The sequence below is a fragment of the Sus scrofa genome, chromosome 10, assembly GCF_054392235.1.
Source record: "Sus scrofa isolate SSC_HxYL_T2T_F1_AM1 chromosome 10, Sscrofa_HxYL_maternal_Yorkshire_Landrace_v2.0, whole genome shotgun sequence".
In the NCBI taxonomy this organism is placed as follows: domain Eukaryota; kingdom Metazoa; phylum Chordata; class Mammalia; order Artiodactyla; family Suidae; genus Sus; species Sus scrofa.
The window spans coordinates 55,968,254-56,256,611 of NC_139392.1; the positions used below are offsets into that span (position 1 = coordinate 55,968,254).

Consider the following 288,358-nt stretch of genomic DNA (forward strand, 5'->3'; position numbering starts at 1 on the left):
CCAGGGATCAAACCCTCGTCCTCATGGATACTAGTCAGGTTTGTTAGCAATGAGCCACAATGGGAACTCCCATTGCTGAGTTCTTAACAGACAAAAATAGAGTGGAAGTAAAATCTGAAACATGCTGAATGTGTAGTCAAACTTTTTTCAACAGGTTCCGCTGATTTAGAATATGTGATAGTCCTAGAAAGTCTGGAATGATGGTTATTTATCTGAAAGATGCCCTAAAGTTCTTTCCAACATCAAGATCATCCATCTCTCCTCCTAATGAACACATATTGAGGAGCCAATATACAAAATCGGATTGTTCTAAGAATTAAGGTTGAAAAGATCATAGCCCCTGCTTCGAGGAAATTAGGAAGAGATACATAACATTAATTATGCAGAGGGAAATATTGGGAGCAGACGATAGACTATAGGCTAACTCATCAGTGATGGGGGAGAGAATAGACAAGCTTGTTATCCTAATACAAAGAATGTTATGCATATACTAGTAAGACTATTGCTCGCATATATTTTTCAAATTATATGTATTGTACTGTTTGACAATTCTTATCTGTTAGTGAAAAGCAATTCCTTTATTAGTCAATGAGAACTCTATCAATCAGTGCAAACTTGAACATTAACTTCCTAAACTCTACATATATGAAAGCAATGAAACTTTTAAAAATAATATCTTATTCAGAGTTTTTCTTATTTTATGTTTGTCTTCCAAATGGGTAAGATTTTTTTTGCTAATGCAAGACAATGGCATGGAGAAGACAATCAGATGCTCAAAGATAGCACCTGGATTCTCTTACCTAAAAGAGTAAGGCTGTCAGCGAAATGCTTTTCTTTTCTAGAATATCTTTAAAAGTAATATCCTCAAACTAAATACAGTCTTACCATATGACCCAGCAATCATACTAGTAGGTATTTAAGTTGAAGACCTATGAGCACACAAAAACAACTGTATTATATCCGTACCAAAAATGCTATTTCTCAACAAAAAGAAATGAACTGAGTTAGCCCAACAAGATTTGGAGGAATCTTTTTTTCTTCTTCTTCTTCTTCTTTTTTTTTTTTTTTGGCTTTTTAGGGCCGCACCCTCGGCATATGGCGGTTCCCAGGCTAGCGGTCAAATCAGAGTTACAGCTGCCAGCCTACACCAGAGCCACAGCCATGCAGGGTCCGAGCCACATCTGCAACCTATACCACAGCTCACAGCAATGCTGGATCCTTAACCCACTGAGCAAGGCCAGGGATCAAACCCACAACCTTATAGTTCCTAGTCGGATTTGTTTCCACTGTGCCACAACGGGAACTCCTGGAGGAATCTTAAACGCATTGCTAAGTGGAAGAAGCTAGTCTGAAAAGGTTAATATACTGTAGGATTCTAACTGTATGACATTCTGGAAAAGTCAAAACTATAGAGACAGGAGTAAAAAGATCAGCAGTTTCCAGGGGTTTGGGAGGGGTGGGGATAAATAGCACAGGGGAGTTTTAGAGCAATGAAAACTATTCTCATGATACGATAATGGTGCATGCGTGACACTGTGTATTTGTCAAAACCTACAGAACCTTACAACCTAAAGAGTGAAGAGTAGAGTTTCTGTTGTGGAGCGATGGCTTAAGAATACTTCTGCAGTGGCTTGGGTCACTGTGGAGGAGCAGGTCCAATCCCTGGCCAGATGCAGTGGGTTAAAGGATCCAGCATTGCTGTAGCTGCAGCTTGGATGCAGTCCCTGGCCTGGGAACTTCTATATTCCATAAATAGGGCCACTAAAAAAAAAAAAAAGAAAAAAAAAAAAAAAGAGGAGTTCCTATTGTGGCTCAGTGGTAATGAATCTGATTAGGAGGATGCAGGTTCGATCCCTGGCCTCACTCAGCAAGTTAAGGATCCGGCATTGCTGTGAGCTGTGGTATAAGTTGCAGATGTGGCTTGGATCTCCTGTTGCTATAGTTGTGGTATAGGCTGGCAGCTGCAGCTCTGATTTGATGCCTAGCCTGGGAACTTTCATATGACACAGATGCGGCCCTGAAAAAAAAGAGTGAACAGTAATGTATGCACATTGTTTTTGAATTTGGGGAGGTCAGGGGATATCAGGAAAAAATAGAGACTCAAATGCAGCTTTAAGAGAATCTAACAGTATTACAAATATGTGAAGCAACCTCACTGAAGGAATTAGGGGGGACGTTGCTGATGTAGTAACTTTGGAAATGAATGGAATCTGTAAGACAAGGGCAAAAGGAACTGCACATGGTACTGTACTCCTGTTTGATAAAACTGTTTCCTTTGGGAGGGTGGGAATTCTGAGACTGCCATATATGTATATATATTGGACTTGAACTGTGAAATGAATGGATGACAGATGCAGGAGCCAGGTTTCTTACTGCTGACATGGGAATTTTTAAATTAACAAGAGTAGGAGGCTGGAATGACCCATGTAATGGATTAGAGTTGGAGACATCAGCAAGAAGTCATGTCAGTCTGCTGGGGCTATGTAAAAAATGACCACAGTTGGGTTGCTTAAAACAAGCAAGAATTCTGAAGGCCTGAAGTCTAAAATCAAGATATCAGCAGGGCTGCACTCTCTCTGGAGGCTCCAGGGGAGAGTCTGTTCCTTGCTTCTTCCAGCCTCTGGTGGCTCCAGGCCCTCCTTGGCTTGTGGCTGAATATCACTCCAGTCTCACTTCCATGATCACATTGCCTCCTCTTCTTTATTCGTCCCTCCTCTTTGTGCCTCTTTTATATACGATGACATTTAGGGCTCACGCAGATAATCCAGGATTATTTCCACTCTGCCAGACCCTTAACTTAATCACAAGTGCAAAGATCATTTTCCCAAATAATGCACGTTCATAGATTCTAGGGATTTAAGGGAGATATCTTTGGTGGGGGGGGTGCATTTTCAGCCTACCACTTACAGAGGAGTATACACACAGATTTCTTTGCTTTGTCTGCAGAGAGGGTCCAAGAAAACAATTACATCCATTGCCCAGACTTTGGTTTCTAACACTATTATCCATAGAAGGAACCAGGGCTTCTTGGAACAGTGGCTGATTCTGGGCCTAGGGTAGGATGTAGACAAGGCTGGAACATCTTGTAGGGCCAGAAAGTAAGGACATTCTCAACCACCACCACAACAACATATTTATGGGAGCATTTCAGAGTGGCAAAGAAGCCAACTGAAAGAGTTCTCAAGGGCCAAATCTAAAAAACCTGGAGCAAGAAAATAAAGTAAGAGTGAATTATGACCCAAAGTGTAAAATAACTATCCCTGAGTCCAAACTGATATAAATAAGTGGTTGAGTAAATGAATAGGCAGGGACAAATCTCCTGTGAAGAAGAATTCCGCTCTAAAGGAGGAGAACATGGTGACTCAGCCCTTAAGCATGGGCTGTGTCTAGTGACTTCCTTCCAAAGTAGAGGGTGGGAAGGGGGAAAAAGAGGATACATTCACAATGGAGAAACCTGACAAGCATGGCTTCAGCTAGATGAGGAAGGCTAACATCCACGGTTACAATTCATGCTGAGAGTCTAAACGGTTCCCATGATGTAATGACAATGACACCACCTCTGTGGTTTTCCTCTAGAACCCATAACCCCAGTTAACACGATGAAAACGTCAGGCAGGGAGTTCCCTGATGGTCTTGTGTTTAGGACTCAGCACCTTCACTGCTGCGGCCCCAGTTCAATCCATGGTTGGGAACTACTGAGACCCCACCTCAAGCTGCTTCACACTGTAGTAAAGTTAATAATAATTGTCTTTGTTTTAATGATTTTAATTCTTTTCCACTATAGCTGGTTTACTATGTTCTGTCATTTTTTTTACTATGCATCAAGGTGACCTAGTCCAACATACATCTATGCATTCTTTTTTCTCACATTATCATGCTCCATCGTAAGTGCCTTGATATAGTTCCAGTGCTATACAGCAGGATCTCATTGCTTATCCATTCCAAAGGCAATAGTTTGCATCTATTAACCCCAGATTCCCAGTCCATCCCACTCCCTCCCCCGCCTCCGGCAACCACAAGTCTGTTTTCCATGTGCATGATTTTCTTTTCTGTGGAAAAGTTCATTTGTGCCATATATTAGATTCCAGATATAAGTGATATCATATGGTATTTGTCTTTCTCTTTCTGACTGACTTCACTTAGTATGAGAGTCTCTAGTTCTGCAAATGGCATTATTGCTGCAAATGGCATTATTTTGCTGCAAATGGCATTATTTTGTCCTTTTTTATGGCCGAGTAGTATTCCATTGTGTATACCACAACTTCTTAATCCATTCATTTGTCGATGGACATTAAATAAATAAATAACCATGAAAATTCAAATGTAGGGACACTCTGCAAGATACTTCACTATTACTCGTAAAACATCAAGGTCTTTGAAAGCAAGGAAAGTCTGAGGAAGCATAACAAATTAGATGTAACGCCTTAGATGAGATCCGGGAACAGAAAATGGACATTAGGGGAAAACTGAAGAACTCTGAATAGAGTAGGGGCTTAAGTTAATAGTAACATATCAATATTGGCTCATTAATTGTCACAAATGTACCACACTAATGTAAAATGTCTCTAACAGAAGCAATGTGTGCAGAAGTGGGGGCAGTAATGAATCAGTACTCTCTGTACTGTGTGCTTAATTTTTTCTGTAAATCTAAAACTGTCCAAAAATCAACTCTACTGATAAAAAAAAAATTCCTTCATTGCTATTTTACTGTCTTCATAGTCAGAGTTCTTTCTTTCTTTCTTTTTTTTCAATTTAAAAATCTTAGCTTCCTAAGCAGCCCACTCCAATGAGCAGAAGTACATGTAGGTGAGGTCTGGAGTGAGCTGAAGATCCCACCTCCTTTCAGGGTCTCTTGCTTTTTTTGTTTTTTTTCTTTTCTTTTCTTTTTTTTTTTTTTTTTTTTTTTTGTTGGTCATTTTTGTTTTTGTGGGGTTTTTTTGTTTGTTTGTTTTGTTTTTGTTTTTGGACCACTGTGACAAGATTCCCTCCAGTTGCCTTGTAGGCATAATAACAACAGGCTTCATGATTTCATGGAGATAATAAATAATATTGTACTTTCATCTCCAGAATTGTTGTGAGATTTAAATAAGATTGTATCTTGGTGGTTAAATTCCATCAGGCAAGGGATTTTGTTGTTATGACACATCACTGTATCTTTCATCCCTACTGTGCCTGGTATAGTGATTGGTAAATTTTCTATAAAGAGCCAGAGAGAAAACATCTTCAGCTTTGAAACTCATATGGTCTCTGTTGCAATAACTCAACACTTCTATTGCAGCATGAAAGCAGACTTGGGCAATACGTAAATGAATGGGCGTGATAAAGTTCCAATTAAACTTTATTTATGGATGCTGAAATTTAAATTACATATGTAATTTTCACACGCCAGGAAATATTACTCTTTCTTTGATTCTCCCTCCTGCCCCCAATCATTTCAAAATGTAAAACCCTTTTTAGGCAGGATCAGAAGCTCACTCCAGACCCCAAGCACACCTACCCTACACACTGAAGTCAGCTAGCCCGAAAGTTAAGCTCTTTAAACTGCAAAAAAGAAAAAGAAATTAAAAGAAAATGAAGAAACTGAAATAGTAATGAAGATAGTATTTTTTAAAGTTCTAAATCCGGACAGTCAGCTGGACTTAGCCTACAGGCCATGGTCTAGATTAGTATAAGATTGATCTAGATCGGTATGAGATCAGTATTCACTAAATTCAAAAACTATTCAGGAGCACAGAAGCAGCATCAGTTTTATCATCTGTTTCTTTTGTGTCTGGTGCATCTAAAAAGTGAATGTTTATAAGATCATGCAATCTGGATTGATAATTTCAATTGTATATTTGCAGTGACTTCCATTTATTTATTTTATTTTATTTTTATTTTATGGATCTAACTCAAGCCACAGCGGCAATCCAAGTCACAGCAGTGACAATGCTGTCTGTGTCCTCAACTGCTAGGCTACCAAAGAACTCCCAGTAATTACCTCTTTTTTTTTTGTCTTTTTTGCCATTTTTTTGGGCCGCTCTCACAGCATATGGAGGTTCCCAGGCTAGGGGTCTAATCAGAGCTGTAGCTGCTGCCCTACGCCAGAGCCACAGCAATGCGGGATCCAAGCCACATCTGCGACCTACACCATAGCTCATGGCAACGCTGGATCCTTAACCCACTGAGCAGGGCCAGGGATCGAGCCCTCAACCTCGAGGTTCCTAGGCAGATTCGTTAACCACTGAGCCACGACGGGAACTCCAGTAATTACCTCCTTTTTAAAAACACCATAACAATAGCTTCTTATCTACAGACCCTAGCAATAATATATCTTTGCACCCTTAACTTTCTGAAGGGTTGACAATACGGAAAATAAAATAAACTCAGTTGGACTTTTCATAAGTTTCTTTCATAATCATGAAGGAATAATACATGAAATAAAAAAAATATTTAGTGAGTTCATTTTTAAAATAGATCTTTTGTGAAACTGTTTCAACCAGCTTTGTTTTAGAGAAGATTCTGGAGATTCTGGTGTAAAACCTCAGAGAGAAAGCAGTTGCTGCTATGTGGAAATGTTACATAAGTCTTTTTGACAGCATGTTTAGGTCGCTTCTTCCTAGGCTCTGTTCACAACGGGAACATCCTCTTTTGGAGGGAGCCTCTGTGACACCTTATTGCAGGGTGACACCTTATTGCCATCACCCTGCACAGAAATGTTGAAATCCCATGGGTATAGTTTTGCAGAACCGTGGATATGATCCTAAAGTCAGAAGGCCATTTTTCACAATCTGGAGAAAAATGAAGTAGGAGTAACATTTAAAAATATTCTCAAACTCTGGTTCCAAATCCTACCTTTGATGAAGCTTCCTAGAAAATATCAATTCTCTGTCAAGTAGGACTACGTTCAATGAATACACATTCTGGGAGGTTGTTGGAATGGCTTTGTAAAAGCCTACTTGATTCGTAGCTTCTGGAGTCAGGGACTGGGCTTTCTTTGTCTTTTGTTGTATCTCCACAGTTCCTAGCAACCACTTTCCGAATCATACGTGCTGCATTGTGGAAGTGACTTGCCATGTCGCATTCATTTAATTTAGCTATTGGAGTGGAACCAAGAAAGCACAGAGGGGCCTGAGCCAAATAAAACTTGGAAAGAAGGTTTGTTACCCTATGGTCCTTCATTTCTCAGAAGGCTCACTCTGATGCATGGGCATGCCTAACACCGAGGTGCTGACTTAAACCCAAAAAGCACAAATTGCCTAAGTCTTTATAATTTTTTTTTTGTCTTTTTAGATAGCTGCCTGCAGCATATGGAGGTTCCCAGGCTAGGGGTCCAATTGGAGCTACAGCCGTTGGCCCACATCACAGCCACTGAAACCCCAGATCCAAGCCATGTCTGCGACCTACACCACAGCTCACGGCAAAGCCAGATCCTTAACCCACTAAGCGAGGCCAGGGATTGAAACCTGCCTCCTCAAGAATACTAGTCAGATTCATTTCTGCTGAGCCACGATGGGAACTTCATATAATTTTTAAAAGAGTAGAATGTGTGTCTTTTAGAAGCACATCACACTTGGGAATAGGTCCATGAAGAGACATGAGGGCACATTTTCTTCTGGAAGCCCTTTACACAATGCAATCATAGACCATAGAAGACTTCTATAAATGGTGAAGTTCTAGGCAAATGTAAATAAGAAAATTACTCTAATTACCAAGTGAAATGATTTATTTAAAATTGCTTAGTGAAGTGATTTAAAATTATCAATGAAATGACAGGACAAATCATTAAATTAAAAAAAATTTGGAGTTCTTGTTGTGGCTCAGCTTGTTAAGAACCCAACTAGTATCCATGAAGATGTGGGTTTGATCCCTGGCCTCACTCAGTGGGTTAAGGATCAGGCATTGCTGTGAGCTGTGGGGCAGGTTGCAGATGCAGCTTGGATCTGCTGTCATCATGACTGTGGCACAGGCCACGGTTGCAGCTTTGCTTTGACCCCTAGCCTGGGAACTTCCATGTGCCACAGATGTGGCCCTAAAAAGAAAAGAAAAAAAAAAAGAACCTGAAATAGTGTCTGTAAGGATGTGGGTTCAATCCCTGGCCTCACTCACTGGGTTAAGGATCCAGCATTGTCACAAGCTGCAGTGTAGTTCGCAGATGCAGCTCGGATCTGGTGTTGCTGTGGCTATGGTATAGGCTGGTAGCTGCAGCTCCAATTGGATCCCTAGCCTGGGAACTTCCATATGCTGCAGGTGTGGCCCTAAAAAAAAAAAGAGAGAGATCCAATTGTTAACATTAACTATAGATAGAGACATTATTCCAGGTAATTTGATGGCATATACCTAGAGGTATATACTCTAGGGACAAAAAGACAATAATCCTAAACTGTTTTCAAGTAATCCTCTTGTTGGAAGTTGTGACAGACGTGGAGAAGTGTGGCTCAGGTCTCCCTTGAGGGAAGGGAGTATGGTCAGTTTAGAGTTTTAGGCTATCAACTCCTTCAGGGTTAATCTCAAATTCAGAGCTACCTCGCCTGGTGTGCATCCCTCCACCTTCCCCCCACCACCCATGCCCCCGCCACAGACCACAAGTAGTAACCAAGTAGAACAGGAATACGAAAGCCTGGCCAGTTCAGTCCCACATGAGACATCTGTGATGGGTGTTATCTATCCCATATTTCCTATGGATTAGCCAAGGTTTGGAGGGGCCTGATCACGTCACATCACATTGATCTGGCTTCTGCCCTGTTCTGGTTCCTCCCCCTTCCTTCCTCATGTTGTATCCTGAACTCCATCTCAGTATCTGCTTCCAGAAAACCCAACCTGTGACAGAGGTAGTAATAGTACAGTGGCCCTCAGTATCTACAGGCTTTGTATCCGTGAATTCAACGGCAATTAGTTAAATCTGCAAATGCGAAACTTGAAGCTATGGAGGACCAACTGTATTCATTTTACTATGCCATTTTATATAAGGGACAGAAGCATCTGTGGCTTTTGGTATCCTTGGGGGTTCCTAGAACCAATTCCCCATGGATACTGAGGGATGCCTGTACCATTGTTCTGAGACCTTTCGATATGTGGTTTGGGATAAAACAAATAACTAATCGTGTTCTCTTTGTCTAAAGCAAAGAAATTTTTAGAGTAGAAGAAGTTTCAGGGAGTTCCCATTGTGGCTCAGTGGTTAACAAATCCGACTAGGAACCATGAGGTTGCAGGTTCGATCCCTGCCCTTGCTCAGTGGGTTAAGGATCCGGCGTTGCCGTGAGCTGTGGTGTAGGTTGCAGACGCAGCTCGGGTCCCGCGTTGCTGTTGCTCTAGCTTAGGCCGGTGGCTACAGCTCCGATTAGACCCCTAGCCTGGGAACTTCCCTTGTGCCGCGGGAACGGCCAAAGAATGGCAAAAAGAAAAAAAAAAAAAGTTTCAGTGAAAGAGCAAAATTTAAGTAAAAGCTCTGTCAAATTCAATTTTAGTATTAATGGGAAAACATGATATACACTAGCTTTAAAATATACAGTTTTGTATTAGTTGGCTCTTCCTGCTTGACAAACCATTCTAAAGCTTAAGGGATTAAAACAACAAACATTTTTATTGGTTATGATTCTGTTGGTTAGCTGGCATCTGGTTCTGCTGGTTTGGGCAGGCTAGTTTGGGGAGGGATTGCGTAGGGTATCCTAATTCGCATATCTGGGTCTCAGCTGGGACAGCCAGGGGGGTGGGTGCTTCTGTCCATGTGGTCTTTTATCCTTAAGGAAGCAGATCCAGGCTTGTTCCCAGCAGTACCTGATCAAGCTCCCATTGCACACATGCTTTTCAAGTCTACATTTTTGTCACCTCTGCTGTTATCCATTACCCAAGGCTAGTATCTTGGGCAAGCCCAGATTCTAGAGTTAGAGAAACAGAGCCACATCTCAATGGGAGGAGTATCAAAGTCAGCGACATGTTGCACATAGGAAGGGGAGGGAGTTATGTCCATGCTTGCAATTTAGCATAAGTTCTTATCATTACTTAAAAGACCTGGAAACAGTGATCTACTGAAAAGTGCTATTTTGAGGCCACAATCCTCTTTGCTTCCAGTTGGTTATTGTTTTTAGGTATTTTCAGCTGAGTAGGAAAGAGCACCTGGATTCCTTGGAGAAATGGCTGCTTCCAGGTTTGGGACAGGAGAAGTAAAAGATGAGGCTAGAATATTTTATAATACAAGACAAAGGAAAACTACCAAAAACTACCAGGCTAGTAGTTGCTCAAGTTCAAATGCATTCTAAAAGCACTACATTTAATTCCCTTCCACATTTAAAAATGTGTCAACTTAAAATAGAGTGCTTTATATAAAGATTGCATACATGAACCTCATCGTAGCCACAAACAAGAAACCTATCTATTAGATACACAAAAAATGAAAAGAAAGGAACCCAAATGTAACACTAAAGAAAAATCATCAAACCACAAAGGAGGAGACTAAAGGAAGGAAAAAAGAACAGAGAAGAATTATGAAAAACAACCAGAAAACAGTTAACAAAATGGCAGTAATATCTATCAATAATTACTTTATGTGCAAACGACTAAAGTCTGCAATCAAAGACAGAGTGGCTGAATGAATAAGAAAAAAATAACAAGACCCATCTACAGGTTGCCTCTTAGAACTCATTTCAAATTCAAAAATTTCAAGGCTGTAAGTGAAGGGACAGAAAAAGGTATTCTATGAAAACGGAAATCAAAAGAAAGTTGGGTAGCAATACTTATATCAGATAAAATTGACCTTAAAAAAAACTATAACAAAATACAAAGAAAGCCATTACATAACGATAAAAGGGTTAATTCAACGAGAAGATATAATATTCATGAATATTCATGTCCTCAACATGGGAACACATAAAAATATAAAGCAGATATTAAGAGACATAAATGAAGAAATTGACAGTAATACAATTATACTAGGGACTTTAATATCCAATTTACACCACTGGATAGATCATCCAGACAGAAAGTCAACAAAGAAACATCATTAAACAACACATTAGATCAGATACCTTAGTAGATATACATAGAACATTCCATTCAAAAATTGCAGAATAACAAAACAAAAATGCAAGATGAGCCAGCTTATCAGGTAAATTCTATCAAACATTTAAAGATGAGTTAATATGTATCCTCAGATTCTGAAGTATTGAAGAGGAAGAAATGCATCCAGATTCATTTTATGAGGCCAGCCATATTCTGAAACCAAATCAGACAAAGACAACACACACACACACACTACAGGCCAAGATCCCTGATTAACATGGGCACAAAAATCTTCAACAAAATATTATTAAACCAAATTCAGTAATATATTCAAAGGCTCATAGGCGTTCCCATTGTGGCTCAGCAGATTCATGAACCCATGAGGATGTGGGTTCAATCCCTCGCCTCACTCAGTGGGTTAAGGATCTGGCATTGCTGCAAGCTGTGGAATAGGTCACAGATGCTGTTCAGATCCCATGTTGCTGTGGCTGTGGCATAGGCCAGCAGCTGCAACTCCAATTTGACCCCTCACCCAGGAATCTCCACATGCCTCAGGTGCTGTCTTCAAAAAAAAAAAAAAAAGGGGGGGGGCGGGGGGAGAGTTCCCATCATGCTGCAGCAGAAACGAATCTGACTAGAAACCATAAGGTTGCAGGTTCAATCCCTGGCCTTGCTCAGTGGGTTAAAGATCTGGCATTGTCGTGAGCTGTGGTGTAGGTTGCAGATGTGGCTCGGATCCTGTATGGCTGTGGCCATGGTGTAGGTCGGCAGCTATAGCTCCAATTAGACCCCTAGGCTGGGAACCTCCATGTGCCATGAGTACAGCCATTAAAAAAAAAAAAAACAAAAAAAACCCAGAAGGATCATTGACCATAATTAACATGATTAAGTTGTTTTTATTCCAGGATGCAGGGATGGTTCAACATCAGCAAGTCAATCAATATAATATACAACATTAACCAAATGAAAAATAAAAACCATATGATCATCTCAATAGATACAGAAAAAGCATTGACAAAACTTAACATCCACTTATGATAAAAATTTTCAATAGAGAGAAAGTGTGCCTCTCATAATAAAAGCCATATATGACAAAACCACAACTAACAGCATAGTCAATAGTAAAAAGTTGAAAGTTTTTCTTCAAAGATCAGAAACAAGATAAAAATGCTATTATCATCACTTTTATTCAACATAGTGTTTGAAGTCCTAGCCATAGCAATTAGGCAAAAACCAAAACCAAAACCAAAAAAACCCCATAAAGGCACCCAAATTAAAAAGAAGTAAAAACGTCAGTGTTTGTGGATGACATGAAAAAATATATATATAACCCTAAAGATTCTACCATAAAATTATTAGAAGTAATAAATGATTTCAATAAGGTTGCATGATACAAAATTAATACGCTGAAATTGGTTGCATTTCCATACAAATAATGAGCTATCGGAAAGATATGTTAAGAACACAATCCCATTTACAAATGCATCAGGAAGAATAAAATACTTAGGAATGAATTTAATCAAGGAGGTAAAAAATACTCTGAAAATGTGACATTGATGAAAAAGTCAAAGAAATGGTAACATTTATTGTGCTAATGGATTTGAAGAATTAATATTGTTAAAATGTTTACATTACTCAAAACAATCTATAGAGTCAATGCAATCTCTATCAAAATACCAGAGGCATTTTTCTACAGACTCAGAACAAAGAATCTTAAATTTTTATGGAACCACACCCCCCGCAAATAACCAAAACAATCTTGAGAAAAAAGAACAAAGCTGGAGGTATCATGCTCCCTGGTTTCAAAATATTCTGCAAAGCTAGAGTAATCAAAACAGTATGGTACTGGCATGAAAACAGACACAGATCAATGGAACATCTTTTCAGTAAATGATATTGGGAAAACTGGACAAACACATCAAAAGAATGAAACTGGACCACTATCTTACACTATAAATTTAAGAATGGATTAAAAACACGACTGTAAGACCTGAAACCATAAAACTCCTAAAAGAAAACATAGGCAGTAAGCTCTTTGGCACCAGGCTTAGCAATATTTCTTTTGATCTGTCTCCTTTGGCAGGGGCAACAAAAAAATAGACAAATTAGAACACATCAAACCAAAAAGCTTTTGCATAGCTAAGGAAACCATCAACAACAATGAAAAAGCAGCCTACTGAATGGGAGAAGATATATGTAATCATATATTCAATAAGAGCTTTATATCTAAAATATATGACTATATATAATTTTATTTATTTATTTATTTATTGGCTGTGCCCTCAGCATGTGGAAGTTCCTGACCCAACCCACTGCAGTGACAATGACAGATTCTTTAATTGCTAGGCCACCAGGAAACTTCAAGACTATAAATAATTTAATATCAAAAATAAATAACCTGATTAAAAAATGGGCAGAGGACCTGAATAGACGTTTTTCAAAAGAAGATATCTGCCAACAGGCACATGAAAAGATGCACAACATCACTAATTAGCAGGGAAATGCAAATTAAAACCACAATGGGATATCACCTCACAACTGCCAGAATGGCTATTATCAAAAAGATAAAAAATAGCAAGTTTTGGCAAGGATGTGGAGGAAAGGGAACTTGTTGTGTGTACTGTTTGTGAGACTGTAAATTGATGCAGCCACTATGAAAAATAGTATGAAGTCTTTTTCAAAAAATTAAAAAATAGAACTACCATATGAACCAGCATTTCCACGTGTGGGTATTTATTTGAAGATAATAAAAATACTGACAAAAAATACATGCAACCCTACGCATATCCTTTGCAGCATTATCTACCATAGCCATGATATGGAAACCTAAATGTCTGTTGATAGATAAATGGATAAAGAAGATGTAACACACACACACACACACACACACACAATGGAATATTATTTAGCCATAAGAAGAATGAAATCTTGCCATCTGCAACAACATGGATTGACCTAGAGAGTATTGCACTAAGTGAAATAAGTCAAAGATAATTACAATATAATTTCACATATATGTGGAATCTAAAAAAAAGACAAATCAAACAGAAACAGATTCATAGATACAGAGAACAAGCTGGTGGCTGCCAAAGGGTAGGAGTGTTGGTGGGCAGGTGAAATAGGAGAAAAGGATTAAGAGGTACAAACTTCCAGTTATTAAAATTTAAGTCGCAAGGATGTAATATGCCAAGACCAGCTCAGCACTTGAGGGCCGAAGAACGGGTGCTGTGAAACTTAAGGGAAAATGTTAACATAAAACAAGACACAGAGGAGTTCCTGTTGTGGCGCAGTGGTTAACGAATCCGACTAGGAACCATGAGGTTGCAGGTTCGATCCCTGCCCTTGCTCAGTGTGTTAAGGATCGGGCATTGCTGTGAGCTGTGGTGTGGGTTGCAGACGCGGCTTGGATCCCGCGTTGCTGTGGCTCTGGTGTAGGCCGGTGGCTTCAGCTCTGACCCCTAGCCTGGGAACCTCCATATGCCGCGGGAGCGGCCCAAGAAATAGCAAAAAGACAAAAACAAAAACAAAAAAAAGACACAGAGACATTTATCTTAATTAAAGGTGGGAACCGGGGTACTCAAGGTCTCAGGGACCAAGAGCACTGCCTCAAGAAACCACACTGCTTTTATTGTGCTCTTTAGGATGACACCAAGTGAGAAGGGGCTATAGGTGCAGGATATAGTTCTTTTATTGTTATTTTAAAAGTCACATAGCTGGTGGCTGGTTAAGCTTTTATTCTGATCTTTAGGCATTTAACAATCAATTAGCATTGAGGAAGCTTGGCATCAGCTATCTATGCATAGCATCTAGAGAATCACCATCTGCAGCAAGCCTGTGTGCCTAGGTTTGCACCTTGGTTCTCCTTGCTAATGCACATCCTGCTAAGGACCCCTCAAAAACCCCTTGGGGCCATGAGGCTCCTCTTCCTCTTGTTCTTTAGAGGACATATCATGCTGTGCAAAGGGTGTGCCTATCTGCACAGGTCCTGCATGCCTAGACCAACGCATTATGTCTTCATTCAGCTGACCCTATGAATAACTTATACCTTTAGGTCTTTGTTCTTAAGCTTAAGACTGTTTTTCAAGCAGGAATATGGGGTCAAGTAAAGCAGGACAAAACGGAGTTTTCAACATAGAAAATAGATGCAAAGAGGCTAAGAAAATATTGTAGAAACACGTCTCGCGACATCTCCCCCTTTGTGTTTTTGTAGGAGAACAAAAGTAGATCTTGCAACTTCTTTTTTTCACTACTTCTTGGCTAATATACAGCACAGGCAATATAATCAATAATACTAGAATAACTTTGTATGGTGACATGGTAACTAGACGTTGTGACCATTTCAAAAATGTATAAAAATATCAAATCATTATGATGTACATCTGAAACTAATATGATATTGTAGGTCAATTACACTTCAGTAAAAAAAAAAAAAACAACCTCATACTTAAAGAAAATATTAGGAAGATGAGGGCAATAGTAAGCCTCAACTGGGGGGGGGGGAGGAGGAGAATTAAAAACCTAAGAAGGAAGTGCAGCAGCACTGACGCTTGGTTTGAAGACTTCTGTCATATTTGACTTCCTCTTTTCTGTGGTCTATTTTCTTTACTCCCTCATGAGAATTTTATTTGTGCTAGTTGCTCTCCATTCCATTCAACTGCACAAGATCCATTCTCTTACCTTTCTCCATGCTCTTGGAGGCTACCTCCAGGGACAGTGCCACCCACGCTGCTCCACAAACTGAATTCTGGTTAGGTTTTTGCCAGGATTAACCCCATCATTTCTTCCCTCCTGGGGCACTGGGGTTTTGGCACTGGCAGCACCCTTCTGAGGCTCTAGCTCTTGCATGACAGCCCCTGGTCTCCAGCTCTGCTCTCCTTAAGCTCTGATGACCTTATTTCCTCCCCTTGTCCCTTCAGGCCCAGGCATGGGTAGTGGATTCCCGCCATGGCAAGCTCTAGATGCCCCAGCTTCTCTTGCTTGGCCTTTTCATGAAGGAACTCTTTAAATAGCCCCTTCATTAAAAGCTCAGTTAAAACAGCTGAATCTAATTTCTTTCCAGGACCAGGACCAACATAGCTCACCTTAATGATGTAGTATTTTTGACACTAGACTTTTTTTTTCTTTTTTGGTAGTTTGATTTACACCACTTACTCAAAGTTGGAGCCAAATAAATTAAGTCAACGAATAATTATTGAGCAATTACTATGTGCCAAAATCAGCTTTTACAATGGTGACTGAGACAGCTATTCTCTCTGCCCTCCTGGGACAGTCTACTGGGGGAGGAAGACGATAGAGCAAGATCCTTTGAGTCACAAATGATGGAAAAGCTGAGCCCAACCTGATTCACGCCAAAAGGGGAATTTATTGACTCATTAAAAAAAAAAAAATCTAGAAGTCAGGCTTGCTTCCTATGAAGATTTTTTTTTTTTTTTTTTTTTTTATGGTCTTTTCCAGGGCTGTACCCGTGGTATATGGAGGTTCCCAGGCTAGGGGTCTAATCAGAGCTGTAGCCGCCGGCCTATGCCACAGCCACAGCCACAGCCACAGCAATGCCAGATCCGAGCCACATCTGCAACCTACACCACAGCTCACGGCAACGCCAGATCCATAACCCACTGAGCAAGGCCAGGGATCAAACCCGCAACCTCATGGTTCATAGTCGGATTCATTAACCACTGAGCCATGACAGGAACTCCTCCTACGAAGTTTTATCTAGGATCTCAAGCAATGTCCACCAAACCCTATTTCTCTTATGCTCTTGGTTCTGCTTTCCATGTGTGGGCTCAGTCCTTAAACGAGGTTTTCCCTTGGTGAAGCAAATGTGCTACAACTGAGAGTCCTAGAATATAATTCTGTTGCTTCTCATTGGCAGATTGGGAATGAGATGCTGTATTGGCTCAGCTGGAGATATCTAGCCTATTTTATTTTCTTTTATATTTAATACGTATTACTATTATTACTACTAAATGCAAAAAGCTTTGTTGTTTCCATCTGGTCTATGGTTTGGGAGGGAGAGGGCTTCAGGTGGTTAAAAAGGTGCTTAGCAGCTGCAGAGAAGAGCCTCAGGCAGAAGCCCTGACACCAGAGGAGCGGCTCAAAAGCTTCTGGGCTCCAGAGCCTCCTAGTCATGCCGAAGGGTGAGCCTTTTGAAGAGATACCCGCGCAGCCTGCTGGTGGAGGCTAGTCACGTGGTCGCCTATCTTCTTGATGAGTTTCACCGGCTCATCTAGCAGGAGGCTGTCCAGGAAGTCACAGAGATGGGGGGGTCTCTGCCGGCAGAACCCAGGGCATTCAGATCCAAAAGGGCCTGGTTCAGGTTTTTTTCTCTCTGAGCACAGGGGCTTCCATCGCACCCTGAGTTTTACCCTACTCACCTTGGGATGGCTCCTGCAGTCCTGGAGGAGGGCGGCGCTGTAGCGGCTGGGTTTGCGTTTTCAAGAGCTGCTCAGGGCCCTTGCTCTTCCCCACCAATTCACTGAAAAAGTGGCCCACGGCCCCCTAGAGCCACAGTGTTGTGGAGGTCAAAATAGAAGCTGAGATAGATAAGTGCAGGGGGCCTGAGATGCGGGTTGACCAGGTGGTTAACTGAGGCTTCCACCTCCATGGAATAGTTCTGATGAATCTGGGAGCTCATGGTTGGTTGGCAATAAAGAATTAGGCTCAAATATGGTGTTAGCTCATTCCTGAGGCTGAGGATAGCTGAGTGGTTGGTTCCACAAGGTGGAGATGGGATAAAAAGTTGGAGGGTGGAGAAGGGGGGAGTTCCTGAGTCTTTGCATCCAAATGCCAATGAGGCAAGAGATAGAGCCGCAGGCGGGACCAAGCAGGCGCCCTGCTTCGGAACCATTATTGGAACCTGGAGTGGACTCTAATTTTGAAGCCCAATGCTGTCAGTAGAGAAGTGCTTTTCCTAGAGGAAAACTGCAGTACTGTTTCCAGAAGAAAGAAGCCCCTAAAACAGCAATGTAGTCCTGTTTTATAGCACAGGGAACTATGTCCAATCTCTCATGATAGAACATGATGGAAGATAATATGAGAAAAAGAATATATGTGTGTGTGTGTATATATATATATATACATGGCTGGGTCACTGCTGTATAGTAGAAATTGACACACTGTAAATCAACTACACTTTAATAAAAAAATTTTTAAAAAGAAACCCCCAAGACATTAGATATTCACGGATAAAGATAAACAATGATATATCCTGGTAAATAAATTAAAGCCGATCAATATAAAAAAAAATCAAAATTGCTTTTTGCTTTTTTTTTTTTAAGCAATGCCTCTTTCTGGATTAACCCATATCTGATTTTATTGCACCTGTAGGGGCTCAGTCCCCCCATATGTGGACAACATTCCACCTCTAATTCTTTTTTTTTTCTTTTTAGGGCCGCACCTGCAACATATGGAAGTTTCCGGGCTAGAGGTCACACTGGAGCTGCAGCTCACGGCAATGCCAGATCCCTAACCCACTGAGTGAGGCCAAGAATCGAACCTGCATCTTCATGGATGCTAGTCAGGTTTGTTACCTCGGAGCCACTGTGGGAACTCCTCCCACCTCTAATTCTGCCTCCAGGCTTTCTTGGCACAATTTCTTTGGGAGTTTGCTCTGCCAGGTACAGGACAAACCACAAGTATGCACCAGAAGCAGCCCTTAACCAATACAGAAGTAGAAGTTGGTGGATAAAGGCCCCAGGCTCCAACCCTTCGGAGAAGAATTCCGAAGCACATTCTATATGGTGCACCACAGGGCTCTTAGGGGGAGGGAGCCCGGGTTGCCCATAACCGTGCCTAACCAATAAGTGGGTCCTTTATTGGATTTTCCTCCTTCCCTATCTCATTCTTCTCCACTCCCTCATTCATGCTGCCAGGAATCCCTTCCTAAGTCCTTGGCTCAGTCTCTGCCCAGAAGACATCGGCGTGAACCCAGCTGAGACCTGAAAGCTGGGGAGAGTAAGCCCTGCAGAAAGCCAGGGGGGAAACTGTGGGTTTCAAAAGAATAAGAACGCTCCCATCAAATAGGAAAAACATGTCAATTTTAGGCCACAGGGGAGAGCAATGAAAGGTAAAAATGAAATCAGATTTAAAGAAAGTAACACTGTATTTTTCCTATAGTTTTATATTAATAAGCATTCCTACAATTATTTGCATGTTTATAAACATAATTTGTCTTGCAAATAAATGTAACGTGTATAATTACTAAAGTTGGTGAGCTTTGTTTCTTCCCATGCCCTGCAAATCTTTTGAAGCTGATATTGTTAAATTAAATTAAACTCAGCAAATTGACATTGAGTATGTGCTATATCCAAAGCACTTTGCTAAATGCTGTAAGACAAATTATCCTTGCTCAAGGGGCCCTCAGAGCCCAGTAGAGGCAACAAATATACATATATGGCAAGCTTGAGATTTATCGAGGGAACTGCAGGATTACAGGTATCATCCTAGTACCTGTGGCCTCTTAATAAAGGTCATCTATGCATCTTTTACTGAGCATATACCTTAGATCTGCATGAGGGGCTGTTTTTATTATTATTGTTGTTATTATTCATGTGCAAAAATTATTAATGTGTCTCCAAAGTCTAACTCTACTTTTTTTGGTCTTTTGTCTCTTTAGGGCCACACCCATGACATATGGAAGTTCCCAGGTTAGGGGTCAAATTGGAGCTACAGCCACAGCAACTTGGGATCCGAGCTGCATCTGCCACCTACACCACAGTTCATATCAATGCCGTATCCTTAACCCAGTGAGTGAGGCCAGGAATCAAACCTTTATCCTCACGGATACTAGTCGCGATGGCTTACTGCTGAGCCACAATGGGAACTCCAAAGGCCAACTCTTCTTAACTCCCTACAAATTCTCTACCTTTGCTTGTAAGCATCTTTAAAGTATTTCCGAGACTCCCCAAAGAAAACCCTCATCTGCTGTTTTTCATGGGCTCCCACGCATATTGCCTGAGGGTTTTGGAAGCTCTCCCTCTGGGAAATGCAAATGCTAGTCACAGAATGTGAGCTCTGGAAGGAAACAATGTTTTCTAGTGTTTTCCAGAGAAATTGATATATATACCATATACCAAGAAAAATGGATGGAGAGGTTTGCATCTGGAAGTGACAGACTCAGACTCAGGGGCTCCAGCCACCCTAGAGGCCTTAGGGTTCAACACCTCTGCATGCTAGTGTGGCTAGGCGGGGCCAGCCAGATGACTGTCAGCTTGCCTGTAAGCTGTTCTGGTCACGTTGGTTTGGAAATACTACTTCAGAGATTGTTTAGCTCCATTTGCTTTTTTTTCAAGCCCTTCAGTTTTACTTTTTTATTTTTATTTTGCTTTTTAGGGCCACCTGTGGCATATGGAAGTTCCCAGGCTAGGGGTCAAATCAGAGCTGCAGCTGCCAGCCTACACTACAGCCACAGCAATGCCAGATCTGAGTATCTGTGACCTACACCACAGCTCATGGCAATGCCGGATCCTTAACCCACTGAGCCAGGCCAGGGATCGAACCTGCATCCTTATGGATACTAGTCAGGTTCGTAACCTGCTGAGCCACTATGGGAACTCGCCTTCAGTTTTAGAAAAGAGAGAACCAAGGAGAGGTTGGCATGGCTTATCCAAGGGCACACACTGAACTGGAGTTTCTCCCGCTGACCCTGTTTAGAGATGGCTCCTTTTTCACACTTAAGGTCCTTTCACAGTGCTTGTAGCCAGTTCAGGGAGAGGAGAGCATACAGTGGGGAGCCCAGCAGAGCTGGGGATAGGAAGCAGTAACCAAGTTCCTGGCAAGTGACATGCAGAGACACAGGATGTGGGACAGAGCGTCCCTTGAGTTTCTGGGAGCATATCCTGGATGGGTTTGAGTGCTGAACAAGTGAATTTTGATGATTCTCCCAAAATAACTTTCCTTTAGAGCTAAAGATATCCAGGCAGGCTCAAGGTTACACAAGCCTTTTTCCCACAGCAGTCTGCTAATTGAATTAAGCCCTTCTTGGCACCAAAGGAGTCTCCCAAACCCTGACCGGAAGGATCGATTTTGCACATATAATGACTCGACTTGCCAGTTGCTTTCGGCTGCCTGCCTCAGCTCAGATTTCTCCTTTAGCCACTGTCTCTGTTCATCTTCCTGTAATCGTACTCATACCTGATCTCATTACACGCTGGTGACTACCGTTCATGCTTGCCACCCATTCAGAGAGCAAAGGGCTCTGCATGGGGCTGGAACATCTCCGTGGTATTCTCATCCACGTTTCAGTTTCAGCTGCAATGCTGATGGAACTGAAGGGACTTCACTTAGGAAAGGCAAGGCTGCGTTTTGTGTTTCAGAATCATGCATGTGCTAGAATCAAAGCCAAGAAGAAAAGGAAAATCTTAGAATTATGGTCTGTCTTTGAGTAATTCACCTCCCATTAATGTGGGCTTTGACTCCCTTTCAAAGCTCCCTCTGCTTCACTCTGCCCAGAGCCTACACATGGCATTCGTCCAAGCTTTGAAATTTTCTCCCATTCCTTTATGGTGATCTGGCCTGTTTTCTTCTCATTAAATTCATCAATACCTAAAAATTGTATTTCTAACTGCTAAGACCTCTCCCTCATAAGTTAAATATTTCATAGCTCTGAGTTCCTCTGGAGGCTTAGAATTTACCTCAAAGGAGTGACCTCCCCAGGCTGAGAATTTCAGGTAATTTGATGAACCTGCAGGTGGAGATATTTGGGGTAGGCAGTTACTTTGTTTTCTTTACTTGACATCAGCCAGCCACTTACGCACACTAATGCTGCCTAAAAGGTGAAGAGAAATATTTTACAGTGTTTGCTATTCTGCATAGGATGGTGAGATTACACGATTGTGCAAAAAACTAAACCAGGAGTTATTTATCCTGGAAAACCAAACTGGTCAAGCAGGTCCTCAGCATGAAAGCAGAACATATGGATAATAACCAGTAAGGGGGACTAACTCAATCATCTGGTCAGGTCCAATTCTTCTGTGGCCACGTGAATATAGGATTTATTAAAAAATTGCCCATCTTGGAGTTCCCATCGTGGCTTAGCAGGTTAAGAACCTGACATAGTGAGGATGTGGCTTCAATCCCTGGCCTTGCTCAGTGGGTTAAGGATCTGGTGTTGCTGTTAAAAAACAAAAAATTGTCCAGCTTGGAGCTCTTTCTGTGGTGCAATGGCTTAAGAGCCCTACTGCAGAAGCTCAGGTAGCTGCAGAGACATGGGTTTGACCCCCGGCCTGGCTCAGTGTGTTAAAACAATCCGGTGCTGCTGCAGCTGCAGAGTGGGTTGCAGCTGTGGCTCAGATTTAATCCCTAGCCCAGGAACTTTCATATGCTGTGGGTGCAGCCATAAAAAAAAAAAAAATTGTCCATCTCACTTCCAGGAATAAAGTATAGCATGAGTCATAAGGGAGGAAAAAGTTCTATAAATATGAAAACATCACCAGGCCAAAGTTTTGGCTATAATTTGTCAGAATCACTGCTGTCAATAAATAGTGAAACTTTCAGAATTTGGTTGTCATCTGAATAAAGCCAGTAAGAATGAACACATGGCAAGTAGATTTACTTTTTGACAAAACAATCCAAAAATGGTTTGTTGATGTGTGATTGTTTAGAGATTCAGGAAAGCCCTAAATTTTATAAAGCAGATCTACACCTATCATCAAGACAGGAACATCATCAAAGAAAGCTATCACCTACTAAACTCTCTCACAGCCCAGATGTGTGAACAAAAAGAGAAGAAACAGCAGGTGGTGTTTTGCGTGGAGCACACATACAGCCATGTTCTGTCAGAGCTGGCAATACAGATTTTACAGAACTGATGGTTAAATATTGAGGGAAATTCTGTTGGTCACTTGAAATCAGTCACAGTGGGGGTATTTACACCACAGAAATTGGCAGTTGCTAAAGACCAGGGATTTTTGTTTGCTGATTTTGTTTAGTTTTCAGAGAGTGGGCTTACCTGTCCGTTGCTATCTACTGGAGGCAGAAAGAGTCTATGTCTAGAAAACATATATTTCCATCTCTCAGAGAGGTGTGTGTTGTGTGGAACTGGTAAAGCTCTTCAGATGTTTCCCAGAACCTGGAGGGCAGATTCCTCCAAGTCTCTTTCCTTCAGGTCTATGCTCACTAAGCAACCCTCTGTTCATTTATTTGGTACCAGAAGATAAATTGGTGTTAGATGGTACTCCTTCAAGTCCTGGGGGTTCTGAGGAACTGTCTTAAGGGACAGCTGAGGAAGGGAGGAGAAAGATCACATGAGGCTGAGCAGTCCTTTCCTTTGTCTTCAACCAGAACATTCATCTTCTCTGTTTTACATATTGGTCATATGCACGAAAGCACACACACCAACCCAAAATAAAACACTTGCTTGGAGAAAGCATGCCACTGCTAAAAAAAAAAAAAAAAAAAAATTGAAAATAGTGGGCCAGAGCTCTTTGTTCACCAGAAAAACATACCCCTTATTAAAGTTAACTCATTTTTCTAGGTATAATTTGGCCACTTGCAAGTTTAGTGAAACTCAGTCTCCCTTATTTTTCTTTTTAGAGCTGCACCTGCAGCACATGGAGGTTCCCAGACTAGGGGTAGAATCGGAGCTGCAGCTGCTGGCCTACACCACAGCCACACCCACACCAGATCCAGGCTGGATTTGTGACTTATGCCACAGCTCAGAATAATGCCAGATCCTTAACCCACTAAGCGAGGCCTGGGGTGGGGCCCGCATCCTCATGGACACTAGTGGGTCTTGCTACTGCTAAGCCACACTGGGAACTTCCTCAATTAGTCTCCTATTCACTGATCACATTGGGATGTACTGACTGAAAGTTCCAATTTCTTGACTAGATGTGTTAAAGACCAGACTCATCCATGAGGAACTGATCTGTGATTTCCATCAGGTGGTCAGCATGCTCTCTTCTGCTAGCCCTCTTTTACATGGAGTGACTGGGAAACTTTATCTTTGCTACAGGGAAATTGGAAAATGAGTCCATGGGGTGAGCTGAGTTCAAGTCAAGGGCAGTTCTGGTCTCTTAAAATGGCCCCTTGGAGCTCCCTGGTGGTGCAGTGTGTTAAGGATCTGGTATTGTTATGACTGTGGTGTGAATTTGATCCCTGGCCCAGGAACTTCTGCATGCCATAGGTGCAGCCAAAAAAGATAAACAAATAAATAAAATGACTTCTCTTCTAATTACAGTGTGACTTAATGTCCCTTAAAATTTTTAGAAAATTACAAAAGCAAAAAGAAGAAAATGAAAATCACTTTATTCACCACCCAAAGATGGTCACTATTCCTTACAGTGGGTATTCTAGCTGTTTGTACAAACATACATGTTCACTCACATACACATGACTTTTTATTATTATTATTATATTATTATTATTTTGCTTTTTAGGGCCACACCTGCAGCATATGGAGGTTCCCAGGCTAGGGGTCCAATAGGAGCTACGGCTGCCAGCCTACACCGAAGCCACAGCAATGCCAAATCCTTAACCCACTGAGCAAGGCCAGGGATTGAACCTGCAACCTCATGGCTCCTAGTCTGATTAGTTTCCGCTGCACCACGACGGGAACTACCATGACTTTTTTTTAAAGAGGAGTTTTTATTTTTATTTTTTTTCGAGTTTCTTTTTTCTTTTTTTTTTTTTTTTTTGTCTTTTTGTCTTTTGTCTTTTGTTGTTGTTGTTGCTGTTTCTTGGGCCGCTCCTGCGGCATATGGAGGTTCCCAGGCCAGGGGTTGAATCGGAGCTGTAGCCACTGGCCTACGCCAGAGCCACAGCAACGCGGGATCCGAGCCACATCTGCAACCTACACCACAGCTCATGGCAACGCCGGATCGTTAACCCACTGAGCAAGGGCAGGGACCGAACCCGCAACCTCATGGTTCCTAGTCGGATTCGTTAACCACTGCGCCACGACGGGAACTCCTCTTTTTTCATTTTTTTAAATTACTCAAATGAATTTATCACATCTGTAGTTGTATGATGATCATAACAATCTGATTTCACAGGATTTCCATCCCACAGCCCAAGCACATCCCCCCACCCCCCAAACTGTCTCCTCCATAGACCATAAGTTTTTCTTTTTTTTTTTTGTCTTTTTGCTATTTCTTTGGGCCACTCCCGCGGCATATGGATGTTCCCAGGCTAGGGGTCTAATTGGAGCTGTAGCCACTGGCCTACGCCAGAGCCACAGCAACGCGGGATCGGAGCCGTGTCTGCAACCTACACCACAGCTCACGGCAATGCTGGATCCTTAACCCACTGAGCAAGGGCAGGGACCGAACCTGCAACCTCATGGTTCCTAGTTGGATTTGTTAACCACTGCGCCACGACGGGAACTCACCATAAGTTTTTCAATGTCTGTGAGTCAGCATCTGTTCTGCAAAGAAGTTCTGTCTGTCCTTTTTTCAGATTCCACATGTCAGTAAAAGCATTTGATGTTGGTGTCTCATTGTATGGCTGACTTCACTTAGCATGATAGTTTCTAGGTCCATCCATGTTGCAAAAAATGCTGGTATTTCGTTCTTTTTAATGGCTGAGTAATATTCCATTGTGTATATGTACCACATCTTCTGGATCCTAAAGAGGAGTTTTTAAACTTCATGCTTGTCACTTGATTGGTTCTCATCACTGCTTCTGCAACTGTAATACATGTGTACAGCTTGATCTATGAAAGGCCTCCTCTCTATAAAATTCTAAGTAAAATGTAGGAGTTCCTCAGTGGCCTAGTCATTAAGGATCTGCCACTGTTACAGCTATGGTGAGGTTTCAGTCCCTGGTCGGGAAACTTCCACATGCCGTGGGCATGGCCCCTCAAGAAAGTAATATAAAAGCTTCAAGTTGAAAAAAATCAAGCAGTGGTTTTAGTAGATACTATATGTATGAAGTATAATCTCAAAGCATAATATGATGTTCAATAAATAAACCTGTCTTCCTTCCAAAGTCTACCAGTTCTCCCCAGAGGCAAGCACTGTTATCAGTTTCTTGCTTGTTTTAGAGATACTCTGAGCCCAGGCCAGTGTATCTGTAAAGTGTAACAGCTAATTTAAGGTTATTGCTTTACACATGGAAGTAGAGCTCAAACATTTCCAATCTATTAAAATCTTTTTTAAAAAGTGTTTTGTTTCATGTTTATGCATTATTTTCCTTTACGGCTAGAGAACACCTCTCATCTATGGTTACTACTATTGTCATCATCTTCAGCAAACATGATTAAGCCTCCATTGTATGCAGATTAGTGTAAGAGTACCTTCATTTAGAGAATGAATTATCCTGACTTTGGGGGTTGTTAAGATGATACTTGCATAATAATGGCTTAACTCCAATTCAGAAGTAAAAAAACAAAAAACAAAAAACAAACCAAAAAAAACCCCACATCAACATTTTCTGTCTCAAAAGCCCAAAAGAAAAAAAAAAAATCCCCAGCACAATCGCATTTAGAGTTAAGGTTATGCGAGTTTAGGAAGAACGGTGTAGATACAGCAGTTCCCATTACTTATGTATAGTCAATGTGGAGGTGGTATTAGTTTTCTTTTGCTGCTGTCACAACCTACCACAACCATAATGGCTTAGAATAACACACACATTATATCACAGTTCTGTAGATTAGATGTCAGACATAGGTCTTACTGGGCTAAAATGAAAACTTTGACCAGGCTGCATTTCCTTCTAAAGGCTCCAGGGGGATTTTCTTGCCTTGCCTTTTTCAACCTCTTGGAGGCCACTCCATTTCTTGGCTTATGGCCTCCTTTTTCCACCGTCAAAGCCAGAAGTGTTGCATTGAAAGGCCAGTCGAATGAAAATCCCTCTCGTCCTGACTCGGAAGAGGCGACACCCCAAATCACTCACGAGAAGTGGTCTTGATGCAAACAGCAAGAGGATTTTTATTCCGAGCGCGCTGGGGCCCACAGTCGTACGCCACGCAGGGGTAGAGGACTGCGGCCCCGAGTGTGGAGTCGGGACAGCTTTTATGGGGTTCACAACAAAGCCCGCGCTTTTACGAACTAATCATTTTAAAATATCGCAAACCAGTCAATTCAAAACTTCGAGAGCCCGCGCTTTGTGGACCAATTAATTTTAAGTTGTTCTGGAGTTACATGTTTGTGCCTGTCTCTGGGTGGGGGAGACATATTGTCACCAAGATATATTTATCAGGATTTTCAACATTTTGTGGCACGCCCGATCTTACTGGGGTCGGTTAGGCGATTGACTTCTCCTCTTTTTATCTTATGCAAGCAGGTTTACAGAAGCCAAACAAGCAGTTAGGAGCAGTTTCAAGAAGTTTCAAGCATAGAGGCACATTCTCAGGGGCCTGTTTTTCCCCTTCCACAAAGTTTTGTACAGAGCAGAAAGCAAGCCCTAAAACAGCAAAAAGTATGATCTTTTACCTATAGGGAACAGGGTCTGGAATTCGAGGGCATTTAGAGCTTCTTATTAACTTCCTGGGTTCTGGGAGAGTCAGGTTGCATTTTCATCCTTTCAGCATCTCCCTGATCTTTCTTCTGTATTCATTTCTTCTGACCACAGCCGGAAAGACTCTCTGCTTTTAAGGTCTCCTGTGATTAAACTGGGCCCAGATAATTCAGAATAATCCAGATAATCCAGAATAATTTTCCTATTTCAAGGTCCTTGAGTTAACAAAATCTGCAAAGTCTCTTTGCCAAATAAGGCAATATGTTCACAGGTTCTGGGGATTAGGATGTGGGTATCTTTGGGGAGGGGGCATTATTCTGCCTACCATGGGGATGAAGAGAAATGAATTCCCAAAGGAAAGAAGCACTCCTACTATACTGTTCTGTGTTATGCGGGGTTCTTGGGAAAATCCCCAAATGTAGCCTGAATTGGCTGGTTCTAGCCAAGTAGCAAATTTTCATTTCTTATAGAAACAATATACTAGCATATCATGACCACTGTTCATAAGCAAGACAGGCCAGAGTCACTGATATTTATAGGCAGCCTGTAAGATATTTTCATGACTCATTGAGTGATATCCACTAATCCTTTGGTTAAAAATTTGTCTTATTTATGAATCGTGTTTCCTTACTTTTTCAACATCCATTTCTCAATACACAGTCAAGGTAGGTAAGCTTGTCACTTTGAATCTTTTTTTTGCTTTTTAGGGCTGCACCCTGCAGCATATGGAAGTTCCCAGGCTAGGGGTTGAATCGGAGCTACAGCTGCTAGCCTACATCATAGCCATAGCAATGCCAGATCTGAGCCGCGTCTGCAACCTACACCACAGTTCATGGCAATGCCGGGTCCTTAATCCACTGAGCAAGGCCCAGGATTGAACCACATCCTCATGGATACTAGTCAGATTCGTTCCCACTGTACCACAACAGGAACTCCCAATGTCACTTTGAATCTTAACGTAAAAAGAAATTGTAAAAATATTTTTACCCGTGTCCTAGAATTAAACCTCGTTGTCGCAATTTCTCAGGGAGGAATCACAAGTTCTTTGGCAATGGAAGATTCCTATCTATAAGAGGAAGACCAAAAGCACTACAGATGATACTTAGATATTTTGGGTACCTTGTATATAAGACCAGTTGAGGAAGAACAAAAAATCAAACTTGGTTTACAGATGGGCAATATGTACAATATGCTGGCACCATTCGAAAATGAGACAGCTGCAGTATTGCAGCCCATGCAGGGGGCGCCCTGCAGGACAAAGGTAAAGGAAAAGCCTTCCCACGGGCAGAATTTTGACTGATAGATTTGGTTGTCTGTGTCTAGAGTGAGGGGTGGACCGAAGTATGGATCTATCCTGTTTTGGGGCAGTTGCCGATTGTTGGGCTGGTGAATTTGGAGACTTGGAAGAAATAGGACTGAGAGATTGGTGACAAGCAGGTTTAGAGAGGAGGTGATGTGGAAGGACCTCCATGAATAGGCACAAACTGTGAAGGTATTTGTGTTCCACATGAAAGCCCACCTGAGCGCATCTACTGCAATGAGGGTTAATCATCGGATGGACACAATGATGCTCTGAGATGTCAGTCACTTTCCCTAGTGGACCCCTGAGCAAAGTGGCTGCCGTGACTGGGATGGAGGCTACACGTGGGCTCAGTACCATGGACTTCTGCTAATGAAGCCCGACTTGGCTAACACTCCTTCTGAGTGCCTAACCTACAGATGGCAAAGGCCACCATCACGTCCCATTGGGTGGCTTCTCCAACACATGACACCCAGCAGCCAGCAGTTGGCACCCCTTCACACAGTGAGCTACCTTCCCATAAACAGCTTTATCCAGCACCCTAGATGATGGATTTCCAGCACTTTCCAAAGGACAGGTTTTCAGTAAGTTCGGCCAGCACAGTGCCACACAGACCTCCATCATCTCTGTGAGTCACTGCTGTGTTCTCTCCAAGATCCAGATCTTGAACCTGGGGACTGATACACATAGAGAATAAATAAACCCTTTTATTAACTTGATTGATTTTTGTCCTGAAATTTTCATCTCATTGTGATCAGAGGAATCAAAGGCTAGTCTAGCCCTGCGATTATAAAGATATACTCACATTTCAAATACCTTAAAATAGGAACTAAGGTTTCTTCAGTAATTCATAAAAATTTTCTTATTTTTACACCTAAGATAATTCTGCATGACTTTATTTTGAAATTTAAAAATCCAAATCTTTCATATTTGCATTAATTTGTTTTCTTTTATGATTTTTATGTTTTCCATTAGAGTTGATTTATCATGTTCTGTCAATTTCTACCATACAGCAAAGGGACCCATACATATACATATATATATTCTTCTTCTCACATTATCCTCCATCATGTTCCCTCACAAGTGACTAGATATAGTTCCCAGTGCTACACATCACGATCTCATTGCTTATCCATTCCAAGTGCAAGAGTTTGCATCTATTAACCCCAGACTCCCAGTCCATCCCACTCCCCTCTTCTCCCCCTTGACAACCACAAGTCTGTTCTCCAAGTCCATGAGTCTCTTTTCTGTAGAAAGGTTCATTTGTGCCATATATTAGATTCCAGACAGAAGTGATATCATATGGTATTTACCTTTCTCTTTCGGATTGACTTCATTTCGTATGAGGGTCTCTAGTTCCATCCACGTTGCTACAGATGGCACTATTTTGTTCTTTTTTATGGCCGAATAGTATTCCATTGTGTATATATACCCCATCTTCTTAATCCATTCATCTGTTGATGGACATTTAGGTTGTTTCCATATCTTGGCTATTGTGAAGAGTGCTGCAATGAACATGCGGTTGTGTGACCTATCTTTTTCAAGGAAAGTTTTATCAGGATATATGCCCAAGAGTGGAACTCTTGTTTTAAAAGGTGTTGTCTACAAAGTCAATTGTGACAGAAGAGAGTAATGTATGAATGAGACTTTCCAACGCTTGCCTTTGGTTTCAGGCAAAGGCTCTTGGTGTTTGTGTTCTGTGGCTGCTTTAAAGCTCAAAAAACAATAATTCCCTTTGTAGGGGCCTTATGATTTATAACCTGCCTTTATACACGTACTATAACTGTGAATCTAATCAGCAACTTCCAAAATTAGTTGTGACAATTTAAATAATGTAATCTCTGTTAGAATATCATATTTTTATTGTAGAAAGTTTAACAACCACTGAGGGAAAAAAAGAATAAATTTTAAATAATCTATGATTCCATGATCAAGGGATAACTTGTGAAAAACTCTAATGTTTCAGTCTTACTTTTATACATATAAAGATAGACCGGTTTTTTATAAAAATGGAATTATGTTGCACATAATCTGCTAATTTATATAACAATGTATCATGAATAGGTGTTTATGTTATTAAGTGTACTCCTCTTTTTTTTTTTTTTTTTTTTTTGGTCTTTTTGCCTTTTCTAGGGCAGCTCCCTAGCAGGTTCCCAGGCTAGGGGTCGATTGGAGCTGTGGTTGCCAGCCTACGCCAGAGCCACAGCAACACGGCATCCGAGATGTGTCTGCAACCTACACCACAGCTCACGGCAACGCCAGATCCTTAACCCACTGAACAAGGGCAGGGATCGAACCTGCAACCTCATGGTTCCTAGTCGGATTCGTTAACCACTGAGCCATGATAGGAACTCCTAAATGTACTCCTCTTAAACCATGATCTTTTTTTTTTTTTTTTTGTCTTTTGTTGTTGCTATTTCTTTGGGCCGCTCCCGCGGCATATGGAGATTCCCAGGCTAGGGGTTGAATCGGAGCTGTAGCCACCGGCCTACGCCAGAGCCACAGCAACGCGGGATCCGAGCCGCGTCTGCGACCTACACCACAGCTCACGGCAACGCCGGATCGTTAACCCACTGAGCAAGGGCAGGGACTGAACCCGCAATCTCATGGTTCCTAGTCGGATTCGTTAACCACTGCGCCACGACGGGAACTCCTTAAACCATGATCTTAATCCTTTTGTAACTGGACCTCTTGAAGAATCCAATGAAAGTTATACTCCCTAAGCCCTGGAAGAAGCAGCTATGCAAATACACAAAGAAAATTTATCACTTAATGAATAGAACAGGAGCTAGGATTTGTGGGATTTTAAGTTTATAACATTTTGTAGACCCTCTCTTTTTATGTTTGTTTATTTTCAATTTTATTTTTTCTTAGATCCCATGCTTACTTTTAAAACATTTAAACAGTGCAGAATATATAAAGTTGCAGTGCCTACCCAAACCTTGCCCCAAGTAATTCTAGCAACTAGAATAGTATTTTCTCTTGTAGAACCCTGTTTATGAGACTATAAATGCATAATAATTTCTATAGTGTTGATTTTTAAAAAATACAAATTACATCATGCAATCCATACAGTTCAACAACTTGCCTTTCTCCTTTCATGTCAGAAATTGAAGGATTTCTTAAATATGAGAGAGTGAATTTAATTTTGACTCCACATTTCATGGAATAGGTTTTTTTTGGGGGGGGGTGTTTGTTTGCTTGCTTTTTTTTTTTTTTTTTTTTTGCTTTTTAGGTCTGCACCTGAGGCACATGGAAGTTCCTAGGCTAGGGGCTGAATCAGAGCTACAGCTGCCAGCCTCCGCCACAGACACAGCAACTTGGGATCCAAGCCACGTCTGCAACCTACACCACAGCTTATGGCAATGCTGGATCCCTGACTCATTTAGTGAGGCCAGGGATCAAACCTGCATCCTCACGGATACTAGTCAAATTCATTTCCACTGAGCCACAATGGGAACTTCTCATTTCTAAATTTCAATCTAATCAATGATTAGCTGTTACAAAAACTATTTCTTAAATGTTTTCAAATCAGGTAATTATCAGTTTTTTGAAAATGCTAAACAGTGTTATCAAATAGAAAAAAAGAGTCCTTTTAGTGTTTGTGATTTCTGTTAAAAAATTTATTAGTTTGGTTATTAAGAAAAAAAAGGAAACAAAACACTTGTCTACATTGTAAGATTGAGAAACTGCCCTGAAAACGATGGGAAATTCCCTTTTTTACACTGCAGGGAGACCTCTAAAAGGAAAAACATGAAATTATATATAAATGTGAATATTTATTTAGAAGGATAAATCACAATTATCTTGCTGGAGAGATGGAGATTCAGGTCCTTTTTATTTTTTATTTTATTTATTTTTTGCATTTTAGGGCCGCATGAGCAGCATACAGGCTAGGGGTTGATCAGAGCTACAACTGCCAGCCTATACCACAGCGACAGCAACGAGGGATCTGACCTATGTCTGCAAATTATGCCACAGCTCATGGCAATGCTGGATGCTTAACCTGCTGAGTGAGGCCAGGGATCAAACCCGCATCCTCATGGATACTAGTTGGGTTTGTTACCAATTAGCCACAAGGGGAACTCCAGGTCTTTTTATTTTTTTGTTGAACCTGGGCCATAGCAGCAACCTGAGCCACCGTAGTGACAATGTTGGATCCTTAACCCACTGAGCCACCAGGGAACTCCTTCAAGTCTTTTTTCTTTTTTCTTTTTTTTTAATGGCTGCACCTGAGGCATATGGCAGTTTCCAGGTTAGGAAACCAAATGGAGCTACAGCTGCTGGCCTAGGCCACAGCCTCGGCAGCACTGGATCTGAGCCGCATCTGCAACTTACACTGCAGGTAACAGCAATGCCAGATCCTGAGCGAGGCCAGGGACTGAACCTGTATCTTCACAGAGTCTACATCCAGTTCTTAACCCCCTGAGCCACTACAGGAACTCCTTCAAGTCCTCTTTAAATGAGTCTGTTCAGGAAATACACAAGACATGATCCTTAGAAATGCTTCCTGATTGCAACCTGGCTTCCCCTTCATATCTAGAAAATTCTTTAACTCTTAGCAACTCAGCACTCATAGGATCCTGCACAAGTGAAGGGCTGAGGGAGCCCTCTTCACTGCTCACTCCATTAGCCTCAAGGTGAATCCACAGCAGTTCATGAATTACACCTGTTGGGCTGCAGGTTAAAAACTCCTGCTCCATCACATCATTTTAAATGGCTTGCTTGTGATCTCCTGCATGGATGTACAGTAATGTGTTTAACCAAGTGCCCTCTCTGGAATACTTACGATTGTTCATAACACCACTCTGGGATAAACATGCTTACAGCTAAATTGCTGCCATGTCCCTAGTTATTTCCTTAACTAGGAAATATTTAAACTACTAAATATTAAATATCCTAGTTAACTATTTCCTTAGGATAAATCCCTGTTACATGTCAAATTTCAAATGTTAGGGGTATGCCAAATTTTCAAATGTTAGATTTGGCAGGACTATTTAAGGTCTATGTCACAAGTGAAGAGATTGCAGTGGTTTAATGGTTTACAGATGTGGATTTTTTTTTTTAACCTGTGTCTGTAGCAGGCAGAAGGTCCCAGGCCAGGGATCGAACCTGTGCCATAGTAGTAACAGCCACAGCAGTGACAATACTGGATCCTTATCCTGCTGAGCTACCAGGGAACTCTATGAATTTTTAAACTCAGCTTTTCTGGCCCTCATTCATATATCACTGAGTCTACCACATGACTACTGAAAGCCATTTGTCACTGTAAAACGTTCTGCCCCTAGAACCACTGCATTGGGTGAAATGTTGAGTTTTCTTCCTGCCATTTCCCAGCCTTGTCACCTTTGTTTAGGTGCAGCTCAGGTTTTCTTACTGCCCTCTGCTCCATGGTAAACTTTTTAGTTCAACACATAACAGCTGTTAGGTGTTTTGTTGAGCATTATCAGGTGTTTAACCCCTTAGCCAATTTTAGGAGGATTTTATCTGGCACATAAGGGATGCCTAATATACTGATGAGTGTTGAATGGGGTTGAGTAGTTACAACAATCCCACGGAGGTTACAACTCCAGAGGACTGGTTGTGTTTCAGAAACTTCATGATCAAGCTTGTGTATCTAACATTTATGGTTCCAGAGGGGAGTGGCCCTAGACTTTTGAGGTCCACCATTATTCCAAAACTTTTAGCTATACAGTTTTGTAATAAAGTTTGCTACATTTTTGTATGCTTCTCTACTAAAGGTATGGAGGTAAGGAAATCAGTAAAAGAGGAGAAAGAGATAGTTGGGCTCCAGTGCTCACTGTTCTTTCCCAAATTAGTACAAAGTTAAAATAAGCAAACATTTATTGAGTGCCTGCAAGGCACGGGCTAGACTGATTTGAAGAATTTCAGTTCAATGAATATCATTTTATGGTCAGACTCTGATCTATATCACACAATTAATTACGTTGAGTTTTATATACCATAATAAGGCATGTTGAGAAAGCTGAGGAACCAACAGGGATTGGTTCTGCTTTTTACTTAGTTGTGTGGTTTAATTTACTGGGTCTGTGTCCTGGCCATCAAATCACACTAACAATACTTTATTAAAGTGAAATGCAAATTCTACACATTCACATTTATATCTATACCTTTCTGTATTACAGGTTAATATACTTAAGAAGATGCTTTATTTATTTATTTGTCTTTTTGGGGTAGCACCTGGGGCATATAGAGATTCCCAGGCTAGGGGTCAAATCGGAGCTGTAGCTGCTGGCCTACGCCACAGCTCATGGCAATGACGGATCCTTAACCCCTTGAGCAAGATCAGGGATCAAACCCGCAACCTCATGGTTCCTAGTCGGATTCATTTCCCCTGCGCCACGATAGGAACTCCCAGGAAGATGCTTTTTGATTAAAGTTTCATATGTGTCACATATATTTAAATTCTATAAAATGTTAAATGTTTTTAGATAATTAAGTGTTCTCAGACAATGCTTTCTAGACTGGATGGCTTGGGGTGGTAATTGTTCTAAAATTATTTAAAATGCTATAACCTACCTTTTGGTGCTCCTAATCAGGGAAACTATGGCATTTATAAAATGGCAGTTTCTTGTTCATCGTAGTAAAGACATCTGCCAAGGGCAAACTGCAGGCAGCACAGATGCTGCACCTTGGATTACCTTTGAAATGACCTTCGCACCTGCATAAGTTCTTTTAAATATGATGATAAGAAAATGAAACAAAAACCTCACAGCTCTCAATTTATTTCCCTATCCAGCTGTAATAATTTTACATTTCTTACCAGCTACTATAAACAGCAGCAAACGTGACCTATGCTCTGGAAAAAAAAAAGTAAATGTCAGTGTTTATTAAGAATACGTTATAATGTGTTCACATGCAGTCGAAACAGAAGAGAGTGAGTGTATCGGTATTTTATCTCTCTGACACATTATTTTGGCTCAGAGAAAACATTCCATCTTTGTCTTTAGTGGCTCATTCAGCATTACCATTTTTTTGTGACTATATGTACGCACGTTACAAAAAAAGCAAAAATTAAATCAGCATGAAATTTTGTTCCTTGCAGCACTAGGTATCTGATTTATTGAGGTATGACCACAAGGTAGAATTTCATTGTGTTCTGGGAGCCTGGCTGTGAGAGCTGATAGTCTTCACCCTATTAAGGACTCTCCCTGAGGTCAGTAAAAGGCTCTGTTCTACTGCGGTCCCCAAGGTCCAATGCCACCCCGGTACCACGTGCGTCGGAGAGTTAACAGCCACTGGTGTGGTGCTGCCAAAAGCCTCATAAGACTGTCGGGGTGGCTCCAGCTTAGTTCTAGGAAAAGGCGGAGGCTCTAATTGAGAGAGCAGAGCAAGGTGACTTACAGGACGCGGGCAGCCGCCGGGAGACCCATTTGGTCGGGTAGGGCGGCAGCTGCAGTGGACGACAGCCAGCGCCGCGAACAGCCGGGCTCCAGGATCCCGACCGCGTTTTCCCGGCTTCCAAACAACCGCGTTCGCCCCGCCCTCTCCTTTGCGCGCGCTCCCAGCTTCCCCACGCGCGCTCCCCGGGCCCCCGCCGCTTCTGCCCGCGCGTGACCCGCCCTCCCCGCCGGCGCGCGCCCATCTTGCACGCGCGCCCCGCGCTCCCTCCTGCCCGGCGCGCGCGAGCCGGCTGGCCTAGCAGTGCGGTGGGCGGGGCGCCGCGCTGACGTTGCCCGGGATGCGGGCAGGTTCCGCCGCCGCCGCCGCCGCCGCCGCCGCCACTGCTGCAGCCGCCTCCTCCTCGCCTGCCACCGGGGTTTGTATGAAAACACCCGGCGGCGGGCGGCGAGGAATCCGTCGTGAGCCGGGAGAGCAGCCGCAAGTGCTGCTGACGCCGAACTGGGTGCTGCGGCTCTGCCTGGTCCCTGCCAGCGCCCCATCCTGAGCCGGTGAGCGCCGCTCCGCTGTCCGCGCGTCCGGGCCAGCAGCCCCTCGCCCGCGACTTGCCCGGCTGCCCGCCACCCCTCTGCTCTCTCCGGCCGCGGCATCCTGGGGGCGGGAGAAGCCAGGGAGGAGCGGCCCTGAGCCCGCCGTGGTCTGTGCCCTGCCACCCCTCCGCCCCTTACCTGACAGGTTGTGTAACCCGTGTCTTTCGGGGGTGGACCCGGTCTTGAAGGGAAACGCCTGATGGATGGGGGCTTTGGCCGGTGTCTGGAAAACGTCCCACCCCGCCCCCACCCACGGACACTGGGAAGCCCCCGCCCCGGTCGCCCCCTTCCCGGTCGCCGCGGAGGATTCCTGGCGCGGTCTCCGAGCACAGGCGGCCACCCGTCCTGCCACCCCTTTCTCTCGGGCCCCAAGCGCCGGTGGCCTCGGTACAGCGCGGAGCAGAGCGGAGGGGCGGCGGGCCGGGGCCGGGCGCGCGCCCAGCCTCCCCACCCACCCCAGCACCCACCCTAGCTCTCACCCTCTAGGTGCGCTAGGCTTTCAGGTGGGATGTGGCGTTGGCGAGGCTTACTTCCTCTCAATGGGTGGCTTGACCTGAAGTGTCTTCTCTGCTTACAACTTGTCGCCTTGTGGGTTTGATTTGAACCTGAATCATCGCCCTAGATGACAGTGCAGTGTTTCCCTCCAGCCTTCCTTCCTGAGTTGCGGGTTCTTTATTGCAAGTATTCAGGGCCTCTTGCAACCCAGCGCAAAGGCTTGCGGAGCCCTATGGTGTGGTTTCCCTCCTGTACCTTTAAGTTTCTTAAAGTGCCAGTACGGTTTTGAATCGGTTAGTTTCCTTTCCTGGGCATTTTACTCATTATAGAATGGAGTTATAAAACATTGATGCAGAATGGCTTTTATACTTAAAGCCCATTTCTCGTTTTAAGATAGAGTCCTCAAGAGCCTGCAGGTGCACTGTTGATGACCTAATATGTTGTAAGATCCGGTAGAAATTTTCTTTGGCGGTATTACTTCTTTGTGGGTGTTTTTTTTTTTTTCCCCCCAGGTATTCACAATTATGGCAGAGTTTATGATGCACGACAGTTTATAGTTAGCAAGGACTTTAGCAGTCTTCTGGATCACTTATTTTCCTTTACCATTTATGTCCTCATTGGAATCTTTATATAAATGGAGTTATGTCTTTCTTTGTTAACCTCTGAATTCGTCTTATAAGTTGTCTTTTTTTCTTAATTCCCTGAGAAAGTCAGAAAGTTATTTTTGTAATGTATTGTGGAATGTTTTCAGTTCAGTAGGCCAAAAAAGTAGTAGTTTATTTAAGGCACCTTAAATGGTACATATTTTAAAACATGTGCCAAGTGTTCATCGAAACCAAGCAGAACCCTGAAAGCTCTATCAGCATTTTCTTGTGTAGTTACTGTGAGATAGTCAGCAGTGCCTTATCCACTTTTTCTCATTCTTAAGGCGGAGTTGTAACACGACTTGTTCTGTTTCCCATTAACGCTTTGGTTGAGCTAATTTCTACAATGAAGTTATAGGTTTATTTTTAATGAGCTCAAAGCTCTGCCTTGAATTGCTTCAACACATGTTCAGAATTGCAGTCTCACTCTGAACCCTGAAATGAAGGACATAGATGTGGAGCTAACCTTGCAATTAGCCACATCGCAAAACATTTTAAACATGTCGTGTAATTTAAACCTTTGTAAAAGCAGTTTTTATAAAGCATTTTCAATGGGCTTGAATTGAGACGTTATTCTCTTAGGAATAGTCTGGCTAGACTCTTACATAATCATGGTTTTATCTTCAGTAGCAGAAGGAAAAGGGGTCCAGGATTTGTGGAATTATTTAATTTTATTATAGTCTATGTTTTGAACTTAAAATCCCCTCCACAGTTTCACCTTCCAATATCTACTTTTCTTGCTTGAAGTCCCCTAATACTTGAAAGTTGAGCAGCGCATGGGTAGTAATGGATGAACCCTCCAGAGGGCTCTCTGCAAATTGGGAGCTTCTCTTGGGCAGTAGGTCTTAGTAAGAACAACAGAAATTGTCTAGAGTGCACATGGGACTTAAACTTTATGTATTATTGTTGATTATTGTGCCTATGTGTACTTTAGCACAGTGGCTAAGGAGTTGGTTCTCAGAACCAGGCAGGCTGGATTTCAATCCTGGTTTTGCTTTGGGCGATTATTTATCTTTGTGCTTCAGTTTCCTCCATTCCAAAATTGGGGGTAATGGTGTATCCTCTTAAGATGATCTTCAATAGTGAACGAGTTAATACATGTGGAGTGTTTAGCCCACAGTGCCTGGCACATAGTAAGTGCTCAGTAAATATCATTACTGTTAGTGTTTTTCCTCAGTGCAAGGGATCCAGTAAGCTGAAAAGGGGCTTTGGGCTGATTGAGCACTGCTTCCAGATTAATTCCACTCTGACCTGTTTGCTCTTTTGGGGCTAAGTGAGAGCTTACTTTCACTGTCCTGCCTTGGAAGCATGTAATTTAGTTTAAAATAGAACAGCTAGACCCTGAGCTGGGTGCCCTGAGATGCTGCCGAAGAGTGGCTGAAGTATCCCCGTTTGTCCCCTTCTGACAGAACCTTGGATTGGCTCCCTCATGGTGGTGGTGGCTGCTATTTTAATCATCTGTTTTTGAGTTTATGATTGCCTGTTTCTTTGGCTGTCATGTGCAGCTATCAAAAATGTCATCTACCAGACTATTAATGAGTATATTTATATGTTTCTGATCAAGATACTGCATGAAATTTCCAGGATATACAAAATCATTTTCATTTAAGCATTATTTTTTTTCTGTACTGATGTCATATAGAATGAGGTTAATTTTGATTTGCCATTGTGTTCCTCTTCAGTTTTGATGTAATTTTCCTAGGAAAATTAAAAAAAAATTTAATGTACTTTTGTCCATTTTGGTTTGCAGGGATCTTCTGTTAATTACTCTGTTCATTAAATCAGATATTTCCAAATGTTTGGTCTCAGGACCTTTTTATAATCTTAAAAAAATTATTGAGTACCACAAAGAGCTTTTGTGGATTATATCTATATTATATTATAAATTAAAACAAAAATTTTTATTAATTCACTTAAAATAGTCATTATAAACCCATTACATATTAATATAAACATTTTTAGTGGAAGATGACTGTTTTTCAAGAACAAAAAAAAAATAGAAGATGCATTGTTTTAGATATTTTTAAATCTCTAGTGTCTGGTTTAATAGAAACAGCAGTGGAGTTCCCATCGTGGCTCAGCAGAAAAGAATCTGATTAGCATCCACGAGGATGCAGGTTCAATCCCTGGCCTCACTCAGTGGGTTAAGGATCCAGCGTTGCTGTGGCTGTGGCATAGGCCCGTGGCTACAGCTCTGACTGGACCCCTAGCCTGGGAACCTCTATATGCCAAGGGTGCTGCCCTCAAAAGACAAGGAAAAAAAAAAAAGGAAAAGAAAGGAGGAGTTCCCATCATGGCTCAGTGGTTAACGAATCGGACTAGGAACCATGAGGTTGCGGGTTCGATCCCTGGCCTTGCTCAGTGGGTTAAGGATCTGGCGTTGCCGTGAGCTGTGGTGTAGGCCAGCAGCTACAGCTCTGATTAGACCCCTAGCCTGGGAACCTCCGTGTGCTGCGGGCGTGGCCCTAAAAAGACAAAAAAAAAGAAGAAAAAAAAGAAAGGAAATGGCGGGATTCTCACATTTGCTTCTGCATTCAGTCTATAGCAGTATGTTGTTTGGGTTGAAGTATATATATTCAGAGAGAAACCCAGCCTCACACAGTTAATGGCTAGAAAAGGGAGGGCTATTTTGATAGCCTCCAGATAATTATGGATATTCTTATCTGGTGCTCCATCAAAACTCGGCATAAGATAGTCTTCAGTTATATAGGGGTTTGGAATGAGTTTCCACCAAATGTGAGGATTATTTTGAGCTAAAAGCAGTTGAGACACTGTGAGTTCAAGAAAAACTACTACTCCTCTCTTAAGTACCGAGAAGAATTTGAATTGGGGATTTTTTTCTTAGATAAAGAGTTATAATGCGAGATAAATTTTATCCTGTTGTCCCCACCCATATAGCAGGGCAGGTATCTAATTGCCAAACATGTGCTCTTCTTGATTGTCCTGTGAAGGACTCTTCTGCTCTCCAAAGCCTTGGGCCCCTGCCTCATTCCTTAACTCGGGGTGGCTTTTTCCACCTCATTTTACCTTTCTTATGTATGTGGGGTCTCTGACCCCTCATGGGTATGCGATTCCCATCTATCAAATTAAATTTGATTTTCTCATGTCAACTATCTCATGTCAACTTAATTTTTAGACCAACCAGAAGAACCTAGAAAGGTAGAAGAAAGTTTTCTTCCTCTCCGACAGTTGCAGTATGGAATCTGAAATCATACCAACGAACTTTTTAAAGATAATATTATATTAAAATCCATTGGTATGAACTTCCAATGGATCTTATGCCCAGGCCTGAATTTGTAAATATTGGCTCAGTGAGTTATGCAAATCTTCGAAAATGTTTACACTTTTCATTATACAGTTTCAGAAAATCACATTTGTTGATACACCACCCATGCCATCAGAAGCAAGCTAGTGGGAAGCTGTCCTGGTTGTGACATGATAGTGGATATGAGTTTTCCAGAAATATGATTTTTTTGCTTGAAAGCTCAAATTTTATCATTGGCAGCAAATATGACTGCCAGTTGATTTCTATAAATGGCAGGTAGACTTCATTTCTGAGCAAAATTTTGCCAAAATACCCAAGTCATTCTTTTAAGTAAAGCTGGTGTTTACTGAAAAAGGCTAGTTCAAGCTCTCAATTCAGTTACACAGCACTTTTCCTCAAGACAGCATCAAGCATTGTAATTCAGTATATAGCAAGAAGTGCCTCATACACATACCATTCTTTGACACAGAACATTAAAAGAACATGTATGCAAGCGCTAAGATTTAACGAAGTTAATATATATATATTTTTTTTACTATTTCAGGGACATTCTTAAGTGAAACTCTTTTTTTATAATTGCTGGTGCTCGATGGTGAAAACACAGTGAATAATAACAGTACATTTTGGCACCAGCATAATTTGTTCCAAGATGCCCCAGATTTAACACACTGCTTTTGCACTATTAGTGTAAATGCTAATATAGTTTAAAAAGCTAATAATGTTTTAGTATTATTATGAAAATAGTTTTGACCTTGTGGAAGGAGTTTATGCCTTTGTATCTAAAGTAAGTCCCTTGTAGAGAGCTTATAGTTAGTCATGTTTTTAAAACCCATTTTTGTCAGTCTCTGCATTTTGATTGGAGAGTTTAATCCATTTACATTTAAAGTAATTATTCATAAGGAGGGACATCTGTCATTTTGCTCTTTTTTAAAAATATGCTTTCTAGCTTTTTGAGTCCCTCATGTCCTGGGTATTTTGATTCTTACTGTGATATTAGTGGGAGGTGACTTAGAGCTGTGATATTTTTCTTAAAACAAAGAAACAAACAAAAAAAACCCCCCAAATTTAAATCATTTGAATGGGTCAGAGTCATAGGTTAGAGGCAAGGAAAATGTGTCAAGGCAAGAATATTAATCTCATCTATCACCTATATGGACTTAGGAATTTTGGCGTTTGCTTAAATCTAAAAATAGTCAGTTGGAATCAGTGTTGGGGGAAGAGTTATTTTAAATAAACCATTTAATTACACTGAAGTGTAGTGAGATTCTGCTCTTCCAACAATAAGACCCTGTTATTTGTAGTGTAATGAAAACATCCCATAGCAGAACAATTAGACCTTTGTTAGTGCCAGAGCACCTTTTGTGGAGTGTGTGTACTATCCAAATTCTTGCGTTTTTAATGAGGATGCATAATGAGGAAATGTAAAAGATGTAACTTTTTAAAAATAGGTTTACTGTTATCTACAGTTTTTGCTAAAATTAATGACAGTAGTGTAGGGGAAACTTGCCTTTTTCAGATGAGTTAAAACATTAATAAATCAATCATCAAATGTCATGTTTAAGGTAACTAGATGAAAATGTATACATTAACATTGTAATTCAGAGTAGTTTTATATACACAGTCCATGTCCAGTGTATATATTTCTCTCTTTATTTTTTTCATTTTTAAAAATTTTATTGAAGTATGGTTGATTTACAATGTTGTACCACTTTCTGCTGTGCAACAAAGCGATTCAGGTATACATGTACACACATCTGTTCTCTTTCAGATTCTTTTCCCACATAGATTATCATAGAATAGTAGATAGAGTTCTCTGTGCTATACAGCAGGTCCCCATTGGCCAATCATTCCATATCCCTCAGTGTGCATATGCCAGTCCCAAACCCCCACTACATCCCTACCCACCCCTCACCTGTTCCCTTTGGTAACCATACCCTTGTTTTCAAAGTCTGTGAGTCTGTTTCTGTTCTGCAAATAAGGTCATTTGTACTCTTTTTCTAGAGTCCACATGTAAGTGTCTTTTCCCTGTCTGACTAACTTTATTGGTGTTATCATCTCTAGGTTCATCCATGTTGCTGCAAATGGCATTATTTCATTCCTTTTTATCACTGAGTAATATTTCATTGCATAAAGAATCACATATTCTTGGAGTTCCCATTGTGGCGCAGTGGTTAATGAATCTGACTAGGAACCATGAGGTTGCGGGTTCGATCCCTGGCCTTGCTCAGTGGGTTAAGGATCCAGCGTTGCCGTGAGCTGTGGTGTAGGTTACAGATGTGGCTCAGATCCCTCATTGTTGTGGCTCTGGTGTAGGCTGGCGGCTACAGCTCTGATTAGAGCCCTAGCCTGGGAACCTCCATATGCCGTGGGTGCTGCCCTAGAAAAGGCAAGAAGACAAAAAAAAAGAATCACATCTTCTTTATCCATTTCTCTGTCGGTGGACATTCAGATTGCTTCCATGTCTTGGCTGCAGTGAACATTGTACTGCAGTGAACATTGGGGTGTATTTTTTTGAATTACGGTTTTCTCTGGATAGATAACCAGGAGTGGGATTGCTGGATCATATGGTAATTCTGCTTTTAGTTTTTTTGAAATTTCCATCCTGTTTTCCATAGTGGTTTTATCAGTTTACATTCCCACCAATAGTGTAAGAAGGTTTCCTTTTCTCCATACCCTCTCCAGCATTTATTGTTTGTAGACTTTTACAGATTCAATACAGTCCTTAGCACATTACTGAGGACAATTTTCACAGAGATAGAACAAAAAAAATTTTAAATTTGTATGGAAACACAAGAGACCCAGAATAGCCAAAGCTATTCTTGAGAAGGAAAAATGGAGCCGCAGGAATCAGGCTCCCTGACTTAAGACTATACTATAGAGCTATAGTCACCAAAACAGTATGATACTGGCACAAAAACAGGAATATAGATCAATGGAACAGGATAGAAAGCATAGAGGTAAACCCACTTACTTATGGGCAGCTAATCTACAACAAAGGAGGCAAGAATGTGGAGAAAAGACAGTCTCTTAAATAAGAGGTGCTGGGAAAACTGGACGGCTATGTGTAAAAGAATGAAATGAGAGCATTCTCTAACGCCATACACAAAAATAAACTCAAAATGCTTTAAAGACCTAAATGTAAGACTGCATACTATAAAACTCTTAGAGGAAATCAAAGGCAGAACACTCTGACATAAATTATAGCAATATCTTCTCAGATCCACCTCCTAGAGTAATGAAAATAAAAACAAAAATAAACAAATGGGACCTAATTAAACTTAAAAGTTGTTCCATGGCAAAGAAAACTATAAACAAAATGAAAAGACAGCCCACAGAATGGGAGAAAATATTTGCAAATGAAGTGACTGACAAGGGATTAATCTCCAAAATATACAAACACCTCATGCAGCTCAATATCCAAAAAACAATTGATAAAAAAAAGCAGAATATCTAAATAGATATTTCTCCAAAGAAGACATACAGGTGGCCAAAAAACATATGAAAAAATGCTTAACATCTCTAATCATTAGAGAAATGGAGGTCAAAACTGCTGTGAGATACCATCTTTTGCCAGCCAGAATGTCCTTCGTCAAAAAATTTGCTCTTCATTTAAATGGTGATGATCTTTATCTGCCCATTGCTGGGAATGTTACTCCTCTTTCCTGTAGACACCAGATATTATTTACCTTCTTCCTTCAGAGTTTCTTTTTCCTTTAATTATGTTGCCAAGGGTATAAACACATTCTTTGAGATCTTCCTTATGAAATAATCAGGATTTGCAAATTTTCCATCATATTGACATAGTTGGTATGAGGGAATAGTCCTCCCTGATGTTCTCAAAAGTGATTTCTTCCTTTCAGATGATGAAACAATTAGAGAGCCCTGAAAAAAAGATGACGGCTTTTCCAGCATACTTGTTTTCCCATTCGCCATGGTTAGAACCCGCTCCTCAGATCTTTTTTAACTGCAGTCTCTTCCTAGTTGCCCACAACCATTCCAGCAAGAACAATTATCTGGTGCTTAACAGCAAAGGTTATAGTTATTGATTAGAGCAGTGCTTCCCAAATGTTTTTTAAACAGTGGAAGCTTTGTGGCTAATGATAGCCAGTGGGGAGACCCATTAGTAAAGAGATGTGAGCAAAAGCGCGAAGTCTTTCTAGTTGAATGGGAACTGGACCAAGTTGTTTAAGCCAGACAAGTCAAAGGGAATCATATTTCCTCAGCTTGTTTTTAAAAGATTTCGATGGGGCTTTGGAGTGTGAACAGTGAATGCTTCTTGACATTTTTTTTCTTGTTTTAGCAGTTTGACTTAAATTTAAAACAATGTGTATTTGGAGTATTGATATATTTAGAATATACAACTTTACCTTTGCCGTGTGTTGAATTTCTTCTGTGGCATGTTTGTGGAATGAAAATTAGGACAGTTCACATGTATGAAATCTTGATGCCTCGAGTGTGGGTGCTAGTTATTGACTTGGCTGATGAGCCTGATTCTAGGATTAAGCCAGTGAAAACTGAGGGTTTCAGTTTTTAGATTCTCTAGGCTCTGGAACTAATTCTACTTGAGAGCAAAAGATTAGAAAAATCTCAAGTATTCAGGAGATCCAAAACTTTGTACTTTTTGTGAACTAGACTATACAAAATTGTTTACTTTTCCTTGTTGTGTGGGCTATCTTGAGCAAGTTTATCTTGTTTGTATGATTTCTCTTAAGACCAGAGTCTCACATTTAATTCTAGTATAAGTCACCTTTAAACATATAAAAGGCAACTCATACAGACTCTTCTCCCAATTTAGGGAAGTGTATACTGTAGATTTTTATGTGGCAGCATGATTTTTAGTGTAGCTCCCCCCCCCAAACCTCTTTTGGGTAAATAACTCAGAATATATCCCTGCAAGAGCCAGGTGATTCAGTAGTTTTGCTTTCGTGTAAAAGATACTGTATTCCATCATGGAAAGCAGGCTTGGAGGTACAGAAGGTCTGAGTCCATTACCATAATTTTGAAATTGTTGAATTATGAAGCTATCTGCAGAGACTAAAATTTTTTTTAAAAAAAGTTTTATTGAGGTATAACTCACATATCAGACAATGTCACCAGTTAAAGTATGCAATTCAGTGCATTTTAGTACATTTACAGAGTTGTGCAGCCATCAGCCCAATCAATTTTAGGAACCTTTTCATTACTACCCAAAGAAGCCCCACATCCTTTTAAGCCTCTTCCTGCTCACCCATTCTCATCTCTCCTTGTCCCAGGTAACTGCTAATCAGCTTCCTCTCTATATTTCATATAGATGGAATTATATAATTATGTGCTTTTTTCTTGACTGGCTTCTTCCACTGAGCATAATATTGTCAAGCTTCATCCAGATAGCACATCTAAGTACCTTGTCTCTTTTTGTCACCGCATAATATTGCTCTGAATGGATATACTGCATTTTATTTATCCATTCGTCAGTTGATGGGCATTTAGGTGGTTTCCACTTTTTGGTTATTATGATAAATGCTGTTATGAATATTTATGTATAGGTTTTTGTATGGATATAAGTTTTCACTTCTTTGAGTATGTCCCAAGAAATGAACTAGTGGAGTCATTATGGCCACTTTAGCCTTTTGAGGAACTGCTAGGCTGTTTTCAAAGCAGCTGTACCGTTTTACATTCCCATCAACAATGTATGAGGATTCTAGTTTCTCCATGTCCACAGATTCTTTTCATTATCTGTATTTTTAATTATAGATATTCTAGTAGGTATGAAGTGGTATCTCATTGTAGACTACTTTTTTAAAAATAGCAGTTAGGCATTAGAGGAATGATAATACTCTTAGGTAAAGTTAATATTACAATTAAAGTGTATATGGGTTGACCTAGGAGTATCCACAGCCCTTCTCTTTTTTTTTTAACTCAGTTTTTTTTTTTTTTTTTTTTTGGGTCTTTTTATCTTTTTGAGGGCTGCACCTGCGGCATATGGAGGTTCCCAGGCTAGGGGTCTAATTGGAGCCGCAGCTGCTGGCCTACACCACAGCCCCAGCAACACCCGATCTGAGCCGCGTCTGTGACCTACACCACACGTCTGGGCAACGTTGGATCCTTAACCCACTGAACGAGGCCAGGGATCGAACCCGCACCCTCATGGTTCCTAGTCAGATTTGTTAACCACCAAGCCATGCCAGGAACTCTGAGGGTGTTTTTTGTTTTGTTTTTTTTGCTGGGCCTGCAGCTTACAGAGTTTCCCAGGCCAGGGATCAAACCCAGGCTACAGCAGTGACCAGAATCACAGCATTGATAACACTGGATCATTAATTGCTAGGCCACCAGCAAACTCCTGTTATAGATATTTTATATAAGTGGGAGCATAGAATATTTGTTGTTTTGTTTCTGGCTTATCTCACTCAGTATATTTTCAACATTCATTCATATTGTCACGTGTGTTGGAACTTTATTCCTTTGACTGGCTAAATAACATTCCATCATGTATATACACAGTCTGCTCACTCAGCTCTCGGTGGACACTTAGGTTGTTTCTGCGTCTTGGTGTTGGGAATAATCCCACTATGCACGTGGACATACAATTGTCTGTTCAAGTCTCCCGTTTTCAATTCTTGTGCATATGTACCTAGGAGTAGAATTGCTGGGTCACTTGGTAGGTCTATATGTAGCTTTTGAGGAACCACTGAACTGTTTTCCGTAGTAGTTGCACCATTTTACATTGCCACCAGCATTGTGTGAAGAGTTTCGATGTATTCACATTCCTTTTTTTTTTTTTTTTTTTTTGTCTTTTTGCCTTTTCTAGGGCTGCTTCCTGAGGCACATGGAGGTTCCCAAGCTAGGGGTCCAATCGGAGCCGTAGCTACCTGCCTACGCCAGAACCACAGCAACGTGGGATCCGAGCCGCGTCTGCAACCTACACCCCAACTCACGGCAACGCTGGATCCTTAACCCACTGAGCAAGGGCAGGGATCAAACCCACAACCTCATGGTTTCTAGTCAGATTCGTTAACCACTGCACCACAACGGGAACTCCCTTTATTCACATTCTTGACCACACTTGTTATTTACTGTTTTTTTTTTATTTTTATTTTTTATTATAGCCATCCTGGGGTGAAGTAATATTGGGATTCTAATTTGCATTTACCTAATGACTAATGGTGTTGAGCATCTCTTCGTGTGCTGATTGGCCATTTGTATATCTTCTTTGGGAAAATGTCTATTCAAACCCTTTGCCTGTTTTTCAATCAGACTGTCTTTTTATTGTGAGTTGTAGGTGTTCTGTGTATATTCTGGATATTAAATCCTGATCAGATGTATGATTTGTGGATATTTTCTTCTACTCTGTATATTATCTTTACACTTTCTTAATAATGTCCTTTGGTGCACAAAAGTTGTTAATTTTGAAGTCCAATTTATGTATTTTTTCTTTTGTTCCTTGTGCTTTTGTTGCCATAACTAAGAGTCCATTGCCAAATTCAGTGTCATATAGACTTACCTCCATTTTTTCTTCTAAGAGTTTTAGAGTTTTAGATCATTGATTTGTTTTGAGTTAATTTTTACATACAGTGTGAGTAGAAGTGCAGCGTCATTCTTTTGCATGTGGAAATCCAGTTGTCCTAGCAAGAGAAGAGACTATTCTTTTATTATGGAATGGATTTGGCATCCTTATCAATAATCAGTTGGCCATAGATGTATGTATTTATTTCTAGACTTTCAGTTTTATTCCATTGATCTCTTTTTCTGTCTTTTTGCCAGTACCATTGTAAATTGATTTTTAACCAGCATTAACTACAAACGTGAAAATTATTGACATTGTAAATAGCAAAGCTACTAAAACCCATAAGACAAAAAGTAATATTAATAAAATACAGCCTGTTATAATTTATATACCAGAATTCAAAAAAACCTTTTTTTTTCCTGACATGATGAGGCTCAAATATAGGTCCAAAAGTTACAAATGATTTTATATATATATATATATATATATATATATATATATATATGCATACACACACACACACACACACACGCATATATAGGCTTCTTGATCTTTTATGGAAAAGCTTTATACAGTAAAGATGTTTCGAAAACCAAAGAGTGAAGTTTATCTCTTTCATATGAAACTTGTTTTTGTTTTCTTTTGTTGAAATAACCATTCACAGATTTCATTTTAACTGACAGGAGATGGTTTCCTCCTTGCTCTTGATGCTTATTAAATAAAAAAGTTCACATAAAAAGTTGAAAACCAGAGTTCCCATCATAGCTCAGTGGAACCGAATCTGACTAGCATCCATGAGGACACCGGTTCAATCCCTGACCTCACTCAGTGGGTTAAGGATCTGGCATTGCTGTGGGCTATGGTGTAGGTCGCAGACACAGCTGGGATGCCACATTGCTATGGCTGTGGTGTAGGCCGGCAGCTGCAGCTCCAATTTGACCCCTAGCCTGGGAACTTCCAGATGCCATGGATGCCACCCTAAAAAAAAGCAAAACAAAACAAAACAAAACAAAAAACCTGTTCACTCAAAAATGTTTACAGAACTATGTGAAAACCTGGACAAAGAGCACAAGCACATAAATCTCCCGCTACCTGCAGAAACCCAGGAGCTTAGCAGCTGAAGAGTTCCCAGAGGGCGACTGAGCTGAATGGTGAACCACAGAGGGACTTTCACAAACCCAGCAGGCCAGACTCTGCTAAGTGCTTAAAGGATGAAGAATGGCTACGGAAACTAGCCAACTTAACAAACGTGTGTTATCACATGAGGCAAATGAACCACTCTCTGCGAGACCTCAGAGGAACCATTCTGACTTCACGTGACAGCATTTGGCAGTGGAGGGGGCGGGGAATCAAGGGACAAAAGGCTATCAAAAGATGCTCCTATTGCTGCTTGGGTTTGAAAGAGAAAAAAGCTGCAGATCTCAAGTCTCGCTGACCTAGAAGAAGAACATTTAGAAATAAAATTGAACAGTATTTTCCCTTTCTTTTCAAACAAGTATAAGACTGAATGATGGACCCTTTATCCGAATCTTCCGCACAGGCCGAGAACTTGACTTTGAAGAAGATGAATTTTGTATGCTTTGTGCAGTCTGATTATAAACTCAAGATGAGGTTGACTGATTTGTCCCTCATAAGTGCTGGATTTCTATCAGAGTAGTGTCCTGCAAAATCGCAGGAGGATAATAAACCAAATTGAAACATTTGGTTTTCAACTTGTTTTTTAGGGCCACACCCTCAGCATATGGATAGAACCTGTGTCCTCATGGATACTGGTTGGGGTCACTACCGCTGAGCCACAACGGGAACTCCAGTGTGAACAGGTTTTTGTTTAATAAAGTTAATCATTTTATGTGGCTTCAAATAGAACTTCTTCATTTCATCTCCCAGAGCTTTTGGACACAAGCAGTTCTCTGTGAAGAAAACACTGTGTTGTAAAGTCAGATTCTTTCTTTATTTCTTTTTTAAACAAGAGTGGCACATCTTCATGTGGAGTCAGCTGTCGATGGGACCTTTTCAGCACAGAGGCCAACGTAGTGTCTCCAAGACAGACCTTTTGTTTCTAGACAGGAGGACAAAACATTAACTATCCTGTCATTTGCTGGCTTGGGGCCGTACTCTGTATCAAAAAATGTTTTCTTGATTTCACCATTTTCAAATCTTATAAGCACATAATGTATCTATCATATAATCTTACAGATATCACAGATAATGAACTCTGTTGGCTCATCCATCTAGATAATCTAGATAAACTTGTTTTTCTATTTAACACATGAAGTCTTTAACATCACGTGTCATGTCAGTACATTGACTTATTTAAGCAAAAGCTTCATCATGTTTGTTTTGAGAATCCACTAACTTGTCAGATGAGTGTAATTCGCAGCTGTGTGTTTTGAACATTGCTGGAGCCACTTGCTGCACTTGAAATGTTCTCTACAGACAGCGCAAAATGCAATAGGATATCCCATTGTATAAACCCATTGATATAGTAGTGTTCATTGTGTGCGTCTCTTTTTGCGCTAATTTATTGAAATGATCACAAGATACAGTTCTTCGTTACTAATCTTACCAGACTTGTCCCCCCGGACCTTCTGTCATACCTCCGCCTCAAAAATTGCCACATTGGATTATCAGGCGTATTTGTAAATTACAGATGTTACTATGTAAGACAGAAGGGCATACCAAACAACTCATTGAGAACATCACTGAAAGTCCAAAAAATTCACAATATAGGTTCTTTGTCATTTATTCAGTCCAGTTTTGGAGTATTCACACCGATAGCAAAGCGTTAGGAATGAGGGCAACAGGATGTACTGTTTTTTCATTAAAATTAAAAATTTCCCTCCAGTTTTTCATTACACTCGTAGAGCTAGTTTGCTCCTGTAAGGCAGTTGGCAGTGCAGAGGGGGAATTAGGGGAGGTCATTTGAGAGGCAGAGGCTAATACTCTTTGGCCTGTTATTACCTCACTGTGCCACACAGCCTCCAGTTATCAAGGCCACTTCTCACCAAATGAACGTGGCCCTACTGTGCGCACGCACACACACGGCCGATTTGTAACCAAATTGTTTGTTATGCTGCCATTGCTTGGTGCGCAAAAGTAGAAGAGAGAGAACCCCCCACCCCCATTCATGAGCTTTCAAAGCCTTCTAGCAACAGCTTGTGGACCCCACATTGAGAAACCTTGGGCTGGACTTTGGGACCTCTGCCTGCACTGCCGTCGGAGAACTAAGTATGCCTAAGTTGGTTCTTCCCTGTGGAATCAGGTGGCCTATGTCTGAGTTTCAGTCTCATAAATCTCATGAATGATGTAATTGAGATTGGCGGATTTAAACACATCTGGATCCCTAGCTGTAGAGAGTCTGGGAAGTACTTTTTTTTTTTTTTTTTTTTTTTTTAAAGCTTTCACATTCCTTGTTCCCATAGTGTAGAAAGGCACACTGGAGAGAAATGGGGGTAGATGATATTGTGCCAGTATGCCACATCCACTGTATTATTAGGTTTTTTAAAAATGAAGACTCCTTGCTCATTGTGTCGTAAAATAGTCTCCAAACCAGTCTTTGTTTGCTCATTCAGAAATTTATTTAGCACCTGCAGTGTGCTGACACTGTTCTTAGGAAAACATTAGTGAGCAAAACAAAGATTTCTGCCCTTATGGAGCTTTAACAATAGTGGTAAGAAATAGAAAATACACAGTACACATAGTTCAATAAATTGTCTAGTTTACAAGGTGCTTGTTGAAAAGTCGAACAAGCGACCACTGAGATACTAGGTACTAAACCATATGATTTCTTTAAATTCTTTTTTTTTTTTTTTTTTTTTTTTGTCTTTTTGCCATTTCTTGGGCCACTCCTGTGGCATATGGAGGTTCCCAGGCTAGGGGTCGAATTGGAGCTGTAGCTGCCAGCCTACGCCAGAGCCATAGCAACGCAGGATCCTAGCCGCGTCTGCGACCTACACCACAGCTCACGGCAACGCCAGAACCTTGACCCACTGAGCAAGGGCAGGGATCGAACCCGCAACCTCATGGTTCCTAGTCGGATTCTTTAACCACTGCGCTACGACGGGATCTCCATTTTTTTAAAAATTATTATTATTATTATTTTTTGTCTTTTTGCCATTTCTTGATTTCTTATTGTGGTTGTATCAGGAATCTTGGGTTGCTGCTTTTTCCTCAAAACCTTGAGGAAATGAAGGAACCCATTGTGGTTGCTTTTGTAGTCACCAGTGGTGGTAAGCTGCTCAGGTCTGGGATGAATTAGACTGTACGATTGATGTATGTGGTGTGACAGGGGCATATATTGTAAGCATATAGGAATAAACTGGTCCCTTAACCATTGGTTTTGACACCTGGTCCTATATAATCACTTATTGACTAGTACAGGTTTCTGTTACTTTTTTTTTTTTTTTTTTTTTTGGTCTTTTTAGCTATTTCTTGGGCTCTTCCCACGGCATATGGAGGTTCCCAGGCTAGGGGTCTAATCGGAGCTGTAGCCACCGGCCTACGCCAGAGCCACAGCAACGCGGGAGCCGCGTCTGCAACCTACACCACAGCTCACGGCGGCCACGCCGGATCGTTAACCCACTGAGCAAGGGCAAGGACCGAACCCGCAACCTCATGGTTCCTAGTCGGATTCATTAACTACTGCGCCACGACGGGACTCCCGGTTCTGTTACTTTTGAACCATTCTGTACATAATTCTGAATACATGTTTCCTCATTTATAATTGAGGTGTAAGAAAAATGAAAAAAAAAGTTTATTTTGTTAACATCCTTTGTTATTGATGAAAGATATCCAGAATACTCTCCCTAGGCTTCCCCTTTTGCTTGTTAGCTTTGCAACACCTGTGTCACCCATTCCTGTATTAAATAACTACTATTGAAAAAAGGAGTTCCTGTCGTGGCTTAGCGGTTAGTGAACCCGACTAGCATCCATGACGATGCGGGTTCGATCCTTGGCCTTGCTCAGGGGGTTAAGGGTCCAGCGTTGCCGGGAACTGTGGTGTAGGTCGAAGATGCTGTGTGGATCCTGGATCCTGTGTGGCTGTGGCGTAGGCCAGCGGCTACAGCTCTGATTTGACCCCTAGCCTGGGAACCTCCGTTTGCTGCAGGTGTGGCCCTAAAAAGACAAAACAAACAAACCAAAAAATTAAGGTTTTAAAATGTGTAATGTGTACTTTCTAAAGATGAAATGTATATTGATTGAAGGAATATATGCATAAGTATATTAAATGAGATGATGTTTTCACAGGTTTTTGCTCTGTCTGAACAATTTTTTGTGCACTAAAAAGCATTTTCAATCCCTGGCCTTGCTCAGTGGGTTGAGGACCTGGTGTTGCCCTGAGCTGTGGTGTAGGTCGCAGATGTGGCTCGGATCTGACGTTGCTGTGGCTGTGGTGTAGGCTGGCAGCTGCTCCAATTTGACCCCTCGCCTGGAAACCTCCATATGCCGCAGGTGCGGCCCTAAAAAGACAAAAAGACGAAAAAAATAGTGTTTTCATATAGAAATAGTCATATGTATTTACTAGTATTTGACTGCCATGTGAATAGTGGACAATACACTAGTCACAGGATGCTGTGGTGTTTTCGAATATTTTAAGGTGGACTATTAGATCAGGAAGGACAGTTTGAATTGTTGCCAAAGGAATCTTGGCACTTTATCATAAACTATGTAATGTTTGTGCATTTTGGTAGCACCAGGATTTTTTTTTTTTTAATCCCTTGGTGCTTCATTTCTTGAGTCAGTACCCCCATCTCTGTCCCCCTCTTTGTCTGCTCTTAAGAATAACATTGCTTGTTCTTCTTCTGTGACTCTCTGGCTGCTTCTCCTTCTCCTCACTCTTCCTGGAGCTCCTCCTCCAGATGCTTTTCTCATGTCTTACAATTTATCCTTTTTTTTTCAAGTTCCTTTGCTGTTTTGGGTATATGATTTTGAAAAGACCCCCCCCCTTTTTTTTTGTCTTTTTTGTCTTTTTCCAGGGCCGCACCCATGGCATATGGAGGTTCCCAGGCTAGGGGTCTAATCATAGCTGTAGCCACCGGCCTACACCACAGCCACAGCAACGCCAGATCAGAGCTGAGTCTGCGACCTACACCACAGCTCACGCCGGATCCTTAACCCACTAAGCAAGACCCAGGGACTGAACCTGCAACCTCATGGTTCCTAGTCGGATTCGTTAACCACTGAGCCACGATGGGAACTCCAGCCCCAGGATTTTTAATAACATTCTACTGGCTGATTTTAGATAATTTAATAGTCACAAATTGCACACTGACGTGACCTGCCAGAGGCACATAAAAATCAAACATTCTCCTGTGGTTTCCAGTCTTATCTTGTGTTGTTCATAATAAAAACTTTCAGTTGTATGACTTTTATGACATCTAATATATAGAAAACAAAATTGTGTTTAATATCATTGAATTTTTTTTTTTTCAGATTATCTGCAATGGTGAAATGAAGTAACTCAAGATGAGCAAGTTAAAAGTGGTACCAGAGAAAAGGTACTGTCATTTTAAATACCAGTATATGTAAATTACAGGAACAATACATGAAGTTGCTATTTGAAACTTTTTACTTAAAAGTTATTTGTTTTAATATAGCATGTTATATTTATGTTATTTTATTATTATTTATTAGTGTTTAACTTTTCAGTTAAAGCAGGAATCAGCAAACTCTGACCTGTGGGCCAAACCCCGGCTATCTCTTGTTTTTGTATGGCTTGTGAGCCAAGAATGGTGCTGCATTTCTAAATGTTGGGGGGAAAAAAAAATAAGAATACTTTATGACACATGAAGATTATATGAAGTTCAAATTTCAGTGTACATAAACTTTTACTAGAATACAGCTGGGCTCATTCATTTATATACTGTCTGGCCACTGAATTTCTTTTTTTCTTACATTAGACTTGCTCAAAGCACATCAATTTCTACAAAAAATTTACTATACACTTTCCATCTTTAGAGGCTTCTGTCGGTGCTCTCTTTAGTTTATTGATTTTTGTCACTTTTAGATTTATTTCTCAACTGCGAGGTATCTGTTAAACCCTTTGATGTACCTAAGTCAACACTGACTCTGTGAAGGGAGAAAAGAAGCATAAATAGAACACAAAATATAGTGTTTTGCAGAAAATGGGTATTGAGTATGTCCTAAAGAAATGAGCCCTGTTCTCTTTTTTTACATGACGCTTATAATCTGATGAGAAAACCCTGCACAAATGCGATTTCGTGGTTTAACCAGGGTATAGTGAAATGTTAAATTGTGAGGCCCATAGAGTTAGAAAACCAGGACCTCATACATAGGTGTTTATTGTGTAATATGGACTTGAAGAGGCAGGGCTGGCTTGAGGATTTCTTACTTTTTAGCACATCTGGAGGGGTGGGTGGAATATTGATTCTTGCCGCATTTCGACACAGATTATAGTTGGACGAGTTAGATTGGCATGTGAGTGGGTGACCAGTCACATCAAGTAATCAGGTTTTATGAGATACTTGCAGCAGAATTTTTCTGTGCTCCCCACTGTCCAGCATCGTGGTCATGCCCTACATGTTATCATCAGCAAAACTCTCACATCAAAGTGCTTATTCAGACTTTTCCTTCTCCAACAATCATCTTTGATTTTTCGAGTTCACTTGCTCAAATCTCGCTACTGCAAGAGCTCTCCCTTCCCCAGAGTTCTCACCTGCTGATTTTGATTTTCTCTTATTCATCTCTTCCTCTCTTAGCCGGCACAGAGTCCATGGTTCATCTTTGCCCTCTTCCAAATACCTGGAATGGTTTTCCTCACTTTGTCTTTTTTTCATCATGCATACCGGACCAAGTCCTTTCCCTGGGTAGACCTTTACCGAGCAGCCGAATGATGTTGGAGGATGAACTTAACTTGGAAGATAAGGCTGAAAATTACTTATCATCGACCTGAACAGAGCCCAGCAATCTTACTCCTGTGGTTCCTATAAAGCTCATTTTCTCAATTTATGTAATGACTCTTTTACACTTTATACCTTCCAAACCCTCAGATGTATCATATACATACCCTTGGCAATTGACTTTCTCTCATGACAGCACAGAGATATATACAGTTTATCATCCTCATACATCTCACCCGAAGTTTACACATCCCCCTCTTTCTGATTCTGTCCTCTGCCTACCCTCCTGTTATTTACTACAACAGAGGATGTGTCACCTTTCACCTTTCTTGTCAGAGACTAATAGTGTCACCTGTGTTGTAGATTTCACTTCCTGTCTTCCTTTTCAGGGTCTTTTATTTTTTTATTTTTATTTTAATTTTTTTTGTCTTTTTAGGGCCGCATATGGAGGTTCCCAGGCTAGGGGTCTAATCGGAGCTGAAGCCGCCTGCCGACGCCAGAGCCACAGCAACGCGGGATCCAAGCCGGATCTGTGATCTACACCACAGCTCACGGCAACGCCGGATCCTTGACCCACTGAGCAAGGCCAGGGATTGAACCCTCAACCTCATGAATACTAGTCGGATTTGTTAACCACTGAGCCACGACGGGAACTCCCTCAGGGTCTTTTAATCATTAGTATTCTTCTATCTTGAATCTTCAGTTCCTCCATTCCTGACCATTTAAATGTGATCTGGGCTTTCTGATATTTAGACTTGGCTCTTCCATTACTACTCACTTTATCTGATTTCATTAAAAGCCACACATTTTGAAATAGCCAATAAATGCAATCTGTGTCTCATTTCACACTCTCCAACTACTCCTGTTTGGTCCTGCTTTATCTACTACACCAACTGTACTTGTTAAGGTCACCTGTACATTTTTAAGCAGCTTTATTGAGATATAATAATCATACTTCAAGCTATACATAAAGAGTACTGTTTGGTAAGTATGCATATAATTATGAAATCATCCTCTCAATCAAAATAACGCACATCTTTATCATGCTCAAATGCCTCCTGATGCCCCGCCCATTTTTTGTCTTTTTAGGGCCACACCTGCAGCATATAGAGGTCAAATATGGTCCCAGGCTAGGGGCTGAATCAGAGCTGTAGCTGCCAGCCTACACCACAGCCACAGCTACAGCCACGCCAAATCTCAGCCGCATCTGCGACCTATACCACAGCTCACGGCAATGCCGGATCCTTAACCCGCTGAGTGAGGCCAGGGATTGAACCTGTGTCCTCAAGGCTGCTAGTCAGACTCATTTCCCCTGAGCCATGACAGGAACTCCCTTTGCCCTTTGGTAATCTTTCTCTCCCACCCCATCCGTCACTCCAGGCAACCACTGATCTTCTCTCTGACACTACAGATTTGTTTAATTTTTTAGAACTTTGTATAAATGGAACCATACAATAAGTCTTTTGAGGGGGTTGGAGTAGAAATTAAGGGTGTGGGTATGCCTTCTTTAATTCAGCACAATTATTTTTGAGAGTCATCTGTTATAATCATACCTTTTTTTTGATTAATAAGTAATGTTCCATTGTACTGATATACCAGTTTGTTTATCCATTTCACTTTTAGACATTTGGGATGCTTCCAGTCTTTGATTGTTACAAACAAAGCTGTTATGAGTGTTTGTATGAGTATACTAATTTTTACTTGGACTTATGCTTGCTTTTCTATTTGCTAAATAGCTCCTCAATTTATATCTTAAGATAAAAAGATAATAAAATTTATTTGTAATGTGAAGATAGGTTCTTTAGTCCTTACATTTGCTTGGGAAATTATTTGTTGCAAGATAATATTTATACACTATTGTACATTGAAAAAATTTATGTTTTTAGGCGAATAGCTCTAAGGCCGAGTATAAACTCAAAGAGTCAAAAGCAGTCGGAGACCACTACAGTGAAACAAACATCTGAGTGGTGATGTCTTGAAAATGTATATTGGAAGGTTATTTGATATATTTCACATCGATCATATTTTCCATTCCATGATTGTCTCATTGAAAGTAATTGACATTTGGGAGGTCCCCTCGTGGCTCAGCGGAAATGAATCCTACTAGGAACCATGAGGTTGCGGGTTCCATCCCTGGCCTCGCTCAGTGGGTTAAGGATCCGACGTTGCCGTGAGCTGTGGTGTAGGTCACAGATGAAGCTCAGATCTCGTGTTGCTGTGGCTGTGGTGTAGGCTGGCAGCTACAGCTCCGATTAGACCCCTAGCTTGGAAACCTCCATATGCCGCAGGTGCTGCCCTAAAAGGACAAAAATAAAAAAAAATAATAAAAAAATAATTGACATTAACAGTTATAAATGGAACCTCCCGAGGTTGGTCTAGGTTTTGTTTTGATTCATCTAAAAAGAGAGTAAGAGAGGGACGGCACAAGGTTTTCTGAGTCTCCTTATTTAAAAATTTCCTGCTTTGCAGGGTAGCTCAAATTGCCCATTGCACAGCTGTAGAGCACCCCCCCACCCCCTTCACCCTTGTGTTTTCCAAAGTGTGAAAATCATTCAAGAGGTAGAGCCGCCCTCTGCTGTTCACCCTATAGTTCTCTCAGCATTAGTATCAACAGGCTTAAACATTTTAGAGCTGAGTTGGGGACAGCTTAGAATATTTCATTCAGTTTTTATTCTATCAATGAGAAAAGCAGAAAAAGAAAGGGGAATCCTCTTGCCTGCATTCTAAATTTCCATTTATTTGTCTGCCTTCAAAAAATTTATGCATCCCTCTACCTGTTATTTATAAGACCATGACCCTCAGAACTTAACTGCGAGTTGTGTTTTGATAGTGGTGTAATTTAATTAAAACTTTGAAGAGTTACTGGTAGGCCTTCCCGTTGTGGCTCAGTGGGTTAAGAACCCGACACAGTCTCCGTGAAGATGCAGCTTAGATCCCTGGCCTTGCTCAGTGGGTTATGGATCCCGTGTGGCCCTAAGGTGCAGTGTAGGTTGCAGACGTGGCTTGGATCTGGTGTTGCTGTGGCTGTGGTGTAGGCTGGCAGCTGCAGCTTCAATCTGACCCCTAACCCAGGAATATCCATATGCTGCACATTTGGCTGTAAAAAGAAAAAAAAGTTACTGACAAAACAAATTCTGAATTTGGGATGGAATAGAACTTGTTATGCTCAGTGTGTTTTGTATGTTTGTGACTATTTTGTATAGTAGATGTCTTATTAGCTACTGAAAAATGCTGACAGATGACCTTTGAGAGAAAAATAATTGGAGAAAACCAAAAAACTCCCACTCAGTTGTTATATTTCAGAATTCTGGTTTCCATAATGCAGATTCTTCTAAAATCCAGGTTACAGAATTGTTTTTAAAGCTGTATTTCTTCTCTAGCATGCAGACTGTGATGTCTTAATACTGTTTCTTATCCCAAAGAACCAGGGTTCTTTGGAGAAGGGCTGATTCCAGATCACAGCACAGAATGTACCAGATAAGTTTAGAATCACAGTTCTCAAACTTTCTGGCTAAGGACCCCGTTGTGCTCTTAAATTAATGAGGACTCCAGAAAGCTTTTGTTGATGTGGGTTATTTTATGTGTTGATTATTTACCATATTATAAATTAAAGCTGAGAAATAAAACAGTGTTTAGTCATTAAAAAATGATAAACTAGTTACATAGTAACATAGTGACATTTTACATTAAAATAACAAAATGGTCAAAAATGTTAGGGGAGTTCCTGTCATGGCTCAGCAGAAACAAATCTGACTAGTATCCATGAGGACACAGGTTCGATCCCTGCCCTCGCTCAGTGGGTTAAGGATCCAGCGTTGCTGTGAGCTGTGGTATAGGTCACAAATATGGCTCAGATCTGGTGTTGGTGGGTGTGGCTGTGGTGTAGGGCAGCAGCTACAGCTCCGATTTGACCCCTAGCCTGGGAACTTCCACATGCTGTGGGTGTGGCCCTAAAAAGACAAAAAACAATTTAGTTAGAAGGTGGCTTTTTTTTTTTTTTTTTTTTTTTTTTTTGGTCTTTTGTCTTTTTTTGTTGTTGTTGTTGTTGCTATTTCTTGGGCCGCTCCCGCGGCATATGGAGGTTCCCAGGCTAGGGGTTGAATCGGAGCTGTAGCCACCAGCCTACGCCAGAGCCACAGCAACGCGGGATCCGAGCCGCGTCTGCAACCTACACCACAGCTCACGGCAACGCCGGATCGTTAACCCACTGAGCAAGGGCAGGGACTGAACCCGCAACCTCATGGTTCCTAGTCGGATTCGTTAACCACTGCACCACGACGGGAACTCCGGCATGTTTTATTAAATCTCTTTAATGTTTGGCTTTATAGAAGACAACTATATTCTCTTATCTGCTTCTGAGTTAATCTGCCATATATATACACACACACACACATTATATATAATATAAACATATGCTATGCATACATATATATTGATAATGTATTATATATAATGCACATATACTATATAAACACATCAGTATACATATTATATTAATATACACATATGCTATTCATATATGTTGATATATGTATTATATATAATACACATGCTATACATGCACATCAATATACATATTCTACATAACACACACACATGCTATACATTCGTATATCTGTATGTATATATAATACACACGTTATACATACACATATTAATTACGTTATATATAATACACATGTTAATGTATATATTAATATATAATGCACAATATTTTATATATACTTATATGTTAATATACATGTTATATATAATAAGTAATATATATACATATATATTTTTGTGTGTGTGTTCTTGTTATGAAAGTATATGACTACAATCCAGGCTCACATAGATGTATATTTAGAAAAGGAAGGAATACTTGTATAAAAGGCCTTTTCAGATAATTGTGGCTAATTGTCTTTCCATTTATGATGGAGGAAAATAAAGTTCTGTGTTCAGTATTTAAAGCAAATGTAATAGGAGCTCCCTTGTGGCTCAGTGGGTTAAGGACCTGACCTTATCTCTGTGAGGAAGTGGGTTCGAGCCCTGGGCTCATCCAGAGGGTTAAGGATCTGGAATTGCCGCAATCTGTAAGGTAGATTGCAGATGTGGCTCAGATCTGGTGTCGCTGTGGCCATGATGTAGGCCACAGCTTCCGCTCTGATTCACCCTCTGGCCAGGGAACTTCCATGTGCCATAAAAAGAAAGAAAGAAAAAAAGAGTAATGATTATAAAGAGGAATAAACATTTCTAAATGATAATAGTATACTTTGGAAGTAAAGCCATATAGTTTGAAGTTCAGATTGAAGTGGATATTACACAAAAACTTGATAAGTGATAGTTTCTTAAAGATGAGTTGCACAGTAGAATCAGAAACCATACATGTGAACTTTGTTTTCCTCTACATTGAAATCTGTTGGTCTCTCTTGCACCTTGAATGGTTCTTTTTACTCATGTCTGAACTTGTAACATCACGCAGTGGTCAATATTTGGAACATAGTGATTCGCTGAGTTATGCAGATCTTCTAAATAGTGATACTTCACAACACAGTTTTTTAAAACTTATATTTATTAATATGACCATTGGTTTTGTCAGAAAATTCTTTAAGTTGGGGAAGCCTCTCAAGGTCATGATATTTTCCAAAATTCTAATTTTTGCTTGAAATTTCAAATTTAATAATTGGCAACAAATCTATCAGTTGTTTCTTTTCAATGAAAGACTCTATTTCCAAGAAAACGTATGCCAAAATACCCTAGTGTAAATCATCATTGTCAGATTTTTTTTTTTTCAAGTTGAAATAAATGATGTTCCATGAAAAAAGTGGCTGGTTCAGCTTGAAGTTTAAACAGTCACACAGTGTTTTACCTCAGCATAACCTTATTTTTCATGATGCTGCTGAAATATTTTATGTGCACCCAGAATATTGAAAAACTGTCCTTACAGGTGAAACTGGCACTTTTGTTTTTAACTGCAAAGAACCCAATGACCACTAGTGATTACGCTGTGACTGCAGTTTGGTGTCACTGCCTTGATTGCATCATGGTGCCAGCACTTTGCCTATCATTGCCTTCAGAACAACAGTGGGAATATCAATACTCTGTCAAAAGTGAATAGTGTCTTAGTATCTTTATGAGAATATTTTTGGACCCTGCAGATGTTCTGAAAGGATCTCAAGGACTCAGAGTTTCATAGAGCACACTGAGAACTGCTGGCTGATAATGATCTTGTCATATCAGAAATCCAGGAAGCTATAAAAGACTAGGATTAAACAGAAGGACTTGGGAGCCCACATGAAGAGGCTCCCATTGATCAAAGATGGGGCAGTTTTGAAATTAAGCACTACAGTGGATAAAATGTATCAAACGCATTTAAATCTATGAGTACATATTGACACATGAAACCAAAATACTTCATTGTTACCTGGGAAGGATTTTTGGAAATGAAATCATTCTTCTGAAAACCGGGAAATATAGGTAAATTAAAAATCTAGCACTTGTTTTGCATTTATTTGATGCACTGTACCTCTGGATAATCAAATAAGGGATTTTTCTTTTTATGGCATTGTCCGAGTTAACAAAGAGGATTGGGAGTGTTAGAGGATCACTCATTTCCACCCCTAATAAAGTAATGGATCTAGGCAGCGGTAAGCAGCAACTGCTTATGTTACAAAAGTAAGATAACTAGATACTGCCTCCTTATGGAAGATTACAGTACCATTTATAAAGAATTCATGTTCACCAGATCAGGCCTTAATCAGATCAGGCCTTCCTTTATGACTGCCTGTTTACAGAAAATAAAGATAGACAAATGTGTTAATAATACCATTGTTGGGGTGGGGGAGAATACACACACACACACACACACACACACACTAAAGCATATGTTGTATTGGGTTTATATATTTTAAAACTTCATGTTAATGATAATATACTGTACATATTCTTAATGTTTTTTGAGTTTTTTTTTCATTTAGAGACTTTGAGCATATTGATACGTATTTCTTCATTTGTATACTACTGTGCCAGCCTTTTGCAAAATCGGGAAATAGTGTTTTATTTTAAATGGTATATTATTTGTATTTTAAATAGCATGTTCATTATGTTTTTTCAGCATCCAGATATCTTTTCAGACACCTCCATATTTAAAGCATCAAATCCAATCGTTAAACAAACAAAAAAAATTATAAATACCCTGTTTTCCACATGCTTCCATATTTTTTTGTTCATTCTGAACATAGCTGGTATTGCCTGTTTTGTGCTAGCCACTGTCTGACGTACTGGGTATATAGAATAATGTATGCAAGGTCTCTACATTCGTGGAGCGTACAGCATTTCAAATAGTGAAAAATTCTTTGGGCACATTTTCACATTGGAAGCAGAGGAGCTGAGGACATCCTTAGGGTGTAACCCAAAATGAGAAGGAGCCAGCTATATGAGGAACTGGAAGAAATTATCTTCTAGGTTGAGAGGACAGCAAATATAAAGACCTTGAGGTTGGATCAAACTTGCTATATTCAAGGAACGGATAGAAGGCCAGTGTGTCTGGATCCCAGTGTATGCTGGCAGCAAGAACGAGAGCAGATTATTTAGGATGCTGCAGTTGCCAAGGGAGAAATGATGATTGCTTGGACTTGGGTACTAATATTAATAATATATGGAGCAAAGTGAATGCATTTGAGATGCTTTAGAGATGGAGCTGATACTGGGTTAGGTGTGGGAAACCAAGTCTAGATTTTCGTCTTGAGCAACTGATGGGTTCATGTGAGTTTGGGAAGGTTAAGACTGGAAGAGGAGTAGGTTGAATGAAGCTAGACTTGGAGCCAGGCAGCATATGGATTCTGATTACAGCTGTGGGGGTAAATGAGATTGTTTGGGGCAATCGAGTGGGGAGATAGAGGTAGAGCTGGGGGGGGGGGCTGTCTTCAGATCTAGAGGTTTGCTGGAGGAGGAGGAGCTATTAGAAGAAATCTGAAAGAAGTGGTGATAGCAAGAAAATCAGGAGAGTGTGGAACCACTGAAAGCCAAAGAAGAAAGTGAAGAAAGAGCTGATTTGGATAGTGCTGAGATTCTGAGTGTGACAGGGCAAGAAGTGACCACAGGAGGTTTTGGGGAGACCTCAGTGCAGAAGCCAAACTAGTAGTTTGAAAAAGTGAACAGCACGTGAGGAAGAGGAGAGAACAATGACAGACCTTTCTTTTGAAGGAGTAGGAGAGAAACAGAGTTGGGAGGTGGGCAGCTAGCGAGCTTCTGGATCACTCGTGTGCTGATGGGTGTGTGCAGTTGAAAGGGAGCACTAAATGATGACTCAGAGGAAGATCACCTGAGGGAGCAAGTACATTGGGAATGCAGGCAAAGCTGGAGTCAGGCACACAGGTGGAGGGATTGTTCCAAAGAGAGCTGTTTAAAAGCAAGTCAGAGCTCAGCACCCTTCTGCCCAAAACCTTCCTGTCCCACTTAGTTTAAAAAAAGTCAGTTTCTTTACAGTAGCATACAAAGATCTAAATGATCAAGTTCTCCCCCCGCCAACCCCAGACCTCAGCTCTTACCGTTATTCTCCTTTAAGTTGGCTGCAGCCACACTGGCATCTCTTTTATTTTTTTTGGTCTTTTTGTCTTTTCTAGGGCCACACCCGCGGCATATGGGGGTTCCCAGGCTAGGGGTCTAATCGGAGCTGTAGCTGCCAGCCTACACCAGGGCCACAGCAATACAGGATCCGAGCCGCGTCTGTGAGCTACGCTACAGCTCACAGCAGCGCCAGATCCTTAACCCACTGAGCAAGGCCAGGGATCAAACCCGCAACCTCATGGTTCCTAGTTGGATTCGTTAACCCCTGAACCACGATGGGAACTCTGCATCTCATTTTTAATTGGCTACATCTGGCACGCTCCTTCCTGCCCTGGCATCCTGATGGTTATGACTCCACCTTTTGGACAGCGCTTTCTCTGGGTATCTGCACTGTAATTTCCTGCTTCTTTCAGGCATTTCCCTAAACAGTACCCTCTCAAGATTTTTCCTGACCACTCTATCTCAAATTGCAACCTTCTGCCCCCCTGGTGCCTTTTATTCCCAGAACCTGCTTTTCTCCATGGCGCCTCCCACTGGCCTTAATACTATATACTTATTTACATATTGAATTTGCCCCATTAGAATGTTCACTCTGAGGGGCACGGATCTTTGTCCATTTTGTTTACTTTTGGCAACACCTCGAGTAGTACCGAATGCACATATGTATAATGTAATGGGAACACGGAGGAAAGAAGGTGGGTAGAGAATTGGGGTAGGTTTAAGGAGCTGGCATTGGGAAGATGAATGTATTTTTTGTTGATTTTTATGTTCTGAAGCAGGGTGCTAACCGAGAATGGAGTGGGGGAGAAGGGATGGTTAGAATTTTGAGGATGTGTGAAAAGTCTGCTTTGGAGACTGGAGAGGTGAACTTTCAGGACGTATATGTAAGATTGCCGGGCAGGGTTGAATACACATTTGTGATTTTCTGAAATAGAATGTTTCTCATTTAAATAAATCAATAGAGTATTAATTAGCAATGTGAAGCTCTAAAACAGAGTAAGGAAATATGTCATGTATAAGTGCTTAACGTTTTTAGAAGGATAGAGCTTTATTTTATTTTTAACAGCGATCTTTGTAGTATTGAATTTGCCATTGATGTAGAATGTACCGTAATTTAAAGTAACTTTTTTTTTTTTTTTTTTTTTTTTAGCCTTACCAATAATTCTCGGATTGTGGGACTCCTGGCTCAGCTGGAGAAGATCAATACTGAATCTACAGAATCAGATACTGCCAGATATGTTACATCAAAAATTCTTCATCTGGCTCAAAGTCAAGGTAAGGTTTGAGCTAAGGCATTCTTTAAAAGCAGATGCTAAGAATTGTTCAAGTTTTTGATAAATAGATGATTTTATGTAAAAATCAAACTTTCTCCTATAGAGTCAGGAAGTAGAAAGCTGAATAACTTCGGAGGAAACTGATCTTCAAGCCTTGTTTCTAAAATGATTATGCATTTACTTATGTATGGTTTGCCTCCTCTCCAGCCCAATTTTCAAACAGCCCTTAAGTGCATTGCTGCTCATTTTAGAATGTTGTCAAAAAGATGTCAGATATTGTAGGAGTTCCTGTTGTGGTTCAGCATAAACAAACCTGACTAGTGTCCATGAAGATGCAGGTTCAATCCCTGGCCTTGCTCAGTGGGTTAAGGATCTGGCATTGCTGTGAGCTGTGGTGTAGGATGCAGATGCAGCTCTGACCTGGCCTGGTAGTGGCTGTGGCTGTGGCTGTTGTCAGCAGCTGTAGCTAGCTCCAATTCGACCCCCAGCCTGGGAACTTCCATATGCCACCGGTGTGGCCCCGACAAAGCCAAAAAAAAAAAAAAAAAAAGGTGTCAGATATTATAGAGCATTGGTTATTTGTGTTGTCCCCACTGTCATTCAATAGTTGGGTGACCTTAGGAAAGCTTTGAATCTCTAGGACTTGGTTGCACTGTCTGTGAAGTAGGGAAAAGAGATATCGTGTGGGTATCATGAAATTTACATGACAAACATGTAAAAAGAATATTATAAGTGTTCAATAATGATATCCACAATTAGGTATAATTTACCTATTTTATGAAGCTGGTACTGCTGAGTTGGTATTGAAGACTTGACAGGGTACAAGAGAAAAAAGTATTTAACTTTGTACTTAGGAACATCAATTAGAAAACCCCCAAATACAACATTAGTGAATTGTCTAATTATAATATCAGGAAATGTATCAGTGTAATGTTTTTTTGGACAAATCAAGTAAAACCCATGTGACTATCTCAACAGAAGCTAAAAAGGAAATTTAAGTTTTTAAAACCTGTGCTTGATTTTAAAAACCCCCCACAAAAACCTCAATTTTTCTTTTTTTTTTTTAATAAAGCCAAGTCAGCAGCTACCTTAGTATTTAATAGTGATGCATTGAAGGCATTCACTTAAAATTAGAATCCAGACAATTCACAGTTAATTACTTTAATGTGTTTAGTTTCTTTAATTCTTTATCCTGGAGGTTCAGGTCATTGAAGTAAGATGCTTAGCTAATGTTTCCTATGTTCAGGAGCTCAGTATTTATTAACCCTTCTTCGTGGTCATAGGCCCTTAATTTATTTTGATAACTTCCTCCTGTGCAGCCCACTTAAGGGGTATTTGACAGCACCTCAAACCCACCAGAGGTCTCTAAATAGTTGCATTCGTCCTTAGAAAAATCTAAAATATCCGTAACCCTTTAATTCGGAAAGTTGCTATACTGGATTTTAGCCTTTGATAATTTATGCTTTTAAAATTATTAGTATCCCATCATTATTGATAGGATAATCCAATTGTCTATCCATTTGAGAGAGAAAGATTAGGAATGTACAGTTTAAGAAGAAGAAGTGCCAATAACCAGTAAACTTATGAAAAGGTTCTTTATGTCTTTAAAAGTCAGGAATTACTAATGAAACAATGAAGATATTTCTCAGTAGTTAGGTTGGCAGAAATTAGAGAATGACAATATCCAGTGCTGTTGAAGGCATGGAAAATAGGGTGGTCTCATAAACTGTAGGTGGTACAATAATTATTATAAACTTTGGGAAAAAGAATCTGGCAATAGTTATAAGAATTTAAAGAGCACCTGCTATCTTACTTAACATTTTTACTTTTAGAAATCTATGTGACTGATGCAAAAATCGGTGTGACATATATAAAAGAATGTTTGGGAGGTCCTGTTGTGGCACAGTGGAAATGAATCTGACTAGTGTTCATGAGGATGCAGGTTTGATCCCTGGCCTTGCTCAGCGGGCTGGGGATCTGGCATTGCCATGAGCTGTGGCGTAGGTTGCCGACACAACTTGGATCCCGAGTTGCTGTGGCTGTGGTGTAGGCTGGCAGCTGTAGGTCCAATTGGATCCCTAACCTGGGAACTTCCATAAGCCGAGAGTGTGGCCCTAAAAAAAAAAAAAAAGGATGCACTTGTGAAAAAAAAAAAAAAAAAAAAAATGACAAAGAATGTTTGGGGATGTTTATTTCAGTGTTGTTTGTAAAATCAAAGATCAAGAAACAACCTTAAATATCCCTCATTGAGACAATGGTTAATTCTGATGTAGCCAAATTGTGGAATTTTATAAGTGTATTATAAAACCATTATCAATAATAAGTTATTTATGATATATGGGATAGTTCATATGTGGAACTACAGGCGTGCCTTGGAGCTACTGCCTTTTGATTCCAGACTACTGCAGCAAAGTGCATGTTACAGAAAGATGAGTCCCATGAATATTTTGGTTTCCCAGTGCATATAAAGTTATGTTAACCTTGTACTATAGTGTGCAATAGCCTATGTCTCAAAAATGTACATACCTTTATTAAAAAATACTTTATTGCTAAACAAGGTGAGCCTTGAGTGAGTCATAATCTTTTTGCTGTTAGAGTGTCTTGCCTCAATATTTATGGCTGCTGATTGATTGGGGGTGGTTACTGAAGGTTAGGGTGGCTGTGGCAGTTTCTTCAAATAAGACAGTGAAGTTTGCCCCACATCACTCATCACTCTGCTGCATGCAGTGCTATTTGATAGCATTTTATCTACAGAAGACCTTCTTTTAAAATTGGAATTAATCCACTTAAACCCTGCCACTGCTTTATCAACTGAGTTTTTGGAACCTTCTGTATCCTCTGTTACCATTTCAGCAGTCTTCATCAGGAGTAGATTCCATCTCAAGAAACCACTTTCTTTGCTTATCATAAGAAATCACTCTTCATCTGTTACCATTTTATCACGAGATTGCAGCAATTCAGTCATATCTTCAGGCTCCACTTCTAATTCTAGTTCTCCTGCTCTTGCTGCCACATCTGCACTTACTTTCTAGTTACTTTCTCCACTGAAGTCTTGAACCCCTCGAAGTTGTCCATGAAGGTTGGAATCAATTTCCAACAAACTTCTGTTAATGTTGACATTTTGACCTCTTCCCATGAATCAAAAATGTTCTTTTTTAAAAATTTTTATTTATCATTATTATTTTTTTTTTTTAGGGCCGCATCCGTGGCACATGGAGGTTCCCAGGCTTGGGGTCCAATCAGAGCTACAGCTGCTGGCCTACACCACAGCCACAGCAACTCGGGATCCAAGCTGCATCTGTGACTTACATCATAACTCACGGCAATGCCGGATCCTTAACCTGCTGAGCTAGGCCAGGGATCGAACCCACAACCTCATCGTTCCTATTCGGATTTGTTTCCACTGTGCCACTACAGAAACTCCCTTGAAAATGTTCTTATGCCATCTAGAATGGTGAATTCTTTCCAGAAAGTTTTCAATTGACTTTGCCCAGGTCCATCAGAGGAATCACTATCTATGACAACAATAGCCTTATGAAATATATTTCTTAAATAAGACTTGAAAGTCAGAATTACTCTTCAATCCATGGGCTGCAGAGTGGATTTTGTGTTAGGAGGCATGAGAACAACATCAATTTTGTATAACCCCATCAGAGCTCTGGAGTGTCCAGGTGCATTGCCAATGAATGGTCCCTTTTTGAAAGGATTTTTTTTTTTTTCCTGATCAGTAGGTCTCAACAGTGAGCTTTAAAATATTCAGTGAACCATGTTGCAAACAGATGTTATCATCTAGGCTTTGTTGTTCCACTGATACAATCTAGGCAGAGTAGTTTGAGCATAATTCTTAAGGGTCTTAGGATTTTTGGAGTGGTAAATGAGCATTGTTTTCATTTCAAGTCACCAGATGCACCAGAGCCTAACAAGAAAAGCTTTGAAGCCTGGCATTGACTTCTTTTCTCTAGTTATGAAAATCCTAGGTAGCATCTTCTTCCAATGTAAGGCTGTTTTGCATACATTGGAAAATCTGTTGTTTTGTGTAGCCACCTTCATTAATTATCTTAGCTAGATCTGGATACCTTGCACATGTATGTTATAGTTATGGCTTCTTTCTTAAAGCCCCATGAATTAACCTCTGATATCTTCATACATTTCTTCTACAGCATCATTACCTCTCATCCTTTATAGAATTGATGAGAGTTAGGGCTTTTCTCTGGATTAGGCTTTAGCTTTAGGGAATGTTATGGCTGATTTGAACTTCTATGCAGACCACTAAAACTTTCTCCATATCAGCAGTAAGGCTGTTTCACTTTCTCATCATTCATGTGTTTACTGGAACAGCACTTTTAATTTCCTTCAAGAATTTTTCTTTTTCATTTACGACTTGGCTAAGTGTTTGAGGCGCAAGAGGCCTAGCTTTTTGCCTGTCTCAGCTTTTGATATGTCTTCCTCACCAAACTTAATCATTTCCTGCTCTTGACCTAAAGTGAGAGACAGAAAATGATTAGATGTAAAATATGATATAAAAAACAGTAAAGCAGGAGTTCCCATCGTGATGCAGTGGTTAACGAATCTGACTAGGAACCATGAGGTTGCAGGTTCGATCCCTGGCCTTGCTGAGTGGGTTAAGGATCCGACGTTGCCGTGAGCTGTGGTGTAGGTTGTAGACGTGGCTCGGATCCCACGTTGCTGTGGCTCTGGCATAGGTTGGTGGCTACGTCTCTGATTGGACCCCTAGCCTGGGAACATCCATATGCCATGGGAGCAGCCCTAGAAAAGGCAAAAAGACAAAAAAAAAAAAACAAAAAAAAAACAAAAAAAAAAAACGGTAAAGTAAGAGAAGGAGAGTACAGATGCAGGGTTGTTAAAAATGCGTTTTAAATTATGAGATCAGCAACTTAAACCAATCACATATACACTTATTTAGATAGTATAGAAAGACCTCATGGTAACTATAAACCAAACATCTATAATAGATATACACACAAAAAAGAGAAAGGAATCCAAACATAGCACTCAAGATAGTCATCAAATCACGAAGAAGAAAACAAACAAACAAACAAACAAACAAAAAGACCTACAAAATATCCCCAAAAGAGCAAAACGGCAATAGGAACATACATATCAGTAATTACTTTAAATGTAAATGGGCTAAATGCTTCAGTCAAAGAACATAGTGTGGCTAAATGAATACAAAAATAGGATGCATATAAAAGTTGCCTGCAAGAGATTAACTTCAGATATAAAGACACACAGACTGAAAGTGAGGAAATGGAAAAAGGAATTCCATGCAAATAGAAATCAGAAGAAAACCAGGGCAGCATGATTTATATCAGATGAAACATACTTTAAAATAAAGACTGTTACAAGAGACAAAGAAGGACTTAACATAGTGATCAAAGGATCAATCCAAGAAGATCACAACAATTGTAAAATATCCAGCCAACATAGGAGTACCTAAATACATACAGAAAATATTGAGACATAAAGGGGCGAAATGACAGACACACAATATCAATAGGAGGCTTTAACAGCCCACTTACATCAGTGGACAGATCAATGGGAGAGAAAATCAATAAGGAAACACTGGCCTTAAAGGACACATTAAATTAAATGGACTTAATAGATATATATATAGAACATTCCATCTGAAAACAGCAAAATACACTTTCTTTTCAAGTGCACATGGAACAGTCTCTTGGATAGATTACATGCTAGCCTCAGAAATTTAAGGAAATGAAATTATATCAAGTATCTTTCTCAATTACGATGCTATGAGACTAGAAATCAACTATAAGGAGAAACTGCAGAAAACACAAATATGTGGAGGCCAAACAATATGCTACTGAAGAACAAATGTATTGCTGAAGAAATCAAAGAGGAAATCAAAAACATATTTGGTGACAAATGAAACAAAAATAATGACCCAGAATCTATAGGGGGCAGCAAAAGCATTTCAAAGAGGGAAATTTATAGTGATACAAGCCTACCTCAGAAAATAAGAAGAATTTTAAATAAACAGTCTAATCTTACACCTAAAGGAACTAGAAAATAAAGAACGACCACCTTCCAAAGTTAATAGAAGGAACAAAATCATAAGGATCAGAGCAGAAATAAATGAAGTCGAGACTAAAAAAAAAAAGAAGCAATAAAAAAGATTGATGAAATTAAGAACTGGTTGTTTAAAAAGATAAAATTGATAAGCCTATAGCCAGTTACATCAAGAAAAAAAGAGAGTGTTCAAATCAGTAAAATCAGAAATGAAAAAGAAATTACGACTGACTCTACAGAAATGTAAAAGATCATAAGAGACTACTATGTCAGCTGTGTGCCAATAAAATGGACAGTTTAGAAGATATAGGGACAATTTTGGAAATGTACAGTCTCCCAAAACCGAACCAGGAAGAAACAGAAAATATGAACAAATTACCAGTACGAAAATTGAATCAGTAATTTTTATTTTTTTAAACGGCCGTACTTGTGGCATATGGAAGTTCCCAAGCCAGGGATTGAATCCAAGCCACAGCTGTGACCTAGGCTGCAGCTCCAGCAATGCCAGATCCTTTAATCCACTGTGCCAGGCCAGGGATCAAACCACACCTGTGCAGTGACCTGCACCACTGCAGCTGGATTCTTAACCTACTGTGCCACAGTAGTAATTCTCTCGAATCAGTAATTTAAAAACTTCCCAACACATAAGAGTCTAGGACTAGATGACTTCACAGGTGAATTCTGCCAAACATTTCAAGAAAGAAGAATTAACACCTATTTTTCTCAAACTGTTCTAAAAAATTGTAGAGGAAGGAATGCTTCTGAACTCATTCTAAAAGGCCAGCATCATCCTGATACCAAAACAAGACAAAGTTATCACAAAAAAGGGGAATTACAGGCCAGTCTCACTATGAACATAGATGCAAAAATACTCAACAAAATATTATCAAATTGAAACCAACACTGTGTTAAAAGGATCATACACCATGATCAAGTGGGATTTATTCCAGAGAGGCAAAGATTTTTTCAATATCCATAAAACAATGTGAAATAGCACATTAACATAGTGAAGAATAAAAACCATATATGATCATCTCACTAGAGGCAGGAAAAGCTTTGACGAAATTCAGTATCTCTTTATGTTGTTGAATATTATGTTGTTATCCAATAAGTGGGCATAGAGGGGACATACCTCATCATTATAAAAGCCATTTATGACACACCCTCAGTTAATATCATACTCAGTAGTGAAAAGTATTTTCTCTAAAATAAGGAGCAAGGCAAGGATGCCCATTCTCCACGTTTATGCAACATAGTTTTGGAAGTCCTAGCCACAGCAATCCCAGAAGAAAAGGAAATATAAGGAATCTAGATTGTTTCATTGTTTCAGATGATATGACACTACCTGTAGAAAATCCTAAAGACGCTGTGAGCAAACTACTAGATCTCTTCAATGAATTAGGTGAAGTTGCAGGATATAAAATTAACATACAGAAAGCTGTGGCATTTCTATAAGCTAACAGTAAAGTGTCAAAAAGAGAAATTAAGGAAACATCCCATTTACCATCACATCACAAAGAATAAAATACCTGGGAGTAAACCTACCTAAGGAGGCAAAAGACCTGTACTCCAAAAACTATAAGATGGTGATGAAGGAAATTGAAGATGACACAAACCTGTGTTATGCTATACCATGTTTATGGTTTGAAAGAACTAGTATTGTCAAAAATACCTATATTACCCAAGGCAGTCTACAGATTAAGTGCAGTCCCTATTGAAATACCAGTGGCAAATTTAGGACTAGAACAAATCATTTTAAAATTTATATAGAAACACAGGAGTTCCCATCATGGTTCAGTGGATAATGAACCTGACTAATAACCATGAGGTTGAGGGTTCAATCCCTGGACTCGCTCAGTGGGTTAAGGATCCAGCATTGCCATGAGCTGTGGTGTAGGTCACAGACATGGCTCGAACCCTCGTTACTGTGGCTGTGGCATAGGCCAGCAGCTGTAGCTCTGATTTGACCCCTAGCCTGGGAACCTCCATATGCAGTGGGTGCAGCCCTAAAAAAAAGGCAAAAAACAAAAAAGAAAGAAAGACAGACAGACAGACAGACTGACTAAATACCTTGACTAGCCAGAACAATCTTGAGAAAGAACAGAGCATGAGGAATCACACTTCCTGACTTCAGACTATGCTATAAAGCTACAGTCATCAAAACAGTATGTTACTGGCAAACAAAATAACAAAAAATGACACATAAATTGATGGAACAAGAGAGAAAGCCCAGAAATAAACCCACATGCTTATGGTCAATTAATCTATGATAAAAGGGGCAAGAATATACAATGGACAGAAAAGTGGTGTTGGGAAAACTGGACAGCTACATCTAAAAGAATGAAATTAGAACATTCTCTAACACTCTATAAAAAAATTCAAAATGAATTAAAGACCCAAATGTAAGGCCAGAAACTATAAAACTCCTAGAGGAAAGCATAGGCAGGACACTCTTTGACATAAATCACAGCAATATTTTTTGGATCTGTCTCCTAAAGCAAAGGAAATAAAAATAAACAAAAGTACCTAACTAAATGTAAAAGAGTTTTCATTGCAAAGGAAACCATAAACATGAAAAGACAACCTACAGAATGGGAGAAAATATTTGCAAATGATATAACTGATAAAGGATTGATATTCTAACACATAAATAGCTCATATAACTCAGCATCAAAAAAATCAGACAACTTGATTAAAAAATAGACGAACTGAATAGACATTTTTCCAGAAAGGAACTACATATGGCCACCAGGCACATGAAACAATGCTCAACATTGCTGATCTTCAGGGAAATGGAGCTCAAAGCCACATGAGATATCATCTCCCCCATGTTAGAATGGCTGTCATCAAAAAGGACACAAATAACAAATGTTGGCGAGGATGTGGTGAAAAGGGAACCCTCCCACTGTTGGTGGGAATGTAAATTGGTGCAGCTGCTGTGGAAAACAGTATGGAGGTTTCTTAAATTAACTAAAAATGGAACTACCATATGGTCCAGCAGCTCCACTCCTTGGGTATATGCCCCCAAGAAACAAAAATACTCATTTGGAAAGATGCATGCACCCCATTGTTCATAGCAGCATTATTTACAATTGCCAACTTAAGTGTCCATCAAAAGATGAATGGATAAAGAACGTGTGGAATATATGTATACACACACACACACATATGTACACACACACACACACACACACACACACATATACACACACTGGAATACTACTCAGCCATAAAAAAGAATCAGATTTCACCTTTGCAGCAACATCCATGGACTTGGAGGGCATTATGCTAAGTGAAATAAATCAGACAAAGAAAGTGATACTGTATTTATATGTGGAATCTAAATATAAGAAACTAGTGAATATAACAAAAAAATAAGCAAACTCAGATATAGAGAACAAACTAATAGTTACCACTGGGGAGTAGGGGGAGGGCAACATAGGGGTGAAGGAGTAGGAGGTACAAACTATTGGATGTAAGATAGGCTACAGGTTATAAGATAGGCTACATTCCTAAATGTTGGCCTATGATCTATGTTTTTGCTTTTGTTAATTAAAGGAGAATTGTGGAGAAGCTTTAGAAACCTTAAACAGAAATAATTTGTACTTTTTTTTTTTTGAGATGAAAAGGATCATTTGGGTTATCTGGTTTCCAGATTCTCAGAAATAGCTCTTCATTTGTTTTGTTTATTTCTGTGTGCATCAGAATTTTAAAATAGTATTAATTTAATCAAACCATTTGAAATTGGTGGTATTCTGTTTTCACCAATTTTGATTAATATTTTCTAGTTTTTGTCATAAAGATAATAAAGAGGCCTTCCTTATCATTTTTACCTTGCCTCCAGTTCTGGTACCTATATTAAGTTAGTGATTTTAACATTTTAGATAGATTAACAGGGATTCACTTCATCCATGTTAGAAGCTGTGACAAAATGCAAGAAAGATTTTGTAATCTGAAATCTAGAAGTCCCCACAGAGTAGTGTTAGCAAATTCAAAGGGAGAAACATCTAAAAACCCAATTTAGAGTGTTTACTGGGCCAATGGGGACTTGTTGAATGAATGTTATATATGTTATCTAATGTTGTTATGTGTTAATTATATGATAAAACTATGTGAATTTTTTTTCCTTTAATGTCTCAAAAGATAACTTTTTTTTTTCTACTTTTCAGAAAAAACAAGGAGAGAAATGACAGCCAAAGGTTCTACAGGAGTGGAAGTTCTGCTGTCAACATTAGAGGTTAAGTCACTGACAGATTTTAATTATGTAGCTATTAATACCAGCCTGTATTGAGGGAAAAAAAATATGAAGTATAAAATTTTATCTTAGAGGTAGAGCCAGCGAATAAGTCTGTTTTAGTTTTTAAATTTATCATTTATAATGGTGGTATAAACCTTTTAATATTTACTAGGTAAACCTCTAAGCCTATTTCCCTGATGATAATGATAATCACATTTTAAATCTTTTTTTTTTTTTTTTTTTTTTTGTCTTTTTTTTTGTCTTTTTGCTATTTCTTGGGCCGCTCCTGCAGCATATGGAGGTTCCCAGGCTAGAGGTCCAATCGGAGCTGTAGCCACCGGCCTACGCCAGGGCCACAGCAACGCAGGATCCGAGCCGCGTCTGCAACCTACACCACAGCTCACGGCAACGCCGGATCGTTAACCCACTGAGCAAGGGCAGGGACCGAACCCGCAACCTCATGGTTCCTAGTCGGATTCGTTAACCACTGTGCCACGACGGGAACTCCCACATTTTAAATCTTAACATGCCATTCTAATTGGTAATAGAAAATAAAGCATCAGTTAGAAATAAATCTTTAGCCTAAAATAAATGATTGATATTGGAAATTCTCCTTTATTTTGTTGTGTGAATTGATACATATTCATGATTAAATTACTTTATACATTTGCTGAATAACTATATGATATTGGTAATAATGAAATTTCTATGCTAGTATAAAAGTTTTGGGTGGATCAGCAGGACATATTCAGAATCCGGGTTTTATATTATTTTCAATGCAATGTTAAGAATAAGGAGTGAATGAGTACATTGTATACCTTAAACAATGTTTTATATCAATCTGTATCTCAGTAGAGCTGAACAGAAAAAGATCAAGGAGTGAGTTCATTTTTTTTCTAAAAAAATTGAAGTATAGTTGATTTGCAATATTAGATTCAGGTATATAACATAGTGATTCAATATTTTTATCGTTTATACTCCATTAAAAGTATTGTAAGAGAATGGCTATAATTCCCTGTGCTATACAATATATTCTTGTTGCCTATCTATTTTATACATAGTAGTTTGTAACTCTTAATTCCATACTTCTAATTTTCCCCTCCCCACTTCCCTTTCCCCACTGGTAACCACTATTTTGTTTTCTGTATCTGTGTGACTGTTTCTATTTTGCTACATACATTCATTTGTATTATTTTTTAGATTTCACATATAAGTGATACCATACAATATTTGTCTTTGTCTGCCTTACTTTGCTAAGCTTAAAATTCTCTAGATCCGTTCACATTGCTTCAAATGGCTGATGGACACTTCACTTGGTTCCATAGTCCTGCTGTGAACATTGGTGTAATGTATCTTTTTGAATTAGTGTTTTTATTTTTTCCTGGATATATACCCAGAAATGGGATTGCTGAGTCATATGGTGGTTCTGTTTTTAGTTTGGAAAAACCTCCATGCTGTTTTCCACAGTAGCTGCACCAATTTATAATCCCACCAACAGTGTACAAGTGTTCCCTTGTTTCTACCTCCTTGCCAACATGTATTACTTGTAGATTTTTTGATAACAGCCATTCTGACAGGTGTGAGATGATACCTTGTTTTGATTTGCATTTTTATAATAATTAGCCATATTGAATATCTTTTCATGTACCTCTTAATTTGCTGAGACTAATTTTATGGCCTAGCATGTGATCTATCCCAGAGGCTGTTCCATGTGCACTTGAAAAAAATGTGTATTCTGGAGTTCCCGTCGTGGCGCAGTGGTTAACGAATCCGACTAGGAACCATGAGGTTGCGGGTTCGGTCCCTGCCCTTGCTCAGTGGGTTAACGATCCGGTGTTGCCGTGAGCTGTGGTGTAGGTTGCAGACGTGGCTCGGATCCCGCGTTGCTGTGGCTCTGGCGTAGGCCGGTGGCTGCAGCTCCGATTCAACCCCTAGCCTGGGAACCTCCATATGCCGCGGGAGCGGCCCAAGAAATAGCAACAACAACAACAACAACAAAAAGACAAAAGACAAAAAAAAAAAAAAAAAAAATGAGGGAGGAGATAATTCAACATTACTGGATGCCTACTCACATAAAGTGCAGTTTTTCCTGGTGAGCAGACAGGCTTCTTGAGGGGAAGTAGGTAGCACAATGGTGAGCAGCAGAGCAGGAGGCTCAATCAGGATATGCTTAATGCTATGAGGGAATGACGGTCTTCTGGTAAAAAAAAAAAAAAAAAAAAAAAAAAAAAAAAAAAAAAAGAAAAAAATGTGTATTCTGCTATTTTAGATGTGATGTCCCGTAAATATGTTATTAAGTCCCACTGACCTCTTGTGTCATTTAAGACCACTGTTACCTTTCTGGTTTTCTCCCTGGATGATTTGTCCATTGATGCATGTGGGATGTTAAAAGCCCCTTATTATTGTGTGTTATTATTAAGTTTTCTTTTTATGTCTGTAGTGTTTGTTTTATTTATTTAGGTCTTCTGTATTGAGTGTGTACACGCTAATGAGTGTAATATCTTCTTTTTGTATTGATCCTTTTATCATTATATAATGCCAGTTTTGTCTTTTGTTATAGAGTTTGTTTTTGTCTGATATAAGTATTGCTACCCCTGCTTTTTTCCACGTGCTCATGTCACAATTTGTTGAGGTCAGTAGAGATGAGAGGTGGTGAATTACATATGAGAGATTTGTCTGGATAAGGTCTAGAGATAACAGTGCAACTTCCATTCAGGTTCCAGTGACCTGAAATCAGTCACATGGCTCAAATCTAATTACAAAGGAGCTGGAGAATGTGGTTTGGCTGTGTACCCAGGAAGAAGATGAAATCATTTTGCTGAGCACATAGCAATATTGCTCCTGCCACAGTTCATTCTTTTCTTTAACAAATGTCTGTCTCTCTCATTTTTCCAAATCCTTCCCCAGTGAGTCAGAGGTCCAGTTAATACTTCCACAGCTAATAAGAAAAGGTTCTGATCTGGATTTGGCTTTTGGTTCTATTAGCCTCTGAGCTAAAATGGTAAATCAGAGACAACATTCATTCCCTTTTGGAAAGGGGAAGAATACGAGTCCCATTCTGGTCGCTGATAACACTGCAATTCTGAAATTTCCCTGTATAAATGCTATAAAATCTTTATACTAGGGGGATGAGACAGTTCCTTGAATAGGCCACAGTTCCATTCTTTGTGTGGTTTCCTTCATCCAGGCATTGCTTTTAGTTAGAGAAGTGTAATCAAAATATAATGTTAAAACATTTCTCTTATTTGGTTGGTTGTTCAGACTTTGGGAAAGAGTTATTCCTCTATATTGCTGGTAAGAATGTAAATTGCTCCATGAAGATCAAGTTAGTAATATACATCAAAATAAATGTACACATCAGTGACCTCAAATTTCCGGAAATTTATCCCATGTACAGTTTTTCTTGCTCCCATGTGAGTATATATATTTATGGTTTTTTTTGTGCAATTTTTTAAGAGCAAAAGATTAAAAATTTTCAGTATCCCATGGGTAGGTGACTGGTAAGATAAATAATGGAAAAGCTATATAACAATATATCCTGTAGTCCTTAAAAAGGATGAAGAAACTATTTATTGACATGTAAAAATATCAGTGTATAAAATATTTATCTATAGAGCAATAATACTGTTTGGAGAACTAAATCTGTATATACATGTATATTTATATGTATTTTTTTTTATATGTGCACTTTGGCTGGATACATAAGAAACTGAGAGCTTTTTGAGAGGGGACCTAGGTGACTGGATAGGCATCATATATTCATTGTAGTGCCTTTTATATTTTGAGTCATTTATTTGTGTTACCTGTTTGGGAGAAGTTGATGAATTCAAATGACAAATTAATTCCTGTTGGTCATAAGAAAATAATGGCTCAGATGAATTGCAAAAAATTCTTAAGGGCAATAAAGAGAGGCTGTAGTGATATGGGAGAATAGTGAAGACTGGAATACATTTGTTTTTAGAGGAAACAGAAAGGTCATCTGTAAGATATAGGTAGTTCTTGACAAGCAGAAAAAGTTTGAGAATCACAGATTTAAAATGACTTATTAAATCAGTTAACTATTTATTTCAGAACACGAAAGATCTTCAGACTACACTGAATATCTTAAGCATTCTTGTTGAGCTGGTGTCAGCTGGTAAGTTTTTGTTTCCTTTGGTCTAATTTCTCTTTGTGAACAATGATCAATAATCCATCCTGTGTACTTTGGAGTTTTCTGATACTCATGTAGAGGCTATTCTAAGTATTAGAATTTCAAAACTGAAATGTCATTTCTTTGTTGTTGCTTTGTCTTGAGGTATTTTGCAGTGTCTCCCAAACCCATGTGTTTCAGAGCCTTGAGTGTAGAGTTTTGTATCATTTTAAATTACTCTCTGTGCTTTTCTCCTAATATAAATAAAATCAAGGAAAATTTTAGTTTGATGGTATTTGTTTGCTTTTGGAAGTCATCACTTTTAATAGTTCTTGAAATCTAATAAGTTGTAGTATCATGTTATAGGAGGGTTTGTGGTTTCAACAGATTTCTTTTAAAAAACTTTTTAGGTGGAGGTCGGAGAGCGAGTTTCTTAGTCTCCAAAGGTGGTTCACAAATATTATTACAGTTACTTATGAATGCCAGCAAAGAATCTCCCCTGAATGAGGAGTTAATGGTGCAGATTCATTCTATTCTTGCAAAGATTGGGCCAAAAGGTAAGGGTTTCACTTGCATGATTATCAAGTATGGAACCATTTCTGTGACATTGAGTCTCTGTGTATTGAGGCTGGTAAATTTTAAAATATGAAATGCTACAGCTTTTTCTTGGTCTTAGTCATGAAATGCTTTTTTTATAGTCAACTAGTGACCTGCAAGCATAGAGGATCCTAAATTCATGAATAATTCTATTGCATATGGTGGAAAAAGGAAGAAAAAAAATGTGTCAAAATGAGCTGTGTGTCTGGGTATCTCTGTGTCCCTGGCTTGTGTGTGTTATAAAGGATACACATAACATGGATGCGGTTGGGGCGCGAAGGAGGAAGCATGGATAGGAATTCTTTGAGGAGCATGGGGGTGAAATGTGCTTGCTTTTTATTAATAGTCATCTTATAGTCAGGTCTCAGTGCCTTAAAAACTTACAATCTAGTAAAGAGGACCAAAAGAGGTATTAAAAAATCGTAAGATCAGTTGTTACAACAAGACGTACAAAATATTTAAAAACATACAAATTGAGAAAACAGGTTATAAAACAAAGGAAGAAGCTGATTTAGGTCAGGTTAACAAGAGAAAGACATTCTTTGAATAGAAGCTAAATTCAGTTCATAATTGTCTATTTGCACAAAGATTACAATGATTCCCTAAACTCTTAGAGTAGTGATGTGCCGTGTGGTATGCATATGAGTTTTAAACTTTAAAGTATTTGGTTAAAATGCTTTTTAAAGGAAGTGTTTTTGTATGTGTATACAATTTACATATTTATGTGTGTTTCATGCATATATTTACTTATTGTAGAGATATTTAAATAATACTCTTAATAAGCATTGTCTTAAAGAAAGTATCCCTGAGATGACTAATTTTCCAGATCTCTTAGGGGCCTTAAATACTTAAACATGTATTTAGTTTATTTAAGAAATATGTTAGCTCTTTCTTACTTTTCTTCAACTCTTATATTTGATGTTTAAGGGTTCCCTTCTGAGATTTTTGTTGAAAATAAAATGAGAAAACCTTATTTATTGGTTAATATTGTTCCGCTATGCATCCTCTTCTGTTTAGAATTGGATTATCTTTCTTGTGTTTTTCATAAAGTGAAGACATTGATGTATTTAATTCGTATTTTTATCTCTTTAGTGCCCCTTTTAAATTGTAGCCCCTTTAATTTTATTTTCCTCTATACTTCTAAATTTATGATAGTTCCTTTATTATTTGTCCTAGTTTTCCATTTTTATATTATTCAAGGACGTTATGCAGTAATTTCTTAAGTGGTTTTCTGTGTCTTTTTTTTTTTTTTTTCTTTGTGAGCCGAGAGTAATTTTCCCTCAGGAATATTAGGTCCTTTTGACTTGAACTTTTTTTGTTGTTTATTTTTTATTATTATTATTAAATTTTATTTTTTGTCTTTTTTTTTTTTTTTTTTTGCCTTTTCTACGGCCACACTTGCGGCATATGGAGGTTCCCAGGCTAGGGGTCTAATTGGAGCTGCAGCCGCCGACCTACACCATAGCCACAGCAACTTGGGATCTAAGCCGTGTCTGCGACCTACACCACAGCTCACGGCAACGCCGGATCCCTGAGCAAGTCCAGGGATTGAACCTGCAACCTCATGGTTCCTAGTCAGATTCTTTAACCACTGTGCCACGATGGGAACTCTTATTTTATTTTTTTAAATTGTTATTTCCCCAATATAATTTTTTTTTCTACTGTACAGCATGTTGACCCAGTTTCACATGCATGTATGCATTCTTTTTTCTCACATTATCATGCTCCATCATAAGTGACTAGACATAGTTCCCAGTGCTGCACAGGAGGATCTCATTGCTAATCCATTCCAAAGGCAATAGTCTGCATCTATTAACCCCAAGCACCCCATCCATCCCACTCCCTCCTCCTCCCCCTTGGCAACCACAAGTCTAGTCTCCGATTGACTTGAACTTTTTGTTGTTGATGAAATAACTCTGCTTGCTGTTCCTGCTTACTTTCCTTTGTTTAAAATCATAATATTCTTAAACTCTTGTTATCCAGATTTTTTTTTTTACCGTTTTAATCTCTTTGTAAGAATAAAAATCAGGGATTTCTTTCTTTCTCCTCCTTTTCTATGTTAAGAATTAGATCCTTCTAGAAATGTATTTGATAATATTTTTAGATTATTTCAATATAAGATGTTCATTTTTTCCCTATATTCTAAGTTTGAAATGAATATGGTTACTACGAAGTAAATAATGTTTGTAATGGACATTTAGATTCTTTACAAGTCTCCTTAACCATGTGATGGTGTTGCTCTGACCTTGTTGAACTGAGAACAGACCTAGTGTGTAGAGTGAATCAGTTCAGTTATTCTTTTCAAAATAGGCTAAACTTTGGATTACGCCAGCCTCACTCCCTCCCCTGTCACCCTGCCTGTCCCTTCATACTTCTTTCTAGCTATGTTTTGAAAGTATAAGGAGTATTAAAATCATAAGAAAATGATTATAGCTTTAGTTATTTCAGATCATATTTATAGTTGATAATATGAACTCATAGGTTGTTTCTAAAATTTCATTGTTTCATGACCTTTTCATTTTATTCAGAAGTTACGTATGCGTACATTGTGTTTGTTCATTTTTTTTTTTTTTAACAGACAAAAAATTTGGAGCGAAAGCTAGAATTAATGGCGCTCTAAATATAACCTTGAATTTGGTCAAACAGAATTTGCAGAATCATCGCTTGGTTTTGCCTTGCCTTCAGCTTTTACGAGTATATTCCGCCAACTGTGAGTATTTCAGAACAGCTTTTTAGTTAACTCCATGTTGTGAAGTGACACGAAATCAAAATTTTAAAGTACGTTAGCTCCGTAACTCTCTGAAATCTCTAGACAAGGAAAGAGAATATTTAATATGGCTCTTTGTAATCCTAACCCACCTCATTCCCACCCCGACCCCCCCCAAAAATGATGTAGGGTAAGAGAGTGAGCTGACAAAGTCTTGAGAATTCTCATTAATTTCCCTAGTGAGGGGGATGAGTAAGCAGACTGGAAAAGAGAACGCTCTTTCTGTCTCTCACTAATATAATATTAGGTCCCAACCCCCGAAGATGTGGATTTTTCTTTCTATTCCCTGACGCTGCGGTTTGGATGGTTAACAAAACACCTGAAATGGAAATTGTAGAGTCTGTGTTATTGCAGAATATCATTGCAAAATAATGCTAATCATGTGTGTGTATTTTATTCATCTGTCTGTGTATATACTTTGACAGTATGGCTAGAGGTGTGCTCACCAGAAAATAGTTTTGAACATTTAAATAATTAACACTTAAATAATTGAAGAGAGTATAAGGAAGTGACTGAATAGCTATATAGATATAAAAAAAATCAGGAACAGAGCAATAAACACAGCGAAAGCAGAGGAATGAAATAGTAGAAAAAAATACATTATAAAATTTAAAACCTGGATGTTTTAAATTTTAAAAGAAACAATTGGATTAAAAATAAAACAGAGAAACCCATGAATATTCCAATGAAGGAAAAAGGAGAAAAAAAAACAGACTAAAATTAGAAGGGATGATGGGGTAACAAACAGTTCTAGAGGAAATTAAAAGTGTTATACAGACCTTTAGGAACTGCATTTTTGGTGGCATTTTATTGAATTAAGCACCAGAAGGCTAGTAAATGGTTTAATCTATATTTAAATTATAATACACGTTCAGGATTGAAAATGCTAGGCACAATTTTCTGGTTAGGTAATGCTTTGCGTGTTCTGTCTAAAGCTGTTCCCTCTGCAGTTGTTTTAATGAAGGCCCTCACTTCCTCTCACCTAGGCCCCAGCCTCCTAATGTACCTCTCCCATCCATCTTTTGTAGAGGTGCTGTGAGATCTGACCTGTATTGAAAGTGCAGATCTGACTTGTTGTTCCTTTTGGGCAGTGAAAGCATCGACAACTTCTAGGACCTTTCATAATTGGTTTACCTTCTCTTCCCACCTCATCTTCCCTTTGGCACGCCTTTGATATTATGTTTTAACAACATGCACTGCAGTTTCCCAGAAACCTCCCTTAAAAAAATTAAGCAAAGAAAAACAAAATCTTCCTTTGAAGTCTTGCCTAGGGTGGACTTTACGAGGGACTTGAGTTCACATTTACTAAACAATTTGTGGATGTTTTGGCTGTGTATCAAAGATGAACCTTTCCACTTACTGAGAAATGTATGTATCTTTACATCTTCTTTCCCCATCCCAGCTGTGAATTCTGTATCTTTAGGGAAAAATGGAGTTGTGGAACTGATGTTTAAAATCATCGGACCATTTAGTAAGAAGAATTCGGGTCTTATGAAGTGAGTAAATGTTTTAAGTGTCAATAGAGGTATATCCTTCATTATTTGGGGCCTTATCATCTTGATCTGTGCGATAAGCAGGTTGAGTTAAATGTTACCTAGGGTCCTTTCTGAGTTCTTAAATAGTGATTTTATTATGATGGATTTTCTTTACTATTAAGTTTAATCTTCAAAAATATGTCAAAATTAGGAAACTTTAAATTAATAGAATGTAATATTATAGGAATTTAGACTTTGAACATTCCTAGATACTATAATAGGAAAAAAAGACCATTTACAGAGTATCATTCATTCAGAAACATTTATTGAGTGCCTACTATATTTCCTACCCAATTTTGCAATCTTTTAATGACAATTTCCTTCATACTCAAAAATATCTGGACCTATTTAAAATTTACACATTTCTTTTCTGTCAAAATAATGTCATTCTTTTTCTTATTTAGATATGTGTATATACATCTCAAAATATATGTCATTATGTGTGTGTGTTTGTGTGTATGTATACACACCCACAAATATGTATACATATATATATATGTATTCATTTCTAGGTCTTTCAATCTCAGAAAATGAAAGCAATTTCCAGTTATTAATTATATTTAGTATTTTCTTAAGTCATATTAATGGTCATTCTTTAAAAAAATTTTATTATGGAAGTTTTCAAGTAAATATAGCATTTATTTTAAATGAGTTAATTATCTTGAAATATTTATGTTAATTACTTATTATATTCAACAGCTTTCAATATTCTGCCATTTTTGTTTCCTTTATTCCCCCTCCAGGCTTTTATTTTTCTGGGGTATTTTTAAGCAAATCCCAGATGTTATTCACATATATATAAATTTCTGTACTAGAAAATACTAGATATTTTCTCATTTCCCTGCTAAATACTTCAGTATGTAATTGTGCTAAATAGGTACCAAAAAATAACCATGATACTATAATCATTCTTAACAAAATCATTAATTCCTTAACACAATCTAAAATCCAGGGTGTTTAGTTTTTTCCAGTTGTTTCAAAATGCCCTTTTTTCAGTTGATTTGTTTGAGTCAGAATCCTAACCAGATACATACATTATCCCTCATTATGTTTATGAAATTTCCAAACCTACACAACATAGAATAATGAACCCTGATGTACCAGTCGGCCAGTTTTAACAATAATCACCCTTCTTATGTTTTAATTTTGTCTTTCTCTTCCCTGTCCTCCCTCCTCACTCCCCCCACCCCAGGAGTATTTTTTAAAGCAGATATCAGCCATTACATTTGTTCTGTAATTTCTTTAATATGATCACTCTCAGACACACAGCTTTTTTTTTTTACTGTTACCAAAATATCATTTCTTTGTCCAACAATATTAGTAAATTCTTTAAGATCATCTAATGTCTGATTGTCTAAGAAATGTCTTTTTTTTTTCTAAGTTGGCTTGCTCAAATCAGGATTGAAATGAAGTTTCTACATTCTATTTGATTGCCATGTCTTTAATCTTTGCAATCAGTAACAGTCTATTTTTTTTTTTTTTTTTTTTTGGTTCTGTTTCCTGGGGTCGTTTAACTTGTAGGTATGTCTTCCAATTTTCTATAGACCGATGAGGCTAGAGGCTTGATTAGATTTGTTTGTTTTTTAAATTGTTTTTACCATGTTTCATAGGTGGTGCTGGGTCTCTGTTTTGCACTGCTTAAGATCATTGAGTTAAAGTGGTTTTTTTCCCTTTCATCTAGTAACTTAGCGATACTTAATGGCATTGCCTAGAACCATTATTTCTTAAAGGGCTGCAAGATAGTGACTTTTCTAATTTTCTCATACTTTCTGCTTTTATTAGGAGTGATTCTTTTGTAAGGAAGAACTTGTCCTTGGGTTAAATTTTACAAAGTTCAGAATGTGTCCAGTCTTTTCCCGCTTTCTTAATAAAGGTCAAGTGTTTTAGCTTGCACTCGTCTTAAAAATGGGAGCTTACTTGCCCATGTAATTATTTATTAAATATTATTTGGTGGGCTGACAGAGTATTTAAAAGATCATGCACACAATCCTAGAGCATCTGATGAAATGTGGCAAGATAAAGAATACATTTTGTATCACAGTTAGTAAAACCAGCTTGCGGGACTGGTGCAGTGAGTGAAATGGGTGGGCTTCTGGAGGCAGGCAGAACTGGATTTGCAGGTTTGCTCTGTCACTTACTGGCTCTGTGATATGAATTAAGAAGTAAGTTATCTAACTCTTTTGTGCCCCAGTTTCCTATCTATAAAATGGTAGTATTTGTGCCTACATCATAAGGTTGTTGCGAGGATTTAATGCTGTCATTAGCGCAGTGCCTCTCTTAATGCAGTGTCATTAGTTTAGGTCAGTAATGCAGTACTGTGGATCTCAATGGAATCTAGTTAACACAAAAATATATTCTTTATTTTAAAATTTTTTATGCCTTTTCTCTCCGTGATCTTTGAAGTACTTTATAATTAATCTTTATCTAATGGTTATGATCTCCGACTTAAGGATCTCCAATACTCTATTGTAACCAAGTTACCAAATCTAATGTAAACAATTCCTAGGAGAAACAGAACATTTTACAAGTATCTTTTTAATATACAACATGGGATAGATCCAAAACCATGTAGAAATCAGCGGGTCTAAACTTCTGAGAAAGGAATGTAGTTATCTAAATTATCCCTTCATTCTTTACAGTTTAAAGAGAAAAAGCGTTTTTATTTTTTACTTGAAAAGGGATAAACTATTCATTGGCCAAATATCTGAATCATGATTCCTTTATCATTTTGAATAATCATAGGGTCTCTCCTTTAATGAAACAATCTTGACAGCTAAAGCATTTGCATCGGGTTTCTTCCTCCCCTTAAAACAATGCCTTGTGTTTGGTTAAAGAAGATTAAGGGTTATTATTTATGTTTGCAGGGTGATGCTTCCCTTTAGAATTTCCGTTCCTTTCCTATTTTAGGATTTGGATTTAGACACTGTTAATCTGAAAGGAAGCAACTCTGAAAGTTGTTGGAACCCTGTCTTTTTGAGTTTCCCCGCAGGTTTGGAGGTCATTGCGAAAGACTGACCCCCAACTTAAAGTAACTTCATAAATACGTGGGGCTTAAACTTTTCTTCCTTCACTGTGCCTAAATGAACAAGCTGCAGGCTGCATTTTAAGCCATTGTTAGTTGTATTATCTTCCATATGAAGACTGGAAAAATATATGAGGCAGTATAAAATATCGGTGCTGAGAAATTCTAATCAATTAACATAATACAAACTGTGTATTTCTATAAATCTGATATGCTGTAATTTGGGGGTAACTTTTATAAATTCATACTGGCTTATAAGTGACACAGAATTTCAGAAGTTCCTTGTTACTGAAGTTTTAAAAAATACATTTTAAATAACATTTTGGTAAAAATATTATCAAGACAACTTTGCACCAAACTTCATAATTTCTTTTAATCTACTGGAGCCATGGAACAAGCAGAAAGAATTGGGTACATATCCCAGTTTTGTTGGTGTTGAAGAATAAACATCAATAAAAAGAAAACCATGTAATTTAAGGATTAGAAATGGTTATAGCACTTTTATTTGGTTCGGATGTGTTATAATGGCTAGCTGGGAGAAAGACTGTTTCTGAAAGTACTATTAAGATTTAAAATTTTTTGAATGAAGACGGAGCTATCAATGGGAAAATCCTATGAGTTCACTGCTTGTGATTGCATCCAAGTGATTACATTTGTTTCCTAGGGCTTTTCTAATAAAGTACCTGGTACGAAGTTGGTAGCTTAACAGAAATTTGTGGTCTCTTGAGGCTGGAGGTTCAGAATCAACTTGTCAGCAGGGCCAGTGTTTCCCCTGTAACCTGCAGGGGAGAATCCAGCCACACCGATTCCTAGCTTTTGGTGGTTTGCTGACAACCTGTAGTGTTTCCTGGGCTGGTAGTTGCAACATTTCAAACTCTGCCTCCATCATCATATGATATTCTCTCCTGGTGTGTCTGTTGTCAACTAGTCTTCCCTCTTTTTATGAGAGCATCAGTTTTGATGGATTAAGGGCGGTCTGCTCCAGGGTAGCCTCCTCTTAACAATTACATCCTAATTGACCTTGTTTCAGATAAGGTCACATTCTGAGATACTGGGGGTTAAGACTTCAGCCTATCTTTTTTGGAGGAGACTGGCATTTCTGATTTCATAATTTTCTTTTTCAATAAGAAGCTTATAGTATTCATTTTTCATATCACTTAGTTTTTATGTGACCTGAGGCATGTTACATTCTGAAGTCTTTGGTTTCCCTATCTATAAAATATGCCAATTCTATGGACCAGGATTTTTTTTTTTTTAAGAATTAAACTAAAAACCAAGGCACCACTAGCAATTTTTGGCATTTATTAGGTCTTGGTGAATGAAGTCTTTTCTTTTTTTTCAAAATTGCCACGTTACTTAGAAGATCCCTTTAGTTCTGTGTTTAATTTTTGTCAATTAAAAAGTCTTCCTTGGAGTTCCTGTCATGGTGCAGCGGAAATGAATCTGATTAGGAACCATCAGGTTGCGGGTTCAATCCCTGACCTCACTCAGTGGGTTAAGGATCCAGCATTGGCATGAGCTGTGGTGTAGGTTGTGGACGTGGCTGGGATCCTGCCTTGCTGTGGCTGTGGCGTAGGCTAGCGGCTGTATGTAGCTTTGATTAGACCCCTAGCCTGGGATCCTCCATATGCCGTGGGTGTGGCCCTAAAAAGCCAAAAAAAAAAAAAAAAAAAAAAAAAGAGTCATCCTTATTCTGATAGTTTTATAATCTTAAGGACATTTTATTGTGTAATTTTAACCTTATGGAAAAACTTTTGCTGATGATTCAGTGCTATTAAAATTCTGGGTATAATTTTATAATCTTCATTTACTTTTAGCTCACTATGACTGAAAGTTCACATTGTTTTGAGAAAGTTACAGGCCTGAATTTATATTTTTTCAAGCATATGCCTCTGTTTTTATTGTGTAAACTTTGTTTTAAATAAAGGTTCCTATGGTTGCTTTATTTGGGTCAATAAACCAAAGTGGAACTGTTAACAACTTGGATGGTAGCAGTCATGAGCATTTATTATAAATGAGCACTTACTCTAAGCTTAGTCCTGGGTGATTGTTTCAGGCTTTACTGTGAACCAATAAGCATCTTAAATCCTCTCCTAGATTATACTCTTTACCCACCTCTGGTTACACACACATCTGGGGGTTCCATTAATGTGTCTGCCGCTTTATTGACTTGATTACCTTCTTTTCAGTTTTCATTTCTTAAGTAGTTTTTTCAGAAATGTATACATTTTTATTACATCATCTGGATTGTAAAATTATCTGTGCAAGAGATAAGTGTGTTTGCTAATTTTATCCCCTCAAAGAGCCTGCTGCTGTGGGGATCTAGTAGGCATTCAACAAATGATTGGTGATGAGTGACATGCTTAAATTTGACAGGGTACATGTTTTTATGCAAATTATCCTTCTTAAGTCTTCCTACATCATATGTAGCTTTGTAATTTTAAAGTTACTGGACGTAAGTACCATTTCTTCAAAAACTCATTTTTTAAAAAAAGAATTTGAATTACAGGTTTTCCCAGTGATGTTATATATACCTTTTAAAGCTGGTCAGTGGCCATTGATTTCACTGTGGGTAACTGCATGTTTATATTCAAATAACACATAAGTGCTTTCAATTTTTTTGGCTATTCCTTTGTCCTAGAATGGGCAGTAAGGATTTTTGAGTTGTTAATTAGGTCATTATTCTCTTTGGTGCTAATGGCTGAGAAATGTTAAGGGCTCATACATCCTCTCCCCAAACCTTCTAGTTTTAGAATATTTTGCAGTTGTTATCACTTTAAACCTTAGGATTATTGCTGGATAGAGCCAAAACACTTTAAAGTCAGAAAGCTACAAATATCTATAGAATTTTTTAATTACTAACTTTATTTGGGTTAAAACTTTTTTTTTTTTTTTTTAATGAATCAGAATCTGTAATTCTTAGTAGTGTTCCTTTGTCAGCTCCGTCAGGGTCAGATACATGTACACAATTGTTTCCATTCATCTCATCTCTGGTATAAAGACTTAGACATTGTGAATTTTCTTCTTTTTCTTTCTTAAATGTTTTTTGGTGCTTTTTTTGTTGCTATTTCAATCTTCCTCATATCCAATTTTAACCTGAAGAAAGCGATCTGTACAGAGAAACACCATATGTTATTGAATATAACAGGAATGACATTTGAAGTAGATACTAATTACTTATCTGCAAAGATTGTTTGCCTTTACTGTTGTAGATTAATTTTACTAGTTTTGTTGTTGTTTGTGTTTTCTCATGTTGACAGGGTTGCTTTAGACACTCTTGCTGCATTGCTAAAATCAAGTAAGTTTTTAAATACTAGAAATACTAGATACTGTTTTTCTGAGTATTCTATCTGCTATGTTAAAGAAACTGGAAATACAGATTTTAGTTTATGGCTATAAAGCTTATAATAATTTAATGTCAAAGTTGATCTTATCTTTTAGTACAGTTGAGTTATATGCATCATAGCTAATGTCATTTATGTTTATTGAGCTGTAATTTATCAGTACATTTACATAATGATTGAAGTACCTTGACTTTTTCTAAGTTACTCATATAAACATAAAGCCTTGTTAGTAGAGGGAAGCTAACATGGCACTGAGAACCCTTATCATGAAAGAGTACCTTGGAAATACTGTCTCTAACATACGATGTTTGTCTAGAACCCTCTTACTAGAAATGTTCTTTCTACCAGAAATTCAAATTTGTGACATTAAAAGGCGAAGGTGACTTTTAATGTAAATTTACAGATTACTAAATACATTTACAAACTAAAGCACTGCTTTCTTTATCTTCAGAATTGCAGCGTTAGAAGAATGTATCTTTTCATGCCATAAAGCCTTTGGAGACTAATTACACATTATATACCCATTATATTGCATTATATGCTTCCTCTCTCCATGATACTCAGTATCTATATTTTAAATATTAATTTTTGTGAGCACTCCCATGCCCATTGGTTGATTAAGTCAACATCTTATTTAACCACAATGATGTTTAGTCCCAAAGATCTGTGTTAATGGCTTTCAATGTTATTTTTTCCCCCAGACTGTCTATCAAAGGTGAGACGAACTTCCCCTTAAGTTTGAATGACCAGAATTGTTTACTTGAATAGTAGCAAATTATTAATTGATTGAAAATCTGATATTTGGTAATGATGCATTGAATTGAAAAAAATCACCTTAGGTATTAGTATCATACACTGGAGTATATAAAATTCAGTTAACAGTTTTATCCTTGAAACGAAATACCAATTAGACTACCCACATAGCTTTATTTCCACATATGATGTGGTAAACTTTAGACCAAGATTAAAATACTTGGATTCATTTCTAAAGATATTTGTAGCCTTGCTTTGATGTGCCCGTCCTGCCTTTGCGGTTCAGATGGTTTAAAGATTATTTTTCTAAATTAATATAGGTATGTATTTTTGATTCGGAATAGATTAAAATAGCCATTAAAACTAAACTATTACAGCTTACTACTTTTCAGAATCACTGATTACAACGTCACTAATTCTAAGTAAAAACTAAAACTCCTAAGTTTCAAGTATTTTATGGAAACTAATTGACCTAGAATGACTGAAATCCTGATAGCTTTCTTCAGTTTTATATAGTAACCTTCCTTTTACTACCCCCCTTCTTCAGAGGAGGGTGGTGGGTAAGCATATCTATTTACTCCATCAGGTAACAAAGTAACTGATAAGTAGCATGAGCCTAGATTGCAGACAGCATTCTGGTCATTTCTGCTAAGAGTCACTCAGCACCTGTGTTTGAGTTATGGGCAAGTTTCTTACTTGATCTCTTAAGAATTTAAACATTTCTCCTAAATACCTTCTAGGCTATTGGGAATTCCATTGGAAAGACACAGTTTGTAATAGGAGTTACAGTGATTGTAATGTCTTTTAAGAGTACCACAGTCTCAAATGACTTTATAATAATAATTTCTTTTAAGTTTTTTACTAGTAATCCTAGAAAGCCAGTAAGCCAAAGGCTTATATATTCCAGTTGGTATAAACCAATTGTATATCTTCATTTAAAATACTTGAAACTGGTGTTAGTCAAAACTATTGAACCGATTTGTTTGTTTTTTTGTTTGCTTTTTAGGGCCACACCCTCAGCATGTGGAGGTTCCCAGGCTAGGGGTCAAATTGGAGCTACAGCTGCCAGCCTACACCACGGCCACAGCAATGCAGGATCCAAACCACATCTGCGACCTACACCGCAGCTCAAGGCAACGCCAGATCCTTAAACCGCTGAGCGAGGCCGGGGATTGAACCTGTCGTCTCATGGTTACCAGTCAGATTCGCTTCTGCCGCGCCACATTGGGAACTCAACTGAACTGATTTTGTAGTAGATAGGCACAGCCTTAGCAAGCTAGCTCTTCCAGACACAGTAGAGGTGTTAAACAGAATACCTCCATACATAAGAGCCCCCCCCCACCCCATTTCTTCCAGTTGTTTAATATCAGAGAGGGCATTACTACGTTTGTTGATCTCAGTGTCTTCTTTTATGTTTTAGGTATGTATAAGCACATTTAGAAACTTCAGTAATTCTTTCAGGCAACTAAAAGCAGCACAGCCTTCCTGTAGCATTATCTTAGTGTCCATGCCATGAGCCGGTGGTGGGGGCACTTTATAGGTGACCTTAGAGGAGGATGAGACTGGTGCTTCTCTGTAACTAAACAACCTCAGGTGACTTGGTGTTCCACTGTTTTAACTGGCCCACCCATGTGGTGCTAGGTGGCCCAGGATGTTGCCATGATAAGATAGCCTTGCTTCCATCTTAGTGAAATGCATTCTTTCGGTTAAAAGTCTTAAATGTTAACATGTAAAAAATAATAAAAAAGATCAACTTCGTGAATTTATTCCTCTTAAAATTCACTCAGTAAAATTGAGTGCTTATAAAAAAAGTTGATGTAGTTTTCATACACTAGAAAATTCGTGACCCCGAAGCACCATCTTCTAATCATATAGCGCTTCTTACATTTCACTCACTATAACATTAAGTATTTCTAACTTAGCTTTGTTATAGAACAGAAATATTTATGTAATTGTGAGGGTAATTAAAATTGAAAATAATTCATCAATGGAAACACGTAAGATCTGTACTAGGAGCTGCGATCCAGTGGGGTTAATTTCAGTGGAAACACACAAAGTTTGTAAATGGAAGTTGTAATAATGATAATGGTCTCTAACAAAATCATACTCACAGCTTATAAATTAAAGGCTTATATATTCCATTTGGTGTAATCAAAGTCAGTATATTCGTAAGTTGTAAAATATATGAAAGTTTTGTTAGTCTCAGCATTTAGAAAGATATAGCCTTAGTTGTAGTAATGATACTTTGATATTTATTAACCACACAACAGTATATGGGCAGGTTTCTGGAAAATTATAACTTGCTGTCTGGAACTTGTTATATTAATTTTGTTAAATAAAAAAATATTTAAATATGTGGATGCCATATTTTTGGGAAAAAAGAATTATAAGAATTCATTACAGTATTGTGGTTTTTATGTTTAATTTGCTTTATTCTGTCTCTTATTTAAAAAATATTCTTTCTCAATTTTCTTTTGTTAAAGAAACAAATGCCAGGAGAGCTGTAGACAGAGGCTATGTCCAAGTCCTTTTAACAATTTATGTAGATTGGCACCGCCATGATAATCGGCACAGGAATATGCTCATTCGGAAAGGAATTTTACAGAGTTTAAAAAGTGTTACAAACATCAAGTTGGGAAGAAAAGCATTTATTGATGCCAATGGAATGAAAATTCTTTATAACACTTCACAAGTGAGTTTTCAATTTTCTTCCTGTTATTATGATTACCTATTAATGATAGAATTTGATTCTTAAGACAACTTAGTATTTCTAAAAATGCTCAGAAAGTAAGATAAATTAAAAAAAAAATCACAAACTGAAAGAAACTGTTGTTTCTCACATGTGACTTCAGACTGAGTTGGAGAAAAAAATGCTCTGGGCATATCTCTGCAATGAAACTTCTTCCCATAGGTCAAAGGCAGATGTAGAAATCTCTCCACTGGGCAGGAAAGGATCCCATATCGCTGTGTTTTCTGAGGTGGGAAGCTGTTCATACTCAGTTTTGTCTATTCCCTTCATAAGTGCTCATGCATCCTTTATGCATGGTAAGCCTTATCCTGGTGAGGCAGTTGTGTTGTTTGTGAATATTTTCAGAATATTCTCTGGAGAGAATATTTTTAAATAGCAGTGGTGCTTAAGTGAAACCTGGGGTTAGGAATCCTAATTTTGCCAGCCATTTTACACATTAACCTTCTTCTTCCTCTTTTTTTTTTTTTTTTTTTTTTTTTCTTTGCCTCTTTTGGGGGCTGCACCGACAGCATACAGAAGTTCCCAGGCTAGGGGTTGAATCAGAGCTGTAGCCTCCGGCCTAAACCACAGCCACAGCAACGCCATATCCGAACTGCATCTGCAAACGACACCCCAGCCCATGGCAACCCCAGATCCATAACCCATTGAGCAAGGCCAGGGGTCGACTCCACATCCTCATGGATCCTAGTCAGGTTCATTACCGCTGAGCCATGATGGGAACTCCCACATTAACCTTCCTGACCATGTCTTCAGGAAGATTCTTTTTAGCATCTGTAGAACACTGCCAGTTTTGAGGACTGGGCATGTTGTAATATAACCCTGTTGTTTTCACAAGGCCGGACTTATTAGAAATTTGTCTCTGTGGAAATTCCAGCCAGTGATCTTGGCTGTATCTTCCTGGTCTTACACACAACAGGTAATCTCTTTTCTACACCACAGTGGCTTCAGATATATAAACACACATTTTATGTTTATTCTTGGTTTTTCCTCTTCTAGATCAATCATATGCACTTGTTTTTACTATTCCTAATCTAGGTAGTGATGGATCTTTAATATATGAAGAAGAATAAGGTGACTTTTTTATGCCCCTTCACATTTTTCTGAGCCTTAATTTCTCACCTGTTTTGGCAGGTGAGATGTGAAGATTTGTATGGAAAATTTCCCGGGGTATCAAAGTGCCATCTAAATGTTAATTGTTTTTTTTTTTTTTTGGCCTTTTTGCTATTTCTTGGGCCATTCCCGTGGCATATGGAGGTTCCCAGGCTAGGGGTCGAATCAGAGCCATAGCCACCGGCCTATGCCAGAGCCACAGCAATGCGGGATCCAAGCCGTGTCTGCAACCTACACCACAGCTCACGGCAACGCCGGATCCTTAACCCACTGAGCAAGGCCAGGGATCGAACCCGCAACCTCATAGTTCCTAGTCGGACTCGTTAACCACTGCGCCACAACGGGAACTCCTTAGTGATCTTTTTTTTTTTTTTTTTTTTGTCTTTTTGCCATTTCTTGGGCCACTCCCATGGCATGTGGAGGTGCCCAGGCTAGGAGTCTAATCGGAGCTACAGCTGCCGGCCTACACCACAGCCACAGCAACGCCGGATCGTTAACCCACTGAGCAAGGGCAGGGATCGAACCCACAACCTCATGGTTCCTAGTCAGATTCGTTAGCCACTGCACCACAACGGGAACTCCCTAAATGTTAATTGTTAATAATAACTGTTATGTGAAATAGTTTCTGATCCCCTATTTGTTAGTTTAGATACAAGGATAGCAAATTAAACGTAAAATCATGATATTCATGTTCTTCTGTAAGTTGAACAGCCAGCTTATTAGAGGTGCTATTGCATGATAATTGATAGAAATCTGAGAAAAGCTTAGCCAAATGCACATTCCTTTTTATTGTTATACCTTCTTAATTTCTTCCTGTCATTTTTTCTTCTTCCCTTAAATTTTCTTTTTTAATTTTATGCCCTAGGCTTGCTAAATGCTCCCCAAGTCACTCGTGGATATTATTTAGTACTTCGGTGACTTCTGGTACCAAAGATGGTCCCCATTGCTGCTTAATTAGAATGTTTAAGGAAAATTACTGCTGAATTTGCCCTATGAGGTTCTTACTTACAAAGAGATACTTCTAATTAGTCAAAGCTATTTTGTAATTATGTTAAAATGTTGTTCTTTGTGATATTTGTCTCTTGAAAATTATTAATGTATTACTTTCTGGAGTAATGTAAAATTCAAGTATTCACCAAAGGCACATTATCTTTTTTTTTTTCTTTTCTTTTCTTAAAAAACAGGAATGTTTGGCAGTCAGGACCCTTGATCCTCTTGTCAACACCTCCAGTCTGATAATGAGGAAGTGTTTCCCTAAAAATCGCCTGCCACTCCCCACGATTAAAAGTTCTTTCCATTTCCAGTTACCGGTTGTTCCTGTGACTGGACCCGTGGCCCAGCTTTACAGTTTACCCCCAGAAGGTAGGACCACATGCTTACTGCTGGCTTATTGCTGGCTGGTTAATTATTGAAGCTGTGTGACTCCATCTATTTTATTTTTGCTTGTGTTCAATTGCTTGCTTAATATAAGCTTTTCACATTTTAAACTAAAATACATTTTAGTTATGCATATTTCTTTACATATAAGAAATCAAGGTTGAGTAATGAAGGGGAAGTAATGTGAGATGTGCTTATATGTGTACATGTGAATTGTGAAAATCTTTGAATACTATGTAGGATCATTATTTGATAGTTTATATAAATTTTCACAATAAAAGAATGTAAATATTAAATGTTCAGGTATTTATGTTTGAGCTATGTTTGAGTTAGCTTTTTATTTTTATTTCTTTTTGTGCTTTTTAGGGCCGTAACTTCGGCATATGGAGGTTCCCAGGCTAGGGGTCTAAACGCAGCTATAGCCACTCACCTACACCACAGCTCACAGCAGTGCCGGATCCTTAACCCACTGAGTGAGGCCGGGGTTCAAACCTGTGTCCTCCTGGTTGCTGGTCAGATTTCGTTTCCACTGAGCCATGACGGGAATGCCTGAGTTAGCTTTTTAATGACATTCATTTTTTTAAAGTTAAATATACCTAACCACCCAACATGTTAATGGCTTATCTTTAACAAAACTTGCAGTTATTTTCCTGATTGAAAATATGAAATTATCATAAGTTGGCTGTTTGCTACCTTTAGTACAATACTGTGTACATAGCAAAGGAAGGAAGAGTTTAAATTCTTTTTTTAAAATGTTTTAAATTAATTAATTTTTTTTTTTTTTTTTGTCTTTTTGCCTTTTCTAGGGCCACTCCTGCAGCATATGGAGGTTCCTAGGCTAGGGGTCTAATTGGAGCTGTAGTGGCTGGCTTACACCACAACCATAGATAGCAACGCAGGATCTGAGCCGCATCTGCGACCTACATCACAGCTCACGGCAATGCTGGATCCTTAACCCACTGAGCAAGGTCAGGGATTGAACCTGAAACCACATGGTTCCTAGTTGGATTCGTTAACCACTGCGCCACGACGGGAACTCCAAGAGTTTAAATTCTTAATGTGGGGAAAAAGCACATTTTTGATGAGATCTGGCGTAATGAAAAAGAGGAAGTAATCTAGGCCATTAATAGAATTTCTTAACTACTTTCTTGTTGATCACTTTGGTGAAAAATAAAGTCTTATTAATATTTAAAAGCTGTTATTTGAAGTAAGTGATTTAAAAGAATTTTCAAGTAATTATATTTAATTTATTATCCTTGATAAAGATTTGTCTATGGTATTTATTGCTGATTACACTGTTAGGACTTCATTTCTAAAGTATTTGATTATTAAAGTACAAGTTTAGTCTACACAAAAATCAAAGTAGATTATTTAGAAACTTCCTTTAAAAGGTTTAAAAGTGTTAAGACTAAGTCTGGGACTTCATTAAGATAGTGAAGTGAAAATAGTCATCTAATTCCTTCTTCTTATTCCATTTTAAATTATCAACAGACTTTAAAAATAGGGGAAAATCTGTACTGAATGTGAAAACTAGATAGCAGGAACATTCTGGTGGAATAAACATGGGACATGCAAATAACATGATGAGATGAATAGATTAAGGAAGAGTGTCAGTTCTTCTTACCCTGCTATGAAATGTACTCCCTCCAGGGTGAGGGCTGCGAGGACCTAATTTGGAGGGACAGTCGAGGAGCTGTTGGCATTTCTCTCTCTCTCTCAGTGTAGGATTTTAACTGGTGGTCTAACTGGTAGAAAACTGGTGAGACTTCTCTATATGGCAGGTAGTAACCCTGGGAGGGAGAGAGGCTATACCCGAGAGTGTTCTATGTTCAGTGTCAAGAATAATCACATGGATAGAGAAAGCTGACTTGTAGTACAGTGAATATATCAAAACATGGAGGAAAATTGACAGCTAGTGTTTTTCTGAGGGCTCCTCTTCTGCCGCATTTCAGACTGATGGATCCCTGAACTAGAAAAGGAGACTTTCATTGACTAACAAGCAGTCATGATTGAGATTCAAGAGGAGGGAGTTCCCATGGTGGCTCAGTCGTAATGAACCTAATTAGCATCCATGAGGGTGCAGGTTTGATCCCTGGCCTCATTCAGTGGTTAAGGATCCTGCATTGCTGTGGCTGTGGTGTAGGCTGGCAGCTGCAGCTCCAATTTGACCCCTAGCCTGGGAACTTCCATATGCCCTGGGTGCAGCCCTAAAACAAAAAAAGACTGAATAAATAAATAAATAATGTATTTGGTCTCCAGAGCCCAATTTGCTACATTGTTATGAGATAGATTTTTTTTTTCTCACATATTCATCTGGAAGGATAGTAGGTGATCTTGGGGAGTAGGCCCCTGTCTACCAGGCGATCAAAGGAAAAACGTTCTTTGTGTTTTCTTCATCTCCTGTGGTGGTTTCCTCATGTGCATGCACATGTGGAAAATGATAATGAAAGAAAATGGAGAGGGCAGTTTTCTTTTTAAGGACTGTGGCCTGGAGTTTGTATTTACCACTTTTTCTCCATACTGTTGGCCTAAAATTAGTCATATGGCTGTAACTGCTGTGAGGGAGGCTGGAATCTATAACTTCTAGCTGAAACTTAGAGGTTCCGTTACTAAAATGAAGGAGAAGAGAACAGATATTTGGGGGCTGGGGAGGAATTTATAGTCTTTGCTATAATAAGTCACATTGGAAATGGAAGTAAAAAAAGAGTTTAAAGAAGATGACATGTGCAAGATGGAGGGTTACCCTGGCCAGAGAAGATCCCTACCATCAATGCTGATGTTGACCTCAGCTGATGGAGCTGTATGAAAACACTGCTACTGTACCTTCCCAGGAGGCAAAGATGCTGCATTATACCCAGCCAGGGTTCTCACAGTCACCCTCAGGTAAGACTTTCTTGACCCAAGCCAGTCCAAAAAAGCTGAAACAGTTGATTGCATTCTCACATGTTCTGCAGACATCAGTGCAAAACCATCAGACATCTGGAAAAGCAAGGAAACATGGTATTATCAAAGGAATAGTATAACTTTTCAGTAATTGAACTCGAAGAAAGAGAGATCTGTAAGTTATCTGAAAAAGAATTCAAGATAATTATTTTAAGAAAGCTCAGATAATTTGGGAGTTTTCTGGTGGCCTGGTGGTTAGAATTCAGTGCATTCACTCTTACAGCCTGGGTTCAATGCTTGGATTGGAAACTAAGATCCCACATCAAGCTGCTACATACCGTGGCCAAAAAGAGTTAAATGAAAAAAAGAAAGCTCTGAAAATTCAAGCCACGACAGGCAAATAAGTCAGTGAACTTAGGAAAACAATACATGAACAAAATGAGAAGTTCAGTGAAGAGAAAGAAATCATAAAATACAAACAAAATCCGGACCTAAATAATACAATGAGTGAAATGAAAATTGTGGTAGAAGACTTCATTATTAAGCTCAATCAAGCACAAGAAGGAATCTATGAACTTGAAGACAGATCTCATGGATTTCTTGTCAGTGGAAAAAAAAATTAGAATCAAAGAGTGAAGAAGGCCTGTGTGAATACTGGGACACCATTAAGTGAAACAATGTGTGTATAATGGGAGTACCAGAAGGCAAAGAGAGAGAAAAGGAAAGAAAACTGACAGTGGTTGAGGGATTTCTATTGTGGCTCAGCAGGTTAAGAACCTGACTCAGTGTTCATGAAGATGTGGGTTTGATCCCTGGCCACACTCAATGTGTTAAGGATCTTGTGTTGCCGTACGCTGTGGTGTAGGTCACAGATGTGGTTCGGATCTGGCATTGCTGTGGCTGTGGCATAGGCCAACAGCTGCAACTCCAATTTGACCCCTAGCCCCGGACTTCCATATACTGTAAGTGTGGCCATAAAAAGAAAAAAAAAAATGGTTGAAAGCTGACCAAATCTGGGAGTAAGATCTTACCTAGCTACATAAGATCAAAGATACCTAAATAGATTTGTCTCTAAGAGATCTTTGACCAAGACGCTTCATCAAGCTCTTAAAAAAAGATCAAAGGCAAAGGGAGGATTTTGAAAGCTGCCAGAGAAAAAAAGACTCATTACCTGTGAGGTAATCCTGATAAGCCTACTAGCAGATTTCTTAACAGAAACTTGGCAGGCCAGGAGAGAAGGATGATATATTCAAATTGCTCTAAGAAAAAAAAAATGTCAATCAAGAATACTTTACTCATCAAAATTGTCTTTCAGAAATAAGAGATAGGAGTTCCCGTCGTGGCGCAGTGGTTAACGAATCCGACTAGGAACCATGAGGTTTCGGGTTCGGTCCCTGCCCTTGCTCAGTGGGTTAACGATCCGGCGTTGCCGTGAGCTGTGGTGTAGGTTGCAGACGCGGCTCGGATCCCGCGTTGCTGTGGCTCTGTCATAGGCCAGTGGCTACAGCTCCGATTAGACCCCCAGCCTGGGAGCCTCCATATGCCGCGGGAGCGGCCCAAGAAATAGCAACAACAACAACAACAACAACAAAAGACAAAAAAAAAAAAAAAAAAAAAAGAAATAAGAGATAAAGACATCTCCAGAAGACAAAAATTGAATGTCCACTCTCGCTGTTTCTATCCAGCATATTCCTGGGTATCCTAGCTGGAGCTAGGCCAGAAAAAGAAGGAAATGACATCCAAGTCAGAAAGGAAGAAGTGAAATGATCTCTCTAAAAAAAGAAGAAAGAAGTGAGATTATCTTTGTTTGCAAATGACATGATTTTATGTATAGGAAGCTGTAATATCTCCACCAAAAAGATGTTAGAACTAATAGATGAATTTAGTAAAACTACGGGAACAAAATCGGTATACAGTTTTTTTTTTTTTTTTTTTTTTTTTTTTTGCTGTTTAGGGCCTCACCCGGGGCATATGGAAGTTCCCAGGCTAGGGTTCTTATTGGAGCTACAGCTGCCAGCCTATGCCAGAGCCACAGCAATGCCAGATCTGAACTGCATCTTGGACCTACACCACAGCTCACAGCAATGCCAGATCCTTAACCCACTGAGCGAGGCCAGGGATCGAACCTGCAACCTCATGGTTCCTCGTTGGGTTTGTTTGCACTGTGCCACAACAGGAATTCCATCAATTGTATTTCTACACACTAATAGTGAACTTTATGAAAGAAGAATTAAGAAAGCAATCCCATTTACTATTCTGTAGCATCAAATATCATCAAAAATAAAGTACTTATGAATAAGTTTACTGAGGAGGTGAAAGACCTGTATATACACTATCAATAAGACATTGATGAAAGAAATTGAAGATGACACACACATAAATAGAAAGATATTCTGTGTTCTTTTTTGTCTTTTTAGGGCTATACCCGTGGCAAATGGAGGTTCCCAGCCAGGGGTCGAATCAGAGCTGTGGCCAATGGCCACAGGCACAGCAATGCCAGATCCAAGCCACTTCTGAAACCTACTCTACAGCTCATGGCAATGCTGGATCCTTAACCCCCTGAGCAAGGCCAGGGATTGAACCTGCATCCTTAAGGACACTAGTCAGATTCATTACTGCTGAGTCACAATGGGAACTCCATTAGCCACAATGGGAACTCCCCTGTGTTCTTGAGTTGGAAGAATTAGTATGAAAATGTTCATGCTACCCAAAGTGATCTACAGAATCAGTGTAATCCTTACCAAAATGCCAATGGCATTTTTCACAGAAATACAAACAACTATCCTAAAATTTCTGTGGAACTGCAGAAGATCCCTAATAGCCAACACGATCTTGAGAAAGTAGGACAATGCTGGAGACATCACACTTCCTGATTTCAAACTGTTATGAAGCTATGGTAATCAAAACAGTATGGTACTCAAAGCACACACTTATTGTAATTTCCTCTTCTGATTGATTCTCCATGTATATGCTCCCTTTGTCACACCTGTCAGAGTGATCTTTGAAAAATGTGAACCACTCTCCTCTTAAAAATCCCCAGTCCTTATCTTCCATCAGTTAAAATCTAAACCACTTACCTATCATACCCTTCATTTTCTTATTCTTATTTGCTTCTTTTAATTCTTTCTCAAGCCCAGAGGTTATTATTAACTTTATTTTCCAAAGATAATAACCCAGAGGTTATTATTAACTTTATTATTAATTTTATTTAAAAATAAATTCTTTATTTTTGCATCATCCTTTTTTCTTCTTAAAAGCTGTACTCACACACACTTACGTTAAAGCTGCTGTATTTTTCTCCACGATACTGCTTATTATGTTTTATGAAGTGATCACTAAAAACCTTGGCTCCAAGCTGTTTGCAATTAGTTATTCTATCCCATTTTCAATATATGTCTTCAATAGTGTATATCTTTTGTATTATAATTATTTGTTTGCTCTTTTCTCTCTTTAATTTCATGAGCCCTCTCAAGAGCAGGAACGATATTGACACATCTTTTAAAAAATTCCCAGTACACAGCTCAGCGCATAGCACACAGTCGTCATTGAAAGAATTAAATGGGAAGTGAATTGTAAAGAGGTGAAAGGCATTATTGAAATTTATCATAAGACTTTTCATTCAGGAAGTTGCAGTGTAAGTCATGACTACTGTTTTTGAACTTGAGAACATTAGTAAAAAGGCTCATAAATTTTTAGAGTGCTCTTCCAAATTTTGAGGTACTTTCCCTTCATCTTCAAGCTGTTGTTTTTTTTTTTTTAAACACCTGGGACAGCCTTAGAGACATTTTTTAAATTAGGATATTTCATTTACTTTTCCTTTGGCGATTGAAATACCAACGTTACATATTTAATGTTCTACCTTTGGATGTGCATGTTTTCGAATTCTTACCTCTGACCTACTTATAGCACGTTTTGTGTCACAGTGGATGACGTTGTAGATGAAAGTGATGACAACGATGATATTGATTTAGAAGCTGAAAATGAAACCGAAAATGAAGATGACCTAGATCAAAATTTTAAGGTTGGTATACATTTCTGTCATTAGTCAACTTTAAGATTGGGTAAATGGATAGAACTAATGGGAGATTAATTCGTCCACATCTTTTCATCAAGGATGACTGTGGACATTAAGTTATTGAAAGGAAAATAATGCTGCTTTAACTGCATTGATCTAGAAAGGGCCTTAAAGTTACCGTATTTTCTCTCTCTCTGACTAGAAAGATGTTCTCTAACCTTTCTGACTTAGATTTTAAAGTCTAGGGAAATCTTAATTTTGAAGGAAAGTGTTTGGAGACTCTTAAGTGGTAACCTGTTATGCTTTTTTAATTGGTGGAGTAGATTTAATTAGTATCTGTAGAAAAACATCTTAATTCCTTCATTTTTCAGCTGTTTAGTTTAGTGCCTTTTGGGGGTGGAAGGGATTCATTTGACTCTTATCTGCTTGGGCCTTTTTAGCTTGACACACAACTGGGGCACACTGAGTATTTGACTCTCTGGAGATAGAATCTAAGATACCAGAAGGAGATTTCCATTCCAACAGCAGATAGAGAACCAGTTTTATTATCACCAGTTGTGATCACCAGGGCAGCTTTGGCAAAACTGTCAAGGTCGCCAGTCTAGAAGGCTGGATGGGAGGCATCCTGGCCTCAGCAGAGAAGAAAAACAGTGCAGGTGGTGATGTTCCAGGCAAAAAAAAAAATCTGGGTGACTGTGTGGTGGTGGTTCTGGACTTGATACAGGTAAAAGAATTGGTGGGATCCAAGTTAGGAAAATTTATATTTTGTGTGTAAAGTATTAGATAACAGGAGGTATATTAAAATCAACTTGTTTGGATTTTTCAAGAAGTAAGTGTTTGGAGTGTGGTAAAATTTCCTAGATTAATTTTGAGTTTATAATATAAGGTATTGTATTTCAGTAGAAACCTTTCTTTTATGTATGTAATAGGCATGGACTCTATTAAAAACTGTGTGTTGAATAGAATTTATTCTTCATGACTCAGGGTCCTCATTAAAAATAGCTGTTGTGATCACTACGTGTATAAAGATGGAGATTGGTAGGGATGTAGAACTCAATAGGAATTTATAACAAAGATGCTCATTTTGCTGCTTGGAAATTGTCAGTGTGTGAATACATAAAACTTTTTCAAAAATCATTTGAGGATAAGTTACATATGTTATGTATCATGGTCCTTTATGCCTAGATGCATTAGTGTACCACTAAGAGCAGTGATACTGTCATCTCTCAGTGTCCCAGGGGGAAATTGGTTCCAGGACGCACCTTGGGTACCAAAATCCATAGGCACTTAGGTTCCTTCTATAAAACAACCTAGTATTTGAATATAACCTATGCACATCCTCCCATATGTTTTGTCTTCCCTAGATTATGTATAATACCTAACATTATGTAAATACTTGTAAATACAACAGAAATGCTGTGCAAAAAGTTGTTGGCATGCTGCAAATTCCAGTTTTGGTTTGGGGAACCTTTTCGTTTTTTTTTTTGTTTTTTGTTTTTTTGTTTTTTGAAATATTTTCAATCCATGGTTGGTTGAATCTGAGGATGTGGACCCTGCAGATACAGAGGACTGATTGTACTCTCTTCGGTAACAACAATGCAGTTATCATCTTAATACACTTAGAGTGAGATACTATCTAATCTGCCATCTACATTCCATTTTGTCACTTGATCTGATAATGCCCTCTTCAGTATAGGATATTTTTTTCCCACTTTCCAGTGTAGGAGCATCAGATATTGCATTTAATTAACTTGTCTCTTAAGTTCCCTTAATTTAGAATGTTTCCAGCCTTGTTTGTCATTTTTGACATCCACATCTATAAAAAGAACGGTTGTTGGTCGGATTATTCACTGGGGTATTTGAGATTGCTCATGTTTCCCCCATCTTACCTAAATACAGCAGTTAGAATAATAAGAAACAAAGAGTAGATTGAATTTATTGAACACTCAATCCCATGCAAGTCCATGTGATTTACATAGACCGGCCTACCTCGTTTCATGGCATTCGCTTTATTGCACTTTGCAGGTACTGCATTGTTGACACATTGAAGGTTTGTGGCAACTCTGTGTAGAGCAAGTACATTGATGCCATTTTTCCAACAGCATTTAGTCATTTCATGTCTCTGTCATATTTTGGTAATTCTCAATATTTCAAACTTTCATTATTAATATATTTGTTGTGATCTGTGACCTTTGATTTATTATTGTAATTGTTTAGCAATAAAGTAGTTTTTAATTAAGGCATTTACATTGTTCTTTTTAGACATAATTACTGAACACTTACTAGACCACAGTATAGCGTAAACATAACTTTTATTAGAGGCACTGGGAAACCAAAACAACCATTTGACTCGCTTTTTTGGCGACATTTGCTTTATTACTGTAGTCTGGAACTAAACTCAAGATATTTCTGAGATATGCCTGTAGTAAGCATTAAATCCTGATAGTACTCCTACAAGGTATGTAATATTATTACCTCTGCTTTACAGGTCTACTAATGAGAAAACAGAGGCCCAGAAAGTGTAGCTTATAAGAGGTGGGGCCAAGACTCAGAATCAAGTAGACGGGTGTGAATGTTTGCTTTCTTTACCACCATGCTATACTATCGTTTTTCTTCAAGGGCTCCAGAACTGTTGGCTTTTTGAGACTGCTGAGCTGTATTATCTTATTTTTCTTCCTTACCACTGTCTGCCTCTTACATTGGCTATGACATCTGAATTTTCCTTTTTATCTAAATGTTACCACTTCTTCCTGCTTTATGTGAACCTACTACCTTGTAGTAGGTATGATATTTGTGTTCTAATGTGATAGCAGTTGTAGAGACTGTTTTCTCCTCGCCATAGTGATTCCATTCTCTTTGCCCCAGATTTTTCAGAGTTTGGAGTGTTTGTAGAAACCTGGAGGTTCCAGAAAGCTCATCTCCAGGTTGTCAGGACTTGTCGATATCATAAGCTTCCATGCATTCTTTTTCCCCTCCTCACCCTTGGGAGGACTTTAAGGAGTGGTGGAAGGTTTATTGCCTCTAAGTGTGTCAGTAGCTCTTTACCTTTGTTTTTCCCCAAACCAAAACAAAATTTCTTCCTATTGCCATCTCAAAATAGAATTTTCTTTTCCTCAGTATGCCTGTTTTATGGGTAGATTTTATTTTTTAAGTAGCCACTATATAAAGCTATATTTTCATAAAATTATATGGAATACTGAACTACTGCTATATTTAGAGAGAGGAATACTTTTGTAAATTTGTTGTGACTTTGGAAGCATTATCTACTTTAATGGATGCTAATAAAGTTACGTATTTTTGGTTCATCAGTGCAGTGAAATTATGTATTCATTAGTACTGATGATACAGTAATGAATATGATACTCCAAAATAATACCAGTCTTCATTATTTATGGCAATGGGGAAATATTTTTATTGGTTAAAGGAACAATAACTAAATTCCTGAATATGAAATATGAGAAATACATCGTATGTTTTTCCTATTTATTTATTTATTTATTTATTTATTTCGGGGGGTGTTGTCTTTTTGCCTTTTGTAGGGCTGCTCCTGCAGCATATGGAGGTTCCCAGGCTAGGGGTAAAATCGGAGCTGGAGCTGCCAGCCTACACCACAGTCACAGCAACTTGGGATCTGAGCCGCATCTTTGACCTATACCACAGCTCACGGCAACGCCAGATCCTTAACCCACTGAGCAAGGCCAGGGATCAAACCTGTAACCTCATGGTTCCTAGTCAGATTCGTTAACCACTGCGCCACAATGGGATCTCCTTTCCTTTTTAAATTACTTGTTAATATGACCATATGTCCATATGAACAGATAAATGTATATAAAGTATCCTAAGGAGTGGAATATATAGAAAACAGAATAATTTAAGTCTGAAAAATAAGTACTGTACTGTGGTAGCAAGATAAATGTAAAATGAAAAATAAATACCCATTGAAAATTCATAGGTGGCCTTATTATCTCTCTTTAGCCGTCAACGAAGGAAGTGATGGATTTGTATTTGTGTAAGGCCATAGTTGTTGAGGGTGCTGGAGGCAGCTTGGACAGTAGGTTCCTGACTCCTGTCTTTTCATCACAGTGTACATTAGCTCTTTGTACAGATGCAGATCATTTTGATCCTGGATAGATATCCTGTTTCCCTGAGGTCGTATTTCTTTAAATATATCCTCTTTTTTTCCCCAGACGGGCATGGAAATAATTTCTGACTCCTGTTCCACTCCTCAGTGTGTGTTTGTTTGTTTTCCCTGAAAAACAGAGTGAATAGTGACACTGAGGTTTCCTAAGGGAACTTTACTGACCATGGAATCTAAGAGCGTGTGTGACAACCATTAGTCTCTCTTGAGGGAGTGCATTTTATATGCAGACTAACAGTGTATGCTTCCATCACTGATCAGTTTTACATTCTGGCCACCCCCCCACCCCCCCCTTTGGAAGCCACTTAACCTCTCCATACCTCTTCAATTAAATGGAGGTACTTGTACTATCGCCTTCATATATTCTCACACAGATGAAATAAGGTAATGCATGTGAAATCCCTAGCTTAACATGTCACATATGTTCATTGCTCCATAAAAGTTATTTTGATTCTCACCACCACCATAATATACTTAAGTCTTTCAATTTAGTTTTACTGCCCTTTAATATAAGCAAAATGATGGCAGAGAGATTGGGGGAGAGAATACCTTAGTTTTGATCTCAATGTTGGAATTTCTGTCTTGAGGAGCCCAAATACTGTGTTCTGCTGGAATCATCTTTGATACTCGCAAAACCCAGCAGAACCAAAAATAGCAATAACACAACAATCAAATTTTAATTTACAATAAAATTAATACAACCTTTATGCAGTGATTATTCTCGGTGTCCATGTAATTAATAATTCAGGAAACTTTAAATCTGAAATGTATTTTGTAATTTCATGTTTTACTTAATTGGTACCATTTTTATTATTTCAGAATGATGACATTGAAACAGATATTAACAAACTGAAACCCCAGCAAGAACCAGGACGAACCATTGAGGAACTTAAAATGTATGAACACCTTTTCCCTGAGCTTGTTGATGATTTTCAGGTATAAATATAGAAAATTTAGCATCTTAACTCATTTTTAAGAAAAAGTCTTTTTGTCTTAGACCTATAATCACTGTTTTCATTCTGCTTTTTATTTCTAAAAACACGAAAGTCATGTTGCTTTACTTAGTGACATTGGACAGTTGAACATTCTGAGCTGGAAATTGCTATTTGTAAAATGAGACTAGGCCATTTAATTTTTGGACCTTTAAATTTTTTTTTTATAATTTTCATTTATCAATGTAATTGACATAGTTTTTTACTCTTTTTAAAAAATAATCTTTAAAATGGCATTTCAGAATCTTACGTTAAAGCCTTCTTTTTACCAGTTGTGTTCAGGTAAGGGGAGTTAGGACCTGAGAAAGTGCTTAATTAAAAATTTAGTCTATGGGAGTTCGCATCGAGGCTTAGTGGTAATGAACCTGACTAGTATCCATGAGGATGTGGGATCGATCCCTGGCCTTGCTCAGTGGGTTAAGGATCCGGTGTTGCCAAGAGCTGTTGTGTAAGTCAAAAATTCGTCTTGGATCCCCAGTTGCTGTGACTGTGGTGTAGACTGGCAGCTGTAGCTCTGATTCAACCCCTAGCCTGGCAGCTGTATCTGATTCAACCCCAGGCCTGGGTACTTCCATATGCCACAGATGCAGCCCTAAAAAGACCAATATATATATATATAGTCTCTGCACGTTGAATTTTTCCCCTGACAGTCACTGTATAATCATGGAATGTTGGGGAAAGAGGAGGACAACTGGAAGTCTTTAAATCTCAGTTGCTTCATAAAGAGAGTGACTTCTTATTAACATTTCTTACCCTCATTTATTTACTAGAACATAATTATTCAGCTTGGATTGCATAGCAAGTAAAGCTGATTGAATTGATGGCAAGTAGTAGGTCTCGTTTCTTACTCTCACTTTGCTGCTCACTTGTGGTGGCATCCTTGAATAAGTCCCTGAAACTTCCCAGGATATTAAATTGTAAAATAAAGGGACTGAACCAAGTAATCTAAGATTTATTTAGCACTTGCTGCAAACCCCCACTCCCCCTCCCCAAATTCCACACACGTAATTCTTAGTTGCTTAAAGAAAAAGACTAAGGCAAAGCTATATGTGAGGAATAAAAATAGAGGAATACTTGCTAGCTAATGTTTACATTTCACAGTTCTAATTATTCAGGTGTCTCTTTGGGAGCTAGTGAGCTGTGGATGCAGGAGAAGAAGCAGCAAGTTGCTCCCTTTCCCCCTCCCCCAGTCTCTTGGTACCCCCCATAGATTTGGGGTATGTTGGAAGGTACATTGATTTCAGGGGTAGTAGAAAGAGGGCAGGAAGGAAGGAGAGGGTATTTGTCAAAAAGAAGGAGACAGGAAGAGGCTTTTGGGAATCACACAGGGTGATTTTCTTTCATGCAACCTGCAGGAACTGTTTGGCTGCTCTTGTGATATTTTTGGGCCCAGTTAAGAACCACGTAAAAATGAAGCTCCAGAGATAACAAATACTGCTCTTTCAGAGCAGAAAAAATATCGTGGAAGGGATTTGGGCAAGGAATTGATTTTGGTGTGAAGAAATTGCCTGTTGTCCTCTCCATTTATAGGTACATACAGAAATTACATAATATGAATACAAATGTAAGGGTTTTGACATGGGAATACAGAGAAGAGTAGTTTTTTACTAGGTATCAAGGCTAGGATTTTGAGGCTCCTTGTTTCACCAGCCAGTCCTTCTGTCTGATGGTGGTGATGAGTTCTTGTCTATCTCCTTCTTAGTTCAGTACCCAGAATAGGCCACCCTTGATGCTTTCCTGCTTGGTACCTTCGAACAACTGGCCGACCTGTCCTTTGGTTTGACTCCTCCTCCCTAGAGCTGGCTCCTACTGCCAGCCTGACTTGGCGTGGCTAGGGTCAGAGGGTAAAGGCAAGTGTGTCAGAGTTCTGAGACGTCTTCCGTGTGAGTCAACCTTTTTATTGTGTTTAAGCAGAAGAGGTTACTCCAAGTATTTCAGATAGTACAAATTTATTGATGCAGTCTCTGTTTTGCCATAAAGTTTGCAGTAGCATAGTTAGCTCTATTCGTATAGCAGATGTTGTGGGAAAGAGCACATTGTCTTCTGCGTATGGAATCGGAAATTTATTTCTAAAGTAATTGTGTTGGCACGCTCTCATCTTTCAGTAAAAAAAGGAATCCACTGTTCAGATACTTTAGTCTCTAATTTTTGAAGTGTGTGTTGGAACTATATCTAGGCAGCGATATTTAAGTGATATACTTTTGAGAATTAAAAAGATTGGCTCTAAGTAATAAGTGTTTGAAAGAATTTTTTTCAGCTATCACCATATTACATGCTGGCAGATCATGAGCTATTAAAACAGAAATGAAATTACTTTTTTTTTTTTTTTTTTGTCTTTTTGCCATTTCTTGGGCCGTTCCCATGGCATATGGAGGTTCCCAGGCTAGGGGTCTAATTGGAGCTGTAGCTGCCGGCCTACACCAGAGCCACAGCAACGTGGGATCTGAGCTGTGTCTGTGACCTACACCACAGCTCACGGCAACGCCGGATCCTTCACCCACTGAGCAAGGCCAGGGAGCGAACCCGCAACCTCATGGTTCCTAGTCAGATTTGTTAACCACTGCGCCACGACGGGAACTCCAGAAAAGTTCTTTTCTATCCGTATGGATTTTATTCCTATGATATCAGTTACTGAGAAAAGTGTTAAAAAATTCTCACTATGATTGCAAATATGTTTCTTTTGCAGGTCTGTCAGTTTTTGTTATACATTTTTGGAGGATTATTATTTATTGTGTATAAGCATAAATTGATTTCTCTTCCTTTTGAATTGAAACTTTCTGTGTAAGTTAGTTTTTATCTCTAAGACTTTGAGGGAAAAGTTTTTTAAAAAATGTTAATTTGGGAGTTCCTGTTGTGGCACGTTGGAAATGAATCTGACTAGGAACCATGAGGTTGCAGGTTCAATCCCTGGCCTCGCTCAGTGGGTTAAGGATCCGACGTTGCCGTGAGGATCTACATGTGGTGTAGGTCGCAGACGCGGCTCAGATACTGCATTGCTGTGGCTGTGGTGGTAGGCTGGCAGCTACAGCTCGGATTCGACCCCTAGCCTGGAACTCTCCATATGCCACAGGTGCGGCCCTAAAAAAAAAAAAAATGTTAATGTGGTTACATAAATTTTAATTATTTGCCTCTGGTATCTTTTTAAATCTTATTACCAACTTTTTGGTATCCTTAGATGTTTATCTTTTAAAAAGCATATAGTTGGATTTTTAAAACTCAAATCTGAGTCTTTGCTGTTTAGATTACTTACATATAGTTATTCATATGTTTGGATTTATATTTATGCGATTTAATTTTATATTTTCATTTGTTTCATCTCTGGTCTTTGTGTCTTTTCCTTACCTGTGTTTGGATCATTTTTTCACCTTTATTAGAAAACTATCCAGTCTTGTTATTTTTTATTTTAATCCACTTTCTTGAGATTTAATTTACATACAAGTTGAATTCATTTAAAGTGTAAGTTTGAGTATTGACATATATGCCAAAATTCTACTTGTTTTTGATAAAATAGTAAATATATGTATTTACTAAATTCTAAAGTAAATAAGGACCTTTATTTCCTCTTGCTCTTAATTATAAAAGGAAACTTAGGATACTTTAATCATCTTCTAAGTTAGCTTACATGCTTCGAATTTATATTGTAACTCTTAGGCTTAAAAAAAAAAAAAAATCGGGGAGTTCCCATTGTGGCGCAGTATCCATGAGGAAACAAATCCAGCTGGTGTCCATGAGGATGCGGGTTCGATCCCTGGCCTTGTTCAGTGGATCAGGGATCCGTATTGCTGTGAGCTATGGTGTAGGTTGCAGATGAGGCTCGGATCCTATGTTGCTGTGGCTGTGGTGTAGGCTGGCAGCTGTAGCTTTGATTCAGCCCCTAGCCTGGGAACTTATATGTGCCATTAAGTGCAGCCCAAAAAAGAAAAAAAAAAAAATTCGTATAATAGTACTGCTCTAAAGAATTAAACTGGTTAATAGATATATGGAAAATTGTTTGCTTTTCTAGTAATCAAAGAAATGCAAATTAAATGATGGTAAGACAAGTCTTATCTGTACCATTTAGGAGAAAGTTTTTAAAAACTATGATACCTAATGTTGGCAAGGAAGAGAGCAGTTGAAATTTGATACTCTCAAATGTAGATACTGGGAATAGATGGTAATATAAGTATTTCTGGAAAGCATTTGAATCATATGTGTTAAACCTTAAGGAGTTCCCTTTGTGGCACAGCAGAAACAAATCCAACTACTATTCATGAGAATACAGGTTTGATCCCTGGCCTTGCTCAGTGGGTCGGTGATCCAGTGTTGCTGTGAACTGTGGTATAGTTTGCAGATGTGGCTTGGATCTCATGTTGCTGTGGCTGTGGTGTAGGCCAGCATCTGTAGCGCCAATTTGACCCCTAGCCTTGGAACTTCTGTATGCCTCAGGTATGGCCCTAAAAAAGCAAACAAAGAAACAAACAAACAAAAACCTTAAAATTCAGTGCCTAGGAAATTAGGAAATGAAAATTGTATGCAAAAAGATGTTCACTGCAGATTAATTTATAATAACAAAATTTTGGAAATGGCTTAAATATACATTTTATCTATGAGTTTGTTTAAATCCTTCCCTATTCTCTAAAAGCTTTAATGCCCCCAGATAGAATAAAGGTTAAGTCATCTGCAGTGTATTTCCTCAATAACTTCTTATAAAGACCAAAAAAAAATGTCTAAAAGTATAAAAAGAGAAGAGGCTGTTTGCTATGTCAGCAGCAACCTTTTTTCACTTGTCTTCCAGGACACTTTTCTGGTTTTCCTCTTTCCAGCCCAGCTTTTCCTTCTCCATCTCCTGTTGTTTCTTTTTCATCTCCTCAGCCTCTTATGATTGTAGTACCCCAAAGTACAGTCTTTTGGTCCTTTTCTCCATCTGTGTCTTTCCACTGATGATTGCCAGTCTCACGGCTTGGAATAGTATCTGTCTGTGAATGACTCTCAGATTTACATCTTCTGCAAAGGCGACTTCTGAATTTTTGACTGTTTTACATCCATGTCTATGTGTGGATAGTTCACATTGCACATTCCAGAGCTAAAGTCCTGATGCTTTTCCATTGTTCAGGCAAACACTTGGGTACCATCTGGGACCTCTCTGTGCTTTCTATCCTGTATCAGGTTGATCAGGATATCATGCCTGTTCTGCCTCACAGTGTATTTAGAATCCAGCCACTTCTTACCAGCTTCCATAGGTTACTGCCAAAGGAGAGACCTTGCCTCTCCTCTCCCCTCCTTCTTCTATTCTCAGAAGCACTCTGGAGAAGTGGTTCCCGGAGGGATGGTTTTGCTGCCAGGGTACATTTGACTGTGTCTGGAGACATGTGTGTCTATCACAAGTAAGGGAGCGGTGCTACTGGTACCCACTGTGTGCAGAGGCCTAGGATACTTCTAAGACAGTGCTTCCCTTTCGTCCCCTTCCCCAGAAATAAAGAACCAAACTAAACAAAAAAGAGTGATCTAGCCCCAAATGTCTAACTAGCAGTTAGACACCTAATGGTGGTTAGGAAACCCTGTTCTACAGTTTTGGTCTGTTGCCCCACCCCCACCCCCCTACCAAATACAGGTCATGTCATGGCTCTTCTTCTCAGCACCCTCCATCAGCTCCCAGTCTCATTCAGAATAAAAACCAGAATTCTTTTCTTTTTCTTTTTTGTCATTTTAGGGCTGCACCTGTGGTATATGGAGGTTCCCAGGCTAAGGATTGAATCAGAGCTGCAGCTGCCAGCCTACACCACAGCCACAGCAACACATGATCAGAGCCGCATCTGAGACCTACACCACGGCTCATGGCCATGCGGGATCCTTGACCCACTGAGCGAGGCCAGGGGTAGAACCTGCCTCCTCATGGATACTAGTCAGGTTCCTAACCCGCTGAGCCACAACGGGAACTCCCCGAACCAGAATTCTTATAATAGCCTGCAAGGCCCTTCAGCATCTGGCCCTTTTGCCTCTTAGAACTCATCTTGCTCCTTCAGAAGTTCCATCCATCCTAACCTCCTTGCTGTTCTCTGACCACAACGGACCTTCTCCTACTCAGAGGCCTGTGCACTGCAGTCCATCCTTGCTTATATCTCATCCTGATCAATGGTGTCAGCATTGCCCCCACCCAGCACGCCCAATCCTCATTACCTGCTTCTCCCCTTCCTTTGCTGTAACACTTTACCCTCCTAATGTTCCCTAAAATATATTTATATTATGTTTATTACTTCTTGTTTATTACTCCTCTCCTTCTGTACAAGAATGTAAGCCTCAAAAGGGAAGAATTCTTTTGTTTTGTTTTTAACTGATGAGTCCTAAGTGTCTGAAACACTGCTTGGCACAAAACAGACACTCTAAATATTTGTTGTGTTAATAACAATTTAGCTGTTTTATTTCCTTTAATGGGGTTTCTGTTTTTTGTTTTTGGCTGTGTTCACAGCACCTTGAGGTTCTAGGGCCAGAGATCAAACCCACACCAGAGCTGTGACCCAAGCCACAGCAGTGACAATGCCAGATCCTTAACTTGCTCACCACCTGGGAACTCTGGGTTTTAGATGATTTTAACATCTTTATACTTTTCTACAATTTCCCGTATCTCTGTTATGTATAGGCATTATTTTTCTAACAGAAAAAGTAAGATAAGTGTAATGAATTTAGTTGTAGTTAAACATTTTGTTTTTCATGAGCAAAATTAAAACATACCCAGTTTTACCCATCTTTAAAATGTTCAAATGTTAGTTTTCCGAGTCGTCATATACAGTGACTATCATCTCAATTTTGGTAATACATATTAATATCAACATATAAAAGTCTAAACTTTTGTTTTTACTTTTCAAAGGACTATGATTTAATCTCCAAAGAGCCGAAGCCTTTTGTATTTGAGGGGAAAGTACGCGGTCCCATTGTTGTTCCCACGGCAGGAGAGGAAACATCTGGGAATTCAGGCAGTTTAAGAAAAGGCGTTGGAAAGAAGGCAACTGTGTCTTCTAAAGGAGATGAAGATAATAGGAACCCTGCCTGTGTGGACCTGGCCAAAGAAGACATCAAAGACAACGACAGGATGTTACAGCAGCAGCTAGGTGATCAAAGCAGAACTATTTCATCAGCCCATGGCTTAAGCAATGATATTGTGAAGGCCTTGGACCGAATCACGTTGCAGAATATTCCTTCTCACATGGCCCCAGGTTGTACTGCAGGAGCGAAGAAGGATTACAGTCTTCCGGTCACTCTCCTTCCATGCACTAATGCGTGTCCACACGTGGCTGCTTGTGGGAATGTTCTGTTTGAGGGAAGAACAGTTCAGCTAGGCAAGCTGTGCTGCACCGGAGTCGAAACCGAGGATGATGAAGACACGGAGTCTACTTCATCCGTGGAACAAGCATCCGTGGACATCTCGGATGGACCAACACTCCACGACTCAGATCTTTATATAGAGATCGTGAAAAGCACCAAGTCTGTCCCAGAATATTCAGAGGTGGCTTATCCTGATTATTTTGGTCACATTCCCCCTCCATTCAAAGAGCCTATTTTAGAAAGGCCTTATGGTGTGCAAAGGTGAGTTGCAGAGTTCCTCTTCTGTGTAAACCAGAAATATGTTCAGCCTCATTCTGAATAAGAGCAATGCACATTAAAGTGTACAGAGATGGCGTTTTCTGCATATCAGATTGGCCAAAATGTGTAAGTTTGGGAGTTCCCGTTGTGGCTCAGCGGATTAAGAACCCAACTAGTGTCCATGAGGACGTGGGTTCAATCTCTAGCCTCACTTGGTAGGTTAAGGATCTGGTGTTGCTGCAAGCTGAGGCATAGGTCACATATGTGGCTCAGAGCTGGCATTGCTGTGGCTGTGGTATAGGCTGCAGCCCCAATTCAACCCCTAGCCTGGGAACTTCCCTATATATTATAGTGTATATATTAATATATGTATGTAGTATATAAAAATTATATATATATATATATATATATATATATATATATATACATATATACATAAATTTTTTTCTTTTTCAGGGCAAATATGGCCCTGAAAAAGAAAAAACTGTGGAAGTTTGACAGTACCTTCTGTTGATGAAGCTTTGGAGAAACAGGCTTTCACATACATTAATGCTGGGATTGTCAATTGATGATATCTCTTGCAGAGGGCCATCTAACAGAGACTATCAAAATTAAATTCCCTTGACACACCAGTCCCACATGTGAGAATTTATTATAAATATCTGATGTATATGTACACATATGTAGTTCACACATCTGTGTATATTTGTACATATATTTAGTTCACACGTCTATGTTCAGAGTTTTTCATTACAGCATTGTTTTGAGATCGGAAGCAACTGAAATGCCCATTGATCAGAGACTAGTTAAATAAATTGTGGTATATCCCTTCTATGAATACTTTGCAGTGATTAAAAAAACAAAAAGATCTCCGTACACTGATGGAAAGAGCTATAAGATGTATTATTAAATAAAATAATCAAGGTACTATGGAGGGTAAGTAATGAAATAGTTAACCAGACAAATGGGGATGTGAGTTGTGTTGAAAGTGAGAGTCTTCATTTTTACACTTTTATGTAGTGTTTGATTTTTGTGCTATGTTGATACATTACCTATTCAGAAATTTAAAATGAAAAAGTAGGTGAAGGAACTGTGGCAAAAACAAAATAAGGAAAGCAAAGCCTTGGACTTCTTTATGTCGTATTTAGAGTGGCTCAGCTTCTTCTGAAAGTAGTATTAGTAATAATAGTAATTATTAATATATAAGCTACACTAAAGTATTATCTAGTATATAGCTTCTATATTATTACATAGTTTAATTATATATTATTGCATAACATACATGTATTATTACATAATTTTTAAGTATTATATATATTCTCTCCTATAGTATTAATAGGAGCAAGAGTAGTAGATAACCTGTATTGAGTGTTTTTTGTTTGTTTTCTTTTTAGGGCTGCACCTGCGGCATATGGAAGTAACCAGGCTAGGGGTCAAATTGGAGCTACAGCTTCTGGCCTACACCATGGCCACAGCAACGCAGGATCCTTAGGCCTCTAAGTGAGGCCAGAAATCAAACCTGCATCCTTATAGATACTGGTCGGGTCCTTAACCCACTGAGCCACAACGGGAGGAGCTCCAACATCGAGTGTTTTTTATGGGCCAGGCACAGAAATAAGTAAAAAGCACTTGGTATGCTGTTTCATGATGTAACAGCTCTGTGAGGCCATTGCTGTTATTTCTCTTATTTCACGGAAGAGTATGCTGCAACTTAGGATTCTTGAGTTAACTTATCCAAGGTTACACTGGTGGTAAATGGCAGAGCCAGGAATCACCCTGGTCAAGGTCATGAGCCTGTCCTGTTAATCATGCATACGTAGTGATCATACATACGTGGTTATAGCACGCTCAAGAAGCATCTCTTCGGAGTTCCCGTCGTGGCTCAGTGGTTAACGAATCCAACTAGGAACCATGAGGTTGCGGGTTCGATCCCTGGCCCTGCTCAGTGGGTTAAGGATCTGGTGTTGCCGTGAGCTGTGGTGTAGGTTGCAGACGCGGCTCAGATCCCGCGTTGCTGTGGCTCTGGCATAGGCTGGTGGCTACAGCTCCAATTGGACCCCTAGCTTGGGAACCTCCATATGCCGAGGGAGCGGCCCAAGAAATGGCAAAAAGACCAAAAGAAAAAAGCAGCAGCAGCATCTCTTCTCTGAATTCGCAGAGGATACCTACATCATGACCAGCGTCTTCCATAATATCCTCATAGTAAAGTATACACAGCAGTGAGGTGTACTGAACTCTTTCTCATGATGTCATTCTGTATTTTTTGAAACCTAACGGGAAAGTACAGTTGCTTTTGGCCATACATCATGTGACCTTTTGGGGATTTAGTGGGCTGAAGGGGCTGCACGTTTTTCAGACTGCCTTGCACGCATTACTTTCCTCTTTGCCAAGCTTCTTATGACAAATGTCAGTAAGTTTATCTTACGTGGAAGATAATTATTGTTTTGTTTCGACTGGAGAGTCATGCCGTTTAATAGGCACCTGAGGTCAAGGAAAGAAGGGTTGATATCCTTTTGTGAAAGTTGCGCTGCTCAACACAAATGCATGGAGGAGTGAAGGACTGGTTTTCTTTCCTCTTTCTTAATGACGGCTGAGGGCAGGGCAGAATTTCCCTCCAGTATGAGTTTTAGGTTTAATCGAAGCCTAATATAAATGGGGAGTTATATCCCCCAAAATAACCAGTGGCCTATAGGCCATATTCCACTTGGATTTTGGCCTCACTCGTAGAGGTTTGCTTTTGTTTTTTAATTGATTGCCAACGTTTAACACTTGACACATTCCACCTAGAATCCAGGTTTCTGGTGTTTCTTGAAAAACCGGTATGACAGCCTTCACCTCCACTTTCTCCTCTGCAGAATTCAGTTGACTTTACACAGCCTGTGTTCCCCAATTTTCCACCGCACCACCCAGCCAGCCCCTCAGTTGTATCACCTACTGGCCCTGTGGGTTTCTGTGCTTTTTTTCTTTTTAACTTTTTAACTTATTTTATTTTTTAAATGATTTTCATTTTTTCCATGATAGCTGGTTTACAATGTTCTGTTAATTTTCTACTGTACAGCAAAGTGACCCAGTCATACATACAAAGTGACCCATAATATTGTTCTTTTTCTCACATCATGCTCTATCACAAGTGGCTAGATATGGTTGCCAGTACTATACAGCAGAATCTCATTGCTTATCCATTCCAAAAGCAATAGTTTGCATCTATTAACCTGTGTTTTTGTTTTGTTTTGTTTTGTTTTGTTTTTTGTCTTTTTAGGGCTGTACCCGTGGCATATGGAGGTTCCCAGGCTAGGGGGTCTAATCAGAGCTGTAGCCGCCTACAGCACAGCCATAGCAATGCCAGATCTGAGCCACTCTGTGACCTATACCACAGCTCACGGCAACACCGGATCCTTAACCCACTGATCGAGGCCAGGGATCGAACCTGCAACCTCATGATTCGTAGTCAGATTCATTTCCACTGGGCCACGATGGGAACTCCAAGCTATGCTTTTTTTTTTTAAACCCTGTTTCAATTTCCAAACACTGCTGTAGAACTGAGCTACTGTATCAGCCCTTTAATACTAATTTTCTTAAAAAAATACTCCAAACTTTTAAAGTATTAATCTTTTGCACATTTGTGATATATGTCAACCTTAATATTTAATAAATTATTTTGACCAATGGATGTATTTAGTCATTCACCATGCTCGAACACTTGTATTTTTTGGTATAATACATCTTCCATTGTTGAAGCTCTGGGTGATACAAATTTTGGGTTTGTTTATTGTTATAATTAATAGCTTTTTACAATCTGTAGAAAATGATCCCTGAAAGTATAGTCTTATTAATAGCTTTTTAAAAGTTTGTTTCATTTATTTTTATTTTAATTTTTTTTGTCTTTTTGTCTATTTAGGGCCACACTCATGGCATGTGTTCCCAGGCTAGGGGTCGAATCAGAGCTACAGCTGCCAGCCTATACCACAGCCACAGCAATGCCAGATCCAAGCCATGTCTGTGATCTATGCCACAGCTCACGGCATCGCCGGATCCTTAGCTCACTGAGTGAGGCCAGGGATCGAACCCGCAACCTCATGGTTCCTAGTTAGATTTATTTCTGCTTCATCACGACGGGAACTCCAAGAAGTCAGATTTTTAAAATACTGATTTTTTGCCTTGGTATTTATGGACATTTTTTGTATACAAAATCCCTAACGGAATGATAACTTTTAGGAAGTTTTATCATTTTATACTTTTTTAATCTGAAACTTATTTTGGAGAAAGTCGTGCCTTGGCATATGATAGTGAATTTTGGTCAAACTTCTCTTTTATGATTTCAGGACAAAAATTGCCCAAGATATCGAGAGGCTAATACATCAGAGTGATATCATTGATCGTGTGGTATATGACTTAGATAACCCAAAGTAAGTCTGTCTTTTTTGTTCGTTTTACTTTTATGGGTTTTATTTTTACCGTAAAATTTCAGGATTACTTTTAAAAGACAGAAATACTTAGTTAACTTCCACCTCACTATGTTTTCATCTTTTAGCAGTGATGTAATGGTAATGTCAGTCATGTTTATTTACTTAAACTGAATAGATCAGAAGCTTTTATTTATTCTTAGGTGAACTTCTAATGGGCTTTATAAGGTAAATATCACAAACTGATGCTTTGATTTTTAAAAACTGAAATTACCTCCACTTAAGAGAGTGGGGATTTCTTTTCTTTTTTTCCTAAGAGAGTGGAGATTTGTTTTCTTTTCTTTTCTTTTCCTTTTTGGCTGTGCCCATGACATGCAGAGGTTCCCGGGCCAGGGATTGAACCCACACCATAGCAGTGACCTGAGCTACAGCAGTGACAATGTCAGGTCCTTAATCTACTGAGATACCAGGGAACTTTCACATGAATGCTGCAATTTTGTCCTGTAATATTGAGCCTTCAGGAGTTCCCGCCATGGTGCAACGGAATTGGTGGCGTCTTTCAAGTGCTGGGACTCAGATTCCATCCCCAGCTGGGCAGAGTGGATTAAGGATCCTGTGTTGCTGCCGCTGCAGCTTGGGTAGCAACTGCAGCTGGGATCTGATCATTCCTGGCCTGGGAACTCCATATGCCAAGGGATGGCCAAAAAAGGAAAAAAATAATTTTGAGCCTCATTTCCTCAGGACAACAAATTACCATCTCCTTTAGAAGGAACATGTATTTGCTGATTTTCCATAGTCCACCCTTTCTCTCTTGTCTCTTACTGCTTGCGAACTGCTTCAGTCCTTTACGTTACTTGCCTGACCTTTGGAGCCATTTGTTTGTGACCGGTCATGTTTTAGTGTCATTTCCAATTTAGGATTATCACTAAATGATACCATGGCATTTTGTGATTTAAATATAAGTAAATAAATGAAAGTTACAAATGATGAATGTGACTACTGTGTAGTCATTTGTCTCCTCAAAGAAGAAATTTAATCAGCCCTCAGATAGGTTTCCCCTCTCCCTCACACTCTAATTTTTTTGGGGTAAATTTCACATTTTACTGGTCTTATTTGGAGGAAAGAAACCATTTTGGAAAGATTTTTGTTAATGAGTTAAGGGTAAAGCTATGTCAGAGCTAATGACTGAATTTGAAATAATGTCAAATGAAAAACAAATCTACCTTATTCATAATTTCTTACCTGTCCGTGAATATTAGCCAAAGTTTATGTTTTGCGTGTGTCGCTTTTGTTCTTTTGTTTAACAGTAATGAGGAGGGTGAGGTCGTAATAATGGTGTATTTTTAATCTCTAGTGTAGTTTTATTTGTTAATTTTTTTGCTCACCTGTTTAAATGCATTGTATTTTATTTTTTCGTATTTTAAAATTTGATTTAGCTATCCCATTCCAGAAGAAGGAGACATTTTAAAATTTAACTCCAAATTTGAATCTGGGAATCTGCGCAAAGTAATTCAAATTAGAAAGTAAGTGATTAAAAACTTTCCCATTTTGTACATACACAGATATTTTCTTACTTTTCACCAGATTTCTCTATTTTCTGTTTTCAGAAATGAATACGACCTTATTCTGAACTCAGATATAAATAGCAATCACTATCATCAGTGGTTTTACTTTGAAGTCAGTGGAATGCGACCAGGCGTTGCTTATAGGTTTAACATCATTAACTGCGAAAAGTCCAACAGTCAATTTAATTACGGTAAGACCACTTTCTTTCTCAGTGTAGAGGGCATGCAGGTATCGTGACTATAGGATAGAAGTAAGTTTCTTGTTTATTTATTTATATCTGTGCGGATACACCTTTTTTGTTATTTGATTTTTATTTTATAGTGAAGTATAGTTGACTTACAATGTTGTGTTAGCCTCAGGTGTACAGCAAAGTGATTCAGTGATACATATACATATATCCATTCTTTTTCCGATTCCTTTCCCATGTAGGTTAATACAGAATGTTGAGTAGAGTTCCCTATGTTATATAGTAGGTCTTTGTTGATTATTGTATATGTAGTACTGTGTATATGGTTTTTTTTTTTGTTTTGTTTTTTGTTTTTTTCTTTTCAGGGCTGCATCTGTGGCATATGGAAGTTCCCAGGCTAGGGGTTGAATTGGAGCTACAGCTGCCGGCCTATGCCACAGCCACAGCAATGCCAGATCCGAGCCACATCTGCAACCTATACTGCAGCCCATGGCAAAGCCGGATCCTTAACCCAATGGGTGAGGCCAGGGATCGAACCTATAACTAACCTCATGGATCCTAGTCAGGTTCATTAACCACTGAGCCACGAAGGGAATTCCCAGTACTGTGTATATGTGAATCCTAAATTCCTAATTTATCCCTCCTGCCAGTAGGGTAGAAATTTTTAAAATTACTAATGTTTTCAAACACTTTCAGTGTTCTTTTCGTTTTTCTTATTCCTGAGATTCAGATACATATGCAAGATTTGAAATAAACCAAGTTTTGCTTTGTTGGTGAACAAAATTATCCTTGTAAAAGCAAGCCCTTTACAATATAATAAATAAGCTTGATTTCATCCACATTGAATACTACTGAAGATTTATTATGTATGCTGCTTAAAATCATGTTTTTAATAAAGTCAGTTCATCCAGAAGAGAAATACGTAAAGCAGTCTCTTTTTAACTTTTATTTTGATTAGATTCCTAAAAAGTTAAAGCATTATAGAAGGTGCAGAAAGGTTCAATGTTCTCTTCACCAAGTTTCCTCTAATGGTTGTATCTTACATCACTGCACTAGAATATCAAAGCCAGGGTTTGACATTGGCACAATGTGGATACATAATTCTGTGCCATTTTATTACATTTGTAGATTCTTGTAAATGTCCCCACAACCAAGATGCAGAATTCTTCCATCACCAAGCCTTGTGATACTCCTTTATAGTTCACCATGCAGTATGATGTTAGTTGTAGTTTTCTAAAAATTTTTCTTTTTGGTCTTTTTTGCCTTTTCTAGGGCTGCTCCCGCGGCATATGGAGGTTCCCAGGCTAGGGGTCTAATCGGACCTGTAGCCGCTGGCCTACACCACAGCCACAGCAACATGGGATCCGAGCCGCGTCTGCGACCTACACCACAGCTCATGGCAACACCAGATCCTTAACCCACTGAGCAGGGCCAGGGATCGAACCCGCAACCTCATGGTTCCTGGTCGGATTCGTTAACCACTGAGCCTTGATAGGAACTCCAGTTTTCTATAAATTTTTAAATCTAGCTGAAGTTTTCTTTTTTTGCTAGTTTGCCCAGAGTTTTTGTTCTGACTGGTATTAAATTTTGATGCATGCTCTTTCTGTATCAGTTGATCCGATCATGTGATTTTTCTTCTTTAGCCTGTCAATATGGCCCATTATTTTATATTGATCAGTTTTTGAATATTGAACCAGTCTTTTTTAATCAATGAAAGAAACTCCACTCGGTCATTGTGTATAAATGCTCATATTTTGTTAAGAATTTTTGTATTTATATTCAGGAGGTATATTGAGCTATAGTTTTCTTTTTTGTTTGTACTATATCTGGCTCTGTCATATCATAGTAATACTGACCTCATAAAATGAGTTAAAAATAGTCCCTCCTCTTATTTTCTGGAAGAACTTATGTAGATTTGTTTTCGTTCTTAAATTATGGTAAAATCCTCTAAGGAAGTTATCTGGGCCTGGAGATTTCTCATTTGGTAGTCTTCTAAATTAGAAATTAAATTTCTTTAATAGTTTCAGGGCTATTCAAATGATCTATTTCACCTTGAGTGAGTTACAATAGTTTGTGCTTTTTCAGAATTGATGCATTTCTTCTAAATTTTCAAATATGAGTGTAAAGTTGTTCATTGTATTCCCTTACTATCCTTTTGATGTCTGCAAGGTCTGTAGTAATCTCTCCTATTTCATTCCTGATAATCATCATTTATATCTTATCTTTATTTTTGTGGGTCCTATTAGAGGTTTGTCAGTTTTGTTGATGTTTTTAAAGAACCAGCTTTTTGTTTCATTGTTTTTCTCTATTTTTCTCATGAGACAGGTTTTTTTTTAAACTCTGGTGTCATACCAGCAAAAATATTAGGTTTATAGTCTCATTTATAGGCTTTGCACTTAGTACTTAAATAAATATACAACTTAGGGTTACTATGTCTTAGGGGTCATATAGTCAAATATTATTTCAGTGGATAATAATATAATTGTATAAACTTAATATTGGTCATTTAAAATGGAAATATAAAGTTAAGTATTTTATCTAATGATAGTAATTTTTTTGTGAAAGAAAATAGGTTTTTTTTTTTTTCTGGCATATGAAAATCCCCACTTACATTGGGGGTCGAGGAGAGGAGATATATAGGAAAACAGATATATTGCATATTGCAAGTTAGAGTTTCTCTGAGGTCTCAATCATTGATGTTAAAGATTGAAAAGCTATTAACAGCTAAGGCATGAGATACTATAATTATCTGTTTCAAATAAATGTTCTCACTTGTTATAAAGTATGAATATGGTGGTACTCTATCAGACGTTATTTCTGAAAACTGAAGCTTTGAAGACTTGAAGATGTTCCCAATTGCTATTATTTATATGGAAAATAGGAAACTGTATACTCTAGATAATTACATCACATACATCGCATAAAGCTTTAGTCAGATTCACTAATAATATAATAACTATAGGAAGATTAGGTTGCATAGTATCTAGTTTAGTTGTAAACATTTTTTGAAACTTTGAAAATGTTTTAGCTAATCTAATTTAAATGATCTGTTCTTATATATATGTGCATATCTGTTCATATATATATTTGCTGAAGGATTCAATGGTTATATTGCTTTGTATGAATAGTGATAGGAACATTCTTGATAAAATCTATTTCACATTTTTTGTGACTTTTGTGTATGGCTACTAATCATTGAATGTCATATTTCTTTTTCTTTTTTTTTTTTTTTTGTTGTTGTTGTTGCTATTTCTTGGGCCGCTCCCGTGGCATATGGAGGTTCCCAGGCTAGGGGTTGAATCGGAGCTGTAGCCACCGGCCTACGCCAGAGCCACAGCAACGCGGGATCCGAGTCTCGTCTGCAACCTACACCACAGCTCACGGCAACGCCGGATCGTTTAACCCACTGAGCAAGGGCAGGGACCGAACCTGCAACCTCATGGTTCCTAGTCGGATTCGTTAACCACTGCGCCACGACGGGAACTCCCTGAATGTCATATTTCTAAGAAACTTTTATTGATCTTAAAGCTTCGTATAACTTTAAAAATTACCGTAGTTGAAAATCATTCAAAATAATACCCAAATAAGTAAAGAATCTTGTATTTTCCCTATTTAACTTGTAAGCATAATGCTAACATAATATTTTAGAGGCATAAAGGACAATTAATTAAGTGTAATTGTATTTGTATTTTGGGTACTCCTTATAAGTAAAATATAAAGGCATATTTATTCCTGAGAAGATAGTGAATATAGTTTTCAAATTCTACTACTCAAGGAAGATGGCATTTTTACTAACTATATTTATTTATTCACTTTTATAAAATAATGCTACTTTAAACTTAAGTGATTTTAACTTTTACAGTTAAAAGCATACATTTTGGAGCAATGTTTTTCTACTTTAAAAAAAATCCATACTTCTGTGCGATAAATAATTTCTACCTTTAGTATAATTTTAAATTTAAAATGATAAAAAAAAAAAAATGAAAGTGCTGACTTGCCACCTACTGGTTGGTGGAGTTAGGTCTTAGGTTCTTTGCGTGCAGGGCCCTGGGAGTCCTGGGTTTAATGCCTGCACACTGGTATGTGGGGCCACACTCTGGGCCTTCAGGTTGGCATGACCATGTCTGGGTTGAGTGTCAGTTCAGGGGATCTTAGGACAGCCTGCCTATTGGTGGTTGGGACCGTGTTAGTTGCTTGGCCTCAGGCATCCCAGAACTGATGCTTCAGGCTGTTGGGTGGGGGTAGGGTTGTGTCCTGGGGCTAAGAAGCTAGAGGAAGGATTCGCCATGGCACTTGCCAGCACCAGTGTCCTCATGGTAGAATGAGCTCCCCAAATGGCTGGCCCCAGTTATGTCCCCAGGGTGATCTCCTTTGCCTCCTGTCTCTCTGGGAAACTCTCCAAGATCAGCAGTTAGGTCTGCGCCAGGCTGCCTTCAGATGACCCCTTCTGGCCTGGGTCTTGGAGCATGTGAGATTTTGTGAGCACCCTTTAAGAGTGGAGTTGCTATGTCCCACAGCCCTCTGTGTCTCCTGACAGCAAGTCCTGCTGACTTTCAAAGTCAAATATTTTAGAAGCTTGTTTCCTGGCGCAGGAGCCCTGGGCTGGAGAGCCTGGTGTGGTGCTCAGACCCCTTGTTTCTTGGAGAGAACTTCTGCAATTGTAATTATTCTCCTGTTTGTACATTGCCCTCCCTCCTGGGGTCGGGGTGGTATTGGTCTTGACTGCACCATAAATCTGCCCCTCTACCTGTCTTGTTGCAGTTCTTATATGTTTAGTTGTAGAAGACCTTTTCTGGTAGGTTCTGCATCTTTTTCATCAGTGGTTATTCTGCAAATAGTTGGGATTTTGGTGTGTATGTGTGAGAGGAAATGAACTCTGTGTCTTTCTACTTACCCTTTCGGGCACTCTCCTGCAACCATTTTGGTTTTGAATTTACTCTTGACTAAAACTTAATTCTGGACCCCCCCTCCTCCAGATTTTGATATTAAGATGTCCGTGTTATTTTCTAGATTGCTTCTAATTGTGTGTGGTTTTGGTATTCTTTTTGACCCAAGAATTATTTAAGAAAGGGTTTGTCATATTTTTAGTTGGCTAAATTATTTGTTATAATTTTTCTCATTAAATTTAAGTCAGTTTTGTTTAAAGATGTGAAATACAAGATTTGGGATAATTTTTTATGGCTTAATATCTGGTCAGTTTTTATGTTCATGGGCTCTTGGAATATAGTATGCATTCTTCACTGGCAACATAATTTAATATACATTGTTAAGTTTATTGGGTTTTTTTTACTTTTTAAAAATCTATTATTATTAAAATATAGTTAATTTACAGTGTTTCATCAAGGTCTGTCCTACAACAAAGTGACCCAATCACACCCATTTCCCTGGGCTGTACAGTAGGATCCCATTGCCCATGCATTCCAAATATAACAGTTTACATCCAAAAAAACCCCCAAAGTACCCATCCATCCCACTTCCTCCCCTTTCCCCCTTGGGGACCCCAGGTCTGCTCTTCTTGGTCATGATCTGTTTCTGGTTTTTGTTTGTTTGTTTGTTGTTTTTAGGTAGGATCATCTGTTCCATATTTTAGACTCCACAAATAAGTGATATCATACGGTATTTGTCTTTTTCTTTCTGGCTTACTTCACTTAGTGTGAGAGTCTCTAGATCCATCTATGCTGCTGCAGATGGCATTAGTTTGTCTTTTTTTATTGGAAATACAATATTCCATTGTATTTATGTACCACATCTTCTTAATCCATTCATCTGTCAATGGACATTTAGGTTGTTTCCATGCCTGGGTATTGTGGATAGTGCTGCTATGAACATAGGGGTGCATGTTTCTTTTTCATTGAAAGTATTGTCCGTGTACATGTCCAGCGATGGAATTGCCGGATCACATGCAGCTCTATATTTAGTTTCCTGAGGTACCTCTATACTGTTTTCCATAGGGGTTGTACCAATTTACATTCCCACCAACAGGGGAGGAGGGTACCTTTTTCTCCACATCTTCTCCAGCATTTGTTATTCGTGAACTTACTAATGATGGCCATTCTGACTGGTGTGAGGTGGTGCCTCATTGTAGTTTTGATTTGCATTTCTCTAATAATGAGTGACAGTGAGTATTTTTTCATATGCCTGTTGGCCATCCAATGTCTTCTTTGGAGAAATGTCTATTTAGGTCTTCTGCCCATTTTTCAATTGGATTGTTTGTTTTTTTGTTGTTGAGTTGCATAAGTTGTTTGTACATTTTGGAGATTAGGCCCTTGTCTGTTGCCTAGTTGGCAAAAATTTTCTCCCATTCTGTGTGTTGGCTTTTCATTTTTTAAATGGTTTCTTTTGCCGTGCAAAAGCTTTTGAATTTGATTAGGTCCCACTGGTTTATTTGTATCTTTATTATCATTATTGGAGCAAAAAAGATGCTACTGTGATTTATGTCAAAGAGCGTTCGGCCTATGTTTTCTTTTCCTCTAGGAGTGACAGGTCTTTAGGTCTTTAATCCATTTTGAGTTTATTTTTGTATATGATATTAGATAGTGTTTATTATTTATGAATCCATTCGGATTTCTGTATCCTTCTTTATTTTTTGTCTTCTCTGTTTGCCCAAGACTTAAAAAAACCTGTCTTTTTAAAAGGAATTTTTTTAACTGAAATATAGTTGATTTACAAAATTTTAGGTGTACAGCAAAGTGATTCTGTTATACATACACATATATTTAAAATTTTATACATATAAATATATTCTTTTACACATATACATATATATTCTTTTTCAGGTTCTTTTCCGTTATAGGTTATTACAGGATATTGAATATAGTTCCCTGTGCTATACAGTAGGTCCTTGTTGTTTGTCTCTTTTATGTATAGTAGTGTTTATCTGTTAATCTCAAATTCCAAATTTATCCCTCCTTCCCCCTTTCCCCTTTGGTAACTACAAGTTTGTTTTCTATGTCTCAGTCTGTTTCTGTTTTGTAAATAAGTTCATTTGTATCATTTTTCAAGTCTTTTATGTCTGTTATATTTCTCTCAATACCTCATTTAAAAATACGTGTGTGTGTATATATATATATATATATATATTTCTATTTTAATGCAGTATCGTTTGGCACATAGAAGTTTATAACTTTTCCATGTTACCCATTAACAGTATAAAACAATTATATTTATTGCATTCAGTATCTTTTGCTCAGAATTCTATTTTTATATTATCTTGGTTTGAATTTGTTTGATACATCTTTGCTAATTGTTTTTGTAAATAGAGGTTGCATTTTATTTTTTGACCTTTGTCTCTTAATGTGATCTTAACCTGTTTAAAATTTTTAAAAAATTGATGTATTTGGCTTTCTTTTGTTTTCTATTTTTGTTGTTCTTTATTTTCATTGTATGTTGTTCTTTAAGGGCCTTCAGTGGGTAGTACAACACTTCTTTAGCTGCAGGGATCCAACATAGGTTTATATAAAAAATAGATTGCAAGGCCTGTTATGCACTGGAATTTTCTCTATTCTGCGCCATCTGCCTTAAGTTTAGTAGAGATTCCTCCCAGGTTCTGACAAGAATTTGTCTGTTGTGAGTCGTCTTTTTATTTTTGCAGTACTTACAAGTGTTTAACTAGGAAGTTGGTAGCAGCTGCAGAAGGAATTGTTAGGTAGATGTAATTTGTTGTTGTTTGTTTGTTTGCTTTTTCTAGGATCACACCTACGTCATTTGGAAATAATTTGAGAATTTATGTCACTGTATGTAATAAGTACTATTACCTCTTAATCCATCACTCCCACTCCCCTCCCCATTACTTGAAAGAGGTTTGCTCAAATTACCACTAGATGGCAGTCTTGTGTTTTAGTAATTTGGGGGTTTAGTTACAAGATCCCTCTTTCTCTTCCTGCCCTTCCTCCCCGCCCCATGTCTCCCAGCTATAGGAAGATTTTTAAACCACCGTCTTACATAAATTGAACATATGTGGAACTAGGCAACAAAATAGAATTTTGGAATCAATTTTGTAGCATTCCTGTCTTGCTCACATTAGTTAATCCCATACTTAAAAGAGTTGAACTGAGTTATCTCTTGACTAAAGATGTCATCTCTGACTCCTGGGACTGGATTAGCTCCCTGGATAAATGACCCTTGTCATTTTCTCCTTTTAGGAGGTTCCTTACAGTTTTATATTGTTTCCATATGTGACTGATTAATTTCTTTCCTCCCTGTGGCTCTCCCACCCACCTTCAACTTGTTTGTGTATTTCACAAGATTAGAGACCTTATCTTTGTTGCTGACCATTGTATTTATAGCAAGGCATTTAGTAGCTGTTCAGTAAATATGTGTTAAATAAATGAGGCAGTGGATGGATGAACTATGCAGATCCCGTTAGGAACATAAACAACATGCACAAAATAAACATCAAGTAGATGCTAGTTCAATTAATGATCAAATTTTTGAATATTTTATTTTGATATAATTTCAAATTTCAAAGACAAGTTGTACTCTTTTTCCCCATGTTCGGCATCAGAAATGTTGCCCCATCACCCTAGAACACTTTTCAGTGTAATTTGTGCAAACATGGCATTTTTCTACGTAACTGCCCGGTAGCTATCAGCATCAGAAAATTATCCTCGACACGTGAATCCCACCTAATCCTCAGACCCCCATTTAAGTTTCATCTGTTTTCTCAGTAGGGGCCTTAGTACCATTAGGATTCAGCTCAAACCACATATTGTTCTTAGTTTTCAACTCTCTAGGCTATTTGAGTCAGGAGGAGGTTTGCCGTCTTTAACATTGGTTCATGACCTTGCCACTTGAAAATTTTGGCACTTGTTTTGTAGAATGGCTCTCAATTTGGAGTTGTCTCACACTCTTTGGCCAGAGGATCATAGAAGTGATGTCCTGCTCTGCTGACATAGGATTTTGTTTGTTCTGTTACTGCTGCTAATCATTTAACCTCTGGACTGAGTTGGTGTTGGCCAGGCTTTGTCATTGTAAAGTTACCTTTTTTCTCTGTGTAATTAGTAAGTATTTTACATGTGAATATCAGTATAGAGTCAGTTTCCCGTTTTACTCATCGGATTGTAATTTGTTGCCATCCTTATTTTGATGTTTAAATTGTCCAAGATTTGGCCTTTGGGAGCTCTTCTTGGGGGTTTGTGTGTTCCTTTGACATGTCCTCATCATTCTGTGTGGGTGTCCTTGCTTTTTTGGCATAAAATGCTCAGGACTCACCTTGCCTTTCTTTGCCCCAGCCTAGAAACAGTCATTTCTTCAAAGATCCCTAGTTTGTTTTCGTGGAGAAAGGTATTAAAAAAAAAAGATCTGTCTGCAGAGTGTGTTCATTGTTATTGGACCTCTCCTTGGAAAGAGCTAAGGAATATATGTCTGTATATACAAATATTTATACAGAAATTTCATTCGTTGTAACCTGTATGTGTGTGTGTGTGTGTGTGTGTGTGTATAAACATACATATGTATATTTATTTTGTGTGTGTGTATGTTATACCTTCCCTTCCACAGGGTTTATTCTAGTTTTCTCTCCGTATTTACAATGTCCTTCTCCAGCGTGGAGAATTTGGACTTCTCTTATTCTTAATACATTTACTTATTTGATCAATTCCAGTGTACGTAACAGTCTCTCCTCTGCACTTTTGGGCAGATGCCTTCCTCACCCCACTCAAGGTCTGACACTCAAGTTGGCCTTTCTCTCCTTCCTCTTCATGGGTGTCCTCCCTTTTTTGTTTTTATTTTTCATTTTATTTTTCATTTTTTTCTTTTTAGGTCCACAGCCGCAGTGTATGGAAGTTCCTGGGCTAAGGGTCAAATCGGAGCTGCTGCTGCCAGGCTACACCTCAGCCACAGCAACACGAGATCTGAGCCGCGTCTGCAACCTGTGCCACAGCTCATGGCAACGCCAGATCCTTAACCCACTGAGTGAGGCCGGGGATTGAATCCTCATGGACATTATGTTGGGCTCTTAACCCATTGAGCCATAATGGGAACTCCTTCACTTTAATTTCTACTTTTATTGCTTGGTGATCAGAGGGTTTTATTTAGAATATTTCTCTTTTATGGGACTCACTGACATTTCCATTTAATCTAATATATGATCAAGTTTTGTGTCTATTCCATGTACTTTTTGAAGGAAATATATTCTCTGTTAGCAGGATACAGTGTTCAGCATATGTATGTAAGATATGCCTTATTAATTGTTATTTAGATCTATATAAATATTCTTAATTTTTGTTCAATTGGTCTGTCTTGTACTGAGAATGGAATGTTAGAATCCACTATCAATATGATGTTTCTATTTTACTTCTCCTTTATTTCCTGTAATTTCTGCTTTATATGGGAGGTTGGTCTTATCTGGTGCATAGATACTGTGTCTGGTGCATTTTCACTGTGAATTGGGGCTTTATCAAATTCCTTCTTTGTCTCACTTAGTATTTTTTGGCTTGGAAGCTACTTTGATCTCAGGATTTCAACCTCTATTTTTTTTATTTTTTATTTTTTTGCTAACCATCCTTTGTTTAACCATTTACCTGTTGTGGGACATGTAAGCTTTCCAGTTTTTTGTTTGTTTGTTTGTTTGCTATTTTTCAACCTCTGCTTTATTGTTACCATTTCCCTAATGTATCCTTGCCTATTTTTCTACTTAAAGGTAGCTTGAAATTTGTTATATTCCACCTTCCACTACGGCTGAAGGCCTGGGACATGTGTGGTTTATTCTGTGCCTCTTGTTGAATTTCTTTATTTGTTCTTGGTAAAGGATATGTGGCGTGATTCTGATTCAAGTGGCTACCATTATTCTCACAACAATTTCATTTTCCTGTTTTTCGTGTGGCTCTCTGCTGTAATACTGGTCATAGACAAAGCATGTATTTTTTTTTTTTTTCCTCTGTAGAGATACAGAGTCTAGATAACATGTACAGATGAGAGGTGCCTTTAGGTTATTCAAGCTCCACTTTAACCTTTCCTTGTCCCCCTCACCTGTTAAATGAGGGTGTTAGCTTCACCTTGAAAATTTTATAAGCCAGTGGTTCACAGTACATTGGATCATTAGGTAAGGCCTAAGACACCTGTCTTTCTCTGTATCTGCACTTGCTGTTGAGCATGCACTTAATACAAGTTTGGCCTTTGCACGGATATTATTACAGGCTAGTGCCGTTGGGTTTGGACTTATTACGTGGTCTGTATTCAAGTGACAGGATTGACAACTTAATATGTGGTCTGTATTCAAATGACAGGATTGACCGTTCTTAGCCTATTTATTTTATGCACATAAGGGTTGGTCCTTTGGCTAAAATGACTAAGGAATTACTCAAATATGGCCTTTCTAGATCCACTTCTGTAACTTGTGGTTTATTCAATCCAAGTTACCTCATTCGATTGATTCTCATGTGGGGCAAGCTGTTTTGTTCAAATGATTTTTATTATTGTCAGAATTTCTAAATGTGGCTTCCTCCACTGTGACCGGAAATAACCACCTTTTTTTTTTTTTTGTCTTTTGTCCTTTTAGGGCCGTACCCATGGCATATGGAGGTTCCCAGGCTAGGGGTCTAATCAGAGCTGATGCTGCTGACCTACTCCAGAGCCACAGCAACACAGGATCCGAGCCGTGTCTGCCACCTACACCACAGCTCATGGCAACACTGGATCCTTAACCCACTGAGTGAGGCCAGGGATCGAACCCACAACTTCATGATTCCTAATCGGATTAATTTCCTCTGTGCCACAACGGGAACTCCAACCACCACTTAAAAAGTAATATGAGAATATGTTGTCTTTTATAAAATTAGACTACTTTTGGTAAATCTAATGTGCCCTTTGACCCCAGCCTGAACCTTGTTCCACGTTACTGTGATTAACCATTGTTATGAGTTTTGCGTGCCTGGAAGAGGTGAACGTTTCAGATTGAAATGGTTCCTAGGAAGAAATAAGGAGATAGGAATCTTGTCTATGTACCAGTGAAGTACCTGAGTTTCAGCTATAAAGAGAAAAGCTTAATATACTTCCACTTTATAGGAACTGGCTACTTAAATGATAATAATAATAACCGCAGCTAACACCTACTGAACACTGATGTGTGCCAGGCCTTCTTTAAATGCTAACATACGTGGTATTCTTAGTTCGCGCAGGGAACACCTCAGCAAGGTTGTTACCCATAGAAGAGAAAAAGGGTGCCTACATGGTTTAGTAATCTGTCTAGGATCATGCATCTGGCCTGTGGTGAAGTTGGAATTCAAACCCAGGTAGTCTGGCTACAGAATGCATGTCTTTAATCCCTGTGTCAGTCTCTGTGTGAAAAAGTTATTTCTCATTGGCCTTCTCGTCTGTGGCATTGGAAACTGCAGGACAGCCAAGTGTCTTTTGCAAGATCTGTCATTTTTTTTTTTTTCAATCACTACCAACAAACCAGGTCTTTGTGTGTATAGAATTGAGAAAATCTGCTACCCTGAACCTTCTCTGAGAGAGGACATGAGGAAAAAGATCTCAAGATAGAAGACTTAGAACTTATAAAATGTGAAAAAGATCTCAAGATAGAAGACTTAGAGTTTATAAAATGTGTTAAGTAAAAGCACTCTCAAAGGGATGATAGGGGAGAAGTGAAAGTTAACTTGTCCTGGTGGGATTGCTTAGTTTTTTTTTACTAAGAGTATTAGAGATGTATCAGTTAATCGTAACTATTCAGATGGGAAATGGAATTGAAGAGCTTGATAGAAAGCTTCCAAATGACAGAAAAAGAAAAGGAAATAGGGAAAAATGCTGCCAAACAAGTAAAGTAAGAAAGTTAAAGAAGGAGAAAAAATGTTTAATGCGTAGAAGAAGGAAAATAAAATGAAAGAAATGAAGTGAAATATATGTCATTATTATGAATAATTGAACTGTCTTCAAAAATCAAATACTGAAAGTTATACACTTTATAGGGTGGGGAGAATATGTGTGTGTATTAATTAAAGGATAAAGTTGAAATAAATGATTGGGTAGAGATAAACTAGGTAAGTGCAAATGAAATAAAGGAAAAGTAGTATTAATGTCAGGCAAAGAATAATTTACGGTCAAAAGCACTGACTAGATAATTGTGTTTTTATAAGTTGCAATTCTTAAAGATGCTCTAAGAATTGCAAGCTTTTTTCATTGAGATGTAATTGACATTGTATTAGTTTCAGGTGTACAACCTGTTGATTTGATGTTTGTAAATTGTGAAATGATCACCACAGTAAGTCAAGTAAACACTCATCACCACACATAGTTACAACCTTTTTCTTCTCGTGATGAGAATGCTTAAGATCTATTCTCCTAGCAACTTACAAATACACACTATAGTATTATTAACTATCGTCACCATGCTGTACATTGTATCTCATTATTTTATAACTAGACATTTGTCCTTTTTTTTTTTTTTTTCTTTTCAGGACCGCACCTGCAGCATATGGAAGTTCCCAGGCTAGGGGTCGAATCAGAGCTGCACACCTACGCCAAAGCCACAGCAACGCCGGATTCGAGCTGCATCTGTGACCTATACCACAGCTTGCGGCCACACCAGATGCTTAACCCACTGGGTGAAGCCAGGGATCAAGCCCACATCCTCATGGATACTAGTTTGGTTCTTAAGCCATAGAGCCACAACAGAAACTCTGGAAGCTCGTACCTATTGCTCACTTTCACTAACCCTTTCACCTCCTGCCTCTGGCAGCCACCATTCTGTTCTCTGTATCTATGAGTTTAGGGTTTTTGGTTTTTTTTCCCCAGATTCCACACATAAGCGAGATTGTACAGTATTTGTCTTTCTCTGTCATTTCACTTAATTAGCATAGTGCCCTCATGTTTCATCCATGTTATTGCAAATAGAAAGATTTCCTTCTTTTTTATGTCTAAATAATTTTATACATACACACACACACACTCATGCATACATTATATACATACCACATTTTTATTGATTATTTGATGGACACTTAAGTTGTTTCCATGGTTATTGTTAGCTAATGCTGCAGTGAACATGGGGAATGTTTATGTCTTTTTGAGTTATTTTTTAGGATAAATGCTCAGGAATGGAACTGCTGGGTCATATGGTAGTTCTATTTTTGATTGTTTGAGGAACCTCCATACTGTTTTCCACAGTAGTTGCACCAGTTTACATTCCCACCAATAGTGCACAAGGTTTTATTTTCTCCATATCCTCACCAACACTTGTTATTTCTTGTCTTTTTGATAGTAGCCATCGTGGCAGGTGTGAGGGGATGTCTTGTGGTTTTGATTTGTTTTCCTGATGACTAGTGAGGTTGAGCACCTTTTCGTGTACCTGTTGGCCATCTCTGTGTCTTCTTTGGAAAATGTCCATTCATGTCCTCTGCCCACCTTTCAATGAGATTGTTTTTTTTTTTTGCTGTTGCGTTGTATGAATTCTTTATATATTTGGGGTATTAACCTCTTATCATATATATGATTTACAAATATTTTCTCCCATTTGTTAGGTTGCTGTTTCATTTTATGGATGGTTTCCTTTGCTGTATAGAACACTAACCTTTATATAACACAACACCTATACCCACATGGTACCCACATAGGTAGAGCACAAGCTTCAAGACATACAACCTGATTAGAAAACGGTTATTGTGAGAATTTAAAATTCAGTTCTTTAGTGGTGCTAAGCTCATTTCCTGTGCTTAATAGCCCAGGAACAGAGTGGTTATGGAACATTTCCATTCTGGCAGAAAGCTCAGTTGGATGGCTGTAATCTAGAAAGTACTGCAATGGTGAATACTTTATATAGACTTATGGGACATAGGTAAATCAGTATTTGGAGGAACACTGAATGCTTTAATAACTGCATTATTTAAAATAAAAAAGAGGAGTTCCCATTGTGGCTCAGCAGAAACAAATCTGTCTAGCATCCATGAGGACGCAGGTTCGATCCCTGGTCTCGCTCAGTGGGTTGAGGATTCAGCGTTGCTGTGAGCTGTGGTGTAGGTCGCAGACACGACTCGGATCCTGCATTGCTGTGGCTCTGGCGTAGGCCGGCAGCTGCAGCTCCGATTCGACCCCTAGCCTGGGAACCTCCATATGCCATGGGTGCAGCCCTTTTAAAAAAAAAAAGAAAAGAAAGATTAAAAATAAAGAAGTTAAATAAAAAGGTATTCAGCTTAGGTATTCCATTTTAAGTGCTCGGAGTTCCCGTCGTGGTGCAGTGGTTAACGAATCCGACTAGGAACCATGAGGTTGCGGGTTTGGTCCCTGCCCTTGCTCAGTGGGTTAAGGATCTGGCGTTGCCGTGAGCTGTGGTGTAGGTTGCAGACACGGCTCAGATCCCTCGTTGCTGTGGCTCTGGCGTAGGCCAGTGGCTACAGCTCCAATTCGACCCCTAGCCTGGGAAGCTCCATATGCCGCAGGAGCGGCCCAAAGAAATAGCAAAAAGACAAAAAAAAAAAAAAAAAAAATTTAAGTGCTCAAAAGATAAGTTCTCAACTTAACATATTAGAAAAGCAAAAAATAAACCAAAAAGAAGTTAAGATAATTTGTAAATGCTGAAAATGTTCTAGGTAGAAATAGAACAAAACTGAAATACTGAAATTGATTGAAAAAAGTAGAGATTCTGAATAAACTGTAACTCTTGAAAAAGAAATAAAAAGTTTGTTGGTCACTGTATAAAGGAGGTATTCTAGCTGAATTATATTTACTTAAAAAATAGATGGTGCTTTTTTCTCAATTAATGATGAATAGTTTTAATACATTTTTCCGGAAGCTATTGTAATCTTATACCAACACTCAGTAAAGGTTTTTTTTTTTCTTTCCCTAAAAAGACCAAGTTTTAGATGCAGAAATTCAAAATGAAATTTAGCTAATTCAATCATACACATGTAAAAGAATAGCATTTTCTTGGAATACAAGGATAGTTCACAATAGGAAACCTAAAAACATAATTTATTGCATCAGCAGGTTATTGTGATTCTTTACTGGGTGCTGAAAAGACATTTGATAAAATAATTAAAATAAGTGTAATACGAATTATGGGAGAAACTACTTTAGTTATGGGAATAAACACTGCACCTATCACAGAGGGTGGTTGTGAGAATTTATTGACTTAACATATGTAAAAATACTTAGAGCAGTGTCTGGCACATAGAAATTCTTCAGTGTTTGCTCTTTTTATTGTTTAAGTATGATAAAATTGATTTGGAAAAAAACCCCACATATTACAGAATGGCAGAATATTTGATTAAAATTATAAACAAGACAGAGGCTTATTTTTGCCACAATATTCAGAATCGTTTTTGAGATTGCTTCATTGCTTTAAATACAATAAAAGTAGAAAATAAAGTAACGGGTATAAATACTAACAGAGAAAGAGGAGATAAAATATTTTAAGTTAGAAATGATATGAGTTACATACCTAGAAAACCCAAGAGACTATTAAAGACTAAGAAAAATACTCAAGAGATAAGTTTAACATAACAGTTCTATAGCCAAGAAAATGATTATATATATATATATATTTTTTTTTTTTTCTGGTCTTTTTAGGGCTGCACCCACGACATATAGAGGTTCCCAGACTAGCGGTTGAATCAGGGCTATAGCTGCCCGCCTACACCACAGCCATAGCAACGGAGGATCTAAGCCGCATCTGCGACCTACACTGCAGCTCACAGCAATGCCAGGTCCTTAACCCACTGAAAAAGGCCAGGGATCGAACCTGGGTCCTCATGGATGCTAGTCAGATTTGTTTCCACTGAACCATGATGGGAACTCCCAAAAGTGATTATATCTTTAAATTAGAATTTAGGGAAAGTCAGACGAGAGCTCAGTAAAAATCGTCAACCTTTCTGAGAATTAATGTATGAATTTCATTAATTCCAGTTAGAAACCTAGTACATTATTTTGTGAAATTGAATAAGATGAAAATTTTTAAATTTCATGTGGAAAGTGTATGTGTAAAACTATGCAAGAAACAATACACTCTCTTTAACCCTAATTTTGGTAACAGTCCCTTCTCCTCCTTCCCTTCCTCCTCCTCCAGGCTGTAAGCCTCTTTGTATGGAGAAGGTTGAGGAAGAAACCAGTGATGCCTTTTTTTTTTTTTTGGTCTTTTTAGGGCTGTTCCTGCAGCACATGCAGGTTCCCAGGCTAGGGGTCTAATCGGTGCTGTAGCTCTCGGTCTACACCACAGCCACAGCAACACAGGATCCGAGCCACATCTGCGACCTACACCACAGCTCATGGCAACGCCAGATCCTTAACCCACTGAGCAAGGCCAGGGATCGAACCCGCAATTTCATGGTTCCTAGTCAGATTTGTTTCTGCTGTGCCACGACGGGAACTCCAGTGATGCCATTTAGATGATTGTTTTCCTTACTTCTGTGTCGATGGGAATATATGGAGAGTTAGAGGGGTGAACATACTTATTTTTTTAATATAATTTTGTCTCTTTCACTTGCTGCAAGTAAGTATTTTTACATATGTGAAGTCATTAAATCCTCAAAACCACCCTCTCTGGTAGGTGTAGTGATTATTCTCATAACTGAAGTAGTTTCTTCCATAATTCCTATTACACTTGTGTTTTAATTACTTTATCAAATGCCTTTTCAGCACCCACTAAGGAATCACATAGCTTTTCTCTTTTACACTGCTGATGCAATAGATTGTTTTTTATATGTATTATATATAATACATTCTTTGTTATTTTTAATTAATCTAATATAGAAAAGGTAATAGAAGAAAGTTTAATGACTTTTCACTCACTGACGTCGTACTCCCATTTTAGTTAAACTGGAAGTAAAAGTGTATCATTGATTAGGAGATTTTAAAGAAAGATCGCAGATTTTTAAAATACCTGATAAACTGAAATGTATTTTCTTTTAGCTTTCCTGAATGTTTAGTGGCAAGATTAATTTTTTAAGTCAAAAATTCTGAACAGAATTTTCTTTCTCTCTCTCTCTCTAAGGTATGCAGCCACTTATGTATTCTGTTCAGGAAGCATTAAATGCCAGACCATGGTGGATTCGTGTGGGGACTGACATTTGTTACTATAAGTAAGTATTCTGAGGATAATAGGATGTCCGTTTACAGAAGGAAATATTAACTTCATCCTATTTCAATTTAAAGGTAATAAGCAGTTATTGCGTCCTTTGAATTGCCGCGATATGCTTTAGTGTTGCTTTTAACAGAGTTTTTAAAAATTTGAGACCCTGGAGGTCCCACTGTGGCTCAGCAGAAATGAATCTGGTTGGCATCCATGAGGACACAGGTTCAATCCCTGGCTTCGCTCAGTGGGTTAAGGATCCGGCATTGCTGTGAGCTGTGGTGTAGGCTGGCAGCTTCAGCTCTGCTTCAGCCCCTAGCCCGGGAACTTCCATATGCCCCAGGTGCGGCCCTAAAATAAATAAATAAATTAATTAAATAAAATTTGAGACCCATTTAGGGGGTATAGTTACTGGAAATAAAGTATGTTTTATAGACAGATAGAGGTTGGTCCAAATCACGTCTTCCCCCACTTAGTTGTATTGTCAACTTTTTTTAGTCTTAGAACTCTGGAAACTTCACTGAATAAGACTGAAATTAGAAATTCAAAGAAATGATTTACGGTGGTTTTTTTTTTTTTTTTCTTGTTCTGATGACATGAAGTATAATTCTTTTATGGTTGGTTTTTTATTTTTGCTTTTGGCCACTTCCAGATCTGAAATTGGGAATTCAGGTCAATTCAACAGATATTTGTTAACCACTTTCTATGTAATAAGCACTGTTCTAATTCCTTGCCTCAACCCTGAAATTCAGGTGGTGGGAATTAAAATCTACTGTTTTGGCCCTGTGTCTTAACTTCATGTCAGCCAAGTCCTCTGACACGTGTTTGCCTCATCTGTAAAATGAGAATAAAATTACTTTCCCTGAGCATGTGAGAGAATATAGCCTATAGACAGCCATGTCCATATAATGTGGTGGCATAAATACCCCCTCGGGTACAAGATGTTAAGTTTTTTGGGGGGAAAGAGTTGACAGGATCTACTTCTGGACCTTATTTTGCATTTTCCTCAACCCTTATTATCAGCTTGTTGTTGAGATCTATTCAAAATACAGTAGCTAAGTTAGGATTATACCACTTTTTAGGTCAATGTTCTTTTATTTTCATTAATAATAAGCTTGGTTTTTACAAGATTATTTTAGAACGCCTGATCCCAGGGTAGTTCTAAGGATGTGATCTACCTTGAATGTCTATGTGCATGAATAAATCATTTATCGGCCACGGCTTTTCTTCAGTTCATGGCTTAAATAATAAGAGGTGATTTTTTAGGTTGATAGACAAAAGCATCTTTAGGTCTTCACATTATCAGTGATATTTAGAGTCTGGGAAGTGGTATGTAGTTTTAAAAACTCCTTATTGTGGAGATCTCTAAACATTTATGAAAGCAGATAACAGGATAATGGAGCCCCATGTATTCACCACCTGGTTTCAACAATTATCAACTCATGGCTTTGTTGTAGCTATACCTTCACCCCTGCCTGTGTACTGAATTTTTAAGGCATTGCCAGATATACTTTATCCATAAATACTTCAGAGGTCTTTATCTTTCAGAGATACCTGTTTAAGACAGTCTAGTCACAATGCCATTATCACACCTAAGAAAATTCCTTAATGTGATAAAATATCCAGTCACTGTTCAGACTTCCTCAGTCTTCTCATAAATGTTACTTTGTAGTTGGTTTGTTTCAATCAGACTGACCAAGAGACCGCATGTTCTGTTTGATTTTCATTGATTTGTCCCTTAAGTCTCTTAATTTATAGGCTTCCTTTTTCTCTCTTTTCAAATTTCTCTTTTATTTATTGAAGAAACTAGATCATTTGTCAGGCAAGAGTTTCCACATTGTGGATTTTGCTGATGGCATTCCTGTGGTGTTAATGAATTCTTGCATCTCACCCATTCGCTATAAACTAGTAGTTAGATCTGGGAACTTGATCAATTCCAGTTTGATTTTTGACAAGAATACCTCGTGATGGTGCAGGGGATTCCTCTTGTATTGCATCAGGAAACAAATCATCTCTGATATTTCTTTTTTGTTTATTTTATAATGATTTTCATTTTTTTCCATTATAGCTGGTTCACAGTGTTCTGTCAATTTTCTACTGTACAGAAAGGTGACCCAATTACACATACATGTATACATTCTGTTTTCTCACATTATCATGCTCCATCATAAGCGACTAGACCTAGTTCCCAGTGCCACACAGCAGGATCTCATTGCTAATCCATTCCAAAGGCAATAGTTTGCTCTATGAACCCCAAATTCCCAATCCACCCCACTCCCTCCCCCTCCCCCTTGGCAACCACAAGTCTGTTCTCCATGTCCATGATTTTCTTTTCTGTAGAAAAGTTCATTTGTGCCATATATTAGATTCCAGATATGTGATATCATATGGTATTTGTCTTTCTCTTTCTGACTTACTTCACTTAGAATGAGAGTCTCTAGTTCCATCCATGTTGCTGCAAATGGCATTATTTTGTTATTTTTTATGGCTGAGTAGCATTCCATTATGTATATATACCCCATCTTCTTAATCCATTCATCTGGCAATGAACATTTAGGTGGTTTCCGTGTCTTGGCTATTGTGAATACTGCTGTTATGAACATGTGGGTGCATGTGTCTTTAAAGTTTTTTTTTTGGATATATGCCCAAGAGTGGGATTGCTGGGTCATATAGTAGTTCTGTGTATAGTTTTCTAAGGTACCTCCATACTGTTTTCCATAGTAGTTGTACCAATTTACATTCCCACCAACAGTGCAGGAGGGTTCCCTTTCCTCCACACCCTCTCCAGCATTTGTTATTTATGGACTTATTAATGATGGCCATTCTGACTGGTGTGAGGTCGATATTTCTTTTTCATAATCTTAAAATTGATTAGTAAATTCAGGTATTATTGTCTGATCCGTAAGCCTTTCATCTAATGGATGGAGAGGCCATTGGTGATCACTGCCTGGATCCACTGAGGTGTATGGCTGTCAGAGAATAGGGGTCTACAGCTTTTACTGATGTGTAGAGTAGTAGCTCTATTTAATTTCCAGAAATGGAAGTAATGGTGGCTGATAGCAATTACCTGCTTTATTAGTACCAAGTCTGTTCTTAAGAGTATTTAAGTTAAATTTTTTATAAACCATGATCCCCCCCCCATAATTTCTATTTAATAAAATAGTAAGAAAAATCATAATTTTGCTGTGAATGAAATAAACATGTTTTATGCTTGTCTGTTGCAGAAATCACTTCTCAAGAAGTTCAGTTGCTGCAGGTGGGCAAAAGGGAAAATCCTACTATACAATTACATTCACTGTCAATTTCCCACATAAAGATGATGTGTGCTATTTTGCTTATCACTATCCATATACGTATTCCACTTTACAGGTGAGAACTCATTAAGTTGTATTATGACCATTATTGTGTTATGTGTGAAGAAAAATTGCTTTAATTTAAATGTCTTAATAAGTTAAGAAAAAGATCTCGTATGGATGAGTTTAGAAAATAATAGTTTTGTTGAAATCCTTATAGTAAAATGGGAATGTGGTCTTTATTTTTATTTAATAGAAATCCAACAGAACTTTGACATGATTTTTACTTTCCATGTTTTGGGAAGAAATCTACAAATCACAGTTTACAGATTTTAGGGAGGTGAGATTTCCACTTGTTTAATCAGAAGCATTGAATCGCATAGAAAATCTAACAGTAGAAAAATGTGGGTGCAATTTAAGTTTTTCTGTAGGGAATTCATTTCTTCTGATGGTTTCATGTGGAGTCCTAGATCCAGATTGCTTAGAATATGGGCTATAAGAGTTGTTTTGAGATTTTTAATTATTTTGCATTGTAAAACAAGCAAGTTGTTACTGTGGCATATTTAATCTCAGAACAGAGCATCTGTCCTGATAATCAAGGATCATGAAGTTTCGTATGGTCAGTTTACCCGGAAAGAAATTAGAGCATTAGGATTAGACTCAAGCTTCCAAATTTTTAGAGAGGAGAAAATGAGAGAAAAACAGTCCCTGGAGCAGAAGTGGGTATCAAGGCTGAGAACATTAAATGAGGCTCACTTTATTTTATGAAGGTTACAACCTACAATGAAAGTATGATCAGGTGTCATTCTGTGCTAAGTAACCTAGCATCAGAAATACAGTGATGTTATTTACGGGGTTATATGTCACTGTCCTTGGAATTCCTGTCATGGCTCAGTGGTAGGCCAACTCAACTAGCATCCATGGGGACGTGGGTTCAATCCCTGGCCTCGCTCAGTGGGCTAAGGATCTGGCGTTGCCGTGAGCTGTGGTGTAGGTTGCAGCTGTGGCTTGGATCTGGCTTTGCTGTGGCTCTGCCATAGGCCTGCAGCTACAGCTCCGATTGGACCCCTAGTCTGAGAACCTCCATATACCACGGGTGCAGCCCTAAAAAGACAAAGTGACCAAAAAAAAAAAAAAAAGTTACCATCCTTTACCGACGTTATCTCTTAAAATTCCCCTTTCTTCTGATCCCACTGCCATGACCTTTTCCAGGCACTGCTGTTGTTTCTCACCTGGATTTCTGGCAACATCTTCCCAGCTGGAGTTCTAGAATTCACTTTGATCCCGTTGGCTCTCCCTCAGTGTTTTTCCACACTGTAGCAACAAGGCTCCTTCATGGTCTGTTTGAGCCTATAAATCCCCTGATTCAAACTCCTTAGTGATTTCTCTTGCCAATTGTATGAAGTACAAAAATCTTACCATGGCTTGTTCAATCATTACTATTTTGCACGGTTTTTGCCATTTTCTCATGTTGTTAGAACTGTTATTTACCTAATATTTATCTTTAAATAGACTTTAAAATAATTCAGTCTTTAAAGTGTATCCTCAGGTTAATACCTGTGGAATTACAAGTTTAATGTGCTAGACCTTTAAAAAAATTTTAGAGTCAAATACATATCTATTACATTTTTTTTAAAGTTATCCACATTATCACTGAATTATTTCATTTAGCAGTAGTACAAATACTGTGTTTTGGAAAGTACTGGTCTCCCAGGCCTTTCATTATGTGTTAAATTCTAGATTTGTTACACCCTTTCTTTCTGGTCTAGCTATAATGGTTCTTTTCCAGTACTCTTTTTTTTTTTTTTTTTTTTTGCTTTTTGCTTTTTGCTTTTTAGGGCTGCACCCATGGCATATGGAGGTTCCCAGGCTAGGGGTCAAATTGGAGCTGTAGCTGCTGGCCTACACCACAGCTCATGGCAACGCCAGATCCTCAACCTACTGAGCGAGGCCAAGGATCGAACCTGCGCCCTCATGGCTGCTAGTCAGATTTGTTAACCACTGAGCCACGATGGGAGCACCTCCAGTTCTTTGAAATGCCCTTCTTATTTTCTGGCCTTCCTGAATATGTTTCCTGACTATCGCACACTTTCCCCTTCACACAAACTTTGGATCTCACTTTAAATGTAATTCTTTTCCAGAAGACCTTGCCTCACTGCCCAGACTTGGCGGTGCTCCCCTACTTTGTTACAAGCTCTCATCGCACTATTTTTTCTCAGTTGGAGTCCATTTATTCATTATTGTGTCTCCAGTGCCTGGCACAATTTCTAGCCCAGAAATAGTGACCACACAGTAAATCATGATTATGTAAATGAATACAAGCAAAAATTTGGCAACCAGTTTTGGAGACCATCTTTAAAATAAGGGATCAAGCAATTTATTCTTGGTGTTACCATATACTAAAACCATTGAAACTTGTGTTTTCAGAAGACATCTATTCAGCCCGTTTAATGATGTGGTATAGTACTTATAATTATGAATATATAATTAAGTGATTAAATTAGATTATAAAAAGCTGTGTGTGTATGTGTGTGCATGTGCGTGCGTGAGCTTTTTAGGGCCACACCCATGGCATATGGAAGTTCCCAGGCTAGGGATTGACTTGGAGCTGCAGCTGCTGGCCTACACCACAGCCACAGCAACACAGGATCCCCCACTGAGTGAGGCCAAGAATCGAACCCACGTCCTCATGGATATGGATACTAGTCGGATTCATTTCCGCTGTACCGCAGTGGGAGCTCCTATAAAAAGTCTTAACATGTAGTTACAGTTTTGTTTATATATATTGGCATTTATTAATAGTAATATAGGTGATGCAGTTATGGGTGTTTTAAATTTTTTCTTGTGCTTTCTGTGTCTTCCAGACATTTTTACAGTGAGCCTGTATTAAGCTTGAAATCAGGAAAAAGTGCTTAAAAAATTCGTGCTACCTAATTTTCATTCTCCATATATATTAGGTTGCTGTTGCAAATCTACAGTCAGAAAATTTCAAAATTCAGAAGGCTTTGAAAACCAAAAGCATTTTCATAACCCATTTGGCAGCAAAGCCTGGCCTGAATTGATGTGCGCTTATTTAGAATGTTAATTCCACTTAGAGTGACTCTTTGTATGTTTTGCTACAGAAATAATCATCTGCTTATTACAAGCTTCTGCCAGTGACCTCACTGGCAGTATTGCACCGTTAATGGTCTACAGACTGTACTTGTCTCTCAAGTTCCCAAAATTCTGATGTTTAACTGCATCTGGACCCTGGGGGGTTTCCGAGGAGGTATTAGGAATGGATTCACTTTTCGTTCTGTGGAGATCTGGATGCTTGTATTTCTGTTTATCATAGGGGGTTCTAAAATGACTGTCTACTTTGCTTTAAGATGCATCTTCAAAAGCTGGAATCAGCACACAATCCCCAGCAAATCTATTTTAGAAAAGACGTGTTATGCGAAACCCTGTCTGGAAACATCTGTCCCTTGGTGACTATAACAGCAATGCCAGAGTCTAATTATTATGAACATATCTGTCAATTCAGTAAGTTTCTCTTCTTCACTCGAAATACCAATCTTTTTTTTTTTTTTTCTTATATTTCTTTGCTTCCTACATATTGGCTGAGGGCAGTAGTACTAGGAATAGGCATCAGAAAGAAGTCCACCCAAAGTCTTGGGTGCTAGTCTTGGTCCTATTACTGCCTGGCCCTGGGCCCATTTCTGGGCCTCAAGGTCCTCATCTTGAAAATGAGGGGGGGCTGCCTGAGATGATCTCTGAGGTTTCTTTTGATAGTAGTATTCTGAGGTCTCTTTTGATACTAATATTCTACAATGCTTACCCTTGGAAGTTACGCTCAAAGTGTAACCGATAACTTTAAGAGTTCATGTAATAATGCCATCAGTTTAAACATTTACTGTGTATAAATAAAAGTGCTAGAAACCTATCGTGTTTTGAGGCTAGTGTTGCCTAGCTACTTGTTTTTCCCTGACATTTATATTTTAAAAGTTGCCTCACATGTACAGCTGTGGTTAAAAAAAAGTAAGAAAAAACTGTTTTAATTTTGATAAGAAGATGAAATATTTTCAGGAAAGAGAAAAGCTTGCTATTCATGAAAAAGTGCGCAGATGAACTGAGTGGTTATTCTATAGACTTGTATATCTAAATATGGAGTGAAAAATGTTTTTTCTTTGTAAATCTCTGAGCAGATCTACCTTTTGTTTCATGCTTATCTTAGCGACCACAAAACAGGAGTAAGGTTACATGTTCCTTCTTTTCCCCATGACTTTACAAAAAATAAATTTATGTTTCATTTGTATTTTCCTAGCTACTTGTTCTTTATGAAGCCAAGATAATGTAAAAACTAATTTCCTATGTTAGATTAATCGTTGGGAAATCAATAAGTGATTTAAATACTATTTAATCTGTGTGTGTATATGTATATATATATTACATATATGTATAAGACCTGGCTTATATAGGTTTTATATTTTTGGCGTATGTCTGTGTATATATATGACCTGGCTTATATGGGTTTTATATTTTTCTCCATAGGACCTAATGCGGTCCTATGCAGTTGTATAGAGTAGATGCACAGTGATTTGTACTGTGATTTTATATCAGTATTCACAGTTGAGCAGGAATATTCCTGAAGCCCTAGAGTCATGCATCATACAGACTTTCGGTAGCTGCTCATTCTAATGTGAGGTTTTCTGTGTACTTTAGGAAACCGCCCGTACGTTTTCCTATCCGCTCGGGTCCATCCTGGAGAAACTAACGCAAGCTGGGTCATGAAAGGCACCCTGGAGTATCTCATGAGTAATAACCCTACCGCTCAGAGCTTACGAGAATCTTATATTTTTAAAATTGTCCCTATGCTAAATCCAGATGGTGTCATCAATGGAAAGTAAGTTAAGCAATAGTGAGAGAAATATTATAGACTATTGTGGCTGTCCCGTGTAAACTTGAAATCATAGCCTCCAGGTTAATGTGGAAAACAAATGCTGTGATTTTTCTGGAACAAACAAAAAATTGGTAGGCAGTTAATCTAGGATAAATTGTAAATGAAAATATAATTTGCATGATCATAATAATCTATTTTGAGGAATTGTGTACCTGTTCATGAGAATATTATGATTTCATAAAATGTCTTTCTCCTGATTGTTTTAGGAAAAAAAATCACAGTATTAGGATTTGAGAAAGATTTTTAACACATCAACCTTATAGTCCTTTCTTTTTTAATTTGTCCATGGAATGATCTTAGGTTGTTCTAAAATTTTTTTTTTTTTTTTTTAGGGCCGCACCTGCGGCACATGGAGGTTTCGAGGCCAGGGATAGATAGAATCAGAGCTATAGCTGCTGGCCTTCACCACAGCCTCAGCAACTCGGGATCCAAGCCCTATCTGCAGCCTATACCACAGCTCACGACAATGCTGGATCCTTAACCCACTGAGGGAGGCCAGGAATCGAACCTGCGTCCTCATGGATGCTAGTCAGATTCGTTTCTGCTGAGCCACACGGGAACTCCTGTTCTAAGATTTAGAATATTCTGGAACCTCTTTCCGCTGTTATAGAATATTGGCTCCATCTGCTAACCTTGCCCTGATGACGTGAATTCTTTATAGTGGGAATACTGGAAGATTACTTTTTTAGTGGAGCTATCGTATAGTTAGTAAAGTTTATTTATTATGTCAATTAGACAAAAGTCTCTTTAGTGCTTTTGACAGGTGGGATTTAGTCTAGCTGTCATGACCATCTCCAAAGTTGAAGATACTATACTTCATTTATTCCATAATGGTACCATGTATATTTCTCATATTTTAGGAAATTTTTGAATTAGAAAAGAAATGGAATAGTTTCTTTTTAGGTAGTATGATTATGGGACTAAAGTGAGATTTTATATCTAGTTTTAATTCAGAAACAGGTTGACCAGTTAGAATTCTGTTTATATTTGTGTTATCTTCTGATTGCTTAAATTTTTGCTCAGTGATCTTAATACTTAATGCTTACGATTAAATGAAAATGTATTTGATTTTTTTTTACATGAATGTATACTTCTAATGTATTTATCTTTCTTAAAAGGAGGGACCAGATAGTACTTTTAACAATAAGTAAGACAATCAAAATACAGACTGTTAGCATAAGAAATGATTATTATGTAGTCAGAATGGAAATAAGACCATGAATAAATACCATGGAGTATGGAACAAAACCCCTGAGTGGAGAGTTTTTCCTCTAGCTTGAAAATTTTGTCCTATGAAACTGAAAGCTTACCACAGTTATGTAACACATAGTAAATGCTTTATAAATGTTTATTTAATGGTTATAATATACATTCTCATGAGCCCCCCATTTATACATATTTGAAATATTTAGTTGAATAGAATCATAAAATTAAATCTACTGTGTGTAAGAGTTTCTTGGCACCAATGTTTGTCTGTTGTTGTGTTTACATGTGTGTAGTCACCGCTGTTCTTTAAGTGGAGAGGATTTGAATAGGCAGTGGCAAAGTCCAAATCCAGATTTACATCCTACAATTTATCATGCCAAGGGTCTGCTACAATACCTGGCTGCAGTCAAGCGTTTACCACTCGTAAGTGGCAATATTTGTGTATATAGTCAAAGAGGTAGTTTTGTTGATTAATAACTCAATATCTTTTATGTTATTTTCTGGTTATAAAAGCTATGTATTAATTTCAAAAGCAATTTCTTTAAAATATCTTTGTTATCAATCACTTGTATATTTATTATCGTGTCAAATTAATACAGTATATCCATATTCTTATTTCATCAGGTTTAATTTTTATAATTCTCTCGAGCCCCTTTTCTTTTTTGATTATGAATATTGGTAACACCTGATTATCAGTTTTAAGTATTTAACTTCTCTGAACAACACCAAGGTAAAAGTATGTATCTTCCAAATTCTTAAATAAGTAGAAGCTTATTTCTGAGCTCTTTAGCCAGTTTTAAAGCAGGCAGGTCTCAAGTATACCCATGGGAAAGGTAATATAGGCATGGTGGGAGTCTCTTGTGAACTCTGTATATATATTTCTTCTGTTTCCAACAACTTTGGTTTAGAATGTTTCTATTATGTTAGTCTCTAAATGAGTTAATCTTCCTTTGGGAAAGATCTAACACTGCAGAGGGTTAAAGATGACATTCTATTTTTCACTGTTAAAATGATGCTCTTAAAAATTAAATTGAGGGGTTCCCATTGTGGTGCATCAGAAACGAATCTGACTAGGAACCATGAGGGTTGCAGGTTCGATTCCTGGCCTCTCTCAGTGGGTTAAGAATCTGGCATTGCCTTGAGCTGTGGTGTAGGTCGCAGACACAGCTCAGATCCTGCATTGCTGTGGCTGTGGTGTAGGCCGGCAGCTGTAGCCCCAGTTCGACCCCTAGCCTGGGAACCTCCATATGCCACGAGTGCGGCCCTAAAAAACAAAAATAATAATAATAATGATAATAATATTGAAATCATACCCCCTTTTAAAGTGTTTTTCATGAGAGTATTTTTATGTTCACTTACATTTCTTGTTAAATGGTGGCTCAGTTAAAAAAAAAAAGGACCAAGGAACCAAGACCTATTTATTAGCTTGATATTAACTAGCTTTACTTGGCAATATATGAATTTGAAGGATTTTAATTTTTAATATGTATTATCTTTTCAAGGTTTATTGTGATTATCACGGCCACTCCCGAAAGAAGAATGTATTTATGTATGGTTGCAGCATAAAAGAGACAGTGTGGCACACCAGTGACAATGCAGCTTCATGTGACGTCGTGGAAGATGTGGGATACAGGGTAATTATTACAAATCAGGCGGGAATGTTTGAATTTCAAACATGCATAAAACCATAGAAAATAATTTAATATATATGAAGTACTCAGATCAGTACATGTTAATCATTTTGACATTTATGTTTCAAATTTTTCATTTTAAATTTTTGTTGTTGTTTTTGTCTTTTTGCTGCGGCATATGGAGGTTCCCAGGCTAGGGGTCCGATCAGAGCTGTAGCTACCGGCCTATGCCGCAGCCACAGCAATGCAGGATCCGAGCCGCGTCTGCGACCTACACCACAGCTCACGGCAATGCCAGATCCTTCACCCACTGAGCAAGGTTGGGGATCGAACCTACAACCTCATGGTTCCTAGTTGGATTTGTTAGCCACTGAGCCACAATGGGAACTCCCTAAATGTTTTTGTTTTTTTTTTTTAACATTTTGCATTTCACGTTTTTTAAATTACAGTTGATTTACAGTATTATGTTAGTTTTTTGGTATACAACATAGTGATTCCATATTTTGTAGATTATATTCCATTTAAGGTTACTATAAAGTGATGGTTATATTCCCTGTGTTGTACAATATATCCTTGTGTTGTGTATGTATTATTTATTTATTTTATACATAATAGTTCATACCTCTTAAACCCCTACCTTTGTCTTGCCACTACCCCCATCCATCTTACTGGTAATGATTGGTTTGTTCTTTATACCTGTGAGTCTGCTTTTGTTTCATTATGTACATTCGTTTGTTTTGTCTTTTAGATTCCACATATAAATATGCTATTGCTTATATGTGGAATCTAAAAATCATTTATTTTTGTCTGACTTATTTCACTAAGCATAATACCCTCCAGGTCCTTCCATGTGTTGCATATAGCAAACTTTTGTTCTTTTTTATGGCTAAACGAATATTCCATTATATGTACATATATCATATATATTAACAATAAAAAAATATATACCACATCCTCTTATCCATTCATCTGCTGATGGACACTTAGTTTGCTACCGTATCCTAGCTATTGTAAATAATGCTGCTATGAACATTGGGGTGCATGTATCTTTCTAAATGAATGTTTTTGTTTTCTTGGGACATATGCCCAGGGGTAGAATTACTGGATCATATGGCAGTTCTTTTTTAATTTTTTGGGAAGCCTCCATAACTGTTTTTCATGGTGGCTGTACCAATTTACATTCCCATTAACAGTGTAGGAGGGTTCCCTTTTCCCCTCATCGCCACCAGCATTTGTTATTTGTGATCTTGCTGTTGATTCTGATAGTGTGATGTGATGTCTCATTGTGGTTTTGATTTGCATTTACCTGATGAGTAGCAATGCTGAGCATCTTTTCATGTGCTTATTTGCCATCTTCCTTTCCTCTTTGGAAAAATATATATTTGGGTCTTTTGCTCATTTTTTAATTGGGTTGTTTGGTTTTTTTGTTTTGTTTTCTTTTTGATGTTACAACTCACGAGCTGTTCGTGTATTGTGGATATTAGCCCCTTTCAGTCATATCATTTGCAAATATTTCCTCTCATTCAATAGGTTATCTTTTCCTTTTGCTATACAGAAGCTTTTGAATTTAATTAGGTCCCACTTATTTATTTTTGTTCTTATTTCTTTTCCCTGAAGAGGCAGATTCAAAAAATTGCTACAACTTACGTTAAAGAATATTCTGCCTGTCTTACATTTAGATCTTTATTCCATTTTTCAATTTACTTTTGCATATTGTGTGAGAAAATACTCTAATTTCATTCTTTTACATGTAGCTGTCCAGTTATTGGACACTTACTGAAGCACTCATTTATTGAAGAGACTGTCTTTTTCCTTTTGTATATTTTTACTGCTTTTGTCACAGCCTGTGACTGTAGTTTACCATAGGTATGTAGGTTTATTTCTGGACTCTCTGTTCTGTTCCATTGATCTTTGTGTCTGTTTTTGTGCTGGCACCATACTGTTTTGATTACTATAGCTTTGCAGTATAGTCTGAAGCCAAGAAGTATAATACCTCCAGCTTTGTTGGTTTTTTTCCCCCACTTCTCAAGATTTCTTTGGCAAAATTGGATCTTTTGTGGTCCCACATAATTTGGGGGATTATTTGTTGCATTTCTGTGGAAAATGTTCTGGGTATTTTGATCAGGATTGCATTAAATCAATTGATTGCTTTTGGTAATGTGAATATTTTAACAATATTAATTATTTCAATTCATGAACCAGGGATATCTGTCTGTTTCTTTGTATCATCTTTAGTTTCCTTCATCAGTGTTATGCAGAACTCCTCAATAAAGTATTAGCAAACCAAATCCAATAATATTTGAAAGGGATCATATACCGTGATCAAGTGGGATTTATTCTAGGTATGCAAGAATGGTTCAGTACCCACAAATCAATCATTGTAATACATCACATCCACAAAAGGAAGGATATAAATCACATGACTATCTCAGTAGATGCAGAAAAAGCACTTGACAAAATTCAACATCCATTCATGTTAAAAACTCTCATCAAAGTTGGTATAGAGGGAACATATCTCAACATAATAAAGATTGTTTATGACAAACCCACACTTAATGTCATACTTAGTGTGGAAAAGCTGAAAGCTTTTCCTCTAAAAATGCTTTTCAGATTTCAATTTTTAATCTTTTGTTGAGTTGTGGGGTCTAATTTTAGTTTCCCCATGTATAACCAGTTGGCTCAGCACCATTTGTTAAACAGTATCTTCTTCCTCTGCAGATTGTATAAAGCCCTCTGTTACTTACTCTATTTCCACATGTATGGATGTGTTTGAGGTATTCCTGGGACTGAAGTGCAATCTGTTACTTTATATCCTGTGTGTTTTTCATTCTGTCATAGTGTCTCTCCTATACTTACCTCTAATTGAGCACTGCAGGTCATTTTCTTTTTTTAAAAAATAATTTTTATTTTTTGCATTATAGCTGATTTATAGTGTTCTGTCAATTTTCTACTGCACAGCAAGGTGACCCAGTTACACATACATGTATACATTCTGTTTTCTCATATCATGCTCCATTAAAGTGACCAGACATAGTTCCCAGTGCTATACAGCAGGATCCCATTGCTTATCCATTTCCAAAGGCAGTAGTTTGCATCTATTAACCCCAAATTCCCAGCCCCTTCCATTCCCTCCTCCTCCCCCTTGGCAACCACAAGTCTGTTCTCCATGTCCATGATTTTCTTTTCTGTGGAAAGGTTCATTTGTGCCATATATTAGATTCCAGATAAGTTTCAGTAGCATACCACTGCCTTTAGCAGAACTTCAAGGCACATTTTCTTTCTGGTGTCCTCTCTCTTCTTCCCCTTTTCCAAATAAATAAAATGATTAGAGTTACATAAAAAATGGAAGCACTCCAGAAATATAAAATAGTGAGTGAAAGTCATCTCCTCTCAATCATCACCAAAGAATCACTTTCACCATGTGCACTGTGAGACTTGCCTCTAAACACATTCCTTTATAGATGTATATACTCATAGTGCATGAAGTTTTTGTTGTTGTTGCTGTTGTTGTTTTTTCACTTCACAGCAGCTTTTTTTTTCACATCATATCTCATATCTGGATCCTCATATCTGGATCTGCCTCCTTCTTTTTGACAATGACACAAGATTTCCACTGCGTATTTTTGTAATGACTGTACAGTTTTGCCAAAGTTTATTTATTCAGTGTCCCTTGTTGATCATTACTATTTATTGCCAAATTGTCTTTCATAAAGATTGTACAAATCAATACTTGCCAGTGAATGATACTGCTGTTTCTCCACACATCTTACTCTCATCTTTTTTTTTTTTTTTAATTTTATGGATGCACCCACAGAATATGGAAGTTCCTGGGCCAGGGATTGAATCCAGGCTGCCGCTGCAACAATACCCAAGCCTTTAATCCACTGTGTCAGGCTGCGAATCAAACCTGTGCCTCTAAAGCAACCTGAGCCACTGCGGTCAGATTCTTAGCTCTCTGTACCACAGAGGGAACTCCTTATTGTCATCTTTGCCAGGTGAAAAAAAAAATCTGATGGTTTTAATTTGTATATCTGTAATTATAAGTATATGAGTTCGAGTATCTTTTCATATGTTTAACCAGTTATCTCTCTTTTAAAAATAACCTTTTTCATATTCCCTGCTTATGTTTGTACAGGTCATCTAATTATAAGAACTCTTGGAGGTCTCTTGTAGCTCATTGGGTTAAGGATCTGGTGTTGTCATTACAGTGGCACAAGTCCAATCCCTGGCCCAGGAACTTCCATATGCTGTGGGCATGGCCAAAAAAATAGAAATATAAGGACTCTTTATGTGTATTATAAATGTATTTAAAATTTTGTTTATGATGAATAATGATCTAAAATTTTTTTCGTATTTGTTGATTTTTTTTAAAAAAAATGGCTTCTGGGTTTTGAGGCTTATAGAAAGGCCTTTCTCCTTCCAACACTTTAAAAGTATAATTCCATGTTTACTGTTTTTAGTTTCATTTAAAACATTTTACTTACTTACTAAATTTATTATTTATTTAGCTTTTAGGGCCATACCTATGGCATATGGAGGTTCCCAGGCTAGGGGTCAAATCAGAGCTAGCCACTGGCCTACCCCACAGCCTCAGCAACGCCAGATCCGAGCAACAAGTGCGACCTACACCACAGCTCCTGGCAACACCGGATCCATAATCCACTGAGTGAGGCCAGGGATCAAACCTGTGTCCTCTTGGATCCTAGTCAGATTCGTTTCCACTGCGCCGCGACGACGGGAACTCCCTTTACTTATTACTTTTAAATTCTCAATCTATTTAGAGTTTAATTTAAGGAAGAGTGACTTCAGCTGATTTTTCTCAGTGGCTGACTGGTGTGTTAGGTTTCATGAATGATCAGTCTTCTTCACTAATAATAATAATACTAACTTTAACAAATACCTTTGATTCTCATTATGAACTCTCTTTCTGAAGATGTATTTATTCGTACATCAGAATCACCATTTAAATTACCTTAGATATTTAATTTATCTGTTGGATTATTTCTCTAGTCAGGCTTCTCTCTGAGAATTCCCCACGTACATTTCTATATTTCATTTTTAAGTGAACTTGAGAATAATTTTCAGTTTTAGAAATGTCGTGGCCATTTATATCATAATTGTTTTACCTTCATTGATTAATTTACAGTGTTAAATCTCTTAGTCAAGCCATCTTTTGTGACTAATATCTTCGTTTTATAAAATATATTTTTCTTCATATGTTATTATTATTTTTTTTTGTCTTTTTGTCTTTTTAGGGCCACACCCATGACATATGGAGGTTCCCAGGCTAGGGGTCAAATTGGAGCTATAGCCACCAGCCTACAGCATAGCCATAGCAATGTGAGATCTGAGCCATGTCTGCAACCTACACCACAGCTCACAGCAATGCGAGATCCTTAACCCACTGAGCGAGGCCAGGGATCGAACCCACGTCCTCATGGATGCTATTCGGGTTCGTTAACCTCTGAGCCATGACGGGAACTCCTCTTCATATTTTAAGACATGTTTTTCTTACATAGTTTTATCCCCCTTATTGGTTGCTATCATGAATTATCCTTTTATTCTCTGATTACTGTTTGTCTAGGAAAGCAGAAAAGTATGAATTAGTAAGAGGATCATTTTAATGTTTTGAATAGCAAGGGGATGGCAAGAGGATCCACATGACTCTGCTCTAATGACCGTGCTGTCATAACCATTTTTCAAAATTCAAACAAAAAGTCTAAATGACAAAAAACCCTTAAAACATCTTATTTTATCATTCTTATCTTTGCAGACATTGCCTAAGATTCTGAGCCATATTGCCCCAGCATTTTGCATGAGCAGCTGTAGCTTCGTAGTAGAAAAATCTAAAGAATCTACGGCACGTGTTGTCGTTTGGAGAGAGATAGGAGTGCAAAGAAGCTACACCATGGAGAGCACTTTGTGTGGCTGTGATCAGGGAAAATATAAGGTAAAACATCTCAGGACTTTCGTATATATTCTAATAGTTATCAAATATAAATTAATAAATATAAATTAATATAATATAAATTAAATGATATGTTTGTTGTCCTGAGTTATATGTAATTTGCAATAGTGAAATTGAATCATATGAATTTTTTGTTTTTTTGCTTGTTACGGCCACACCCAAGACGGCAAATGGAAGTTCCCAGGCTAGGGGTCAAATCAGAGCTGCAGCTGCTGGCCTACACCACAGCCACGGCAACATGGGCTCTGCACCACATCTGCAACCTGTACCACAGCTCACGGCAACGCCAGATACTTAACCCACTGAGGGACTGAACCCACGTCCTCATGGATACTAGTCAGGTTTGTCACTGCTGAGCCACCATGAGAACTCCCTGAATCATATGAAATCTTAAGAACAAATTTTTTTTTTTTTTTTTTTTTTTTTTTTTTAGTTTTCTGAACTAAATAGCTTGATTTGAGTCCTTATGAAATCTTGGTTGAGTCTGTTTACAGTCATAATTTTTAAGAAATTGTACACTTTTAAATAATGATTAGTGATTTATAATGAGCTATGCAAGTAGTAGATTATTAATAAAATGTTCTGTCATCTTAATTGTTGCATATAAGTGTATTTGTGTGCATTTAGAAATAAACACGTTACACTTGTTTATAAAGTATTTTTATATTTAGATTTGGTGTGTGTGTGACATATGCATAGCCCTTTGCTAATTTTTTTCTTTCCTAAGACTCCTCTTTGGTGCCATAGGTTTTTATTGGAAACAGTGAGTTCAAACTTTACTTTTGAAATTATAGAGTAATTAAACGTTAGGTGACTTCGAGTTTTCTAATTTTAAAAATTGAGAACTTAATGGGCAATGAACTGGACCTTAGGTAAGCAACTGCAAACCCAATTATTTATTTTTCTTGCCTTGCCACAGAAAGGTTTTCAGGTGTCATGCTAATTATTCCACCCATTCTGCTTTGTTGACATGAAGCAAGAGGAAACTGAATCTCAGTGATTTTCATATCTCACATAAAAATGGTTATAATTTTATGTTTTAAAGAGTTAAAAATCTTCCAATTGGTTAGTATTAAAAATGTAAACATATTATAATTCATGCCCAAATGTTTAAGGGGAGAGCTTAAATAATGGTTTTGCCCGTCTATAACAAAGTGGAAGAAAATCATATAGATTTTCCTATTGACATTCAAACTTTGGGGACCTAGATGGGAGACCTTGATGAAATTCCAGTAGTTTCTGTAGAGTGACTCTGAGTTTCAGTTTAAGCACAGTATACTATTCTTCCAAAATGGACTGTCTTTTGAAATCTCTCCAAATATTGTAAAATAATGACTTCTCTTCTACCAAGGGCATGATCGCGGTGAGCGAGGCGCATGAGCCCTCTGCCCACCAACCCTTTCTCCTCATCCCTGTTTTAGGGAACTGTAAGGGTGTGGGGTGGGAGAAAAGCTAGAGAATCACTTTTGTAAAGGACCATAGGTAGCTTCTAGGAAATAAAAAAAAAAAACAAAAAAAAAACCCTTGGGCTATGTGATGTAGGGAAACAGATTGTAAGTTATTTTTTCGTAAAGAGTTGCTTTATGCACTGAGGCTGGAGAAGGCAACTTAGAGCATCAGTGTCTGTGAGACTAGTCTCAGGGGGTAGGGAGAGAGGTAGTCAGGGAAGCTGTAACCTGCATGTGCCTGGAAATCACCTGTAGTGTAAGGGCAGTATTACTGTATTTGGATTCTCCTGGTAGACTTTCATTGGATTTTTAAAAATTTTTCTGTTTGTGTTTTGATAAATTTATTTGGTCATTGAAAGAAACTACATTAAAAAATAGCTAAAATAGGAGTTCCCATTGTGGCACAGCAGAAGCAAATCTGACTAGTATCCATGAGGATGTGGGTTCGATCCCTGGCCTCACTCAGTGGGTCGGGGATCTGGTGTTGCCGTGAGCTGCGGTGTAGATTGCAGAAGTGGCTCAGATCTCCTGTGGCTGTGGCTGTGGTTGTAGGCCTGCAGCTGTAGCTCCGATATGACCCCTAGCCTGGAAACTTCCATGTACCTCGGGTGTGGCCCTAAAAAGGAAAAAAAAAAAAGGGTCATGGTAAAATTTTGTTTTTGCTTCAGTAGACAAAATTTGAAACGGGCATTCTTTTGTGTGTGTGTGTGTGTGTGTGTGTGTGTGTGCTTTTGCCTTTTCTAGGGCTACTCCCACGGCATATGGTGGTTCCCAGGCTAGGGGTCGAATCAGAGCCGTAGCTGCCAGCCTACGCCACAGCCATAGCAACGCCAGATCCGAGCCGAGTCTGCGACCCACACCACAGCTCATGGCAATGCTGGATCCTTAACCCACTGAGAAAGGCCAGGGATCGAACCCACAACCTCGTGGTTCCTAGTTGGATTTGTTAACCACTGAGCCACCACGGGAACTCTGAAAGGGACATTCTTGAATGACATGGAGCATAAGAACTTATTTTACCTTCTATCTTACTGGCTTAGATTTTAATCCTTTTTTTTTTTTTTTTACATAATTACTTTCCTTTTGTTTGTTTTTTACTTACTTATTTCTTTTTATCATACAGGAAAATTATCTATAAAGTAATCTTTGAGTATACGATTTGGATCCTTGATTGTAACACAATAATTTTAACATCAGCATCCAAAGTAGTGGATTACAAGAAGTACTAGCAAGATCTTACAAAAATATAATTTCACACATGAACTCCAAGAATAACTTAACCACAGGATGATTATCTATTTTTTTCCCTCACCAGCGTGTTGGTGAAAATAGCTTGTGTGCAGTGAATGAGAATAGACGTTTTAGAAATGGTTTTTTAAGACAGTTTCCTTTGTGACTTAAAATAACCTTATGTTGTTAAGACACTGCTTGTCGAGTCCTAGGTTCACACAACGTACCAGCCTTTTATTTTATTAATATAGTTATAAATTCCTCTTATGTAATTTTAACGAGCTACAGCCAGAGGATAGCCAATGTCCTAGTTACATATATAATATTGCTTTATTTCTAGGGTTTACAAATTGGTACTCGAGAACTGGAAGAGATGGGAGCAAAATTTTGTGTTGGCCTTTTGCGTTTGAAAAGACTGACATCCCCATTGGAGTATAATCTGCCTTCCAGCTTGCTTGACTTTGAAAATGACTTGATCGAATCAAGCTGCAAAGTAACTAGGTAAGACACACACTCTTCTTTGTTATGCAGTAGTATAGCGTTAGACTTGATTAAATTAGGTAAGCAAAGGAAATGCACAGAGATTTTGACAGCCAAGAGCATTTCTAGAATTAAGTTCGCACACGTAATATTTGTTCCAAAATGTAATAATATTGTTGATTCCTTTAACATTGGTATTTAGATGAAATTTTAATGGAACATCCTTATTTTGGAATGCCATTTTATTGGTCTTAATGGTTTCCTTTTAACCCCAAAATAAGCAATGTGGAAAGCAGTTACTTATATCAGATTATATGTACATTAAGAGGGTTTGGGAGTTCCCATCATGATGCAGTGGTTAACGAATCCGAATCTGACTAGGAACCATGAGGTTGTGGGTTCGTTCCCTGGCCTTGCTCAGGGGGTTAAGGATCCAGCGTTGCTGTGAGCTGTGGTGTGGGTCGCAGACGCAGCTCAGATCCTGCGTTGCTGTGGCTCTGGCGTAGGCCGGTGGCTACAGCTCCAATTCGACCCCTAGCCTGGGAACCTCCATATGCCGCGGGAGCAGCTCAAGAAAAGGCAAAAAGACAAAAAAAAAAAAAAAAAAAAAAAAAAAAAAGGGTTTGAAGACAAGATTCACACCTCACGAGAAATTTTATTTTGTTGATAATGTACACACGTCTGATGACTTTCCCATCATAACCTGCTGGTTACATCTCCTAGAGACTTAATGTAGTGTCCCTCTGAAAATCTAACCACGTTTGCCAAATACTTCTCTAAATAGGCAAAATTTTGTTCCCAAAATTCAGTGTGTACAGATCTGGTCAGTTATAAGCTCAGAGATAATGTCCGTATCATAATTCTTAATCATAATACCAGAGTCGAGTACTTTAGAGGTTAATTCACATGGGTAAAGAATTGTCCCATTTATAGAACCTTCATGATTTCTGTTGTTAAACAGCGACATAAGATTTGTTAATTTGCCCAGCTCTGGTAGATATCTCACTTGAGCCGTTTTTAAGCGTAGTAAAACATTAACTAGAACTCTCTTCTTTATAACACAGTAATTGAGACAGTGACAACTTGAATTCTCTACACTTCAAAACACTTGCTAAACAATAATGAAAATAAATATAAAGATTGTCAGTTGTTCTCATTGATGTTTGGAAGCCTCTATTTAAGTTTTTTCTTGTATTCTTTCCCACCCAACTTTATTGAGGTAAAATTCAAAAATAAAATTGTAAAATACTTAAGGTATACAACAAGTGGAGTTTTATTTTCCAATTTGCTATGGATGGATAATTGAATAAGAATACCGTAAGAATGAAGTTCTGTGCAAATGGAAGAGGGCACCCCAAAGTTCAAATATAAGCTCTGATTTTTATTATTCCAGTCACCAGACATATAATTTTATGTCGTAAAGGTTTCTGGACACTTCATTCGAGTTCCTGGGCTTCTGTCACCACAGATCAGAAATAAAGAACTTGTGGGCCATGCAAATCTTGTTTTCATCCCAGGGTCTTTGCATTTGCTTTTTCCTCTCCCAGAATGTCTGTGCTTCCACTGGTTTAAGGTTTTTGTCCTTATCCTCAGTGCCATTCAGTCTCAGTGCATTGTGTTTAGGAGTGATGTGTTAATAATACATCTTGCGTGACACTTAATATATACTTTTAGTATGAGGATTCTTGTCTTCAACTTTGAAAAGTTCTCAGCCTTTTTTTTTTTTTTAATTGCTTCTTTGTCAATTCCTTTATTCTGTTCTTCCAGAACATTGGAGCTTCTCAGTCTGTTCTCCACACATGTCTCTTAACTATTTTTTCATATTTTTTAAATCTCTGCTTCAGTCAAGGTAAATTCTTCACTTGCATTATATAATTCACTAACTGTCTAGATCTTTCCAGTCTAGAGTTCAATCTAATGGGAGGTTTTTATTTTAAAGACCTTATATTTCATAACTAATTGGTTCTTTTTTGTTTCAGCATGTTTTAATTTCATGATTTCTTATTTATTCTTTTGGCTGCCATTCTTTCCTTCTTTGAAGACCCTAAACACTTTCCAAGTCCTTTATAGATTATGCCATTATTTTTGTGTTGGTAAATTCATCCATGGTTTCTCATGAATTTTGTAGTTTGCAAGCTCATTTTGAGTGAGAGTTCCTCACAGCCCTTTCAAGTCTCTCCCCTTACTGCCTTAATGGTTTGTGATGGCTTCTGCCTGGCCCCCTCAAGCCTCAAGTCTAAGCTTATATTAGCTTACAAGAGCATTATATTAGACTTATTTTTCCTACTTCTCATCTTCTGTGATACTGGGGATTTTGCTGGACAAGTAACTGCATTCACGAGGGTTTGAGTTTGTTGCTCTTTCTCCTTCTTTCTGACTTAGTAGTTGCAACTTTATAAAATCTTGGCCTTCGGCAGAATCTCGGCCTTATTTTGTCAGTCTTCTTTCTAAAGGGGGAAGCCTCACCCCAGCTGCTCCATTCCCATGAGTTGGGGTTTAATTCCTTGTCTCTAGGACAGTTAAGCCTCCCTGTTACCACTTAAGCTATTGCTGCCTGCTCTTGGACCTGGAATTCAGGACCCACAGCCCATTTTTGTGCTTCTCTTGTTTTTGTGCTCCGTGGAGACGTTTGTCTTGTTTTCTGTGTGCATCTGTGTCTTTTTTGTCTTCCTCTTTTATCTGTTGTTGGCTCTGTGGGTAGAGCAGGGATGACAAGTATCTCAAAGCAGGTACTTTTCTAAACTAACTTCTGAGAGACATCTGTCCCTCACAGCTCCCTACCCAACTCATCATTAACCCCCGGGACCTTATTTGTGCCATGCAACACTGTCTGACGTACCCCACTGAGTGAGGTATGTGAAGTGGTGGTTTTTTGCCCCAGGGGGAAAAAAGATATGATTGAAGCTGGGAAGCTAGAGGCAAGAAAATCTTTGAGGAAACTACTTGGAATAATTTGTACTTGAGAAGATAAGAGCTCAAATAAGAAGGTAACATGGCAGCGATTGTTTGAGGGGACAGTGTTTGGTGACAATGCAGATGTCTTGACGATTGAGTATAGAATTGGAAGCAGGTGAAGCCACATGTCCATATTTGAGTGAAAAGGGCAAATGATAGAATTAGAAATGCAACTAAGAAGCCGCTTACTTATATTAAGATTACCTCCCTGTCCTTTTCTTTACTGTCTGTACTCATCTGGATCCCTTCTTTGCCCGTGGTAATTTTCTGTTTCCTGTTTTTATTATTATTATTATTATAGTGTAGTTGATTTACAAGGTTTCTTCCATTTCTGTTGTAGAGCAAATTGACCCAGTCACACACAGTTCCCTGTGCTGTACAGTAGGACCCCATTGCCCAGGCCATTCCAAATGTGTCGGTTTCCTGGTTTTAATGTGAAACCGAGGTCTTTATTTATTTATTTGCTTTTTAGGACTGCACCTGCAGCAGATGGAAGTCCCCAAGCTAGGAGTCAAATTGGAGCTTCAGCTGCTGGCCTGTGCCACAGCCACAGCAATGCAAGATCTGAACCACATCTGTGACCTACACCAAAGCTCTTGGCAATGCCGGATCCTTAACCCACTGAGTGAGGCCAGGGATTCAACCTGCATCCTCATGGATTCTAGCCAGGTTTGTTACTGCTGAGCTACAACAGGAAATACCTGAGGTATCAGTTGAATAAATAGAAGTTCTCCCAATAAGTGTGTGTGTGTGTGTGTGTGTATTTTAGTGTGTTGACCCTTAAAAAGTCTTTCAAACCCATCTTCCCCTGTGAAATTTTTGCATTTGTTTCTGTGTTCATTGTGGATGGTTTTATTCCACACAGCAGCCCCTCAGGCTGCCTTTTTTTTTTTTCTTTTTTTTTTTTTTTTTTGTTCCTCAGCCTTAACTGTTTCCCAAGGTAGAGTGTCTATTTGTTGTGAACTAATTTTTTCACTTAAGGCAGTTTATGTCAGGTAAGTTGGAATAATTGCAGCAACAAGAATAGTAGATGTTAAATGCCTTTGTCAAGGTAATCAGTGACTCACTTATAGACGTCAAATAACTAGTTGTTTTCATGACACTATAAACCCAGGGATATTTGGCACGCAGCATTTGAATTTGTTTAAATAAACTAAGAACAAAGTAAGAAGACTTATTCAAAGCGAATCTATGATTATTACGAAAAATAAGTTCCCAGTCATTTATACCATTGCTTTATTTACTGAAAGATAGTTGTATAAATAACCATGGAAATCTAAAAATCTAAATCAATTCGAAGCTTAAAAACTACAGATCTGTAAAATTATTTTACTTGCAACACTTAAAACTTCTGAATGTAAGACTTTCTATTAAAAAGCTGGCAAGATACTTTAACTGTGTTACATGTATAGAAGCTAAAACTAACTTTCCCTTTATTTGGTGGGTTTCTTTTTTTTTTCTTTTTTCTTTTTTTGTCTTTTTGCCTTTTCTAGGGCTGTTCCCATGGCATATGGAGGTTCCCAGGCTAGGGGTCTAATCGGAGCTGTAGCCGCCGGCCGCAGCAACATGGGCTCCGAGCCAGCCACGTCTGCGACCTACACTACAGCTCACGGCCATGCCGGATCCTTAACCCACTGAGCAAGGCCAGGGATAGAACCCACAACCTCATGGTTCCTAGTCAGATTCGTTAACCACCGCGCCACTACGGGAACTCCTAGTGTTTGTTTTTAAACTTTCTGTCACTTTATATATGAATATCTAATAAGCAGAATATAGTTGTTTTTATAAAAATTCAGTCTGACAGTTATCTTTTAATTGGAAACTTCATTCATTTACATTTATTGAAATTATTGACATATTTACATTTAAATCTACCAGTCTATTATTTGCTATTTGTACCACTTGCTTTATTTTTTTAAAGGTTTTTATTTGATTTATTTAAGCTAAATTTTTTTTACATTTATGTTAATAAAATGTAATCAATTTTTTTGCATTTCTGTCACATTTTCTGATAAAGGCTAAGCAAGGGGATCTAGTGGTCTGATTGCTCTTTATAAAAGCTTTCAACCAATTCTGTTTTCAGTTCCCCCTGATAGCCATTATCTTCAATATAAATATATTTATAGTCAAACTCAATATAAATTTGTACTTTTGTGTCTTTGGGAACAATATGGAATCCTTAGTATGTCAGCTCCATTTAAACCCCTCTTACTATATGTACTGCTGCTGTCAAATACAATATATTTCAAGTATTCTACATTTTGCAGATGCCATTACTGCTTTATGCAGTCATTGGATTTCACCACACGTTTTCTGACCAACCCCCCCCCCCCCGCCCCTTTTCTCATTCCTTTCTGCATTTCAGGTTTTGTTTGTTTGTTTTTTGCTTTTTATGGCTGCACTCGAGGCATACGGAGGTTCCCAGGCTAGGGGTCGAATCGGAGCTGCAGCCGCTGGCCTACACCACAGCCACAGCAACTCGGGATCCAAACCCCATCTGCGACCTACACCACAGCTCATGGCATCACCGGATCTTTAACCCACTGAGTGAGGCCAGGGATCAAATCTGCGTCCTCATGGATGCTAGTCAGATTTGTTTCTGCTGTGCCACAACGGGAACGCCCTACATTTCAGTTTTTATCCGAGGTCATTTTTCTTCTCAAAGAGTGTTAAGTCATCACCTTCATTTTTGAGGGGTATCTTTGCTGGATAGAGAATGTTTTTTTTTCAGCGTGTTGTTGTCTTCAATCTTCAACCGCTGAGTCATGTCAGCTGGTTGTCTTATTGTTGCCACTTTGAAAGTGATCTGTCTTTTAAGGTGAAGTTGCTTTTATGAATTTCCCTTATTCTTTAGCATTGAGGGGTTTAACCTAGGTGTGATTTTACTTATTTTGCATAGAATTCACCAGGTTTCTTAGGTTTGCGATTTGACGTCTTCTCAGTTTGGGGAAATTCTTTGCCATTTTTCTCTTCGAACATCGATTCTGCTTCATTTTTATCTCCTTCTTTCTGGGACTCCATTTACTTTTAAGTTTGACCTTTTAACTATCTCCTCTGTGCCTTTTACTCTCATGAATAAGTTTCCATTCTTTTGTCTCTCTGTGCTTTTTTCTGCATGTTTTTTCTAACCAACTGTTCACTCCCGCTCTCTTTGGCTGGGTCTAATCTGATGTGAAATTTACATTTATAGTTTAAATTCTCAATTGTAATTCATTAATAGGGCATGGGGGTGGGGGAACTCTTTAAAAAACTCTTAGAGGATGACTTAAAAATTGAGAGACATTGTGCAGAAGCATAAGGCCAGTAGCCAGCACTCAGGGATCCCTGTGGGAGTTATTTTGAACAGACTTTCACTTACTCTCCTCACTTCACCCCATTTCTGCCTTTTGGCCCTGAGTGAATAGCCTCTCTGATAAAAGCCAAGCAAGGGGCTCTAGAGGTCTGATTGCTCTTTATAAAACCTTTCAACCAGTTCTGTTTTCAGTTCCCCATGATAGCCATTATCTTCAATTCCTGAACTTTTCTAGGGCTTTATAATACAAATCAGCATTTTTTTTTTTCTTGTCTCACCCTGCTTGTAGATGCTTAGCAAAGTGGAGGAAATTGGAACTCAAGCCCATTAATTTCACGCATCTTCTGACATTTTGTTGATATTTCTTCTTTGCTATTATTATCTCCTCTCCAGTTTTCTTTTTAATGGCTTCATCCATCTTTTAAAAAAATTATTTTTTTTCTGTCATCTTAGTGGCTTTTGAGATCCACTGTGTTTACCATAAATTAGAGAAGCCTGTGGTTGAAAATTAATTATTTTGTATATTCTTAGGGCATTCGTTGGCAATTACCACAGGTAAATCATTATAATTTTACCCAATTGTATTTGTTGTATAATAAAATTTCCATTTCACATAACACTAAGTCTGCCTTATGTCTTTCCTAGGGGTGCATGTTTCTTTTAGGTCAAAGCTGCAAAAGTAGGTAGAACTCATTTAAAAACTTTTAGCTTGTTGGACTGCAGTCCTACCAGCCTGCAAGCCTTGTCACTGCCCAGTCTCAGGACCAAAAAGAGCCCAGAGACCAGCATCGGTGGTTTATTGGGTAGCAAATTGTACACGTCCAATACAAGGTCTTGGAGAGCAGACAGCAGGCAGGACATGGCAGCAGTCTTCGCAATGGAATAGGGAGAGGTGTCGCTGGTTATACAGGGAATTGGCATCAGATTGGCTTATCAGTTGCCAGGGACACCGGCACAGGGGCAGGTCCCTCATAGCCTCTTTGATAAACTAAGCAGGTGGAGCCATTCTGATCTAAAGAGTAGAAGAACAGTCACTAGCTGGGGAAGGCTTGGGGGGCAAGGAACTGATGAGGCACTGTGATTAAGAGGGAAAGACAGTCTTTGTGAGTAAGGTGGTTTTTTTTTTGACGTTTTATTGGATTCTAGTTGATTTACAATGTTGTGATCATTTCTGCTGTACAACAGAGTGACTCCGTTATACACATACATGTATCCATTTTTTTTAGATTCTTTTCCCATATAGGTTATCAAAGAACATGGGGCAGAGTCCCTTGTGCTATAGAGCAGGTCCCTGTTGACCATCCATTCCGTATACAACAATGTGCATATGAAGCAGGGACTCCTTGGGTGGGGGATGTACAGAGAGCAAGAGAGCAGCTCTCTAGAGCAGCCTGACCACACACAGCCCTACGGTGCTTTTGAACTTAGCAAAGGTGCTTTATTTTTACTTATTTATTTAGTCTTTCTAGGGCGACACACACAGCATATGGAAATTCCCAGGCTAGGGGTGGAATCAGAGCTGGAAACTGCTAGCCTACACCACAGCCGCAGCCACGCCAGATCTGCACTGTGTCTGTGACCTGCACCACAGCCCACGGCAACACCGGATCCTTAACCCACTGAGCGAGACCAGGGATGGAGCCTGCCTCCTCATGGATATTAGCTGGGTTCTTTACCACTGAGCCTCGACGGGAACCCCCTCATTTATTTATTTACTTTTTTACTATTTATTTATTTAAGTTGTGTTGAAGGAGAGTTGATTTACAAGATGTTATCATTTCTGCTGTACAACATTACGTGATTCAGTTATATATATATATATATATATATATATATGTCCATTTTTTTCTCAGGTTCTTTTCCCATATAGATCATCAGAGAATATTGGGTAGAGTTCCCTGTGCTGTACAGCAAAAAGTGTTTTTATTTTACACATTACCTGGACTATTAAACAGTCTTCTCAGTGATCCTCATTTAGAGGATCTGAGAACTGATGAAACATTTAAGAATAGGCTTCTCATTAGGATATTGTGTTGGTGACTAAATTTCAGAATATTAAGCATGTGGTTTTAAGTTTGTATGTTTATACTGTGGGGAAGCAAAGTTGAAAATTACCAAACATGGAGTTCCCGTCATGGCTCAGTGGTTAACGAATCTGACTAGGAACCATGAGGTTGCGGGTTCGATCCCTGCCCTTGCTCAGTGGGTTAAGGATCCGGCGTTGCCATGAGCTGTGGTGTAGGTTGCAGACGCAGCTCGGATATGGAATTTCTGTGGCTGTGGTGTAGGCCGGCGGCTACAGCTCCGATTAGACCCCTAGGCTGGGAACCTCCATATGCCACGGGAGCAGCCCTAGAAAAGGCAAAAAGACAAAAAAAAAAAAAAAAAAAAAAAAGGAAAGAAAGAAAGAAAATTACCAAACTCTATACAATGTTTTATTATAATAAATATACTCCTGTGTTTAAATGGAGCGTACTTACTGTCTTATAATCAAACAGTATTTGGACCTTTGTTTTTAGTTGAAAAGAAATTCACACAACATAAAATTAACTAATTTACCTTTTTTTTTTTTTAGGGCCACACCCACAGCATAAGGAAGTTCCTAGGCTAGGGATCCCATGGGTATTCTAGCTGGCAGCCTACATCCCAGCCACAGTTATGTCAGATCCAAGGCGTGTCTTTGACCTACACCACCGCTCAAGGCACCGCCAGATCCTTTAACCCACTTAGCAAGCCTAGGGATCCAACCTGCATGCTCATGGATACTAGTTGGGTTCATTCCTGCTGAACAACCGTGGGAACTCCTATTCATAACTTTCTTTATGTGAAGCTGGTGTTTGTTTATAAATATGTAAGAACTTTTTCTTCCGATAAAATTTAATTAATGATGTTTAAGAAAAAATTATTCATGACACTTGTTAAAGAACAGTAAGGCAGCCTTGATTCAGGAGGACAGCTGGAGCAGGTTTTTGCAATAGGGCAGAGGAGAGCTCCAGTCTGGATATAATAAGGAAAAGGGGTGATTTATAGCCGAGGAGTAGAGTTGGGGGGTTGGACCGAAAATTGCTAAGAGGAAACATCAGGGGTTAAGAGAGACTCTAGCTAAACCGACTTGACAGAATTTTTGCTGAAAGCAGGCTGGGGCCATCAGATCCTGAGAGTGGGAGTTAACTGACCTAGCAGGAGTCTTGCTTACCCTGGAGTAAGCAGACAGAGACCTGGGTTAGGGCCTCTCTATCAGGAGGATTTAGAGGACCCTGACCCAGTTTGGGTCAACGAGAGAGTCCCTGTTGATATAGATCATTTGTGGCCAGCAGTATCTCATCCCTAGCCGTGTAGTAAAGCTTGCTGGTATTAAAGTGCTTTATTTTTATTTTTTTGTTTGCTTTTTAGGGCCACACCCATGGCATATGGAAGTTCCCAGGCTAGGGGTCTAATCGGAGCTGTAGCCGCTAGCCTATTCCAGAGCCACAGCAACACGAGATCCGAGCCACATCTGCAACCTACACCACAGCTCATGGCAATGCCAGATCCTTAACCCACTGAGCAAGGCCAGGGATCAAACCCGCAACCTCATGGTTCCTATTTGGATTCATTAACCACGGAGCCATGATGGGAATTCCATGTGCTTCATTTTTAATGTAGAATTTACGATTTAACCAAACTAATCTTAAAAAAGCTCTTCCTTTTTTAATGGCTGCAACGCACATAGTGGAGCCTGGTTTGCATTTCCCAGAGTCCTTTATTACTACCCCGTAGAAAATTCTTATAGCTCTGGTTGCTGTTGAAATATTTTCTGGGCATATCAGTTATGTCATGGGATTGACGATAATAGCACAACTTGTAGTCCACTGGAAATCATAGTTGCCTATAACTAAAAGTGAACCATGGGTGTGTTTGTACTAAGTCAGTGAAATGCTGACTTACACATACCGAGGAGATTGAAATCATCTAGAAAAGTGACGTTTGGGACTTAGGTGAGCACCTTCGGACCCCAGACCAGATCTGATTGTAATGAAAGCTTCGAGGCTTGTCCTGAGAGAAGGAAGTGATCCTCATCCTTGAGATGCAGGTAGGTGCCCAGCCAGGAATGGTTAGTCTCTGAGACGTAGCTGCACAAGACTTTTGATGACCACGAACAAGTATGTATAATGTTTGTGTGTCAAACTCATGGTGGCCTCCTGGAAGAATTAAGTTATTCTTCCCACATTAGGTGTCTTTTGAGTCTTCCGAATAAGCATATAACATATCAGGAAGTTCCCGTTGTGGCTCACTGGTAACAAACCTGGCCAGTATTCATAAGGACTCTGGTTTAACCCCTGGCCTCGATCAGACTCAAGACGACTTGAATTTTTTTATGAATAGTTTTGTTTACTTTGTGACTTATAGAAGATGCTCTGTATCTCCTCTAAGATAGGAATCAAGTTGTATACATATAATCTTCCCCAATATTTGTGCAAACAGAGACTTTCTTTCACTTTAGACCTAACGTTTTGGCGCAAGAGAGACCCAGTCAGCAAATCTCAAATTTCTGATGATGTGGGCAGTGGAGTATTTTTCTGTGTGTGCAGTAGGTTTCAGAGATTCTCCCCCAGGGTGTCTTTATTGTGCTGCTTTAAAACAGGGAGCTTGGTCTCAGAACTGCAGAGGATTGCAGGGGTAGGAGGGTTCTGAATCACAAAGGTAAGGCAGTGTTTTTCGTCCCCTTAGCTTGGGGCAGCCCACCATCAGGACTCTGTAGGGATTGAGAAAGACCAATTGACTTTTTCTTTAACAAGGCAGGTTTTATTACCATGGCAATAACATTTCCTATGGGTACTGCTTAAGTGGTTAAAATGCTTTCACATCTCCTGTCTAATTTGAGCCAGATAACTTTGTGAGGTCAGGCGGCTGCTTTATTTACACTTGAGAAAAACAGGTGCTGGGAGAGAGTCAGTGACTTGCTCAAGGTCATACGGCTTGTTGGTAGAAGAATAGAGGCTCAAACCCAGACTTTCTGACTCCAGGCACAGGGTTTCATTTCCTCTGAGCTGGGAGAGATCTCTCCATCCTGGTGTCTCAGATGTCAGAATAGCTCACATTGCAGTTGATGGGTGTGCCATTTAAAGGAGAGGGGTCAATGTTTCAGGTGTAATTTTGTGCAGTGCTTAATAGGTTAGCATCAAGATAGCCCGAAAACCTTCTGAATTTGAATAAAGCAGAATTATAAGGAGTTCCCGTCGTGGCGCAGTGGTTAACGAATCTGACTGGGAACCATGGGATTTCGGGTTCGATCCCTGGCCTTGCTCAGTGGGTTGGGGATCCGGCGTTGCCATGGGCTGTGGTGTGGGTTGCAGATGTGGCTTGGATCCCACGTTGCTGTGGCTGTGGTGTAGGCCGGCGGCTACGGCTCCGATTGGACCCCTAGCCTGGGAACCTCCATATGCCACAGGAGTGGCTCTAGAAAAGGCAAAAAGACCAAAAAAAAAAAAAAAAAGGCAGAATTATAAGCCTTTCCTGCATCATGACGATTCCAAACAACAGAGAATTTCAGTGATTTGTCCTGTGAGAGCATGCATTGGGTGAACAGGTTTTGATATTTTTCTTGAAGGAGCATGAGAAGGATTTGTTTTTAAACTAAAATGCTCTTCTTGTGTAGAATTGTTTCTTGTTGAAATCTTTCTTGTTGAATTGTTTTAGCTTAGTTACCTTAATCCTTAGAAGTTAAATCTAGGACTGGAAGATATTAAGGCAGGTGTATATGGAATAACTATTAGAATGAAACAAAGACAGAGTAAAAAGAGTGAACATGTGTGAGGAAAATGAGGGGAAGAAAGAAGTAGTGGTGAGAAAACAAAGTAATATGATGAGAAATAATTAAATATTGACCATACCTTCTTTTTTATGATTGAAATATTTGAATTCCAATCTGCTGATGAAAAGGGATTATATTACAACCCTCGGGCAAATTACCTTCAACTCTTTCTCTTGAGTGAAGGTCGTTGTCAGATAATGTGTGTGAAGGCACTTCCTAAATTGTAAAGTGTTCAAACCATATGTTGGAATTATTGATAAAAGGAAAGCTGAATTATTATGATTGGTCTTGTGCCTGAAGTTTTTTCACTAAAGTAAAATCAGTGGGATTGGATAATGTAAAAATCGATGATCTTGTCAACCTTGTGGCTACTCATAAAGGCTTCAGCAAACATTTGCTTAGGGCTGCAGTGTATCAGACAAATCTGGGAGCTGACAGAAGGCTCTAAGGTGGGCAAGTCTCAGTTCCTGACTTAAGGTGCTTATGATTTAGTACTAGAAAAACCAGCCCATAAATAGAAGGTTTCAGCTGCATATGAGAAGCAATCAGGAGTTCCCATCGTGGCACAGTGGTTAACAGATCCAACTAGGAACCATGAGGTTGTGGGTTCTATCCCTGGCCTTGCTCAGTGGGTTAAGGATCCGGCGTTGCCATGATCTGTGGTGTAGGTTGCAGACGCAGCTCCGATCCTGCATTGCTGTGGCTCTGGCGTAGGCCGGTGGCTGCAGCTCCGATTGGACCCCTAGCCTGGGAACCTCCATGTGTCGTGGGAGCGGCCCTAGAAAAGGCAAAAAGACGAAAAAAAAGAAAAAAAAAAAGAAGCGATCAGATAGGAGGTCCCGTTGTGGCTCAGGGAGCTATGAACCCGACTAGTATCCATGAGGACGCAGGTTCCATCCCTGGCCTTGCTCACTGGGTTAAGGATCCGGCATTGCTGTGAGCTGTGGTGTAGGTCACAGATGTAGCTCAGATTCTGAATTGCTGTGGTTGTGGCGTAGGCCAGCAGCTGCAGCTCCAATTGGACCCCAAGCCTGGGAACCTCCATATGCCAAAAGAGAGGCCCTAATAAGCAAAAAAGAATAAGAAGCAAGCAGATGGAATGTGCAGAGCACAGATGGCATTTAGAGAAAGGGCACTTCCCCCAACATGGGCTTTAATAAAGGAAGATCATCTGAAGAACCAGTGGGAAGGCTGCTTCCAGTGGAGTGCTGGCAGTTGTAATCTTCCTTCTCTCTCCCTATCTCAGTCTTCTCCTGGCTCCTGAAACTGAAATCTGATCTCTCCTCTCCTCCCTGCCCTGCTCCCCACCCTCTATTAGGACTGTCGGCCTGTTACCATTGCGGGAAGATACTGGACTATTTCAGCTACAGTGCAGGCCTTGAGGAAGCTGGGCAAAGAACATGATTTTCTTAGGATCTGCAGACACAGTGGTCAAGTATGAGGACCTGTATGGGTTGTAGGCATGAAATGAGACTATGAAACCAGATGGGTGATGCCAGAACGTGAATGGAATTCATATCAAAGTTTGCATCTGAAGGAGCCAAGGCCAGGAACGGACAGTATCAAATACCTCCTGTGTCCAGAGCCCTGCGCATTCTTTTTTTTTTTTTTTTTTTTTGTCTTTTTGCCATTTCTTGGGCCGCTCCTGCAGCATATGGAGGTTCCCAGGCTAGGAGTTGAATTGGAGCTGTAGCTGCCGGCCTACACCAGAGCCATAGCAACACGGGATCCGAACCACGTCTTTGACCTACACCACAGCTCACGGCAACGCCAGATCCTTAACCCACTGAGCAAGGCCAGGGATCGAACCTGCAACCTCATGGTTCCTAGTCGGATTCATTAACCACTGAGCCACAACGGGAACTCCGTGTGCATTCTTTCTTATGATATTTCTTCTAAAGTTCCAGGAGCTTACTTTCCAGGTGGTGGTCCTCTGTCTTGAAAGCGCTTACCAGCATCTGATACCAGCTCTACTCCGAGTTGCTGCTGTCTGGGAGCTTTTATGCCTGATCTTGTGCATATTTGTTGCCTCTAAATCAACTTCTCTTCTGCAGTTTCCTTATTGACTTACAGCTTCTAAGATTAGGCTTTTTTTTTTTTTTTAAACTCTTGCCCTGACTTCAAAGTGATTAATTTTTTAGTATTCATCGTCCCATGTAGAACTGGGTCTTTGTGCTGCCCCCAGTGAGTATGGCTGAGCTTCCCAAAACCAGTTCATTTTGTGCCAGTCTGTTCTCCTGGTGGTTGTGGTGATAGGGTGGAGTTGGAATTGTGCTGTCTGTAGCTCTCCTGAATCATACTTGCTTCCCCACTAACCCACCGCATGGGAATTTTGTGCTCTTCCTGCCTATTAGGAGACTCCATGATGCTGCTGGGTATTTGCACTGCAGTGGCCCCTGTGCTTCATCACTGAGGAGCCAGCCTCTGTAGTTCTGGTTGGTTTCTCTAGCCCCTGGGGTCGTACATGGGTACCTGGCCCTGGAGCAGAGGTATCTCATCTTTGCATTTCCATGATCATTCCTTTTTTCTTTCTTTTTTTTTTTTTTTGTCTTTTGATTTTTTTAGGGCTGCACCTGTGGCATATGGAGGTTCCCAGGCTAGGGGTCTAATCGGAGCTATAGCTGTCAGCCTACGCCAGAGCCACAGCAACCCCAGATCTGAGCCGAGTCTGCCACCTACACCACAGCTCACGGCAACACTGGATCCTTAACCCACTGAGCGAGGCCAGGGATCAAACCCGCAACCTCATGGTTCCTAGTTGGATTCGTTTCTACTGCGCCACGACGGGAACTCCCGATAATTACTTCTTGTGATAGTCTCCAGGAATAAAATAAGCAAACTTGGCAAGAGATTTTTCTTGCCTTCTCTCTTTACTGTTCCTCCCCGCCTTTGCTTCAGCTAGCCTTCCATCTCCTCTAAGAATCAGCTGCGCTACCCTGAGAATTAGAAACACCAAAGTGAAGGTGGAATGAATGGTAATTTTTCAAAGGAAAGAAAGAGAACAATTGTTTAAAATACAAATAATTTTGTAATGCAACTTTCTTTTTCTAAAAACCTAAGTAAGCATCATGATATTTTAGTTGCATACCTGTGAAATTGATCTTGTGAATATTAGATGTGTTTTAAAGTTTTATACAATCCTCCAAGCCCCTCAGCTTGATGTATCCAGACCAGTCTATCAAACTGCAAGCTCTGAATGTTTAAGAGGATCTTACTATATAAGATCAAGGTCATTTGGCAATGTATTTTTCTCTTCTCTTTAATGAGCAAGATTAAAACAGTTCTAGGGAAAAAAAGATCCTCTCACCAGATGAGTTTTACCTTCCCTTCTCAAAAAATTAGAACCATATAATCCATTAACTTGTCTTTCCCGCCTAAACTTCCAGATGTCTGAACTGAGTTTAATATTCAGTTGCAGGAATTCTTCCGTTTTAGGTGCCTGATAACATCTGCTTCTCTGCTCATTTGAAAAGATTATTGTTCTCTTTTTATTGTCTGTTTTTATAGCTTTTACTTGCATCAGCTATGGGACATCTTTTTTTTGGAACTAGGTGGGATATAAGCAAACATAACATCTATATGAAACTAAGGTCATTTTGGTCATAAAATGGGGGCATTAAAATGTTTCTATAGTGTTTCTTTGTATGGGGTGTGTGTGTGTGTGTGTGTATGTATAAAATCTCCCAAATGGGGACAAATCAGAATACAGTGATTTTTTTTGAAGAGGAAAGAGTATCTTACACTAGTGGACGAGTTGTCTTAATCCCAAACAGCCTACCTAATGAAATATTTAGAAGCACTTAGTGCTTTTAAGCAAATATCTTCTGTGTCCCAAGGGGAAGTAATTAATCTGGGTAAGGAGTGTCCATTTGTTTCTCATTTTTATTCTCGATCAGTGGAAACTATGAGGATGGGTATATGGGCTGTTTTTATGGCAAATAATTACTTTATAGACTTAAAATAAGTGGTTTCAGGGCATGACTGGAAGAACCAATTAGATACCACAGTTTCTTATAAAGCCTATTGAAATGATCTGTTACTTGATTTATAGTGCTCACACTGAACATTTAAGCCTGGACACTGATGAAATCTTTCAAGGAAGTAACCTAAAGAGAGAGTCCCTTGTTTTCTGTAGCTAATTGTAGGATATATATTGACCCTCTGGTCAGGCAATTAAAAATGAGCATTTCACCCTTTATTATCAGTGCAGTAGATGTCAGCTATTATAAATCTATTAATTTGTTTATTTGGATAACATTTCAAATATCAACGCCAATTATTGACCTTATATGGAAATCACAGTTCATCCAGGATGGTCAAATAATCTTGTCCTAGAACCTTAGAATCTAACAGAGTCTCTTTTGTGTTCTGTGTGCTTTGGCTCCAGCCCCACCACCTATGTTTTGGATGAAGACGAACCTCGATTCCTTGAGGAAGTTGACTACAGCGCAGAAAGTAACGATGAGTTAGATATTGAAGTGGCCGAAAACGCAGGAGACTATGAACCTTCTGCGCAAGAAGAAGTACTTTCTGACTCTGAATTATCGCGAACATACCTGCCTTGAGCCCTTTGCGATCTCTTGTTAACTTGCAAAGAAGAAATTAACTATCTTGGGTTTTATTATACAGGAAGTTTGAGAGACCTGAGTGTCCAGAGAGCCAACTCAGAAAGACAGAAAGCACCTCGGGCCTGTTTTGGTTTCAAGACAATAAATGTGTTTATTAATTCATGATGAAATTGGCACTTGTTTTATTTTAGATCTTCAGTGCACTTTACGTAGCATTGAAGTATCAACTATTGGATTTACTTTTTTTTTTTTTTTTTTTTAAAACCAAAACCCCTGAGTATCACTGCATGAATTTTTATCTCCTTATGGCTATATACTGCATCAAATGGATAATTCTGAAGTGTGTGAGACTATCAAATCTAAATTCTAGAGTTGTTGAGAATCCTGAGTTGTTGAAAACTTAATATATATGTACATGGATTCCTGTAGATGTGTCTGTGTGTGGGGGGGGGTGGGTAAATATTGAAAAGAAGATTGTTCTTCAGAATCATGTTCACTGTTGAGTTGTGACTGAAATAATCCAGAGTTTGCCTTGAAAACATGACATTCTTCATTTACCAAATTAAATAAAAATATATTAAACGTTGCATTCATTTCGTCATCCTTTTTAACCAGCTCAGATTATTTGGTGTATAAAATCTTTGGGACAATATTATAAAAGCTAACATCCGAACCCGTTGATCAGCATTTATTTTAAAAATGCTTCATTTATCAGTGTTCAGTTTTTTATGATATGGGTATACAAGTATCTATCCAAAAAGATGTATTTTAATAGCTCTCTTCTCCTACATTGTGTCTCATGGGTGCACCTCAAGTCTGTGATTGCAGTCAGTTTGTCAGGAAGTTTTACAAATGCCATGAGGATACGAGCCAGTATTAAATGTGCATTTGTGGATGAAGCTTATTTAGCATTTCCTGAGCTGTGCCGTAATGAGATGCACCAACGCGAATTCATCAGGGCGTGCTGGCACTGGTAACTGAGTCCTAGAACGTGACAGTAGTGAGTTTCAGCCTTTTCTGGTAGTGACATCTTCCCCCATTTAAGCTGTCCTGCTGCAGGAAAGACTTTGTCATCAGGCAAAGTCAAACGAGCCCAGTGACTTTGGATAAGTGCTTTAAGAAGCAAGTTTCTGTTGTAGCAAGATAAATCCAAAAAGATAACTCATGCACGATGCCCACCGAGACTCAGGTGCTTCAGTTTTGGCATGTTATCTTCACTTGTTCCTGAAAGAATTCCTAAAAAGCTTTTTTTAAAAAATATGTAATAATGGAAAAGAGACCATAAAAGAGTATGTCAGTGTTTTGCATTTTCCAAACCAGTGCTTTTCATTGTTTTATAACGTGACACATTTCATCCTTGGTGTAGCTTCTTTTTAGTGTCAGGGGAGCCATATTTAACGTATTTAATGATAATGAGATTTTTTTTTCCCCTCTAAATAACCTAATTCTTATTAATCTCAGAAAATAAAGACTAAATAGATCGTGAATTTGAACCAGCCCTCTTAGTGTGCGATGCTCTGATTTAGGAGTGATCAGGATGTCTTAGCAAGGTAAAGTATTATTTATTTAATAATTATCTAATGATTCATAAACTTGTTTATTATGTATTTTATATATAAAATAGTTACATACATAATTAAAGTTTTTTCAGAGGGTGGATTACGGAGTCCTTCTGTCTGTATGTAAACTTTTCTTGGCTCTCATAAAACTAGAAATTAAAAACCAAGGTATTCACATATGAAAGGCAACTGCAGTTACTGTAACATGCAGAATAACTCAGGATGTGTTTCTTATGTTAGCAGTGTTAGGGTTAGGGTTAGGGTACTGCCAAATTAAATACTGGGTACTGCTGTAATATTTTATATTGATGAAGCACCTCTTTTAGCAGATGTTACACATGTGAATATGCCTTTTATTAAATAATTATTCACAGGATTGAAGAGGAAGTTTTTATAGTTAGGAAATGCCTTTTTTCTTCAATAGCCTTAGAAAACTAAGAAATAATTTAAAATCCAAACTTTCCTAATTAGGGGTAAAACTAAGCTTCATTGACCATTAGTAGCTAAAAATGCCCCAAATTTTAACCTCTGCGGCTCTGTCTTTTTAGGGTTTTCAAAGAATAACTGAGATGCCTTCAGTGCCATAATCCTGAAAATTAGTGTGTACCTAATAAACTGAGTCTAAGGGTAGAATTTAGATTTATTTAATTTACATTGCATTTGGAACTGTGAATTTTTGTTTTTGTTTTTTGTTTTGTGTTTTTGCTTTTTAGGGCCCTACCTACGGCATATGGAGGTTCCCAGGCTAGGGGTCAAATAGGAGCTACAGCTGCCAGCCTACACCACAGCCACAGATCCAAGCTGCATCTGTGACCTACACCACAGCTTACAGCAATGCCGGATCCTTAACCCATTGAGCAAAGCCAGGGATCGAACCCGCAACCTCATGGTTCCTAGTCAGATTCCTTTCCACTGTGCCACAATGGGAACTCTAGAACTCTGAATATCTCAACTATAGTTTTGATCTCATCCAATGTTTCTCAACTTGTATATGTAGTGTGCATTACAATCACCTGGGGGGCTTGCTTCTGAAAATGCAGATTATGGATTCAGCAGATCTGGGGTGGGGCCCCCACATCTGCATTTCCTAAAAATTTTCAGGTGGCGATGCTTCAGGAACCACACCATGAGAACCGCTGATACGAGCTGTTGCTCTTTCAGCAACACTATTTCCTGAGAGTCACAGGCCCTCTGAATTGGAAATTGGCATCAAGCAGATCAAGCTAATTTAAAGGTCAAGAAGATAGGCAGAGATCAAGAACACAGGGTCACTGAAAGACAGAGCCAGGGTTTTAGCTCAGGTCTTGTGACAGCTGCTGTTCTTTGCCTTCCCCTGCAAAGTGAGGAATGTTAAAAGCTTGAGGCTTGGTCTTTTTGAATTCGCAAAATTAATCAGGTTGGAGTTCACATCGGCTTATCCTTTTTGCAGTCATAGTGCTGTCTGAATCAGGATTTTGTTCTGCATTAAGTATTATTTGTAATCAATCCCTGCCACTTTTGCCAGTTTTTGTGTGGTGTTTAGAAACATGGACATTTGTCTGAATCCATTAATTACAAGTTAAGTAATGGCAATTCCCGTTGTGGCTCGGTGGTTAACAAACATGACTAGTATCCAGGAGGACTCGGGTTTGATCCCTGCCCTTGCTCAGTGGGTTAAGGATCCGGTGTTGCCGTGAGCTGTGGTGTAGGTTGCAGATGTGGCTTGGATCCCGTGTTGCTGTGGCTGTGGCATAGTCTGGCAGCTGCAGCTCCAATTCAACTCCTAGTCTGGGAACCTCCATGTGCTGCAGGTGTGGCCCTAAAAAGAAAAACAAAAAAACAAAACAAAACAAAACAGGGGAGTTCCCGTCATGGCGCAGTGGTTAACGAATCCGACTAGGATCATGAGGTTGCGGGTTCGGTCCCTGCCCTTGCTCAGTGGGTTAACGATCCGGTGTTGCTGTGAGCTGTGGTGTAGGTTGCAGACGCGGCTCGGATCCGGATCCCGCATTGCTGTGGCTCTGGCGTAGGCCGGTGGCTACAGCTCCGATTAGACCCCTAGCCTGGGAACCTCCATATGCTTCGGGAGCGGCCCAAGAAATAGCAAAAAAAAAAAAAAAAAAGAAAAGAAAAAAGACAAAAAAACAAAACAGGTAAGCTGGAGTTCCAATTGAGACAGCCCTTAACCACAATGCATATGACACCTCTTAAATGTCAGGTATCTAAAATAAAGATGGTCATATTATTATAAGCACTGAATGTGTAATATAATCAATGTACTAATGGAATTGTTTTTGTGCATGATCCAGAAGTAAATTACAGTAGTGAAACTATAAATGTATCTTTATAAATCTTTTTGTTTTCCTCTGTATTTTAATCATTACAAAATATCCATTGAAAATCAATGAATATTTCTCTGATTTTGGTGAAGATTTAGTAGCTGTACGTGAACACTAGTCCTCCCCCTTAGGAAAAAAAAAATAAAACATATTGAAGCAATATTTTAATGGAAAGGATGTTATATGATTTAGTAAGTAAATTTTTCTCTGGTTAAAGCATATTTAAATTCCTGCATAGAAAAAAGGGAACTCAGAAGAAAGTCTCATTTTCCTTTTTCTTTTCTGGGCCGTACCTGTGACATAGGGATGTTCCCAGGCTAAGGGTTGATGGCAATGCCTCAGTAAGGAAGGATCTACCCCTGGCGACCATCACGCAGCCCTGAGAGGAGAATGCTCTCTCAAGACAACCAGCATTGAAGGAACAGAGCCAAGAGAAACCGGTTCCTCCTATCACCTGGGCCCCGCATCAAGCTGGTGGTGAAGCCTCAATTGCCTCTGTTATCTGGGCCCATAACGCACCTGCAGAGTTGAATCTATTTAAATGGAATTTTCTCTCACTAGAAAAGATGTGTCCATTGCCCAGGTATGTATGTCTGAATCCGCTCTGAAAATTCACCAACCTTCATTAGGTGTCCTTTACCGAAGGAGTGGCCCTACCCAAAGCACGTCCCGTCCTAAGAGAAGTTAAAAGGAAGGGACACTAAGGGATATTCTTGGGAGGCAGAAACAGCAGATAAACACTGAAACATGGCAGAAATGCACTTTCATTTTGCATCTACCCGAAAAGCTTACTGTGCCCAAAATGAGCCATAGTTCCATCAGTGCCTCCTGGAAACTCCAGAATTCTCTCCTCCAGTGAGGAGACCTGTTACTGGTTTGTTCAGAAAGAATATTATCCCAAGAGATGACTTTGCAGTATCTTTAAAGTTCTCTGCAGTAGTAATGGAGAACACCGATGTTGTGAAATATTAATATGGGAAGCCATGCAGCTCTTTGGTAGTGCATCAAATTAACAAGAGGGACCCAGGGAGCAAGCGGACAGGGAACCGAGATCCTTTTGTTGAGTGATGTCAATTAGACCAAAGAGCAAATGTAATGGGATGAAGGCTTAATATTACTCAGTTTCCAATTCCAAAGCCATTTCCATCCACCCACTGCTCGAAACTCCAGATCCCTGCCTTTCATCCACACGAGATGCTTCGATAAAGAGCATTTCAAAGGCTCTTTAAAATTTGAGAAGTGCTTTCTTAAAAGTTTTCTCATTTGGGGAGTTCCTGTCACGCTCAGCAGAAGCAAATCTGACTGGTATCCATGAAGATGCAGGTACGATCCCTGGCCTCACTCAGTGGGTTAAGGACCTGGCATTGTTGTGAGCTGCGGTGTAGGTCACAGATGCAGGTTGGACCTGTGTTGCCTTGGCATGGGCCAGCAGCTACAGCTCCGATTCGACCCCTAGTCTGAGAACCTCCCTATGCTGCAGGTGCAGCCCTAAAAAGCAAAAAATAAAATAAAGTGTTCTCCTTTGAGCATCAGGAAAACACTATTAGCAAACAGATACATTTGCATTATCATTTAATATGTGAGGAAGGTGGCCCCTTAGGCCAGATGACTAACCTGGACTTGTGAGTGGCAGATCTGAGGCTCAGACCCCACCCGTGGGCTCCTTTGCCCACTGCCCTGTGCTTCTTCCAGCAGGCAGTAACCTGCAACATGCACCGTCTGCGAGCGAGCCAGCCCCATCTGCCCCGTGTAAATAGTTTGACAATATTGGGAAAATGTGCAATTGTTTTATCACTGTGTGCCCCAGGGTCCCTAAGATGGGTGGGCAGAGCTAAATGCCAGTATCAGGATTGGGAAGTCTTGCTCCTGGGTGCTTCATGAAAACAAACATGATGGAAACACTTTCTCTTTTAGCCCATGGAATGATTCGTGTATTTTGCACATCAGTGTTTTTCTGAGTAGTTGGGAGGAAGGCAGTCCATCCAGTTTTTGTTTCTAAACATTTTATTTTTTAAAAGGAAAGGGTCTCTGGAGTCTTTTTTTATTTTATGTTTAAAAATAGGTAATGGTTTAGTACAAGCCTTTCTCTGTCTTTTTTGCTTTCTCTTGAGGCTGCTTTAAAATGATCTTAAGATGATGAGGGAAAGAATTTTGTCTAGCACACTTACCTAAAGTGCATTTTGTCTCATAGGCTTAACCTAAAGCACATTTTTGTTTCCTTTTCTTTAAAGAATTTGTTTATTCTATAGTTTGATCATTACCTAACTGACAGGGCCAACAAATAAGCTCATAATTACCTGTTTTTCTAGATTGGATTTTAGTTACAGGAATATAGTCTTTTTATAATACAAAACAAGAGTAAGATGATCTAAACACTCTTTGTATTGTTATTAATTTATGATTGTGTTATTGGCAAATATTTTATAAGGGCTTTTAGTCCTTGACTGATTAAATTTGGCTTTGGCTTACATCATTCTTGAGGTTCAGTCATTCTTTTTTTTCTTTTTTTCTTTTTAGGGCCACTCCTGCGGCATATGGAGGTTCCCAGGCTAGGAGTCGAATAGGGGCTACAGCTGCCGGCCTACACCACAGCCATAGCAACACAGGATCTGAGCCATGTCTGCGACCTACACCACAGCTCACAGCAATGCCAGATCCTTAATCCACTGTGCCATGCCACAGATCGAACCCACAACTTCACGGTTCCTAGTCGGATTCGTTTCTGCTACGCCACAATGGGAACTCCCCAAAGTTTGGTCATTCTAAGCTTATGCATCAGTAGTTGTCAACTGGACAGCTGAGTAACTGCCTCTGTAACCATCTACAGGGTGCACCCTGCCTGCCATGTAGATGACAACCATTGTGGGTCATTCTCAGGGTCTGTCCCACACTCAAAAGCGTAAGCATCCTGAACAAGGAGGAGAGCTCCAGGACTCCACCTGGCTTTACTTCTAGTTAATGTGATTCGGGGAGTCTTTTGGTAAAACCACTCCGAAGCACATCAATCTGTCCTGTACTTGGAGTGAATAAATTAATGATGCTTTGCTTCGATGATAATAAAAGCTAGCATTTGCAGAGTACCTACTATGCTACAGGCACAGATCTATGTCCTAAGTCTATGCCTATTCAATCTTCATAACAACCCTGTGACAGGTACTACTATTCTCCCCATTTGACAGATGCAGAAACTAACTTGCTAAAAATCATACTATTAATAACTGCTGGAGAATAGTTTCTTATTCAAGTCAAGCAGGAAAGTGACGAAAAACTTCTATCAGGGGTTTTTACAAAGTTGCTATCCCAGACTCCACTGTATCTCACCAGGGAGTACTTTTCCTGGCCAGTGAGGTTCAAGTGTGGCTTGTTTACATGGTTTAAATGGACCTGCCATTTTACTTATACCCCCAAGGGACAGGTACTGGAACAGTGGAGCCCTTTTAAGTCCAATCTCAGCACCCTCGCTGACTCAGAAGCTGTAGCAGGATGGCCATCACATTTCACTTCTCAGGAGTAGCTCTGTTTATAGGCTGTCTCCCATCACCTGACTCCTTTTGGGAAAGCCGTGATGGAATTCAGATAGCAATTCAGCCACTGCACGGTCCCGATCCCCAGTTATACCATCATAAACCTTTTGTTGTTATTAAAAGGAGAGTAAGAAGCAGGTTCATAGACTGAGAAAAATAACATACAGGTCTAACATAAAGATCTTTGGGAGTTACCGCTGTGGCGCAGTGGGTTAAGGATCTGGCATTGCTGTAGCTGTGGTATAGGTCACAATAGCAGCTTTAATTCAGTCCCTGGCCTGGGAACTTCCATATGCCTCAGGTGTAGCCAAGAAAGAAAGAAAGAAGAAAGAAAGAAAAGAAGGAAGGAAGGAAGGAAGGAAGGAAGGAAGATCCTTTATCTGGAGGATCTGTATGATGAGAAAATCACTGATTAATAAAGTTGGATTGTGAGTGTTCCCTCTTGAAGGAAGTGCCACACTTTACAGCACGTCTCATTCTCCACTAGGCACCTGCTTGGGATCCACTGAACAGGTAGTGCCAGGGGGTGCTGTGTGTGGAAACCAGCCACGGACTCTAATGAGTAAAACCAATGGACCGAAACACACAGAATCACGGGCAGTGACAGGGTTGTGACTCATGGAGCTGTTTCGTGCTGTATGCAAGCATCAACTTCTGCAGGAACAAAGAAACTTCTTTTTGCAGGCCTAGAGAAGTGGAAAGCTGTTTCAAAAATTGAGTTTGAGGAAGACAACTGGGTAGAAGGTAGACATAGCACAGCAAAATTTTTCCTTTTGGTTTTTAGTATGTTAATATTCAAATAGCTCCCATTCCGAGCCAAAGCCACCTGCCTAGGAACTTCCTGGGGACAGATGTAATAACCCCCAAGGTGTGTGTGCTCCACAGATCTTTGGAATGATCCTTTGCATCTTTATCCTCTCTGCTCGTCAGCACCACCCGTGTCCTTGCCAGCCTCCCACAGCACATTTGTTTTTTGTGGGCCCAGCTTCTGAGCCCTGAGATCTTATTCATTGTGGATACTTTCAAATGATCCAATTTGATTCAAAGGGACCAAAGATGCTCTATAGGGCCCTAGTTTTCTAATTCGGGATTCCTTTGCACCGGGTAGACAATTTAATGTCCCTTTAGTTAATTCACCAATTCGTTAATGTCACTGCTATCACAGGCTGGTGAGGTTATAGAGACCCAAAGTAATAGCAGCAACCTACCGGCTGAAGGAAAATGATGCGACTCGGGAGTTTTGTCTGCTCTGTTCCCACGAGAGAGTAATGCACATGCAGAACAGAGGGAAGAAAAGCAAGAGATAGTCTATCATCTTTATATCTTGCTTAAAAACTGTCTAGAAATTGCCTCTTCATTGGGGATCAAAAATGTCACTCAACTTCATGGAAATTGGAGACACTTTAATCCGTGAACCGCTAGAAGGGCAAACCCAACAGATCTCAGTACCTAAGTCAGCCTTTGCCTCTTTGTCAGACCCATGTCCCTATTTTTCGTCTTTATTGATGAACCTGGGAAAATGAGTGTTTCCCTTTACCGGGATCTTTACCAGGACCTAGAGTGGACCTGAGTCACTCACATTGTTGTGTAAATAGAATCTAATTTAAATAACCCACGGGGCTGAGAATGCCCTTTCGTAGGTCTGCTGTACTAATTCGGAATAAGTTACATTGGGTGAAGGATTTACTGTCTATTTCATTAATTCACCAAACATTGTTCCAGCTTGTGAGGTCACAGAAGCCCAAATTTGTAGGGTGTCAGGTAAAAAGCTTCACACAAAATAACAGCTCAATAAATGGTCTAACTCTGGGTGGTGGCCCTTGTAACTCTTGTATCTTTCTTTCTTCTCCTTAGTAGGTCAGAAAATATCTGGCCTTCCATAAAATCTTAAGTGCTGAAAAGGCCCCCGGGGTCACTGAGTCCCACTCTTTTTAGGTGAATTCAGTCCAGGAGAGGTTAAGTGATTTGCCCGAGGCCAGCCAGCTTTCCGACTCTGCTCCCTGAACCCCCTCATGGGATCCTTTCTGCTGTGTACACTTGGCTGGCACATCATATGGGGCAGAGCAGAAGTGACTCTGATTTCAGACTTGCTTCATATGCTGTTGACATATGCCAATGACACTGCCCATCTTGCCATTTACAGCTTTGACTTTACAGCTTTGGGAAGCACCTGGAAACATAATTGCAAATACCTCTCCCATCCAAACATTCACTCCCCGTGCCTAATAACGAGGCTTTGAGGTGGTGGCGCAGGAGAGCGACAGGATGATAAAACTCTTGTGAAATGAGAAATCTGGGCAAATGGGGTTTGGTAATGGACTTTGCAGGGACATGAGTTGTCTGACCACCGGTCCATGATTAGGTTGGTACATTTTGTATTTTGAAAGGCGCACAATGTCAAGTCATTGCCCAAATACGCGGTAAGATTTTGATTATTTTGCAGAATTGTAGCAAAGCACCTCCAGGCTGATTTTTTTTTTCCCTTTTTCAGCACTTTATGTTTAATGTTCCTATCCTTTGTTTAGAAGTTGTACTTTCTATTGTTTGTAAACAGGGCTATCAATAAACAGTTTGCTTCAGTGATTTAATTGTTCTATTCTTGGAGGAGAAATTCCAGCTGCCTTTGGATTTGAGACACACAGAAAAATCTGCCTATGCATGGCAGCTCTTAATTGAGAGCATTCGTTCACACTTTGGTCAAACCCTTACTACGTACTGGTGTGCACAGGACCGTGGCAGTTGAGAGGAATGTGAAAGTGAGTAAGATGTGGTCCTTATCTGCAAGGAACTTGGAGTCCCGTGGAAGAGATAGGGATGGTTTCAATAAACGACAACAATGCAAGATAGAACATGATGCCAGGAAAAGGGACATTACTGAGGTGCCACACGAGAATGAATGATCCTGAGTGACCTTTGAGGGAGGGGCAGGGATGTCAGACTCTGCTGGGTCTTTTTTTTTTTTTTTTGTCTTTTTGTCTTTTTGCCATTTCTTGGGCCACTCCCTCGACATATGGAGGTTCCCAGGCTAGGGGTCGAATCGGAGCTGTAGCCCCCGGCCTACATACACCAGAGCCACAGCAATGCGGGATCCGAGCCTCGTCTGCGACTACACCACAGCTCATGACAATGCCGGATCCCTAACCCACTGAACAAGGCCAGGGATCGAACCGGCAACCTCATGATTCCTAATTGGATTCGTTAACCGCTGAGCCACAATGGGAACTCCTCTGCTGGGTCTTAAAGAATGCTAAGGATTGAAAAGTCGAGAAGGGAGCCAGCAGCAGAGGAGTGCAAGCAGAGGGAAGGGCTTTGGGGATAGGTATTCCAGCCAGAGGGAGCAAGGTACACAGAGGCTGGAGTTCCTGTCGTGGCTCGGCAGTAACAAACCTGACTAGTATCCTTGAGGACGCAGGTTTGATCCCTTGGCTTTGCTCAGTGGGTTAAAAATCTGGCGTTGCTGTGGCTGTGGTGTAGACCGGCAGTTGCAGCTCTGATTCGACCCCTAGGGTCAGTCATGGGTTGGGCAGGAGGTGTAGCTTAGGGGGTCTGCCCACCCCCTTGGTGGTGCTGAGTGCAGGGGTCATGCACAGTCCCCTGCTTCTGCCTTGAGCAACTCAGAAGTGGCAGCCGGATTCTGGCTTTTGTATCTCGCTTGTAATTTGCCGCAACTGCGCATGCCTGCATGCTGTTATTTTTAGTCCTTTATTGTTTCTTTGAATTCTGTTGCTCCAGGAGATTTTTTTTTTGTTGTTCGTTTTTTGTTTTATTTTTCCAGAGCTGTACGCAGTGGCACATGGAGGTTCCCAGGCTAGGGGTCCAGTCAGTCGGAAATCCAACTGCCGGCCCACGCCACAGCCACAGCCACAGCCACAGCAATGCCAGATCTGAGCTGCATCTGTGACCTACACCACAGCTCACAGCAACACCGGATCCTTAACTCACTGAGCAACACCAGGGCTCGAACCTGCATCCTCATGGATCCTAGTCATGTTTGTTAACCGCTGAGCCACAAAGGGAACTCCACTCCAGATGTTTGTCCAGGGGCAAGCACTGCAGCAAAGGGTCCCGGGTCCCAGCCTGTCTCACTGTCCCTGCAGCCTAGGCTCCAAGCTGATGCCCATGGAGCCTGACCCAGCTGTGGGCAGCCCGAGCAGACCCCCAGATGAGCCCAGGCTCCATCAGTTGAACCAGAGATGCCCTACAGACCGTGAACGAGTGCTCATGGTTGAAGGCCACCGAGTTTTGGCACGGTTTGTTATGCAGCATTGCGGTGGGGATGGCTGCTAGGACTCACCCTGGCAAAGACAGGAGTGCCCCCCTTCTCACTTTCAGTTGGAATAATTGAGAAACTGTATATCAAGTGTTCTAAGTAGTCCTTTGGCCTGCTATTGCTGTTACTGTTAATCTCATGTTGAACTTGACCCACTATCTCTCAGAAGCCAAACACTAGAAGCCATCTTCACAGGGCTGGGAAAGGACACCTTGTCGTTGGAGTTCCCGTTGTGGCTCAGTGATTAATGAATCTGACTAGGAACAGTGAGGTTTCGGGTTCGATCCCTGGTCTTGCTCAGTGGGTTAAGGATCCGGCGTTGCCGTGAGCTGTGGTGTAGGTTGCAGACACGGCTCAGATCCCACGTTGCTGTGGCTCTGGCATAAGCCAGTGGCTACAGCTCTGATTAGACCCCTAGCCTGGGAACCTACATATGCTGCGAGTGCGGCCCCAGAAAAGGCAAAAAGACAAAAAAAAAAAAAAAAAAAAGTGCAAGGTGTAACATCCATGGATTAAGTGGGACCGATGGAAAGAAAGAAAAGGAGGTGATGGGGGCAGGGAGGGCGGGGGTGAGGGAGGCCACGAGGGAGGGGGAGGGGGAAGACAGCCAGGTCCTAGGGGCTCCTGTCGCCCCTGCCTTCCCCTCTGCCTTGTTTGAGGCTGGGGTCCACGTCTCGTTCCCCTCCGGGACATCTATGAGGCAGGCCACCTCCTTTCCGTCCCCCTGGGAGGACAGTGGAGAACTTGAGCCCAGTCCCCTCCAGTGGACTTGGCTCCTCAGGTTCCAGTGAGAACACACCTTAGGTCTGCTGAGGCTTCAGAAAGTGTGCTAGAATTTCCCGCTGTGGCTCAGTGGGTTAGGAACCCAGCTAGTATCGATGAAGATGCAGGTTTGATCCCTGGCCCTGCTCAGTGGGTTAAGGATCTGGCGTTGCCGTGAGCTGTGGTGTAGGTCACAGATGTGGCTCGGATCCGTCGTGGCTGTGACTGGCGTAGGCTAGCAGTTGGAGCTCTGATTCGACCCCTAGCCTGGGAACTTGCATATGCCACAGGAGTGGCCCTAAAAAGAAAAAAAGACAAGAAAAGTGTGCTAATGGTCTGAAATGCAGATCAGAAGGAAAACAGGATTTGGGCCCTGGTTCTCCTCCTCCTCCTCCTGGGGCTGCACAGGGGCCAGGGCTTTCCTGCATGGGCCTCCCAAGGGCCTCGGGGCCTGTGGGCTGCCACTCGCCCTGTCCTCCTGGGCCCGCAGTCCTTCCCCGGAGTCCCCACCCTGTCTGTCCCCTGCTCCTCACCTACAGTGAGGACACTGGCTCCAGACTCTGGTACCTCTTCACTTCATTGTGGCGTTGGCTGAGTACCTCATGGAGCAGGAGAAAGTTCTGGTTCTGAGAGTGGGGACCAGGCTGGGGAAAGGCAGAGACCACAGCTCTGGGTGGGGACCTCTACACCCCTGAGTCCAAGAGACCCACAGACACGCACAGGTGTCACCACAGGACAAGCTCCTCACTGGATGCTCTGCCATGGGGCCCGGCCAGGCACGTGTAATGTAAATATACCTGCCTTTATGAAGAATGTCCTTAGTAACCAAGTTATTTGAACAAATGGTACCATTTGTTAGGAGGTACGTGTGAATGATGTGGGGTGTGATGTCTGTGTGTCTGTGTATCTGCATGTGCATGTGTGTGTGTGTGTGTGTATGGTAAGATGTGTATGTAGCATGTCTGGTGTGTTGTGTGATTGCTCTGTGTGTGTGTGGTATGGTATGATCTGTATGTATGTGTGGTGTGTGGTGTGAAGTCTGTGTATACAGTACGTGTGTGTGTTCGGATGTGATGTGTGTATGTGGAGAGTGTATATGGCGTGTGTGCTGTGGGACCAGTGTATGGTATATATGTGTTATGTAGTACGTATATGGTGTTATTGTGTGGTGTGTGTGTGTGTGTGTGTGTGTGTATGGTGTGGGGCCTGTGTGTGTGTGGTGTAGATACGTATGCAGTATGTATAGGTGTGATGTGTGATTGTGTGGTGTATGTGTGTGTGATTGTGGTATGATGTGTGTGTGTGATATGGGATGTGTGTGGTGTGTAGTGCTGTGATGTGCGATTGCGTCTAGGATATGTGCTGTGGTGTGTGATGGTGTGGTGTCTGGTTGTAGGTGGTATGTGCTGTGTGGTATGGTGTGTGTGTGTGTGATATGGGTTGTGTGTGGTGTGTAGTGCTGTGGTGTGTGGTTGTGTATGGTACGTGTGCTGTGGGGTGTAGTGGGGTGTGTGATGTCGTTAAAGTTGCTAACCAGCTGATTTCACGAGAGGGACATTATCCTGGATGATCTGGATGAGCCCTGAAATGCAGAAGAGGAAGCCAGAGGACTTGGAGAAGGGACACAGAAAGATCTACAGAGATCTGAGGCACCCGTGCTGACTCTGGAGATGGAGGAGGAGGCCCTGAGCCAAGGACTGCCCATGGTCCTGGAAGCTGAGTGTGACACGAGCCCCAAGCCTGGGGTCCAGTTCTCCAGGGAGCAGAATTCTGCCAACAAGGGCCTTGGAAGAGGGCTGGTGCCCAGAGCCTGCGGCTTCATGTGGGTTCAGTCCAGGCATCCTTGCTCAGCCCAACCCCATCCTCTGGTTCATGGGACGTAGGCTGAGGGCTGCATTAATAGCATGGGGAAAAAAAGAGACCCAGGGCAGATGCGGCAGTGAGGCTAGGGCTGCCAGACTTAGCAAACGAAAAAGAGGATGCCTAGTTGAATTTCAGAAAAACAGCAGTGCAATATTTGGGGCATTCTTTTTTTCTTTCTTTCTTTCTTTTTTTTTTTTTTTTTTTTTTTGTTGTCTTTTTGCCATTTCTTGGGCCACTCCCGCAGCATATGGAGGTTCCCAGGCTAGGGGTCGAATCAGAGCCATAGCTGCTGGCCTACGCCAGAGCCACAGCAACTCGGGATCCGAGCTGCGTCTGCTCACAGCAACGCCAGATCCTTAACCCACCGAACAAGGCCAGGGATCGAACCCACAACCTCATGGTTTCTAGTCGGATTCATTTACCACTGCACCACGATGGGAACTCCCATGGGCATTCTTGCACTGAGAACATATTCATTATTTATCTGAAGCTCCAGTTTGACTAGGCATCCTGTGTGCTGACGGGGGTTCTGCAGTCTACACCCCTTTCCCCATAAAAAGGCCAGGCCTTCATCTCTGGAGTGGAAACAGATCCAGCTGGGGACTCCCAGTCTTCACTATGGGCTGAATGGGAGGCATGGGGTATGATTTGAAGGACCTGCCAGCTTGGGGCACAGACCCAGGGGTGGCGGGATGGGCATGATATCTACCTGTAACATTCACTGTGAGCCCCAACCCACTTGCCCACCTTACGGGACGTCCAGAACCCCCTTTTCTCGGGGTCTCCCGACCACCTAGGGTTGATTCAGTTTAAAGGGATAAGTCCTGCTTCCAAACATCAGGCTTACCTTTCTCTCCAAGCTTCCCCACTCCCATCCCCGACCCCAGCCCTTCTCTCAGATCCCTGGCAGCCTCCCTCATTCTCTGAGGGAAGCTGCTTACACACTTGTGGAAGGTTCTACCAGTTTTATTCGGGGCAGTTGGTTGAGGAGGGCCGCCCATTTTCTGAGAAGCTCTTGCTCCTGTCCTGCCAGCTGACCATGGCCAGAATGTTCCAGTCCAACCAAGAGGCTCTAGGATTGTGAACCTCAAAAACTCAGGCCAATTCCCCATCCCTGTGCTCCCAGGGAGGCGTTCTGGCTCCACAGCAAAGGTTCTCAGGTCCTGCCAGCAGCCACCTCTGCATGGAGAGTGGTTCTAGAAGGAGAGGCCTTTCTTAAGGCCCAGGGCCTTTAAAGAGAGAAGGTTACCTAGTGATTCTTTCTTGAACAAAAATCTGCTGGGACCAGAAAGGCAGTTAGAAATTTTAAGATGGCCACTTCTTAAAATTCTTCCCAGATTTCCTGTTGTGGCGCAATGGGATGGGCAGTGTCTTGGGAGTGCTGGGGTGAGAGTTCGATCCCCGGTCCAGCACAGTGGGTTAAGGATCTGACATTGCTGAAGCTGTGGCTTAGGTTGCAACTGCAGCTCGGATCTTATCCCTGGCCTGGGAACTTGATATGCCGCAGGGTGGCCAAAAAAAAAAAAAAAAAAGAGAGAGAGAGAGAGAGAGAGAGAGAGAGAGAGAGAGAGAGAGAGAAAATCTTCCTGATCACGCGTTTTGCTGATCTATTGGAGGGAGGAAGACAATGGGGCTTCCTGCTGAGTTTTGGTCAATTGGATCACCCCACAGGGTTGTTACAGTCTTAGCAGCCGCTTGGGAATGGTTGTACCAGGCAGGAGCAGCCTGGGTGCGTGGGAACAGGTGTGTGTATGTATTTAGTGTAAATTCAACAAGTCCGTGGACACCCTCCTCCACCCTTAGCCTGAAACACCCTGTCAGCATGTCTTGTGTCACAAAGCGTTTCTTCCAAGTGGTAAACACACATACAATCCATATTGTGTTTGAAAGAGACAATAGTTCAAAGGGTTTGCCAGGCTATTTTTAACCTTGAAGTCTGGACGGAAGAGGATGTCACATGCTGGGAAAAGTGTCCAGATATTCAGACAGACCGCAGCCAGAGAATTCTGGTTTGTATTTGTTTCTCCCAGAGTTGGGAGCTGGGATTATTCCAAAAAAAGGTAGGTTTTAAACCCCTTGTTCCAAAAAGCTCTGCAGCTTGACCTATGCCTTGAGCTGCTTTCTCTCCTGCGGTTTGTAAACAGACATGGACAGCCCTGCAAGCCAGGGTCCTGGATGGGTGTGGGTGAGCTGGTGGCAGAGGAGGAGGGGTCTTCTGACAGTGGATGGACTTGGCATTGCAGAGGAGCCGAAGCTCAGCTACCTGAAAATAAGGAGAAAAAAGAAGGGGAAAAAAAGTGATCATTTCAGGATTTCCTGCCTCTGCTGTGTGATCTTGGACAAATGACTGAACCTCTCTGATTTTTCAGTCATCTCCTTTGTCACATGGTAACTCCAACTGCTGAAGACTGGGGTGGGTATGAAGATGATGAATGAGACCAGTCATTATTAGGTCAATCGAGTATTCATTACCGTCTCTCCTTTCCTTAGATGCGTTTTTTCCCATAATCGTGTTTTCCTTTCCCCCATTTGTTGACTAGGGCACATGGTACGGGGTCTCCCCAAACTACTCTGACCCACAGCCTTTGAGTGAGGAAGAGCATCCCGAAAAAATAAAGTCCTAAGAGGTGTGTGAAGGAGGCGGAGCGTGATTGTGGTTTGTTCTGTTCTCTTGGGAGTGGGGGGCTTCCTGTTTCATCAAGAAATAGTGGTTTTATTTGCAGGTGAGTGAGGGCCTGACATGGTCCATGAACTGACTATAGAGAGAGAGGAAGGTCACCCTCTATCTAGGCCAGAGGGAACAGGAGGCCACCACTGACTGTCGCCATTGGAATAAACAACATGGGCCTTTTGTTCTTGCGGAATGGTGGGGACGTGACCAGATAAGGGTGTCCTCCCATTGGCACGTCCACAAACAGCCTCCCCACACATTCCCCCCCGCGCCCCCCCGGCAGCCCCAGGCATGTGCTGGGTCCCACTGGTCCTCACCTGCCTGGCGTCTGCGGCCCCGGTTGCGCAAGGGCTTCTGGTCGGCAGCATTGTTTTCTCCATCAGGACTCGGTTGTTAACCACACATGCTATTTATTTTTCTTCAGGAAAAGATGCAAGCTGTGTGCCTCCAAATGCTGGAAGCTCAGAATATTCCATTTGTTTGCGGAGAGACAGACGGGATGGCACACTTTCAATCAAACTATGAAACGCAGCCTGGCAGCCTGGGGGCAGGAGGGAAGAACGAGGCCCCGCCCTCTTCTGTCTGAGGAGCCTCGGAGCTGGGAAGCTGGATCCGGAGCTGGGACGCTGGATCCGCTCTCTCCAGGCCCTGGCAGCGGTCCTGGTGCGAGTACTGTCCGGGGACCGGGGACCAAGAAACCGTCCAGAATGGTCCTTCCTCTCTGGGGACGCGCAGGGCAGTGAGCCACGTGCTGTGCCCCATTGATTTGCTCAGGGTCCCCAGGCCTGGGTCCTTGGGGTTCCCATATGGAAATGGCTTTTTCTCCCCACTAATTTACAAAGATAATAAGTAAGCATTTATTTATTTATTTATTTATTTATTTATTTATTTATTTATTTGCTTTTTGTAGCTGCATCCGCGGGATATGGAGGGAGGTTCCCAGGCGAGGGTTCGAAGGGGAGCTGTGCCGCCGGCCTATGCCACAGCCACAGCAACGCGGGATCTGAGCCCCCTCTGTGACTTACACCACAGCTCATGGCAACACAGGGTCCTTAACCCACTGAGAGAGGCCAGGGATTGAACCAGCATCCTCATGGCTACTAGTCGGGTTCATTACTGCTGAGCCACGATGGGAACTCTAGAAAACAATTTTTTTTTTTAAATTGAAGTATAATTGATGTGTAATGTTCTATATGTTTCAGAACAACAAAGACTGAAGACAGACAAATAAAAGTGTAATGGCTCCCTGTCTGTGTCTGTCTGTCTGTGTGCATCTAACCTGCCTTTTTCAGCTATGGACATCTGAACGTCTCCCCACCAGGTTAACACATAGAGGTCTGTATCCTAAATTGTGATGGTGGAGTCTTATTACACTGTGTGGCTGTGGCAGCCCCCAGCGAGGCATGGTGGCTTGGTTGCCAGTTGTTTTTGCTTTTATGAACTTTGCTGAGTTGAACATCCTTATACAATATGTCTTAGCCTCCTTGGTGTTCTTACATGCATAGGCTAAACTCTTATCCGCAGAAGTGCTGAGAAGATGCTTTTGATGAATATTTCTGAACTGCCTGTCCCAAAGTCTGTGCCAAGGACACCCAACCTCATAGAGTAAGAACCTTGGAGTTCCCATCATGACTTAGTGGAAACAAATCTGACCAGCATCTGTGAGGACACAGGCTCGATCCCTGGCCTCGCTTCAGTGGGTTAAGGATCCAGCATTGCTGAGAGCTGTGGTGTAGGTTGTAGACGTGGCTCAGATCCTGCGTTGCTGTGGCTGTGGGATTGTCCGGCAGCTGTAGCTCTGATTGGACCTCTAGCCTGAGAACCTCCATATGCTACGGGTGCAGCCCTAAAAAGACAAAAACAAACAAACAAAAAGGAATCTCATACCTCACCATCACACCAGAGCACACTACTTTTTTTTTTTTTTTTTCAGGGCCGAGTGTTCACCATACAGAAGTTCCCAGGCTAGGGGTTGAATCGGAGCTGCAGCTGCCAGCCTCCACCACAGCCACAGCAACACCAGATCCCAGCCATCTCTATGATCTATACCTGTAGCTCATGGCAACGCCAGATCCTTAACCCCTGAGTGGGGCCAGGGATCAAACCCTCATCCTCATGGGTACTAATTGGGTTCATTACCACTGAGCCACAAAGGGAACTCTCAGAGCACAATTTTTTTTTTTTTTGTCAGTTTCTGGGGTCATCTTCTCTTAGATTTCATAAGGATTAGCATATCTTGACCTGGGAAATCTTTAAGTAATAAAGATTTAAAGGTTTTCTTCTTATTGTAGTTATAACAAGCTTTTTATAATAATAATGTCTTTGACTTTTTCCTATTTCAGTTTTTTTCTCATGAAAATGTTCAGTGTGTGAGCCCAGTTGAAATAACAGGAAAAAGAATACCTACAAGGGCTCCATCTAGATGCAATGATCTACATTTTGTTATGTGTGATTTCTCTCTCTTTATGAGTGTGTATTTAAATCTTCCTGACAACCACACTGCTGTGATCACACCAAAGAAAATTACCAATAATTTCAGAATATCCTCTAACTTCTAGTCCATATGCAAACTAACCCGGCATGTGCAAAGTATTATTTCAGTATAACATCTGTCATATAATTCTAATGCCATATAATAGGTAGAGCTCTCAATCCTGGCTCATGCACCATAATCACCTAGGGCTCTATTTTTCATAGGGCCTGAGTCTGGAAGTCGAAATTCTACAAGGAATGTTGAGGGGCGGGCATGGGGGTAATTTTTTTTAATTGAAAGATTTCCTGCATGTTAGCAAATTTATCTGAGACCAGATACCTAGGTACGTCCTGGTGCAGGGGCACTGGCAGGTCAGAAAGGCTTAACTTGGTCACCCAGGCGGTGACAGCGACTACCCCCGCGGGGCTGCTGCAGTTAACCCCAAAAGACAGAGCAGAGAAAACAGCAGTAAGCTGATGGAGATGTGACTTTGGTGTTGGAGGCTGGAGAGTCCCCTCAGGCCCCTGACGAGGCCTAATTGTGCAGGGCTAATCTGCGTCCTGAACTGAGGGGCTGGGCATGCGGACTGCCCGAGTATCTGCTCTCTGTGCCCTGTCGTCCTCTGGGGGAAAAAAAGTCTAAAGAGATTCTGGAGTTCCTATTGTGGCTCAGCGGTAATGAACCCAACTAGGAACCATGAGGATGCAGGTTCAATTCCTGGTCTTGCTCAGTGGGTGAAGGACCCAGCGTTGCCATGAGCTGTGGTATATAGGTCGAAGACACAGCTTGGATCTAGCGTGGCTGTGTCTGTGGTGTAGCCCAGCAGCTGTAGCTCCGATTTGACCCCTAGCCTGAAAACCTCCATATGCTGCAGGTGTGGCCCTAAAGAGAAAAAAAAAAAAAAATCATCTGAACAGAATTCAGTCTGCAGCACCAGAATCTCTCATCGCCAGGAGAGTCCACTTCATTTAGAACTTAGAAGCACCAAGGTTTTTAACAGTGATGCTTCATGCCTGAAATACTAGTCACTAGATTTTCTTTTCTTTCCTTTTTTTCCTTTCTATGGCTGCACCTGCAGCATATGGAAGTTCCCGGGCTAGGGGTTGAATTGGAAGAGCAGCTGCCGGCCTACAACACAGCTTGCAGCAAAGCCAGATCCTTAACCTGCTGAGTGAGGCCAGGGATTGAACCCACATCTTCATGAATACTAGTCAGGTTCTTAACCTGCTGAGCCAAAATGGGACCTCCAGGCAAGAAACTTTCTGGTCTGCTTAACCAGAGACTGTCTCTCTTGTCCTAACTGCAATAATGTGTTTTAATTCCTCATTTTTTATTAGCGCCCAGTGGAAGGCCATGCTATACAAGTCCTGGTGGGCTTCTTTTTTGGGTTCAGTGGGAATCTCAGCTTCACATTTACCTCTGAGCATCTCAGATGTCCTCCCATACTATTCCGAGGGTAGACCAAAACCATCAAAATGAGAATCAGTCATGACGATGGTTTGCCATCTTCCATCTGATAAATACCATCTCTCTTTCTTTGTATTTGTTGGATTTATATTAACTTGGATTATGTAAGCTGGCTTGCCAATGTGAAACAGTTAAAATCCCCTTTTAACCACATGAAACAGATTCAAGTGGGGGATGCAAGGCAGGGGTAATTCTGGGAGGTGTCTGAGAGTTGGATTTCGGGCTCTGTTTCCAGAGTGTGAGTTCTTTTTTTTTTTTTTTTTTTTTTTTTTTTTTTTTTTTTTTTTTTGTCTTTTTGCCTTTTCTTGGGCTGCTCCCGCGGCATATAGAGGTTCCCAGGCTAGGGGTCCAATCGGAGCTGTAGCCACCGGCCTACGCCAGAGCCACAGCAATGAGGGATCCAAGCCATGTCTTTGACCCACACTACAGCTCACGGCAATGCCGGATCCTCAACCCACTAAGCAAGGCCAGGGATCGAACCCGCAACCTTGTGGTTACTAGTCAGATTCGTTAACTGCTGTGCCATGACAGGAACTCCAGAGTGTGGCTTCTTTTTGAAACATCCTTGCACTAGGTTTGGAATCATCAGTCATTTGTTAATTGCTGGCAAACATGTCTTTTTGCAGCTGCAGAGAGACAGAGAGGGGACATGGGAGTCAGTCTCCATGTAGTCATTTCTGATCCCACCGAACTGTTCTGAAGCTCAGTTTCCTAAAATCCTCTTCATCTCTGACTTTGACCCTCCCACTCCTGGTCTGGGTCTCTATCAGCACCAATGAGGTCTTCAACAACGGGATGTTGCAGTTTTATTGTATTTACTGGGATGATGAATATAGATTCCATAGTTCCCTCCTTCCTGCCCCCTGCCCCAACTTAGAATTACAATGAGTTTTATGTATAAACAGAATTAGGAGGGAAAAATTGTGAATGAATGACATATGTAAAATACATGTACCATAGCCAGGCTCTGAAGGAAAACTCTTGTTTTTTCTGAAGTTTTTCTGAAAGCGGTTTTACAGACAAATCTTAATTCCCCTATATTTGAATTATGCAAAAAAACCCTAAAGGATGGAAAATCAAAATGCTCCAGTGATCTCTTTAGACTACCTGAACTACTAGCATATGAGCCATCTATCCATCTATCCATCCGTCCACCCACCCATCTGTCCGTCCACCCATTCACCCATCTATCCACCCACACACCCAAGCAACCACCCACTTATCCATCCAACCACCCACCCACTCACTCATTCACCCACTCCCAATCCATCAATCCATCCATCCATCCATCCACACCCATCCACCCATTTGCCCAACTATGTTTTTTCCATCTTGTAAACTTAATGCTTTAACATCTGCCCTGAATGTATTTGTCACATCTACTTTGTTCTGGACAAACAAATGATATTACTGAATCACCTTGCCTTGGTGTCCCATCTCCCTTGTTAGCTCCCACATCCTGGGGAGGAGTCCTTCTCCCAGGGGTGCCTTTCCAATTCCAGAGCAATTAATCCAGAGTTTACCCCCCACCTACTTCTCTTACTGGATTTTCACAGTTGAGGCAACTATCCATTTACCACATCACCCAAGGGCCAGATGCCAGGCAACTAGGAAGAGTCCTGACACAACAGAGTGCTCTGAGATTATTCAAATGGGCCAACGTTGAGACTGTTTATGCTGCCTTCCCCCTTTCTTTCTGTGGCAACCACAATAAAGGCTCCTGTCCACGTTTTCCCCTCATTCCCTCTGCCTCTGGACTGATTCTGGTGCTTCTCCATATGGCCCTGGAGCCACGGAGTGCCCTCTCCCCTTAGGGATGGTGAGTAACCAACTATTTTTCAATGACCGTCCTCTCCTGATACATTAGCTTTACCACAACTGAAAATAGCAAAACCTATTAAAATGCCTACTGTGTGCCAGACATTGCATGAGGCACTGCAAAAGGAAGGAAAGCGAATCAGAGTCCCTCCTTTAAGGATCCTTATAGTTTGGATGGAGATACAGACAAGCAAAGACATATTGATGGAGATAGGGAGGCTCAGGGTAGTGATTTTAGAAGGTCACCAATGCCATGCTGAGATTGTGGACAGTAATCCCAGAATGGCGAGGAGCCAGGGAAGGTGTATGAGCAGGTGTTGTGATCAAATGTGACCTAGAGGTGAGGAGGGAGTTGGCGCGATCTGGAGTCAGCTCTCTAACCTTGCCTGTTGGGGACTTGGAGGGACAAGAAAGTGGCAGGAGAGAAGGACTCAAGAATCCGTTTGGAGGCTCAGCAACGGGGCCAAGGTGCCTGACAGAAGGTGGGGCCCCTGAGCCGTCAGTGTATGGCCCACAGGTAGGTGGCCAGATGGGCATGGAAGGGCAGACCGATGGACAGGGCAGGAGGGAAGGATACATTTTACGTGCATGTAGGACCTTCCAGGGTAGATAATGACAGGAATAGCCTGTGGATGGTGCAGCTCCTAACGGGAACTTAGGGAGGGATGGAATCCCCTGGAAAGAAGGCTGACTTAGGAAACCTGGGACAGCCAATATGTCGTGGGGTTCCTGCCAATGTCCACTCCTGGCTCCTCCCTCTTTGGTTTCCTCTTCTTACCCCCTCCCCCTTATTACTGAGTATCATATGCCACGTGTGTGCCCATGTGTGCGAGAGTGTGTGTGTTGGGGGTGGAGTGTCAAGGGTGGAGCTGACTGGTGTTTGGTGAGAAGTAAAGGAGGGAGGGGTCGATGCATCAGAGAGATGGCGGCGCTGTGATGAACGAGGAAACGGAAAAGGATGGAAGGGGAGGCGTGGCTTTGAAGAGGACGGAGCCCGTCTCCTCCTGTCATGTCGAGGACGTAGGTGCAAAGCAGCTCACAAAATTTAGAGGTTAAGGGACTATCAGGTCTGAATGCGTCTCTTTTCTGTGAACCTAGAGCGGGGCTGGGGGCTGGATGCCTAAGCCGTGGGGCGTGTTGGGGGCACTTCCAATAGGAGAAGAGCCAGTGGTGTGTGTTTGAATGACACACGCTGGCCACTGGGACACCCTGGGCCATCAGAAGGTCATAGAGGTGAGTGACACTGCCTTAACCCCAATGCAGCATATGGTCCGGTGGTGGAGTCAGCAGCCTCGCCCCTGGTTATAGAACAAAGCCGCAGGAAGTGCTCCAACAGCTGTGAGCTGAGCCCCAGGGGATCAGGACCCGCTTCCCAGAGGACACAGATGTCTTAAAGGAGGCATAAGAGGCCAACAGGCTGAGAAAGAAGGGGACCGAGACTCTGATTGCCAATATGGCAAGCAGAAATGTCAGCCCCTCAGGAAAACAAACAAAAAAACAAACAAACAAACAAAAAACCCCCAACCGGACAGGGGTAGGGAGTGAGGACAGTTTTAAAACAGCGGCTGCAGCTTTTTCTTCATCTTTAGAGTGGACATCCTTAGCGGCAACTGAACAGCCATGAACATGTTTCTAATTATCACACTGAGTCTTTGATCTGTTTTAATGATTTGTTTCCCCTTGCAAACACACATTTGACTCATTGCTGCTGTGTTTAGCCAGCTGCTCCTCTTGGAGGTGCTGGGGTGCTGGGCCATGTTTCCCAAAGGAAGTGCAAATGTGCTGCCTTTCTATTCAGTTCATAAATATGGAGCTCCTACTATGTGCGAGGTGAAGGGGAGCGCTGGAAGGAATAGGGTCCCTATCTGAGGTTGCTTCAAATGCTTCTGACTCTGTCTCTCATTCCCTGGGAGGAGATTCTAGAGGAAGAGAGAAGAAAATATAAAAATCCGAATCAATTAGAACCTACTCTATAGAATTATGAACACCTTGCAGGTGGATCAAAGCTGGAGACATTAATTTTTTTTTTAAAAAAAAAAAAGCTTTCTGAATAGGTCTGGTGGTAGTCACAGTGTATTCCACAAGATAGAGTTTGTTTTTTTTTTTTTTTTTTCAAATCTTGTATTTGAAGCTTCTGCATTTTTAGTGTAAAACCTTTGGCAATAATCAGGTGAAAACACGGTATGGTTCACCCTACTGATTTAATGAGGCTGGAAAGCAGAGTCATGCAAAAAGGATTTTATTTTATTTTATTTGTCTTTTTGCTATTTCTTTGGGCCGCTCCCGCGGCATATGGAGGTTCCCAGGCTAGGGGTCTAATCGGAGCTGTAGCCACTGGCCTACGCCAGAGCCACAGCAACGCCAGCAACTCGGGATCCGAGCCGCGTCTGCAACCTACACCACAGCTCACGGCAACGCCAGATCGTTAACCCACTGAGCAAGGGCAGGGACCGAACCTGCAACCTCATGGTTCCTAGTCGGATTCGTTAACCACTGCGCCACGACGGGAACTCCGCAAAAAGGATTTTAAAATACAAGCTTGGGAGTTCCCATTATGGCTCAGTGGTCATGAACCTGACTAGTATTCATGAGTCCACACGTTGGATCCCTGGCCTCGTTCAGTGGGCTAAGAATCTGGCATTGCCCTGAGCTGTGGTGTAGGTCGAAGACACGGCTCAGATCTGGCATTGCTGTGGCTACAGCTTCGATTCGACCCCTAGCCTGGGAAATTCCTTATGGCACAGGGGCAGCCCTAAAAATACATAAACAAAGATAAAATACAAGCTTGTGAGTTTTAGAATTAAAACAAAATATTTTATTGAACTATATCTTGCATCTCACATAATCCATCCATTTCAAGCGTTCAATGTGATGTTGCAGTTCCTTTGTTACTGTTTTTGGGTAATCTTACCATGGTGTGTAACTATTACCATAGATCATGTTTAGAATAAACATGATCCCTTTCCCTAATAATTTCTCTCATGTACATTTACTGTTAGTCTCTGTTCCTCCCAATTCCCCTGTTCTGCACCCCAGGCAGCCACGAATCTACTTTGTCTCTGTGTATTTGCCTTTTATGGGCCTTTCCAATGGAACCATGCAATGTGCAGTCTCCTGAGTCTGGTTTCATTCATTGAATGAAATGTTCTTGAGGTTCATCCATGTCTCATCATCTTTCTGTTGTCTATTTCCTTTCATCATGGAATATTATTCCATTGCATGGACATGCTACATTTGTTACCCATGCACCAGTTGATGGACATTTGAATTGCTTCCAGTTTTGGTCTATTGTGAACGATGCTGCTGTGACCATTCTTGTCCAAGTTTTCGTATGGGAAAAATATTTAAAATTTGGAATTAAAAGGTCTGTCACTATGGATAGAATGTTTGTGCCCTTCCAAAATTCATAGCTTTTTTTTTTCTTCTTTTGCTTTTTAGGGCCACACCTGTAGCATATGGAAGTTCCCAGGCTAGGAGTTGAATGGGAGCTATAGCTGCTGGCCTGCACCACAGCCACAGTCACAGCAACAGCAGCTTGGGATCCAAGCCGAGTCTGTGACTTATATACACCATAGCTCAGGGTAATGTCAGATCCTTAACCCAATGAGCAAGGCTAGGGATTCAACCCACATCCTCTGGTTACTAGTCAGGTTCATTACCTCTGAGCCACAAGGGGAACTCCCAAAATTCATATCTTGAAGCCTTAATTCCCAACTTGATGGTAGATGGAGGTGATCAGGTAGAGTCCCTATGAAGGATTAGTGCCCTTATACAGAGAGGAAGAAGCCCGAGCTCACTCTGTGTCATGCGAGGGTCTAGCCAGAAGGTGGCCATCTGCAAACCAGGAAGAGAGCCCTCACCAGATGCTCAATCTGCTGGTACTTTGAGTGTACCCCGCCCAGTCATCACAACTGTGAGAAATAAATGTTTGTTTAAAAAAAAAGAAACAGCTTCAGTTACCCAGAATGCTATATCAGCTCAAGAAAAAGGTTTAATGTGCAAGCCAGGATATTATGTGCAGAACACAATGGTAGTTTCCATGAGGTGAGTACAAAAGAAAAAAGACTGAGCCTTAGTCTGTAGAGACATTCAGCTCAGTCCTTGATGCAGAGTCGAGCCCTTATGAAGTTAAGTTGACAAGCACTTCTGGATATTTAGGCACTTGATTCCTGGGTATCTGAATTAGTCTGGACCTTCAGCTGACAAGTGATAAAAACCCAAATCAGGACTTCCCGTCATGGTACAGCAGAAATGAATCCCACTAGGAACTATGAGGTTTCGGGTTTGATCCCTGGCCTCGCTCAGTGGGTTAAAGATCTGGCATTGCTGTGAGCTGTGGTGTAGGTTGCAGATGCGGCTCGGATCTGGTGTTGCAGTGGCTGTGGTGTAGGCCGGTAGCTGTAGCTGCCTGGGAACCTCCATATGCCACGGGTACGGCCCTAAAAAGACAAAAGACAAAAAAACTCAAAAAACCAAAAAAAGCTCAGATCAACTAGGTTTCAACAAAACAATAACAGAGGGAATTTATTAGTTCATGACTATGGTGTAGGGCTAGCTTCAGGTGTGGCTTGATCTAGAGGCCGAGATAATATGGTCAGTTCTTGATTTCTTCCCAGTATGTATATAGTTCATTACCTCACATGATGATGAGATGCTGTCAGCCCCTCTTCTTCTCAGGTTTAAGTTCATATGAGAAATATGTACTTCTAACATGTTCAGAAAAGTACCATTATGTTTTATTGATTTTGACTGAGTCACATTCCCACACCTAAATCAATCTCATGGCCAGAGGAAAATGATCTTCTGATTGCTGGTGTTAGCCCCATGCTGCCACCTTGACATTGGAAGGTGCAGCACAAAGATGGAGAGTGGAGGGAGCTCCTTAGGGAAGTTGGGTGCTGTAATCAGCAGGAAGGTTAAATTGATACTGAGAGACAAAATCCACAGCCATTCCCTAGATAACCTCTAGGCTCCAAAACTGGGTATCAAGTTCAAGTCTTTTGGCATTCTACTTCCTCTGTCTATCCAGGATCCTGGATCTAGTGCAAAAGATAGAGGACTAAAGGCTGTTGAATTGTTGCATCTGCACTTTCTCACAGCATCTGCCTTTTCTTGGGCAGGAGGAAATCTCTGGAGGAGGGGATGACAGGGTTGCACTTTCTTAGCTTCTCAGTTGGATACTTTGAAAGTATCAAAGAGGGTTTTTTGTTTTTTTGGGGGGGGCGGTTTGTGTGTGTGTCTTTTTTTGTTTTTTAGGGCTGTACCCAGGGCATATGGCGGTTCCCAGGCTAGGGGTCAATCGGAGCTGCAGCTGCCAGCCTAGACCACAGCCACAGCAATGCCGGATCCGAGCAGCATCTGTATACCAGAGTTCACGGCAATGCCGGATCCTTAAGTGAGGCCAGGGATCAAACTCACATCCTCATGAATACTAGCTGGGTTCATTACCACTGAGAAGATTCTATCTGAAGCAAGATTGCAAAGCTACAAATAGCAATACATTGATATGATCAAAACCCCTGTAATTTGGAAGAGCCAGGTATATGCCAACTACACACATAATTTAATACCCTCAAAATAAAAGGATTAGGGAGGGAGAGCCACACGAGTGGGTCTTTCACATGAGAGCTGTCACCCAGATGGAAAAGATGTCTCAGATTAACCGAGGACTTCACAGGCGCTTAGAATTTGTACAGCCACTGGAGTTCGCCTCATGGCTCAGTGGAAATGAATCCGACTAGTAACCATGAAGATGCAGGTTTGATCCCTGACCTTACATAGTGGGCTAAGGATCCAGCGGTGCCGTGAGCTGTGGTGTGGGTCACAGATGTGGCTTGGATCCCACATTGCTATGGCTATAGTGTAGGCCAGCAGCTACAGCTCCAATTCAACCCCTAGCCTGAGAATCTACATATGCCCTGGGTGAGGCTCTAAAAAAATTAAAAAAAAAAAAGAAAAAAAAGAATTTGTACAGCCAAGAGCTTTGTGTACCAGCCTGCCCCGTGCAACCTTGGAGGCGGTGTCTGGTTAGTGCTGGCAAACCTTGATTCAGATCCTCATATGAAAGGAGCCTGGAGAGTATAAGTGACAATGTCCAGCTTGTCCAGCTTGTTCTCCAGAGCTTGCCAGCTGGGGCTGGGCCAGGGCTGGGCTGCCTTCAAAGGCTGTTAAACTTTCCAGAGACATAGTTCGTCCACAGACACATGCCCAGCACACAATGTTTCCATCCCGCTGGCGCCCTTGCTGTGCGCTCTTGGAAAACTCTTGGTGTTTGTATCTGCTGTGGGTCAGAGCAGTTTTCAGAAGGGCCTAGGGAGGCTGGGGCAGGAACCAGGGCAGGGAAGAAGAGGGTAAACACGGAGAAGAACAGCTCTACATGGGCACTGCTGAGGAGGAAGAGTGTGTCTTTGGCAGGACTGCTGGCTTCCTGGAGGAGGCAGCGTCTGATGGACTTTGAAGGATGGGCCAGATTTGGACAGGTGGGGATAAAGGACAAGGCATGGGAGAGTGTGGGCAGGCTTGGTCAACAGCCAGTACTTTCATTTGGCTTTGAGGTAGGGCCTGGGACCTATTTTCCAAAGATGATCCCAATAGCATCTCTTCTGTCCCTTGCTCTTCTCCCATCAAGTGGTGGAATCCAATTCCCTTCCCTTTGAATCAAATGACCAGTGCCCCATAGGCAGTTACCAGAAGGCAGTCAAAGTGATGCCCCAGAACTTCCGAAGCTCAGAGGAGTTGCAGTTCCTGCCCTGTGGCGGAGACCACTCACCGATGATGTGGGAGCCCCTGTGTATGAAGCCCCACCCTGCTGAGGCTCCCCTGGCAGGAGACAATAGCTGTAAAGACAGTGGCCACACGGGGGCGCCCTAGTGAGCAGTCTTGTTCCTCCAGCCCAGGCGGGGGCATTCAGATAACTCCAATCTCCTGACCCTGGGTCTCTCCAGCTTCCCAGTCTTCCCAGGTGAGGCCCCAGAAGCAGCACAGCAGAGGTAAGCTGTCCCTCTGTGCTCTTTCTGATTCCTGATCCACACAATCCATGGGCACGTTAAAAGGTTGTTGTTTTACCTGTGAGGTGACTGGTTCCTTGGACGCTGAAACTGGAAGCAGAGTGTAGGAAAACTGCATGGCACTGGTTGTTTTATGACCTCGAAGCCATGTTCAGTGCTTGGAACTTCTGAATAGGCAGCAGGAACCCACTGGAGGGGCAGCTGGTGGGCGTGTCTTACTTCAAGCTGTACTTTCTGAAAGAAAGCCTGCAGCAAAATCCAGGACAGTGATGGGTGGTGGCCAGAATCAGGGTGGAGGAATTGGCCAAGGGTTTGGGGAGATTGAGATGAGACACAATCTCAGCTGAGTCCTGGCTGTGGGATCCGTAAGGAGCTGCTGTGGAAGATTAGACAGGAGTTCTTCCTCACCTTTCTGAAACTCCAGCCCTAGTCTGAGATAACTGAGAGCACATGCACGGGCATCTTTGGAACCTGGCTGGCACTGTCTTGTCCTTGGCACAAGGATTTCTGTTTAAAGTAGGCCTGAGGTTTCTCAACATTCCACGGATTAATAAAATGCAGAGCTGGTTTCTGATGAGGATGTTACGTGTGGGTAGGACACGAAGGAGGAGTCTAGTTGATAAGCTAGGTGCTCCTCAGACTGTGATATGTGAGGGACACAAAACCCAATAGCTGTGACCACGCGGGGAAAACAGGTAAGAAGCAATCTCCCTAAAAGCACTAATGTAAGATTAGCTTGCTTTACTAGCCTACCCCTGAGGGGCTGTTACCACGCGGTTGTTTCAGGGCAAAATCTCCGATTTGTGGATGTGTCTTTCATGGAAATTCTGCCTTTTCTTCCACAGTCAAGATGAAGCTCACTGTTCAGATGCTTTGGTCTCTTAAATTCATACTATAGTGTAAATGACTGATACATGAGCCTTCCCTGAGTGAGAATTCTGAAGCAAAGAGCACTGGACCCCATGAAGGTATGGGGCTGCTGAAAGAGAAAGGTGGGAAGGAGAGAAAGGATACAGAAAGTGGAGGTTGGGAACTAGCAGTCAGAGCTCACTGACCTTGAGCTTGTATTTGTGTCTGGGTTTCCCAACAGCCGGAACTGTTCTACTGATGCAACCCATTGTTAATGGCCATTGTGGGTTATGACTGGTTGAATGCCAGATCTTAACTTGTTGGACATCTATTCTGATTGGTTGAGTGTCCTTTCAGATTGGTTGGGCATCTGTTCTGATTGGCAGTTGTGAAGTCTGTCCTAGGAGGCTAAAGCCCAGTGACAGGAGTAATTCCTTGGTCCCAAGTGTGGAAGACCAACATGGGATGGCCAGTCCAGTCCTGTCGCCTTTCTGGGGTCCATAAGCTTAGGTCTTGACCAATCTATGTGTTAAACCTGTCCGTCTTTGTGACTCCTTCATTCCTAGGAACTCCTTCTTCCTCTCGTGGTCCTCAAAGGCACTCACCTCTTTCTCTCTTCCCTTAACATAAGCCCTTAGAAGACACTGTGGAGTCCCACCCAAGTCCCCGCAGCCCTCACCACTCCCAAGCCCACTGGAAGCCCCCTTCCAACTACAAGTGTGTTTGCACTCTACCTTCCTCTGGCCTCTGCAGCCCCCTGGTCTGCTCACAGGGCCAGCTCAAGTGCTGGGCTGTTAACGAGCAGCCCTCAACCAATGGTGGATGGGATTTGTGGATAAAGACCCCTCTCCACGGAGATATCTCAGAGGCACATTGACACCGTCTTCCAGGGCTTCCTCAAAGGCATGAGCTCCAGGTGCCTGCGTCGAAAACGTGCCCATTCGTCCCCTTTTTCACTTCCCCTCACCCCTACATCCCCTTCCAAACAGCCGTGGGCACTGATGTCCTTGCCTTGTCTCAAGGTGTGTTTTGGGGGTTCCCACCCGCAGATACCCTCCCAAGGGCGCCATGTTTCAGGAAAACCAAAGGTGATGGGGGTATAGGCACCTTTTTTCCCTGTGACACAACCCTCTCTAAAGTCAGGGCACAAGAAGACATGGCTGCTTTCCTGGTTCTCGGAGGGGAAAACCACCGTGAAAGCCAAACACAAACTAATAACATGATTATTACTGTGTTATTAGTCCTGGCCCTGTCCAAGGTTCAGCCATGCCAGAAGCCAGCCGCTCCTCAGCTTCCTCACTAGGGGAGTCAATACACTCTTTGGGGGTTTGGGTGCCTGTGACTCAGTTGGCTTTCTAAGACCTGCAGCCACGGGAATCTGCTTCATTGAGGATCTCAGCTCAAACACCTCACGGGAGCCTTCCCTGTCACCTTGGGCTATGATCTGTGTGTCTCCCTATCCCAAATTCATGTGTTGAAATCCTAACACACACACACACCCCCCACCCCCCGCCCCGCCACCACAGTGTGTTGGTATTAGGAGGTGGGCCTTTGGGAGGTGACTAGGTCATGAGGGTGGAGCCCTCAGGACTGGGACTAGTGCTCTTGGAAAGGAGACCTAGAGAGCTCCCTCACCCCTTCTTCATGCAAGGACACAGTGAGAAGTTAGCCACCCCCTACCCCCCCAAAAGGGTTCTTCCCAGAACCTGACCCCCTGATCTTGGACTTCTGGCCTTAGAATAAATTTCTGTTGTTTATAAGCCAAAACAAAACAAAACAAAAAACTGTGGAGTTCCTGTTGTGGCTCAGCAGTAATGAACCCGACTAGCATCCCATGAGGATGTGGATTCGATCTGTGGGTTAAGGATCCAGCACTGCTGTGAGCTGTGGTGTAGGTTGTAGGTGTAGCTCAGATCCTGAGTTGCTATGGCTGTGGTGTAAGCTGGCAGCTACAGTTCTGATTTTTTTTTTTTCTTTTGGTCTTTTCTCTTTTGTCCTTTTAGGGCTGCACCCAAGGCATATGGAAGTTCCCAGGCTAGGGATCTAATCGGAACTATATGCCAGAGCCACAGCAACGCCAGATCCGAGCCTCGTCTATGACCTACACCATAGCTCACTGCAATGCCTGATCCTTAACCCACTGAGCAAGGCCAGGGATTGAACCTGAACCTCATGGTTCCTCGTTGGATTCGTTTCTGCTGCGCCATAACAGGAGCTCCAGCTCTGATTTGACCCCTAGTCTGGGGTCAATTCCATATGCCATGACTGTGGCTCTAAAAAGAAAAACAACAACAACAAAAAAGAAAACAAAAAAGCAAAGACACTGTCCTATATATTTTCTCAGAGTTGCTAATGCAAAGAAAAAAAAATCCTTCTTTCCTCAGCACTAGCAACATTTCCCTGTGGTCACGAATTTGTCACATTTTTGAAGATGCTGCTTTCTCAGCCGCTAGCGTGTGATGCTCAGCCCGTTGCATCCTCGGACAGAATCTCTTTCAGGCTCTGCTTCTTCTGATGATTAGATGACATTAAAGCAAGATTGAAGCATCTGCAGTGAACACACCTTGGCAGGTGCCTGGGCACCCCCCCCCAACTCCCACCCCTGGGGTGCACCCCCCCACCCCAGGGTAGACCCCTCCCCAGCTGGCGCTCTGCTCACCATGGACACAGAGCAATTGACACGCTCTCTGTGGAGGTGCTGCTGCTGCTTTGTGGAATCCACTTTTGATGGAGACAAAAAGCTATGTGTCTTCAATCTGCTTCTATAAGCCTTCCTGGACCTTTGAAGTCAAAACCGGAAGCGGTGAGAGCCGGTGAAAGACAGGGCTCCAAGTTAGGAAAAAACACGCAGATCTGAACCATCCCTCCCTGGGACACTTGCAAACTCTTTTGAAACGAAGAATCTGACTGGAGTTGCCATTGTGGCTCAGTGGTAACAAACCCGACTAGTATCCATGGGGATGCAGGTTCCCATCCCTGGCCTGGCTCAGTGGGTTAAGGATCCGGTGTTGCCTTGAGCTGTGGTGTAGCTTGCTGATGTGGCTTGGATCCTGTGTGGCTGTGGCTGTGGCGAAGGCCAGTTGCTGCAGCTCTGATTTGACCCCTAGCCTGGAAACTTCCATATGCTGCAGGTGTGGCCCTAAAAAGCCAAAAAAAAAAAAAAAGACTCTGACTGTTGAGTTGGAATTTGGCACAATTTCCTCTGGAGAGCCCTCTTTTGAGGGTGTCGTGTCATGTCGCGTGCAGGGTGTGGGAAAGCCAGGGCCATCTCTCATGGGGGTCAGCCTGAGCTCAGGCACAACGTGGTGGGGGCGGGGGGTTGCTGCATGTGGTGAGATCATGTCCATGTGCAGCTCATTCTAGAAGCATCTTTGGGGTTTTCTCCAAGTTTTGTTCACTGCTCTCACACTGATTCATGATATGCAAGCACCTTCCCTGAATTGCAAGTACAGCCAAGAAGGAATATTTTCTCCTGATTTGTTCTGTGTCCCTTTGTTCTTTCCTTCCCCGCTTCCTCCCCTCCCCCACTTCCTTCCTCCCTCCTTCCCCCCTCCCTTCTTTCCTTCCCTCCTTTTTTTCTTTCTCTCTCTCTTTTTTTTTTTGGTTCAGGCTTTATTCATTCAAACATGCATTGTCTATTAAATGCTATGCGTTGAGTTACGCAATGTGTAACAGAAACAGAAAACAGAATTTCTGAACTTTTTTGTTAAGATTAGAAGAACAGGATTGTGAGATCATGGAATTTATTACATTTCGAAGTAAAGAGTATAGTTTGGAATATAACCTTAAGTTAGAGACATCTCAATTTGTTTTCGTATGTGTCTCTCATTGATTGCTTGCATTGAAACTTGATGCTTGGCCATTTTTAGAACTTACTCTTGATCTCATACCATAAACATTTTATTTATCACAAATAATGTATCCAAATAATACTTTTTATTATAAAATAATTATTATTAAGTATTACTACATAATATTTTAAATTATTAAATAATACTAAGTAATAGTTTCAATTATAATTTTTAGTATATGAAGCATAGATTGCTTCATCATACTGAACTTATAACAGGCCATTTTTCTTATTAAAGTGTAGTTGATTTACAGTGTTGTGTCAGTTTCTGCTGTACAGCAGAGTGACTCAGTCTTACATATCTACCCATTCCATTCCTTTTCTTTTTCTTTTTCTTTTTTTTTGTCTTTTTTCCTTTTCTAGGGCCACACCCGTGGCACATGGAGGTTCCCAGGCTAGGGGTCCAATCGGAGCTGTAGCCGCTGGCCTGTGCCAGAGCCACAGCAACGCGGGATCCGAGCTGCGTCTGCAACCTACACCACAGCTGACGTCAACGCCGGATCCTTAACCCACTGAGCAAGGCCAGGGATCGAACCCGCAACCTCATGGTTCCTAGTCGGATTCGTTAACCACTGAGCCACAATGGGAACTCCCCCATTCCTTTTCTCATACTATCTTCCATCATGTTCTATCCCAAGAGATTGCCTAGAGTTTCCTGTGCTGTACAGTAGGACCTCATGGCTTATCCATTCTAAGTTTAATAGTCACTTCTCTTTCTTTTATTTTTCCCTTCCTTTCTCTTCTTCCACTCTTGTCCCTTTTTGCTCTGTATTCGTCTGCTAAGGCTGTGATAACAAAATACCACAGACTGGCTGTTTTAAACAACAAATATTTATTTTCTCACATCTCTGGAAGCTGTAAGCCCAAGATCAAGGTGCCTTGGCTTTGGTTTCTCCTGAGGCCTCAGTCCTTGCCTGTGGACAGCCGTCTTCTCTCCGGGACCTCACATGGGCCTTCCGCTGTTCTGTCCCTTCCTCTTCCTATGGGGACACCAGTCCTGTTGGATTTGGGCCCCACCTTTGGGACCTCATTTATCCTTAATTACTTTTTTTTTTTTTTTTTTGTCTTTTTAGGGCTGCACCCGTGGCACATGAGGGTTCCTAGGCTACAGGTCCAAATGGAGCTGTAGCTGCTGGCCTGTGCCACAGCAACGCCAGATCTGAGCTTCGTCTGCGACCTACACCACAGCTCATGGCAATGCCAGATCCCTAACCCACTAAGCGAGGCCAGAGATCGTACCTGCTCCCTCATGGATACTACTCAGAATCATTCCCGCTGAGCCACGGTGGAAACTTCGACATCTTCCCTTCTTGACACTCTCAGTTATCTGCACCTATTTCATTAATTCAGTCAATTGCAAACCTTAATTAATATGTAGGCATTTAGGGAGTTCCAATTGTGGCTCAGTGGGTTAACAACCCAACTAGTATCCATGAGGATGCAGGTTCGATCCCTGGCCTCACTCAGTGCATTAAGGATCCAGCATAGCCACGAGCTGTGGTTTAGATTGCAGATGTGGCTTGGATCTGGCATTGCTGTGCCTGTGGTGTAGGCTGGCAGCTGAAGTGCCGATTAACCCCTAGCCTGGGACCTTCCATATGCCGAAGGTGTGGCCCTGAAAAGAAAAAAAAGAAGATGTAGGCATTTATGTACACTCTAAAATGATACAGGAAAGTGGCATGAATTGCACACAAAGCCAAGGATAAAGAAGGGCCTGGTGCAGTGAGGCCAGTTAACAACTGAGGAGAGAAAATCTGAGCAGGAGGAGGGCAGTGCATTCAGAGGAAATGGATTTGAATCTCACACAATAAAGAGAAGTCCTTGGAATTTATGCAGTCTTCCAATGCCCTTTGCAAAAATGACCATTCTGTGACTGAACCGTGAAAGTCAAATATGAAACAAAGGATGTCCTTTCCTGCTGTTGTGTAAGTTTGTCTGCAAAATGACTCCCCAAACGCTTCCATTATTCTTTAATGCTTGATTTATCCTTTTTCTTTCTAAGAATTAGTCACAGTTGCCATTACAGTCAAACTTTAATTAAATAAAAACACATTCATTTTTATCATTTTCGTTTCAGTTTCCAAGATAATCTCCTATTCACCATTTCCTGTGAAATTTTGATCTCCGTTTTAAATGGATTCACTTTAAGTGGCTTTTTCTTCTGGTGCCAATTGTCCTGGGATAATGAGGACCTCCTGTCTAAGTATATAATTTAGAGGGATGATGATAACCAGTCACTTAAAACAGAAAGTTAAGAGGATGGATACCTCTATGGAAGGGGGTTCAGAGATAGCTGAAAGTGATTTTTTTTTTTTTGGTCTTTTTAGGGCCGCACTCTTGGCATATGGAGTCGAATCGGAGCTACAGCTGCTGGCCTACGCCACAGCCACAGCAACACAGGATCCGAGCCACATCTGCAACCTACACCACAGCTCACGGCAACGCCAGATCCTTAACCCACTGAGCGAGGCCAGGAATCAAACCTGCAACCTCATGGTTCCTAGTTGGATTTGTTTCTGCTGCGGCAAGACGAGAACTCTGTGATTTCTCTTTTTGTTTGCATACTTTTCTGTACAGTTAGAACTTATTTCACTGTATTTTTATTGAAGTCACTACATTCAAAATTTGATTTTTTTCTTCTTTGATAAAAATATCTCTGGAATTCCCACTGTGGCACAGTGGGTTAAGAATCCGACTGTGGTGGGGGAAAAATGTAATTGTAATGTATACATGTAAGGATAACCTGACCCCCTTGCTGTACAGTGGGAAAATAAAAAAAAAAATTAAAAAAAAAAAAAAGAATCCAACTGTGGTGGCTTGGGTCGCTGTGGAGGTGCAGATTTGATCCCTGGCTTGGTGCAGTGGGTTAAAGGATCCTATGTTGCCACAGCTACAGCTCAGATCCAGCCCCTGTCCTGGGGACTTCCACATGCTGCAGGTGTAGTCATTAAACAACAAAAAAACCAAAAAAAAAGACAACAACCCAAAAAGCCCCTCAGTGATGTGATTGGTAAAAATGGCTGTGAATTGAGATCTGATGTGGGTCCCTGGATATGATATGTGGTAGACATTGTTGGCACCCCATTATTATCCCAAAACACTTACTGTTCCTGCCCTGCACATGCTGGCAGCTTCTAACACAAGCATCTGTGGCTTTGCCTGATGCCGTCTCTGGCTGCTTGGCCCCAGGCATGGGGCAGCCACAGTGTGCAGGGGAGTTGGTGCCTTGAGAGCAGTCCTCAGCCATGATGCATGGGGCTGGAAGGTCAATATCCCAGCTTCCATCCCATGGATAGGCCAGCTCTAAGGTACATGCTACAGCATCCCCAGAGGTCTCAGCAAGAGTGAGCTCTGGTTGCCTAACTGGCTAATACGTTTCTCTCCTGGCTGCTTTCCCATCCCCACTCCACTAGTGGTGCTTCCCAGGATCACCTTCCAAGTTAACATCTTGCCCTTGAATCATTGTCTTGGATTTGACATAAGTTCTAGCGTGTCTATCAGGAAAGTGAACGGCCTTTCTGTTTTGAGCAGGGGAGGTGGGTTGAAGAAATTCTGAGGAAGTGAGCACTTTTGAGAAGAGAGAGTGGAAAGAAGAAGGTTTCCAAGAGCTCGGCCCCCTCCCCAGGCTCTGGTGGGGCAGAGGGACTGGCTCAAAACTCTCCCGGGCCCCTCAATCCTTTGTTGGAGGGGCCAGGTAGAGAGGAAAGGGCCAGAAGGTCCTCCCATTTCAGTGGCATCACCAAAGAACACAGGAGCCTCTGCTGAGGGAAGCTGGGTCCGGATGCCACACACAAGTGTGTGGGTTAGTTCTCGAGGAGAAAAACCCACCGCAGGACTGAGAAGAGTCTACACTGGATCCCGCCTTCTGGATCACAAGCGGATCCAGGTTTGAAGGGTTGCTCACTTTCTTACAAAGCCCCTTTCAAACACCTGCAAAAAGGAAGGCCCTGTTTTCCGGAGGAAGCAACAGAATTTTACAAATGAACTGATGGCTCTTGTTTGCAACTGTTTCGACCAATAGAGAGCCATGGAAGTTTCTCTTTTCCTGTTTCCAGGCCCAGTCCTGAAGGATCCTAAGGGGCCTGAGCAGGGCAGGCCCTTCCCCCATATCTTGGGCTTTAGCTCCTCTCTGAAGTGTAACATGAATCTTGTTAGAGGTTTACAGCAACACCTCTGCGGACAGTTATAAGAACAAAGGATTTCTGCACCAAGAAGTCTGCACCAACCAACACGCCCTGCCGTCCCCTTGCCTTTAAAGACGCTTTGCAACTTTGGTTGAGAGAATTGAGGATATTTGAGGGGCACAAGCCACCAGTCTCCTTGCAGGACCCTGCAACACATCTTTCTTTGCTCCAAACTCCAACATCTCGGTGTGTTTGGCCTCGCTGTGTGTTGGGCACATGGGGTTTACACTAACAAAGAGATTGCAAGCTTCAACTTTCTCTCCTTTGAAACACTCCTTGTGGTGCTCCGAGGAGCCTAGTTTATGGGCTCCTGACCCATAAAGTTGTGGAATCTAATAAATAGCTGCTTTACGTCACTACGTTTCGGGCTACTTTGCAATAGATAACTGAACCCTGTCATAGGGAAGAACAACTCTGACTCCATGTTCGCTGTGTTTCTTTTACCTTCGCCTTTGTGTTCTCCTGCCTGTGCTTAGTCATGCTGGCTCTGCGCTGTTTGTCATAAAAAGTTGCCTATAGCATGAAATATACAGGATCCCTTTTCTCAGAGCTCTGACCTTTAAGAGTCCATTTGTGCAGAGACAAAAAGTTGCAGAACAGAGAATAACAGTTGTCTTGTCAGAGGTTGATAGGAACATGGTGACCTGACCTAGTGGACAGCTGCAAGAACAAAAGATGTCTGCACAAAAAGTGTGCCACAAATAACCTTACCTTTCCCTCATCTTGCCTTTACATGTGCTTTGCAGAAATCTTTCGAAAGTTAAGGATTTGGGGGCACAAGCCCCTTGTCTCCTTGCATGGCCCTGCAATAAAACTTTTCTCAGCTCCAAACTCTGACATTTCAGTGTGTTGCTCACTGTGGGTGAGGCACATGAACTCGTGTTCTGTAACAAAATCAATGTGTTGGATCAAAGCCACACCATTTAAAATCCACTTTTATTAATCTTCTGTAAATCAGTGTGCTATTCAGCAAGAAATATAGTTGAAACCACAGTCTTCTTAAAAGCAATTTATTAGTATTATATTTCCCAGTTGAAAATCTGCAGACTTCCAATCATGTAATTAAAATTCTCAATTCCTTGTATAGAAGAGTGATTACATTCAGAGTCCCAAAGGTTCACGCTTTCTGGCTTCCATGCCCTCTGCTACCCCTCTCCTGCAATAACTCTAGGCTAGTCTGTGTGTTATGGTTTGAGCTGTGTCCCTCTAAACTTCATGTTTGGAGCCATACCCAGAACATATGGAAGTTCCCAGGGGTCAAATCAGAGCTGCAGCTGCCAGCTTACACCACAGCCACAGCAATGCCAGATCTGAGCAGTGTCTGTGATCTACACCACAGCTCATGGCAATACCAGATCTTTAACCCACTGAGCGAGGCCAGGGATCGAACCTGCATCCTCATGCATCCTAGTTGGGTTCTTAACCCACTGAACCCCAATGGAAAATCCCATTATTCATTTTTTTAAAAAAATCTATAGCATTTAGCATAGACCCCGGCACAGGGCAGGAGTTCAGAAAAATTTCTAGATATTTAACATACGTACAACCTACAGTGTCCTTCTGTCTAATTGCATCTGAGCAGTATGCGTGCCTCTATGGAAACAGGTGTAGAGAGACATACATGATATATTTGTATATAGTGTTTTTCAGGGAATGAGTGGGAAACACATGTATCGGGTGAATAATGCTGATTTATGTAATCACCAAGTGAGATCAAAGAAGACTCTCTCCTTAAAGCGTGTATTTGACTTTGCTGCTTCCGTTCCTACGTTTTCCATCTTAAAGTGATCCAGACCACACAGCCACACACAGCGATTCTCACACACACTTTCCACGGCATCCTCAGGGAGCGCAGGAATGCCTTCATTCGCTTCACCGTAAGGGTTAGAAATGGAGCCCAGGGCAGGCACGTGACGGGACACGTTGGGGAGGTGTGAACCAAGTGCAGGTGGCTGGCCTCCCAGGCCAGCAGCGTGTCCCTCTGGAGGCCAGCCGGGAGCCTTCAGCCTTGCGTCCAGGTGTGCATCATCACCGCCCCCTCCTCACTGGCATCACAGCTTTGGAAGAATTATTCCTTTGACTGGACATTTTCCATGCTTGGTGTGTATTCAAAGGGAGAGGAAAGATAGAAATCAAAGGAAAGATGTTCTCGCTAGAGGGGAGGATGGGTTTTGTGTGCGTGTGTGTGTTTACGATGCACACAAAGAAAATAAATGAAATTTGTCTTCCTCGTAGATAACAGAAGCACATCTGGAAATTACCAAATGAACCCTTCCATGTGTTCAAGTCTCCCTGAACAAACATGTGCCTATAAAGTTGGAGAAGAGGAAGCCCTGGCGTTACTCACACTTCTCAGGCCAACTGCCCCCAAAGCTTCATGAGCATCTCAACCACAGGAAGGGGCTCTGCTGTGCTGCGTGGTCCAAGGCAACGGTGATGGGCTTCACAGAAATGAGGGCAGGATGGGGAAGAAGACTGGCTCCTATGTAGTTGTCCCAGGCTCATCCATATGAAGCCCGGACTCAGAGAAACCAGCTGGTGCTGGAGAGAAGCATGGACTTCATTCCAGCACCCCTTCCAACCCTTCCCTGTAGGGGAGTTTATCCACAAAGCCATCTTTCTTCATCAGCCATCCTACCTCTGAGAAGAAGGCACTGGTGGTGGCATCTGCAACTCAGTGATGATCCTGATGTTGAAACAGGACTCTTCCCGCATCTTGTGTAGTCCTAGAGAAGACCATCTTTAAGGCCGAGCAAGCAGGATCATGGCTCCAATGATCTAAACAAGGACCCGGGCTCGCTCTCTCCTCTGCATTCACTTCCTCATTGATGCAACGCAACCCTGACCACTCCTTGGGGCAAAAGGCAAGTTCAGCTGCCTTCCTGTGTTCATCTGGATGTCTCACCAGCACCTCAAAGGTACCATTGCCAAAATAAAGAGCTCATATCCAGCTTCTAATCTGTTTCTCGCCTAAGGCTCCCGACTTGAGTTCATGGTTTCCCCACCCACCTTGTTCAAGTTCTTTCTTTCTTTTTTTTTTTTTGTGTGTGTGTCTTTTCGCCTTCTAGGGCCACTCCCGAGGCATATGGAGATTCCCAGGATAGGGGTCGAATCGGAGCTGTAGCCGCCGGCCTACACCAGAGCCACAGCAACGCAGGATCCGAGCTGCGTCTGCGACCTAAACCACAGCTCATGGCAACGCTGGATCCTTAACCCGCTGAGCAAGGCCGGGGATTGAACCCACAACCTCATGGTTCCTGGTCGGATTCATTAACCACTGAGCCATGACGGGAACTCCTTCAGGTTCTTTCTTTCCCTTGCCCTCACTCCCAACAGTTGACAGAACACTGTACACCAACTATAATGGAAAATATGAAAAGCATTAGAACAATAAATAAATAAATAAGTAAATAAGTAAATAAACCAATTGTTGCAGACTCAACTCATTAGCAAGCAGACTTGGTGAGACTTCAAAAATAGCAAAATCGAGGAGTTCCCTGGGGGCCTAGTTGTTAAGGATTTGGAGTTATCCTTCTTAGGACTTGGGTTCCATTCCCTGGCCCTGGAACTTCAGAGTGCTGACCAAATAAGCCAAGAAGGAGATAGAAAATGCACCATGATCATTTTGATGGAACTGCACCAGGCCAAAAAAATATTTCCAAAATGGTCCACTTTGCTGCATCTTTCCTGCTTCTTCCCTTGACTAGGTGCCATCAGCTCACTCTGGAAGAACCATCACAGCCCCCGAACTGGTGTTACTGCTCTCCATTTCCCGCATGGAAACCTGTACAACCTTTAAAACATATGAATCAGATGGTGTCACTGCTCTGCTGAAAGCCTGCCAAAGGCTTCCCTCCACACGTCAGAGTGCAGCCCACCCATGGCCCTCACAACCCTGATAGATCACAACCTTGCTCACCCCCTTCTCTCTCACCCCCCCACCCCATTCTTCCTTCTACTCCAGCTGCAATGGCTTTCTTTTTCTTTTTCCTGTTTATAGCTGATCCTGCAGCATATGGAGGTTCCCAGGCTAGGGGTCAAATTGGAGCTGTAGCCACTGGTCTATGCCACAGCCACAGCAGCACAGGATCCAAACTGTTCCTGTGACCTAAACCATAGCTCACGCAATGCTGGATCCTTAACCCTCTGAGTGAGGCTGGGTATCCAACCTGCATCCTTATGGATGCTAGTCAGATTTGTTTCCACTGAGCCATGACAGGAACTCCCTCAATGGCTTTCTTTCTGCTCCTTGACCCCCTCCTTGTTCACTCCCTGCCCATCCCAAGGCCTTTGCTCTTTCTGCTCTTCTGCCCTGACTTCTCCACTCTGAGGTCTTTGCAAGGTTGGTACTTCTAGGTCTTATTTCAAGTACAGTATCCTTGGATTCTTGGCCATCCAACTCCAGGGGGTTCCCCTAGGGCATTTCCTTGTTCCCCACTAGCTGACTCCCCAGCAGAAACCCAAGTTCAAGTGCTGAGCCAGGGCTTTGGTTCAATGCCTTCTGCCTTCCCAGAACCTAGCATAATGCTGCACATAGAGGTGCCATCTAGGTCAAATACGGAATCAGGAGTCCTCCTAGGTGACATGGTGGAAGAGACCCTGAGTGGGTCTCAGAATCAGAAGTCCTGTTTTAAATCCTGGACCTACCTCTGACTGCCATGCAGGAGCCACTCATTTTCTCTGAGCTGAGGTTTCCCCATCCATCGTATTACATTACTGTAACATCCATGACAGTGGTGTTCATAATGCTTTATTTCAGCTGGCTGCTGTGTGGATTAAATAAAGTCACACACGTGGCAGTCCTGGCTACACAACAAATGGTCATGGTGCATTTTCTGTCTCCTTCTTGGATTGTTTGGTTAGAACATAAAGCTAAGGAAGTGAGGATATTACGGATTTAATGTCTCATGAGCTGGTTGCAAGATTTTTTGGCCTCAGACTCACCTTTCTCATCCTCCCTGTTTAAAAGCCACCTCAGAGTGCCTGTCACAAGGTGCTAGGTCTAAATAATAATACCAAGGAGTCACGGTAACCACTGAGCTGTCATACACATGCAAGACTTCAACAAAGAGACTGGATGGCAAATGAGATAGATTCTACCAGAGAAAAGAGAGGAATGGCAGTGGCATTTATTGAGAAGATATTCATTTCAGCTCATCTGAACACCGACTTTCAGCTGTCACAGCAATCTGAGCTTCTCAGGCATCTTTGTTGCCATTGTACAGATGAGAAAACCGAGGCTAAAGATAACTGTGCAAAGAATATGCATGTTGTGAAGGCTTTTGCTACATGCTCCACAGCTTTTCAGAAAATTTGTTCTGATTTAATTACCACCAGAAGTAAATTTCCCCACCCGATTGCAGAATTCTCTTCTTTGCTTTTCTTTTTCTTGGCCATACCTGAGGCATGTGAAAGTTCCTGGGCCAGAACTGAACCTAAGCCATAGCAGAGACCTGAGCTGCAGCAGTGACAACACGGGATCTTTAACCCCTCTGAGCCACAAAGGAACTTCAGAATTCATTTTCTGAGAGGCCAGAGGAGGTACAGTTAACATCTACTTTTTTAAATTAATTCGATCATTATGGGGACTTTAGTAGCTGGTTAATAGCAAGGAGTTACAAAATATATTTTTCCAAGTTTAAAAGAAGTTGTCTTGAGCACTCTCTAGCAGCCTAAAACCACGAGAACATATGCGAACGGCTGACTCACTTTCCTGAAAAGCCGGTTATGGGTGATTTCCTAAAAGAGTCTTCTCATGCAAAGGGCACCTCATCTGGGACCTCCACAATTACATCTGGCCTCTCGTCTTCCTCTGTAAGTAATTGCGACTAAATACAGTATAAATATAAGTAACGCTAAGCAAGTCTACCCTGAAGCCTTCCTAACTGGCCTTGCTGCTTTGAGGGTCTTTGCCCGTAGAAATAAGCCTTGCCTCTATCTTAACTAGATTCCAGCCTCAGCCTGTCATCAAGCTGATTGGTGGCCGTCCTTTCATTCCCTAAGCAGGTCATGCTGCTCTGGAAATCATTAGCTCCGCTTTTAAACAGATGCAAGCAGACGTGGGGCTCGGGTGGCTAACAGGCTCAGCAGAGCCCCTCCTTCCCCTACGCCCCTCTCACCTTAGCACTAGAAAGAGCAGCCTGTCCTTGTACTGGTCAGCATGGGAGGAAACCACACACTTTCTGGTTCTACCTGGGGCGCTGGGTTTAGTAGTCCCTTTGGTTGCTCTTCTTTGGCTCAGCATCACAAGGGATTTCTCTATTTCTTCCCTGAGCCCCATTAGAACAAGTTTGCAAGATGTGGCGCCTGAAGAGACCATGTCCAAATTGTCCATTTTACCTTCTTACTGGTCACGGGAGATGCATGTTTACAAGCAGGGGGCTGGTTTTCCTCTTCATTTGAAGTGTTATGACACCAGCTATGCTTCCCCTGGCGTGGTAACGTCTCAGCTGTCCTCGAATATAGTGATTGTTCTCTTTTTCCTCTGCTATGTTTTCTTCATCAGTTCCCACATTCTTTTTCCATTCTTAAATCATGTCCAGCACATTGGCTGATCCTTTCAGAGAAAGGGTCTTGCCTGCTAACCCCGGGTCATCTAGCAGTTCCAACTAGCTGATCCTAGTTGCAAGATGTACTTTGGTAGCTTGTTTCAAAATGTTTTTTTAGCACAATCATGTGTAGAATCCCCAGGGGGATCTTTAAAACATAGTTTCTCTTTCTTTTTTAGTTAATTAAAAAATTTCTCTTCCGAGCTTGCCATAAAGTGTGGTCCCCATCTAAGAGCATGTCCTTATGTATCTCTGACCCCTTGTCACACTGCAGGCTTTGACCATTAGCATTGATAGTTGCAGGGGTCAAATGTGTGCCTCACAGCGTGGCTTCCTCACAGCCAAGCTGAAGCTGCCTTTGTGTTGAAGCTGGTAGCATCAATAAAGCTGCTTTAAACCATTGTGCTCTTCACTTTCAGATCTATATGTGCCTTGCTGTGAAGACAGGCTGTAGCTGACGTGAGCAGGGCTTTGGATGATCCACCTGGAGTCGTTCTCTGAATTCCTTTGAGTTCTCCCTCCTCACAAAGCTCCATCACAAGGTACATTCACTTCGGCAGCTCAGACACTTGCTCCTGACGTGTTATGTGTTCGTGTTGTCTGTTGTTTAGGGAGCTTGCCTCTTGGCCAAGTAACTTCACAGTGGAGCTTCCAGACTGTCTTCTGTGTCCATCTAGCTTGTTTCCTTGTCTGCAAGCTCAGGGACCACTTCAAAATTCCTTTGTCCCAATATTTTTTCAAAGATGCAGATTTCCTGAAAAGCTGTTCTATCACCCATCTTTTTTTTTTTTTTTTTTTTTTTTTTTTTGTCTTTTTGCCTTTTCTAGGGCCGCTCCTGCGGCATATGGAGGTTCCCAGGCGAGGGGTCTAATCAGAGCTGTAGCCACCGGCCTGAGCCAGAGCCTCAGCAACGCAGGATCCGAGCTACGTCTGCGACCTACACCACAGCTCACGGCAACGCTGGATCCTTAACCCATGGAGCAAGGCCAGGGATCGAACCGGCAACCTCATGGTTCTTAGTCGGATTTGTTAGCCACTGAGCTGCGACGGGAACTCCCTATCACCCATCTTTAGTTGAGCAGCATTTCCTTCTGAAAATATCCCCTTGAACCACTGTTGTTGACAAGTTTTTCTCTTTGCATTTGAAGTCCTTATGGGCTCTTCTGTTGGAAAGCAGTGGTCCCTTGATGGTTGGGAGGGCAGTGAATTAGCTGACAAGACCCTGCAGGGGTGGGATTAAGGGATGAGCCTAGAGTTTTTCGTATTTACCAGCTCTTTCCCAGAGGCCATGTATCTGCTGGTAATTATTTCTTCTCCTCCTTCCCCTCCTCCTCCTCCACGCCCCCCCTCGTCTCCCCCACCCACTTCCCTCCTTCCCCTCCTTCTTCTCCTCTCTGTGAAACTATGAATTCAGACTTAGCAGTGTGTGGTGTATCAGACATTTCTCCCACCAAGGGCAGGAGCCTTTGTTCATGAGAACATACACAAAGCCCATCTTTCTGAGCATTAGCAACCCTTGGGACCTTCGGTGCATTTTCTAAGCAAATCCAAGCAGCCATTTGCTTAACTCTGAAACAAAAGCAAATGGAAAACAGAGGTGCTTTTGTTTGAAGAAGAGGATCAGACCATTAAGGAAAAAGCAAATTGATGAGTGATGGGTGAGGTCCATAGTTTGCAGCAACTTCACTTTGAACTTTCGAAATGGTGTAGGTCCCGAGATAGAGTGGAGGTGGAAAGGTACAGGTGAATGGGAGCCACTGGGGACCCCCCCCCAAAACATGGGACCCTGGGGGAAAAGCTGTCCAAACAGCTCTGTCCCAGGAGAGACTGGGAGACTGGAGGAGGGTAGAGAGCCTCAGCCCGGTCCCTCTGCAGTGTCACCCTGATCCCGAGGATCCTGCCCTTCTTGGTCTAATCTGCAAGGACCAGAGGTCAGAGGGTCAAGTGCTTTAAGATCAGGTGGCAGGAGCTGTGAACAGAGTGATTTTCCTTAGAACGGGCGCTGGGTAGGCAGATACCAAATGATGATGGGGTTAATCAAGAGCATGAGTCAGAGTTCCCGCTGTGGCACAATGGGTTAAGAACCTGACTGCAGAAACTCGGGTTGCTGTGGAAGTGCCAGTTCAATCCCTGGCCCAGTACAGTGGGTTAAAGGATCTGGTGTTGCCACAGCTGCAGCTCAGATTCAATCCCTGGCCTGGGATAGTCCATATGCAGCAGGTGGGGCCAGTAAAAACAAACAAACAAACAAACATGAATCAACCAGGGAAAGAATAAACTCACCATAGCATGTGTACATGTATAAAGATAAAAGCTACATTGAAGTTTAAGAAATTATGTAAAAACAAGAAACTCACATTCTTGAAGCACACTATTGGAAGAACAGTGTATCGAATCATGTGGTGCACCTAAAGCTAATACAAGGTTATATCTTAATTATACCTCAATTTTAAAAAGATAATAATAATAAAAGGCAGGAGTTCCCGCCATGGCTCAGTGGTTAACGAATCTGACTAGAAACCATGAGGTTGTGGGTTCGATCCCTGGCCTTGCTCAGTGGGTTAAGGATCTGGTGTTGCCGTGAGCTGTGGTGTAGGATGCAGATGCGGCTCAGATCCTGCGTTGCTGCGGCTCTGGTGTAGGCCGGCAGCTACAGCTCCGATTCGACCCCTAGCCTGGGACCCTCCATGTGCTGTGGGTGTGGCCCTAAAAAGAAAAGACCAAAAAAAAAAAAAAGTAATAAAAAAAACTCCTGGCTTTCTGCAAGAGTCTTATTTTCAGTGGACCCCAGGCCTGGCATCTTATTCCCATGCTGGTGACTGTGAGTCCCTCAGGCTCTGGATCCCCATCAGCAGCATTTGTTCCCACACCTGTGCAGCCCCAGCTACAGAATTTGTTCTATTTTAAGCCTACAGGTTTGGGAGTGTTTAAGGGGCAAGGTGGGGTGGAGATACCCTTCACTTTCTCGTGCGTTGAAGTTGTGTTTGATGAATTCATTCCGTGTTTGAGGGCTTCGTAATGGGAGGCTGTTTCAAAATCTCTGGTCCACCTGCTGCAAGTCCCTCAAATGAGATGATGTAGATAAAGCAGCCAGTGGAGGAAATGCCGCGTGGTGGAGACTGGGGACGGGTATTAATTAATTGCATAGGTGCTGGACTGTACTGGGCAGTGGAAATAAACATACACAGCAGGTATGCTCTCTGTGCTCCTGGAGATTATATTCCAGTGTGGGAGAGAGGGAGAAGAAAGCAATTGTCAGCTAAATGGGATCGTTGCTACTGGAAGATGTGTTATGAAGGAGTTGTTGAAAAGACTGTTAGCAACTCAGAGATTTATAAATATATATAGCAATACATAGACCGATATAAAAATACAAAAATAAATGGCAATCCTTCCTTCCTTCTTGCCTTCTAACGAGGGGACAGAGTTGAGAAGAAGAAAAACTCATGAGGATGATAACGGATGAGAACCACGTGGAAAATTCGATAAGGCCCCTCTCGTCTTAATGGATGAAGAGTCTGACTTCTAACCCATTAGGTTGCCAAGAAGTTCAGTCTTTTCCTGAGGCCACGTCTCTCCTGATTTTCTCAGACACTCCCCATCACATCCTTTGTCCCCTAATTTTCTAAGAATCACATTGGCTGGTGGATCAGGCTCCTGTTGTTCCCCTGGAGGCCCTGGGACCTGCTGCTGGTTGTTGAGGCTGTTTGCTTCAGCTGGTGTGCCTGTGGACTCTGGGACCCACAGTAGGGGAATTAAGAAGCTCTGGTTGTTGAGTTCCCATCGTAGCTCAGCGGAAATGAATCTGACTAGCATCCATGAGGACGCAGATTTGATTCCCGGCCTCATTCAGTGGGTTAAGGATCTGGTGTTGCCGTGAACAGTGGTGTAGGTCGCAGATGTGGCTTGGATCCCGTGTTGCTGTGGCTGTGGCGTAGGCCGGCGGCTGCAGTTCTGATTCGACCTCCTAGCCTGGAAACTTCAATATTCAATAGGGAAGGGCCCTAAAAAGACACACACACACACACACACACACACACACACACACACACACACACACACAGAAGATCTGACACAGTAAGGAAGAGATGTCACCTTTTGTGGTCCATTCAACCTTTACAGGTGGGTTTGTGCAAGGGTGTGTGCTTGCACACACGTGCATTGTGGAAGTGCCCTGAAATGTGGTCCAAGGCAAGGTGCCCAGGGCCTTGAGGCGCTGACAAGAGGAATACAGCTCATGCCTCTGCCACTGAGACTGGGTGTGCACCTTGTGATCAGGGGTCTGGGTGCTGGATTCTCAGACACACTCCCTGGCGATTTTCTTGTCTCTGTGACTGGGGCCAGCAGAGTGAGAGGCTGGACTTGGCACAAGGTTCAGCAATGCCTTCAGTAATGCCCAGACAGTGCTGCTGGTCCCCAAGCCTCTCTTTGCAGCCACTGCTCTCAGAGAACCTGCAGAAAGAAGTCTGATGTCCTGATCAGCCTGGGGAGAATGGGAGACACACTCCTTCTCTCTGTGTTATGTTTAAGGGCAAGTAGACAAGGTCCCAGGGATTTCAGCTCTTTATTTTATTTTTATTTTTGCTTTTTAGGATTGCACCTTCAGCCTATGGAAGTTCCCAGGCTAGGGCTTGAATCAGAGCTGCAGCTGTGGGTCTACACAGCCACAGCAACGCAGGGTATGAGCCATGTCTGTGACCTTCACCACAGCCGATGGCAATGCTGGATCCTTAACCCACTGAGCAGGGGTGGGGATCAAACCTGTGTCCTCATGGATGCTAGTCAGATTCATTTCTGCTGAGCCACAATGGGAACTCCCAGAGTGTTTTTAAAAACAAAATGTATTAAACTTAAAATTGATTGAAATTGGTAGGAATGGCAGCTGATGTGAATCCAATTGGAAATGCTAAACTTTAGATAATGTTTTTCTATTGCAAGAGATCATTACAATTCTTAAGAAATTATCATAAAATATTTATACCTGTGAGAAGTCTAAGTAATATTAAAAAAAAGCTATGTTTCCATCATCACCAGGCTAGAAGGGAAATATTACAGGTTAAAGTCACCCTCTGCTCCTGCAGTTACACAGTTGGGCAGAAACAAGTTCTGGTGCCAGCTGGTTTGTGGGCCTGGAGCCCCATGTCCCCTCCAAAGTACTATTAAAAAGAAAAACCACCAGCCCGAGATGGGGTCACTTGTGCCATGATATCAAACCTAGATTCAATACCAAACCTAATTGCCTATCTTCCCCAGAAATGTAAATTTTTTTTTTCATTTTTTAAAATTTTGTTGATGTAGAGTTAATTTACAATGTTGTGGTAATTTCTGCTTTACAACAAAGTGGTTTTGTTATACAGCTAGGAAATGTAATCTTAATCAACCAGTTTGGAATTTTCTTTTTCTTTTTTTTGGTCTTTTCTAGGGCCACACCCGTGGCATACGGAGCTTCCTAGGCTAGGGGTCTAACTGGAGTTACAGCTGCCAGCCTATGCCAGAGCCACAGCAACGCCAGATCCGAGCCAAGTCTGAGACCTACACCACAGCTCATGGCCACGCCAGATCCTTAACCCACTGAGCAAGGCCAGGGATCGAACCTGCAACCTAATAGTTCCTAGTCGAATTCATTAACCACTGAGCCATGATGGGAACTACTGGAATTTTCTGATCAGCACCAATGAGGTCATTTGACAGGTGGGTCCTCCACTCCACCCCACCCTACCCCTCACTGCCCCAGGAGGAAGAGGCAGCCCGCATGATAAACCCCATGCTACTGTGACCGAGCAGGACCCTGTGAGGCCTTCCCAGAGGGGACCCCCCAACTCATGTCCTCACCTGCCTTTTTTCTTTTCTTTTTTCTAGGGTTGCATCTGCAAGTTCCCAGGCCAGGGGTCCCATTGGAGCTGCAGCAGCTGGCCTACACCACAGCCACAGGAACTCGGGATCACGAGCCTTGTCTGCCACCTACACCAAAGCTCATGGCAATACCAGATCCTCAACCCACTGAGCGAGGCCAGGGATCGAATCACATCCTCATGGACATCACGATAGGTTTTAACCTGCTGAGTCACGAAGGAAACTCCACCACCTAACTTTTATCTGTAGAAAAACTTTAATGGGAGAATCAGTTTAATCAGAGAAGTGTGAAACTACAGAGAAAAAGGAAAAAAAGGCAAGCAAGAAGCAAGACAGAATCATAAACGTTTAGCCATTCAACCAAGTCAAGGGCCTTCTTCAAGGACTATAGACAATATTCTGAGCCATGTCCTTGAAGCCGTTTTGCAGGTGCAAAAGCCCCCACCGGTGGAAGAAGCCAACTGGATGCTGCCCACAAGCACACAAACCCCAGACTGGTTGGAACCAGAAGGTTGATGACGCTGATTCCCAGGTAGCTCACCACCCACCAATCAGAAAAATGTCCCTGAGCTGATCACACCCTGCACCTCAAACACTGTAACATTCCTCTCTACCCCCTCCAAGGGCGGGGGTGGGGGTGGGGGGAATAGCCCTTAGGCTCTAGCCTGCTGTGTTCTCCTCTTTGCCTGGCAATGAAAACTACTTTTTCTGTTTCCTTCGACTCTGTCTCGGAGTTTCTATTTGGCATTGGTGTATACAGATAGCCGAGATTTCAGCAACAGGCCCTCGTGTGAACAACTCCTCTTGACCAGGTAGGGGAACAGGCAGGTATGTTAGTAGCTGGTGTTCTGGGTCACCAGGCCACTACCTGTCCCTTTTAACAATCAGCGTGGGTGGTCCCCAAGAACCACACAGGGTGGCAGCCACATCAGAAGTGTACTTTCAGAGTGCTCAGATTTTAGCTCCCTAGAGTCTCCTTCTCCAGGCCCCTGTGGCTGCCCTGGGATTGTTCAGAGGCTCTGAATAGCAGGGACCAGTATTTTTAGATGTCCTTCCCTGTTGCTGTTGGTTTATGAGTTCCTTAGGCCTATTAACTGTGCCATCCATTGTTTCCCTCCTGCTTTATCTCTAAATTGATCATGCTCTAATCTTTTGGTGACACTGCTCTGGCTTACAGGAGTTCCTGTGGATTTATTTTAAGTCTTTAAATTTATTTTATCATTTCAGTGGGATTTCGCAGAGAGAAAATATTTTTTTTTTATTCAGTTGCGTATTTTGAATGGCAAGTCTCATTCTACAGAATATCTATCTAACTATCATCATCTATCATCTATCTATTGATATGGATAGAACTATACGATATATACAGGACAACAAGAAGAAAAGCAAGCATGGTTTTTAAAGAATGAAACAGGGAAAGGTTTGGAGTGGGGGCTCCTCCATTTATTAATCATGCTTCAGACGCTGCATCGTAAATGCATTTACTAAACGGTAACCCATATCTTTACTTTCTCAGGTGACATTATTTTTCTCTCTTTTAAAACATTATTCCAGTCTTTTTTCCAGCTGTACTGAGGCATAACTGACAAATACTGTCGTAAGATGCTGCAAGTGAACCACATGATGATTTGGCAGAGGTACACATTGCAAAAGGATCCCTATTGAGTTAGGTCATTCAGGTGACCTCTTAAGCACGCGCATGGGCGTTTGATGACACAGGGCTGCAAGGAAGTCCATGAAGGGCAGAAGGGGGGTTGGGAGGTTGGTCACATTTGGACCAAGAATTTGCTACATCTGTTTTTTCATCACCCTGGGTGGGCTGAGATAATTTTAGAGTTGTCTGGGGGAGTTCTCATTGTGATGCAGCTGAAAGAATCCAGCTAGTATCCATGAGGGTGCAGGCTCGATCCCTGGCCTTGCTCAGTGGGTTAAGGATCCCGTGTTGCCATGAGCTGTGGTACAGGTTGCAAATGCAGCTCGGATCCCGAGTTGCTGTGGCTGTGGTATAGACCGACAGCTGTATGTCTAATTGGACCCCTAGCTTGGGAACTGTGAGTGCAGTGAGTGCAGCCCTAAAAGGCAAAAAGCAAAAAAAAAAAAAAAAAGGAAGTTGTTTGGGAGAATCTAGGAACAGTATGTCAGTTTCAGACCGTGGGGCTCTGGGCTAGATGTTTTCTTTAATCATCTCCATCTACTGGCTGTCTTCCTAATGGCAATGAACCTGACTGAACAAATGGGCTTCCTTGCCCTCTGGCTCCCTCTTGGCTTCAACCAATGGGGTCGGAGGGAGAAGAATGAGGTTAGGTCTGCTCCTGTGGGCTGGTCGTGGATGGCTGTGCCCTTTGACAGAAAAATCACAGCTCCTCCCAAAATGGCATCCTCTACCAGACTCTTGCCTTCTGGTTGGTAACCATACCTTTTTCTCCTCTCTTGATCCCCAAGTGTCTAGTCCAGATGACACTAGTTTGGGGGACTGCACTATTCCTTGAGGTTTCCCTGCAAAATCTTAAATGGTTCTTTTATTTAATATTTCTTGAATTATCCTAATGTGAGTGTGTCACTTCTTTCCTACTGGAACCTTGACCGTGACATGACTGTCCATGAAAAATTGTCATTAATTAAGCGTGATAAATGACCTGGTTCTAAGAAGACTAAAGAGGATGGATAATATATAACACATGTTCACATTTCAGCATGTACAGTCTTGATATTACATTTGCTATTTTATTTTATTTTATTTTATTTTACTTTATTTTATTTTATTTTATTTTATTTTTTTACAAACCTTGTGATCCTGGACAGGCAAGCAAAGCCTCAATGACAGCTGCAGAAGAGACAGGTCAGCAGTGAATTTTCCAAGTTGGGGGTCAGAATTTCTTCTCTACATTCTCCTCAATCATCCATAATTTGCATTGTCCATAAAGGTACTTCTAGGACACCTAGAAAACCCTCTTTCCCCCATGCTGGCTGCCATACAGAAAGCCAAGGGGTCCTCTCGGGGGAAGGCAGAGATTCGTGGTGCCCGATGCTTTGGGCTAAGTTCCAGTTGCCCTCATTAGCAGATGAGTTCATGAGAGATGCTCAGATCAGCAGGAATTTAGCTTGAGGGAGTGACTGCCCCTTACTTGGTGGACAAACAGAGTTATCATAAGTTTGTATAAACTGGATTCCACGGGCAGATCCCGGGCTCCAAAGGGCAGGGATTTAGTTGATTCGCTCTGTACTCTGATTCTCACAAGTACCTGGCTAATAGAGATGCCCAATCAGGGCTCGTTGAATGAGTCGTGTGGACCCCGTAGGGCTCCAGGGAGCTGGGGAGGCCATCGCTTCATTCCCTGCCTCCAGTGAGCTGACAACAAAGCAAAAACGCTGTCCTGAGTGAGTGAGGAGGGCTTTCTGAAGGTAATTTATCCACATATTTTAAATCATTCTCTAACTGATGGAGTTCCCATTGTGGCTCAGCGGGTTATGAACCTGACTAGTATCCATGAGGATGTGGGTTTGATCCCTGGCTTCACTCAGTGGGTTAAGGACCTGGCATTGCTGTGAGCTGTGGTGTAGGTCACAGATGGGGCTCAGATCCCACGTTGCTTGTGGCTGTGGTGTAGGACGGCAGCTGCAGCTCTGATTTGACCCCAGCCTGGGAACTTCCATTTGCTGCAGGTTCGGTCCTAAAAAAGAAAGGAAAAAAAAATCTTTCTTTTACTGAATGCTACTAATTTAAGGTTAAGCTTATTTTATTGGATTTATGTCTTACTTTCAGATAGAGCTGGGGATCGAAGGAGAAGCTCTAAAGGTCTACATGTTGGGGAGTTATCTGGCAGGTCAGCAGCTTAAATAAAAATGAATGATAAGACTCTTATCATAGCCCCCCTCCCTTTTTTTTTTTTTTTTTTTTGTCTTTTTGCCATTTCTTGGCTGCTCCCGTGGCACATGGAGGTTCCCAGGCTAGGGGTTGAATTGGAGCTCTAGCCGCCAGCCGACACCAGAGCCACAGAAACCTGGGATCCGAGCCGCGTCTGCGACCTACACCACAGCTCACGGCAACGCCAGATCCTTAACCCACTGAGCAAGGGCAGGGATCGAACCCTCAACCTCATGGTTCCTAGTTGGATTCATGAACCCCTGAGCCACAACGGGAACTCCATCATAACCCCTTTTATATCTGAAAGCATTCAAACCTTCCGTGGTTTCTTTTTCTTTCTTTTCTTTGTCGACTAAATTCTCCCAATTTCTGAAGAATTTCCCAGCACTCAAACTCAGGAAAGTATGATGAAATCGGCTAAAGATGTTTAAATTTCTACTACTCCTGGTGTAGGGACCATGTTTCCTAGAATGAGTCTGTTTTACATCGGTCCTGTATGTTTGAGAATCAAAATGATTCAGAAGCTAGTCATTGAGATACAGTTGCCTCCTTGAAGCCACCTCATTTCCCTTTAGTGGGAGGGGAGATGGATGGCAAGAAAGGGATTCATCAAAGGTAAGCCTCTTAATCTGACGTAGGATTATGGGTTTGGGAAGGTAATCCAGAGAAGTGGTGACATCAAACCATGCGTATAGGTAAAGGTTTGGGTCACTTTCTATTCTCAAATCATAGGCAGGTTTAATCAATTTCCCACAAAGGGCAAGAGAAGAGTTAGACGTGGAAAAAATGAAGTTTATTCTCCTCCCCCACCCCCCAGCCCCGGCAGTTGTGTATCTGCTGATCTCTTAAGAAAAGTGGAAGAGTAAAAAACAGAGGAAAAATAAATAAGGCTTGGAGTTCCCTGGTAGCCTAGTGGTTAAGTGTTGTCACGGCAGTGGTGCAGTTTTAATCCCTGACCTGGGAACTTCTGCCTGCCATGGGCATGACCAAAAGCAATAAAAGGTAAGGCTTCCCTTTTAATTAAGAGAGCTAAATCATTGGCTCTGAGGAACCATCAGCAAAACCAGCCTAGAATCCTAAGAGGAGTGGTTTGGAAAGCATATGATTTCCTTAGCCCCTGTTTGAGTCCAGGGCTTGAAATCACTCTTAGTGGGCATGGCAAGTACCCCACTTCCGAGCCCATGGTCCGTGTTCATGGTCCTAGCAGTGGAGTCGGGAAGCCTCAGGGCCAGAATCTGTCTTGAGCAGCTGCCTCAGGGTCCCATTATTTGCCTCTGGAGTGGATAAACAATGAGATCCTGCTGCATAGCACAGGGAACTATATCTAGTCACCTGTGATGGAGCATGAGGGAGGAGAATGCGAGAAAAAGGATGTGTATATATGTGACTGGGTCACTTTGCTGTGCAGCGGAAATTGACAGAACATTATAAATCAACTATAATGGAAAAAATAAAAATCTTAAAAAAAATAAAAGCAACTGAGTTACAGCCTGCATCTAGATTGAGGTGGAAAATAATCTCTTTTATAAACAACAGGCTCTGGATTTACATCTTAGTTTTGCATAGAGCTGGGGATCAAAGGAGAAGCTCTAAAGGTCTAGATATTGGGGAGTTATCTGGCAGCTCAGCAGCTTAAAGGTCTGGCGTTACCATTGCTGTGGCTCCAGTCACTGCTGTGATATGGATTCGATCCTTGGCCAGGGAGCTGCCACATGACCTGGCCAAAAAAAAAAGAAAAGAAAAGAAAAGAAAAGAAAAAAAGTCTAAGTGTCTGCTAAATCAAAAGAAAGGGATAATTTTTTAATTTTTTGGAGGGGAGAGGCACTCTGAGCAAGGCCAGAGAGAAAGAGGAGAGATACAGAAGGGGAAAGAGAGAAGCTGGCAAGGTAGAATCATGATCCAAGTGTCTGGAGCAGTCAACAGATGCTTTAGTTGTGTACAGGTTATGTATGGAACACGTCACACATCTGCAGAGATCGATTCACTTTGTATTTTGAACTCGAATATTTATTACAATGCCTATCCACCAGGTGGCAGTAAAGCGTATCAATCTAGCAACACAAGGGTGGTAAAGGAAATTTTCCAACAGAGGAAAGCATCTGGAGGAAGGGGAGCTTTAAAAAAATTTGCACGAAGGGATAGCATGGGCTAGCAGAGGCTGGATTCTGGGCTCTCCCCCACCTACTATTTCAAGTACCTTCCTCTTACACCCCTCCCCCAAAACAAAGAAAATAAAAAAGGAAGAAGACACTCCCAAGTTTTCTACCCTCTGTGAAGCCATCATATCTCAAACCTACAACAAAACAATCAAACCACATTGAACACAGCTTTTACTGTACTCGAGTGCATCTGGCCCATTTGAAGAGCTTTGTTTATGGTTCACTCATAATACGTCATGCTTCCCTTTGGGTATTTATAGTATGTATTCTGTAATTATCTGTGTGTATGTCTGCTTCTCCTCAAAGATTATAAACCTCTTTTATGAATCAATTTATATTTTTATTTAAGTTATACATATATGTAGTTGAGATTTTGGTATTACTATTTTGCTTATAATAAAACCCAGCAGTCCCTACCTCACTCCACCCCAGTCTACTAGTTCTACTCCTCAGATGTACCAATATCACTTCCTTGTCCTATTTTTTTTTTTTTTGGCTGTCTACATCCATGTATTTAAATAATTTGCTTCAATGTCTATTTCTTGATGAATCAGATTTTTCATTGCCTTATATGTAAGAGTCAGGTTAAGTAATGCTATCTGCTGTAACAAACAACCTCTCCAGTGTGCTAGCTTAATACAAGAAAGGTTTCTTTCCTAGTGTAGGTCACCAAAGGAGGTGAGAGGTTGTTCTCCACATATTCAGGCGCCTTTCCTACTTTGATGCTTCCGTCTTCCACGTGTGACCTCCAAGTTCCAAAGGAACAGGAAGAGAGAACAGAGGATCAAATATGGTGGGTGTGGGGGAAGTCAGGAGAAAGTGGTGTTGGAGAAGTAAAGAGAAGAAAGTGTATCAAATACGAGCAGGTGATACATTGTGCCAAGTAGAGAAAGAGAGAAAGAACTCTTGGATCTAGCATCCCAGATGGCAATGGTAACCATGCTAAGACCATGGGGGTGAAAACTTGGGTGGAATGAGTCTAAAAAGGGAGAGAAACTGGAATAAATGCAAAACTGTTGTCGGATGGTTTGGCAGCCCTTTCCTATGAAGAAATAGGGGGAGACTTCCAGCTAGTTTGTATGCTGATGGGATGACCCAGTAGAGAGGAGAAATGATGGGGTAGGACAGAGGAGAGTTTCAGAGTGGTTCTTGCAACAAGTTCATAGCATGGGATGCTTTGCAAGTGGAAAGAGGACCTAGGTACCCATTTTAGCTAACACAAAGGAAACGTATGCGGGGCTGATGCTGCAGCAGGTGGAGGGAGTAGATGTGGGGATAGGAGTTTGGGGAAATTTTTCATGGAACATGAGGTGAGGTCATTTGCTGAGGGTACAGATGAGGGTAAGCTGAGAGGGTGGGTTTAATCTTGATTTCTTCTTTTGGAAAAATCCTTTTTCAGTCATTTTAAAGCAATTTGGGGAAGGAATACAGGTGTTCCATCTGCCATATTTCATAGGAAGTCCAATTAAAAACTACTTAAATTTCCAGTCCTACTCCTTTGCATCTTCCAGGGTCTGAACAAGTAAATGCCCCATAAATATTTGTGCAGCTGAAGTGAATTTTCTTCATGGTCACAGTCAGCTCTTCCATTAAAAAAAAAGTTTCTTCCTTATCACCTCCACATGCTTGAGAAAGTTAAAGACTAGCCTGTTAGAGAGAGCTTCTCCACCCTTTCTTGCTAGGATGTTTTTGCATTTGGGTTGCCCAGGTTTTCAGGTGTGTGCGATGTTGCTTCCTTGCAGAATATGGATTCTGAAGCGATCCGGTAGCCTTCCTGAACCGATCCGGTAGCGATCCTGAACCTTCTTAGTTGCCGGGTGTCTCAGGAGTGTCCAGCAGCATCCTACCTGTGGTGCCAGAGCCAGGCCACTGTGCTCCTAGAGTGTACGAGTGATGTGCTTCAGGCCTGGGGTGCCAGGTGAGGGCACTCATTCTATGATCCGGAGGAATTGGACTGCAGGGTCACTCATGTTACTGCCCTTCGAATTGAGATTTGAAGCATTTATAGGACAGCAGGTTCAGAGGGTGAGGGAGCTGGTGGTTGCCTTGAGAGAGGACAGGCTTCCACTCTGTGAGCTTCTGACATTTGCTTAAAAACAAGAGGAACTGACATTCAGGAGGCTTATTTAATCTGAACAACTTCTCTTTGCGTGTTACTATCCCCATCTTACAGCCAAAAACGCTGAGGCACAGAGAAGCTCAATGACTTGCTGAGGTCAGACAGAAGAGAGAGGCGGGTTTGAACCAAGGAACATTGGCTCTGGAGCCCAAGCTCCTCTTAACCTCCGTGCTAAGGCCCAGATCCTCTGTTTTTCTATCTTTCATGTACTTTGCAGGATCATGCTGTGAATTAAATGAGATAATGTATATAAAATATTTGGCATATTCACTAGAATTCAGGAAGAGTTTTGTCTGCGTTAGATAATTCTAGACACGGAGTTCTCATCGTGGCTCAGTGGTTAATGAATCTGACTAGGAACCATGAGGTTTCGGGTTTGATCCCTGCCCTTGCTCAGTGGGTTAAGGCTCTGGCGCTGCCGTGAGGTTGCAGATGCAGCTCAGATCCTGAGTTGCTGTGGCTGTGGTGTAGGCTGGTGGCAATAGCTCCGATTCGACCCCTAGCCTGGGAACCTCCATATGCCGCGGGAGCGGCCCTGGAAAAGGTTAAAAAAAAAAAAGATAATTCTAGACAGTTCTAGATTAGACAAAGTATTTTATCAGGGGCTTTCTCAGGCCTTTGATATGTTGATGACACTGTCAATTTCCAAGATAGGGATGTAGCATTTTCTAAACTTAATTCATCACAGAATTGTTTTGTCAAAGAATATCTCTCATACTAGGATTATATATATATATATAATATGTATATATATAATATGTGTATATATTATACATATTATATATACTATGATTATATATATAATATGTATATATATAATGTGTATATAGTATTATACATATATAAAATATACACATCTATAATATGTACACATATAATAAAATAATATTAATATATGTATATATTAAAAAAGTAAAGCTTTTTACAAATGTTAGTAAATGATAATCATTAACTATTCGGCCATCCATATAATATTTAAAAAACCAAGTCAATATCGCTTAAGTAGAAGACTTTCCGTCATAATTTCCCTATTCCTTGTACTGCTGGGAGAACACTATTGTAAGTTACTGGTGCAATTTTTATTGATAATTAATCTTCACTCAAATCACTTCTAAGTTCAAATGTTCTTACTATGGTATATAGGACTCAAATTAGCATCACTCACTGTATACACACCTATATGCGCACACACACACACACACTCACACACGCACACAATGATGATGACAAAATTGCTTTCCTTTGTCTCAAATCTGAGATGCTTATATCGAAAGTAATTGGTGACCACAGAAGACACAAGCAGATACAAATAAAGGCCCCCAGAGTGTAGGGCAGGTATTAGGAAGATGATGTATTGTGCTTTTCATTGTTTGAGAAATTGGGAGTCTGTTGGTAAATAACTGGTTATTATGTATCCAAATGTTACCTAACTTAATCACCAGGAGTATTAGATGAGAGATAGGGTCTTCTGTTCTTTCATAAGATTGCCAGAAGAATCACTAGGAGACAAATGAACTACTGACTAGGACCATTTTTCATTGCTGCTTTCCCTCCGCTCCTTCTTTTTAGTAAGGGAAGTTCTAAGTTAAAATGTGAAGGAAAAAGAAAATCACAGACATTAATTTGCTGAATTCTGAACCCCGTCAGTGCACAAAATGATCCATCTTGAATGCAAAATAAGGATTTCAAATTTGTTACTTTAAAAATTCTATCTTGGTGTGAGGTTTGTCTTTATTCATAAATATGGTAGTATAATAATCTGTGAACATAAATACTTATTGCGCAACCAAAAGAATTTTAAAACCCTTTGGTCTAAATTTTGTAACTTTGCTTATTTCTGTGAAATATTATAACTTGAGGGTTTTTTAATAGAGGAAGACAACCTTTAAAAGCTCTTCAGGTCTTGAATCACATTCTGGGTGTGGATGTGGATTGTTTTAATTCAGCGTTGCTGTTGCCCTCAGGTCTATAGGTTCCTATGCCCTAATATTAAACACATGATTATATACCAATATTATTATTTTTCTTTCTTCTCCCTCACTTTTACATTAATTGGTATGGCTTTTGACAACTGCATTCCTCTGCCTGTTTCCATCAGTACTTATAATTTTGTTGGACATGGACACTAGAAGAACAGGTGTAATAGAACTGCATTTAAGTGAACCCGACAGGTCATCTTTCCATTACGTGGCTACAACGGCTGGGAAGCAGGGCCTGTGCTGCCTCCCGTGCTTCTTTCTAGAATAAGAATTTTGTTTTCATGTGAATGTTTGCTCCCTGGATCAGTATTTGTGAGTGCAGTAATTTAAAAAATGTCTTTCTAAACATTACAGAATACATAATACTCATTTTAGAGAATTTAGAAAATCAAGAAAGGTACAAAAAAGATAATTAAAAATTACAATTTCAAGAGTTCCCTGGTGGAGCAGTGGGTTAAGGATCTGGCATTGTCACTGCAGTGGCTCAGGTCACTGTGGTGGTGCAGGTTCAACCCCTGGCCCCAGAACTTCCACATGCTGAAGGTGTAGTCAAAAAAAATGTTATAATTTCAGTTAGGAGTAACCACTATAAACATTTGCATGTATTTTTTCCTTTTTTATTTGTATGTTTATGTCATATATTTATTTTGTGCATGTTTTACAAAATTTGGTTTATACCATGTTGAGAATTTTGTATTAATTTTTCACTGACAGGTTAATAGGCATCTCCTATGTCATCACATTTTTTTTCAAGATTCAGACCCATGATAGTGGCTATATTCGTCACATGAGTATACAATAATTTATCTAACTATCGTCATGTTATTGGGAGTGTTTGATATTGTACAAAACATGATGATGAAAAACCTTGTGAATTGATATCTGTTTACACGTCAAATCACTCTTTAGGCTAAATTCTCAAAAGAGGGCGTTCCCTGGTGGCTTACTGGTTAGGATTTGGTGCTTTCACCACTGTGTCCCGGGTTCAATCCTTAGCCTGGGAACTGAGATCCTGCACGCTGTGGCCAAAAAAAAAAAACCTCAAATGAAAATACCAGATAGAACCTACGAAATGTGATAAGCATTCTTACAGCTAAATGGTGGTGCACATCCTTAATTATTTCTGTATACAAATTCTGTGCAGTAGCATTACTGTTCAAAAAATATGCAGGGTTTTTTTGTTTTTTTGGTTTTTATGGCTGCACCTGCAGCATATGGAAGTTCCTGGGCTAAGGGCTGAATTGGAGCTGTAGCTGCTGGCCTATGCCACAGCTTGAAGCAACAGCCAGTTCCTTAACCCACTCAGTGAGGCCAGGGATCAAACCTGCATCCTCACGGACACTCTGTTGGGTTCTTAGCCCACTGAACCACAATGGGAACCCCATGGTTTTGGTTAAGTATGTGTGTTTTTAAACATGGGACTACGTCTTTCTTTTTTTATGATTGTGAAAGAAATACATGCCTGATGTTGAAAAACATCCAGACACAGAAAAGCATGAAGAAGAAAGTACAAGTCACCTGTCTTCCTACAATGCCTGGGGACATGTGGATCCTGTGCTGACACACAGAGGTACGTGTACCAATGTGAGAAGTCACGTACACCTACACTGTTACAAAAATGGGATCCAGACTATGCCAATGGTGGTATACACTGGTATTTAAAAAAACATTTAACTAAAGCATGGCACAAAACATAAGGGTAGCGCTGGATGAATGTTCACAAATAAACACCCAGACTAAGGAATAGAAAAAATGTGGACCTCTTCACCAGATACTGTTATCCTTATCCAGGTGCCATTCTAACTCTATCATTCTAATTTTAGTTTAGGTGCTTCTGAAAGTTCAAGCACTGAAATGTATCAAAGATAAATTTCCATGTTAACAAAGGCGCTATATTTCACTGAGTATAAGACATCATGATAATATAAGTACCTTATTATTCTAGTTACTTTTACTGTTTAAAATTTAAAAATTCAATGTGTGAATTTGATTAGAGTTTCCTTCCATTGGATGTTCATTTGGGGATAATTGTTACATCGACCACCTAAAAGCTTCTAATCTGGACTCTAGTCTATCTTTCTACTTTTTGTACCTTTCGGGTCGCTCAGTAAAGGAAATTATTTTCTTATAAATCCTGCACATTTAGTTTTGATTTTACTTGTAGTTATTTTGTCTGGGTGGCCGTGTGAAAGGAAAATTTTCCCGTAATATTTCTAACAAATTCATGCTGATATGTAGAAAAATGTAAATGAGGTGAAGAATATTCTAGCGTCTCAGCAGTTGCTATTAACGTTTGTTTCTATAAAGAGCCTGATTTTACTGCAAAAAAGACTGTAATAATCCTGAGGGATAGAAGTAATCATGCAGCTGACGTTTAGGTTTCAGGAAAATGAAAAGAAGCTTTTAAAGGAAGAGAGAGTAGGTGAGGGACAAAAGGAAAGTTCTAGAATATGGGCTCTGGAGTGCACAGCTCCTTGACCCCGCTGACCCCAAAGCATAGGTATGGGTTCAGCTGGAAGGAGACAGAATTGGGCCTCTTAATCTGGGGGCCAAGAGCAGGCGTCCTGACTGCCCGTGTTGGTCTTGTTGGCAAGAGTCACTTGGGAAGGAATTTTCGGATGGAAAGAACATATTTTAGTGGTGTCAACTTTTTAAAAGTTTTCCTATATTAAATGATATTTATTTGTTTATTCTTATTTATCTATTATAATATATACTTTTTATTTTTTTCATTATAGTTGATTTACAGGGTTCTGTCAATTTCTACTCTACAGCAAAGAGACCCAGGCATACATATATACACACATTCTTTTTCTTACATTATCCTCCATCATGTTCCATCACAAGTGACTGGATATAGTTCCCTGTGCTATACAGCAAGGTGTCAACTTTTTAATTTTGCTACGTGATTAACAAATTTTCTTTTTCTTTTTTTTGGAAGATTTATCAGGTCATTTTTTTATGTTATTTTTTAAAAGTATAGTTGATTTACAATGTTGTGCCAATTTCTGCTGTACAGCAGAGTAACCCAGTCGTATATAGACATACATTCCCTTTCTTATATTATCTTCCTTCCTGGTCTATCCCAAGGGGCTAGATATAGTTCCCTGTGTTATAGAGTAGGACCTCATTGCTTATCCATTCTAAATGTAATAGTTTGCCTCTACTAACCCAAATTCCCAGTCCAGCCCACTCCCTCCCCACTTCCCCCTTGGCAACCACAAGTCTGTTCTCTACGTCCTTGAGTCTGTTTCTGTTCTGTAGATAGGTTCATTTGTGCCAAATTTTAGATTCCACATATAAGTGAAATAGGTATTTGTCTTTCTCCTTCTGACTTAACTTCACTTAGTATGAGACTCTCTAGTTGCATCCATGTTGTTGCAAATAACATTATTTCGTTCTTTTTATGGCTGAGTGGTGTTCCATTGAATGTATGTACCACATCTTCTTAATCCACTCATCTGTTGATGGACATTTAGGTTGTTTCTATGTCTTGACTATTGTGAATAGTGCTGCTATGAACATACAGGTGCATGTTGTTATCAAATCATTTGTATTGGGACCATTCTTTCTTTTTCCTTTCCTTTTCTTTTTTTTTTTTTTTTGGCCACACCCGCAGTGCATGAAATTTCCTGGGCCAGGGGACCTGTGCCACCGCTGCAGCAACACCAGATCCTTCACCTGCTGTGCCACACAGGAACTTCCAAGTTCTTTTTTCTTAATTAATAAAACTTATTTTTAGATAAAACTTATTTTTAGAGCAGTTCTGGAGTCACAGAAACATTAAGTGGAAAGTACAGAGAGTTCCCATATACTCCTGTCCCTCAACTTGTTTCACTGTGAACATTCTAGCAAATTCTAGGGTTTTTTTTTTCCAATAATATTTTTGGTGCTGGAGGATTATTTGTTGGGAAGTGGGATTTGTAGCAGGTTTGAATTTTGCATCAAGCTTGGCATGAAGCAAAAGCAGAATCTACATATGGGTATAATTGGATATCAAGATTATATTTATAATGGTGTTAGATTATATATGCATTTGATGCACATGAATTCATGTGTCTGTTCTGACAGGAAAAAGAAAAACAGAGGAAGAGAGAAAGGAAAGAGATGATGTTAATGTTAGAAAACTCCATTCCTTATTCCCTCTAATAAAGTTATGTCTTAGAGTGAGGGTGACAAGGGGATATGGGACAAATTGTCTTGACTGGACAAACTGAGAAGTGGTACGTATACCTGTCTGCATTTTGTTGAAATTTTTCAATGGTAATTTTACAATGCCAGATTTTTTTTTTTTTTTTTTTTTAAGTAGAGCCAAACCCACAGCATATGGAAGTTCTCAGGCGACGGGTCAAATCAGAGCTGGAGCTGCTGGCCTACACCACAGCCACAGCAGTGCGGGATGGATGTGAGCTGTGTCTGTGACCTACACCACAACACGTGACAATATTGGATCCTTAACCCACTGAGTGAGGCCAGAGATTGAACTCACATCCTCATGGAGATGAGTCAGCTTTGTTACTTTTGAGCCACGATGGGAAGCCCCTACAATACCAGATCTTTAGTCTTGTGCTATCAAGGTAAAAAATCTTGTACAAATCAAACCTCCAAATAATATGCTGTCTCCTTTCTAATTTTTGATTCTTTTATAAAATTTATACCTGACTTTCCCTTTCTTAATACATAGATTAGAAATTCCGGTTTGAATAAAGCAAGTGAAAAGCAAGTATTCTGTTCTTGTTTCTAATTTAGTTACTGTGGATATTTTTCATCATGTTTCAGAATCTACTTTTCTTGTGTCGATTCATAAAGAGGTTTTTTAAAAGAAAAATAGACTCAATGCTATCAAGTATATTTTCAATACTGATGGAGATGATCATATACTTTCATGCTTTGACTAGTTTTATGAATTTTCCTTAATATTTAATCATGCTTGCTTTCCTGGAATAGAGTATATTACTACTATGCACTTTTAGATTTGAATTGCTTATATTTTATTTATAATTTTTATATCTATATTCATTAGTGAGATTGGTCTGTGTGGGTTTTTTTTTTTTAATCTTTGTCAGATTTTGGATTAACTGATTGTCTCATCTCTTTTCTGTCTTGTGTCAAGTCTGTGGTTTTGACATCTAAAGAGTTCCTTTTAATTCTGTTATTATTTTTAAAGTATACTTTTCATACAGTTGAGCATAATCATACCCTATAACTCTTCAAGTCTACTTTTAGGTAGAAACTCTGTTTCAATTCTAAGCCTATTCCACTCCAGGTTGTTAATAGTTCCATGGCAGTGCACAAGTTTATTAGGAGACATAAAGAAGGTTCAAGAGGGGAGTTCCTGTTGTGGCACAGAGGAAACAAACCTGACTAGTATTCATGAGGATGCAGGTTCAATCCTTGGCCTTGCTCAGTGGGTCTGGGATCCGGCATAGCTGTGAGCTGAGGTGTAGGTCACAGACGTGGCTCGGATCTGGTGTTGCTGTAGGCTGGCAGCTGTGGCTCTGATTCAAACCCTAGCCTGGCAAACTCCATATGCCACGGATGTGGCCCTAAATAGACAAAAGATTAAAATAATAATAATAATTTTTTATATATTCTGGATACAAGATCTTTTTGCTGGATATATGCTTTGCGAAAATGTTTTTTCTACTCTGGCTTGCTTTTTCATATAGGTCGTATAGCTTAAAAAAATCATACTTGTTCCTGAATATTATATGGTTTTGATCATAATTACTTTGATTTTTCACTTACATTTCTAATTGTTTGTTGTTCATCTGGATAAAAGATGTTAATTTTTATGCATTTACTTTATATTTAGCTCCCTTACCAAATTAATTCTGTGTTGTATTAAATCTTAAGTTTTCTAGTCATCAACACTGTTATCTAAAAGAAAAGAAAGATATTTCTCTTATTTTGCACATTCTGTTTTTTTATTTGTTTGTTTTTTGCTTTTTTGCATTAGCTAAAAGTTTCTAAACATTATTGAGAAGTAGTGGTTATAGTATACAGTCCTATCTTGGTCCTGATTTTAATGGAAATGACTTAAATTCACTGTTTAGCACACAATTTGCTGTGCTCTTCCCAAAGTTTAAATAATATATTTTTATTTCACATTATATGTAGTTGTGGCTTCAGAATGATGCAGAAAGTAAAGGGCTAATTACAATTCGTAGAAGGGTCCAGCACTGAACTAAGTAAAATATTTGATTCCTCTGTTTCCATTAAAATAAACTTCCTTTAAAGCAGTGGCTTTCAAGAATTTTTAAAAAAAATTTGACATCACATTTCAGTTTCTGTTTTTCCCATATATATTTGCAAAACAACATTTGCCTTTTGATGTGAGAGACACTTTCATGTTTTCTTTTTTTATGCTTTTCGTTTTTCTTTTTTATGATTTTTATTTTTCCATTATAGTTGATTTACAGAGTTCTGCCAATTTCTACTGTACAGCAAAGTGACCCAATCATATATACAGAGAGAGTTTTTTTCATTTTTTGTTTTTTCCTTTCAAATATATTGGTTGGGACCTATTTAATTGATTTTGTGATCTCTTAATAGCTCGCAATCCATTGTAGGAAACATTCCTTCCTAAGTTAATAGGTGTCTCTTTTCTAGCCCTTAGGCTGAGAAAAGGCACTCTGGGTAATAATTCGGTGAAACACAGAGACTAGTTGAGGACACACCTGTTGGTATTTCGAAATACTATCCTGCTGCACCAGTTGAAAATTAGAAAAGTTCTGAAAATTTTGAAAATGAGTTACATGAAACGATTAGGTTTAATCACACCTGACGGCTCAGTTTCTTTGTGAGTGGAGACATTTTCACTGAATGGATGACTGTTTATTTACAAATCATAGTTTTTCATATGGCAATGTGAAAAACCATTTCCTGATTAAGTAATATAAATGGTCAATAAGAGCTGTATTTGGCAACTACGGATGTGATCAAACTGCATAACAACTCCAGAATCTGAATGGTGTACAAAAAAACAAACATTAATTTCCTCACCCACACATCTGCAGGCTAGTTGGACCAGCTCTCCCTTATGCCAAGAATTGGGTTCAAGTCCATTCCATGTGTTCCACATTGCGGACAGCAGCTGCAAAGTGCCTGCTCTCTATCTTTCTATCTTTCTTTCTTTCTTTCTTTCTTTCTTTCTTTCTTTCTTTCTTTCTTTCTTTCTTCCTTCCTTCCTTCCTTTCTTTCTTTCTTTCTTTCTTTCTTTCTTTCTTTCTTTCTTTCTTTCTTTCTTTCTTTTTTTTCAAAACAGGCCATTTTTTATTACCAGAAAGAAGAGGCCTGTGATACAACAAAGAAGTGAGATGCAAATACCCCTGGAAGGCTCTCTGGAGCATTGCCTTATATACTTTTGCCCATGCAAATAAAGCATCACCTTGGAACCAATCAGAGGATGAGATTGCACCTCCACCCTACTCCACGTACAACACTAGCACTTACACAAGCAGGCACAGTGCAGGTGGGTTGGGGCAGGAAATTAAGGGGCATGGTGCAACAGAATAGCGGTCCTCAAACAGGTCTGGGAGGTGCTTATATAAAGTGCCGGCTTTCTTCATGGGAGATGGTGAAAGTGCAAGCAAGACAAGGGGAGACAAATTTATGAGAGGCTCTGAAGTGCCACGCTGTCATTTTTGTTGACATTCCATTGGCCGGTGCAAGACACATGGCTGAGCCAGGCATCAATGGGATGGAGAGGTAAACCGTGGAGGACATAGGCGAGGATGAGGGAGAAAGAAAGAACTCTGAGCCAATACACACCCTCCTACAATATCCAACAGTTCCAGAACCCTGTCTCTCTTCTGTTCACTTATGTCTGCAGCCATAATAGTCATTGCTCAAAACAAGAAATAAATTGGCCCTTGCTTTTGTTATAAGGACATTTAATTCCTTGATAAAAAAGTAATTGCTTTTTTTTAAAAAAAGGTTACATTTGCATTGTATGAGCAATTGTTTCTCAGTATATTTATTGACTATTTAAAAAAGAAGTTTTAAATATTTATGCAAGGTACTCAGGGAACTGTGTCCTTTGGAAAGTTTTGTCTATTGCGTTTTGTTGGTCTCAGGGCATGCTGCATTTCTAGTAATAAATATACAACCATTGATGAAATCAGAAAAATCTAATGACTCTCACTTAGGAAAAAAAGGCCTCTTTCCTAATTCCCTTTATGATGAAGTTCTTACTTTGACTAAACCATTTCTTTCCCTGTGGGGCCACACCATTAAGTAATTAATAGAAGCTCTAAAATTGCGGAGTTTAGTTTATTCTTGGGCTTTGATTCCTTTCCTGAATACAGTGGTTGAAAGATGTCTCAGCGCGGTGAACAATGTGTAAGTCAATAAATGAAGCTGGTACAAAATCATTCTGTACCCCCCTCAATGATCTCCATCAGGGTTGGCAGAACCATGGCCCATGGAACAAATGTGGGCTCCCAAGTATTTTTTGTAGGTAAAGTCTTATTGGAATTCACTTAAAAGTTGTCTGTGACTGCTTTTGTGAGTCAATGGCTCAAAAGTTGAGTACTCATGACAAAGACCTCATGGCCCACAAAAGCTGTGATACTTGCTATCTGGATCCTCTACAAAAAAAATAAATAAATAAAAATAAAAGCCAACCTTTACCCCATATAGTCATTAGTTAAAAAAATAGTTTTTTAAAATGTAAATATTATAGGTGTTCCTGCAGTGGCTCAGTGGGTTAATGATCTGGCTTGTCTCTGGTGGGGCTGGTTTGATCCCCAGCTGGAAACAGTGGGTTAAGGATCTGGCATTGTTGCAGCTGTGGCCTGGAAACTTCCATATACTGTTAGTGTGGCCAAAAAAGAAAAAAAAAAAAAAAAGTAAATACTATACAATGTAAATGCTTTTGATTTCTTAAAAAACGAAATGCGTCTTTTTCACCCTTGTATCCACTAGGGGTCTGATATTTGTAAGGAATACCTGACAACCCTCTTTTAGGTTAGATGAGTAGAAGTCAAGCATAGGCGAGGTCACGCTGCACTAACAAACATCCCCCAACTCTCAGAGCCTTAACACAGTAGGTTTCTCACTCCCACTGAGGGCACATCATGGATCAGCAGTGCTCTTCCAGGATCCAGGCTGTTGGAGCAGTCACTGTCTGGAGAGTGTCTTGTCACCTTTGCAGAGATGAAAGGAAGGTGGCTACTTGTGCTCTGGATATTAAAGCTTCCATCTAAAAGTGACACACATGCCTTTTCTCAGACCAAAGTGAGTCATATGGCTGTATCTAATACCAAGGGATTGGAGAAGTGCAATCCTATCACACACCCAGGAAAGAAAGAGAAATGCTTGGTAGGCAGCACTAGTGACTGCTACTGTATGAAGCAAACAACCATCATTTCAGAAACTGGTGGCTACCATCTTCATGGGCAGCCAAGGGAGTGAACCTCCGAGGTGGAGGTTTGCGAGGAAATGGAAATGGTGGGTCCGTGAATCTCTTTTTACTTTCTTTCTCTTCTCTTCTGTTACACGGCTTCATCTATGCTTTGGTTAATATCAAATTTCCTGTAGAACATGGGATTATTAAATCCCTTTGTTTCCCGTTTTATAGTACCTTTCCTTCTTTGCGCCTTCCTTAGTATTTGGTGTGCTTTTGGGACGTGTCGACCTGGAGTCACTAGCTGACCTCCAACTCACCTTGAAAGTTTTGCTCCTCTTTTGAAACTCGACACTACAGTGTGTCAAACTAAAAACTTTTTAAATGTATGAAAAAGCAAGCTAACAAAACCCACCCCCTAGCGGCTAATTTTCAAACTGGTTCTGGAAATGAAGGTAGTTGCTGATTTCTTAACTCAAAATATTGTTCAGGGACAGAGCTAGAGCTTCAGAATTGCTAGAAATTGTACATAAGTAAATTTGGTGTTTCAATTACTTGCAACTTCTCTTTTGAAGAAGGTACTTTGTTTTTTCTTCCTTAACCTTCGACATGGTTCCAGAGAGAACAGCTCCATGGGACATAAAAGACGCGTTGAGGTAATTTTAAAGAAAAAGGGATCCAGCCCAGTTCCTCAGTCTAGAAGAAGGTTCCAGAGGATATGAGGTTAGCTGGACCATTTTCTATTGTGAGTCCATGGGAGGAGGCTATGGGAACTGAAATGCCGATATTTTTTGGATCTGTGTGCCAGTTGTAGATGCTTTTATCAAAACTGGTTTCTAGAAAGTTCCATGTAGCATTTATGTTCAGCTTCTCCTTTTCTTTTCTTTTCTTTTTTTTTAAAGGGCTGCACCCAAGGCATGTGGAAGTTCCCAGGCTATGGGTCCAATTGGAGCTTCCACTGCTGGCCTATGCCACAGCCACAGCAACTCAGGATCCAAGCTGTGTCTGCAACTTACACCACAGCTCATGGCGACGCTGTATCCTTAACCCACTGAGCAAGGCCAGGGATCAAACCCGAGTCCTCATGGATACGAGTTGGGTTTGTCACCTCTCAGCCTCCATGGGAACTCCCCTTTCTCCTTTTCTTGATGATGGAATTGACATTGGAGGACAAAGGGGCTCAACCATGCCAGGTCCAGACACGTTAGAGCCCATTAGAGGAAACCAAGATTCTAACAATAGGAATCAGGGGTTAACTGGACTATATGCCCCAGGCAGCCACAGGTTTTTGGAGGTTTTGTTTGAAGTGAACAAACATGCCTGGCACATGGTAGGAACTCAATAAACATTCTGAATAAATAAGTTTCCAAGACCAGAGGCAAAAATTGATGTTGGGATTAAAGAGCCTGGCGATTGTTGCCAGGAAGAGATGAGATTTTGGGGAGAGAAAGTAGGTGAGAGACAGGGGAGAGAAAGTAGGTGAGAAACAGGGAAGAGAAACTGAGCATTTCCTGTGGCTGAATGATGGTGTCTTCAGCTAGCCTGTGTGTTGTGTGTCCTCGGCTCAAAGATGTGTCAGGCTGGTTTCAAAGGCCAGAAATAAGGCAGATAAAAGAGGTTTTTAAAAATCGAAGCGAAGGATTCCTACTGTGGCTCAGCGGGATGGGAACCCAATATTGTCTCTGTGAGGATTTGATCCTTGGCATTGCTCAGGGGGATAAGGATCTGGCATTGCCATAAACTGCGGCGTGGGTCACAGATGCAGCTCTGATTTGACCCCTGTTCAAGGAATTTCGGTATGCCATGGGGGCAGCCATAAAAAGAAAAAAATAATAGAAATGAAATGGATTTTATTTTGAGAATTTGTACATTAGGAGTAGGCAGCACTGATGTAAGGTTTTTTCTTTTTAATATCATGCCTTCTTTTTTTTTAACCAAAAAAATTACACGTTTAATTTATAAATGGAGATGGCTGGGCCCCTGCAAGAACTCAGTGAAGTAGCTTCTCCAGGAAGAGAATAAGGAAGATGGAAATTGGCCCCATTTCTGATGGATTATCTACAATTTTTACTGACATCAGTAATCAAAAAACTCTGTTAAGTTATTGTCTCTTTGCATAGATTTGCTTGTATTCACATCCACATCTCAACAGCTATGTCTTTAATCCCTGTATTTATGATGCCAGAGAATTCAACATGCTTTATTTTATCTGCAGTTAAAAACCTAAGTTTCATAGACTCACAGACATAGAGAAGGGTGGGATGTCGTGGGGGAGAGGGATGGATTGGGAGTTTGGGGTTAGCAGATGCAAACTATTACATACAGGATGGAGATACAGCAAGGACCTACTATATAGCACAGGAAACTATGGTCCATATCCTGTGATTAAACCCTAATGGAAAAGAATATGAAAAAGAGTATGTATATGTATAACTGAGTCACTTTGCTGTATAGCAGAAATGAATACAACATTGTAAATCAATATATACTATACTTCAATAAAAGATTTAAAAAATTTTTTAATATATATTTTCTTTATTTACTAAATACATTTTTTTCCTATTGTACAGCATGATGACCCAGTTACACATACAGGTAGGTATACAATCTTTTTTCTCCCATTATCATGCTCCATACTAAGTGACTAGACCTAGTTCCCAGTGCTACACAGCAGGATCTCATTGCTAATCCATTCCAAAGGCAATAGTTTGTATCTATTAACCCCAGGCTCCATAGTTCCCAGTGCTACATGATAAAACATTTTTTTTTTAAAAAAAGCCCTGCAGTTTCAAAGGACTTTCATATACCAATATCTAATTTTGAGGAGGGTCTCAATCTATTTTGGTGGCGAGCAAGGATGAGAAAAGTTACATGAGTGTGGTTCTGTTGTGGAGCTGTGCCTTGAACCCTGAACTTTTACAAGTCAGCATTGTTTCCATAAAGCTGCCTGCTGTGATCCCCACCCCAGCCCCCCATGAAGGAAGTTTCCTGAGTCAGCTCCTGAAGATCACGCTACAACAGCTGAGGAGCTGTCCAGTGAAGGGCTCTGAGTTCCTGGACCTTCCAGGAGCAAGTTCCTCCCTGGTAACCTCTGCTTTTCTCTTGCTGCTCTGACAGTAAGTGAGGTGGCTGTTGGGAGACAGCTGTCCTGTGATCAGGGGAACAGCACCAAGTTTATCCCAAGGGAGCTACTTAGAGGAAAGCAGGGATCTTCTAGCAGGAGCTATGAACATCGCTTCATGATGGATGCTTGGTTTAGTCTTTTTGTTTTTCTCACTCTTTTTTTTTTTTCTTTTTTGGACGCCCCATGGTGTATGAGGCTCCCAGGCCAGGGATCAGATCTGAGCCACAGTTGTGACCTAAACCACAGCTGCAACACCACTGAATCCTTAACCCAGCCAGGAATCCTGTGACAGATTGAACCTGCGTCCCAGCGCTCTCAATATACTGTTGATCCCATTGCACCGTAGTGGAAACTCCTGTTTTTCTCACTCTTGAGTAAAGCTGAAGGAAAATGATGGGAGATGAGATCCTAAGAGGACAGGAGATGCTGAGAACTACTTTAAAAACGATCCTAAAGACAGGACCTCAAGTGGTCATTTCATGCAGTATATTGAGACAGTAGCTTTGGGGTCAATCTTCCCTGACGAGGGGTACATTTTTGCCAAATTTTAATTTTTCATGGGTGACTAATGTGACCTGATTTCCAATGATTCTGAGCTGTTGAGGTGGAGATGCAGAGGGTTTTCCCAGTACCTTTAGGGGCTTGATTATCCTAAGATGTGTCAGCTCTGGGGTACCACTTCCTTCTGGGTAGATGTGACTGCATTTGGGCTCACTTTTCAAGAGTCCTCTTTCTGGTAACTGTTTTAAAATGTATGTATTTGTTTATTTGGGGGGGATTTTTATTTCTACTTTTTGTATGAAAGAATAGCTGATCTATAATGTTGTGCCAATTTCTGATGTACAGCAAAGTGACCCAGTCACACATATATCTACATTCCCTTTCTTATATTATTTTCCATCACGGTCTATCCCAAGACACTGGATATAGTTCCCTATGCTATACAGTAGGACCCCATTACTTATCCATTCTAAATATAATAGTTTGCTTCTACTAACCCTAAACTCCTAGTCCATCCCACTTCCTCCCCCTCCCCTTTGGCAACCAGAAATCTGTTCTCCATGTCTATGAGTCTGTTTCTGTTTTATAGATAGGCTCATTTGTGCCAAATTTTAGATTCCACATATAAGTGATATCGTATGGTATTTGTCTTTCTGACTTAGGTTGAGAATCTCTAGTTGCATCCATGTTGCTGCAAATGTTATTATTTTATTCTAAAAAAGAATAGCTGAGTAGTACTACATTATGAATATGTACCACATCTTCTTAACCCATTCATCTGTCCATAGACATTTAGGTTGTTTCCATGTCTTGGCTGTTGTGACTAGTGCTGCTATAAACATAGGAGTGCATATATTTTCTGAATTATAGGTTTGTCTGGATATATACCCAGGAGTGGTATTGTTGGATCACGTGGTGGCTTTATATTTAGTTTTCCGAAGAACCTCCGTACTGTTTTCCATGGTGGTTGTACCAACTTACATTCGCACCAACAGTGTAGGAGGGTTCTTTTTTCTCCACATCCTCTCCAGCATTTGGTATTCATAGACTTAACAGACATTCTGACTGGTGTGCGGTTGTTTTAAAATTGATGATGGGAGAGAAAATAATCTAGTTTGATACTTTCCCGAGAGTCTGATGTTCTGCTGATCCAGAGGCGCGCTTTCCCTGGGCAAGGCCTGGAAGGGTTCACATGGCTGCCCACTGGAACTGTGGGCAGAGAGCCTATTTCTTCAAGAGGTGAAGGGTAGCTTGGGGCTCTGGAAACCAGGTGTGTTTCTGGCACCAGGTGGGTCACTGGCAGTAAGAACTCAGTAACAACTGCTCTGCGGCTGTTTCCCAGAGAATTCTGATCTGTTGTGGAAATTGATCATTAGAGACTGACCGTTGCCATGGATACTTATTGATTTAATCCATCCAACAATCTACCTGCTTGTTGGAACTGCCTTTCTCTGTCCTGTCCCTGTGGTTCAGCTGGCCCTGCCCACCTGGACACACCTGACTATTCCAGTATCAGCACCTGACTAAGGCATACCAATGAATTTCTTCCTGGTGTTTCCTGTGAACCAGCAGGAACATCTGGTCACCTTCTCTCTTAGGTTGCTGAAAATGCCCAATGGAAAGCTCAGATGCTTTTGGCAGCCCCATTATCCTCTCCATGGAAAAAACAGGCCATTGGCAAGAAGGATACACCTGCAAAGAGAAAGGGAGCCCACATGGCTTTGCAGGGCTGTCTCCTGTCTATGACATAAACTATGATCTTTCCAGTTAGTCCCTGTTTTTGCTTTGACCAGATTGGCCTGAGTTTCTAGCTATTGTCAACCATGGGCTTTGAGGTTGTGGTGTCATCTCATGAGTAATTAAGAGGAAAACCATAGAAGAAGTTGTGCTCCTGAGGCTCAGGGTGGGGCCTGAACTCCTCCTTCATGCCTATAATGTGGCTGAGCAGCCGGAAGCATAAGGTATGTTTGTTGGGTAACTTACCACCGATGCCTCCATTAGCTCAGGCCATTCAGAATCTTCCTGGCTTCTTGCAGATGAGCCTATAATTGAGGATGACTCCAAGATGTGTCATCTGGCAAAAAGTGATGTGGAAGCAGAGTCAAAGTATACAAGACATGGTAGGGAGTGCTGGTTTTCCTTAAAAAGCACCTTCCCTGTTTATAGAACCCTGGACTTTAAGCTGGAGATGTGGTGGCCCAGCCTAAAGGCTTGATTTTCCCGCCTCTCTTGTTGGTCATGTGAGCAGAATTATTACATGGAAGCTCCTAAGAAACTTTTTTAAAAGGTAGGCAACTTACACTCTTTGTCTCCCTATTCTTTTTTGTTTGTTTGTTTGTTTGTCTTTATAGGGCCACACCTGTGGCATGTGGAAGTTCCCAAGCTAGGGGTCAAATAGGAGGTCTAGCTGGCAGTCTAAACCATAGCCAGAGCAATGCTAGATCTGAGCTCATCTGCAACCTACACCACAGCTCATGGCAATGCTGGCTCCTTAACCCACTGCGCAAGACCAGGGATGGAACCTTTGTCCTCACAGATACTTCAGATCCGTTTCCACTGACTGAGCCATGACGGGGACTCGCTGTCTCCCTGTTCTTTGTCTCTTTTCCATCCAGCTCTGTGGAATGTGGTTGTGAGAGTCAGTGCTCTAGCAGCCCCGGTGGACCATGAGGACTGGACCAGGCCATGGAGATGGTAAAGTGGTGAGCTGGCTCCCGGAGGACAGCGTGAGCAAGGCTGCCATATCTGCCGTGTGCTGTCTACCTCTGGCGCTTGACTTGAGGGCTAAGTACATTTTAATCTCACTTTAGCCATTTTGTTCATTTGGAATTCTATTACTTGGAATTACAAAATCCTGATGGTAGACACTGAGCGGTGTGTACGCTTCTCCTTCCAGAAGTGATGTGTGATCCAGGGGAGTTATATAGATATATTAGTAGGAGAGCAACATAAGAATGATATTTCTTCTCAAATATGTCTCCAGCTTTTAAAGACTATGAATTCATAGGCTGGCTATGATCTTGAAGGGAATGGGCATTCTCTAGTCTTTTCACTGATTTCCTGCTTTTAGAGCGCAACTGGACGAAGTCATTAGAGTTTGAATAGCTTTAGAAAACAGCTCCTGGGAGTTCCTGTCGCAGCTCAGTGATTAACGAATCCAATTAGGAGGATGAGGTTGCGGGTTCGATCCCTGGCCTTGCTTAGTAGGTTAGGGATCTGGCGTTGCTGTGAGCTGTGGTGTAGGTTGCAGACGTGGCTCGGATCCCGAGTTGCTGTGGCTCTGGTGTAGGCCGGTGGCTGCAGCTCCGATTGAACCCCTAGTCTGGGAACCTCCATGTGCTGCGGGAGCAGCCCTAGAAACGGCAAAAAGACAAAAAAAAAAAAAAAAAACTCCTGGTGATTTTATTGACTCAGTGCCCTTAACATACACAGCCATACTTGAAGCTGCTAGGCTTTGGTTTTTATGACCGTGACCCATTTTAAAAGGGGAAAGCCTTTTAGAAAAGAAGCTTCCCAAACTTCCTGGGCCTCCTTATAAATGAATCAACATAGGCAGTGCTCTTTCCATCAAGGCAGCATACAGCTGCAATAAAATATGGTAAAAATACTTTTACACTACAAAATTCTATGCAAATGGAAGGTATTATTATTATTATTATAACAAGGAATCCTCTTAATATCTCTGATATGTTGATTGAAAAAAATCATTCAACTGGAAGATAGGTGCTTTGATTTATTAAATGAAGGGTGATTTTTCTCCCAAAGCAAGTTTGGGGCCATTTTCCAGAGTCCAGCTGTGTGTGACAAACTTCACAGTTACGCCAAACAAGCTCCTTTCCTCTTCATTATTATTATTATTTTTTAAAAAACTTCCTGACAAGGTTTAATTGCCAAAGAACAGAGGCTCAGAAAGCTTAAACAATGTGCTCAAGTTCAAGTCCCAAGGTTAAGATGGTTGTGATTGCTCTTAGATGTGAAATCTGGGTGTGAGAGGTAGGTGGGAAAGGGAGGGCGGAGATCCTGCAGGTTTTCCTGGAGTCCGGGGTGGAGGACAAGGGCGGCCCACCCTCAGACAGCAGGTACAGTCCAGCAAACTTGAACGGGCCACTTCAGCCTGAAGCCACACGCCCACCTGATCTGCTCGGACACCCCTCTTTCCTCCGCAGGCATGCTGGGTCCTGCCGGACCCCTGGCATGCTGGGCACATCTGCAGAGCTCTCAGGAAGAGCCTCACCCGGCAGCTGAAACGCAGCCGCCTCTTAGCAGATGGTGGTTAATAACAGGCTTTGTTCTCCAGGTTCTTCTATTTTCAGCCACTGAATACAATTTATAAAGAAAAAAAAAAAAAAAAAAAAGCCACACACACCACCATCCCCCTACCCCAGCCCTTATCAGATCTCTTATAATTATAGAACAAGGTGCCTGCGAACTCCCAGGGAGCTGGTTTCCATGGCGACGGCAAGCTATTATATTCTAAAGGCCAAGCTAGAACTCCGCCCCCTCGGTCCTCCAGCGCCGTGCGTCTTGTTATTGCAGTGTTCCAAAATAAACTTGCTGCCTAATCGTAAATCCCATATAATTAGAGATGAGCTAATCGTTGTTACCCCGCTACCTCTGTGCGGCCCACTCACCGTGCCAGCAGTTTCGGGAACAGCGATGCTGACGGACTGTTTGATGTCAGAACAGACCTTCTTCCCCCAGGAAATGGGTGCAGCCTAGATCCATGTATGGCTGGGGACCCTCCACCCGGAAAGGCCTTCTGAGCTTTCCACGAAGGAGGGGCAGAGAATGCTCCTTGGCGGTGGGGGCAGGGAGCCTTGATCTCATATACTTTTTAGCCACCTGCTGTGACCAGGGCAGAACATGTGACCGCGTGACCTTCGTCCAGAAGGGAGTTTTCCCATGCTCCCTCCAGTTTCCTGCCCTGCTCCCTAGCTCCTTGGCAGACCTGAGTTTGTTTTTAGCACCATTTTTTGGGTCTTGGGCTCCTGTTCTTGTCTCCAAGTGATGATTGTCTAGGTTTCAGCAGGTGGGGACCCCAGGCGGGCATTGCTCTCAGTGCTGGGAGAACAGTGAGGAACAAGAGAGGTTCTAGGAGAAACCTGACTCTCCTGGGGGCAGATGATGATAAAAACAGGGCAAAGATAACAGGATAATTTCAGATGAGTGCTGCAAAGGAAACCAAACAGGGTTGATGTGTTGGACTGTGTTTGGGTTTTGCGGGGCCCATTTGATTTTTGAGCAGAGCCCTGGGGGACAAGAGGACAGATTGCAGTTCACCTGTTCAGGGAGCCCCACCCACTACATTTAGCCTGAATGTCCACCCTGTCCAACCTGAGTTGCTACAGGACTGAGGCCGGCTTCCCCCGCCCTCTGCCCCTCAGCTGCCATTCTCCATCCAGGTGTCTGCTGCTCATCTTTAGAGCCACTGGCGAGACATGCATGGTCTTAGCCAGTGCTCAGCGCAAGACTGAAGCATGGCATCAGGTGACAATGGGTCAGGCTTGGCTTCCCTGCCTCCTTCCCCATGGGATCTCTTGTGGGGGGTGGGGGGAGGAGTAACTTCTATACAGACCACAGGTGCTGCCAGGTGGACCCATCCAAAGACCTGGGTCCAGGTACTCACTCTCTCCCCTTATCCCTCTAGGGTCAAAGTTTACAGCAGCTCCTCTCTCTTCCTGGTCCAAGAAGACCTTGCCACCCATCTGGTTTCTTATGCCTGCCATCACCTCGGCAGACAGAGCAGTTATTAAACCTCACTCTCCACTCTTAAGCGGGCTGGCTTTTGCCTTCCTGGCCCCTGATTCTGCCTTCCTTCCATCCCCTGCTAATGCCAGCCTCCCTTCTATTTATCTTTTATTCTTCTTATTATGGCTCCTGTGAACGTTCCCAGGCTAGGGGATGAATTGGAGCTGCAGCTGCTGGCCTACGCCACAGCCACAGCAACTCAGGATCCAAGCCGAGTTTGTGATCTACACTGCAGCTCACAGCAATGCTGGATCCTTTAACCCACTGAGTGAGGCCAGGGGTCAAACTCACATCCTCATGGATACTAGTTGGGTTCTTCACCCACTAAGCCACAGCAGGAACTCCATCTACTTTTTTTTTTTTTTTCCCTAATTGCTCACCCGCTTCCCCAAATGCTTTCTCCTTCCCTCCTGTCTCTCTTTAATCCTATTCATTCCAAGGACCAGCTCAAGTCCTACCTCCTCCGGAAGGCTCCTCTGGCCCACATTGGCTTCTCCAAACTCCTAGGTTTTCTAAGAATCAGCCCCCAGGAGCTTAGCAGCCACTTCCTCTTCTCTCAATGTTTCCTGTCTGTGGGTTTCACTTTTCTAGTTAGATTCTCCTTCTCCCGAGGACAGGACCATGTCAGGATGCTGTTCACCCTGATGGTCAGAGGACCAGGTGCCTCTTCCTGCCTGGGGGGAATTGTCCTTGGGGACTGTAATATCCTGGGCCCTGTCTCTGTGTCGCAGGTCATCAGCTTGTGAATGTCAGGGCAGGGAAATGGATTCGGCTTCTTCCCCTGATGTCCTGATGAGTGAGATCTTGGCAAAATAGCACTACCTAGGGAGTTCCCGTCGTAGCTCAGTGGTTAACAAATCCGACTAGGAACCAGGAGGTTGTGGGTTCGATCCCTAGCCTTGCTCAGTGGGTTAAAGATCTGGTGTTGCCGTGAGCTGTGGTGTAGGCTGCAGATGTGGCTCGGATCTGGCGATGCTGTGGCTCTGGTGTAGGCTAATGGCTACAGCTCTGATTAGACCCCTAGCCTGGCAACCTCCATATGCCATAGGAGAGCCCTAGAAAAGGCAAAAAGATGGGGAAAAAAAAATAGCACTACCTGGGGGGGGGGGTCACACTTTTTTTTTTTAACTTTCTAAGACATAGTAGGTAGTTCCAAAGACCCATCTGGTTTCCTTCTCAAAATAGTAATTGAAACAAAAGCATGAAAACTGTTTAGGAAAATATATTGCAAACTCTGTCTACACAGAAAAGAGCAATTAATAGGGTGAAGAACAGGGGGACTGGAAATCCCATGATAAAATTGTGCATGGGAACTGGGTGGTAAGTGCAAGGAGGAAGTGAAAATTAAAGAAAATGCTCCCAAGAGATCATAATACTTGGCAGCAGGATCACAGGTAGGACTTGCATTCAATATTTTTAGACTCTTTAGAACCCCAGGAGACCTCAGCAAAATCAACAGATTTTGTTGCTTCTTTTGACTGAGAGAGAGAAAAAAAAGTGAGGCTGATTTTTAAAAGTGTGGCTAGAGAATAATCTTTTGAAAAAGCAAGACTCAGAGGGTTGCCCAGGATTAAAACCAGAGGAGAAAAAAAACCAAAGGCAAAATCCCCAAATCCATTCAGATCAACAAGGAATATGGCTTCCCAGCATGCTAATACATGGATTAAAAAAATTAATTGACACAATTGTCTGTTGATTAACTCTGGGGAACACCTGCGCTGCCTTATTATGGTAACGAGCTTTGCAGCCTTCTCTCCCATTCTGATACCTGCCCTGTACATGGGTTCCGTAAAGCAAGATGGGGTTAATTTTCTTTGGTTCTGGCAGCCAGGACAATCTCAAGTTTCCCGGGGTGAGTCCAGTCACTCCAGGCTGTGCTATAAACACAGGCTGCAATGTGACTTTGCTCTAGATAACGTATGGCAAAGAGCTTGGATGATTGGTGCAACAAGTTTAAAAATGGTAGCTGCTGACCCCAACACCCCCTGAAAGAGACGAGCATGGAGATGAGGAGGGAGGCGCTCTGTCCTCTGAGAAAACTGGCAGAACAGGTCTTCAGGGAGTTAGGTATTTTCAGGAGATTTTTATGAGCCCAGTTCTTGCATCCCCTGTGTCTAGAAAAGCACTACAATCCTTCATGGTGACACCTACTCCTTGTGACTAACAACAACCTTCTGTAGAATGTGTGCTTGGATGCCCGGATCTCCCCCTTCATCAAAATTGCATATTTACTGAGCTTCGTCCTCACCTCTTTGGCGTGATTTCTTAGAGCTCTCTGAAATGCTGCCTCCCGGGCTATAGTCCTCATTTTGCCCCACATAAAACTTAACTCCAAACTTCTAAGTTGTGCCTTTTTTTTTTTTTAAGTTGACAGGTGATACTTCCATCCATTGACGGCCGGCACTTTGTTTGACAGCCGGCACTTTGTTTGGTCCTTCCAGATAGAAGGTCGTATTCAGCTAATAACCCTGCATTTAATTCTGGATTTCCTTCCACGGGGGCGTGGGGAATAAGGCAAGATTGATTTGGGACTTTCCTAACAGGGTAGTCCACTTCAACATGGATCAGCACAGAACATTGGCCCTCTGGGTCCCCCGTGTGCCAATGTGGGTGGACAGCCACGTTCAGAGGAGCTGTAAGTATCCATCAAGGGCAGAGTGACTGCTGGCAAAGGAGCGAAGCCGTTGGAGTGGTGATCGGTAACAAAATGGTACTTATGTGGCAAGGATGAGGTATACTGATGAAAGGGGTTGGCACAGCAGAAGAGAACAATGGCAGATGCCAGTGACAGTCTCAGATGATCCAAGAACTGACAGGACGTAATCTCTGGGATCGCGCAGAAGTACTTGGAGTTGGAGGACTTGGTGGGGGCGGAGACCTATGTTAGCAGATGGGAGGGAACCAGAGAAGCATGGCTGACAAGCAGTTAGGAACATGAGGATGGGGAGACCTCTGGGCAGTGGAGCTGCTGAGGGTAGGATAATAATGGGTTGAGACTGTGCTTGTTGATTTTGAAGTGACTTGGACATTCAAGTGAAATATTCTGTTGTCTTCTTCAGCACAGAGGGCAGGATTGAATGTTTGGAGTTTTAAAATTACATATGTCCCTTCAGAAGGGAGACCCTTTAAATACAAGTCAGTCATTTACACATTAGTATAAATGGAAGTTTTGCCAATAGTTTTCGATAGGAAGGTAGAGACAAAGAGAAGTACACAAATACCAGTGGAAAAGGGGTAATCATAGAGTAGAGAAATTCAGTCACAGGGCGAATCTGAAGTAGGCAAATCTATCTTCATGATAAATCCCAGGAGTTCTCTCTCTAGCAGACATACCCTTAATTTTATTTCCAAGCTTAGAGGGAAACAAATCTATCCAAATATATCTCCCTTATATTATTATTATCATTTGACTTTTTTTTTTTTGTCTTTTGTCTTTTTAGGGCCACACCCACAGTATATGGAGGTTCCCAGGCTAGGGGTCTAATCGGTGCTGTTGCTGCCAGCCTATGCCAGAGCCACAGCAACACCAGATCCAAGCTGCTTCTGCGACCTACACCACAGCCCACGGCAATGCCGGATCCCAGACCCACTGAGCGAGGCCAGGGATTGAACCCACCAACTCATGGTTCCTAGCTGGAATTGTTTCTGCTGCGCCAAGATGGGAACTCCTCATTTGACTTTTGATTGCAGTACATTATTCCTTTTTACATTATATATGTATTTGCTTTATTGAAATATAGTTCACATGGCATAAACTTTACCTGTTTTGTGGACAAGTCAATGGTTTTTAGTAAATTTACTGAGGAGTACAGCCATCACCACCATCCAGTATTAGAACAGTTTATTACCCTGCTGAGATAATTCATGCCATTTAATGTTAATCCCCACCCCCCGCATTATTTTTACTGTGGAAAGTGGTATTTCAGGACATGTTCCAAGATCTTCAGAGATGTGAGTTATCAGAGATTATCCTTGAGTTCTGGCGTCTGTGACCTAAATCCTACCTCTTTCACGAAGCACTAGTGAGTTTATTTAACTATTTTGAACATCAGTTGCTCATCTGAAAAGTATGATTAGTATTATTGAACTCGTAGAAGTTTTCAGATGACTAGAGATAATGTATGTGAATGGCCCGACATAGAGCAGAGGTTCAGTCAAATGATGAAATTAATATGAATACGCAGATGCTTGCAAACAATGGAAATTTATTGGGCAGAGGGACTGAACTATGAGGTTCATTATTTTACTATTTGTAATTTAATCAGTGAGTTGGGCTAGGGAGGAGAAAACAGTTTATTTGTCATAGCTATGTTGGCTGCTTTTAAAATCCGTTTCTTTTGATGTGTATTGCTCACAATGTTTCCTTCTTAAAAGGACACAGATTCTCGAGTCCCTGTGACCTCACTGCTGCTCAGCCCTGCATTCTCTGCTGCTTTTGTCTTGCTTTCTTCTGAAATGGATTTGAAAAAATCAAGACCCTGGCATTAGCTTTTCAGAGCCTGTTAGTGATTTTTCTCTCTGGTATGAAATTGAAGACCCATAAAATGCAGTTGCCATTTCCTGTGGATATTCCTGTTTCTGCGTTCTGATTTCATCGTTATTGCCATGTGAGTCAAGATCACAATAAGTTCCTCCATTGCTGTGTGTTACTGATATAGTGCCATCCATTTAGGTGGGGGTGTTAAGATACTGGCTGGGTGCTGGAAAACTAAACATAGCCACCAGGGGGCACTGTTCTCCCAGCGTCTAGTCCAGAGTCCCAATTTTGGAAACGTGAGAGAGGGTCAGGGGAGAGGCTTCTTCAGCCTTCCTCCCTTCCCCCCCCCCCCACAGGTGAGGAACATCCTTCTACCCTCGAGTTCCCCCTTGAGCCAATCCTCGCACAGTTCCCTAAGTCTCTTCCAACTTTGAATTTTGAGGACATCTCTGCCAACTTTGAATTTTGAGGTCCCTCCATGGCTGTTTCTGGGGGAAGGGTTTTCCTCTCTGTTTCCCCAGAATCATTAGAAGGTGCTCACCAAAGATGGAGGTTCTAGGCTTTCTTTCTCTAGACAAAGTGAATCAAAATCCCTGTGGGCAGGGTCATATATCTTCATGCCCTGGGTGATTTTAAGGGCTTTCTTAGGAAACCCTTTCTAAAAAAATGAGAATTTTTCTCCTCGAAACCCAAACCCAGACCTGAAGAGAAGGCTTCAGAGAATATGTTGCCACCCTAGGTCTCTTTTTTATCTAAATCCACTTTGTGGGTGAGAATAATGCTTTATTTCTCCTGTGTTCAAGGGACCCTCTGGACTACTTTGAATTTCTGACATGAGATTAAGAAAAACAGTGTCAATACATTACTGATATTGAATAGGAGATGTAGCTACTTTCTTTCAAAAAGAAATGGATGGAGTTCCTGTCATGGCACAGTGGTTAACGAATCTGACTAGGAACCATGAGGTTGTGGGTTCGATCCCTGGCCTTGCTCAGTGGGTTAAGGATCCGATGTTGCTGTGAGCTGTGGTGTAGGCTGAAGACGTGGCTTGGATCCTAAGTTGCTGTGGCTCTGGCGTAGGTCGGGGGCTACAGCTCTGATTACACCCTTAGCCTGGGAACCTGCATATGCCATGCGAAGCGGCCCTAGAAAAGGCAAAGAGACAAAAAAGAAAAAAAAAAAAAAAAAGAAGTGGACCTAGTGTTTGCGTCCTGTGACAACTGTAATAAATTACCATAAACTGATGGTTTTAAACAAGAGAAATTTATTCCCTTAGAATTCTGGAGGCTGGAGGTTGAAATCTAAATGTCAGCTGGGTCCAGATTGACCCTATGGCCTTCCTCCCAGGCTCTAGGGGAGAATCTGTTCCATGCCTTTCTCTTAGCTGCTGGCAATCTTTGGCTAAGGGTTGCTTTATATTTTTATTTTTACCTTTTTTTTTTTTTGTCTTTTTAGGGCCACACCTGTGACATATGGAGGTTCTCAGGCCAGGGGTCCAATCAGAGCCATAGCCACCGGCCTGTGCCAGAGCCACAGCAGCACAGGATCTGAGGCTTGTCTGCAACCTCCACCACAGCTCACAGCAACCCTGGATCCTTAACCCACTGAGCGAGGCCAGGGATCAAACCCACATCCTCATGGTTGCTAGTTGGGTTTGTTAACTGCTGAGCCATGAGGGGAACTCCTATATTTTTAAATGTCTATCAACAGAGGAATGGATACAGAGGATGTGGTACATATACACAATGGAATATTACTCAGCCATAAAAAAGAATGAAATAATACTATTTGCAGCAACATGGAGTGACCTAGAGATGATCATATTAAGTGAAGTCAGATAGAGAAAGACAAACTTCATATGAGATCACTTATATGTGGAATCTAAATAAAGGATACAAATAAATCTAATAAAGGATACAAACTGAATTTATTTGCAGAGTAGAAACAGACTCACAGACTTTGAAAGCAAACTTATTATCCTTACCAAAGGGAACAGGCTGGAGGAGGGATGGACTGGGGGTTTGGGATTGGCATATGCACACTGAGGTCTGTGGATTGATTGGGACCTGTATAGCACAGGGGACTCTACCCAATATTCTGTAATAATCTATGTGGGAAAAGAATCAGAAAGAGAATGGATATGTGTTGTACACTTTGTTGTACAGCAGTTATTATCACAACATTGTAAATCAATTGTAAAACTAAAAAGTCAATAAAATATTAAAAAACATATTTTACTTTTTTTTTTTTCTTTTTTGCCATTTCTTGGGCCGTTCTTGCGGCATATGGAGGTTCCCAGGCTAGGGGTCAAATTGGAGCTGTAGCCACTGGCCTCCGCCACAGCCACAGCAACGTGGGATCCGAGCCGCGTCTGCAACCTACACCACAGCTCACGGCAATGCCGGATCCTTAACCCTCTGAGCAAGGCCAGGGACCGAACCCACAACCTCACGGTTCCTAGTCGGATTCGTTAACCACTGCGCCACAACGGGAACTCCATATTTTACTTTTAAAGTAGTTACAATACCTAAAAAAGAATATGCAAGAGAGACAATAAGGTGAGATGTAACACCTAGAATATTTATAATCTGGCCCTTTATGGACAAAGTTTGTCGATTCTGGATTTAAACACTACGTACTTTTTATTGCTGACGAGTCTATGAATTCTTCAGCTCCTGGACAGACTCCTTCCTGCCTCTGAGGTCAGCTCCGGGCTGGTCTTTTTCACTTGGTTGGAAGTTGTCTGGCTGTAGGTTGATCTAGGCAGGCCTTGGTGGGGACAGATGGGCTCTTATCCACGAGATCCTTCATTCTCTAGCTGGCTAGCCTGGCCTTGTGTACGTGGCATCAGTAATGTTCTGAAAGAGACCAGAAATGAGCCAGGTCTCCCGGGGCCTAGACTTGGAATTGACTTGCCATCACTCCTGCCACATTTTATTGGCCAGAAGTCCTGGCCCAGCCCCGAGGTGGAGAAATAGACTCCATCCTGATAGAAGGAGCTGAAAAGTCACATGATCAAGGGTGTGGGTGCAGGAACTGCTGAATAATTGAAGCCATGCTCGTAGGCAACCTACTGCATATGGGAGGAATGTTTTCTAAAGATTCCTCCAGTGGTAAAAAATCACATGTATTTGTCTTTCCCAATTATTCCTTGTCATCTTAAGACATAGCTATGCAGAAGCAGGTTAGATTCGATTTAGAACTTGGTAAGAACTTGTTCAGCTTCCTCTCAGAACGTTTACGTTCTAAAACCATAGGATTAGGATTTTTTAAATTTCTTGCTAAGGATATCCTCTTTTGCCTTCTGTGTTGTCTTCTTATTTCCAGATCCCCCCACATGAAGGAGAGGAGAGATTCATTTAACTCTGTTGGCTTTATAATTAACAATAGTTACTCTAGTTTCCTGTCCCTTCAGTCCATTGCTTCTGAAATTTGAGCTGTTTTGGGGAGTCTGAAAGAAATAATTGCCAGAAACCTATCACTTTCATTGTAGGTACCTGGTGATTGCAATGAGGCATCTCTTTCCAAGAGATTTTTAAGGAAACTTCTAAATGGATGCCGTGAAGAACCATCTAGAATTTCATCCTAGCCAACCACAAGACACATTTACCACCACTCTTCCACAAACCCAATTTTTAAACTCTGTGACTCATCTTCCCCTGTGTTGGGAGCCCCACAATTTTCGCTTGTTGCTCCTTTAAGAAAGAAACAAAAGAAAACCACAAAGATTCAAAGCCTTGACTTAGGAAGCCAGATGGAAGGTCCACCCTTTCTTTGATACACGCACACTCTGCTGCCTTTAAGAAGTGGCTGGGCAGGAGTTCCTGTCATGACTCAGTGGTTAACGAATCCGACTAGGAACCATGAGGTTGTGGGTTCGATCCCTGGCCTTGCTCAGAGGGTTAACGATCTGGCATTGCTGTGAGCTGTGGTGTAGGTTGCAGACTCGGCTTGGATCCCATGTTGCTGTGGCTGTGGTGTAGGCCGGCAGCTGCAGCTCTGATTTGACCCCTAGCCTGGGGAACCTCCATATGCCACGGGTGCGGCCCTAGAAAAGAAAAAGAAAAAAAAAAAAAAAAGAGAGAAGTGGCTGGCCTGCCTCTTGGCTGTTTCTGTATCAGGAAGCTCCCTGCCTCCTAAGTCAGCTTTAATTAGGTTGGGGTTCATGTAGACTCTGCCTGACTCCCAGATACCTGAGGAAATATCTAGGTCATGATGGCCACTTTGATATTAAGACATGACTTAGAGGCCAGCCTCCGGTTGGGAAAGTAAAATTAAGCAAACCCAGGAACCTGCCTGAGGGAATGGTGGCCCCACTCAGCCAGAGAAATGCTGTGAACTTGACAACTGTTTCTAAATTCCAGTTGTAAAAATTAAGCCCTTACCGAAGCTCTAAAAATGAGGCCTGGGACATACATTCCTTGGTGGTTTCCCCAAAGGCTGACAGCTAGGGAAGAGAAGGAGGGGGGTGTGGAGGACAGAGGCCTCTGTTTCTTTAGCCCACTGCCCTGGGGGGCAGGAGGAAGAGGCTGGGGCCGGAGGAGGGGGATTTGCTGTCTGGGAAGAGGCCCTTGTGCCTAGAGCTGGCCACCTAAAATCACCTGGGGCCTGATGGGTTGGAAGGCTATTTTCAAGGTGACTGTGTGTGTGAGAAATGGCCGATCCCCTTACCAATTCCCCACTATCCAGTTTTCCCTTCTTCCTTCCTAACAGAATCCCTTATTGTTTGGGGGGCAGCTCTGTGCCCAGCTACGAACATTCACCTGCTCTGGCTGCTAATGGTGGTGACGTGACAGAGGGAGTGAGGGCCAGTGAGGTGTGAGAGGATGTCTGCTGGGAAGGTGGAGGAAAGCCTTTGCTTCCTGTTACAAGCTCCCCTTTTCCTTTTCCCTTCCTTCTTCTTTCTGCCTATCCTGTGGATAGGAGACCAGGAGGTGCAGCTTCTGCAGTTGCCAGCAACTGCAGGCAACAAGCATGGAAGGAAGTCAACACCCTCAGGATTCACCCCTAAGCAGCTGCACTGGCTTAGGACGGCATCCCTGGACCGTATCCCTGGACTGCATCCTTAGACCGCATCCATGAACTGCATCCCTGGACCACATCCATGGACTGCATCCCTGGACCACATCCCTGGACTGCATCCCTGGACCACATCCCTGGACTGCATCCCTGCTTTGTGAAACATTAACCCCCGTGTGTTTAAGCCAACATCAGCTGGGCTTCTCTGTTACATTCAGCCCAGTTCTCCCTGATGTAGAACTTACACAACATAACCCTTAGAATGCTTTTATCTTTTAGTATGACATGAGGGTCGAGCATTGGCATGGGGCTTGGGTGACCTCAGGGATAGTCTTCTTCACAATGGTGTTGGGTGGAAACTATAGAGACTAACAAGGATGCTGTGTCTCTGATCTGGGAGACCTCCTTTGGGCTGGGAGCAGTGAGTCTGCATGCATACACTGAGCCTGCAGGATGACATGGTGTAAAAAGTCAGTGGGAAACCACGGTGCTCTGTGCTGCTGTGTCAAGAGGAGTCCTCACACTTGACTCCCATCCTTGGTGGCCATTCACGTCCCATGTGGTTGGGGAGGTGGAGGAAGCTGTGCCCTTGGGTGGCTGCTGGGCTTCCTGATGAGCTGAAAAGTCATACCTACTGTATTCCCAGTTCTGTTTCCTTCCAGAAAACTGAGTCTCTTTGTGTTTTGAGAGTCTGGTTGCCAGCTTGGACCCATAACTACCTCTGTGCCAGACCGAGACCCAGCTGGTTCTGTTAAGACTAATTAACCATGTCTTTCCCTGCAAAAAATAATAATTATTTTATTAACCTTTGAAATACTCTTTTGTATCGCCTCCAATATATTTTTTGGATGGGTTGAGGTGTAAATGATTTTAATAAGTACAACTAAAAAGCTTTCCTAATCCATGGCGATCACTTCCTGGTAGAAATGAAAATGTCAGAGTTCCCATCGTGGCTCAGGGGGTTAAGAACCTGACTAGCATCCATAAGGATGCGGGTTCCATCCCTGGCCTCTCTCAGTGGGTTAAGGATCTGGTGTTGCCTTGAACTGTGGTGTAGGTTGAATATGCAGCCTGGATCCTGCTTTGCTGTGATTGTGACATGAGCCGGCAGCTGTAGCTCCGGGTCAACCCCTAGTCTGGGAACTTCCATAGGTCGTGGGTGCAGCCCTAAAAAGAAAAGGAAAGAAAGGAAGGAAGGAAGAAAGAAAGAAAGAAAGAAAGAAAGAAAGAAAGAAAGAAAGAAAGAAAGAAAGAAAGAAAGAAAGAAAGAAAAGAAAGAAAAATGTCAGCTCTTTAGGAAGAGTTGATGTGATGGGAAGAGATGATTCCACCCAGTCTGGGCAGGAAGGAGGCACCGAGGGATGAAATGGACGTGGGCCTGGAGATCAGAGAGACCCTGAATGAAGTCCAGATGCTACCCTTACAGCCTGAGGTTTTGGAGGATTTATTTAGCCTTGCTGAGTCTCAGCTGCTGTATCCGTACACTAGGAAATGTCTCAGTGCAAATGAAATGAAAAAGAGAGATAAAATTGTCAAGCATTTAGTCCTGATCCAGGCACAGACACAGACTTTCTACCAATGTTAGTTCTCTGCCTTCTTCCGAGTCTATAATAATAATACCACCACCACCACCGTCTGTGTCATACTTTCCTCTTACAGTGGAGTGGGGTTAAGTGCCTGCACTCTGAAGTCAGACTGCTGGGTTGCAATCCTTGCAATCCTTGGTTCGCTCTTTTTTTTTCTTTTTTCTTTTTTTTTTTTTTAGGGCTGCACCTGTAGCACATGGAAGTTTCCAGACTAGGGGTTGAATAGTTGAATAGGGGGTTGAATTGCTGCAGCTGCCTTCCTGCGCCACAGCCACAGCAATGCCAGATCTGAGCTGAATCTAAGACCAACACCACAGCTTGGGGCAACATCAGATCCTTTACCCACTGAGCGAGGCCAGAGATGGAACCCGCATCCTCATGGATACTAGTCAGGTTCATTACGGCTGAGCCACAATGGGCACTACCTGGTCTGCTCTTTGTAGCTGAATAACTTTGGTTATTTAATTCTTGGTGGTTCATTTGTATACTTTGTAAAATGGGGATAAGAGTAATACCTACTGGGAGTTCCGTCGTGGTGCAGTGGGTCACGAATCCGACTAGGAACCATGAGGTCACGGGTTCGATCCCTGGCCTTGCTCAGAGGGTTAAGGATCCAGTGTTGCTGTGAGCTGTGGTATAGGTCATAGACGCAGCTCAGATCTGGTGTTGCTGTGGCTGTGGTGTAGGCCTGTGACTACAGATCTGATTAGACCCCTAGCCTGGGAACCTCCATAGGCTGCAGGAGCGGCCCTAGAAAAGGCAAAATGACAAAAAAAAAAAAAAAAAAAAAGAGAGAGAGAGAGAGACTAATACCTGCTTTATTGGGTTGTTGAGAAGATTAGAGAAGTTAATAGTGAAGTGCCTGGCATGTATTAAGGGCTCAGTAAATGGTTACCAAAAAGAGAATGTTTACAAGAGCTCAGGTTTGGTCCCTTGGTTGGTTCCACCTGCGTGAAGCTGGCAGAGCTGGGGCTCAAAGCCAGGCCCCCTGACATCGAACTCACTCTGTAGCTGGCACTGGGCTCAACCTTGCCGTAGAATAAAACAATGTCAGCTTCTGTTTTCAAGGAGCTTGGGGTCTAGAGACAGTGATGCTCAGAAAATGAGACCATCACGGTTCCTAGTCCTTTACTGCCTTGAACTCTTCAGATGTCCTTCTCCCTGGGAACAGGGAAGGTGCCCCAGAATCTGAATAGATGGCTGCCTGGGACAAGACAGTGGTGGCTAGAGGCAAATCGACGCTATCTAGCCTGCCATCTCTGCTGCATCCGTGCACGCTGGTGAGGTTCTTTCCCTCGCAGATTTATGTAACTTATCATCACAGTCACGTCTGCGTGTTTTGTTGATGCCATTTAAATTCTGTTACTATTTAATACCGAGAACATCTAAAAAGAACATTTTTGAGGGAACTTGAAATATCCAATTGGTCTCTTAGTAATTTGATTTGTAGGAAATTGGAGAAGATAGTATTCTGAATAGAGTGCTTTTAAATGAATCATCATGGCTTTCCTGCACAGGCACTAGATGGGCTCAGATGGGGAGCGCTGCTAAATCTCTCATTAGGTAGGAGATGTAGTCTGCGCTGGGTAGGAAAGGCTCAGCTCCACATGGCAGAAAAATCCCAAACAGTAATGGCTTAAACAAGAGGGATGCTATTTGTTTCCTGTGAAAAAGGACGGTAGAGGAGGCAGTTCATGGCTGACAGATGTCTTCATGGATCCCCAGGGAGCCAGACTCCTCCCACCTTCCTGACCTGCCAACCTTAGGATGCGCTTCCTCCTGATGGACAAGGAAGCCATTTGGACCCCACCTTCACCATTGGTGCCTGCCTTCCAAGCTCAGGAAGGAGGGAAGAAGAAGAAAGAGAGTGCCCTCTTTTCTTTCTTTTTTTTTTTTTTTTTTTTTTTTTGCTTTTTAGGGCCACACCTGCAGCATATGGAAGTTCCTAGGCTAGGGGTTGAATTGGACCTGCAGCTGCTGACCTACACCACAGCCATAGCAACACCAGATCAGAGTTGTGTCTGTGACCTACACCACAGCTCACAGCAAGGCAGGGTCCTTAACACACTGAGCGAGGCCAGGCATCAAACCTGCATCCTCATGGATACTAATCAGGTTCTTAACCTGCTGACCCACAGTGGGAACTCCCTGGATGTGCTCTCTTCTTTGAAGTCATTTCCCAAGCATCACAGATTCCTCTTTTGCTCACACACTATGGGTCAGCACTTAGTCATACGACCACATCTACCTGCCAGGAAGGCTTATCTTAGTTCAGGCTGTTATACCAAAACATCAGAGATGGGGTGGCCCATAAACAAGTTTATTTCTCATTGTTCTGGAGGCTGAAAGTCTGAGATGGGGTACCAGCATGGTTGTGGTCTGGTGAGGACCCTCTTGTGACCTGCCAGCTTCTCATGTCCTCACATGGAGGAGCAGACAGGGGAAGCAAACTCTCTCATGGATCTTACAAGGGCACTCATTCCATTCACGAAGGCATCACCCTCACGACCTCATTGAACCCTCATTTCTTCCCAAAGATGGCAGAAAGTCCCAAACAGTAATGGCTTAAAAATCCCAATACCATCACATTGATGGGTAGGATTTCAACATATAAACTCCGAGGAGACACAAATGTTCAGTCCATACCAGCTGGGAAATTTATTTTTTGTTCCAAGTACCCAGGTGCCAGGCTAAAATAGGTCCCATCACTAGGGAAGGAGGGGAGAATGGATGCTGGGTCTTGGCCAGCAGGCTTTGCAACATATATCTTTGGAGTCCTGACAACATCCCCTTCTCTGCCAGCCACGGTTGATTTGTTTGAGAGTAAGAGCAGGGACCAGCAGCAGAGAAATCCCTCGTGCAGATGGGACTGCAAATAGGACACACTGGGCTAGAAAAACAAAGAAGCAATTAGAAGTAGGATTCAAGACAGTGGACGAACCCCTGGGAATCATGGAGGGCTCTCGGTCAACTCCCTCATGTAACATGTGAAGGGTGAAGAGGGCCAGAGTAGCAAGGTGGCTGATGTGTCAGGGGTTACTGTGTTCGTGCTCTGGCTCCACCGTTCATTAGAAGGAGTCACAGGGCTTGGAAAAACTGTTATGCTCACAGTTCCAGTTTATTACCATGAAAGTACACAGATAGAAGCCAGCAACAGAAGGAAAAGGACTCAGGGTGGAGTCCAGGAAAAGCCAGATGTGAGCTTTTATTTATTTATTTATTATTGTTTTAGGTGTGCACCTGCAGCATATGGAGGTTCCCAGGCTAGGGGTTGAACTGGAGCTACAGCTGCTGGGCCGACACCACAACCACAGCAAAGTGGGATCCAAGCCACATCTACAACCTACACCACAGCTCATGGCAATGCCGTATCCTTAACCCACTGACCGAGGCCAGGGATCAAATCCATGTTCTCATGGATACTATTCAGGTTCATTAACTGCTGAGCCACAACAGGAACTCTCCAGATATGAGCTTTTAGTTGTTAGGTCCCTGTGTGGTCCACAGACAGGGATTAATTCACCCAGATACAAGGTGTGAGAACACAAAGTTTTGCTAACCAGGGAAGCTCATCTAAGCCTTGGTGCTCACGGCTTCTCTTGGGGAGTTAGTCCCACAGGCAGGCAGTGCCCACATGATGCACTAGTTATTCAGTCTCCGGCCCACCCCTCAGGTCAGACTGATAAAGACTGACCCAGGACCCCTGCCAATAAATCACATGGTTAACATAAACTCCCTGGTGTGGTCCAAGACCCCAGGTATACAGAGACCCTCTGATCAGGTAGGATTTTCCCGTGACTCAGAGGGTCCCTCCCAGGAGCTGGTCAGGGCCAGCCCCAAAGACCTTTAGAATGTGTGGGGTTCAGGAAGCCCAGGCCTGCTGTGTTAACCCCCACTGCACCCTGGCCTACAGTCACACACTAAGGGTGGGGCAGTCCTGGCAATTTCGTCTCTTTGGAAGTCTTCGAGGGCAAGCAGAGGGAGAAGACCCCTGGTGACAGTTCCAGAGTATGCATCTCCCACCCCCCAATGAGCACACAAACAGGGTTGAAAGTGTGATCTGGACAGACTCCATTCAAATTAGCCCTGACAGTTGGTGAAGGTTTGACTTTGTCAGGTTGCTCATCTGCACATGTGAAGAGGACAAGGCTGGCATCTTCTCAGAGCTTCTGGGAGGGCTGTGTACCTTCATTAACCTGAGGCTCTTCCAGCAGCACCTGGTGTGGACATGCTAAGTGAAAGCCAGGGTTGCCATTGCCATCCACATCATCTTGCTCTTCCTCAGAGCCTCTTCTCAGTCTGCAGCAAGCCCTGTGCCTGGCTCGGAACCTGGCTATGGACACACACTTGTTTGGCTCTGGCAGTATCTCTTCCTGGAAGGTCGGCCACCCAGGAGCAAGCTGCCCAGGACATTCCAGGACCTCTGTGTCACCGAAGATTGACATTTGTACTTGGCACTGCCGTGTTGCAAGGATTCCCTTAACCTTCACTCTACTTGTGTTTTCTTTCTTTCTCTCTTTGTTTTTTTCTTTCTCTCCCTCCCTCCTTTCTTCTTTCTTTCTCTCCTTCCTTCCTTCCTTCCTTCCTTCCTTCCCTCCCATCTTTCCTTCCTTCTCTCTTTCTCTCTTTCTTTCACTTTTTTAAAGCCAAACCCACGGCATATGGAAGTTCCCAGGCTAGGGGTCAAATTGGAACTGCAGCTGCCTGCCTACACCACAGCCACAGCAGCGCCAGATCTGAGCTGCATCTGGGACCTACACCACAATTTATGACAATGCCGGATACTTAACCCACTGAGGGAGGCCAGGGATCGAACCTGCATCCTCGTGGATACTAGTCAGGTTCTTAACCCACTGAGCCACAGCAGGAACTCTGACTAATCCTGTCTTCAGTAAGATAGAGCTGCCACATATATGTTTTAAAAAATCTGTTTTCAAAGTGGGTGCTCTCTGATCTTTCCTCATCTTCAGAATCATCTCAAATTAAACCTTCTTTTCCCTTTGAGGTGCTGCTTGGCAATGCTTCTATGTTCTCTGTTTCTCTAGAGAAAGCATTCCTGGTTCGATTTTGTTGTTGGGTCAAACTCAGCTGCCAAAAACAGGAGCAAAGGATTCTGGGATTCCCCTCCTTGCTTGTCACTCTCAGGCTGTGTCGTTTTGAAAAAGTCACTTCTCTGGGATGTAGTTTGCTCATAAGTTGAGAGGAAAGGGAGAGAGCGATGCTAAGATGCCTTCCTCTTCTGTGCTCAGATGCTGAGTGGGAATATGCTTAATCTGTGTCTTGGGCTGTTTAGTCGTCACAAGTATTCATACATCGTGTGCATGCGTGTTTGTTCATGTGTGTGTGTGTGTGTGTCTGTGTGTGTCTGTGTGTGCTCCTGGAAGACAGGGACACAGCCAGCACTCAGCTAATGCTGTTTATTGCCACTGAGCAATCCTGAATCACGGGCCTGTCATAGGGAGGCTGCTTGTGCTGGGGTAAGACACCTGCAGCTCTGCCCCACCTCCTTTATCCACGCTGTAAATGCTGATGCACTTGGGAGGGCTAAAGGAGAGAGTCTCTAATTTTTCAGAAGCTTTAGAATTGCCTTGGGACAAAGACCCTCAAGTTGGTGGGCAACCCCCCCCCCCAACCCCGTGAACCTGACAATGCAAATTTTAACCCACTCTGCTGGATTTCCAAAGAAGTGCGCTGGGCAGTGTTTACGAAGCCCCAGGAAGGAGAAGACAAGACTCCTGTGGGTCCCTTTCCTTTCCTTCCCTCCCTCCATGCCCCCCTCCCTCCCTCCCAGTGATGTTCTTTCCAGAACTCCATCCCCCTTCCTCTGCTAGCTTCCTAAATTCTAGAGGAAGTGCCACCCCCAGCAGGTATAGAGCCTGCCTTCCAGCCTTTGCATCCCTCCCGCCCAAGCAGCAGGCACCTTGCTCAGCATCTTTTTAAAGCATTTTAAAAAAGGAAACAGACGCTCCCCATGAAGCCTGAATAGCAGCATTTCTATCATCGGTTGTCATGACATGGGCTGACATGGGAGCAGCCCCGGCAATGGGACTGACAGCTTGATGGGTTTAATTTCGGTGCAGATTTCTGCAAAGAGGCAGCTGTTAGAAATGCACCCCTGGTGGCTGGGGAGGAGGAAGGGGAAACAGGCAGGTGGTGGAAGTCTAACATTGCAGCCCGTTTTGAAGGAGCAGTCCCAGGGTGCTGGTGGTGGTGGCAGGGGTGCCGGAAGGACTTGTCCAGCACCAGCATCACTGATGGACTTAATACCCACCCCACATCCTCTCGGCTCACTACTCCCCCTCTGGAGGGGCCCATCTTTGGTCTCTGTCTGAGAAGTGGAGGGAGACAGCAAATAAACTGCCCTGTGATGAGGTTGGTTGAGGTGGCAGAGAAGTCCCCATTTCTATTCTTGGTCCAGGGTGCCGATCACTGTAAAGCAGAGAGAGATGACAAAATAGCATCATTTCCTCTTCCACTCTAAACCCCATCTGATGTTCTAAATGAGGTCTCAGTGCCTGTGACAGAGGATTTAATGACAAGGAAAACCAAACGAGGCAAGAGTCCTTCATCCCAGCTCTGTGCTTCTGTTCTCTTTCATTTCTCTTTTCATAGCCCGTGAGATCTAACTTGGCAAGAGATGGGATCAACCTAGCATCCACTGCCCTTCTGTCTTCCACACTCTGGCACCCCATTTTGTTCCCTTCTGAGCCTTGAGCATTGGGAAACCCATGAACTATCATCAGTGTACTAATTCCACCAACATTAGTTGGTCCTGTGTGCTAGACCCAGCCTGGGGCATGCTGGAGCCACCAAGCTGGATCATGTGCACTTCCTGCCTTTCGGGATCTGAACATCTGATAGGGAGGAACGACATGCAAAGAGGTTATTTGAGGAGATGCAGATTAAAGACCAGCTTGTGATGCCATTTTGCAAGATTGAAAGTCTGAACATATTAAGTGTTGCTGAGGATGGAAAGAAAACTCTCTCATACGCTGCTAGTGAGAGAGTAAATTGATACAAGCACTTGGAAAAATCACTTCATATTATTTAATGAAAAAGAAGATGTATATGTATTGTGCCTGGGCAAGTCTATGATTAAGTATGCACTCAGGAGAAATCCTTGTGCACATACAACAGCGATGTTTGAAACAGGAGAATACCAGAAACAATACAGGAGTCTATTAAGAGTAGAATGAAAAGGGAGCTCCCATTGTGGCTCAGCAAGTTAAGGACCCAACCAGTATCCATGAGGATGTAGGATGGATCCCTGGCCTTTCTTGGTGGGTTAAGTATTCTGCGTTGCTGCAAGCTGTGGTGTAGGTTGCAGATATGGCTTGGAAAAGCAATTTTTTTTTTTTTTTTGTAAAATGAACAAAACCACTTTGGAATACTATACAGCAGTGAAAAGAATTACTACTACATACAATATGCATGAATATTGCTAACAAACTAGAAAAGCAAGTCACAGAGAAATACATTGAAGATGATTTTTTTTTATACGAAGGTCAAAAATTGACAGAGTTAAGCTATATATATAGTAAATGTATTTCTAAAAACAGCAGTGAGTGATGACCACAAAACACAGGATAGTGCTTACCTCTGGGATTGGTAGGATTCAGGGAGGCACAGTTATAAATGAACTCATGGCTGAACCTTTGTGCAGGCCTGTGTCTGGAATGTTCCTGATATTCATGCAGTGATTCCCTTCACTAAAAAAAACTGTAGGCATTCCCGTTGTGGTGCAATGGGATTGGTGGCATCTTGGAAGCACTGGGACACAGGTTCGATCCCTGGCCCGGAACAGTGTGTTAAAGGATCTGGCATTACCATAGCTGCAGCTTAGGTGGCAACTACGGCTTGGATTCAATCCCTAGCCCAGGAATGCCGTATGATGTGGGTATAGCCAAAAAATTAAAAAAAAATTTTTTGACTCATAATTGAAATAACATAAGTTACACACATATAAAAAGTACATTTGACATTTTTGAAATATTTTTCTTTTCTTTTCTTTTAGGGGGGCACACCTGTGGCATATTCAAGTTCCCAGGCTAGGGGTTGAATCAGAGCTGCAGCTGCTGGCCTACACCACAGCCACAGCAATGCCAGTTCTGAGCCACGTCTGCCACATACACACAGCTCACGGCAACTCCAGATCCTTAACCTACTGAGTGAGGCCAGGGATCAAACCTGCATCCTCATGGATCTTAGTCGGATTCTTAACTTGCTGAGCCACAATGGGAACCCCATGAGACATTTTTCAAACTTGGTTTTGGCTATTCCAGGTCCTTTGCACTTCTGGACCAATTTTAGTTTTAAATGCTTGAGGACTGAGCAAATGTTAAAATTCCTTTTACACGGGCCTTTCAATTACACTGATTTTGTAGCTGGTGAGAAAGGAAGTGGCGTGAAGGGCAGTGGTGGAAAGAGAGGATTCCAGTGCCAAGGAGGTGTTAAGACCTGCTGCAGCTCGGTGCCATCAATCAGAAGTGGGCCAATTCCTGCCCTCTCGAGCCAGCATGGCCAGTAGTGTCCATCGTTGAAAAAGTGGAGAATTCCCCATTGTTTCCCATAACCTAAGCACTGAATGGTGCCCTTGTCCTGAATAGTGTCCAACACATTTCTTTCTGCTGGCCTCTTTGGGGATGTGGTGGTGACAAGGCACTGAGAGTCAGGGAGAGCCAGAAAAGGGCTCCCCATCCGTATTTCCAGGGTCTTGAATGGCTTCCTCGTGGCCGTGTCTCTTGGGAGAATGTGATGAACAATGAAGTGAAAAGCAATCCATCCCTTTGTATGAAAGATGCCTTGGGTTCAACTTCTCTCTGCCTAAGTCGGAGTCATTAGCCAACAGGATGAAGGTCATGGCTCCTCTCTTGCCCCCAGAGACATGCCTGCAACTCATACACTGGCACTGTGTGCCAGAGACACTGTGTGTTTGAGGACTCATGGAGGCAGCTGTGGAGGATGTGTGTCATTTCTTGGGTGTCTAACATCCAAATCCCCCTCTTCCTTTAATACCCTGGTTTCCTAGCAAATGCTGGGGAGGGTGTGGAGAAAAGGGAACCCTCCTACACTGTTGGTGAGAATGTGAATGGGTAGCAGCCACTATAGAGAACAGTATGAAGCTTCCTTGAAAACCTGAAAACAGAGTTGCCATATAATCCAGCAATCCCCACTCCTGGGCATCTATCCAGGGAAAACCCTAAATCGAAAAGATGCATGCACCCCAATGTACCTGGCAGCACTAATTACAATATCTAAGACATGGAAGCAGCCTAAGTGTCCATCAGCAGCTGAATGGATAAAAAGATAAGGTATGTATATACAATGGAATATTATTCAACCATAAAAAGAATGAAATAATTCCACTTGCTGCAACTTGGATGGACCTAGAGATTATCATTACTAAGTGAAATATGTCAGACAGTGAAAGGCAAACATCACATGATATCACTTCTAGGTGGAATCTAAAATATGACACAAATGATCTTATTTGTGAAAGAGAAACAGACTCCCAGACATTGAAAACAAACTTAGGGTTACCAAAGGGGAAAGAGTTGGAGGGATAAATTAAAAGTTTGGGATTAGCAGATATAAAAAATGGTGCACAATAAGGTCCTGCTGGAGTTCCCATTGTGGCTCAGCTGGTTCAAAACCCTACATAGTGTCTGAGAGGATGTAGGTTCAATCCTTAGCCTCCCTCCGTGGGTTAAGGATCTGGTGTTGCTGTGAGCTGTGGTGTAGGTCACAGATATGGCTCGGATCCAGCATTGCTATGGCTGTGGTATAAGCTGGAAGCTACAGCTTTGTTTCGACCCATAGCCTGGGAACCTCCATATGCCACAGGCATGGCCCTCAAAAGCAAAATGAATCAATAAATAAAAGTAAGATCTGACTGTAATAGCACAGGGAACTATATTCAGTTGTCCTGTAATAAACCAAAAAGAAAAATATAAAAAAGAATATATATATATGGATAATTGAATCACTTTGCTGTACACTAGAAACTAACACAACATTGTCAATCAACTATACTTCAAAAAAAAGAGAGGAGTTCCCATTGTGGCTCAGTGGTTAACGAATCCGACTAGGAACCATGAGGTTGCAGGTTTGATCCCTGGCCTTGCTCAGTGGGTTAAAGATCCAGCGTTGCCGTGAGCTGTTGTGTGAGTTGTGGTGTAGGTCACAGACACGGCTCGGATCCCATGTTGCTGTGGCTGTGCTGTAGGCTGGGGCTACAGCTCCGATTGGATCCCTAGCCTGGGAACCTCCATATGCCGCGGGAGTGGCCCTAGAAAAGGCAAAAAGACAAAAAAAAAAAAAAAAAAGAAAAAAAGTATATATATATATATATATATATATATATTTAGATATTTGCCTATTTAACTAGATCTGAGAGCAGGAACATTGAAAATGGTGCCCGTGGAGGGCAGTCTTGATACTAGCTGAGATTCAGGGAGCCGTGATTCAAGAAACTAATCAATGGGACTCTAGCTGGTTATTAGTCTGGGTGGTTTTCGTTTAGCATGCATTACAGGATCCCATAGCATCCTTTCGCTTTCTTTACCTTCAGATCAGAGTTTGCTGTAAGGTGGCTTTCCTGAGTCACTCTAGAGAGGCCTTTTGAAATTGGCCAATGCCCTGACATTTTTGATGAGACCACTGGGTCTGTGGGTCCAGGATGGGCTTCTAGAATCTAAAACACAGCATGGCCGTTTTCTGAAGGTGTCTGCACTGAACGAAGATGTCTGAAAAAGGCTTTACAGTTAGTTGTTAAACAGCCTAGCGGCCAATGTCCATATATATTAACAGGCAAATACTATAGAAGCTTCAGAAATGTCCAAGCCTGTATTTACCCAAAACCATTGTCACCCGTCTTGAAAAAAAAATTGTATTGTGTGAAATCTCTCTAAAGGTGGTTGGTAACAGTTTCTTTTTGGGCTTGGTGTTGATTAGGGCAGGTCAGATCTGTTGCTAGAAAACAGGCCCTGCAATCCACACTCCGGGATCCTCAGTGTGAATTTCTTTTCTTTCTTTTTTTTTTTTTTGTCTTTTGTCTTTTTTGGCAAGTTCCCAGGCTAGGGGTCCAATTGGAGCTGCAGCTCCCGGCCCACGCCACAGCCACAGCAATGCAGGATTCGAGTCTCTTCTGTGACCTACACCACAGCTCTTGGCAACACCAGATGGCTGACTCACTGAGCAAGGCCAGGGATCGAACCCTCGTGGGTGCTAGTGGGGTTCGCCAACCACTGAGCTACCGAGGCACTCCTCAGTGTGAACTTTCGAATCTGGGTCCTTCCATAGGCAGACCCTGAGACAAGGAGTTGGGCCCCAGTGGTTTATTTGGGCGATGGAAAGAGGGAGAGGGGAAAGTGACACAGGAAGGAAGAGTCAATGACAGGTGTGACCACGAGCATATTACTGTCATGGGCAACTGAGTTTCAGTCCTGCTGGGGATCCTTGGTGAGATGGTCAAGGTTACATCTCAAGTTCATCTCACTCTGCCAGAGGAAGGTACCACATAGCCCCAACTCTTGACCTTCCTTGCTTGAGGGTTGTTCTCGAGGGGTCAGCTTTCCAGCCTTCTGCTTCCAAGTGCCCTCTGAGATGGTCCAAGCCTGTGGGTGTGGAACCATTGGCCTATGTTATGCCAAGAAAATACTATTCCAGCGCCTTGGAGAGCACAGGATCTTTGCAGAGCACTTTAAAGCTCTCCCTTTCTTTAAACATCACCATGACAACCACCACAAAATAGAACACCTAAAGTTAGGAATAATTTAAAATTTCGGGGAATGTGGACTATAGGCGAGATTTGCATTTCCATTCTCGAAGAAAGCTTTACAGGAAAAATTCAATACTCTAAGTTGATTCTGGCTTTTTATTGTCTGTATATGTGCTGTTAGCATTGATTTCTCCCTCTCAACATCTTGCATAATTAGAGTACCATATCAAAACCAGGAAATTGGTATTGATGATATCGACACACTCCAGCAAACTTAGTTGAATTTTGCCAGTTTTTACACACACTCCTCTCTGTAGAGCTAGCTCAGTGTACTTTTATCAGCTGTGTAGACTCATATGACTGCCACCTCACTGAAGATCCAAGAGAGTTGCATTGTAAGGACCCCTTGTGCTACTCTCTAGAGCCATCACCACTCCCTTCTCTTCCTCCCTCCCACAACACGAACCAACACTGGCAACTCTTTATCTGTATAGTTGTCCACCTCTATAGTTTTGTCATGTCAAGAATGTTGCGTAGGAGTTCCTGCTGTGGTGCCACAGAATTGGCGGTGTCTTGGGAGCACTGAGATGCAGGTTCGATCCCTGGCCCGTACAGTGGGTTAAGGATCTGGCATTGCTGAAAGAGTGGCTTCGGTTGCAACTATGATTCGGGATCTGATCCCTGGCCCCGGGAACTCCATATGCCATGGTGCAGCCAAAAAAAAAAAAAAAAGAATATTGTGTAAAAATAATCATACAGACCTTGAATGGAAAAGAATCTGAATCACTTTGCTGAATACTTGAAACTAGGGCAATATTGTAAAGGAACTCTAGTTCAATTTAAAAAATTAAAAAGGGAATCCTACAGGTATAACCTTTGAGTTTTTTTTTTCCTCACTCGGTGTATCTCCCTTCAGAACCACCCAAATTGCCATTTGCATCAACACCTTGTTCCTTTTTAATGGCAGAGTAGTATTTCATGCTTTGGATGTATCACAGTCACTTTAACCATTCACCAGGGAAGAACATTTCAGTTGGCTCTTATCTGGGGGCATTGTGGGTAAAGCTGCTATAACATCTGTGTACAGGTTTTTGTAGGAACAGAAATTTCCATTTCTCGGACATAAATGCCCAAGAGGGTACTTGTGAGGCCATGAGGTAAGTGCGGGTTTTGTTTTACAAGTGGTTGTACCATGGCACCTTCCTACCAGCGAGTTACATAACAAGCACCCTCTCCATCATGCAGAGTTGGTACTAATCGCTTTTCTTTCAGATCAAGGTGTCGGGAGAGTTTTAATTGAGTTTGAGAACAGTGCTGTGTTTGTGACCTTGTCAGGAAATGAGCCGCATTCTTGGGCCATCTAGGTGCTCTCTCTCATCATTCTTGCTTTTCCGTTTTCTGATTGTTTCTCTTTTTACTTCACGGTAACATCATATATGATAGGTTGTAATAGATCAAAGCATTTCCAGTGACTAGCTTCCCTCAGGTTAAAAAAAATAAAGGGCCAGTCCTCAGTCTGCAGAGGTAAAGCAGGGACTCCGATGTATGCAACCTGAATCCATTCGAGAAGATGAATGGAATGGGGAGAAAATGAAGGATGAGGGGCCAGAGGAAAAAGATGGAAGTATCATAAGACATAAGGCGTATTGCAATGATTTTGGTGTTGGCTAACTATCTTTGATATACACAGTCCAAAGGAGAAATGTATTTGTGGTGATACTGGGCTGAGAGCTACTTTAGGGGGAATTGGCTGATTATACAGAGTTAAAAGGATATGTTAGAATAATACAATTTGGGAGTTCCCATTGTGGCGCAGTGGAAACAAATCCAACTAATAACCATGAAGTGGTGGGTTCGATCCCTGGCCTTGCTCAGTGGGTTAAGGATCAGGCGTTGCCATGATCTGTGGTGTAAGTTGCAGATGCAGTTCAGATCCTGCATTGCTATGGCCGTGGTGTAGGCCGGCAGCTGTAGCTCTGATTCAGTCCCTAGCCTGGGAACTTCCATTTGCCTCAGGTGTGGGCCTAAAAAGCAAAAACCAACAAAAGAACAAGCAAACTAAAAATAATACAATTTGGGTTAAAAAGGACATGAAAGTCCATTGGTTTAGATGTCCTCTTAGAAACAATGCCATAATTTTAGAAATGATGTAACTGATGCCCAGAGCCATTACATTACTTGTCCAAAGTCACGAAGGGAGAGACCTGAGGATGGGGGCCGAGCCCTACACAGTGTGCTTGGGTCGAGGTATGCTTCCTACACAATGCTGTGGGTGATGCATTTAAAGAAAGATTTTTACCCTGAGCTGTGTCAGGTATTTTCATGTCCTACCAGGCCAGGGTCTGCTTTTCTCAGCATACCCCTGCCATAGGTTGGAAGCTTCTAAGTTGTTCCATTTCACTTTACGCACCTGTTGGACTTCAGAGCATGGGCACAGAACTGAGTGACTAGTTTACAAAGATCCCCTTGTTCTCAGAAATGTTTGAAGGCTCAGAAATGGAAAGAAGAGCAGGCTGTTGGAAAAAAAAAACAACAAAAAAAAAAACCCCAAAACAGATTAGCCAGAGCAGGTTTTAAAATAGCAAGACTTAAAGTGATTCAATGTTAATTGAATATTGAGTAAGGAAGAGGTAGGGAGTTAATTGAATGAGTGAGCTTGGGGTTTGGGATAATTTTTTTGTGATGTGAAGGAAATTATTACAGAACTGGATGCAGATCAGGGGTGTGAGAGAGGCAGCCTGATCTTTGGAAGAAGTAAGTGAAGCCGTTTCATTTAGTGGGAGACAGAGAAGGTTGTAGGACTTCGTTTTTCCTTCAAGCTAGTAAAATTCTGTTTTTTAAGAAATACCCTACTTTTTTTTAAAATATCTTGTTTTTTAATTTTTTTAATTACTCAGTGAATTTTATTACATTTACAGGTGTATAACAATCATCATAACCCAATTGTCTAGCATTTCCATCCCAAACCCTCAGTGCATCCACTTACCCCAACCTGTCTCCTTTGAAAACCATAAGTTTTTCAAAGTCTGTGAGTCAGTATCTGTTCTGCAAAGTTCATTGTGTACTTTTTTTAGATTCCACATGTAAGTGATAGCATTTGCTGTTGGTGTCTCACTATCTGACTGACTTCACTTAGCATGATAATTTCTGGGTCCATCCATGTTGCTGCAAATGCTGTTATTTCTTTCTTTTTAATGGCTGAGTAACATTCCATTGTGTGTTATGTATCACATCTTCTTTATCCACTACTCTGTTGATGGACATCTAGGTCGTTTCCATGAAAAAAACCCAACATTTTTTATTATAATATAAAGTTGCATTTTATTTGAAGAAAATGTAGAAACTATGAAAAAGCAAAAGTAACAAAATAAATATCATTTGTGATCTCATTATACTCACCATGGACATTTTAGTTATATCCTTTCAGTCTTTTTCTAGGAGCATATATCATTTATATATTTATACCTATATTGATTGTTTATAAATATAGGTATTGTTGAGTAACCTACCTTAAAACGTAGCAGTCCTGGAGTTCCCATTGTGGCTCAGTGGTAACGAACCTGACTGGTATCCATGAGGACTTGGGTTCGATCCCTGGCCCTGCTCAGTGGGTTAAGGATCTGGCGTTTCCGAGAGCTGCAGCGTAGGTTGCAGATTTGACTCGGATCCTGAATTGCTATGGCTGTGGTGTAGGCCGGCAGCTGCAGCTCTGATTTGACCCCTAGCCTGTGAACTTCCCTATGACTTGGGTGTGGCCTCAAAAAGAAAAACAAACAAAAACCTCCAAAACACTTAACAGTCCATGTTGAGTTCCCTGGTAGACTAGAGCTTAAGGATTTGGCGTTGTCACTATTGTGGCTTGCTTGGGGGGCGGCGGCTAGGGTTTGGTACCTGGCCTGGGAACTTCCACATGCCACAAGCATGGCCAAAAAACAAAATAAAACAAAAACAAAAACAACAAAAAGAAAAACCCCAAACAAAACAAAACAAAAAAACCCCTTAACAGTCCATAAACATCTTTCCAGAGTAATTTTAAGTCACTATTTTGTATTCTATTCTATTTTGTATTCACCTGTTCTTTGGGTGATGTACCCAACATAATTTCCCTTTTATAAACAACGCTGTGCTTATCCTGTTATTTTTGTGCTTATCCTCTGTTATTCCCTTAGGTTAAGTCTGGAATTCCAAAGTCAAATGAAACATACATTTTAGGAGTTAGAATTTCATTAATACACCCAGGGCCTGAACTACCCTTCAGTTCTAAGCCACAGGTGGTATTATTTCAAAGCCTCCAGGGGAAAGAGTTGTCTATACAGACATTTTCAAAGTTGCCAGTGTTCCTTAAATAGGGCTGCCTTATAATTCATTGCCACTGATTCAAGGATGTGCGTGTTACCCTTTTTATCAGCCTGTAAATTGATTGCTCTTAAAGATAACAGGAGATCATCTTTCATTATTATTGGATTTTTTTTTTTTTTTTTTTGGTCTTTCAGGGCCACTCCCTTGGCATATGGAGGTTCCTGGGCTAGGGGTCGAATTGGAGCTACAGTTGCTAGCCTACGCCACAGCCCCAGCCTCAACATGGGATCCGAGCCTCGTCTTTGACCTACACCACAGCTCACAGCAGCACTGGATCCTTAGTGAGTGAGGCCAGGGATCCAACCTGCCACTTCATGGTTACTAGTCGGATTCCTTTCTGCTGAGCCACAGCGGCAACTCCCAGAATATTACATTCTGATTTAAATTTGTAGACAGTCACGAGGATGGCTACTGACCAATATGCTACATTTCTTATTTTTTTTCTTTTTTGTCTTTTTGCCTTTTCTTGAGCAAGGCCCACTTTGCCCACTGAACAAGGCCAGGGATCAAACCCGCAACCTCAGGGTTCCCAGTCGGATTCGTTAACCACTGCGCTACGACAGACATTCCTATATGCTACATTTCTATAGTGAATGTGTTTATACACATTATGTCTATACCTGCTAAATCCTATTCTTCATGCATGGGCTTGGGACCCACTGTGGGCATCACCTTTTCATCATGTAAAAGTCAGGAGAGGGAGTTCCCATTGTGGCTCCGTGGGTTAATAACCTGACTAGTATCCATGAGGACAAGAGCTTGATCCTTGGCCCTGCTCAGTGGTTAAGGATCTGGCATTGCTGTGAGTTGTGGTGAGGGTCGAAGATGCCGCTCGGATCTGGTGTGGCTGTGGCTGTGGCAGCTGCAGCTCAGATTCAACCCCTAGCCTGGGAATTTCCATATGTTGCCTAAAGTGCAGCCCTATATAAATAAATAAATAAAAAAAATAAGTTCCCCATAGGTCATGGATTCCACATACACTAAGTAAGAGGGCCACCAAACTCAAAGTCCCCCTTTTCTTGGCTTCTCAGACACTTAAATCTATGGTCAAGTTGAGTTTTCCTTGAGATCTGCAATGATAGCTTATCCATTTCAATCATTGGTCAGAGTCAATCTGCAATGATAGCTTATCCATTTCAATCATTGGTAAGTGAGATAAGCTCTCTTGGAGCATAATGAAGACAAGGGAGTGGCCAGCCCTCTAGGGATAGGACTCCATGATTGAGGGTTCAGCCTCCACACCAAGGTGCTTCCAGCTGGGCATACTGCAGGTCCCCAGGCGCCTCTGGGCGCAAACAGCGCCATTCTACGCTGCCCGTGTCTGAATGCCTCCAGCTGCAGAATAGCTTGTTTCCTATGTTAGAGGTAGACTTTGTCTCTTGCAGAACTTCAAAGGTGAGACACACTCCATTTGTTGGACCAAAGGGGTCTTGCCACAGCGCAGAAATGCATGCACTCTACCAGTTTTGCAAATACACAAAAGACAGCACATCTTGTGATTTCTGTTTTGGAGATTCCTAAGCTCATGTCTCATAAAGTGCTGGTTGCCAGCAGACTGGGGCGTTTTGCAAGTAGGTGAGATGGCCGAGCAGAGAGAGGCATGAGGAATTCGGTAGACTCAGGAAATGTTTCCACTTGTATTCTGTATTTGTCTTTTAAATTTGGGAAGTGACTCACAGACACTTAGCAACAGCAATTGATTAAATTAACCTTGTTGGTAAGGAGGTCACCTGCCCTCTGTGTTAGCAGACACTCAGCTCATGGGCTGGTTGGTATTTAATGCGGCTGCCTGGTGGCCAGTGAAAACAATGTGGGTTGGTTCCACTTTAGCAAGTGTTATATAGTACATCAACCTTGTCATATTATACCCAGATGTTATTAAAATTAGGAAGTGGTGCACTGAATTGTTTGTTTTCCTTATTCACACAGAACAGATGTTCAGGACTCACTTGACTTGGACAGAGTAAATTAGGATGGGATGTGTTGGGAGGTGTGGATACTTTGCCTGTTCCAGAGAATAAATGTGGTAGCCATCATCCTGCTCTGGCTGGACTAGAAAACAAGAAGTGATATTCTTTTCTTTTTTTCTTTTTTCTTTTTTCTTTTTAGGGCCATACCCACAGTATATGGAAGTCCCAGGCTGGGGGTCGAATCAGAGCTGCAGCTGCTGGCCTTCACCACAGCCACAGCAATGCCAGATCCTTAATCCACTGAGCAGGGCCAGGGATCAAACCTTCGTCCTCATGGATACTAGTTGGGTTCATTATCGCTGAGCCACAGCAGGAACTCCATAAGGGATATTCTGAACCCAATTTGATTGCTTTGATTGCTAATATCTTCAAATGCTTAGTTGGAAGTCAGGGGTATATAATCTTGAGTAGTAGAGCATGAAAGTGTCATGGACTGAACTGTGTTCCCCCCAGTTCATATGCTGAAGTCCTAACCCGCTCCACCCAGTGTGATTCTATTTGGAAATACGGCTTCCAGCAGGTAATTCATGTTAAATGAATTGGGTCCTTATCTGATAGAATTGGTGGCCTTGTACGAAGATGGATGACCTCTTTCTCCCTTTCTCTCTCTCCACATGTCCACATCCAGGCAACACCACAAGAGATGACAACCAGTTGCAACTCAAAGCAAGAGCTCTGACCAGACCCCAATCCTGTTGGAACCTGGGTCTTGGAAGTCTAGCTTCTGGAGCTGGGAGTGAATTAATTTCTGTTGATTAAGCCACCGGGTCTATGATATTGTGTTCTGGCTGCTCCAGCAGATGTATTAAATATGGTTTTGAAGGGCACCTGCAGAAGCTGGAGACTGAAAGTAGAATGAGTGTTTCTTTGTCAATAACCCTTTACACCTGTACTCGGTGAACTTAGCCTGGTCCCGTAGGGAGAGGGCCTGCGGGAAACATGGGGCTGAGGGCTGGGTTTACCTCT

General features: G+C 41.1%; 1 protein-coding gene and 1 non-coding gene across 8 annotated transcripts; one reads left to right on the forward strand and one right to left on the reverse strand.

The window, feature by feature from the left end:
• The first annotated feature begins 36,383 nt into the window (after window positions 1–36,383).
• Window positions 36,384–178,991, forward strand: AGTPBP1 (ATP/GTP binding carboxypeptidase 1). Of its 7 annotated transcripts, none has more exons than XM_021064641.2 (26): window positions 36,384–36,585; window positions 54,944–55,008; window positions 66,068–66,192; window positions 76,409–76,476; window positions 80,548–80,611; window positions 81,016–81,162; window positions 83,781–83,912; window positions 85,372–85,465; window positions 91,787–91,824; window positions 95,107–95,315; window positions 97,667–97,844; window positions 104,666–104,763; window positions 109,715–109,831; window positions 116,732–117,447; window positions 121,767–121,850; window positions 123,284–123,370; window positions 123,455–123,603; window positions 141,521–141,608; window positions 144,823–144,967; window positions 148,260–148,413; window positions 149,593–149,773; window positions 151,330–151,459; window positions 152,539–152,670; window positions 158,441–158,617; window positions 161,654–161,814; window positions 175,153–178,991. In XM_021064641.2, the coding sequence occupies exons 2-26, from the start codon at window positions 54,977–54,979 to the stop codon at window positions 175,214–175,216; spliced, it is 3,570 nt and encodes a 1,189-aa protein (XP_020920300.2). In that variant the 5' UTR covers window positions 36,384–36,585; window positions 54,944–54,976; the 3' UTR covers window positions 175,217–178,991. The 7 variants fall into 7 exon arrangements, with proteins under 7 accessions (XP_020920300.2, XP_005656862.2, XP_005656863.2 ...); XM_005656805.4 differs by having other exon boundaries at window positions 178,222–178,991; XM_005656806.4 differs by having other exon boundaries at window positions 85,393–85,465; window positions 178,222–178,991.
• Window positions 178,992–241,288: 62,297 nt separating this feature from the next.
• Window positions 241,289–241,390, reverse strand: LOC146399439 (U6 spliceosomal RNA). Its single transcript, XR_014818498.1, has one exon. It is a non-coding gene; the product is annotated as a U6 spliceosomal RNA (small nuclear RNA).
• Between the last annotated feature and the right edge of the window lie 46,968 nt (window positions 241,391–288,358).

Excerpts from the sequence above, each read along its gene's own strand:
- AGTPBP1 (XM_005656805.4), top strand. The coding sequence starts at position 54,977 with ATGAGCAAGTTAAAAGTGGTACCAGAGAAAAG. Across the intron at positions 85,466-91,786 it reads AAGAATTCGGGTCTTATGAA|GGTTGCTTTAGACACTCTTG; the intron begins GTGAGTAAATGT and ends TCATGTTGACAG. Across the intron at positions 123,371-123,454 it reads AAAGTAATTCAAATTAGAAA|AAATGAATACGACCTTATTC; the intron begins GTAAGTGATTAA and ends TTCTGTTTTCAG.